Genomic DNA, 288358 nt, shown 5'->3' on the forward strand with positions numbered 1-288358 from the left:
CTACATAGAGATACAGGGGAGATGAAATGCAAATTGGAATAGATAGGTTTGAGGTAGGAGGAAGACAGGCAGAAGAGTAAACGTAGACAGGCTATTATTAAGTTCTGGATTGCTTAATATTGCTGTAGGGTTGACAAGTTCAGAGAGTCATCTTAAAACTTTAGAATTCTGATAATTTATTTTTGTTCCTCAATTGAGAGGGAGATTCAAAAGGAGGTATCAGAAAGTGAGGCAAATGTTAAAATTTAACCTATTTTATTGGCCTTGGCAGAAAATATTATATATTTTTGGTTAAAAAATAATAATACATTTGGGTTTTATTTTACGCTTAGATATCCACTTTCACAAAGAATTACAAAAAATTATAACGTTCACAATGACAGCTATGGATATTTACTTGCAAGAAAAGTAAAACAGAGTATGATATGAAAAATAGTTCACTATATGAGGGAATTAAATGTAATAGATGTATAACATCATATATATTTCCATATGTTTAATTATATACATTTATATAGATGAAGATATATATACTATTACATATATATTACGTTGCATATCATTTATATATGAACAGATATGTTCCATTATTCTAAAATACATATGTAATCATGTAGTCTTAAATTTCCTTTCTTCCCAATCCCACATGTAACCAATTCTCAGCCATTTGTTAATTCAATCACTGTTGATGGACCTGTGATACTCCAGTTACTGTTTCTGGTTATTAGACTGAGTGTTGAATAAGAACAAATCATCTCTATACTCATAGATCATGTATTATAGGAGGAAAGAGAGATGTAACACGTGCACATAAACATACAAATTAATAACCCTTTGTTTTGAACAAATGGGTGAAATGGGCAAAACAATGCTCTCACTTTCTTTTGAAATAGAGACTTTTTATTCATAATTTTTAAAGACTTCATTTTTAGAAATGACAATTGTTTTTCTCTAATATTGATTATACTCTTTGTGAAAGAAAAAATTTTATTCCTCTATTAATTTAATATTGGCTTGCCTCAAAAAAGAAAAGAAAGAAAAAGAAATGTTAGTTAAGAATTTAATATGCTACCAAACTAAGCTTCTTAAACGAAAGAGAAATAAAGTACTTTTCAGACAAGCAGTCGCTAAGGGAATCTGTCACCATTATACTGACCTTATGAGAGATGCTAAAGGGAGTTCTAAACACGGAAACAAAAGAAAGGCATTGCTACACAATAGTACATGCAAGCCAGTAGCCCACAGAACCTGTAAAACAACAATACAATCAAGACTGCAAAGCAACTAGCTAATAACACTATAACAGGAACAAATTCTCACAAAGCAATATTAATTTTGAATATGTAGTCTAAATTCCTCACCTGAAAGACATAGAGTGGCAAATTAGATTAATAAATGGCCATCCTTCCCCTGTCCTTCAAGAGACCCACCTCACATGTAATGACACCCATAGGATCAAAGTAAAGAAATGGAAAAAGTTATATTGTGGGAATGAAAAACAGAAAAAAGTGCAGGGGTCACTAGTTTTGTGTTGGATGAAGTACACACTAAGCCAATAACAGTAAAAAAGAATCCAAAAAGGGTATGACATGGATCAAGTATTCAATTCAACCAGGAGACTTCACTATTCTCAGTATGTATGCATCCAACATTGGAGCACCCAGATTTATAAAATAATTACTTTTAGATTTAAGCAAAGACTGACAGCCACACAATAATAGTGCAGGACTTCAACACCGCACTGACAGCATTACAGCGACAGGCTCTCACTTTGTCACTCAGGATTGAGTGAAGCGGTACAATTTCAGCTCATTGCAGTCTCAACCTCCTGGGCTCAAGCCATCCTCCCTCCTCAGCCCCCCAACTAGCTGAGACTATAGGCACATGACATCATGCCCAGAATATTTTTGTATTTTCTATGCAGATGAAGTTTCGCCATGTTGCAGAGGCTGATCTCAAACTTCTGAGCTCAAGCAATCTACCTGCCTTGTTCGCCCAAAGTGCTAGGATTACAAGAGTGTACTACCACACCCAGCCTTTCTCTCTCTCTCTTTTTTTTAAGAATGCTAAATATGGACTTCGAATATCTTCTGGTTTGTAAAGTTTTTGCTTAGAAGTCCATTGTTAATCTGATGGTTTTTCTTTTATATATTACATAACCCTTTTCTCTAGATACCTTTAAGATTTTTTTTTCTGTCATATTGACCTTGACTAGTCTCATAACTATGTCCTTTAAGGAACAATATGGCTCAGATATTGGTTTCCTCCAAATCTCATGTTGAAATGTAACCCCTAGTGTTTGAGATGGCTCCTGGTAGGAGGTGTTTTCATCATGGGTTCAGATCTCTCATGAATGACTTGGTAATTAGTTAGTTCGTGTAAGATTTGTTTGTTTAAAAGTGTATGGCACCTTCTTCCTCTCTCTCTTGCTCCTGCTCTCGCCATTTGACATGCTGGCTACCTATTACCTTCTGCCAGGAAAATGCTGAGAGCTAGGAGAGACTCCTGGACATGGGGAAACAGTAAGAAAGAAATCCCTAGAAGTCAAAAACTGGCTTTTATCATGTTGTATATGGGAGAAATCCTTAGACAAACCAAGCTTGCTAAAGATTGAGCAAAGACATTGCTCCAGGTTGGGAACCCACATGGAATCACACAGGCATCTGACCCTGGAGTAACCTCAACTGGAGCGCATATTGAGAACTTAGTACTGGGGACCTACAGACACAGCTGCAGCTGCTGCACTGGCCCAAGGAGGGAGAGGAATGAAGGCGCACATCCATGCAGCCCTGGGAGGATACTTGCCATCCTGCTAAGCTGCTGTTGAGACTGAGATGTGAGCAACCATGCTCCCTGAAGCTTCCTGCATATACTGCTTGCCTGGGTGGTGCCTCATCCTCTCTAGACCCAGGTTCAAGGCATCATTTGAAAGATTAATGCTAATCTGAACTCTGCCTTGGACTCAGTTCAGGTTGACTGAGTCAATTGCTCAGCCAAGGACTGAGAGGGAAATCAGGTTACTACACACATATCTAGGACAATACTCACTGCCCTGCAATGGGCTGCTGTGAGACTGAGATGTGATCAGATCACAATCTCCACAATTTCTTGCCCACACTGCCGGCCTGAGCAGCATTCTTCTCCCATTGGTTGCAGGCCCAAAGTGTCACTTTGAGAGTTTAATTCTGAGCTGCGCCCCACCCTTGGCCTGAATTTGGGTTGATGTGGATGCAGTCAGCCCAGGAGGTTGTATGGAATCTAGATGTTCCCATGCATACCTAGGACAATATCTAATGCCCTGGTAGGGTCTGCTGTGAGACCAAGACTGAAACAGACCACACTCCCCACAGTTTCCTGACTAAGTTGCACAGCAGATCATTTAGTTTTGGGCCAAAGACGGAAATACTTGCTCTGGAATGGGAGATAGGCACTCATAGCCTGGAATTAAGTGGAGAGTATAGAAAGTCTCCCAGCAGTAGACACTGGAATTAGGCTCTCTCCTATCACAGGACTGGAGTGGGAGGAGAGTTGCTGAAACCAAGGCTTCTCCTAGGCAGTGACACTTGCAACCAGTGACAGCCTTGTGACTTGGAACTGATCTGAGTGTGTCATTGATGGGTGCCTCAGTGTGCTCTCTTGGTCAGTCAGGGGATAGTCCCCCACCAGCTCTGAGGAGTGGGAGGGAGGTGGACCACACTTGTGGAGGTCTAAGGGAAGCATGGCCCAGCAAAGCCTACTTTGGGTCAGTAAAAACAGGAGTACAGTGCCCGTTATTGAAGGTGGCAACACCAAAGTGTGGGAACAGTTATGGAGAGGAGGTCATCTCTTGCTCCCTCAATCCTCTCCTCAGTGTGTTGTCATGGACTCTGCAGCAGCTCTTCACACTGGGGCCCAGGGAGCATGTGCTGACGGAGTCCACTTCTCAGGCTTCTCCACTTTTTTTTTTTTTTTCCGTTTTACTCAACAACCCCATTACTGGGTACATACTCAAAGGAAAACAAATTTTTCTACCATAAAGACACCTGTACTTGAATGTTTACTGCAGTTCTATTCACAATAGCAAAGACACGGAATTGACCTAGGTGCCCATCAATGGTGGGTTGGATAAAGAAAATGTGGTATTTATACATTGTGAAATACTACACAGCCATTAAAAAGAATGAAATCATTTTCTTTGCAGGAACATGGATGCAGCTAGAGGCCATAATCCTAAACAAATTAACGCAGAAACAGAAAACCAAATACTGCATGTTCTCACTTGTAAGTTGGAGATAAACATTGGGTACACATGGACACAAAAAATGGGGACATTAGACAGTGGGGATTCCAAGAAAATGGAGGAAGGGAATAAGGGGTGAAAAACTACCTACAGGATGCTATATTTGCTACTCAAGCTGGGTGACTGGATCCTTAGAAGCCCAAACCTCATCATCATGCAATATACTTATGTAACAATGCTGCACATGTACACCCTGAATCTAAAATTTGAAAATTAAAGCAAAAAGTAAACTACTTAATACAGAGTCTTCAATTTGTGTTAAAAAGAAGAAAAGATCATTTCATTTTTGTTTTATTTTGATTTCCTGTTCTTAAATTAGAAAACAAGAGATACCAGAAATGAAGTAAAGCCTTAGTTAATGTCGATGACTTCAACTCTGAAATTTCCTTACTTTATTCCAAACATCCTAGAATTAGACATAGGCTCCCATGTTAAAATAATAAAAACAATAGTGATATGATGTATTAATATGGTTATTATTTATGGAGGGCTTGCTCTATGCCAAACCATGTACTACAGATATTACCTATATTATTGTTTTATTTCTCAAAACAGCTGCTTGAGGTATACATTAGTGCTATATCCTATATTGTGTGAGGGACAAACACTAAAAGAAAAATAGGCCTAAAGACATTTATACTTGTTGTAGACTCAGGAAAATTAACAATACCAGCATACACATTTTGCCAGCAGAGATTAGATGGGATAGAATGGCTGAATGCCTTTTCTATTGCTCTTAAGTGAGCTCTTCTATGGTCTGCGTTTCTTGGCTAAAGATCCTCTGGTTAGGTATTGGCTTTGTCTGTTTTGTGCTGTTTTCACATAGTACGTGAGACGGGGCAATTTATAATAAACAGAAATTTATGATTTAACAGTTCTGAAGACCAGGAAGTCCACAATCAAGGGGCCGCCATCTTGCCAGTGCCTTCTTGGTACGTCATCACACAGTGGAAGGGCAAAGACAGGGCCAGAGAGAGCAAGGGGGTCAAACTCACCCTTTTACAATGGCATCAATTCCACTCATGAGTGTGGAGTCCTCATGGCCTAATTACCTCTTAAACATTCCACCTCTTAATACAGTTACAATTGCAATTAAATTTTAATATGAGTTTTGGAGGGGACACATGTTCAAATCATAGCAGGTATCATGATAAATTTTTCATTCTTCTTAAAATGCTAGGAATACTCTCTATTGTTTTCATTAGATATTACATGGGGCCTCAATTTCTTTGCAAGACCAACATAGTAAATGGAGTGAGTCATAAATGGGTTAAAGTAGAGGCTTTCATGCCTAAGAATGTGTCTGTCTCATAATGCAAGTGGTCAATCCAGCCAGCACCACCTTCAATCAGACAAGGTTGCCTGACACCCCTTCAATCAGAGTGTTAAGCCAGCTTTGATGCCCTGGGATGCTCTGTCAGCAAGAGTAGCACTGTAGGATATTATTTGGCCTTATATTTTGTAAGTAATTCACAGAAAGGCAGGGCTTTATATGAACATCGACAGGTCTCTGCCCCCAAGGGCCCTGCAGACCCTACACTTCTTCCCTAATCACACAGATAACAATTTAATTTGAGAATAGAGTCAAATCAATATGTCTCTATGATAGGATTCAAATCAATGTCTCTACTTGAGTGATAAAGAAAAATAATATCATCTAATATAGAATTAATTAGATAGTAAATATTAGACAACATGAAAGTGTCAAAGAAGAAGGAAATTTTATTTCTTCAATGTTATATCCTACTGTAATCCTCCATGTAGTGATCTTATAAATCACTATATATATATAAAAAAATGATATAATTCTTACACTAGATTTCTAAACAAATATTTCCAGGATTTGAAATATGTTTTCATTCTGGCTTCTTGGCTATTTCAATCAGAAGAAGAAATTTATATGCCTAGCCACAATTCATAAACATGTACATGCCAGCTTTCTGACAATAGTGCTTTAAATGTCAAAATCAATATCCACACAGGTGATAGTAATAAGCAGAATTAAAAATTCCTGACACCTTTTGCTTTTTAGAAGCACTTACGTGGTACAATCTTGGTTTAAGAGTGGTAATAACAGTAGGGATTGCTGCTGGTGACCTCTATGTTAGAACTAATAAATAAACTATATGTTTTGCAAACCATGGAATGGGAGGTAAGCAGAGAAAAGGAAAAAATTTATTTGACGTTTTGGTGGGAGACATCTGTTCAGTAATGGAAAATGAGAGGGACAGCCGGAAGAAGATCTGAAATATATAAGGTAATATATTTTAATATTTTTAATTTAGGATGTTAACTATTGGGCAAAGAAGTCCCTGCTTGAGAATTGTGTCTCCTTAACCATTATTTCCCAAACTTAAGTTTAACTAATTAAAACCTGGAATTCTGGGTAAAACATACACTCTTGGTCCTACTCTCAGAGATTCTGAATGAGTAGAACTTGGATGGGGGACAAGAATTTTCATTTCTACCCCACTCACAGTTGTTGCTGAAGCTGTGTACTTACACATGCAGTAGAGACAATAATTACCCTTTCATAGAAGTTCACTTCCTAATCCCTAGAACCTGTGGATACATTATGCTACATGGCAAAGGGGAACTAAGGTACCAAATGGAATTAAAGTTGCTAATCAGCCAACTTTAAATTAAGGAGATAATACTGGGTTATCCACATGGACACAATATAATGAAGAAAGTTATCAAATGAGCAAGAGGAGGTAGAAGAGTTAGAACAAGAAGGTGATGGCATTCTGAGAAATACTGGAGTGGCTGTTGCTGGCTTGAAAGTGGAAGAAGCCATGAGCCAAAGGAATGTGAATAACCCCTGGAGTCTGGAAAAGGCCAGAAAATATATTCTCCTCTAAAGACCCCAGGAAGAAAAGCAGCCCCAATAACACCTAAGATTTTGTCCAACAAGACCAATTTTAAATTTCTGACCTTCAGAACAGTAAGATAACAAAAGTGTACTGTTTTAAGACAGTAATACTATGTTGTGTCAGCAAGAAGAAACAGAGTATACTTTAGCAAGGATCCAGCCCATCATAACTCTTTTGTCCATGCTTTTATGAATGGACCATTAGAAATTTCAAGAATGGGCCAGGTGCTGTGACTCATGCCTGTAATCCTAGCACTTTGTGAGGCCAAAGAGGGTGGATCACAAGGTTAGGAGTTTGAGACCTACTCCTAGACAATTTACTTCAAAGACAATTTAAGAAGTCCTTCTGTTGGGAGGCCGAGACGGGCGGATCACGAGGTCAGGAGATCGAGACCATCCTGGCTAACCCGGTGAAACCCCGTCTCTACTAAAAAACACAAAAAAACTAGCCGGGAGAGGTGGCAGGCGCCTGTAGTCCCAGCTACTGGGGAGGCTGAGGCAGGAGAATGGCGTAAACCTGAGAGGCGGAGCTTGCAGTGAGCTGAGATCCGGCCACTGCACTCCAGCCTGGGAGACTGAGCGAGACTCCATCTCAAAAAAAAAAAAAAAAAAAAAAAAAAAGAAGTTTTTCTGTTTATATTATTTGGAATAATTCCTTTCGTTTATTCCATCATAATCCATGAAAAACCTGTAGGATGATTAAATGAAAACAAAAAAAATAAAAGGTCTTTCCACTTGGTTAGGGTGCTATAGATTCACGGTGTCTTTCATAGCTGTGAAATTTACCATGTGCTAATAGTTAATGGAAAACAATGAGAAGTCTGGATTTTTTATATTCTGGCTGTCAATATTAATTTTATTTTTATAATTTTAAGAAAAATTAAATAAAAGAACTGTAATCTGTTTAGGAATGCCCACTGATTTTATCTTGCCATTTTGTTGATTATTTCTGATGTTTTCACTGGAATGTACATATTATACGATGTGTGTGAGGATAGTTACTATCATACATCTATGCCAATAGCTTTATGTATAAGAAATTTGACCTATGAAAACTTAAACTGTGATATGCTAGTACTATAGTTATAATCTGACATGATGGATTTAAAACGAAAATAAAAAACAAAAAAAACAAGTGAGAGAGAAGGGACTGGTTAGAGGCGGTTGACACTACTTTTCCATTTTTCTTTTATTCTGTTTATGTCTTTTTTCAAATACATGAAAACTAGGTGCTATATAAAAAGTCCTATGAGTCGAGCTACTATAGTTTGATCACCGTGGATATGTACATTTTGAGAATAAACTTCATTATAACTATAGAACTGAAAAATAAATTTCTTCTAACTTCCAGTACATTTCTAAAGGGCATAATCATCATCATCACTTCAGATCACATGTTTTCACAATTTGTCTACTTACTTTTTTTAGTGACCTTCATTGACAGACATGAGCAAAAGACAAAATTGGTTCTTGAAAGACGGATTTTGTGTATGCAAAATCCTTTACCACCTTTTTTCATCATACCTTTTGTTATCCATATTTCTTTTCTAAGGCAATTCATGCTGTCTTAATCTTACCTGAGTTATCAAATTTCTCACACTCAACTTCGCTCTGCTCTTTACTCACACTCCTAGAAAAGTCTAATATCCTTCCTATTGAAGTGCACTGTCATTCAGTAAGATAGATGATGGCTTCAGTTTTTTTGTTCATTGGTCTATTTTGAAATGAATGAGGGTACAAAAGTGCCCAAGTAAGGCTGGATCCAGACGTGTTCTTTATATCACCCAAGCTGTAGATCTTTCAAATTATGTTAAAAAAAACTATATAATATCTGTTTTCCTAATCATGTCCCTCAATAGATAATCATTTTAAAGATTTTATAATTAATAAGAGATTCTCCTCTCTTTTCAATGATGTGAGTATCCCAGGCAACATGCTATAGTATTTTAAATTACATTATGAGATAATTTTTTCCTTAGATTCATGTAACTTAGGAATTGTAACACATGTAAATATAAGTAAGAAACATATAAAAGCAATTTTCAGCAGAGGGTTAAATAACTTTTTTAGATCTGCTGTCATCCCGATCTTGAAAATTAAGATGGCATCTAGAATGCCTGAAATATAGAAAGATATAATTGGTTTGGAAAGAAGGAACATGATAAACAGATAAACTTATTTAACAAGTATCTATTATCTATTGATTTAGATGCTATTCATACATTCATTGTTCATTAACTGTATTAGTCTGTTCTCACATTGCTGTAAAGGACTGCCCAAGACTGGGTAAATTATGAAAAAAAAAAAGTTTTAATTGACTCACAGTTCCACATGGCTGGAGGAGCCTCAGGAAACTTACAATCATGATGGAAGGGAAAGAGGCACATCTTACATGGCAGCAGGTGAAAGAGAGAAAATATGTGTAGAAGGAAATGTCAGACACTTATAAAACCATTCGATTTCATAAGAACTCACTCTGTATTATTAGAACAGCATGGGAACACTGCCCCCATGATCCAATCACCTACCACAATTCTCTCCCTTAGTGTGTGGGGATTATGGGGATTGCAATTCAAGATGAGATTAGCCGGGGACACAAATCCTAACCATATAATTCCACCTTGTCCCCTCCCAATTCTCATGTTCTCACATTTTAAAACCAATCATGACTTCCTAACAGTCCCCCAAAGTCTTAGCACATTTCAGCATTAACTCAAAAGTCCAAGTTCAAAGTCTCTTCTGAGACAAGGCAAGTCCCTTCTGCCTATAAGTCTGTAAAATCAAAAGCAAGTTAGTTACTTTCTAGATTCGATGATGGTATAAGTATTAGATAAATCTTCCCATTCCAAATGAGAGAAATTAGCCAAAATGAAGGGGCTGCAGGCCCCATGCATGTCCTAAATCCAGTAGCTCAGTCACTAAATCTTAAAGCTCTGAAAGGATCTCCTTTGACTTCATGTCTCACATCCAGGTCACACTCTTGCAAAAGGTGGGCTTCCATGGTCTTGGGTAGCTTCACTCCTGTGGCTTTGCAGGGTATAGCCTGGTACACCACTGATTACTTTCCCAGGCTGGGGTTGAATGTCTGCGGGTTTTACAGGTGCATGGTGCAGGCTGTCAGTGGTTCTGCCACTCTGGGGTCTGGAGGACAATTGTCCTCTTTTCACAGTTCCACTAGGTAGTGTCCCAGTAGGGACTCTGTGTGGGGGCTCTAACCTACATTTTTCTTCCATACTTCCCTAGCAGAGGTTCTCCATGAGGATTCCAACCCTGCAGCAAACTACTGCTTGAACATCCAGGAGTTTCCATACATCCTCTGAAATCAAGTGGAGGTTCCATACCTCAATTCTTTACTTCTGTGAACCTGCAGGCCCAACACTACATGGAAACCACCAACAACTGGGGCTTGCACCCTACGAAGCAACAACCTGAGCTGTACGTTGACACCCTTTAGCCATGGCTGAGACAACAAAGTGCTGAGTGCCAAGGCTGCACAGAGCAGCAGAGAGGCCCTGGGCCTCACCCATGAAACCATTTTTTCCTCCTAGGCCTCTGAGCCTGAGATGGGAAGAGATTCCATGAAGGTCTCTGACATGTGCTGGTGATCTTTTCCTCATTGTCTTGGTTATTAAGCTCCTCATTACTCACACAAATTTATGCAGCTGACTTGAATTCTTCCCCAGAAAAATCGGTTCATTATTTTCTACTACATGGTCAGGTTGCACATTTTCCAAACTTACACACTCTGCTTCCTATGTAAACATAAGTTTCCATTTCAGATCATCTCTTTTTGAACACATTAGACTGAATGATTTCAAAATCAACCAGGTCACATCTTGAATGCTTGGATGCTTAGAAATGTCTTCTGCCAGATACCCTAAATCATCTCTCTCAAGTTCAAAATTCCACAGATCTCTCGGGCAGGGGCAAAATGTCTCCAGTCTCTTGGCTAAAGCATAGCAAAAGTAACCTTTACACCAGTTCCCAAGAAGTTCCTCATCTGCGTCAGAGACCACTTCAGCCTAGACTTCATTATCCATATCATTATCAGCATTTTGGTTAAACCCGCTGAACAAGTCTAAAAAGTTCCAGTCTTTCACACGTCTGTATGTCTTCTGAGCCTTCCAAACTGTTCAAACCTTTGCCTGTTACCCAGTTCCAAAGTTTCTTCCACATTTTCAAGTATCTTTATAGCAGTACCCTACTACCTTGGAATCAATTAACTGTATTAGTTCATTCTCACATTGCTATGAATAACTGCCCATGACTGGGTAATTTATTTTAAGAAAAAGGTTTAATTGACTCACAGTTCTGCGTGGCTGAGGAAGCCTTAGGAAACTTCCAATCATGGTAGAAGGGGAAGAGGCACATTTTACCTGGTGACAGGTGACAGAGAGAGTGTGTGAAGGAGGAACTGTCAGACATGTATAAAACCATCAGATCTCATGAAAATTCATTCACTATCATGAAAACAGCATGGGAACACTGCCCCCATGATCCAATCACCTCCCACCAGGTCTCTCCCTGGACATATGGGGATTATGGGGATTACAATTCAAGATAAGATTTGGGTGGGGACACAAAGCCTAACCATATCAATTTACATAGTGAATGAATATATATTAAATGTGAGTGATATGTTAGGCAATCAAACACTATTCTATAATATTTGGTGGGAGATGCATAAATACAGAACAAAACTTCTGCATTCAGACATTTCATATTTAAGTCAAGCAGATAGTAAAAGATAATGATTAAAATACATATAATAGTATGTTGATGATAATTAGGGAAAAGGACAGAGAAGAGTGGATGTAAAATTGGAAAGTTTCACTTATAAATAGCATTGTTAGAAGAACCTTTGCCAATAAATGTTAATATTTGAATTAACACAAAAAATTAAATGGGGTATTAAGCCACATAGATAGCTGGGGAAAGACTATTTCATTAAAGAGAAGAGCAAACAGAGTTGGGTTAATTTATGCAGTTTTTGAGTGGAAACCAGAGACTGACGTAGTAGGATGTTAGAACAAGTGAGAGACAGAGAAGTAGGAAAAAGGCCAGAGAGATAATGAAAGGTCAGTCTATGCAGTTACTTGCCTACCACTGCAAACTTTGATTTTACTCAGAAGGACATGGAAATTCAATCCAGGACATTAAAAAGAGAAAGCCCAGTTTATATATGGTATGCTTTTCTGGCTGCTTCACTGAGAATAAATGAAAAAAGAAGGGAAATTAAAACAAGGAGACACCTTGGGATACTATTGAATAATTTAGTGAGTATGTGATGGTAACTTGGATAAAATTCCAGTATTGAAGGTTAAATATATTTAGAAGCTAGAAGGAAAAACAAATGCTGGTAGGTTAACTACAGGTTATATAAGAGAGAGAAAAGTCAAAGATGACTGATAATAATTTGGCGTACCCACAGAATAGATAGGATTTCTATCAGTCTAGATGAAAATGATGGCAGGAGGGACAGTAAGGGAAAAAAATAGTGCTCCCTTTTGGATTGCAGATGCTAGATTGACCTAGGACTGTAGACCTTGAGTATGCAGTTGAATCTATGAGGCTGGAGTTCAGGGGAATGATTCAGGCTACAATAGAAATTTGAATTAATTTATTGATGCTATTACATGCGTGAGCTCTACAGTCCTCTTCAGTTAATACATCAGGAAGAAAAGGAGGAATTAGCAAAAGAAACTGAGAGACTGAAGGTAAACTAGTAGAATTCTGTGTCCTGGAACTGTTAAGTTTCAATGTTTCAAGTAAGGCAAAAAATTAAAAAAAGGACTATAAATTTTGCAATTTAAACATTATCTGTGACTTTGGCAAAAATAATTTCAGAGGAGAGGCGATTAAACCCTTGTTAGGTGGGGCTCAAGAATAAACATCAGGAATAATTTGGAGCAAGCTAATATCAATGTCATTTTCAACGTGTACTTCTTGAGGAAAAAGAAGAAATAAACCCACAGATGTAGCTAAAATTATGTCAAATAACATTTTTAGAAAAGAAAGGGAAAGAAATAAACCTATGTCTGCATGCAGTGGTAAAAAAGGTATAGAGGTAAACAATATGCACGATAAAGTAGATAAAACTTCTGGATCAGTATCTTGTGAGTAGATAACAAAGTATGGGATCTAGGTTGCAGATGAAAAGATTGGGCTTTGTTTGAAGCAAGGGGCAGTTCTTCCATAGTATCTCGAAGGAAAGAGCAGATGCATAGAACAGTCAAGGAGAGTAGATCAATGTGTGGGAGCTTTTAGACTTTTATTTATCATAAGGTTATCAGGTGAGAGTGAGAGAGTCAAAATAAGTATCAAGTATTTTGTTTGAAAATGCATTTATAAGATCCCTCTCCCTTTACATGCTAGTTACAGAAACAACCATCACCCAACTGTCGATTTTCCTTCTAATCTATCTCTGCTTAGTGACTGCCCAATGTCTAGGAATAGTTTATGGAGAACTTTGTTATAATTTAAAAAATACACTTAAAAGCAGAAGGAATTAATGTCATTAACATTAAATATTTTTATTTTATTTATTCTATAATGTTTGCCAAATTACTTACACATTTTTGTGCTTTATTTTTTATATGTAAAATGAAGATGAATATATTCAAATATATTCATTTCATATTTTTTAAAGATTGAAGGTGTCTGGAAAAATATACTGAACCTATAAACTGGCAAAAATTCCTGAGTGTTTTTTCAGCGATTTTTAAGAGCCTACACTTTTAATTGGCTTTCTATTGACTGGACAGTTTCTCACTTGTCTTGAAGAAAAGACAAGTCTTAAAGTTACTCTTATTGCTCAGTAAAATATTAACCAATTTTGTACCTTAGCTTAACATTTCAATCTTAATTTAACATGTTGTATCTTAGCTTACCCAATCTTACCTTAACATTCCTTCATTAAATTACATATAGAGACCTCGCTTTTCAAATGTCCTTTGAACAGGTTTTAATCTGGTTTTTAGTTTCTTCATTAATTAATCAGGTAAGTACAATTTTAACACTTGTCCGTTTTATAATTACATGAGCTTTTAAAACTTTAAGATGTATGGTTTAACAAATGATAACATCGTAATCTCTAGCTGAGTGTCTGACATGTATTGCTTCACTTGCCTTCACAGCCCACTCTCATATCTATTTCAGTCATAGCTTTTAGCCTTTATAATTAAAAATATTAAAAATACAGTTGAGTATTTACAAATACAGTTGTAATATTATATCCTTTTACTATCTTAATAATTGTAGAGATTCACTTTGCACTTAGCAAATTATTGATAATTTCTCATGGCTAACTACTGCAAATACTTAAAGTGCGCCTCTAATGGGAACTAGGGTTTGGTAAAAAGGTTGCTGGATTTGGTCTATGACAGAATTATTTTTTGTTTTTTTTTTTTTTTGAGACAGAGTCTTGCTCTGTTGCCCAGGCTGGTGTGCAGTGGCACGATCTCTGCTCACTTCACGCTCTGCCTCCGGGGTTCACACCATTGTCCTGTCTCAGCCTCCTGAGTAGCTGGGACTACAGGCGCCCACCACCATGTCTGACTAAATTTTTTAATACTTTTGGTAGAGACAGGGTTTCACTGTGTTAGCCAGGATGGTCTTGACCTCCTGATCTTGTGATCAGCCCACCTCGGCCTCCCAAAGTGCTGGGATTACAGGCATGAGCCACCATGCCCAGCCAGTCTATGATAGAATTTGGTCAGAATCCTGGCTGAATTATTTAGATGGCTTGATTAGCAATTTTTTAAACCATAAAATAATGAAAATAAAAGCCCACAGCTTTGCCTGGTTGTGTGAAATAAAATACACAACACAGTTTCTGCTCCTTATAAATTCACTAATATGTTGTTTGAATTCTAGAATTAATGCTCCAAAAGTATACATTTAACCATGCCTATCATAAGCCCTACATTTATTCTACTAAAATTCATTACTCATATCAGAACTAAATACATTAGTTGGAGACTCCTAAACCTTTATTTTGAGAGTGAATGAGGCCCAGACTCATCGCCTTTATAATGTCAACAGTTCGACAACTAACATATATTCCAGCTCATCTCCTCCTTCTTCTGTGTAATTACCTAGAATACATGCTCTCCCCATCTTCCATTTCAGAAAATCAAGTCATCCTCACTTTGCCTCTCTTTATGTACAATGCTGACATTAATATTTAATATTTTGTCTTGCCTTGACATCAAGTAAAACTGGGAGAGTTTCAAATGCTCTAATTGCAAGTTTTCCACCTCCTTTGTCCTAATGGCTAAGGTTCCCTACCCAAATAACCATTTATCACAGAGACCAGACACATTGACTACTTATTCCTTAGTAGTGAACTTCAGTTCTCTGACAGCCCTATAATTATTCAAGTCAATGACATCCTCCCTCTTTATACTACAACGCCAGCTTCCTGCATGCCCTACTTGTTTACTCTGGTCTCCAGTGCAGTCTCCACATGGCCCTGTGTGGCAATGCCCCTTATCTCTGTCTGTGTGTCCTCTTACCTCTGGCTTTAAGTGTGAGTGTGGTAGTATCCTCTTACCTCTAGCTGTGACCAGCAACAAGCTGTCAATCTCAATTGATCAGTGTTATGTGTCATGCTTTCAGCCATCCCCTAACATATGTCAGGTATTTCTCCTTCACCAGTGGGATGAAAAGAGGAACATAAAATATGTCTGTTTAAACATCAAGTTTTAGGTCTAACATTTAAGTCTCCAGTCTATCTTGAATTAATTTTTGTATAAGGTGTAAGGAAGGGATCCAGTTTCAGCTTTCTACTTATGGCTATCCAGTTTTCCCAGCACCATTTATTAAATAGGGAATCCTTTCCCCATATCTTGTTTTTGTCAGGTTTGTCAAAGATAAGATGGTTGTAGATGTGTGGTATTATTTCTGAGGGCTCTGTTCTGTTCCATTGGTCTATATCTCTGTTTGGTACCAGTACCATGCTGTTTTGGTTACTGTAGCCTTGTAGTATAGTTTGAAGTCAGGTAATGTGATGCCTCCAGTTTTGTTCTTTTGGCTTACAACTGTCTTGGCAATGCAGGCTCTTTTTTGGTTCCATATGAACCCTAGAAGAAAACCTACACAATACCATTCAGGACATAGGCATGGGCAAGGACTTCATGTCTAAAACACCAAAAGCAATGGCAACAAAAACCAAAACTGACAAATTGTATCTAATTAAACTAAAGAGCTTCTGCATAGCAAAAGAAACTACCATCAGAGTGAACAGGAAACCTACAGAATGGGAAAAAAATGTTTGCAATCTACTCATCTGACAAAGGACTAATACCCAGAACCTAGAAAGAACTCAAACAAATTTACAACAAAAAAACAAACAACCCCATCAAAAAGTGGGCCAAGGATATGAACAGACACTTCTCAAAAGAAGACATGTATGCAGTCAACAGACATATGAAAAAATGCTCATCATCACTAGTCATCAGAGAAATGGAAATCAAAACCACAATGAGATACCATATCACACCAGTTAGAATGGTGATCATTAAAAAGTCAGGAAATAGTCCGGGTGTGGAGGCTCATGCCTGTAATCCCAGCACGTTGGGAGGCCAAGGCAGGTGGATCACAAGGTCAGGAGATCCTGCCTAACATGGTGAATCCCCGTCTCTACTAAAAATACAAAAAATTAGCCGGGCGTGGTGGTGGGCACCTGTAGTCCCAGCTACTTGGGAGGCTGAGGCAGGAGAATGGCGTGAACCTGGGAGGTGGAGCTTGCAGTGAGCCTAGATCGCACCACCACACTCAAGCCTGGGCAACAGAACGAAACTCCGTTTCAAAAAAAAAAAAAAAAAAAAAAAAAAAAAAAAAAAAAAAAAAAAAATCAGGAAACAAGTGCTGGAGAGGTTGTAGAAAAATAGGAATACTTTTACACTGTTGGTGGGACCGTAAACTAGCGTGACCATTGTGGAAGACAGTGTTGTCATTCCTCAAGTTTCCAGAACTAGAAATACCATTTGACCCAGCCATCCCACTACTGGGTATATACCCAAAGGATTATAAATCATGCTGCTATAAAGACACATGCATACACACGTTTTTTGCGGCACTATTAACAGTAGCAAAGACTTGGAACCAACCCAAATGTCTATCAATGACCGACTGGATTAAGAAAATGTGATACATATACACCATGGAATACTATACAGCCATAAAAAAGGATGAATTCATGTCCTTTGTAGGGACATGGATGCAGCTGGAAACCATCATTCTCAGCAAACTATCGCAAGAACAGAAAACTAAACACAACATGTTTTCACTCGTAGGTGGGAATTGAACAATGAGATCACTTGGACACAGGAAGGGGTACATGACACACCAAAGCCTGTCGTGGGATGGGATGAGGGGGGAGGGATATCCTTGGGAGATATACCTAATGTAGATGACGAGCTAATGGGTGCAGCACACCAACATGGCACATGTATACATATGTAACAAACCTCCACGTTGTGCATGTGTACCCTAGAACCTAAAGTATAATAAATTTAAAAAAAAATCAAGTTTTTCCTCATTTTCCCCTCATTTCTTCATTTATCCATGTAGCCATCCATTCATCCATCCTTTCGTCCACCCATTCATCCACTCATTCATCCATCCATCCTTCCTTCCATCCATGCATCCACTTATTCACCTAATAAATATTTAATAATAATTTTCAGAATCTATTCTATTAATTCCTATAAGCATCTGAAAAATATTCATTAGTAACTAATTATGTTCAATATTGCAATTTGATTAAAATGTTAAAATTATTTTCTAAATTATTTCCTAAACGTATCTTTTTTCCAACTTTTTTACAAGTTTACACTAATTCAGTCTTGATACATAAAGGCAAGGAAAGAGGAAGAATGCTGACTGCTCATAACCTATTACTTGTTTTAGTCACATGTTTATATGCATTTATTTATTCAATTTATTTTTATTGAACCCCTACTTTTAGCCAAGGATTGTTATAAGTTTTGAGGATAGTGCAGTGAAGTCAAAGCAAAACAGAATATAACACAACCAAAATGTAAAATAAAACAAACAAACAAAAATCACTGGTGTCATGACACATTCTAATGGTAATAAAGAGATAGAATGTAAGCAATAAACCATCAATAAAAATATTGTTGTAAATATGAAAACAATCTAGCTAGAATTTTCTCAAATTATGCATGCTTGGAATAACCAAGTAAAGAACAGGAGGCCAGGAAGTATGGGACAGAGTGAGCTGGTGGCAAGACTTAACAGATTATGAGGCCAGAGAAAGAACCAGTGGCTAGAACATATTGGTTATTGGGAGCAGAGTAAAGTCTTTAGTCCTCAGAATGGTGAGAATCCATTATAGGGGGTTAGCCAAGAAACAGTCATGAATATATTGGTGTTTAAAACGGAACTATGCACCCTCTGATAGAGAATAGACAGCAGGAGAAAAGATAAAGGTAGGGAGACAAATTAGGAAGCTACTATAATAATATAGGGGAAACAGGATTGAAATACAGAGATTATTATTGAATTACTCTAACACAAATGTAGAGTTTATGCAACAAAAATGATTCAATTTCATAAATATGTTTAGGGATTTTCTTTCTATTGTTAGCATTGGAAACACTGCTCTATTATCCTATCTATATATGTAAAATATTTGTTACTATTCAAAAATAAAGAGCAATAGTAAAACAATTAGTTAATTTTACTCAGGAAGTTTAAGATTTCCTACTGAATGTAAGTTAAAAATACTACAATGCAAAAATGCATGTTTGCTTCATTTACTTTGAAATATTAAGTGGCTTGTTAGCATAATTGCCACTTATGATCCCTGAAGGTTTTTCTTGTTAAATGATATTAAAATATTCACTGCACTTGGATTCAAATTTACAGAACAAACTATTATTGGGAAATATCTGTTTATATATACAAAATAGTGATACAAACAATTAATAACCAGAAAATTAGTTTAATTGTCTATATTAGCTCTCTATTGGCCTTTAATAGGATATGAGTAAAATCTTTGACCAACCTCCCTTGACCAACACACATGAAAAATAAATAGATGTTATCCTATGACTTGAATTTCAATTCATCTACAGTTTATTTCCTGAACAAGAACTACATTTTAGACTTGCATACCTCTCTTGAGATTATAAAGGTAACATATTTAATAAGAAACAAAATGAATACTTTCAATAATAATGTTTCTTTTTAAAGGAAGAATAATATTTTACTAATGCTTATAATATTCTGACAAAAAGCTATTTCCTCATGAGGCTATTCTAAAAACATACATAGTCTCTGCTCTATGAGAATTAGCCTGCTTGTGATAACAAGTATGCCATAGAAATGTACATTTGCTCTTGTAGTATCATGATGCAATAGCTATGGGCACCTTAGGTTGGAACTTCTTCTTGGGTGAAAACCATAATGTTTATTTCAGTTCAAAATTTTATTTTGCACTGTGAAAGGAATTAAAAGTCATATTTAAAGCACACATTAAGTAGCTTTATTGGCAGTCATAAACTCACACAAGAACCTTTGGAATCAGCAGCTTCAATAATTTTTATACAAGGCAGCAGCCCAACAACATGAATGCCAATTTTGCTTTGTTGACAATGTGCTCATTTAATTTCAAGCTCTGACTCAGATGTCTTCAAAATGTAATTTTTAAAAAAGAGTTTGGGAAGAATTCAATGGAATAAACTAAAATCTTATAGTCATATGTGTGAGAAAAATACATCATTTAAAAATTATTATATAAACAAGCTACAATAATCTTATTGAAGCATAATCAAAGTTACATATTAACCTTTCTTAAACTCTGTTGCCCAAAAGCAAATAATGAAAATTAACTAAGTATTACTATTTAAGCTTCAGAAATTTAACACTGGTTGCTTATCATTTTCCTAGTTGATATGTTAAATTAATGTTATATCCTTTATATTTGATTATCACATGATAGAAGATAGAAATAATACAAAAATAGAGAAAAAATTATCACTTTTATAAAAATAAAAATGGCTGGGCACGGTGGCTCACATCTGTAATCCCAGCCCTTTGGGAGGCAGAGGCGGGCAGATCACGAGGTCAGGAGATCGAGACCATCCTGGCTAACCCGGTGAAACCCCGTCTCTACTAAAACTACAAAAAGTTAGCTGGGGTTGGTGGCAGGCACCTGTAGTCCCAGGTACTCGGGAGGCTGAGGTAGCAGAATGGCGTGAACCCGGGAGGCGGAACTTGCAGTGAGCCGAGATCCGGCCACTGCACTCCAGCCTGGGCGACACAGCAAAACTTCATCTCCAAAAACAAACAAACAAACAAACAAACAAACAAACAAACAAACAAACAAATACATGAATACATAAATAGATAAAATAAAATAAAAATAAGAGGGTTATAAATAAAATAGGTAGATAATACTTGTTTGCCATTTATCAAGCAAGTACATTGCTGTGAACAATACTTTCAGATCTTTATCTCTCAGAATCTCATTTCAGTAAAAAAGATAAAACAAGCTTTGGGCCAGGCGCAGTGGCTCAAGCCTGTAATCCCAGTACTTTGGGAGGCCCAGACGGGCGGATCACAAGGTCAGGAAATCGAGGCCATCCTGGCTAACACGGTGAAATCCCGTCTCTACTAAAAAAATACAAAAAACTAGCCGGGCGAGGTGGCGGGTGCCTGTAGTCCCAGCTACTCGGGAGGCTGAGGCAGGAGAATGGCGTAAACCTGGGAGGCGGAGCTTGCAGTGAGCTGAGATCCAGCCACTGCACTCCAGCCCGGGCGACAGAGCGAGATTCTGTCTCAAAAAAAAAAAAAAAACAAAAACAAAAACAAAAGCAAACAAGCTTTGGTTTCCAAAACGTGAAAGAAACAAGAACATACCATTTACCTTGCTATTCATTACATTCCTAAATCTGATATGGACTTCAAGATGCTTCTATAACACCAACTCCCATTTATCTAGTGTTTAAATATTAACCCAGAGTTAAATCATAGAGGACATGGTTGATCTTGATCCTTCATTTGTTATAATACTTTTATCTTGGAACACTTTTGTACATTTTGCCTTTTCAAATTCTGCTTCCCCCAACTGCCCCAGAATGGGAATCTCGCTCTGTTATCCAGGCTGAAGTGCAGTGGCAGGATCTCAACTCACTGCAAGCTCCGCCTCCTGGGTTTAAGAAATTCTCCTGCCTCAGCCTCAAGAGTAGCTGGGACTATAGGTACGCACAACCACGCCCAGCTAATTTTTGTATTTTTTTTAGTGGAGATGGGGTTTCACCATGTTGGCCCGGCTGGTTTTGAATTACTGACCTCAAGTAATCCACCCCCGCCCCAGTCTCCGAAAGTGCTGGGATTGCAGGCATGAGGCACTACACCTTGCCAAATTCTGCTTTTTGAATCCACTAAAATTCCCATTTTAACTTCTAAGAACATGTCTTTTAAGAATAGTTAACTTTTTCTGTGCTGGCAAATTATCATTCTTCTACCTTTAGTAGAACACTGGTCTTTGCACCCAGCATGCAACACATATTCTGTTTGTGTTGCCATAATCATTTATTTTAGATTATAAACTACTTGGAAGTTGGCTTTGTATTTAGCACTCGGATTACTCTCATAGCTTCGATATAATCACTAGTCTTGCAAAAACAAGAATTTAATTTACAATACATCTCTTGCATGACACTAAAATGTAGATAGGTCCGTCCATTGCTACAGTGACATTTAGAATCCTTAGAAGAAACATATTTTGAACAAGTGTTGTTACAAGTATGGTGTAAAATGAAACAGTGATTTCATAAAATAGCAAGTCCTAACATACATAATATACCTAAGACTGGGGAAAGGTAAAGGTAAATAATATATTTAAGTAGATAATAAGTCCTCAATGAATTGCTTTTAATTAAGTTCCATTGATTATAATGCTTAACATTTTTTCTTTTAAAGATTATACATATATTGTTATATTACATTGGTGAGCAGAAATGAAACATTAATAACAAATAACTTGTAAGCATATAAAGGGTTCTGGTAGATGATAGTCCATATCCAGCAGTTGTATTTTCATAGATGGAATATATTTTTGTATTTGAGAAATGTTTTAATTTTAGGTTTGAATAAATTGAAGAAACTATAGGAGAAAGACAAACACAAACGTTTGAATCAAATAATTATTTTTCTGCTTTTGCAAATGTTTATTGGTTACTTTTAATTTGTTATTTTTGTATTTAATTATGATTCTGTCATTTAGTAATCTCAATTTCCCCATACACCACTGTTTCACTAATATACTAGGCCTTAGATGTACTCACATTGCAATGGGCTGGCCATAATTAGTTATGTAATTTATTTTCTAATTACTGACACTATTCATACTGTTGATGTTACAGATGGCAACACAGCTCTGAACCTACCTGACTGGGAGAAATAATGATCTTTACTATATTGCACTCTGCATTTAACTCAATGAAAATTTTGTCACATAAGAAAATAAAGCAAATATGATATGTTCTTTGCATAAAATAGTTCCGTTTTTAAAACAGAGACTACTATAATTTGTTGCAAAGACAAAAATTAAGATTCTTTTTCTTCTCTCAAATGCTAGATTCTATGAAATGTATAGACATTGAATTTATAACTCTATACTGACATTCATATATCTGGAAATTATTTAGCAAACATTGATCCAGCCATGTATTAGGCATAGTTGATGTAAAGATGGAAGAAATAATTTTTGTTTTCTAGGATTTTATGTTATTGTGAGAAAGCAGCAACCACCACAACAAATTGTCTTACCATGAATCTATTGAATGCCTGACCACGTTGGTGATGTGGGAAAAATATGTAACCCCTCTAACGTCTTTGACATATAATTGTCCTCTTCCTTCAGCAACGTAGCTCTCCAGTACTCAAGCTGAGGGATATTCCTCAGAGTATTTCACTAGCCTCTTACTGTGTTTCCTTTCTTTCATATTACCAAGCAGAAGATACCTTCATATAGTATGTTATGTACTTTGGACCATAAAATGTATTCTTATGAAACCTATAATTTTACACGAAAACCAACTCTTACAACTTTGTTCCTGCTTGTGAAATCAAGAGCCAGAATTTAATTATCTTTTTTTTTTTTAATTTCTCAAATGATTCTTCATTTGTGGTATAAAGGAAACAAAAGGAGAAAAGAAAAACATGCATAACTTAATACTTCACAAGTTTTTATATAAGTATATAATACAAAAACCTATTCACTAGCTTTTATTTCTCATTTTCTTATAAGTCTGTTGGAAAATCATCTGTTCATATTCCCAAATACCTGCTTTGCATTTGATATCCCAAAGCCACACAATAAATAAATTGTAGATGTTCAAGACAATGTAAGTCAACAGAACCAATGAATAAGACTGAGAATAGAACAACAACAACAAAAGTCCTGCTTTCCAAGTGATTGAAGACCACTAAAGTACCTTCCTGTTAGTCTAGGTCACATCACCCCTTAAAAATCAATGGTACGGTACATCCGCATACTAAAATCACCCTTCACTACCTCTTCATGGTTCCACCATCGGACTTAACATCCTACTCTTCTAGAGATTACAACAGCCACATACAACCTGTTGCTCTCTCTCTCTCTTCAGTCATTCCCCTTAGCTCATCCAACAGTTACCACACTTTTCTCTAAGTTTCGGGTCTGCCTTATGGGAATTCAGTTTGAAAACTAGGAAAAGTATTTCCAAAACTGTCTCTGGACATTGGTCTCAATTGAAAAAAAAAAAATGCTTTTACCCAGAGAATAATATTACCTCTGCAAATATTCAAGTGAAAAGTTTTCCTTTTTGCTTTACAGTTTGCTTTGTAGTTCTCAAAATCCTTGTATTTGAAGTTAGTGTAGGTCCCCTCCTTACTCTTCAGTGTTACTTCCTTAACATGTTTTCTGCTTCCAGTTATACAACCATAAACATAGTAAGGAAAACAAAAAATATTTTCCCTAAATTGCACCCCATGGGATGCTCTTTTCTGTCTTCTTTTTTTTCTTTTCAATCTATTCAACTCTGATCTCTCCCTATCATTTTTGGTAAATAATAGTAATTGACACTCAGGCTTCTTCTCTACCTGAAATCATGACATGGCTCTAATAGGATTATGTATCCATATGAATAAACATTGATATATTTCACCTAAGTTGTTTCTTGATCTGCATACCACTGTTCTTTTCTTCCTTTTTACCATAGGCAGATTTCTATGGGTATACCCTGGTCTTGTTGATAAAACTGATCACTTAAAAATAAGTAATTAAAACATCCCCTCAAGTATCCTTTTCTGATCAGCTATTCTCACGACACATTCAATCACCAATTTCTTCTCCTGTTTTCACTCTGAGTGATTGTGATTGCTATTCTTTGGTTCATAAATGTCATAACACATTCCCAAATCCCTGGGAATGACTATTCCATTCTCCTTTCTGTCTTATTTATTAAGAAAAATACAAGCCAACAACAGTTTTCTGTGTGAGACACAAAGACATAATTTTTTCCTCATTAAGATCAATATTCCAATTGTAAGTGAACTCGGGCTATAAAATTTGTTTGGTTTTACAGAAATTGTGTGGTGAATAGTGTATGTGGTCTCTGCTGGTGGCCGAGGTGCTGTGGGTCACAGCAAATACACATATACATGCATTTTTATATATATATATATACACATTTATATATTATATATACACATTTACTTAAATAATGTAAAAAGCATCATACCTAAGTAAGGAAGAATATTCTGGAGTTACATGAATTTAAACTTGTTTGATGGTACAATATGTAATGTCAATTAACAAAACAAGGTAGGTCTTTAGAAGACTGTAGTCGGGGCGCAGTGGCTCACGCCTGTAATCCCAGCACTTTGGGAGGCCCAGGCGGGCGGATCACGAGGTCAGGAGATCGAGACCATCCCGGCTAACATGGTGAAACCCTGTCTGTACTAAAAACAAAAAATTAACCGGGCGTGGTGGCGGGCGCCTGTAGTAGCGGGTGCCTGTAGTCCCAGCTACTGGAGAGGCTGAGGCAGGAGAATGGCGTGAACCCGGGAGGTGGAGCTTGCAGTGAGCCTAGATCGCGCCACTGCCCTCCAGCCTGGGCAACAGAGCGAAACTCCGTCTCGGGGAAAAAAAAAAAAAAACACTCTGTAAATAAATATACTTAATATTGATCTTAGAAGCATTCAGCAAACAAATAAATTGAATTTAGTTAACTATATGATGTTAAATATATTAGTATTTGAAATAAAGAACTTTCTAAGTAAACTTCATTATTCATCTTGATGAAATTTGTTTATTTTCTCAAAACATTTTGTTTCACTGCTTTATAATTTATAAAATTATGTTGTTTCATGGTTACCTTTGCCTGCATCATTTCTATTTCGCTATGGCCAATTCTCTCATTCACATGTGTAAATACATACTAAAAAATTCTGAGCCATAACAAGTATAAGATTATTAAAATGTACACATAGTTTTAAAAAGTGCTCTAGATTGGCTAATTTGTCAAACAGTCACCACAGCTTTTCCATTTGCAGATCTCAGCAAATCATATGCAAATGGCACATGATCTATTTTCATGAGTAAATAACAAATGCAATGTGATCTGTAAAAATTTATTACTCCTCCTCCAAATCACCTTAATATTATCCTGAAGTATTTCAAAGTTTGCAAAAATAAATTGCTCTTGAATCATAGAGCTGACATCACAAGAACACGAATAAAACCTGCAGTAGATTAAGTAAAAGCCACAGAAAGCCCCAAACTTGTCTGTAAGATCACTTTTCAGCTTTCACTGACTGTCATTTGCCTGTCTACAGAAATTGCTGTTAAAATGCAAAGATCAATCTAGTCTTTAGACAATATTATGTACTTTTTAACATATATTAGTTGATTTAATACATGCAAAACACTCAAAAGCACACATAAATTAAATCTATAGTAATAGGAAAGGCTGAATACTTTCAAAATAGTATATATTTTTATCATTTCATGTTTTAACTCAACAAAGTTTTGAATACATATATTTGTTTGTCATTGTTGTATGCTGTGCTGACCAAAATAAAAGTCTATGAATCTTCCTTCAAAGGGCTGGTAATCTTGAGAGAGAGATGGATTGATTTATGACACAAATAATCACAACAGGATAAGCAGGGGACATTTAGTGGATGCATTCCTTAAGTCGTAAGTGGTTTGTCAAGTCTTTATAATGTTGTTTTAATTTAGGTACAATTATGATCCTCATATCTCAGAGAAAGGAATTGAAGCTGAGAGATCTTGCTCAAGGTCTTAAAACTGCAGAATGACAAATCTGGGACTCCATGCAATTCATGTAGAATATTAAAAATGCACACACAATAAACATATGTATAATAAGGTGCCACTGGGGTGTGTGAAGAACCACCTATGAGGAGGTCTTATGGTGTATGAGGTTAAGACAGGACAGATTCTCAGAAATGTCATACGGTAAGCTAATTAATGAAGAGATAACATTGGTGAAAGGGTCCCAGGCTGAAGAAACAGCCATGAGAAAGCCGTTGTAGAGAATGTCAAGGAGCTTGAAGTTATTGGAGTATGGAAGTGGAAAAATGAAGGAAAAAGAGAAGGGAAAATTCTGCTAGAACTGTATTTCAAAGGCTCCATCTGCTAGATCAAAAAGCGTGGATCTTCTTTGAAGACAACAGGAAGCCCTGAAGTGTTTTGTCTCAATGGACGACATTGTCACATTGGCATTTTAGATGTTCAAGGTGGCATCTTTTGTGAGATATTTTGAGAGGGCTAAGATGAGAGAAAAAAGAGAAACCTTCAGAAAGCATTGCGGGTAGACCTGTTGAGAGTTATAATACAACATGAGTATGCAACTGACAAAATGTAGAAAAATGGAGGGATTGTGGATAAATTCAAAGGTTAACACTAGAAAATGTGAACCAACATGTGTACTCATAGAATAGTCATTAAGGATAATTTTAGACTTTTTTTTTTACATGATTTAATGCTAAGTTCTCCAACCGAGATTAAGGCTAAAATGATAGGTAAACGATACGGAATTTTGGGAAGAAAAAAAAACTCTTTTTTCTGAGTTGGAAGAATAAGAAAAGAAGTGACATTTAAGGAAAATAATAATCTATACTCAGAAATGGTGACGTTATTGTGAGCAAAGGGCATATAATATTTGAGCAACAACTGGGTGATGACATATATTCAGGAAATGTAGTACACAAGGTTTTTAGTAATGGGAAACAGAAATAAGGACTGGGTTGAGATAATGATGTCGAAATGCATTGAATAAAATTAATGAAGATGTATCTACCTGCTTAGGGGAGGCTCACATCCAGTTACTTGTTCCAGATTGTGCATTTTCTTGCAATTAATTTTTTGCCTTTGAAAATGTTTAACTTCTAAACATAATTTTGACATACACATAAAGATGTAATTTAAACTTTTCTAGAATGAAGAAGAAAATAAAGATCACCACAATAAATATTTAAAATATTATTTGCATTCCTTATGGCAGGCTTAAAATTTACCATTTAGGCATAAAAGTATAATTTGTAATAGACACATGTAATACCCCCAGTGACAGAAACAGGCTGTAATGCTAGAGAATAAGAGAGGGTTAAGAGACCTTCAGATTCTGGCAGTAGGGAGATCCACTGCGATGCATTATTCACTGATTGTCTAACTGGGAAGGTGACATTTAGACTGAACACTTGAAAGATAAGAAGGATTCAGTCAAGTGAAGACTGGAGAGACAAGCCCTTTCAAGCAGCCACAAGAGTATGCACTAGAGCAGTCAAGAGGTAGAGAGCTCCAATTGCTTGTAGGAGAGCAAGCGGCCCACTAAGTACAGAGCAAGGCACTGAAGATCAAAGGTAAAAGTAGAAGTTTGGAAAAACAATCAGGGTAGCAATGAAGTGGAGTCTATATCTGATGTAATTTTCAAGTTTATGGTATAAGATATGAGAGGGATAAGGTTCTTAGAAATAGTGTCTTAGATTTAAAATTAGTAAAGAGGCAGAATCAGTATAACTTTACACACAAAGAAATTAAAAATTATCTATCGATATCATAGTGGTGTCCAAGGCAGACACTGCTTATTCTCATCATCAATCATATCTTTTTTATTTAGTTTAAATTATTATCCTTTTTACTTTCTAGATTTTTAAAGGAACAATTATGAATCGTCTTATCTCCGAAGGTATGACTTACATAAGTCCTTATCCTCAGGCAGGTGAGCCAGTAACATTTAAGATTCATTGCTACAACAAGAATTCAGATAGAAAAGTCAAAGAAGAATGAGCTTTGACTGAAAAGAAATGATGGAGATATAGCAATTTTACTTTTTGAAATTTCTGAGTAGTACTTCTACAGAATGTATGGCCATTTTAGATATTGCCATTATTCTTCTAGAATAATAGTTTCTCAAAAGATTCTTTTAAAGTTGGGATGGGCTCTGATAAAATTGCCAAAAACTACATTTCAAAATCAATATACACTCATAATCTAAAATTTAATATTCTCACAATATATTCATCAATTTCCTATTTGCAAATGATGAGCTTCTTGCAGTTTAAAAGTTATAATTAAATCTCAGTTCCCTAATATGTATTGACTTTATGAAATTCTACTGCTGGGTATGACAGCTAGGGAATAATTTTACTTTTTCAAAATAGTTTAAATGTAATGTTTTTTTAAGATGTATTAGAGCTTTAGGCTTGCTAAAATTCCTGTAAAATTTTCTTTAAATAAACTGGATCATGGCATTAAAACAATACTCTGCATTTTAATAACATAATCAATAATATGGGTTTATTTTCTTCAATAATAATCCCAATTTCTTTTAGACACAATACACTTCATAAACTTTGGTATAAACTTTTGATGTGAAATGCTTATCATGCATATGTCAGTTACATTAAGTTCAACTCTGTTGAAGTAATAAATTCTATCAAACAAGCATCATTTGAAGTTAGTCAACAACTTTTATAAGAGAGAGCATAATTTATATTGAGATGCTAAATATCCTTATGCTAGATGTATTTCATTCAACAATCAACAGTTTTCTCATTAGCATGTTAGATAAAATATTTGATATTGGTTAAACAAGTGTCTTATAATTAGCATAATGGATATTAGAAATGAGTTTAAAGGTTTGATTATAAATGTTTGGGGAATACAAAATAGCCAAAGTAGTTTAGAAAACTCTTTCCTCTAACTTTCACAAATAAGGTATATAAATCTACCTGACTGGATTTACTGAACTCCTAGGGAAAGTATCTTAATTGGTCCTGTATCAAGCCTTTTGTTTAAGAGGATTTCAGATCTATGTTTTATGAGTATGGGGGGAATCTGTAATCATTGTCGCAGGCTGATATCCTAACCTGAAATTACTCATTAAAGAGTTTAAAAGAGCTACTGGAAACACAATAAATATTAAAATTATTATTTGATATTATAATAAATTATTTGTATCAATGATTTAAAATAAAGTTGATATCATTTTATTAACAACCCTGCTAAATACAAATTAGAAGTCTATTGCATAAACATTATTAAAACAGATACAACCTAGTGTGAATTTTCTATTCCTTACACGTATAATTTTGTATTTAGCGCACGTCTTTAATTCTCTTTATATTCTACTCTCACTCTGCTGTTTTTCAGTTACTATTTTCACAGAAATAATCAGCCTCCTGCCTACAACAGCATGAACCAAAATGCTATAGGGCAGATTTACTTGACTTACATTAAATTTAAAGTCTACAAATAACAAAAAACAAACAAAATGAAAAAAATTAAAACCCAGCACACTACCTTTTTTTCAACATATATAAATTTTGAAAGCAAAAACCCTTCTAAGACTAGTAGAAATCAGAATAGCAGTTAGCTTTGAGGCAGTTGGTTATGAATGAAAACAGGCTCCAGGGGTATTTGGCTTTCAGTTTATGTTCTACTTCTTAATCAAACTACTAGCTACATGGATGTGTTTTCTTTGTGAAAATTTATCAAGCTGTATCCTTGGGATTTTTGGTATGTGTGGATATTAATTAAAATGTTTAAAATTGAGGAAAAAATGTAAGGTGGAAAATAACTGACTTCAAACTGTGGGCTCGTGTGACACTCTAAATTCAGAAGAATATAAGAGTAATTTGTAAAATGTAAAAAGTAGAGAGTTGAACTCAAGATAATAAAATGGAAATTTCTAGAAGTAAGAAACAGACAGATGTGTGTGTGTGTGTGTACACACGTATGCATGTGCATGAGAGGATATCCATCCCTCAAGTTTTTAATCCAGGAACCTGAGTTTTACTTTTTACTTCCTTTGCCTTTACTCTCCTTAGCCAATCTACTGCTGTGTCTCTCTAATGTTCATCTTTAATATCTCTTCATATCTCTATCCACTTCTCTTGACTCCACATCATTTCTCAGGCATGCGACTCCAATTGTGCAGGAATTGGAACTGGGATTATTTAGAAACAGCAATGTGTTTAACAATCTACATTCTTGTCTCCCACCGACCCATTCTTAATACACAAATGAAATGACAACTACAAAATGTAAGTCTAACTATGTTGCTAAAATATATTCAATCAAGCTTATGGCTCTTAGTATGTAGCCACAGTCTTAATGATGACCCATGGTTATCCTTTCATTTCATAAAATCATTCTCTTTCCCAGTTCTAGTAGTACTGGCCTTCTTTCATTCTTTTGGAGTTACCTCATTTTACACTTTCTTTGCCAGTACTACTTCCTCTGTTTGGAAGATGCTCCAACTCCATCTCACTTGAAAAATTCGTTTTTACTCTTCACGTAGGCTCTTGGTCACTTTCTCAATGGATTATCTTCCTAATTGTCCTTACTTCAGGTTCTGGGCTGAGGCAGAGAGCAAGAGAACAGATTCTGACAGTTTCTGACAAAAGATATTTTAATTTTACACTCAAAAACAGAGTAATTGAGTAAATAATAATTTTTTAAAAACTAGCTTTGGGTTTTTGTGGGGCATCCAGGAGTTGAGCTTAAAACACTATTAGTCACTTGAATTCAATAAGTCCCAATTTTAATTATAGGGCTGCAATGACATTTTGAAATTCTGGAAAATAGTAATGTAGAGCTAGCATATTCCAGAAAATTCTGGGTTTTACTTTTCTTGGTATACATTTAAATGGCATGTCAAGAGATTCTTTTGAATAAGGCTAAAAGAAATATACCCAGTAATATTATTTAAAGTATCATTGAATATTTCTGCTTCAAATATATCTGAATTTCTTTATGAATCCCTCAAACTTCACTAGGTTATGCTTCATTAACATACAAACCCCAAATCGAAGATATATACAAAGAAATATTTTATTTTATTTTCTCATATTACATGTTGACTGTGGTACTGATTTACCTGTTTTCTTCATGGGAAGCAAATTCAAAAAACAACCCATTTGAGGAACATGCTACTTTTTTGTAGCCAGGAAAAAGGACCATTATCATAAATGCCTTTTAAAACTTTTGCCTACAAATGACAGTGATCACTTCTGTTTGTATTTTATTGGTTATGTCTGTTAGTCTTCCCAGTGGAAGAGGTAGATGTGTAAGGTGATACTGACATGGAATCACATAAAAAGAAACAGGGAGTCTATTGGCAGATGACTACAGTATAACATATTTCATTCTGCAAGATTTGGGTCTCTAATTTGGAAAAATACAGGAGATGCTTGGAAGAGGAAATCACAATTCTCCACACATTGGCTCAATCTTAACTTTGACTTGCCAGTTCTGAATTTATTGATTGATTGTTAGATTTTTTAACAGAAGGTATCAGTTTCATGAATTGCCAATCTATTTAATTCAAAGGGAAGACATGGTCACATAATCAAACATGGTTAGATCACCATCACAAGTCCATTTTAATTAGTGCAACTCTCACAAGCCTCTTCTGCACCCAGAATGTGCTAATAAGTGTTTCCACAAAGGTACAAACTTTGCCCCACTGAAAGAATGTATCAGATCTTTGGTAATGGGAATCTTTTCTGGATCATCTTGAAGATCAGAAGGGGTCAATTGAGCATAACAAACATAATCTTTTCTTCTGAAATTTTTATTTTCCGCAATATTTACAGTTCCTCAATACAGGATAATGTACCTGTTATGCAGGGGTACTAAAATTTTGATCTACCTTAGTCCTTGTGTAGCTAGTAAGGGCTGGGGCCCTGGACTGGTCTTTCAGAGCTATTAGTAGTTTTTCTACTTTGTCTAAAACATCATAAATACATTATGTTTTATTATTTGATATTTTTGAAAGTTCTTAATATATACAGATCTTGGCTATACCAAGGCATTTCTATATCTTTCTTTATCATCTGTACATTAAAACCAGGTTTGGATTAACCAATAGACCTTATAATAGAACTTGTAATTTGCCAACCTACCACATCAAAATTGGTATGTGATTTCCAGGTAACCTCTCACAGTCCTGGGAAGTTAGAAGTGTGGAACGTACGCTTCTCTACTGTCATGGAATAACCTTGTTTAGTTCCTAATTTTAGCTAATGATTTTGTAATTTATTACTGTGTGTGTGTGTGCATGTGTGGGTTTGGGTTTTCTTCTGCCTGGAAAACATTGCCCAAACCAGCCACTTAGATCCTTCTTCACTATACTCTCCTAAGGTTTGACACAATGGACCCTTGCTTCCAAATGATCACAGTTAATAATTAAAATATTTTCTTCACCTCTGGGTGCCATGGTTAGCTAATTTATTATCCTGGCATATGAACAAGGTATTTATAATTTTCTGCCTTATCTGAATTATTTCTAAATCCCCACATTCCCATGGAGTTCTCTTGTCTACAATCCACTATTTAATAGCAACTTTATCTACCAAGTGGGATAATGAATTACAAATAATAAGATGTGATCTCAAATGTTTTAGAAAAGTAAACATGAAAAAAATAATTAAAAGTAAGTTGAAAGGCCTGTTTGGAAAACAAACGGAGAGTCATGGAGGTATCAAATTCCAGGGAGAGGCAGTAGCAGCCACAGTAAAAGCCAGTCAGCCAAATTTCATTTGTGTGAAATGGAAATTCATGTATTCAGTGATCATGTGGTGAATTTAATTTACATCTCCAAATTCCCTGCAGAATGGCTTCAAAAGTCCCCAAAATTCAAAAACCTAAAGGAAAAGAGATAAATTAGTAGTACTGCTGACCCTCATCTACTCCCTGACTGCCATGGGGAGGAGAAAGAAATGATCTAACCAGATGAGCCTACTTAGAGAGAGCCAGCTTAGATATGCCTAGTGACAAGAAACACAAAATGAGTATATAAACAGAAGTAAAAGAGGAAGAAGAGTTGTAGTCTCAGAAGAAATAACAAAGGCATGTTGAAATATTTTTAAATTATAATTTATTTAGTGTTTTGGTATAGAAAGCACATACTAATTGGAAATTATAAATATTTTAGGATAAATGTAGAAAAACAATCAAAGATGAAAACTTAATCCAAATCAAGACCAAGTTTATTATTTTCTTTTGTTGTTTTTGTTGTTTTTAAGCCAGGAGAGCCCATGTCATGCTAGAATAAATACTCTTATCTGAGCTGGGGGATAATTTTAAGACATAAAGGAGGAAGTTAATTCTGAATAAGGCTGGATTTAGAGAAACAAAATTTGATTTGTTAGATAATTTGATTAAAAACTATTTTTTTTGTGTGATTTGCTGTTGTTATAGAATGTTGTCATTGATTTGAATGTAAAACCAAATCCAACTCTCACAAAAAATAAGTCCTTTAGGTTCAAGAAGCCTTATATAAATGTACAAGTTTAGAGCAGAGACATCTTTTTCTTTATGTGCCAAATCAAGAGAAAGGCTAACACATTTATCTAGCTTTAATTCTTAAAATATCCCAAGCCATTTTAACAGTATTTTGAAATCTCATATCTCTGTTTTTGTGGAAGACTTTATGTACATGGAAAGTGAAGAATAGCTACAAATATTTCAAATTACAGAAGTTAAAGTATTAGGAAAAAAGAATTTAAGTAGAGTCTATGTACCTTGAAATGCACTTTATGTTCTTAAATGTGTTTCCATTAACAAACTCAAAATATGAAGATTATTGAAAATCATTATTCTTTTTAAATTATACTTTAAGTTCTAGGGTACAGGTGCACAACATGCAGGTTTGTTACATATGTATACATGTGCCATGTTCATGTGCTGCACCCATTAACTCGTCATCTACATTAGGTATGTCTCCTAATGTTTTCCCTCCCCCCTTCCCCCACCCCACGACAGGCCCCGGCGTGTCATGTTCCCCTTCCTGTGTCCGAGTATTCTCATTGTTCAATTCCCACCTCCGAGTGAGAACATGCAGTGTTTGGTTTTCTGTCTGTGCGATAGTTTGCTGAGAATGATGGGTTCCAGCTTCATCCATGTTTCTACAATGGACATTGAACTCATCCGTTTTTATGGCTGCATAGTATTCCATGGTGTATATGTGTCACATTTTCTTAATCCAGTCTATCATTGATGTATATTTGGGTTGGTTCCAAGTCTTTGCTATTGTGAATAGTGCCGCAGTAAATATACATGTGTATGTGTCTTTATAGCAGCATGATTTATAATCCTTTGGGTATATACCCAGTAGTGGGATGGCTGGGTCAAATGGTATTTCTAGTTCTAGATCCTTGAGGAATTGCCACATTGTCTTCCACAATGGTTGAACTAGTTTACAGTCCCACCAACAGTATAAAAGTGTTCCTATTTCTCCACATCCTCTCCAGCACCTGTTGTTTCCTGACTTTTTAATGATCACCATTCTAACTGGTGTGAGAGTATCTCACTGTGGTTTTGATTTGTATTTCTCTGATGACTAGTGATGATAAGCCTTTTTTCATGTGTCTGTTGGCTGCATAAATGTCTTCTTTTGAGAAGCGTCTGTTCACATCCTTTGCTCACTTTTTGATGGGGTTGTTTTCTTCTTGTAAATTTATTTGAGTTCTTTGTAGGTTCTGGATATTAGCCCTTTGTCAGATGAGTAGATTGCAAAATTTTTCTCCCATTCTGTAGGTTGCCTGTTCACTCTGATGGTAGTTTCTTTTGCTAAGCAGAAGCTCTTTAGCTTAATTAGATCCCATTTGTCAATTTTGGCTTTTGTTGCCATTGCTTTTGGTGTTTTAGACATTTAGTCCTTGCCCATGCCTATGTCCTGAATGGTATTGCCTAGGTTTTCTTCTAGGGTTTTTAGGTTTTAGGTCTAATATTTAAGTCTTTAATCCATCTTGAATTAAATTTTGAAAATCATTATTCTTTATTTAAGAACATTGAGACAACTATCCCTTGTGTTTTCTTTAACAAAATGGCTTGTTTTATAAGGAATCATATTTCTTTGATTATTCTAAATTTTCATAGCAACTTCTTATTAAGTAAGTTCATTACATTTAATTTCAGAAAGCAAATGATTTTATTTTCTCTGGAGTTATAAAATGAATTTATGTTATGATTACTTTAGATAATTTCTTTGTATTTGCTCTATTTCTTTTTATTTCACATTTCTCCTTTTATTAGTTCAATATTACTTAGTAATATTAGTCCAGTAGATAATATTAGAATGTATAAATGAGTAAACATAAAAATGACATTTCCCACCACTGATATTCATCATAGAATGCCGATGAGTGGATGCTTGTTTAGATGTATGTGTGTGCATATCAGTTTGTATGTATATTCACATCTATGCACTGTACTTGACCAAAAAAACTAACAATGTCAGGGCTAAAATTGTGGTCTGACTGGGTACCGCTCCTGTTTAAACATGGATGTGTGATTTTTCAGGCCCATCCAGAGGTAATTGCAAAGATTTTACCTGGCAGACCTCATGGGAAGATTGCTTCCCTTCCCACTCCTGTTTTGATGCTCAGCTAGTGCACTGCAGCCTCGAAGACAGTTGCAGTTTAGGACTAAGATCTCCAGTCAGGTCATGCTCTTTCACAAATTTACATTCTTAGCCCAGGGGCCATATTCCCAGGTATCTTTGTCTAAGACCTTGGACAGAGATCATCTTTAGACACCTCTGGTGAGGCCTTCTCACTAGAGAAAAAGAGAAAAATTAAAGATACTTTTCCCCACTCTGACTCAGTATCTAGTAATTTTTCAGTCCTAGACCTATCCAGTGGGCCCTCTCCCAGCCCACAGGTCCAAAATAGTGGCAGAGACTTTTGTTTAGAGCTCCTTCAACAGTGAGAAAATCGACACATCTTTGCTCATCCACCTGACCCTCTCCCAGCACATTGCTTTATAGAGGAGCATGAAACAGAGGGAACTGGTGTCTTTGGTTTTAGCTGTCTGCTTATACCATGGTGATAAATGATTATAGACTTTGCTGTTACTTTCATTCTGGCTCAACTTTGCTTCAGTTGGTTACTCCATCACTTGGCAGCTCAGCCTTCCCTCAGCTCAGCTGACCTCCTGATGCTGACAACAAGGGAATGTATCAAAACACCAGAGAAATCATGAGTTTCTCACTAAGCAAGGGCAAATTTAAAAAATGCAGAGTTCTATGTACTTGGAAACTACAAAGTCAAAATATAACATGTTGGAAGCTTCCACTCAGCTCAGCTCAGCTGACACTGACAAAATAGGGTTTTTGTTTTTTTTTCTAGTTTTGTTCAGCATTTCCATGGTTTCCATGGTTGTGGTAAGAACAAAATACATATGCATATATAAGCTAGAAAGCACAAGTTGTGTCATTTTGGTGATTCTGCACTCACATTAAATTTTTTTTATGTTTACATTTAAAGCTGCCAGTGTGCAATATAAAGATAACAACAAAATTCATATGAATTTTTTTTTTTTTTTTTGAGATGGTGTTTCACTATGTTGTCCATGCTGGACTCCATCTCCTGGCTCTAAAGATCCTCCCATCCTAGCTTCTTGAGTAGCTGGGAATATGATATTTTAACATTCTATTTTTTTTCAGACTGAACAACGAAGTGAGACCTCCCATCTCTACAAAAGATTAAAAAATTAGCCAGATTTTGTTGTGAGAGCCTGTAGTCCCAGCTACACAGGAGGCTGCAGCAGAAGATCACCTGAGCCCAGGAGTTTGAGGCTACAGTGAGCTAGGATGCTGCCACTGCATTCCAGCCTCAGTGACAGAGTAAGACCCCATGTCTAAAAAAGAAAATAAAATACAGTCTTTAAAGATTAATTTCTTTTTAATTTTTAAAAATCTTTAAAATTTTCTTAAATGTCTTTATTTAGAAGGCTCTTTTTTTTTTTTAATCTCCTACCTTAATGTGTTGGAGTAAACAGAAGTAATTCACATTCATAAAGTGTAATGACTAGCAATCTATTTAAACTTGTAGAAAAAAAACAAAGAATAATTACTACATTGTAAATGGTTATTGGGTTATGAAACTACTCCTTGTTTTCTACCTATATATTCTCTTATTGTTAATAACTTGATGTTGGAGAGCACTGCTTCCCAGTTGCAGTGTAACACAGTGCCTACTATGTGAATTGTTTATTATTATTATTATTTATTATTATTAGACTTTAAGTTCTAGGGTACGTGTGCATAACGTGCAGGTTTGTTACATATGTATACTTGTGCCATGTTGGTGTGCTGCACCCATCAACTCGTCAGCACCCATCAACTTGTCATTTACATCAGGTATAACTCCCAATGCCATCATTCGCCCCATCCCCTCTCCATAATAGGCCCCGGTGTGTGATGTTCCCCTTCCTGAGTCCAAGTGATCTCATTGTTCAGTTCCCACCTATGAGGGAGAACATGCGGCATTTGGTTTTCTGTCTTGCAATAGTTTGCTGAGAATGATGGTTTCCAGCTGCATCCATGTCCCTACAAAAGACACAAACTCATCCTTTTTTATGTCTGCATAGTATTCCATGGTGTATATGTGCCACATTTTCTTAATCCAGTCTGTCACTGATGGACATTTGGGTTGATTCCAAGTCTTTGCTATTGTGAATAGTGCCACAATGAACATACGTGTGCATGCCATAAGTAGAAAGCTGAAACTGGATCTTTTCCTTACTCCTTATACAAAAATTAATTCAAGATGGATCAGAGACTTAAATGTTAAGCCTATTACCATAAAAACCCTAGAAGAAAACCTAGGTAATACCATTCAGGACATAGGCGTGGGCAAGGACTTCATGTCTAAAACACCAAAAGCAACGGTAAAAAAAGCCAAAATTGACAAATGGGATCTAATTAAACTAAAGAGCTTCTGCACAGCAAAAGAAACTACCATCAGAGTGAACAGGCAACCTACAGAATGGGAGAAAAATTTTGCAATCTACTCATCTGACAAAGGGCTAATATCCAGAACCTACAAAGAACTCAAATAAATTTACAAGAAGAAAACAACCCCATCAAAAAGTGAGCAAAGGATGTGAACAGACGCTTCTCAAAAGAAGACATTTATGCAGCCAACAGACACATGAAAAAAGGCTTATCATCACTAGTCATCAGAGAAATACAAATCAAAACCACAGTGAGATACTCTCACACCAGTTAGAATGGTGATCATTAAAAAGTCAGGAAACAACAGGTGCTGGAGAGGATGTGGAGAAATAGGAACACTTTTATACTGTTGGTGGGACTGTAAACTAGTTCAACCATTGTGGAAGACAGTGTGGCAATTCCTCAAGGATCTAGAACTAGAAATACGATTTGACCCAGCCATCCCACTACTGGGTATATACCCAAAGGATTATAAATCAAGCTGCTATAAAATAGGGGTTTCTGATATACTATGACAAAAGAATGTATGAAAACACCAGAGAAACCATGAGTTTCTCACTAAGCACAGGAAAAGCAAACAAACAAACAAACAACAGCAACAACAAAAAACAAAGCAGAGTTCTATGTACTTGGAAACTACAAAGTCAAAACAAAAATATGTTGGAAGGTTATGTCGAGGAACCCCTGAATTGAAGCTCTGCAACTGGGATTAAACAAGGCTGATTGTCTCAGTGAGTAAGATCCTCCAGGCAAGAGTAAGGTGCTTCAATCTCACTGACAAAATTTCAAACATCAATGTTTCTCATCACCTATTAATTTATAGAACAAAGTGTCTCAGTGACTAAGAAATAAATAGTCACTCAAAGACAGGGCTGGTTATGACACTTTGTAGCTATCCTGTGTCCTTGAGATAACTATTGTATGTATGTTTTGTGTTTAATTTGATGAAATCAGCAACATCTTTCCATGCCAGTAAATATATGTCCACTATTGTGTATTTGGGCAGAATATTATGGTCTCTGGATGTTATAATTTGTAACTGAGTTTGCACATTTTGTTCTTTGGATAGAAATTATTCTATAAAATCATTTTACTATTCCAATTGTCTTAGATGATATTTCTAGAATTAGAATTAATGAATAATGCATCAGAACTGTTATTAGTTTAATATACTTGATTAGGCATGTACCAATTTACATTTCATTCAGCATTTTGTGAGTATTGTTTATTACTTTTACCTTCAGATAATTTATTATTGGTTTATTTGCAAATAAAATATTTTAGTCTATTTATTAATTTCATTTCTTTTTGGTGAAGTCTCTTTTGTTTCATAAATTGAGAATATCTTACTATTGGGATGTAAGCTTCTTATCTGAAGAGTCACATTTTTGAAATTTTGTGTTATCAGAAACCTAGGTTTTTGAATTTGACTTATGTTGGAGTCCTGAAAAGAGTTCCTGTATCCATCTCAAGAATATAAACGCATTACTATACTGTCCTCATATACCTGTGACTTCACTGTATTTCCCTGTTTATATGTTGTTATATGTCTAGTAGATAGAATAAAGTCCCTTCCCCCAAAAGATATCCACATCCTGTTTCCCATAACTTGTACATTTGTTACCTCACAAGGCGAAAGGAACTTTTGTAGATGTGGCTAAGTTAAGGATTGAATTGGGGAAATTATTCTGAATTATCTGGTTGGGCCAGGTATAATCACAATAGGGCCTCAGAGGATGAAAGCAGGAATTGCAAGGTCAAAGAAGACACGACGGGAGAATCAGATGTCAAGGTAACATAGATCCAGGAGCGAAGCAACGTTGACTGCCTGGAGAACCTGGAAAAGAGGAGGAGATATGTTCTCACCTAGAGCTTCCAGAAGAAACAAGCCCTTCCCACCCATTTTGTGGGATGTATGAAAGCCAGCAATGTAATATGATACATTTGTGTTGTTTGAAGTGACTCAGTAAGTTTGTGGCATTTTTTGCAGCCAAAGTAGGAGACTGATATGATAATACATTTTGAACACATCTAGAAGTTATTTAGTTTCTGACATGACTTCTGTTTTCTTTTTTATAGCTAACTTGCCAACAGGGAAAAAACCAATTATTTTTAATAATTCTCAGTGATTCGAGATCTCATCATTCATAGTATATTGAATGAATAAAATATGTGAATTTATGCACATTTAGACATGCAATTGTATTTCCCATTATATTCTGTCAAAAAATTCTATAGTGTCCCCTACATTTTACAGGAAGAAAAAGAACATTCTTCCTATACGATAATATTTGTCTTTCTAACTACACTCGGGATCCTTTCACCTCTGGTCTACTTAGGACTTCGTCATATCACTCACTCTTTTCACTTCCCAGTGTCCTCTTCTCATTAGGTACAAACACTTATAACTCTAGTCCTTGTTCCCCACTGGCTGTTGACATTAGATATATTTTAAATTATATTTTTGAAATTTTTATTAAATTGTGTAATGATTGAGAATGATTATAGGAGAATTGATAATGTTGTAATATTAAATTTTCCTATTAACTTGATTCTCTTGGATTCCAGAGAAGCAATCATATTGTGCTTAAGACATTTTTAACACCTTTCTGATATTTCTATTTTGCATTCATTTTAATGATAATGCATGGGATTGGATAAATAAAATGTCAATAGAGTCAATCTTCACTTTAATCTTCAAAGGAGATTGGTAGGAAAGTTCTTTTGTTGATACTGCAAATGAGAATTTTCCTATCAACAATAGGCCTTGTCTGTTGGTTTCATTTGGAGATTCTTAATTTGATAAACATTTTGTTCTTGTATTGTGATTTACACTTAGGAAAGGAAATTTTATTCAATGTGACAATAGCTATTTACATCTAGTTTTTGTGCAATTATGATTGCTATATTTTTTCAAATTTAAACTACAAATATGAAGACTTTTAAAGGAGATTAAATATTTATTTTTCCAATCACTGAGATAAAATATATACAGTTCTTATGTATGTGTATTTTAAGGTATTAATAAACTACATTTGTTTTCTTTAAGATTTTTTAATGCATATTTACAAGTGAGATTGCTTAGTTTTGGTGAATTGTGCTAATTTTTTCATCTTTTCTAAATACTGTATAATATTACTTATTTTTAAATTTCACTCAAGAGATATATAGAGACAGATGGAGTTTGCCATTAAAATGTATCCATTTTTTGTAATTCATTTATTTAAATGCAATGTAATCTTTTAAGTATGATTGAAATATAAACTATTGTTATTAATTTTGTATCTTGTGACATGACCTTATAAATAGCATGCTATAAACTTTTAAGCAATTGAGATTGTCTTGGAGATGTTTCATGGGTACCTTGTATTTTAACAGCGTATAATATGTAATGTGTTAAATCAACTTTACTAACTTTATTAAATATTTAAATTATGTCTATTTATTGTTTTGTGCACATTTCCACTGTCGAATGTTTGGAAAAAAATTATCTTTTGCTCTTGTATTTCTATTAATTTTATTTTCATTTTACCTATTTTGGAGAGGTAGTTTACTATGGTGATTCAGAATATATACTAATATATTCATATATCTTTATATTGCTTGAAATCTACAGAGCATTTGAAATTGTTTACCAATTTTAAACCTTATTATTTTGGCTTCCACGATACCACACTCTGCTGGTCTTCACTCTATGTTCTGGTCAATGGTTCTTGATTTTCTGTTTCACTTCTTCTGAATGACCCCTAAATGCTGAAATTTTACAGGGATTTGTTACCAATCGTCATCTCTTCTCTAGTACTTCTCCCTAAATAATCCCTTACTCTCCCACGACATCTATTACAATAGATATGCTAAGGGCTTCCCATCTCTATTGCAATTTGCATTTATTTCCCAAGCTCCAATCAATATATTTAACTTGCTTGATATAACCACCTTATTTTGGATACCTTGTTGAAAATATCAATTCTTGATTAATTACAATTGAAATAGTAATATCTAGTTTTTCAGGCTGATGTAGCAATAGATTAAAATAATGTATTCCAAACACCCAGTAAATATCTGGATTATAGTAGGTGATACAATGATCTATTGTTAATAAAAATTCAATAAGCATGTTTGAATATTAAGGGGAAGATCTGCCAGAGAGATTAATCAAAGTGCAGGGACAGAACTGAGAATACACTGGATGTAGTTGAGGAAAACAAGTAATCTGTTGCGTGTGGAATGAACTCAAATCCAAGCTCTTCCTCTAACTTTCTCTCTGGTCTTTGACTATGTCACACTAATGATTTGTAATGTCAGTTTCAGGTTTAAAACTGTAATTTCATGAACAGTGGAATCTCAACAGTAGTAACAGCAATAAATTGAAGACGCATGGATTTAAGGAGCCAACATAACTGACTCTGCATAAGATAACTTCAGTATTTACATAGCAGTCTCAGGTGCCTTGGGATTTGTGGGCTCCCCGCCTACTGTTGTTGCAGGACTTTCCTTAGTTCAGCTGAAGATGGGTTCTTGTTCATCCCACGGACATGAAAATTTGGACTCACAGACAGTTTGAGGGGTGAGCAAAGCAGGGTTTCATTGTGTGAAAATAGGAAAAAAGAGGGAAACAGGGATTCTCACTAGGCCAGAGTCCCTGCTAGAGTGCTTCCTGTGCAGCAATTCAAATCTCAGGTTCCACGCAGGAAAAGGAGGGCCCAGGCTCCCTGCAGACGTAGACATGGTGAATTTCCTGAGGTTCTACCCCAGTGGGCAGGCTGGTTGGATTCTTTCCAGGGGTCCCTTCCCACCTGGCTCTCTCACTGTCACATAGGCATTCTTAAACTGAAAGCTCAAATCCAGAAGTGGAAAACATAGGACATAAAACTGACTTTGGATTGGGGTGTTCTTACCACTTAACATTACAGAAACCTAGCAGCTTGCAAAATAGTGAGTCCTAATTTGTGCTCAACCAGAAGGCAGATAGGATAGGAATGTTCTTCCCTATATTCTTCACAATATAGCTAGAATTTGTGGTGGCTTTCTTCCTAAGAAAGCTATTCCATACTTACAAGTTGTACCCTTTCTGATTATGTTTGCTTCAGTAATGTCTAAATTATATTGGAGATTATTTGTACACTTATTTATCACTTATTTGAAAAGGATTTACAACAAAACAATGCTTAGGGAGGGTTCCCATTAAACCCTTTTTTAATTACCTAGTTGTATCACTTTTGTAGAACTGATACTGAAATTGGGAAAGTGATTGGTGAGTACTTAAAGCCTTTGAATAGGAGATGAGTTATCTCAAAATCACTCAGAATGATTCAAAATACATGGCTCCAAATTGATAATATGAATCAAAGATCAATTATAATTATTGTAATAAAATAACATATTATTTTAATTTTCTTAAACAACAGAGAAAATGAAGTATGGAAATGGTTGTGATAACAGAAATCAAATCATGTGATAGTTACAAGAATTAGTACAAGAGTGAAACTGAAGGGTCTTGGTGACTGAGCAGACAATGATATAAGAATCAGGATAAAAACCAAGATTTCCTTTCGTGTCTATAAAAAACATGTTATTGGTTTTAATAATAAGGCAGATTAGCAGAATATTCATTAGAAGAGTAATGGCATTTTTAAAATTCATTTCATAGTAGACCTTATAAAACATCAGATAATAAGAAAAAATATTTTTGTTTTAGAGATGTTTGAGAGTTTCAAAGTGGAAGTAAAATACTGTTAGTTTCCCATTTTTCCAAACATTGAAGACTTTCAGGAAGGAAGAAAACCGGCAATTGGTTCCCAACAATGTGTCAAGAAAGTAATTAATTCATAGGACCTTTGGATCACATAGTATTACCACCTACAATAAGAGCAACAAGAAGTCTTCTGTTGAGAAGATGTATGTGGCTTCCTTCTGCCTCTTGTTTTTATCTTAAGACATAAATTTTTATTTGAACCTGACAATTTGTTGTCCTTGCACTTCTATATGAATTCTCCACAAGAAAATTAAAAAAAAAAATAGCAGTGAAACATCAAAGGACAATTGTTGTTTTTTGCTTTCTTATCTTTCCTTTCACAAAAGCAAGTATTGGATTGTTAAGCTCTCAACAAAGGTTGTTTTTTATTCTCTTCTAAGTGTGAATTATATTCTAAGCTACTTTCATTTTATTCTAAGTATGAATTCTAAATTAGTATACATGTTGAAAGTTCCAATTAATTATCATATGGAATAAGTAACAAAAAGTATGCATAAATTTATAGAATTTGCAATTAAATATTCATGGGAATAACAGAGTTTATCTAATTTATGTAAGCAGGAAGAAATGAAGTTGAGAAATGAAGATAAAGGAAGGAATAGAGGTACTATCAAAAATAAAAAACGAGAATCAAAAATTAGCTCCAGCAGCATTACTTTTCATGAATACCATGTTACCTATTCTTGATTAGAATCAGTGAATTTGTCAATTAACCGAATATTGTGATGGGGTGGGGGTGCAGATAAAATGGTTAATACCCCCTCAAAAGGTTTTTAAATTTGTAGGATAACTTGAGTTGTGGACAAAATAGATTAATTGAATATCTTAAAATCATTAATTAACAATCAAGATGGGAACAAATAAAATTTAGATACAAATCTGACAAGACGTTTTACTGAAATTGTGTAAGTGGTTTTTCCAAACTCTCTGTGTAGGCAAAGAGGTGATATTGAGATGGGGTTTTACCAAGAGGCCTAGGAGCATTGGAATTCTATTTCCACCCACTACATGCAAAAAGTTCCCACATACCAAGTAAGAGAAGTACACAATGACTGAGACTCTAATCATCTTTATGAATATGATTCTTTGCACTCAAGCAGCAATATTAATTTAAGCTTGGTTACATCATAAATGACTTCTTTTAAATTTCTGAAATACATGCTGGACTAGGCTGCAAAAGGAAATTATCAGACCTCCTTTATATCCTTTAAAAAGTCTAATATGTTAATGTGTTATCTGACCACTAATGAGTAAAAAAAAAAGAGCAAATAAATAAGTTTTTGTCCAATTCCTGTATGTTCTTGCTGTCTGAGACTCCTACTCAGGTATTCTTCAAGTGACGCCTCCAGTCCCTGTGACAGTCAGCTTTTCTGAGTTGGAACAACACCGAACAAAAAATGGGGAAACCAATCTCACTGGATCTTTTCCTTTTGGCAACACCCTCAATTCCCACACCCCTCAAGTAGTGTGGAAACAAATACAATCATAAGAACCTCATACAAACCATATTTAATATTCTTAATAAAGTCTGATCCTAAGGAACAAAAAAATGACCCTATCTCTGCCACCATCCTTATCAACACTTTTCTTTCCTGGGGGAAGTTTGGAAAAATGGGATACTGGAAATCATGAGATTTCAAAAGGATATAATACCTAAAAATATATAATACCCAAAATGATGCCTACAAAAATACTGTATTTCTCTAGCACATTTATGCTCTCATTTTTTCAAACTCTTTAAACTCCTTACTTAAGAATAATTGACCCTTCTCCAGGCCAAGGCAAATTCTTCCCCTTGGTAAATAAAGCCTACCTACTGCCCATATTACAACTGCATTGTCAATTTATTTCTATGTATTGAATTTATCCTACTTAAAAACCTTTTAAAAATTCTGCAGTTTGACAAAAGTCTCCTTTGATGCTACTTTCTTCTTTAGCTATTGACCATTTTCTTCTTCAAATTTCTTTAAGAATATTGTACTCTGGCCAGGCGTGGTGGCTCACGCCTGTAATCTCAGCACTTTGGGAGGCAGAGGCAGGCGGATCACCTGAGGTTGGGTGTTTGAGACCAGCCTGACCAACATGGAGAAACCCTGTCTCTACTGAAAATACAAAAAATTAGCTGGGCATGGTGGTACATTCCTGTAATCCCAGCTACTTTGGAGGCTGAGGCAGGAGAATTGCTTGAACCCAGGAAGTGGAAGTTGTGGTGAGCCAAGATGGTGCCATTGCACTCCAGCCTGGACAACAAGAGCAAAACTTCATCTAAAAAAAAAAAAAAAAAAGAAGAAGAAGAAAAATATTATACTCTAATTTTCACATCCCATACTCCTTAAATCCACTCAAAATATATTTGCAATACTTCAATATTTCCTCAGCAATAAGATGAATGCCCTACTTGTTGTAAAATATATTAGCAATTTCTCAGTCCTCCTTGTATTTACCAAGGTGATTGATAGATAGATAGATAGATAGATAGATAGATAGATAGATAGATAGATTAGATAGATAGATAGATAGACAGAGACAGACAGAGAGACAGAGAGGTCAAAGAGTCCAGATTTCTCACCCAACAAAATGGGTGCATATTCCAGTGGTCCTTTGAAGTCCTTCTCTCATAGCTTGAGGTAAGAGGGAAACATGCAGGGTCAGAAATTCATTCATTCCTGCGTTCATTTAAATAGATTCCTTAAAATGATTGCTCTCTCACTATATAGAGAGAGGGGTGTATCTATATCTATGGAGGGATAGGTAGATAGATAACTATTTAAATATTAAGAAAACAACGAAGGAAATCCAAGGAGACTGAGAAACCCTAATGTATTAGTGATTTCTATGTACATGTATCTACATATTTCTCCCACTGAATTTCAGAACAATACTCTCAAGACTTTCCTCTTATCCAACTGACCACTTATCATTTGTCTCCTTTAAAGTTTCCTCTTTGATTATTTGCTTCTTGATGTTGAAATATCCCAGATTCAGTCTTTGGAAAACTTAACTTTTCAATCTGCATGTAACACCTTATTAATCTCATCCAATTTAGAGCTTTAATAATCATTTGTAAGGAAGGAGAACAATTTCAAATACGTGTTTCCTGCCAGAACTCTCCCATAAACTTCCAAATACTATATATATATAAATATACAATCTTATATGCATATATATGATTATACATATATGTATAATTTCTGACTTTATATCTCCTATCAGTTTCTTCATATCTGAAACTTATGTCCAAAAGACCCTGTATTATATTGAAAATCTGCTCTTCCTGCAGTCTTTCTGATAACAGTAAACAAGTTCACCCTCACCTTCCTAGCTGCACAGATCGTAAAAACATGGAATCATTTGTGACTATTCCTCATATATATATATATATTACTATATTCCTCATCTATATATATTACTTTCTCCTTTAACTATTGCCCAATTTTCTGCAAATTTCTTTAAAAATATTATACTCCAATTTTCACATCCCATACTCTTTGAACCAATTCAAAATATATTTGCAATATATACAATTATATATGTCACATTGAATATGATATATTAAATTCAATATGATATATATAATTCAGTAAGTTAACAAAATCTCCTGTCTCTGCTTTCAAAATGCATGAAAATCCCAACCAGTTCTCACACATCTGTTGAAAACCTAGTGCAAGCTATCATTATTTCTTTATTGGATTATTGTAATGGACCAGTCCCCTTGCTTTCACATGTGTTCTCTTTCATCTGCCTTTAACACAACAGCTAGACTGCTATTGTTAAAGGAGAGTTCAGATAACGCTTCTCTCTACTCAAAATCCTCCATTCTATTCCTATCTCACTCCTAGTAAAAGCCTTAACATGGTCTCTGATACATGGTACACTGTTTAGTCATTGTTCCTTATGCACTGCATATATGTGTTCATGTCTATAGCTGTATTCCTGTTCTCTCAACAGCCTGGATTACTCCTCCCCAAATATTTGCATATCTCAGTTCTGCACCATTTTAGGCTTTAATCCAATGTCACCTTCTCAATAAGAATGTCTTTGCTGGGCACGGTGGCTCACGCCTGTCATCCCAGCACTTTGGGAAGCCAAGGCAGGTGGATCGCAAGGTCAAGAGATGGAGACCATCTTGGCCGACATGGCGAAATCCCATCTCCCCTAAAAATACAATTATCTTCTGGGTGTGGTGGTTCACGCCTGTAGTCCCAGCTACTTGGGAGACTGAGGCAGGAGAATCACTTGAACCTGGAAGATGGACATTGCAGTGAGCCGAGATCGTGCCACTGCACTCCAGCCTGGGTGACATCAATAAATAAATAAATAAATAAATAAATAAATAAAGTAAAAGAATGTCTTTTACTGTGCTTTGTGTTTCCTTATTGTGCTTATTACCATGTAAAAAACATAGATTTTACTAACATTTTTGGAATCTATAAGATGATGAGTGAAGTATCCTTGAGCTTTATGTCACAAGTGAACTTTGTGTTTTCTGTGAAGTGTATATACATTTCACTTGCTTAGAAACAAAGTTTAATTTCTAAATGATCTTTTTCTAATGGTTTAAGTTGTACAGATTAAAGTAAATGAAAGCTGTGCTATCATAGTTGCCAAAAAATATCCCTATATCCAATTAAAACATAAGTTTGTGATGAAAAATAGTTTTTTTCTTTTAATGTTTTGTTTACTGTCATACAGAATGTTTTCTGTCATCTACTAGACCATCAATGTATTTTAGTGAATGCCAGAGTGAATGTGTTTCTAACACTGAAGTCTTCTTCCTAACCTCAAACTACAAGAGAAGGGCTTCATGGGGCCACTGGAATATGCACACCTTTTGTTGGGTAAAAAATCTAGACTATTTGACACCTTCTGAGAGACCTAAAAGTAAGAAGCTGTGCTTGCCAGATAAATTATGGTGAAAGGTTTAAGCCCATTAGACTCTAGCTACATTTCCATCGATGGCATGGGTTATAGAAAGTATGAGCATATTCTTTAAACCATAAGTGGGCTATAAAAAGAGAAATCTTATAGAATATTTTAAATATTGTCACCATGGGAGTTCAGGGAAAGAAATTGCCAGCTAGAAAGCCAAGGCCAAAGTAAAGAAGATAAACTGCTGAAAAAAATGCATCAATATATGTTATGAAAAGAATGACTTAGTGTTTCCAGAGAAGGACTTGAAAAAACTCAGGAATATATTCTAAGACAATGAGATCCAACCCTTAATTCTTGCAATCTATCCATCTGACAAAGGGCTAATATCCAGAATCTACAAGAGACTTAAATTTGCAAGAAGAAAAAAAACAAATAATCCCATCAAAAGGTGGGCGAAGGATATGAACAGACATGTCTTAAAAGAAGACATTTATGCAGTCAACAAACATATGAAAAAAAAACTCATCATCACTGGCTATTACAGAAATACAAATCAAAACCACAATGAGATACAATCTCCCTCCAGTTAGAATGGCGATCATTAAAAAGTCAGGAAACTACAGATGCTGGAGAGGATATGGAGAAACAGGAAGGCTTTTACAATATTGGTGGGAGTGTAAATTAGTTCAACCATTGTGGAAGACAGTGTGGTGATTCATCAAGGACCTAGAACCAGAAATACCATTTGACCAAGCAATCCCACTACTGGGTATATACCCAAAGGATTATAAAACATTCTACTATAAAGATACATGCACATGTATGTTTATTGCAGCACTGTTCACAATAGCAAAGACTTGGAACCAACCCAAATGCCCATCAATGATGACTAGATAAAGAAAATGTGGCACATATACACCATGGAATACCATGCAGCTATAAAAAAGGATGAGTTCATGTCCTTTGCAGGAACATGGATGAGGCCGGCAACCATTATTCTCAGCAAAATAACACAGGAACAGAAAACCAAATACCGCATGTTCTCACTCATAAGTAGGAGTTGAACAATGAGAACACACGGACACAGGGAGGGGAATGCCACACATTGGGGTCTGTCAGTAGGTGGGGGTCTAGGGGAGGAATAGCATTAGGAGAAATACTTAATGTTGATGTCGCGTTAGTGGGTGCAGCGAACCACCATGGCATGTGTATACCTAGTAACAAACCTGCACCTTTTGCACATGTATCCCAGAACTTACAGTATAATATAAAAAAAGAGAAAAAGATAGTAGCTAGTGAGTGAGCTAGGAAGGAGATGAGTAAGACAAGGAAGAAGCCAACAGCATTCTAGTTTCTGCTCAGGTACCTTCTGCTAACAATCTCCTTCTCTCTGGAAGGCAGCCCTATACCAGAAAATTGCTAACTTTTGTTAAGCAGATTTGATGTTCATCTTTATAGTCATTATTTTTTTTGTCAATCAAAGTACAAGCTTGTTGAATGTAGGTTATTTGCTATTTTTTTGTCAATCAAAGTACAAGCTTGTTGAATGTAGGTTATTTGCCTGTTCTGTTGTACTCACTGCTGACTCTCTCATACCTAGAAAAGTGCCTGGCATATAATTTATTGAATGAAGTAACAAACGATGATAGTCTTCAAACACTGAATAGTCATCAGAAAGAATGTGGGTTGAACATGCATGTGTGCACCCAAAAAAGATAAGAAGTAGGAGTGTTCATGTGTATAAATTTGTATTACTAAAGCTAGACATTATCCACTGTCAATGATATCCAAAGACATTATTTTATTTGAATTATCTCTTATATCATGTATATAGTGAAGACGGAGAAAAATATGTTAGCAAGAGGTATTTTTGATTTTTAAGAAATAAATATTTATATTGTAGAAATGCATTTTTTTAAACTGATAATAGGGTTCTACAAATATGACAAATTAAACTATTATTAGACCAGAAGAGAACACTACAAGTTAGTATGCTGAGGCAGAGGGTAGTCTTAGGCTCTGAAAATACACTGTGGTAAAAATAAAAGAGATTGAACAAAACTTTGCCTAAGTGGAGCCCAGGCTCTCCCACATCTACCTGTGATCATGTCTAGCTGTGAAATTAGATTAAAATGTCTTGCGGTGAATATTTGTGAAGGTCAGCACAATGGACTCTCCATAACCCTGTGAAAATGTTCTTCTTAAGTCTTAGTCTCCACTACCTCAAGAGAGAGATCCTAAATCTGCTTCCTTATTCCAAAAGATGATGCTCTTCATCCAATGAAATCATGTGTACAGAAATAAATAAAATATTGGAAGGTAATATTTTAACAGAAAAAAATAAATTGTTCTCTGAGTAATTTCAAATATAGATTATAATGCAAGCAAATTGATTTTTATATTAATGGCTAAACACAACAAGAAAATTCATTGGCAATATGTAACAGTGACTATTTAATATTTTAAATAGTCAAATTTCAGAATTATCTCTTTTTAGTAACAGCTATTTCAAGAGTCAGACATAGTGTTAGACCTTATGTTCGGATTCTTCAGAGAAACAGAACCAACAGAATGTGTATCTGTCTGTACACACAAACACAAACACACATACACAAGTTTTTTTCTTTTTCTTCTATACACATATTTTCTTAAAGGGATTTATTTTATGAGAAATTGTATTATGGAGGTTAAGTCTAGACCCAAGAAAGTTGATGGTATACTTTTATTCTGAGTCCAAAGACCTGAAAACCAGGGAGCTGATGATGTCTTCATCCAAGTTCAAGTCCAACTCTGAAGACAGAATAAGATCATTGGCCTAGCTCTAAGACAGACAGACAGGCAGAATGAGTGAATTTTCTCTCAGCCTTTTGTTCTATTCAGACCTTTAATGGCTTGGATGAGGCTTAATCACATTAGGGAGCAGGGGGAATCTGCTTTACCCAGTACACAGATGCAAATGTTAATCTTTCCTTCAAAAAACATATTAGACACTCTCCGAATGTCACTAACCAAATACCTGGGCATCCTGCAACACAATCAAATTGACACATAAAATTCACTATCACAGATATTAAAATTGAATCAGTGTTATAGATAATTTATAATTAAGCAGCTCATTGAAACCTTTTATTATTTTCAGAATTCTCTAAAGGCAATGATTGTGATATTCTTCAAAACATTGAAAAGGCATTTTCCAAAACTGTATCCCTGCTTTAGTTTTTACATTGTGAAAGTTTATGTGCAATTTGAATGACATTTTGTGCAGTTTTAACAACAACAGCAAAAAACAAAAAAGCAAAACAACAACAAAAAGTCATACACATTTTTCTGTTGTGCTCATTACTAACAGAAGAAAAAATCTATGGTAATTGCACTTTCATAATACAAAAAGCCTTAAAAAGTAAGAGTCCTGATGCTTATAAGCAGCTGAAAATTACTATCATAGTGCTTGCAACATGCTACTAACATTGTAGCATTGCATACAGAAACTGTGAGGAAATATCCACATTTAAACATGCATTTAATCATTTACTAATAATTTATTTTGAAAATACATATAAACTGAGAGGTAGAAAAATAATTTTATGCCAAGTTAAAATTAAAATAAGATAAAGAATAACATATAATTTGTTTTCTAAGTAGAGATTTTCTAGACTGATCAGCAGTTATTCCAAAATTATTTCCATTAGATAATCAAATTATTACACATGTCAGGGAAATAATTATTTCAATGAGTAGAAAGTATGTCTTCTTCCCTTTATAATACTTATTCTTCTGAGGTTATATAGAGCCAGTTTCAATACTACAGAAAGATTCCACCTTCGTTTATGATCAAAAAGTTCTACTAATGAAAAGAACAGTGAAAAATAAATATTGGATATCATTTAGTAATCACTGTCATTTTCCACATTCAAACCATTAGCCAACTAGAAGTCCTCCAGAATTGATCTCCCAAACATAAACCAGATATGTTTTTGTTCTTTCCTCCATTTCTAATATGAGATTGTTAATCCGTGACAAAATCTTCAGTGGCCTACACTGTTATAACAGTTTTCTAACTGTCTTCCTTGGTAACACTTTTTTTTTTTTTTTTTGGCCATACTTAGCTATTAATGAAAACAAATTACCCCAAAAGTTGATAGCTTAAAGAAATAATGATTTTTCCAAAGTTCATGAGTCTACAAAGCAACTAGATGTTTCTGATGATCTTAACTTGGTAGGGATTTTATGGTCTTGGCTTAGACTCTGTCATGTGTCTGTCAGGCAGCTGGCTGTTGGCTGTTGTAGAATAATCTCAATTTATACCACCAGCTCTGTGCCTTTTCCTCCAGCAGGCGAGCCTGCACATCTTCTCAGGATGATTTCTGAGGTCCAAATGAGAGACAGATCTACACAATGCTTATAAGGCTTAGACTCAGATTTGCGATGCTCTCACTCTACTTCCATTCTATAAACCAAAATTCGTAAGGCCAAACTAGATTAAAAGCATGGAGAAATAGAAACAGTGAGAGTTGCTGGAAAGTCACATTGCAAAGAGTGTGGATAAACACAGGAGGTCATCAATAGGAGTGCTGAGAGTGGAGAATTGGAGTCACATTTTCTGGAAATTGACCAAACATTCTAAAACGTATTTTCTAAATAATATCCAGATTTATATTTCTAGAAGTTAAATAGTTGGACTTCTCATTTAATGGTTTATTGTTATACTTATTTATATACTTATTGTAATGGCTTATATAGAAACTACATTATGCTTATTTTAAGTGTAATATACTTAATATATTATTCTTATACCTTAATTATTTTTCTCATTATGTGTAGATAAGATAATGAGAAGATAATAAGATAAGATAATAAATCACTGAGTAACAAAATTGATTCTGAACTCTTTAAGACATAAAATGACATTTATCATGTGCTGTCTGTCTTCTTCCATCCTTCTTCTAAACTACTCTTAGCAGGGAGTTTTCCTGTTAGTTCATCAGTATATCCTTAATTTGTCCATGAAAAGTCTAATATACAGTAAACACTCATTGGCTATTTGTTAAATTAGTGATTAGATTAATAATTTATGTAACAGTTATCAACAAGCTGAGAAAACAAGCATAGTGAACCATCTTAGATATAAAGATATTGTTAGGTAATTTTTCCTGTATCCCTGCTTTAGTTTTTACATTGTGAAAGTTTATGTGCAATTTGAATGACATTTTGTGCAGTTTTAACAACAACAGCAAAAAACAAAAAACAAAACAACAACACAACAACAACAAAAAAGTCACACACATTTTTCTGTTGTGCTCATTATTAACAGAAAAAAAAAATCTATGGTAATTGCGCTTTCATAATACAAAAAGCTTTAAAAAGTAAGAGTCCTGATGCTTATAAGCAGCTGAAAATTACTATCATATTGCTTGCAACATGCTACTAACATTGTAGCATTGCATACAGAAACTGTGAGGAAGTATCCACATTTAAACGTGCATTTAACGATTTACTAATAATGTTTTTTTTTTCCTTTTGAAACCTCCTCACATACCCATCTGACTATATATATCTCTGTTATCTCTTTGCAACTGCCTATGATATTTCTTCCTTTACTCCGAGAAAAATTTTTTAAAAATGTAATTTAGTTTTTCTCCGAATTTTCACTAGTCTTCTATGGGATACTTTTGTTTATTATTTAGGGCATATTCCCAGTGTGGCATAGCAGTGTGTATGGTTATAATCACAGACTTTCAGTTACTCAAAGATACAATTAGATCCCCCTAAAATAATGGAGTTTTAAATTGAGACATGCTGCAAGAGTGCCCAGGCCATGTGGTGGTTTTATTTATAGAATCTCAGTATCAGCATAAAAAAAGGTAAATATAATGTTGGCGGCTGGCCGCGGTGGCTCACGCCTGTAATCCCAGCACTTAAGGAGGCGGAGGCGGGCGGATCACGAGATCGGGAGATGGAGACCATCCTGGCTAACACGGTGAAACCTGTTAACACGGTTAGTCTCTAGTAAAAATCCAAAAAAAAAAAAATAGATGGGCGTAGTGACTGGCGCCTGTAGTCCCAGCTACTCGGAAGGCTGAGGCAGAGAATGACGTGAGCCCAGGAGGCAGAGCTTGCAGGAGATCATTGCCACTGCACTCCAGCCTGGGCTAGACTCCATCTCAAAAAAAAAAAAAAAAAAAAAAAAAAAAGTAAATATAAATGTTGGCATCTTTGAGGAAGTGCTCATTAACGTTTTCAACTGTTCTTTTCAAATTCTTTCTCAAATTAAATATAAACCAAGCATTACATTTTGGATCCAAAACAAAATAGCAATACCATGCTATAATACATGCCTATGAATCAAAGTCAATGCATGCATGATTGCTTTTCAATCTTCATGATAGAGTAAAGCTTAGCTATGAACTATCAAGCTTTCAAGCGCTATTTGCTGTTGATCATCAGACTTTTTGCTCAGGATCCAGATCTAGCTTCTGTCCTGTTTTTGTCGGCATTGTTTGCTTGTTTTCCTGACCACTTATCTCAATGCAGTTGTCTTCTATAACCTCATTGTCTATTGACTGTCTCATCTTCCTTCTTTTTGTTTAGGTGTATCATTGTCAAGGAATTGCTTAACCTCCATGATATCAACATCCGTTCTTTCCATCATAAGATTTTTACTACTTACCCACTATATCTCCCACATACCTTAACAGAAGGAACTGTTGGAGAGCCCAGCTGTAAAGCAGGAAACCATGTATTGCTGGCCAAGTTTTTTTCTATACATTATTAGAGCTAACAGTATGACAAAAATGTCCTCGCTGTAAGACAATCAGACAGTAACACTTTCATCGTCAACTGAGGAAACTGGAGCAGAGCAAGATAAAGTACCCAGTTTTCATGCCAAATCAAAATGATCTATAACTGAGTCAATAATAGAATTTCTTATATGTAACATATGTGCCTAAGGCATCTTCTGACCCATAATAGAAGTTTGAGCTTAGTCTATGATTATTGCAATAAAGCTAGACATATGGTTTGTTAAAACCACAGAATCCCAGTGCTTAGGAAGTGATTTTAGAAATTAGCCATTCTAATCAGTGTCTGAGATGCATAGATTTAATGTATTTATCCTATACACTCAGCCATAGCACATTTCACTAAATAGAGCCTAGATAAAAAATGAAATAGACATCTATCTGAGTCTTAATGTAGTGTTTGTTTTATTTTTTCTAATGTTTCAACATATAAGTGGATAATTAATATTAAAGTATAAACAGAGAGAGTTTTCTCTGTAATCTTGAAACATTAGTAAGACATTTTTAGGGAAACAAGCATAATTGACAGTATACTTTTAGTTGATATTCTTGATAATATTGGTGCCTTGTACTTGGGATACATATGAAGCACATTTATGGTATCAAATTGAATTCAATATTTCAGTCCTGCAAGTTGAATAGTCAGAGGCTTTATTTTCCCAAATGATAACTACTACTAATTGTTGAGATGCACAATTGCAATTATACAAGTGTTGAAAACTAACAGCTCTCTGGGACACATGTTCTATAATTTGACTATATTTTTAAAACACAATGTAATGTACAATCTGTAAGCAAACAGCTTCGGAGAAGTTCTAACACTGTGAAACTTTCTAAAAGATTATTAGAAGACAATCAACTTGGAAAGATGTTACACAGGTCTATTTGAAGGGCAATATTACTGTAACATGTGTTAATTTTTCTTCAACTCTCTTTGAACATGAGTTAACAATCTTTGGACTCCGCCCCACTCCCCCCCAAAAAAACTAGGATATCAATAGAAAAGAAAAAAACTTGTGTTCTGCATGATGATTTCAAAATAATATTTTCTTTACTGAGAGTTGGATAATTCAGAATGATATAATCATACCCTATTTTCTTACTCAGTGGAATGCAACTCCTATTAGGATACACCATTTCAGTTATTGCGTTGGTCTGGGTGGACAATTGTTGACATTATCACTGCTCACCAACACCTGGTGTGTCCCTATTTCCAGGAAGCACAGAAGACTATGCTTCCTGGGCCTCTTGCACTTAGGTAAGCCCTAGTTTTTGCTAAAGAACTTCAAACAGAAATGATATGCATTACTTCCAGGCCAAGTAATATTTTGTCTGTTGTCTTCCATATTAAAGTAAGATAGAAATCACATCTTAGGATGATGGAGACATACAATGAAAGAGAACCAGATTCATGAGTCACTGCCAAGAAAGAAACTAACCAAAAGAGCCATCAGACTGCAGTAACCTTTTCTAGGCCAAAAAAATAATCTTTTATTGTGTTAAATCATTGGGGTTTCTGGATTTCAAGGTAACTGTAGGATAAAATCATTGATCGTGCTAATGATTAGTCTTAAATATAATTGATGGTATTTAGGTAATAGAAAGCAGGCAATGAAATAAGGAAAATATAAGAAAATATTTTAAAGTTGAGAAATAAGATCTAGGTCCTCTAAAGACACACAAAATCAAAAAGTGTTTGAAATAGTAACAGACATATGTTAGGTTTTTCAGAAATGATAAGATAGGAAAATAAAAAGTATTATCTGACAAAGCAGTTATTCCATAGGCATGCTTTTTCATAGAAAAATGTGTCTAAATGTGCTGTCTCCTTTTGCATATGGATCAGTTTGCTAGAGTAATTTCTAAAATTTCTTTAAAAAGCAGTGTCTTAAGTTTTTGAAAACACTCACCATAGATACATGCTTACTTATTGATAAATATCCGTATTTCTATGTTTTCTTATCTTGAGATGAAAATATTAATAGTTCCCCCATTAGAAAATTGTTTTAATATTAAACAAAATGTTGTGTATATTGTTGATTGGGTTATTCTAGTTTCAGATTCTGAAAGAAAATTTAGCTTGCATGATGTTTTAATTAAGTACACATAGGGTCGGCCGGGCGCAGTGGCTCAAGCCTGTAATCCCAGCACTTTGGGAGGCCGAGACGGGCGGATCACGAGGTCAGAAAATCGAGACCACCCTGGCTAACACGGTGAAACCCGGTCTCTACTAAAAAAAATACACAAAACTAGCCGGGTGAGGTGGCAGGCGCCTGTAGTCCCAGCTACTGGGACTGAGGCAGGAGAATGGCGTGAACCCGGAAGGCGGAGCTTGCAGTGAGTCGAGATTAGGCCACTGCACTCCAGCCTGGGCGACAGAGCGAGACTCCGTCTCAAAACAAACAAACAAACAAACAAACAAACAAAAGCAATATATTAAAACTGGGAACAAAGCATCTTAGACTCCGTCTCAAAACAAACAAACAAACAAACAAACAAAAGCAATATATTAAAACTGGGAACAAAGCATCTTAGCTATTGGTCCTCAGCTATAATATCAAAGGAGGAAGGATCCTATTTAATATTCCGTGATAATCTTTTGTTTCTTTCCATTTGGTAGGTGATATTTAAAAGCCAGATGGTGTAAAACATTTGGTATACCATTGTAACGTAGAAAACACACGTTGCTTGGGAGAATCAGATATTTTTAACTCAAATGAAATTTATTAATGAGCAATTAATTACATTTAAGATGTATATAGACTTTGATGTAGTAATTCCATTTCTCTGAATGTGTCCTATAGAAATATCCAAGCAAATCTACACAGAACATTCAAAACAGCATTTTATTCTCGTGTAAAAGGGGAAAAGGGAGAGGTAATTTAATTGTTTCTCAGAGTGGGAGCTTTGAGACCTTAATATATCTAAATGAAATATTATTCTGTATACAAATGAATACATTAAATATCTATAATATTAAGAAGTCATTGCTAGTGGTAAAAGTTTTGGTGATCCAACAATATAATGTATAATAAAATATTTCTTTATTAGTAAATATAGCTGCATATGTATACTGCACATACATGTTTATATATTTATATGTACATGTATTTGTATGTAAATGGGAATTTTCTGAGAAAGTCAACAAAGAATTTTTATGTATATGCAGAATAATTTTTCTTTGTGATTGGAAAAGAGTTTTTATGTCATATATTTTAGGAGTATTTTAACATACTTTAAGTAATATATAAGACTATAGTGAATTATAAATATTGTTCAACAATTTACAAAGTCATTAATGTAATAAAAATTGAGTAGATGCCAAGAAATACTCAGGACTCAGATTGATAGCTTGCAAATAACTTTCTTTGTCATGACTTTTTAAACACATTTGGGTAAAAGTTATGGTAAAAAATAAACCATTAAGATTTAAGCAAATTAAGATCACATTAACTTTGGAAGAAAACATTCAAATAATTACGGAAACAGTTTTTTAAGAAAATTCTGATTTTCCTGGCATTTGAAGAAGAAAGATACATTGTGATTCTATAATTTTGATACTCAAATGCAAGGAAAAAATGCTTTGTGGAAAAATGGTCATAAAGATATGAACAAATTCTCCAGTGAAGAAATTAGAAGACTGGATTCTTTCCTTTTCTTTTCCTACTTTTTTTCAGTCTGTCCTAGAATAAATTAATCCATATTTTCAATGTGAATAAATGCTACTTATTTCCTTAAACTACAGTACTGTAAGAAGGAAGTAGACAAGAGTACTAGAAGGAGATAAAATTAGATCACTTTTGATGGCATTTTAGAATGCCATTGCATGGACATTAAAATTTACTTGTCTTGAGGCAATAAAATAATTTACTCCTCAACAAACTAGGCATTGAATATACATACCTCAAAATAATAAGAGTCATCTATGAAAAACGCAAAACCAATACCATACTGAATGGGCAAAAACTGGAAGCATTCCCCTGGAGAACCAGGAAAAGACAAAAATGCTCACTGTCACCATTCCTATTCATCACAGTACTAGAAAGACTATCCAGAGCAAACAGACAAAATAAATAAAAGACATCCAATTAGGAAGAAAGGAAGTCACAGATAATATGATACTACACCTAGAAAGCCCCATAGTCTCTAAAAGTTCCTAGACCTGATAAACAACTTCAACAAAGTCTCAGGAAACAAAACAAATGTACAAAAATCAGTAGTGTTTCTATACAACAATAATGTCCAAGCTGAGAGCCAAGTACAAAATGTAATTCCAATCACAATAGTCAAAAAATAATAAAATACCTCTGGACACAGCTAACAAGGAAGGAGAAAAATTTCTATAAGAACTACAAAACATTGATGAAGGAAATCAGGGATGACACAAACAAATGGCAAAATATTCCATGCTTATAGATAGGAAGAATAAATATTGTCAAAATGACCATGCTGTCCAATGATATTTACAGATTCAATGCTATTCTTACATTGTACATTAGTACAAGTACTAATGATATTTTTCAAATAATTAGAAAAAAATTCTAAAAGTAATTTGAAAACAGAAAACGGCCTTAACAACCAAAGCAATCCTAAGGAAAAAGAACAAAGCTATATGCATTACACTGCTCAACTTCAAATTATACTACAGGATCACAGTAACCAAAACAGCATGGTACTGGTACAAAATCAGACACACAGACTGGTGGAAGAGGTAAACAGATCCAGAAATAAAGCTGTACACGCACAACCATTTGACCTTTGCCAAGGCTGACAAAAACAGACAATATGGAAAGGACTCCCTGTCCAATGGTACTTGGTTAACTGGTTAGCCATATCCAGAAGATTGAAACTGGACCTCTACGTTTCACTACACACAAAAATCAACTCAAGATGGATTAAAGACTCACATGTAAAACCTAAAACTAGACTTTAGAAAAAAGTCTAGGAAATACCATTCTAGATATTGACCCAGGCAAAGACTTCGTTGAAAAGACTCCAAAAGCAAATTCAACAAAAACAAAAACTGACAAGTGGGACCTAATTAAAAAGTGTCTGCACAACAAAAGAAACTATCAGCAGAGTAAATAAATAACACATAGAATGGGAGGAAAATGTTGACAAAATATGTCTCTGAAAAGGCCCAACATCCAGAATCTATAAAGGAATACAAGCATATCAACCAGCAAAAAGCAAACATCCCCATTACAAAATGGGCAAGGACATGAACAGGCAATTCTCAAAAGATGACATACATGCAGCCAGCAAGCATATGAAAGAAGGCTCGATGTCATGAATCATTAGGGAAATGCAAATTAATACCACAATGTGATACCATCTCACTCTAGTCAGAATAGCTACTTTTAAAAAGTCATAAAACAACAGATGCTGGTGAGGTTGTGGAGAAAAAGGAATGCTTATACACTGGTAGTAGGAATATAAATTAGTTCAGTCACGGTGGAAAGCAGTCTGGAAGTTTCTCAAATAGCTTGTAACTGCCATTTGTCCCAGCAATTCCATTATTGGTTATATACCCATAATAATATAAATTCATCTATTATAGACACATGCACTCATATGCTCATCACAGCACTATACACAATAGCAAAGACATGAAATCAACCTAGATGCCCATTGGGGTGGCCTGGAGAAAGAAAATGTGGTGTATATGCACCATAGAATAGTATGCAGATATAAAAAATGAGATCATGGCCTTAGAATCAACATGGATGGAAGTGGAGACCATTGTGCTAAGTGAATTCATGCAAAAACAGAAAACCAAATACTGCATATTCTTACTTATAAATGAAAACAAAAATTCAGTACACATGAACATAAAGAAGAGAACAACAGAAATTGGGGCCTATTTGGGGGTGAAGGGTGGGAGAAGGGTGAGGATTGAAAAAGTCCCTGTATTAGGGTTCTCTTAGAGAGACAGAACTAGTATACACAATACATATATAATTACATGTATAATATATGTAATATATATCATATATATAAGTATTACCTATATTATTATAATATATGTAATATATATCATATATATAAGTATTACATATATTATATATAGGGGAGTTTATTAAGTATTATTAAGTATTAACTTACACAATCACAGGATCCTACAATAGGTTAACTGCAAGCTAAGGACCAGTCCGAGTCCCCAAACTGAAGAACTTGGAGTCCAATGTTTGAGGGCAAGAAGCATCCAGCATAGGAAAAAGATGTAGCCTGGGAGGTTAGGTCCATCTCTTTTTTTCACATTTTTCTGCCTGCTTTATGTTTGCTGGAAGCTGATTAGATTGTGCCTACCAGATTAAGGTTGAATCTCCCTTCCCTAGCCCACTGACTCAAATGTTAATCTCTTTTGGCAATACCCCCACAGGCATACCCAGGATTAATACTTTATGTCCCTCAATCCAATCAAGTTGACACTCAGTATTAACCATTAGAAGTCTACCCTTGTCAACTTGAACCCAAACACATCTCCTGAGATCATACATAATCTTCAAATAAAGACAATAATGAGGTCATAATTATGCCTAATATAATACAACCATCCTTCGTATAACCGGAAATGTACCAATCCCCAATGCAAATACTATTACATAAAGTAAACAACACTTAAGTGCTGATATGAAGTAAATAAATGTTATGTCATGTGAGAAAGGAAAAGGAAATAAAATGAAATAGGAAAAAAAAGGAAAAAAGGAAAGGAAAGAAAATAAAATATTTTCTTAGTACAAGTGTATTAAAAACAAACATGTTTTTAACAAAAGAAGGAGGAAATATTTATGTCAGTTACAATCCTCCTTTCTGCAGCTGGTCATGTGGTCCTAGCTGGTATTGATGACTACATTCTTCTACTACCCATTCTGTCTTTAGCGAGCACCCCAGCAGGTCCTAGATTTTTTCCTAGTGGAGTGACCCAAGCTTTCATTTCTGAAGAGTCTGGACCACTTACAGTTCTATTCAGAATGGGCTTTTGTAGTTTCCCATTGACTTTAATCACAGGGCATGGTAATACTAAGAGATGCCCCAATGGATCTCCTGTATTCCATGCATATTCTTCCTTACCTCTGCTGTGGAGTAATATACTGTTTGCATCTTGATAATCTGATTCAGTCACCCCAGTCAACACTGTAACTCCCTTCTGAGTCTGTTGACTTAAAGTTAAGAGGAGCCCAAAGTGTCCAGGTGGCAATCTTAACTTCCAGTTTAATAGACTCTCTGGAAAAGGTTCCAGTTAAATTGAATTGCTGTTATGTCTCCTGGTGGCAGCACTCCTCCCTCTGGATCTAAGACCTCTAGGCCAACAGAACGTAATGTCACAGGAACAAGAAGCAAAAATTTTGCTAGTGGGTCACTAGGCTGATGGTGAGTGGTGCCACCACCACACATGGTGACTTGATGACTCATAGTTGAACACTCGGTTTCCACCAAAGCCTAGTAACAGGCCAAGAGCTGTCTCTCAAAAGGAGAGTAGTTATCTGCAGAACATGGCAGGGCCTTGCTCCAAAACCTTAGAGGCCTCTGCTGCAATTCACCTATGGAAGCCTGCCTGAGGCTCCAAACAGCATCCCTATCTCCCACTGAAGTACCACTGGATCTGCTGGGTCATATGTTCCAAGTGGCAGAGCAGCTTACAGAGCAGCCTGGACCTGTTGCAGAGCTTTTTCCTGTTCTGGATCCACTCAAAACCAGGCAACCTTTTGGGTCACTTGACACATCGGCCAGAGTAACACACCCAAATGTGGAATGTTTTTCCCCCAAAATCTAAATAGGTCCACTAGCAATTGTGCCTCTTTCTTGGTTGTAGGAGGGGTCAAATGAAGAAACGTATCATTACCTTAAAAGGAATATCTCAACAGGCCCCACACCACTGAACCCCTAGAAATTTTGCTGAGGTAGAAGATCCCTGAACGCAGGGGTTCTGTCTCCCAACTTCAGAAGCAGATACTGAGCCTCGAATCTGCTAGGATTAACCTGAGTGAGAGTCTTATCTCCTGTAGAGAAAGAGCTGAAATTGTGGAAAAACAGACACAAGCTCTTATCATGTGAGTGGTTGACCTGCAATGAGAGATGCATGTACAGCGTCTCCAAGTGTCTATCGTTAAAGTGAGGGCATTGATTGGAAAAGAATGGGAACATGCAGCTTGAAATGGGGATGTGTGGGAGGACCCTCATAAAGCTGAGGACACTGAGTTTGTAAACTCTAATGAACCTTTTTTGCCAAAAGGAACAACTTCTCATCCCCAGTAGTGGCAATGTTCCCTTCATGACCCATGCTACCATCTGCCATTAGAGCTACCTCTACCTAGAAAAATAGTAAATCAAAAATAATATCATGTCCCTGAAGGGATTATAGAGATTAGTGCCACCACCAAGCACTTGAAAGACGCAGGTGTTCTTATCTTCCCTTCCCTTACTTTTCCCTCATTTTCTATTTTTCCTTTCATATTTCTTGCTATTTCTGATAAAAGGATATAATATTCATTCATACATATAATTAAAGCTAAGCCAATTCCTAGAATTCAATACTACAACATAATGAAGAGATAAACTTTATCTCCACAAGATTGTGGAATGCTTACTAGTCTTAGGACTCTGTAGGGTCCCTGTTCCCTCTTCCTTTACTTGTTCTTTGACCTTCAGTCCTGTGAGTTCTTCCTATCTTTACAAAAATTTTTCAAACATTAAACAAAATTAACCAGTCATTTCCACTTTCAGTCAAGATGGAGAAACAAGGATTGGATTTACTCTCACACCTGATAGATAATTTATATACACACCCATACACACACATACACACACAGAGGAATAATGTTCCTCAATATGTTGTTTATCAATGAAGGACAATAATTACTTGGAGAAGGGAAATAAATGAGGTAACCTTATGATTTCTTCAGTTTAATGCCTGGAGAAAAGTTGCTAGACCACAAGAGAAGGGAAAACCCAGATAGAGCAAGTATGTCTCACTGAGATGAGGAGACAGAGCTGGAAGTAGGTGGAGAACAAAACAGCTAGACATAATGAAACAAAATTCTGAGCAGAGAGAGCCGAACTGAGAGAGAATTCTGAAGATCTTAAGTTTTCAATAGATATTAATCGAATTGTGACCGGAAGAGCACTGGGTGAAAATGAGAAAGAACCACCCAAAAGTAACAAAAACAATGAAACCCTAAGCTCACACAGTACCAGGAATAATGACTATTTCCCTCAATAAAAAAAGAATACACATATAAATAATGGACTCTGAGTAGGGAACCTAGAAGAGTCTGTCTCAGTAGTGAGGCAAAATTAACCCCAAAACAAACAAACAAACAAACAAACAACTGCTCTTATTCCAGCTCACAAAGCAAGATTCTAAAGGAGCAAAACATTTTCCAGTAACTTAATGTTGTTCCCCCAAATACCAACGGATATTTATAGAAATACAAAAATATCAACCACAAGATAAATTCACAATGTCATAGTCTGGAAAACTCAATATTTTAAGATACTACTTGTTCCCCAATCTATATAATGCAATGCTAACCAAAAGACAAGCCAGTTTGTTTGTAGAAATGGACAATTTAACTCTAAAATTTATTTAGAAATAAAAAGTCAGTAGGGTCACCAAAACAGTTTTGAAAAATAAGAGAAGAAGCTCTACATACATACAGCAGTTACTATACGGCTGCAATATTCAAGATACTGTGTTACAGTCATCCATTTAGACATACCACACTATGGATCAGAATACTGAGTCTAAAAATAGACAATTTACATATGTTCACTTGATTTTCAACAAGGTTACAGAGATGATTCAGTGGAGAAATATATATTCTTAACAAATGAAACTGGAACAAGTGTATATCTACATGCAAAAACAATGAATCTCAATCCATATGTTATATTATATGCTAAAAAAACTCACAATGGATCATGACCCTGAAAATAAAACTTAAAACTATGTAACTCATGGGCAAAAACATAGAATAAAAAAATCAGTGAAAAGTTACTTAAGTTCCATATTAAAAGCACAATCCATAAAAGGTGGTTGAATTTACATAATGAATTTTATTAAAATTAAGAACATCTTCTTTTTAAAAGATATTGTTAAGAGAGTGAAATAACAATTTAATACTGGGAAAGATATTTGCAAGTATGTACCTGATAATGAAATTGTATTCAGAATACATAAAGAACTCTCAATTTTAAATAATAAGGAAATAGTCCAAATGAAATAAACAGGCAGAAGATTTAAACACTTAGCATAGATATACAGATAATATCTTAGCATATGAAAAGATACACAATTTTATCTATCATTAGATAGAGATAGATAAAAATTAAAATCACAGTGTGATGCCATCACATACCTATGAATATTTTGTAGTAACCATGGAGCCTCATGTAGTCTCTCAGTGTTGTTTGGCTTCCACATAGCAAGTGGCCTCAGGAAGTCAGACCTCTTACACTTTAGTTCAGCACTCTAAGCATGCCAGTTCCAACAATCATGAGAAAAACCATCTTAACCCAGATTTGGGAGTGAAACAGTGGCACCACCACTACAATCTATTGGTCAAAGCAGTCACAAACCCACACAGATTTACGGAGGAGGAAATTAGGTTTTACCTACTGATAGGAGAGCAGCAAGGGCACATTATAAAGGAGCATTTGAAAACAGAGGTACTGTTCCACAAGTCTTTGGAAAATATTCTCTCTACAGCAGTGGTAGCCACATATTCAGTCTATAAGAATTTCCCCCACAAATTACTTATAATTGCAAAATGAAAAAAGAATGAACCTTTATACTATCAAGATTACAGATATGTCCCCAATAAGGAGCAATTAAAATGCTAGTCTCACCCGTATTTCCAGATCATAGTTCAACTAGAGAAGAAAAAAAAAATCCCTCCTAATTATGCAAATGTGGGAATATTGATAGACATTATCCTTGGATTATGATGTTACTAAGGGATGAAATCTGTTCTCTGATATATATCTGGTATAAAAAAATTTGTCCTTGCAGAAGTCATTGGCCAATTTAAAGAGGCTTTCTTAAAATGTCTAAAGCTGACTTCTTGCAGATTCTCTTTCTCTCATTACCAAGTATCACACTATTTTCTCTTTATGGTACATATATATAAGCTATAAAACAATACATTACTGCTTCTTCCCTTGGACTTATAATGTCACTCTTTATTTGAAGCAAGCATCTAGTCATTTTCTTTCGTCTTTTCACAAGTGCATATTATGCTTTAGTTCTCTAGATAATTACCTCTTTCACTTTTATCACCCTGTTTCTGGCTGACTTCCACATCACAGCCACTATGAAGTAATATGAACCACTCCTAAGTAAATGAAACTGCTGACCAGAAAATTTTACATCCCTATAGAAGTTATAGATACAGCAATACCTTAGAATCTCTTTTGAAAAGTGGCAAATATATCTGGTTATTCTGCAAATTTCTAAACCCTGAGTTATACCTGTCATCGTTGCAGGATTCAAAAAAGTGTTCCTGCTCTATCTTTGTATGTCAAACATGAGACCAATTCCTCCTTAGGGGTGTAGAATTTTAGGAGCTTGGATTTTAGTCAATGTGGCATTAAAATAAGGTAAAATTTTGTCTTTGCACGTTTACCTTTCCTCTGAGTAGGTTATTGTAACTATTTAAATCTAAGGATTTCATTTACAAATCCAGGTGAAAACAGAATGCAAACATCATAGGTAACATTTGAAAATTAAAGGTAATATATTATGTAAAAATAAAATTATATAAGGCTAGAATCCAAGAGTAGTACTTTCACACTTTGATGGTATGTTAACAAAGAGGTGAAGAAATAAGAAACATGGTGTCTTTTCTTCATTAAAACTGAGAAAAAATGAAAAAAAGTTGTTGATCCTGCATAGAATATTAGAAAGATTACCTCTTTGAATGTCACTGTTATACAAATTTTGGGTGATTCGTGCTAAGGATGTTCCTCCTTAGCATTTCCTTTTTTTAAGAAAAAAAAATTATTTTGAGATTTCTGTTGATTCACATGCAGTCGAAAGAAATAAAGATATCTCATATACTTTCATCTAGTTTCTCAAAATGTTAAGATCATGCATATTTTGTACAATATCACTCCCAAGAAATTGACATTGATACAATTCACTGATTTTATTCAGATTTCATCAGTTTTACATTCATTCATTTGTATGTATATGTGTATTTAGTTTTACGCAATTTTATTACTTTCAGATTCCTGTGATCACTACTCCAGTATTTTCATTATGTCCCTTATACTCTTGTCGCTCAAAGGGATACTTTGGATGTCATTGATTCTTTTATGTCCCTAGGTTACAGAGAGAATTTAAGATTGACTTTGGTAACACTGTTAGAAAACATGTGTTCTATAAATAATGACAGGCAGTTCGTTGAGACTCAAAATGGACACAGGGATAGGTATCATACAAAAGGGGTAGCTTTAGTGACTCACTATCAAATATTTGAAAATGTCAATAGTTGTAATAAGAACATGTCATGATAATAATAAAATAACTGCAACTAGTTGAGCCTGTAAAAGACTGTAATTCCCTGGAGGTACTTAAATGAGAAAATTCCATGTGAAGTGCATAAAAAGGTGAATATATTACAGAGTAAATACAACTAGAATAAGATGTTTATCATTGTTTATTTATAATGTGAGGGACAAAATATTTGAATGTTTTTCGCTTCATAATAATATACTGATTTGCAAAATATGAAAAAATATTTGTACTTACACATATATACACACACACACACACGCATATCTCACATGTGTAATGTGGCTAGCTCCATGGACCTGTGACTTGTGCAGTTAGACAGACTTCAGCATTTGTAGAGTTCCCATATTTGGTTTCATGCTCACATGTCACCATCTTGAAATTCTTAATTGTATCTTTAAACTTTGTTTTGTAAGCAAACTCTGATTTGATCATAGAACATGCATGTGAGCAGAGAGTCACAGAAAATGCATGTTTTCGTTCTTTGCTGCCCCAGTTGCACGTACCATTTCCGACACCCTTTGAACTCAGGATGCTAGTGAACCCACATTGCATGGCAGTTCATTGAGACTCCAAGTGGACACAGGGTACACCTTTTAGGATGGCTTACCTAGTGCACACTCAGAGTCTTCCTGAAAAACCATGCATCAAGGCCATGAGAATTCTGTGCTCTTTCCATTACTAGGTATGACTGATTAGGCAAGGGTGCTGACAATCCAAAGAAACTGCATTTGCCATATGAACATTTCTGTGTTGGCCAACCAATTATGCTGAAAATCATGACATAGAAGTAAAGTGAAAAAAAGCAGTCTATAGATTTTTCCCCCGTTTATCCAACTCATCAGTAAGCTAATGATAGTCTTAATAGTGTGCATACAATCAATAAGCAAAATAATAATAGTTGAATTACATTTTTTCAGTGTTTCCATTTTTCTGTTGAAAATAAAATATGTATGATCCACATAATATGATCTGTGTATTTTTGGTGATCCCACATTGGAGTTAAATGCTGTTACATCTGCATTTAAACTAGTGTTGCACAGTATATGAATGAATGTTAAAAGTCACTCTAAAATTATAAAATATTGTTTTTTCTTTACATAGAACAATATTAAATGGCAAACAGAAAACACCATTAGTATATTTACAAATAGCTAATGGGTACTAAGCTTAAAACATGAGTGATGAAATAATCTGTACAACAAACCCCCGTTGCATGAGTTTACTTATGTGACAAACCTGCACTTGTATTTCTGAACTTAAAAGTTAAAAAATAAAAAATAAGAAAACAAAAAGAAGTGGAAGAAAGGGCAAGCTGTATAACCTAGTACCCTTAATGGCACTCTTTACTTGCTTTGTGAAAAAAGGGCCTATAATTTCATTTTGCACTGGGCCCCATGAATTGTGCACCTGGCACTGAATGCAGTAAATTATAAAGGATAAAACATGTTATGAATAAATGTTGTTCATTCAAATCATACAATATTTACTATCCCCAAATGATCATAATTCACAATAGAGACTTTAAACAAACATTGTCATTTTAATACTTGCAGAAAAATCATCTGTAAAATTAAACACTTAATTATTTGCCGAATTAGAAAGAGAAGGAGACTCCCTCAATTTGATAAAGGCATTTGTGAAAAATAATTGAAAAGCTGAGATGTATTCAATACTAAAGACAGATCGAACTCTGATATGTTCAGTAACACGGACAGGAGATCTGTTGTCACTGTTTTTATTGTACAATGTGGGAGAGAGTCGAGCAATGAAATAAGATGGTAAAAATGGCTGCATGACATAGAGATTAGAAAGGAGGAGGAAAATCAAACAAAAACTTTTTTTCCACAAAGAACAGGTCATCAATGTAGAACATTATAAATGCATTACAAACATTCCATTAGAATTAAGAAGTGAGTTTAACTTCTATGGAATGCAAGATTCATGTATTATTTATTAAAACCTTTACTTCTATGTACTTTCAACAAATAAGGGGAAATTTGTAGTTGAGAATAGCACTATTTACAGGACTATCAAAAATACAAAATATTGAGGGAAACTTTAATAAAGTGTGTGTAACACCTATACAGTCAAAATGTTGCTAAAATATATTCAGACAACATAAATGAATGGAGATACACACTATGTTCATCTGTGAGAAACCTACATATTTTAAAATGTCAATTGTCCCCCTAATGTCACCAGATTTAATGCACTCTCAACTGGAATCCCAATTTTGTTTGACAAAATTAAACACTAAATTTGTAATTTATATGGAAATGCAAATAGCTTATATTATGCTAAATAATCTTTAGTTTTATTTGTTTTCATTTTTAATTTTAATTTTTTAAGATAGGTTCTTGTTCTGTTGTCCAGGCTGAAGTGCAGTGGTGTTATCACAGTTAATTATAGCCTCAGCTTCCCAGGCTCAAGTAATCCTCTCACCTCAGACTCCTGAGTAGCTGGAACTGCAAGTGAGCCCCACCACACCTGGCTATTTAAAAAAAATTGTAGAGAAAGGGTCTCATTATATTGACCAGCTTGGTATCAAACTTCTGGCCTCAAGCATTCCTCCCGCCTTGCCCTCCCAAAGAGCTGTGATTACAAACATAAGCCACAGTACCTGGCACTGAATAATTTTTTTAAAGGAAGTACAATGTTGAAGCACTTACATTTTGCAATTTTAAAACTTACTGGAAGTATACAGCAATCAAGATACTGTAGAATAGGGTTGGACATGTAGATTCATGAAAAAAATAGAGTGTCATAATACCCATACCTGAATACATACGTGAATGTGACCAGCTGATTTTTGTCAAAGATGTCAAGCGCTTTTATTGAAAAGGGCAGCATTTTCAACATTTGTTCCTTAAAGAATTAGGTATTTATATTTTAAAAGAATCTTTACTTTTTTTCACACCTTATAAAAAATTAATTTGAAAAGGATCATAGGATTACATGTAAGTGCTAAAATTATAAAGCCTTTTGGAGCAATCCTGGGGGGAAATCCAACTTGCATTTGGCAAAGATTTCTTACACAAGCCATAAAAGCACAAACAGTAACATACAAAAATGTTAGCCTTCATTAAAATTAAACTTTTTTTTTCATCCAAAGACACCGACAGTAAGTTAAAAAGGCAAACTAACAAAGTGGGAGAAAGTATTTTCAAATCAAATACATAAGTAAAAACTATTAGCACTCAACAAATAAAGGACAGGCCACTTGATTAAATAGACAAAGACAGTTCACAAATAATATGGGTGTGTGCAAGTTTATGGTAAACGAGAACATGAAAAATGTGTTAACATCATTTGTCATTAAAGAAATGAAAATTAACAGTCTAATACTTCTACATAATCACTGGAAAAGGTACATTTCAAATAACAATATCATGCGTTGGCAAGGATGTTGAGTTGAGAAATGAGAACTCTTATACTGCAGATAGACACACAAAATATACTTGAATGTCCACAGTAATTTGTTAATAACCTAAAACTAAAAATAGATGTGTGCCTAATAGTGACGGAATAAACTATTTTGGTATGCCCCAGAAAGAAATATTTTAAATCAGATATATGGGTTAATCTAAAAAATAGGCTAAATGAAAGAAGACAGACACAAAAGACTATGCTGTGTTATGATTCCATCTATATGACAATGTAACAGAGGCAAAATTAAAGTGAGAGAATAAAGATCAGTGATTTTCAGGATCCAGAGGTTGAGGAGGAAAATGAATGTAAGTAGAAGAGAAAATATTGGGGGAGAAGGAAATATAAATCTACTTTACATATGGCTTACGTATTTTTGGAATCAATACAATTATACACTTAAAATTTGTAAAATTTTACTACTTGGAAATTATATCTCAATAAGTCTTTCTTAATTTAAAAATATATTATCTTGTGTCATCAGAAATGTAGTGTGATACAGAAAGGGTGTTTGAGGCCAGCTTGCCATATAACTCATCTTCTTTAATATATATCTTACTGTTGTTTTTGGACTTTTTTTTTTTCTTTTTTGAAACGGAGTCTCGCTGTGTTGCCCAGGCTGGAGTGCAGTGGCGCGATCTCGGCTCACTGCAAGCTCCGCCTCCCGGGTTCACGCCATTCTCCCGCCTCAGCCTCCGAGTAGCTGGGACTACAGGCGCCTGCCACCTCGCCCGGCTAGTTTTTTGTATTTTTAGTAGAGACGGGGTTTCACCATATTAGCCAGGATGGTCTTGATCTCCTGACCTCGTGATCCGCCCGCCTCGGCCTCCCAAAGTGCTGGGATTACAGGCTTGAGCCACCGCGCCCGGCCTGCACTTTTTTTTTTTAATACTAGTAATTCATCAAACTAAAATATATCAGAATGAATCTAGATTTGAAAAAATATTTTATTTGAATTGAGACAAGTTTCTTCTAGCTGTATACATATGCTTGTTTGTAAGGTATATTTATAATTTTTTCATTTGCAGCTTTTAAAATTTTAATATACTACTCTCAATACGTGAAAATGCTTGGTTGAGAATGAAAATTGCACCTCAATGTAGTTTTAATTTTTATTTACCACCTGATAAATCCACATTTTTTCATCTCTTCAAGAAAACGGGCCGGGCGCGGTGGCTCAAGCCTGTATTCCCAGCACTTTGGGAGGCCGAGACGGGCGGATCACGAGGTCAGGAGATCGAGACCATCCTGGCTAATACGGTGAAACCCCGTCTCTACTAAAAATACAAAAAAACTAGCCGGGCGAGGTGGCGGGCGCCTGTAGTCCCATCTACTCGGGAGGCTGAGGCAGGAGAATGGCGTAAACCCGGGAGGCGGAGCTTGCAGTGAGCTGAGATCCGGCCACTGCACTCCAGCCTGGGCGACAGAGCGAGACTCTGTCTCAAAAAACAAATAAAAAAACAAAAAAAAAAAAAGAAAACGTGTTGCCCTTTTTGTGAATTACTTCCTTATAGCATTTACACATTTTTCTGCCGTGTTTTTGATCTATTTGATACTACATTTTAGTCTATATCTATTAGGAAACTTTATCCATATTGGAAAAATGTAGCAAGTATTTTTCTAAGGCTGGTCATTTCTTTTGCCAAGTCTTATGTAGTCAAATTTACTAAACTTTCTTTCGTGGTTATCTGGTATAAGTCCATATTTAAAAAGACCTTTCTCACATGATGATGATAAAGCAATTTTATCATGATTTCTTCTAATAAACTCATGTGTTTTCTTTTTTTAATATATATAAACATGAATCCTTTGAATTTGTCCTGGTTAACGCTATACATATGAGTTAATGCTTAAATCAATGATAAAATAACAACTCAATTGTCTAAACAATTTTATGAAATATACCATTTAGATCACTGATTGGGTGGCCTTTTTATTTTTCATAGAATAAGTTTCCAAAAGTATTTGAGTCAATTTCTAGGCTTTCTGGTCTATTTTATTGTTCATCAATTTAGTCATTTCACAGTATTACATTTTTCTTTTCAATTTTTCAGGCTTTAAAAAATGGTTATAGGCCAGGCCCGGTGGCTCACGCCTGTAATCCCAGCACTTTGGGAGTCTGAGGCAGGCAGATTATGAGGTCAGGAGTTCAAGACCAGCCTGACCAATATGATGAAACTCCGTCTCTACTAAAAATACAAAAAATTAGCTGGACAGGGTGGTGCATGCCTGTAGTCCCAGCTACTTGGGAGACTGAGGCAGGAGAATCGCTGGAACCTGGGAGGTGGAGGTTGTGGTGAGCCAAGATCATGCCACTGCACAGCAGCCTGGGTCACAGAATGAGACTCCATCAAGAAAAAAAAAAAAAAAAATGTATATATATATATATATAAAATTAGGTCAGGCTAGTCACCCCTCACTGTGCTTCCTTGACATATTTGCTTTAAGATATTTAATTCAATTTTGTAAGAAATTCATGCTCAAAATTATCTCAGATTATATAATTTATGCTTTCTTGGTAAAACAAATAACTAGTTTATTTATTTTTATGTAGGCAAGCTGATTCATTGAAATTTTCATGAGAATGTGGTTGCTAACTCCTAAATAACTAGAGAAAAAACTTAACCATCATGCAAATCATTGAGAGCATCTGATATGTGATGTTTAAAAATTAATATTATATTTTTATTATTATAAATAAGATATACTTTAAATATTCATGTTTATCATGCAACATAACATTCAAATAGTAGAATTTTGCCTTGTTTCTAAGTATAACAAATGTATGTACACACATATATACACACACACACACACACACAATCAATATTTGGGAGAAAGGGAAGGTTTTCCTATAAATATAAATTATTCAGTAGCAAACAAAATATACCTTTGCTGTAATTGTGAGAGCTTTACTTACTGTCTTAAATTTTGAATAGCATTTCTAAACTGGAAATCTTAAGGACAAAAGAATAACTGTGAATAATGAGAAACAAACCTGCACACATGAATTATGGTTTAAACCTTGTCATTTTAATAAAATGTGACAGGAGCATATTATGCTGCAAGATGAAGTTTCAGCCTTTATTACATGATTTGATTTCATTGAGATCCATGGAGATAAACTGAAATATTTAGTGACAGTCCATTTTTTTAAAACCGTCTTCTCAGAAACAGATCAAAGAATGTAGACATATAGTTTATTATACTTGGCACCCTAATAAAAATTCTGAATATTTGCACAATTGGATCGTTTTCTCAGTTTCTGCAAGTCTTTATCTAACAAAATTAGGCAAATCATATACCTAGATAAACAAAACCTCCAACAAATACATAAATCTCCTTAAAGTTATAAAGGATATGAGCATGACATTGAAAAGCAAGTGGAACTAATATTTTAATATGTACTGCCTCTAGCACAAATGGAGTTAATAAATATGTCCATTTATTGTACTCATAATTCAGATGGAAAAGTTTACTCAAGGAGAAGCATGCCATTGCAGTCATATCATTTCATTCTTTTTACCCTGGCAATTGTTTAATGTTATTTCAACTATTTATCATTCAGTATGTATTTAATGTACATTTACATTCATAGCTAGAAATATCCCTTTATTGTCCTCAGAAAGAATGAGATTGCTCACAATGTATATAACTCTTCTGTTTTTACAGAAATGTTTCATTTTCAATATTCAAAATTATTATTTAGGATTTACTGTACCAGAGCAAACTATTTCCTCCCTCTAATTTATGTGCCATGTATAGCTGCACAGGGGTAATGATTGACTGAATATATTGTGCAATAGAAAAGATTGGCTTCAAGAGCAGATGGTAAACATTACACCACTTCCATACTCATAAAATTTAACACCATCCTTTATTCCTTTTGACTCTAATATACACATATCAGAAAATCAACAGTGTGATTTGATTTTTTTCCTTCAAATAATTCATTTATTTTTTAAACTGTCTTCATAATTTTACTGGTTTTCTTGGAATAATATTCCATGTTACCTCCCTAAGAGACTAAAGACAAAATGATTCCCAACGGTCTCAGTCACGCACTAAGACTTGATGAGCAAACGATCACAGAAAAGTGAGGATATCCTGTGAATGAGGAAGACACATGGTAAATTATGATATTGATCAAAATTAGTTTTGCATATGTATGTTTCTGGTAAAACTAAGTAGAATATCTAAAGTAAAACAGACATATACTTTCTCAATGGAATTGAAGAGCTGTTGATGTAAACTAAGAATAGAGTGATCCCATGCATTCTTAGTGCTTCAAGTATCATTCACGTGCTATTACCTAGACCCTTTGACAAATCCCATCAACTACAAAAAAAAAAAATCAAATACAACGTGTTCAAAATTGTAGTATAATTTACTTTCATGACAACCCCCATTCTTCCTCTTTTTATGTTTTTGTCGATTGGGTTATATTTGTAATTTGTATTTTAAACAAACAATTACAGGTATTATCAGTTCTGGCATAATCATATCACCATGCCCCCCCTTTTAACTTCCTGAAGTTTTTCACTAAAATTGAGCAAGAATTTAAATAACAGTGAACTAATAAATTAATGTTTTTAGTGTTTCTTAGTGTTTTTTGTGTAAGTAAATACTTGACTACAATGAAAGAATGAATTTCAGCAAACCTGAGCATGGTAGGAAGGTGATGAAAAGTGACCCTGACCTTTGATTCATCCAATCTCTCCCTAAGTACTCAGTGGTACAATGAATCAGCTAGCACTTGCACCTACCTGGAGGGCTGGCCAGCATTCAATCAGTGTTTTCGAAACCGTTGAAAGGATTAAGAAGTTATAAAACACTCATGATAATAGAAAAGGGATCATCCTGTAGGATTTCAATCAGGCGTCACATTTGGCATTAAGCATTCTTCATAAGAACTGCTCCACGGGACCAATTATCAGGAAAATGTTACCAAGTCAATGCTTTGTGTATCCAGCCATCTGCTAATAGGAAGCTGTACTCTTACTAATTACAGAAGAACTTACATACTTTGATTTATTCTGTTGCTATTCAACAATCACTCTCAACTCTGTAACACTCGGTATATGACGAACATCAGCAAATTAAACTCTGAGTCATTTTATTCACTGCATTTTATTTTTCATTCACATTGCAAAATAAATACTATAATTAAATAAAAACAATTAACTTGACGCCTAGAACACTTTCAGTTCACTTGCATGAGTTTCTTCCCACGTTTTTTCTAAAATTATTTTTATGTAAGATGCAATATAATACAAAGCATATTCAGTGTTTCCTATGTCAACAAGATTTGAAAGTAAGTGATGGCATAGATACTGTTTAAAATGACGTTTTACCCTCAGTATGGCAGATTACACAGATGATATCAGAGTGGTCCAGCTGATGCTTTTTGACATTTATGATGGTGCAAAATTGGTACACATTCAGTAGAAATCATATTTTGGGTACCCATACAACTAATATGCTTTTTACTTTTAGTACAATATTCAGTCAGTTATAGGTAATATTCAACACTTTCTCATAAAATCGGTTTTTTCTTAAATAATTTTGCCCACTTGTAGGTTAATGTAAGTGTTCTGAGAATGTTTAAGTTAAGTTAGGCCAGGTTATAATGTTCAATAGTTTAGGTGTATTAAATACATTTTCAACTTATAATATTTTCAATTTACAATCAGTTTATCAGGATGTAATTCCACCAGGAGTCAAGAAGTATCTGTATTTCCCCTAAATAGTTTAAAAATATATATGTAGTTTCTTTCTGTGTTCTTTTTAGAACTTTGCTACTGTACCGTCAAAAGGTAGAGCATATGTACCTTTCCCTTGAACTGTGGCAGAGGTGCTAAAACATGATATCTGAAGCTAAAAACAGTATAGCACTTCCTGACTCTCTCTTAGTATGCTTGCCTTTAGAACACAGCCAACATGATTTGAAGACGCCATGTAGCCACATGGAGGCATTCTTCCTGACAGTCTTTTAGTGAGTTCTCAGCTGAGGGACCCCAGCAGTCCATTAGACATGCAAGTGAGCAAACAAACAAATCTGTCTTTCAGCTGCCCTTTGCGACACCCCAAGTGATGTCACATAAAGCAGAAATAGGTCTTTTCCCCTCAAACACTGCCAAAACTGCAGATTTATGATTTAATACAAGATTGGGATCAGCTTCAGACACTAAATTTTATAGTGATTTCTTAGAGAGAAATGGGTAGTACACTTGGAGAGTAACACTTTAATATTCTGTGCCTCCCACATGCTTCCAGTTTTCCCCTGTGGTTTAGGTAACTTATCCTTTACTGAACTCAATTGCATGGTTATTCCAGTTTTTTTCTTCATCTTGTTCTATTTATTGGTAATTATGGAATAATTTTCCATTTCTTCCTATAAGTGACAAAACTATTTTTACTTACCACCTACCCCAGCTGTGACCGAAAGTGACCAGAATCAAAATTTGTTTCTAACAAGCAGTGTCATGGTTGTTACTCTTTGTTCTTATGTGGTGAGCCTGACTGCTGAAGAATTTCTTCAAACCGAGGATAAGCACAGTGTTCAATAGATCTCTATATTAGGCACAAGATGCTTTTAAGCATTAGTGCACTTTGACAAAAACTTTAGAAAAAACACTTTGGATGTAGAACTGGAGGAGCATTTAAGTAGAATAGATTGTATTCCTTGACAAACAGCAAACCACGACACAACTGAGTGGCTATTTAACCTGACAGGTTTTTATGTGTTTGTTAAAATCCATCTTTACTACATTTATTTATCCCAACATAGCATTGGTATCTAAACTTCACAAAATTATATTGTGTTCTTTATGATAACTCTCACTTTTACTGTTTGACTAACTTGGTCTGTCATATTTGCAAATATGGCTTGCAGTAACTGACTTTAATATTCCAGAAACGTCAAGGAAGTCATAGAGTTTTTGTCCTTTCCATTTCACAGAACTAGACCCTTATCATCTACTAGTGCAAAGATTGGAAAACTTTCTTTGTAAATATTACTCAGCTTTGCAAGCATTATGTCTCTGTTGCAACTAGTTAACTCTACTGTGTGATACAAAAGAAGCCATAGACAATGCATGAAAAATGAGTCTGGCTATTTTCCAATAAAACATTTTTAACAAAAACAGGTGGCAAATTGGATATGGTCCATGGGCAGTAGTTTGCCAAACCTTCTGCCAGAATAAGAACGTTTTAGAGATTTTTCTATTATATATTTGGTATGTCAATTAAGTTTATATTTATTTATTTATTATCTAAGTATTCTTACTTCTTCAAAGTGGTTAATAATTAAGATATTCTTTTTTTTTTTTTTTGAGATATAATCTCGCTCTGTCCTGAGACTGCAGTGCAGTAGTGCCATCTCGGCTCACTGCAACCTCCGCCTCCTGTGTTCAAGCAATTCTTCCGCCTCAGCCTCCCGAGTATCTGGGACTATAGGCGTGCACCATCACTTCCAGTTAATTTTTGTATTTTTAGTAGAGACGGGGTTTCACCATGTTGGCCAGGATGGTCTCCATCCCTGACCTCATGATCTACCTGCCTTGGCCTCCTAAAGGGCTGGCATTACAGGTGTGAGCCACTGTGCCTGGCCTATTAATATTTTTAAAAGATTTCACGAGATGGAAGTTATGTGTTCAAAAAATACTTTGAAGTTTAACAAGTACTACAAAAATGCTTTATAATTTGTAACAAAAATTTAAAATCCTTGGGATTTAAAAATGGGTGTGGTGATGGCAATTTGAAGATTACCCGCTGAGTGACCTAATAAAAGTCACTTCAACTAAGCACATGGATTCATTAAAGAAAAATATGAACTTTAAAGCAGTTTTTTCCAATTCTGTGAAGAAAGTCATTGGTCGCTTGATGGGGATGGCATTGAATCTATAAATAACCTTGGGCAGTATGGCCATTTTCACGATATTGATTCTTCCTATCCATGAGCATGGTATGTTCTTCCATTTGTTTGTGTCCTCTTCGATTTCACTGAGCAGTGGTTTGTAGTTCTCCTTGAAGAGGTCCTTTACATCCCTTGTAAGCTGGATTCCTAGGTATTTTATTCTCTTTGAAGCAATTGTGAATGGAAGTTCATTCCTGATTTGGCTCTCTGCTTGTCTGTTACTGGTGTATAAGAATGCTTGTGATTTTTGCACATTAATTTTGTATCCTGAGACTTTGCTGAAGTTGCTTATCAGCTTAAGGAGATTCTGGGCTGAGACAATGGGGTTTTCTAAATATACAATCATGTCATCTGCAAACAGGGACAATTTGACTTCTTCTTTTCCTAACTGAATACCCTTGATTTCTTTCTCTTGCCTGATTGCCCTAGCCAGAACTTTGTTCTCACTCATAGGTGGGAACTGAACAATGAGATCACTTGGACTCGGGAAGGGGAACATCACACACTGGGGCCTATCATGGGGAGGGGGGAGGAGGGAGGGATTGCACTGGGGAGTTATACATGATATAAATGATGAATTGATGGGTGCTGACGAGTTGATGGGTGCAGCACACCAACATGGCATAAGTATACATATGTAACAAACCTGCACGTTATGCACATGTACCCTAGAACTTAAAGTATAATAAAAAAAAAAAAAAAAGAGAGAGAAAAATAATAGCTTCTTTTTGTAGCCTCAAAAATGTATTGCTTTTGGTTTTATTTTAAATAGAAAAATAGCTTTGAAATTGAAGGTACAGGGGGCCGGGCGCGGTGGCTCAAGCTTGTAATCCCAGCACTTTGGGAGGCCGAGACGGGTGGATCACAAGGTCAGGAGATCGAGACCATCCTGGCTAATACGGTGAAACCCTATCTCTACTTAAAAATACAAAAAACTAGCCGGGCGACGAGGCGGGCGCCTGTAGTCCCAGCTACTCAGGAGGCTGAGGCAGGAGAATGGCGTAAACCCGGGAGGCGGAGCTTGCAGTGAGCTGAGATCCGGCCACTGCACTCCAGCCTGGGTGGCAGAGCAAGACTCCCTCTCAAAAAAAAAAAAAAAAAAAAAAAAAAAATTGAAGGTACAGAGAGGCACATCCTTATTTTCTAGTATATAAATAAATAGTAAGGCAAAATTCAAAATATAGTAAACTGCATTCAGAATTCCTTTTGTTACTCCAAGTAAGAGTATATTATTTTAAAATATAGTTCAAGTTGACAATAAAATAACAACCATGAATGCATTTTCATTTATTCTTTTAAAATATTTCTGGTTCACTGTGTAAGAGCCAAGCATAAAATAAGGAATCTAGCAAACAAAAATTATTTTCTTTATGGAGCTTGCATTCTACTGCAGGTTATACATAATAATAAAGATAAAAATACATGCCATGGTAGAACATTATAAGATGCTAAATTAAGAGGTAAGCATGTAAGGATTTTAGGGTGGAAAGATACAATTTTGAAAATTCCAAGAATCACGAATGAGAAGGTTTCATTTGACCAAACACAGGAAAAAACCTTTTTCTGGTTGTTGTGTTATGAAGGAGATTTTCAGGCAGAAGTTTTAACGACTGTAAACACACCAATATAGAAGCTCTCGTGGTGAATTTGAGGAACATCTTCGAGTCCTGTGGGACCAGAGAAAAGGGAGAGATGAGGAGGTAGTGAAGTGTAAACCAGAAGGATAAAGGGAGGTCAGATCCTATGAGACTCTGAGGCCTTTTAAAGTACTTTGGTATTTGCTTTGAGTTGGGAAGTTATTGTAGAGTTGTGACCTAAAAATTGACAACTGATTTACTTTTGTAAAAATTCCCCTGACAAAGCTGGAAAAAAAAAATAAAAAAAGAGAGATCAGTTAAGAAGCTATGGGTGTTCACATCAGTGTTAGCAGCCAAGAGGTAGGAAATCATCAGATTCCTCAATGAACAAGACATACAACTCACACAACAGATGAAAATTATAACAAATTATAACAAGAATACTTATTTATAAAAGTAACTTGTAACAGTGAGCACAGGAATTCCATAATTGTTAAGAAAGCATTTCTCAGATAGGCTTGACTAGGCTCCCATACTGTTTTATTTTTATAAATTTGCCTAATAAAGGGATCAAACAACAAAGGGGAAAAAAATGTTCACATGGCCACTTATACAAATGGATATTTTCCCTTTATCCTCAATGCATTTTTAAGGTAGAGTTCAAATTATTTCCTAATCCTGGATTATATTTAGTGGGTGAAAGAAAGGTAATATCATTAAATAATTAAATAACTGTGACTACAGATAGAAAATATATTGAAAACACTCACAGTAACAATAATGAGGCAAATTTCTTTTTCTTTTTTTTTTTTTTTTTGAGACGGAGTCTTGCTCTGTCGCCCAGGCTGGAGTGCAGTGGCGCGGTCTCAGCTCACTGCAAGCTCCGAATGAGGCAAATTTCTATGGAAAACTACCAAGCTTTAAAAAAATACTCAGAACTCTTAAATATATAGTGGATTTATACAAATAAAGGACAACTGTAGATTAATAGATTATAGATATGTAGATAGACAGATATCACCAAACTGAATAGGAACTCTATACTCATAGTACTTGTATTAGCCCATTTTCATATTGCTATAAAGAACTGCCTGAGGCTGAGTAATTTATAAAGGAAAGAGGTTTAATTGACTCATAGTTCAGCATGGCTAGGGAGGCCTCAGGAAACTTACCTTTAATGACGGAAGGCAAAGGGAAAGCAAGACACCTTCCTCACAAGGCGGCAGGAAGGAGTAGTGCTGAGCAGAGAGGGAAGAGCCCCTTATAAAACCATTAGATGTCATGAAAACTCACTCACTATCATGAGAACAGCAGGGAGGAAACCACCCCCATGTTGATGAGATTTGGGTGGGGACACAAAGCATAACCATATCAGTACTCTTTCCATTCTCAATGAGTTTTCTTTTTGTTTTGGGAAGTTGGTGGAGATTAACTTTTGTCTGCACAGATCTGAGGAATCCCTGCATTAATGCTGTAATTCACTATAGCAGGTTAAATGTCATTTTCATAAAATAAAAATAAAAGTCTTTACAAAAGTTTGCAGTCATTTAAGTTGGTCATTACCCCAACCAATGCATCTATGGTATAATATCTAAAATCAACAATGTGCTAACCTGCTCATTATTTTCTGAGAATCCATGACAAAACTTATTCAGCAGGTCCATTAACCATGGCACTGCTAAGAAACACCTGATGATATAGTTTGGATATTTGTCCCCATTTAAATCTCACGTAACCCCCAATGTTGGGTTGGGGCTTGGTGGGAGGTATTTGGGTCAGGCAGGATTCCTCAAGGCTAAGGTGATATCCTCTTGATAGTGAGTGAGTTATCATAAGATCTGGTTCTTTAAAAGTGTGTGGCCCCTCCTCCCAGCTTTTGCTCCTGTTCTGATCAGTTCATGTGTTGGCTCTCCCTTTACCTTTCACCATTATTGAAAGCTTCCCTGAGCAAGCCTCACTCAGAAGCTGACTAGATGTTGCTACCATGCATCCTGTACAGTCTGCAGAACCATGAGCCAATTACCCCTCTGGCCTTTTTTTAAATAAATTACCCAGTGTCAGGTATTTATTTATAGCAACACAAGAACAGACTAACATGCCAGGGAATAAAATTCTAATTACTTTCCTTTCAGCCGCATGCCTCTGTTAATGACACCTGGTCTAAATCTATGTAGACAGTACAGCTACCATGACAGTATGACTGATTGATTACAACTGTAAATCAGACTCATGCACATCAAAGATCTAATTTTTTTTCAAAAATACCTAAAATTAAGAGGCACAGAGAAAAGAGAGAAAACCGTAGACCTTTAAGTGTGGATACCAGATCCTTTTTTCCCATGTCAATCATATACTCCATGGCCTGCATTCAACATGTGTCCTCTAAGTAAGACCTGAAGTAGCTTCACATGGTAGCAAGTATATTGTTATGAAGCTTGTCTGTTTAATATCAAATAAATTAATGTAGTAATTCCAGGAAATTCCAAAGTAATTCCAAAGAAATTATGCAGTAATTCCAGGAAACTTTGACCAATTAATCAATATATATTCTGTCTTCCTTTCTTTAATTAGCAATCCCAACTAGGGGCATTATTCTAAAAGGGTTTGGTGGTTTAGAAGCCTCAATCTAGCAAATTCTATTTATTTACATAGCAAGAAGTTCCTTAGCAATAGGTTTAGAAGGAAAATAGACCAAGTCATTGCCTACTGTCTTTCCTGAGATATACCACATTCCCGAACCCCTGGCAACAAGAGAGAAATGATTCACAGGCCAACTGCTTAACTCTTTCTTTCACAAAGTTACATTATCTTTATAACTTTTTTCATATATATATGTATATATATATGTGTGTGTATGTTTGTATGTATGTGTGCATGTGTTTGTGTGTGTATTTGAATTTAATTTGTTAAGTGTTGGGAGTACTACAGTTTCTTAACAACAGGTGTGTTGGCCATAATCTCTTGTAATGTTTAGTCAGGATTTGGTTAAAGTATAATAGAGCCATAAAATCATATAAAACACTTTTTTTGTGGAAGTCTGGATGGTTTATAGAACATCTGTTTATTAGTAGTATTTTCTTCATATGCATGAAAGATTTCACTGGTCAAGTCACCTGAGCTTACAAATATCTTTGTGGGAAGGTATTTAATTACATAATCAATATTTTTCCTCTCTTTTTTCAAGTGTCTGATTTTTAGGTTTGTTTTACTCAGTTTTTTTTTTCATTCAATCTAAATGATTAACATTATTGCCATCAAGTTGTTCATAATATTATTTTGCAAGTTAATGTTGGTAGGAGCTGTAGTGTTGTCACATTTCCAGTACTGGAAATGTATGCCTTGTTTCTTTATAGTTTATTCTTGATCATTGTCACTAAAAATCTAAAGTCTATTAATTAAAATGAAAGTCACAAAATAAAAGTCTATTAATTTTGTAAAACTTGAAGAAAACTACATTTGACTTTGTGACTCAACTTTATGTTGATTTTCTTTTCATTGATGTCTGATTTCTATATTTTGTGTTTCTCTTATATCCTTTGGTTTTCCTTTGCTGTTCTTTTTTCAATATTCCTAAAATTGTCATCATTGGTTTTCAGCATCTGTATTTTTTGTAATACAAATATGTAAGAGTCTGCCTGTCTCTCTAAACATGGTTTTAGAGGCCTCCCACATATTGTAATATGTCACATTTTTTAACATGCAAGTCAACAATTTTCTCTTACAGTTTCTTTTTGATACAGACCTTATTTCAAAGTATAGTATTTAAATATTCAACATTTAGAAATGTTCTAGTAAATTGTCTTTCATTTTTGCTGAGCAATGTGTCTTAAAATTTTCTTCTATGCTTGCAAATTTGTAAATAATATCTTTAGTTTTATTGATACTTTGCTTATAAATTTTGAACCTTTATTATTAGGTGTATGAAAATTCAAAAATTATTATATTTGTGGAGCTGTCATTTTATCTTTATGAAATACAACTTTTTACTTCTACAAAGCTTACTGACTCAAAGTCTACTTTTTCCAATAATGTATGGCTATATTTAAGTTGTTTTGGTTAATGTTCATATTATTTTGTTTGTTTTTTAAATTTCATCTGCTTTCAGCATATCTAACCTCTTATTTAAGGTGCTTCACTGACAAGGAGAATATAGTTTTGTTTTGCCTTGTTTAGAAACAGCACAACCTCAATTTTATTTATTTTTTGTTTACATTTATAATTAATAATATAATGAGGTTTGAATCTTTTCTCTTCATATTTACTTAAGGACTCCCCCTTTTCTGTCATTTTTTTTTTTTATTTTGCTTTGTAAGTGTGTGTGTGTGTTTGTGTGTTTTAAAGATATTTATTGCTGTCACCATTTCTATATTAATATTTCACCTTCTTTTACTATTTTTGGATTACTATGGAGATTACAGTATTCACTTTGAATTTATTATAGTAGAAAAATAAATAGTATTTTACCCACCTTGTTGAAAATTCTAGGCAATTACAACACTTTAATATATGGATTTAAAGTTCATATTTATTTTAAAACTGACACATTATTGTCTTTTTCATTCAGTCCTTATTAACTTAATTGATATATATATTTCCTTTTCTTTTTTTTCATAATTTTGCACTGCATTTTTCTTGCTCTTTACCTTAGAGCTTGCTTTTGTGATTATTTTACTATGTTATGTCAATAACTAATTTTTTTAAGGTTTTTATTGCAGAAAATTACTTTTTTAAAACCTTGAATAATAGTTTTCAATTACATTAAAATTAGAAATCAGCAAGTATGTTCTTTCAGCATTTTAAATGTATAATATTAGTCTAAGAAGCCTAATGAGTATGGCTACTCGCACCTCCTAAGAAAATAAAGATGGGAATCAATTGAATTAAGCACCAACATTCCCACAATCTTAAGATCAGCCCTACTATTTGTCCTATGCAATTCTGGAAGCCTTCTCTTTTCCAAAACCCTAAGGGGTGCAGACCCTTGGGCATGGATCACTCCTTCAAGAAAAGAGTTGTTCACAAAAACTCCCTCAGCAAGGGAGCTAGTCCAGGTTGCCACCCAGAAATACCTGGGTGCAGGTTGTTGAGCCAAAGAGGACAGGGGCATCTTATATCCCTGGGTTAATTGTGGGACTGGCCTCATACAGGATTCCGGTCCCCAGGCTAAATGTCCGACGTCTCTCTTTCAGATCATGTCATGGACAAATGTAAATCATACACAAGATTCCTAACATCAGAACTTGTAGACTAGAGGACACTCTGTTGAAGTTCCTCCTCTGCAAACTCTAGTTGGGGCATGACTCCTGGGCTTCTTAACAGACCAGGGTGAGTGGGAATCCAGATCTCCATAACCCAGGAGTCCTACCCATAAGATGTATCCTTAAAATTGGGAAAAATTTGAACCTCAAACCCTAAAAGTGAAAAAACAAACCATCTGATTTTTCTTTGCAGAACCAGAGGAAGTCTGATGAAAGAACTGAGGAACAAAGTTTAATGCCATCCTCCAACTGGACCTTTCTGCTGTCATCAGGGCAAATTGTTAGTGGTCTCCTATTTAATGTTCATGGCTTTGAGGAAAGACCCTGATCTTTGTAAAGCTTGCAAAGCAGACCCCACCATCCTCACTATGCTCAGCAGTGTATTCCAGGGACCCCCATCAGGAAGCCTTGGCGACTTCCCTGGTGACTCCCCTCAGCCTCCTCTTCCAGAGGCCAAAGGCAAAGAGGGAGAAACAGCCACTCCTGGCTCTAGCCTCTATTTATCCCACTCCCAGACCTTCGGAATAAGCCTCTTCTTACACAGAGCCCCTTAATGCTCCCTCCAGACTCTGCCCACTCCAGGAGGTAAGTGAGCCACCTGGATCTACCAAGGTTCAGGTCTTGTCTTCCGTATAAGACCTTTGACAAGTTAAACAAAAATGCCTAAGAAAGTCATTGGATGACTCCAAGAGGCTCATCAAGGGCTTCCAAAGATTGACTCTTATATTTAAGTTAACTTGGAAGTATATATGTGTCCTCATGGGATAAAACCTCTCACAGGAGGAAAGACAAACCATCTATGAAGCAGCACTGTGCTGTGGGGATGACCTATACCTGATAGAAATCAACTGCCCCCACAGGAGCTACAGCTATTCCCTACCAGGACCCCAGTTGGGACTACAATCCTCAGGTGGGTATAGAGACTGGAAACCATATGCTCCTATGTGTAATAGAGGAAATACAAAGGAATAAAGTCAAGTCTGTAAATTATAATGTTAGCCACCGTAGACCAAGGGCCAAATGAAAACCTCGCAGCCTTTCTCAAATGTTCCAGGAAAATTTTATCAAACATACAAACCTAGATTTGGGATCCCCAGAAGGACAACTAGTTCTAGGATCACTTCCTTACCCACACTGCCCCAGACATTAGAAGAAAATTACAAAAACTAGCTATGGGACTTAGTGCCTTCATGTCAGAAGTCCTCAAATTGGCCTCCTTAGTATTTTATAAGAGAGATCAGCATGAGCAGGACAGGGATAAAGAAAGGAAGAAATGCAAGAACAAAAGGGAGACTCAACTATGGGCTGCTTTACCAGTCCACCAGCTGACTCCTTAGGAATTGCCTCTCAGGGAACTGCTATGGTGTAGAAAGTCAGGCCACTGGAAAGTAAACTGCCCTGATAAGGTAAATGGGGAAAAACTCCACAAGGCCTACCCCATTTGCCACAAGCTGGGCCCCTGGAAAAGGGATTGTCGCAAAAGTCAAAGGCCCCCATGTCAGACCCCAGTCCAGCAATCGCTTTGAGGTGAAGGGGTCCTCCACTTCAGCAAGCTCCCAGATCTGATATTGTCATCCAAAGGACTATACCACAAGCAACTCTGAAAGTGGTAGATAAGACCATAAATTTCCCTTTAAGATTCAAGAGCCACCCGCTGTGTACTAACCTTCTTCTCTGAGCAACTGTCCTTCAAAATCCCATCAGGCAATGCGGGGGAAATAGTATGCCCTCCTCTAAAAGATTTACACCTGCTTTATGTTACTTACAAGACCAATTACTTTTCTCCCATCAGTCCTAGGTAATGTCTAAATGCCCCACACTTCTTTTGGAAGGGAGATTCTTTCCAAGGTGGTTGCCTGCTTAATGTTTTCCCAACTTCCGTATTTATCTTTTCCCCTTATAGCCCTATTTCTTCCAGAAATGGTACCTAAACCTTTAACCAATAACTTCAACCTGAGCAATCCTACTTCAGGGTTTTACAAGTAGCCCACACTTATTCAAAGAAGCCCTTGCAAAAAATCTAACTGAGCAATATCATTAGGAGAATAACCTCTACAATATGTAAATGACCATCTTATTTCATCCCCATTGTAGAACCTGCAGAGCAACATGTAGAATAAACCTTAATTTCCTAACAAAAGGAAAATATTTTTTGTTTAATTTAAAGGTTATTTAACAGTTATACATAAAACAAGAAAAAAGGAACTAGGAAATAAGAAAGTCATGAATAAGTTTATAAAAATAAAGAGGTATTTCTGGTAAGAAAGGTTATAAAGAAAAAAGATATTATATGAGAAAGAATTCTGTATAGTATATTCTTGTCCTAAAGTATAACAACTGGTTATTTAAGAAACAAGGATGCTTAGGGAAATTTAGCAAGTCCAAGCATGTTACAGATGATCTGTGTAAGTCATGAGATGTTTCATCAAAAATAATTTATAAAAGGAATTTTATATGTGATTAACTTGGTTATATTTAGAAGGGAATTATTTATGACAGTCTTTCTAAAATTGGTTCTTAATATTAAGATAAGGTTTTCTTAAGGTGTTAATCTGTTCTTAATGGAATTGCAAAGAATAGTTTTACTTTTAATTTTATAACTCTCTCCTTTAAAGACTTCTCAGAATCATATCTCAAAAGTTCAATATTTTCTGTGTCTCATTGTTTTTAAGCTTTCTCTCCTCCTTGAGAAGGCCACAGATAATAATTCTCTCCTTCAATGTTTTTTGTTAGTTTCTGTAAGTTTTTCTTTTCCTCAGGTTCTAACTGTTGTTACAGCATAATGCTAAATTATTTTCCAGGTTTTCTAAATGGGCTTCTCTTAAGGAGAAACAGTCACACTGCAAAAGCGTTTTTTTGGTCTTTTTGGTGACTGACTTAAGAAACAAGATTTTAAAATTCTTATGCTTTTTTTATTAGGTTTTTTGTTGTGAAAAAAACAAACTAATGCCATTTACTTAATGTAAGTTTAGTGATCTTTGATAAGTACAGATAGATTTAAAGGTTATTAGTAAAGTAAAATAAAAATATCTTCAAAATGTAGATATTTAGTTCAAATAATGCAGGTCAGATATTAGGTTTGGTAAATGCTTCAAGGTCATAAATTGCTTCTGTGACTTTAAATAATTGTTTAACTTGCCTGTTTTAAAGGCATTCAATTTTAAATAAGGCCTAGGGACATATAGAATTAACCATTCCCCTAGTTATGCTGGCAATAGTCAGATTTTACTGGCAGTTGCATATCTATTCCTCTCTAACAATTGGAGCGGAACTTGCTCACTAGTATCATTCCCCTGAAGTGGCCCTCTTGGAGCAAGACCAGTCAGTACCTGTCTCCTGAGTCTGTGTCTCAAAAAGAGTAGCCGTAACTTTCCTCCTCTTCCTTACAGCTCTGGAGTTAGGAAGTGGATTAGCTGAGGTGAGAACAGGAACTGCATAAATTTTTAACCTCTAAACATGTACATGCCACCTTACTTTAAGAGCAAGGGAAGGCATGTTCAGAGACAACCAAAGCCATTTCTGCCCTTAACCATAAACTTAACTCCCTAACAGGGATGGTCCTCCAAAACCTCCTGTGCCTTAGACATCAGTACCTCAGCCCAGGGAGACACCTGTGCTATGCTTAAGGAAGAATATTTCTTGTACTTAACCAATCAGAAATGATACAGGACAGCACTCAACAGCTATTTTAAAAAACTGAATATCCACAGGCAGCTTCAAGCCTATTTTCAGGTCCATAGAGCATCCTCAGTTGGTTCTGACCTCCTCTGTGCCCATTCTCTGCTATAATCCTTCTTCTCCTCCTAGGTTCTTGCTTCAACAACTTATTAACTAAATTTATCTCTCTTACATTCAAGCTATCAGTCTTCAAATAACCCTATAGCTGGAATATAAACTAGTCATCCCTGGACACCCCAAAACCTATGTTCACACCTCACCCTTGGATGCCAGTGGGCAAATGTTCCAAGAAAACATGGAGGGGCTCCTTCCTTGACAGAGAGCAAGAGAGTGAGACCCTGAAAAGTTCTCTACCCATCTGTCAGCAGGAAGAAGTTACAGAAGACTGGCCTTTGTCCATTAACTCCAAAGACTTAGGTCTCAAGCTTTTGAGGTAGGAGGAGAATGTTAGAGTAGGCAGATAGCTAGACATGAGCAGGAGGAGGAGCCCCTGAGAAAGGGAAGTTCAGAAAATCTCACACCCTAGAGAGCATTCAAAACAGGCATGCGAGATATAAGCAAAGGAGATGGGAAATACCTATGAAGGAAGAAATGCCCATTAAGATGCCCAGTAATTAGTCATTCTGCAGTTAAAATGTCAGAATGTAGCTAGGCACATGCTGATAAGGAGAAAGAGGAAAAACGAGAAAATTTCTAAGAGATACCAGGGGCAATTTGTATCCAACACCAGGCCTGCGTATGCGTACCAACTGATAATAATGGAGGGTCCCACAAGCCTGGGGTGGGAACAAGGGACTTAATGCAGGAGCAGGAAAACTGGAAGGTGAAGGAAACGTGGAGACTAAAAACACAGGCATGAATTTCAAGAACATCATAAATACCCAACCCAGAACTCTTGGGTTGATGCTGCGGCTGACTCACTTGCTCTGCCTTATCTTTTCAGAGTTTACCTTTTTAAAAAAAAAAAAAAAAAAAAAAAAAAAAAAAAAAAACTCTCTGCTATTTTCCTTCAACAAACTCTCTCTTATTTTTTTTCTTTCTTTTTTTTTTTTAATCAGTCACTTGGCAGAATTGTTTCTCCAAATTAGACTAAAAACCCAGGATTAATGCACTTCCCGGTAACACGTTCAGTGTAAGAAATAACTAAAATTACATCTTCTTTGTGAAAGAAAAATAATCACCTGTATCAAGTCTTCTTGCAAAATTAAGGTGAAAAAATTTCATAATAATTGATATCTAGAATTCAGTCTTTAAGTGATTTTGTATTTCAAATTCAAGCTCTGTATACTGGGAATCTCAAATCAAAATTTTACTTTATAGTGAAGCTGTACTGGTAGTATTCTCTTATTTTTGATGGGGGAAATAAAAGACAATCATCTGAAATATTCACTTCTACTCAAGTAATTATATCAGATATAATTTCAAGAAAAATGACAGGTCACAGAGAGTGGTGGGCTGATGAAATCTGTAGAAGACTGCATATACTGGATTGTCAGACACAGACAGAAATTGTAATTATGACTTTTTAAAGACAAATGGATGATAAATGTAATGTATAGGGCATGATAAAAATAGTCAAACTGATGTGAGGAAAAAATAAAATAAAATGTTGAGAAATTAAAAATATTAAAAATAAAATATATAAAATTAATTCATAGTTTTAATAGCATATTAAATAGAGTCCAAATGAGAAGTAGATAAATAGTATTTCAATAAATATGTGATTTAGATGCATTTAGAGAATAAAACTGGAAAATAAAACGATTCACTGGACATAGATACTACCTATACATGAATTTTATGAAGACAACTAAAATATATACCTGAACACCTGAACTCAGACACATCATTTTGAAACTTCAGAAAAAGAAAGAGTAAAACTTGAAAATAGTAATTTAGAAAAGAAAAATTACTTTCATCAAAACAATTAGATTGATTACTTTTTCAAAAACAAGTAGAATTATGAAACTGTGTATTATGACAGACAAGGAGGTTAATCATACAATAATAAAAGGATCAATTCACTAGATATACATAAGGATGATATAAAATGTGTGTCTTCTAGTTGTATGAAATGTTTTTCAGAAGAAATATTACTTAAGATTAGATTTGAAAGACAAGACAAAAGGGGCAACAAACATGTATTTCCTTTATTACTTATGCACTAAAATTTTTTGCAGGTTTTTGTATTCGCCAAGAAGTAGAATGAGAGAAAAAAAAAGGAACCAGAAGGAGATAGAGAAGAAGATAAAGAAAAGAGAGAAGAATATACGTCATTTTAAAAGTTTAGAATCCAAGAAATAGAGTAGAACTTCAAAGTAGTCATTTGGAAAAGAAACATTACTTTGACCAAAACAATCAGAATATTGATTTTTCAAAAACAAGTCTAAGTATAAAAAGTATGTGTGTGTATTTTATTCATTTGGTGAATAAAGTTTATATTTTACTTAGAAGGAGATTCTACTTCAGACTCTCATCAAATAAAATATATTATTACGATTATTATTTAGAGAGGGTTCTTGTTCTATAGCCCAGGCTGTAATGCAGAGGTGCTATCTTGTCTCACTGCAGGCTTAAACTAAGATACTAAAGTGATCTTCCTGGCTCAGCCTCCAGAGTAGCTGGGACCACACCCAAATAATGTTTAAAATAAATTTCTGTAGAGACAGGGTCTTGCTATGTTACCTAGGTTGGGCTCAGACTCCTGGCCTCAAGTGATCCTGTCATCTCAAAACATATTATTTTCAGAAATAAATGCTATGTATAATAAGGTTAAAAATAAGAGTATGCATCTCTAAGAGCTAGATGGTAATAACAAACATTTATAAATCATTTGGCATAAAGTATTTCTTTATAACTGAATATATCAAATGCACGTTGCTGAATTTTCTTTTTGTAGAACACTAAGTTGTGCATGGGAATTATTTGTTTTCTACTAATATTGACTCATCTTAAACCATGAATTGCTAACATTAGAATTCTATAGCACTATTTATAGACAACGGAATATAATATATACCCTTCTGAAATCTGATGAGGTACATTAAATTGCTGAAGAATGTGACATTAAGAAAAATTTCCATTTTTTAAGACTTTAGAGGCCAGAAAAGTATTTTAGTGATACAATCATGTATTTTTAAAATCTTCATATTTATGAAAATTTGTGTTTGAATATGTATATACATAACGTAACATGTGAATAAATATTTGCAAAATATTAAATCCCAGATAAGTCATATTTCGCCATCACCTTAGTGGGCTCTGAAGTAAGAATTCCATTTACTGCTTCCTTTTATTTCAATGCAGTTGTGTACCTAATACAACAATTTTAAGTATTTGCGTTAATTTTTGTCTCATAATCATAGTTAGCCAAAAATATCTTACTTATCTGATTTTAATATTTTGGTTACATAATCTCTATTTTGTTCTTCAGTCTCTGCATTTTGACAAAATAAAATTAATTAATAATAAGATTGCCCATATAATTTTAGAAAGATGTTTTTCTAAATTTTAAGCAAAATTCAAAATGAATATAACATGCAAAATGATATTCCAAGTCAGCGTAACTAATGGATTAAAAAATTTGAGCCACAATGAGATTTTTAATTTTCTGGTAGAAATAGAAACAAATTAATTCTACTATATTTTTAATTTAATATAATGAAAATATTATTTTAATATGGAATCTAATTATTAATGACATATTTTATATCCTTTCTGATTAATTCTTCAAAACATAGTTTTGAAGTATTTTAAATTTGCATCATTTTTCAATTGACTTCCTCAGTTTAACCAGTCATATGTTAGTGTTCAACAGTCACAAGTGGTAGTAGCTCTCATGTTGAAGACAAATCAGCACTAATTGTAGAAAACAAAAGCATTTTACAGCAATCTGAGACATTTAAAAATAACATAAAATATAATACACTATATCACATTCTCTCTCAATTTAAGTGAGGGCTAGAACCAGCCAGAGTCAACTGTGCATAATTTCCTTAAAAATAACAGAAGAGGTCCGAAGAAAATTAGTTTTTATATCCCAATGGAAGTAAAAGTAAGTAATTGTCAATAAAATTTTCTTTGCCTTATTTCTTGTTGTTTCAAATACCGGTGAAAGTATTTTTCAATTATTTGAGTAATATATGTACATGAAATAAGGCATGTGGAACTGTTTTGTATATATCCAATGGTAAAAGGGTTATTACTGTTATATCTATAATTACTGCAGTGCTCTTAAATGGTAGATGAAAAAAACGCATGTAAGTACATGAAGAATGCGAGGAAACATCTACTATACATATACAACATTTGCAAAATGTCTTTGAAATCTTTGAGAACTGTACAGCATATATCCACTCTATGTGTATGTATACATATATATGTATTTAGTTCTCTAGTGGTGGAAATACCTACAGAAACACTAAAGAAAAGACAGTACTCTACATTTGAAAGAATAAAGATAATTTGGTGTTTTACACTGGAAATTAAAACTCATGTCCAAGCTGAAATGAAAAAAATCATTCTGGATTGCTAGAGACGATTACTAAACAATGAATATTCCAAGCTGGGAGAGTATCAGAGAACCACATCCAGATTACTTTATCTATATTTTTTTGGCTGGCATTGTTCAAAGACAGGAAGTTATTTATAGAAATGTCCCAAAGGTTTCACAAATCAATGAGGTGTCATATTATGTACAATGAAATGTTTCAAAACAATTATCAAAGTCCAGTTCTCTCACTGTCTAGTTAGCACTAGGCAAGTTACCTTATATATGTTCTTAGCATTTTCAGCTTTAAAGTGGAGATATTGACAGTGCCTACCTAAATGACTTGTCTCAATCATTTAATGTCATATAAAACAGTAAGATATAAAAGAATAACTGAAGAGATCTGTTCATAACATGTTGACTGTTTCATAGCAATGTACTGTATTCTCAAAGATTGCTAAATGAATGGATTATAAGTGTTATCACTACATAAAAGGGAAAATATGTGAAATAATACATGTTAATTAGCTTAATTTAGTCATTCCACAATGTATACATATTTCAAAACAACACTGTATCTATGAAATTTTTTTGTCCATTTGAAATAAATGTGTAAATGTCAAAAAACAGAATGGCTGATGCATAATAAGTTTTCAAAAAGTCACTGTCTTTATATAGATTATTATCATTCTTACCTCCTCAGGTGATATCCAGGCATAAATTGAGAAAGTCTGGTACACTTTACATTTTGAAAGTCTAAACACTATTTTACCAAACTTTTACAACATCCTTTTAAATAAAGAAAATCTCACAAATGTCTAACTTCCTGTTTTCACTTCCTCACCTTTTTGTTTTATGTCATAAGAACCTGTTGACAATGAGTTTCATTATCAATCTTACCTATCTTTACCAAGATATTAAAATCAATACCTTACTTAACTTCCATGCTGTTCTTACCTCATTAGTAAAATTTTCTCATTTACTCCTGAGATGAAAGCTTAATTTTTTTAATAAAGAGAACTACTGATAATTCATAACATTGATTTACTCATGAGAAAACATCAGAATAAACCAAATTGATAGACATCCTCTGAAATATCTGACCAGTACTCTTCAAAAGTGTCAAAATAATAGAATATAAGATAGTTTTATCTAGCAATCCAGAATATAATTATTATAATAACAAACATATCTATCATTAGTAAAGTTTTACCACATACCTTCATTAGCGAATTAGTAAGACATCCATACATGATATCATTGACTTAGATAATAGAAGACTAAGGATGAGCGATGCATAAAATCTGAGATTCTAGATTGGATCTTGGAATAACAACAAAATAGGACATTAGTAGAAAATGTAATGAACCCAAATAAGTTCTGTAGGTTAATAGTCTTATACCAAGGATGAGTTATCGGATTGATTAATGTTTTATAATAATATAAAATATTAAAATTAAAAGAAGCACATGAATGGGTTTACAGGAATTCTCCACACTAGTTTTGTAATTCCTCTATAAACTTAATACTATCTTAATTTGTTTAATGACTTAGACACTGCATGACAGATACACCATTTATGAAGATGCGTCTCGTAATTCAAATAAATTTTATGTTCAATTTTTATGATTCTCATGCCAAAATAATAAATATTATCTAAAAGAAGTTTACATTAAGAATACTAACTTAGATAGTAAATAAACTGCAGAAAATTAGATCTGGATTTTTTCTTTTCTTTTTTTTTTTTTTTTTTTTGAGACGGAGTCTCGCTCTGTCACCCAGGCTGGAGTGCAGTGGCCGGATCTCAGCTCATTGCAAGCTCTTCCCCCCGGGTTCACGCCATTCTCTTGCCTCAGCCTCCCGAGCAGCTGGGACTACAGGCGCCCACCACCACGCCCAGCTAGTTTCTTTTTTTTTTTTTTTTTTTTTTGTATTTTCTAGTAGAGACGGGGTTTCACCGTGTTAGCCAGGATGGTCTCGATCTCCTGACCTCGTGATCCACCCGTCTCGGCCTCCCAAAGTGCTGGGATTACAGGCTTGAGCCACCGCGCCCGGCCTCTGGATTTTAAGCTATTCCTGAAAGTTAACATTAACCTAGTAAAATAGCAAGAGACATAATGCATTTAAACTTTCTTATATTTTTATTAACATCTGAAATTAAAGTTTGTCAAAGGGGAGGGGGCATTATTATTCTTGTCTTATGCTGATTGTGCTGCTGTAACAGAATACCACAGACTGGGTATTTTACAATGAAGAGAAATTTATTGACTCGTGGTTCTGGAAGCTAGCATCCTGCAAGGGCCTCCTTGCTGCATCAACCCATGGCAGAAGGACAAAAAGAGGCTAAGAGAAAGAGACAAAAGGGGGTCAAGCATCCTTTCATAAGGAAACTGCTTCTGTGACAATGAACTCTTTCTGTAGATAGTGGCATTAATTCATTCATGAGGACAGAGTACTTATGGTCTAATCACCTTACATTAGGCCCTACCTTCCAATACTGTCTTAATTAAGTTTCTAACACGTGCTTTTCATGCTCTTCTGGGAACACATTCAAACCAAATCTTTCCTTAATCTTCAGAGAGTAATTTTGGCAATGTATCCCTTTTAGAAGTTTATAACTCTCTTGTATGGAATATATTATCAGTTTATGCTAAATAGGCAACTAATATGTTGCTACTACTAAAAAAAAATTAGTAATAGGTATATAGTATGATAAATATCTAAAATATAAACTTGTTTTGGCTATATTTCACACATTTTAGTTTCAAAATCACCATGCAAGACTCAATTATTCTTTAAAGCTGAATTTCACATTTCATTTTCAAGTGGCATAAATCCTCAGATAACAATATGTATAATGCAACTTGAGGAATTTTTTTTTATTTTAGAAAAATTGCAGAGATTACTGGGAGAAAATCCTCAAGCTTGTTAAAATGTATATGCTCTATCAACCATTGACCGTAAAAACTGTGTTAAGACATTACTCTGTCTTTCTAGTGATCTCAATTATCCTCAGCTGCCAAATACAGAATCAATTCTCTATTTCATCTACCTTTCTCATCACTGTTCTTACCCTCGCTCAGCATTAGGGCACAAACTATGCATTCTCTTCCACATTCATTTTTTTTAACCGCAAATTCTTCCACCCCTACTTTTTATATTCTCAAACGTTCCCATAAATATTCTCTGTACAGTTGTGAATAAAATGTGTTGTGCAAATTAAATGTTTTAAAAAGTAAATGTTTTTAAATTTAAAAAGTAAATAAAAAGTAGATGTTTATCTACTTTCACCATGCTTAAGCAACGAGGAGCATCATTGAGCTTATTTAGCTTGTACAAACAAGAAATGAAAAATAAAATTCAACATATTAATACATATTTTCAAAGTTAAAGAGTTTACAACTTTGAGTGCTTATTAAAATAACGTGAGGAGTTTTTAAACATACTGATGCTGAAGCCCAATCCCAATCTTGCTAAATCAGGTTATATGAATGGTGCCTATCTACAGTTTCTTTTTAAAAGCTCACTAGGTGATTCTCATATGCAGCTAGAATTAGATCCTCTGGTATAACATATATGCTGTAACATGTGTCAGAAGTTCTCAAACTACCTCAGGCCCCCTTTGAACTTTTTAAAAAATTATTGAGTATCTGAAAGAGGTTTTATTTACATAGGTTACATAGATCAATAATTACAGTATTAGAAATTAAAACTGAGCAAATTGAAGCTATTTCTTCATTTCAAAATAGAAGTAAAAATAAAACATCATATGCTAACAAGACAACATTTTATGAAAAATAACTATAATTTACAAACCAATAAAAATAAGGAAAAAAAACTGGACTCATTTTATTTTTTCAAATCTCCTTAATGACTAATTTAATTAGAAGAGAGCTGAATACTTCTATCTGCTCATGTGTTTATTCCTTTGGGATATCACATGTTATGTAGCCTCTGGTAAACATGACTGTATGCTCTTCAGAAAATTAGAAAGAAAATAAAAATATTATTTTATTTTCAGGAAGATAGTTTTAACCCTACAGAGCCCTGAAAGAGTCTCAAGAATCCTCAGAATTCCTTAAAATTTTGAGAGCTACTGCTCTCAAATCAATCCGCATTTTGAGAGCTACTATTGTATTCAAATGAACACATATATTTGCCTCCATTGATAAATACTTTGGATGAGGCTTGTGGAAGAAGGGTGGGACTTTTTGCTTAAAATTTATTATCTGAAGATAAGCTCGTTTATCTGAAAACTGCATCTATTCTCTGAAATGTGACTGATATCTCAGAAGTTTGAATGCTTTGGAAAACATCTAGGACTACAGAAAAGTTAAAAATTAGCAAGTGGAGCTCCCTTGTAGTCATTAATTCACCTCTACAATTGTTAATGTTTTAGGTAGCTGTAATGCAGTTATGAAGTTTAGAGAATTAATATTGACGTAATATTTACTATTAAACTACAAACCTCATATAAAAATTAAAATGTTGTACTTCTCTTTTAAGATACTATGCAGGGCTCCACCTTACATTTAGCAATTTTTAACAATCTCTTCAAAACTTTGACAATTTCTCCGATATTTCTTGTTTTGCATGACCTTGACACTTTTGAGGATTGATCAACTGTTGTGAATTACGCTCCTCCATTTGGTTTGTCTGATGCTTTCTCATGGTTGATATGAAGTTATACATTTTGGCAAGAATAACATAGAAGATGTGCTGTATACTTTTTGGTCATATATATATGTAAATATATATGGTTTTATGATAAGGATAGATCTTACTAATGATATTTAGTTTGATCACTTGGTTATGTTTCTGTCTCATGAGTTTCTTCCACGCAAAGTTATTTATCTTCCCTTTTGTATTTAAATGTTATCTTTGGGAAGATGTGTTAAGACTATGCAAATCCTGTGTTTTCTCACACTTCTTTTATTTATTGCCTACTTATTTTAGCATCTACTGGTGGATCTTGTTTACAACCACTGTTATTGTTACATTTGCTTAATGACAATTCTCTATTTCTAACATTTCTCCTTATGTGTTTTTAATTGGATTGCTAATGGAAGAAAGATTAATTGCCTTTCTCACATTTTTGAAAGTATATAAAATTATTTGTATAAGTACAGAGTTGTGGATATTTATTTTATCAGATAAATCTAATATTATAATTATTTATTTTGCTGCCTAAATTTCAACAATTTTGGCCACTAACGGTTCCTTTGACATATCACATATATTCTTTTCAAAAGCAATTTTTAAAAAATAATTTTCTTACTTCCTCATACCCCAAGATTTTTCAGGATCCTCTTGTATTTTCTTATCCTGGCTATGTCACTTTTCTAGTGGTAAACTGTGTTTAAAATCCAACATCTCTGCTTTGCCATTAGAAGTTTTGTTCATCCAATACTACTACATTTTCTTAGTGTTATCATACAATTTTGTCTTCATTTTAGAATTAGTAAAGAATACTGACTTTCTTTTGTATTAACTTGTGTGGAAAATGTGAATATAATGAATTTTAGAGTTCTTTGTTTACTGTGCTTACTTTTGAGGGATTTCCTAGCAACTATGTTTCATACTCTAGGTAAAACCTCATTGTTTCCAGAGCTGCTTTTATTTTCTTTTGTCATAGGCAACAGTCCTGAAACAGAGCTTATAAGTACTTCAGTCAAAAGCATTTTTCACAGTAGTGATCCTCAGATTTTGCCAGCTAGGGCTCCAGTTGACTCCATTGTGTACTTGAAAGCTTTCGTGTATCCCAAAAACATTTACTTCAAATACGGTTTTCTGTTAGAATCAAAGTTTTCTAATATAAAGTACAAATGATTTTCCTTCTAGATACTTTTTGTTTCCAAAATACAAATATATTATATATGTGTTTGTGTATATATGTATGTATGTACCTGTGTGTAAATCTAACAATATATTTAAAAATTTAATAATAGATAACAGTTTAGTCATGATAAGTTAAACAAATGCATTCAAATGTTGGGAATAATGTGTCAAATTTAAGTTTCATAATTAATTTGATTTCATTTTCTGACTATAAGGAAGGGAATATAAAAATACTACCTTCTAATAAAAAGTATATTTGAAGAAAATATAGTAAAAGGAATGCAGGTGTACTTTCTAGATAGTACTTCCCATATTGGTCTTGTATCTGAAAAAAAGTTTATGATATAATTATATACTAATAAAGTCATACATATTTTGGTTTTATTTATATCAAATCCTATATGTGTTTATTATATTTTTGACCTGACATGACTCATGAATTTACATATTTCTACAAAATATTCCCTTTTATTTTGTAGAAGCCTAAATGTTTATTATTTTTTATTTTTGCTATTTTACTATTGAACAAAATGAGTGATTGTTATATTATTATTTTATTTTCAAAATCAAAGTTACTGAGATTCACAGTATTTGTCTTCTTTATACTACAATTAATGCTATTTACATAATTTATTATAATATCTATGAATAACAAGTGGTAAGAAAATGATTATTTTATATCGCTGATTTTGATACATCTAGAGAGCTTAGAGTTACATAAACACATGCACACATAAAGAAGTATATATGCCTTTCTGCGCCTGACTTATTTCATTTAACAAAATGTCCTCCATGTACATTTATGTTGCTGCAAATGATAGAATTTCATTCTTTTTATGCCTTAGTAATATTCCATTGTGTTTACATACCATATTTTCTTTATCCATTCAGTTAATGATGGACACTGTGGTTGATTCCTTATCTTGGCTATAGTGTCTCTTTGTCATACAGTCTCTTTGTTATACTGATTCCTTTCTTATAGATATATACTCAGCAGTGTGATTGATAGATCACACGGTAGTTCTGTTTTTAGTTTTTTGAGAAATCTTCATATGGCTTTCCATAGTGTGGCTATACTAATTTACATTCACACAAATAATGTGCAAGGGTTCCCCTTTTTCCACATCCTTACCAGCATCTGTTATTTTATGCCCCCTTGATAATAGCCATTTGGACTGGAGTGAGATGATGTGTCATGTGATTTTGATTTGAATTTCCCTGATGAGTAGTGAAATAAGTATACACAGAAAGACAAATATTTCTTGTTCTCCCTCATGTGTGGAAGCTAAAAAATTGTCTCATGTAAGTAGTGACTAGAATCGTGGTTGCCAAAAGCTGAGAGGAGTCGGAGGAGAGGAGATGAAAGATGTATGTTGATGGGTTCAAAAATACAGTTAGAAGAAGAAATCATTTCTAGTGTTTGATAGCACCTTAGGGCTAATGCAATTAATTATACTTTATTGTATATTTTTATAAATAGCTATAATAGACAATTTGGAATAACACAAAAAAAGATAAATATTTGAGGTAATGAATATCTCATTCATCTTGATTTGATCATTACATTGGATGCATGTATGAAAATATCACTGTAACCCATCAATATATAGAACTATTATATATTACTAACAATGAACAAAATAAAAATAAAAGCCAAGAAGGCATGCAATTTGCAAGTTGATTTACTTAAGTAGTATGTTTTTAATGAAATTCATTAAATAGCGTTGTGAAAAAAGGTAACAAGTAGAAAACAAAAAAGAATTCTAAATTTTTTAGCTAGAAAACTTAGAATTCTAGGGAACAAGAAAAAAGTTTTACATTTTGAGGTTTTTATACCTATATTAAAAACTGAGAAATATTAAGCAAAAATTCGTGTTTTAAAAACTACACAGAGAATCTACAAGTTCAGAAATTGGAACCATTATATAATATTTTTTACATTATTATTATACTTTTAGTTCTGGGACACATGTGCAGAAAGTGCAGATTTGTTATACAGGTATACATGTGCCATGGTGGTTTGCTGTAGCCATCAATCTATCACCTACATTAGTTATTTCTCCTAATTCTATCCCTCCCCTAGCCCCAACCCCGCAACAGGCCCAGGTATGTGATGTTCCCCAATCTGTGTCCATGTGTTCTACTTGTTAACTCCCACGCATGAGTGAGAACATGTGGTGTTTGGTTTTCGGTTCTTGTGTTGATTTGCTGAGAATAGTTTCCAGCTTCATCCATGTACCTGAGGAGGACGTGAACTCATCATTTTTTATGGCTGCATAGTATTCCATGGTGTATATGTGCTACATTTTCTTTATTCAGTCTATCACTGATGGACATTTGGGTTGGTTCCAAGTCTTTGTGTGAAGGCAAGTATTAGATTTTTGAAGGCATAAAGGATTATAAGTTTTAATAGGTAATCCACTAACATTTTGTTTGTTCTCTGCTGTCTCATTATGAATTAGTGTGTATCACTAAAGTACTTTACTTAATCAATTAACCATATGTGGTATTTTATTATAAAAGTTTAAATGCTGCAGTACATGTATGTCCTTGTAATTATATGTATAAGCCTGTATATCTATTTACCACACTAATTAGCACTTTTTAAAGCAAGTACACAAATAAATAAATAGAAAACATTATGCTTTCACACAGTTGGTGGTTAAACATATGAAGTATTGCCAGAACATGCTGAATAGTGTTTGAATAAATGTGCTCACATTATTATTTTAACTAACTGCCAACATGATATTTCAAAGTAGTTACAACACAACAATTTGGGGACTCTATTGATTGACTAGATTTATTTGTAGGGAGAACTCTTTTCTTTACTATTTAATATACATATATTATCTTATAAATGTTAACTAAATTCATATTTCCATTCATATGCAAATAAAGACTTATTATATGTCTACTATGAGTCAGTTGCTGTGCAAGGACCTGGAGATTTCATGAATCCTTAAGAAAGGCTCCCGTGTCGATGAAAAAAGTGTACTTAGTGAAAAAAAATGTAGCAAAAAAAAAGTTGCTAGCTGTTCCAGGAAGAAGAAATAGATTATTAGGTTTTGGTTGTTTAAAAACATTTCATATATATAAAAATAATTAGCATTCATATATGTCAAGAGAGGTAGGCAAGATAACATCATGTGCAATGCTTAATGCCAAGAACATACTGAAACATGAGACAAAGGAACTGAAGTGAGTGAGGATGTTAATAGCTTTGCCTACAGTAAAGCTGAAGCAGCAGGATTTATGAGAAAAATTTTTTGTAAATGCTGATGTAAAACAGAGTCAGTAAGGATATTGTATTAATTTTCTATATCTGCTGTAACAAATTACTACAAACTTGAAACACCACAAATTTATGATTTTACAATTCTGGAATTTAGACATCTAAAAAGAGACAATAGGGCTACATTTTTTCTGCAAGATATATTGAGAAATTCCCTTGCCTTTTCCAGCTTTCAGTGACTGCCTGCATTACTTGAATCACAGCCTGTTTCTCTTTTTTTTCCCACAAAAATGCAAAAGCAATTTATTGGGATAAGACAGTTTTTATTCAGAACATAATACTAGAAAAGAGATATTCCTATTCTTCAAAAAGAACTTTAATCCATACTTTATATATAAAAATTAATTCAAAATGGATCGCAGACTTCAAAGTAAAATGTAAAACTGTAAACTGCTAGAGGAAACCATATGAGAAAATATTTTTGACCTATGGTAAGGCAAAATTTTTTTTTTAACTTTTAATTCTGGGATACATGTGCAGAATGTGTGGGTTTGTTACCTACGTATACATGTGCCATGGTGGTTTGTTACATCTATCAACCCGTCATCTAGGTTTTAAGCCCCACATGAATTAAGTATTTGTCCTAATACCCTCCCTCCCCTTGTCCCCCATGCCCTGACAGTTCCAGTGTGTGATGTTCACCTCCTCGTGTCCATGTGATCTCATTGTTCAACTCTCACTTATGAGTGAGAACATGTGGAGTTTGCTTTTCTGTTCCTGTGCTAGTTTGCTGAGAGTGATGACTTCCAGCTTCATTCATGTCCCTGTGTGTATGTGTCTTTATAATAGAATGATTTGTAATACTTTTGCTGGGTCAAATGGTATTTCCGGTTCTAGATCCTTGAGGAATAGCCACAGTTTGTTCCACAATGGTTAAACTAATTTACACTCCCACCAACAGTGTAAAAGCATTCCTATTTCTCCACAGCCTTGCCAGCATCTGTTGATTCTTGACTTTTTAATAATGACCATTCTAACTGGCATGAGATTGTATCCCATTGTAGTTTTGATTTGCATTTGTCTAATGACCTGTGATGATGAGTTTTTATTCATATGCTTGTTGGCTGCATAATTGTCTTTTTTTGAGAAGTGTCTGTTCAGATCCTTTGCCCACTTTTTGATTGAATTTTTTTTTTCTTGTTAATTTGTTTAAGTTCTTTTTAGATTCTGGATATTAGACATTTGTCAGATGGGTAGATTGCAAAAATTTTCTCCCACTCTGTAGGCTGCCTGTTCACTCTGGTGATAGTTTCTTTTGCTGTGCAGATGCTTTTTAGTTTGATTAGATTCCATTTGCTAATTTTGGCTTCTGTTGCGATTGTTTTTGCTGTTTTTGTCGTTAAGTCTTTGCCCATGCCTATGTCCTAAATGGTGTTACCTAGGTTTTCTTCCAGGGTTTTTATGGTTTTGGGTTTTACATTGAGGTCTTTAGTCCATCTTGAGTTAAATTTTTTATAAGGTGTAAGGAAGGGCTCCAACTTCTGTTTTCTACATACGACTAGCTAGTTTTTTCAACACAATTATTAAATATGGAATTGTTTCCTCATTGCTTATTTTTGTCAGGTTTGTCGAAGATCAGATGATTGTAGATGTGTGATGTTATTGTTAGGTCTCTGTTCTGTTCCGTTGGTCTATATATCTGTTTTGGTGCCAGTATTACGCTCTTTTGGTTACTGTCGTCTTATAGTATAATTTGAAGTCAGGTAGCAAGATGGCTCCAGCTTTATTCTTTTTGCTTACGACTGTCTTGGCTATATAGGCTCTTTTTTGGTTCTATATGAAATTTAAAGTAGGTCTTTCTAATTCTGCAAAAAAAGTCAATGGTAGCTTGATGGGAATAGCATTGAATCTGTAAATTACTTTGAGGAGTATGGATGGCCGTTTTCATGATGTTGATTGTTGCTATTCATGAGTATGAAATGTTTTTCCATTGTTTGTGTCCTCTCTTATTTCCTTGCCTGGTGATTGCAGTTCTCCTTGAAGAGGTCCTTCACATCGCTTGTAAGTTGTATTCCTAGGTATTTTATTCTCCTTGTAGCAATTGTGAATGGGAGTTCACTCATGATTTGGCTCTCTGCCTATTTTTGTTGTATAGGAATGTTTATGATTTTTGCACGTTGATTTTGTATCCTGAGACTTTGCTGATGTTGCTTATCAGCTTAAGGAGTTTTGGGGCTGAGATGATGGAGTTTTCTAAATACACAATCACGTTTCTTCAAAGTGCATTTCTTGAACCTCTGCTTCCATGGTCACATTTCCACTCTAACTCTGATCTTCCTGCTTCTTTTTATAGATACTCTTGTGATGACTTTGAGCCTAGTCTGATAATCCAGGGTAATTTTCCCATCTGAAGATCTTTCATTTAGTTACATCTGCAAAGCCCATTTTGTCTTGTAAAGTTACATAAACATAGATTTGATGGATTTGGACATCTTGGGGGTAATTTTTCTCCTTACTATAAATCAAAAATATTTTATGGGTTGTTATTAATTATCACCAAACACCTATTATGGGTATCATAACCAAGTATGATAAATGATTTCCACTGACGTTTTATTTTTTTTTCTTTATTTTATTTTATTCTTTTAAATTTGTATTATACTTTCAGTTCTAGGGTACATGTGCATAACGTGCAGGTTTGTTACATATGTATACTTGTGCCATGTTGGTGTGCTGCACCCATCAACTCGTCAGCACCCATCAATTCATTATTTATATCATGTATAACTCCCCAATGCAATCCCTCCCCCCTCCCCCCTCCCCATGATAGGCCCCAGTGTGTGATGTTCCCCTTCCCGAGTCCAAGTGATCTCATTGTTCAGTTCCCACCTATGAGTGAGAACATGCGGTGTTTGGTTTTCTGTTCTTGTGATAGTTTGCTAAGAATGATGGTTTCCAGCTGCATCCATGTCCCTACAAAGGACGCAAACTCATCCTTTTTTATGGCTGCATAGTATTTCATGGTGTATGTGTGCCACATTTTCTTAATCCAGTCTGTCACAGATGGACATTTGGGTTGATTCCAAGTCTTTGCTATTGTGAATAGTGCTGCAATAAACATAAGTGTGCATGTGTCTTTGTAGTAGAATAATTTATAATCCCTTGGGTATATACCCAGTAGTGGGATGGCTGGGTCATATGGTACATCTAGTTCTAGATCCTTGAGGAATTGCCATACTGTTTTCCATAATGGTTGAACTAGTTTACAATCCCAGCAACAGTGTAAAAGTGTTCCTATTTCTCCACATCCTCTCCAACACCTGTTGTTTCCTGATTTTTTAATGATTGCCATTCTAACTGGTGTGAGATGGTATCTCATTGTGGTTTTGATTTGCATTTCTCTGATGGCGAGTGATGATGAGCATTTTTTCATGTGTCTGTTGGCTGTATGAATGTCTTCTTTTGAGAAATGTGTGTTCATATCCTTTGCCCACTTTTGGATAGGGTTGTTTGTTTTCTTCTTGTAAATTTGTTTGAGTTCTTTGTAGATTCTGGATATTAGCCCTTTGTCAGATGAGTAGATTGCAAAAATTTTCTCCCATTCTGTAGGTTGCCTGTTCACTCTGATGGTAGTTTCTTTTGCTGTGCAGAAGCTCTTTAGTTTAATTAGATCCCATTTGTCAACTTTGGCTTTTGTTACCGTTGCTTTTGGTGTTTTAGTCATGAAGTCCTTGCCCATGCCTATGTCCTGAATGGTACTACCTAGATTTTTTTCTAGGGTTTTTATAGTATTAGGTCTAACATTTAAGTCTCTAATCCATCTTGAATTAATCTTTGTATAAGGAGTAAGGAAAGGATCCAGTTTCAGCTTTCTACTTATGGCTAGCCAATTTTCCCAGCACCATTTATTAAATAGGGAATCCTTTCCCCATTTCTTGTTTCTCTCAGGTTTGTCAAAGATCAGATGGCTGTAGATGTGTGGTATTATTTCTGAGGACTCTGTTCTGTTCCATTGGTCTATATCTCTGTTTTGGTACCAGTACCATGCTGTTTTGGTTACTGTAGCCTTGTAGTATAGTTTAAAGTCAGGTAGCGTGACGCCTCCAGCTTTGTCCTTTTGACTTAGGATTGTCTTGGCAATGCGGGCTCTTTTTTCGTTCCATATGAACTTTAAAGCAGTTTTTTCCAATTCTGTGAAGAAACTCATTGGTAGCTTGATGGGGATGGCATTGAATCTATAAATAACCTTGGGCAGTATGGCCTTTATCACGATATTGATTCTTCCTATTCATGAGCATGGTATGTTCTTCCATTTGTTTGTGCCCTCTTTTATTTCACTGAGCAGTGGTTTGTAGTTCTCCTTGAAGAGGTCCTTTACATCCCTTGTAAGCTGGATTCCTAGGTATTTGATTCTCTTTGAAGCAATTGTAAATGGAAGTTCATTCCTGATTTGGCTCTCTGCTTGTCTGTTACTGGTGTATAAGAATGCTTGTGATTTTTGCACATTAATTTTGTATCCTGAGACTTTGCTGAAGTTGCTTATCAGCTTAAGGATATTTTGGGCTGAGACAATGGGGTTTTCTAAATATACAATCATGTCATCTGCAAACAGGGACAATTTGACTTCTTCTTTTCCTAACTGAATATGCTTGATTTCTTTCTCTTGCCTGATTGCCCTAGCCAGAACTTCCAACACTATGTTGAATAGGAGTGGTGAGAGAGGGCATCCCTGTCTTGTGCCAGTTTTCAAAGGGAATGCTTCCAGTTTTTGCCCATTCAGTATGATATTCGCTGTGGGTTTGTCATAAATAGCTCTTATTATTTTGAGGTACGTTCCATCAATACCGAATTTATTGAGTGTTTATAGCATGAAGGGCTGTTGAATTTTGTCAAAAGCCTTTTCTGCATCTATTGAGATAATCATGTGGTTCTTGTCTTTGGTTCTGTTTATATGCTGGATTACGTTTATTGATTTGCGAATGTTGAACCAGCCTTGCATCCCAGGGATGAAGCCCACTTCATCATGGTGGATAAGCTTTTTGATGTGCTGCTGAATCCGGTTTGCCAGTATTTTATTGAGGATTTTTGCATGGATGTTCATCAGGGTTATTGGTCTAAAATTCTCTTTTTTTGTTGTATCTCTGCCAGGCTTTGGTATCAGGATGATGTTGGCCTCATAAAATGAGTTAGGGAGGATTCCCTCTTTTTCTATTGATTGGAATAGTTTCAGAAGGAATGGTACCAGCTCCTCCTTGTACCTCTGGTAGAATTCAGCTGTGAATCCATCTGGTCCTGGACTTTTTTTGGTGGGTAGGCTATTAATTATTGCCTCAATTTCAGAGCCTGCTATTGGTCTATTCAGGGATTCAACTTCTTCCTGGTTTAGTCTTGGGAGAGTGTAAGTGTCCAGGAAATTATCCATTTCTTCCAGATTTTCTAGTTGATTTGCGTAGAGGTGTTTCTAGTATTCTCTGATGGTAGTTTGTATTTCTGTGGGGTCGGTGGTGACATTCCCTTTATCATTTTTTATTGCATCTATTTGATTCCTCTCTTTTCTTCTTTATTAGTCTTGCTAGCGGTCTGTCAATTTTGTGGATCTTTTCAAAAAACCAACTCCTGGATTCATTGATTATTTGGAGGGTTTTTTGTGTCTCTATCTCCTTCAGTTCTGCTGTGATCTTAGTTATTTCTTACCTTCTGCTAGCTTTTGAATGTGTTTGCTCTTGCCTCTCTAGTTCTTTTAATTGTGATGTTAGAGTGTCCATTTTAGATCTTTCCTGCTTTCTCTTGTGGGCATTTAGTGCTATAAATTTCCCTCTATACACTGCTTTAAATGTGTCCCAGAGATTCTGGTATGTTGTATCTTTGTTCTCATTGGTTTCAAAGAACATCTTTATTTCTGCTTTCATTTCGTTATGTACCCAGTAGTCATTCAGGAGCAGGTTGTTCAGTTTCCGTGTAGTTGAGCGGTTTTGATTGAGTTTCTTAGTCCTGAGTTCTAGTTTGATTGCACTGTGGTCTGAGAGACAGTTTGTTATAATTTCTGTTCTTTTACATTTGTTGAGGAGTGCTTTACTTCCAATTATGTGGTCAATTTTGGAATAAGTGCGATGTGGTGCTGAGAAGAATGTATATTCTGTTGATTTGGGGTGGAGAGTTCTATAGATGTCTATTAGGTCCACTTCGTGCAGAGATGAGTTCAATTCCTGGATATCCTTGTTAACTTTCTGTCTCGTTGATCTGTCTAATGTTGACAGTGGAGTGTTGAAGTCTCCCATTATTATTGTATGGGAGTCTAAGTCTCTTTGTAAGTCTCTAAGGACTTGCTTTATGAATCTGGGTGCTCCTGGATTGGGTGCATATATATTTAGGATAACTAGCTCTTCCTGTTGAATTGATCCCTTTACCATTATGCAATGGCCTTCTTTGTCTCTTTTGATCTTTGATGGTTTAAAGTCTGTTTTATCAGAGACTAGGATTGCAACCCCTGCTTGTTTTTGTTCTCCATTTGCTTGGTAGATCTTCCTCCATCCCTTTATTTTGAGCCTATGTATGTCTCTGCATGTGAGATGGGTCTCCTGAATACAGCAGACTGATGGGTCTTGACTCTTTATCCAGTTTACCAGTCTGTGTCTTTTAATTGGACCATTTAGTCCATTAACATTTAAGGTTAATATTGTTATGTGTGAACTTGATCCTGCCATTATGATATTAACTGGTTATTTTGCTCGTTAGTTGATGCAGTTTCTTCCTAGCCTCGATGGTCTTTACATTTTGGCATGTTTTTGCGATGGCTGGTACCGGTTGTTCCTTTCCATGTTTAGGGCTTCCTTCAGGGTCTCTTGTAAGGCAGGCCTGGTGGTGACAAAATCTCTAAGCATTTGCTTATCTGTAAAGGATTTTATTTCTCCTTCACTTATGAAACTTAGTTTCACTGGATATGAAATTCTGGGTTTAAAATTCTTTTCTTTAAGAACGTTGAATATTGGCCCCCACTCTCTTCTGGCTTGTAGAGTTTCTGCCGAGAGGTCTGTTGTTAGTCTGATGGGCTTCCCTTTGTGGGTAACCCGACCTTTCTCTCTGGCTGCCCTTAAGATTTTTTTCCTTCATTTCAACTGTGGTGAATCTGGCAATTATGTGTCTTGGAGTTGCTCTTCTGGAGGAGTATCTTTGTGGCGTTCTCTGTATTTCCTGAATTTGAATGTTGGCCTGCCCTACTAGGTTGGGGAAGTTTTCCTGGATGATATCCTGCAGAGTGTTTTCCAACTTGGTTCCATTTTCCCCCTCACTTTCAGGCACCCCAATCAGATGTAGATTTGGTCTTTTCACACAATCCCATACTTATTGCAGGCTTTTTTCATTTCTTCTTCTTCTTTTTTCTTTAGGTTTCTCTTCTCACTTCATTTCATTCATTTGATCCTCAATCGCTGATACTCTTTCTTCCAGTTGATCGAGTCGGTTACTGAAGCTTGTGCATTTGTCACGTATTTCTCGTGTCATGGTTTTGATCTCTGTCATTTCGTTTATGACCTTCTCTGCATTAATTAGTCTAGCTGTCAATTTTTCCACTCTTTTTTCAAGATTTTTAGTTTCTTTGCACTGAGTACATAATTCCTCCTTTAGCTCTGAGAAGTTTGATGGACTGAAGCCTTCTTCTCTCATCTCGTCAAAGTCATTCTCTGACCAGCTTCGATCCGTTGCTGGCGATGGGCTGCGCTCCTTTGCAGGGGGAGATGAACTCTTATTTTTTGAATTTCTAGCTTTTCTGCCCTGCTTTTTCCCCATCTTTGTGGTTTTATCTATCTCTGGTCTTTGATGATGGTGAGGTACTGATGGGGTTTTGGTATAGGTGTCCTTCCTGTTTGATAGTTTTCCTTCTGACAGTCAGGACCCTCAGCTATAGGTCTGTTGGAGATTGCTTGAGGTCCACTCCAGACCCTGTTTGCCTGGGTATCAGCAGCAGAGGTTGCAGAAGATAGAATATTGCTGAACAACGAGTGTACCTGTCTGATTCTTACTTTGGAAGCTTCCTCTCAACGGTGTACTCCACCCTGTGAGGTGTGGGGTGTCTCCCAGTTAGGCTACTCAGGGGTCAGGGACTCACTTGAGCAGGCAGTCTGTCCGTTCTCAGATCTCAACCTCCATGTTGGGAGATCCACTGCTCTCTTCAAAGCTGTCAGACAGAGTCGTTCACGTCTGCACAGGCCTCTGCTTCTTCCCCTGTTGTTTTTTTTAGCTGTGCCCTGTCCCCAGAGGTGGAGTCTACAGAGACAGGCATGTTTCCTTGAGCTGCTGTGAGCTCCACCCAGTTCAAGCTTCCCAGCGGCTTTGTTTACCTACTTAAACCTCAGCAATGGCGGGCGCCCCTTCCCCAGCCTCGCTGCTGCCTTGTGGTTAGGTCGCCGCAGACTGCTGTGTTAGCAATGAGGGAGGCTCCATGGGCGTGGGACCCTCCCGGCCAGGTGAGGGATATATTCTCCTGGTGTGCCCGTTTGCTTAAAGCGCGGTATTGGGGTGGGAGTTACCCGATTTTCAAGGTGTTGTTTGTCTCAGTTCCCCTGGCTAGGAAAAGGGATTCCCTTCCCCCTTGCGCTTCCCAGGTGAGGCGATGCCTCGCCCTGCTTCAGCTCTCGCTGGTCAGGCTGCAGCAGCTGACCAGCACCAATTGTCTGACACTGCCCAGTGAGATGACCCCAGTACCTCAGTTGAAAATGCAGAAATCACCGGTCTTCTGTGTCACTCGCACTGGGAGTTGGAGACTGGAGCTGTTCCTATTCGGCCATCTTGCTCCCTTTGGGATGTTTCTGGTATTTATGTTCTTCGTAAACTGGAAGTCTGTTTTCCCTACATTCCCTATTTAGTTCGTGCAGGGTTGACATATTCGCATCCCACTGAGGTTTTAAAATGTAACTGTATCTGAATAAAGTATGTAGTTTACTTAATGTATTGTACTGATGTAAATTTTAAATTTTGACAAATGTAGTATGTTTATGTAAGAGGTTAACATTGGAGAAGTGGGTTGAAGTTAGTATGGGAATTATCTAAACTCTCTGCAAATTTTATCCAATTGTATTGTTATTCTAAAATAAAAGTTTTATATAAATAAATAACCAGTGTTTTGATTGAACATAGAATGATTACTTTCCCACCAATACCTTATGTATGTAATGAAATATGTTAAATATATCTACTTGATATTAGTTAGGTATATCAATTAATTGCATTGCATTTTACATTGCATTTGATACATGATTAACTGAAAATGTGCATTTTCAATTTTATTTGCAGCTTAGTATTGGTAACAATTGTATTTTTCTACCATATTCTTAATATTCTGAAAGATATATTCCTAAAATATGCACTATTTTTTGTTTTTAAAATTAATTGTATTAGGTGTAATTATAAATAAGATGACATTGTATATAATCTTTATCTTGGGAAAATGATATTAGAACTAGGAGCTCAGAGTGTACACAAGTCAGTTTTTCCAAAAATTATTCTACTGACAAATAAACGTGACTTCTTGGTGATTGAAATATTTTATTGTATTAGTATTTCTGTCATACTTGTGAGTCAGTTTGAAATATTAGTAGTCAGTCGGTGCTTGGTACTTAACTGAATGTAATAAAATGCATTTTACTTGTTTTTTTATTCTTTGACCACCCAGTGGGCAAATACAAATACAAATAAAAGTAAAATATTATCATATTCTATCATGAATATGTAAAATTAGTAAGCTCAATGTGTTACTAAAAAGATAATAAAGCTGCATAACATTTTAGGTAAGCAAATCACATTTGATTCCAGTAATTTTTAAGGCTATTTTTTTCTGATTTTGTAAAACTATGTTTTCATAATATAAAATTTGATATACGCTTTTGTAATATTATTGTTCCTCTCGAACCAAGATTTCAGGTATTGATTTTAAACAAAAATCTATTCAAGATACATGGAGAAAAGGAAACACTTATACACTGTTGGTAGGAAGGTAAATTACTTGAGTCACTGTGAAAATCTATTAGAAAGTTTCTCAAAGAACTTAGAACTACTATTTGTCCACCAATCCCATTACTGGCTATATATCCAAAAGAAAACAAATCATTCTACCAAAAAGACACACACACTCATGTGTTCATTGCAATACTATTCACAATAGTAAAGACATGAATCCACCCAGGTGTTCATCAATAGTGGATCGTAATAAAGTGTAGTGTGTATATACCATGTAATACTATGCAGACACAAAAAAGAACAAAATCATGTCCTTTGGAGCAACATGGATGTAGCTGGAGACCATTATCCGCAGCGAATTAATGCAGGGACAGAAAGCCAAAAGTTTTTTTGTTCTTACCTTTTTTTTTTTTTTTTTTTTTTTAGATGCCCAGTCTAGAGTGCAGTGGTATGATCTCGGCTCACTTCAAGCTCTGCCTGGCAGGTTCATGCCATTCTCCTGCCTCAGGCTCCTAAGTAGCTGGGACTACAGGCACCTGCCACCACGTCGGGCCAATATTTTGTATTTTTGGTAATGATAGGATTTAACCGTGTTAGCCAGGATGGTCTCTATCTCCTGACCTCGTGATACGCCCGCCTCTGCTTCCAAAAGTGCTGGGACTACAGGCATGAGCCACCGCGCCTGGTCAGGTTCTTACTTATAAATGGGAACTAAACATGAGGTACTCATGGACATTACCATGGCAACAATAGACTCTGGGGACTACTAGAGGAATGAGGGAGGCAGGGGACCAGGTTTGAAAAACTGGGTACTATTCTCACTACCTGGTTGATGGGCTCAATCATACTCTAACTCTCAGCATCACACTATATATACTCATGTAACAAACCTGCACACAAACCCTCTAAATCTAAAATAAAAGTTGAAATTAGTAAAATACAAAGTAATTAAAAAATAAGTTTTAAAATTAATTTCAAAAAAGACAATAGATACAGGTCTTAATGATTACATTAAAGAAAGTAAGTGAGGTTTTCCAAGATGAATAGGGTAGGTAAGAATGATTAAATGACATGATTATCAAATACATAATGTTAAATGTTAAATATTAGGCACCGTAAATTTAAATGATATAGTATGCTCAATATTTTATAACTAAACAGCATCATTTCCAACTGAAAATACATTATACAAATATGCCTTCTGCACCTGTATTATATTCAGGTTCTTGCTGGTTCACAAATACATAAATTTAAAACCGGCCAGAGCTAAAATTTTAAAATTTAGAAGAAACTTGAATAGAGAGAAATGTAATAACAATATATGAACAAAATATGTTACTTGAAAAATAGATACATCCAAAACAAAACAAAAACAAAACAAAACAAAAAAACAGTGTAGCAATAAACAGAAGCCTTGTGACATCTTCAAACCCCAGCCTAATTAGACATGATTCTTTAATACCAAGGAAGGTAAGTATTTCCTTAACCCCAGGAAGTGCATTATTCATAGGTAGCACGCAGGGTGGTGTAGTGACAAAATGATAATGGAGAAGGCAGGTAAAGGTTTATGTTATGTTTCCTCATATTTTCATTTGTTAATTAGTTAATTAATTACTTCAACAGCTATTTATTAATTACCAATCATAGGGAGATATCTGAAAAATGCTGGACAGTCTTAGTTGTTAGGTATATGAAGCTAATAAATTAGAAAACATTAAGTAAACAACAAAAATAGTTACTCTGTAGTCAATTATAATTGTAAATAAGTTCTCTGGAGGGAAAATATCCAGGTTAGTAACATTGCTGTGCAGAGATGTTATATGCCTAGGTAACACGTGATGTTATTTTCTCTCGTGTACTGAATTTGTAAAATAAGTTAGGCAGAATGTATCAATTTAGAGAATTTAGAAACATATGTCCTTATTCCATGTTGCCTACAATGTGGCCTTCTACTTTTATGAATCATTTTATTCCCCTTTGTTTAACTTCTCTTATATATAAAATAAAGTTGTTGGTGACCCTAAGTTTAGTTATTTAAATAAATATGTTTTTTGCTCCCAAAGTTAAACCTTCTTACTCTTTTAATAATCTAACAAGCTAAATTAGATCAGTGCTATGTGATGGTTTATTTAATATATTTCATTACTGATTAAATATGTCTGAATACAAGTATGTAAAAGTCAAGTTAATGTTACTATGAGATGCACTTCAGTAAATCTAAAAATAAATGCATTACAAATACATCATTATCCTTTCAACAAAAATTCTTGCCAGAAATATTGTACTCTAACGATGAAGATAAATTCAGCAATGATTAATGACATGAAACTATATTATAAAATAAAAATTAGTAATCATTTTACTATTATTTTCATTTATTATGCAATATGCAAAAATATTGCCATTTTAAGATACAAATGTAATAAAATTAGCTTACCAATGAACAAAAACCTAAGATCATTTCCTCTACTCCCAAGTCTATAGAAATAGATATTTAATTCTGTCATCTGTGTTAACTCAGATAAAACTAAACGTGAGCTAATTTTTGAGTTCTTAGTTACTAATTGAATCCTATTTTCTACTACCCCACTTCTGGCTCACTCCTACTGCCACTATGTACCCATTAATGATAATGTCACTGACAGGTTGGAACCACTTATCCATGTTGTTCTTTGAAGACCTTAAAATTGATATCAGCCTAAAAATCATTTTTGGAAATGGCTTGTTTAAATAATTAATTCTTGCAATAAGTAGCAATCTGGAGACCACCATGGTTTAAAAGTTAAGTCCAGAGGCATACTTTGAGACAAGAAAATTTCCAAGGCAGCAGCAGGTACATAAACCCAGATAATCCAGTGTATGTTTTGAAATATCCACATGAATAAAAGAATAGTCTATGATTGTTCTATTTGTTCATATATGGGGTTATTATTGTAATACACTGATAAATTATATAATTATTTTATTAGTTGCATATGTATTGCACTTACCTTGATAACAAAACTTGTCTACTTATTAGATATGCAGTGCCTTCACTTATTTAAATCCAAACTCATATAAGAGTAGAGACAGACAAATTCCTAGGCAAAGAGGAACGGGTCTCCACTGAAACTTGACCTTCAAGTCAAGAACATTCTGAAGATTAAAAATTGAGTTATCAATTCTGGATAGAAACCATAGACTGGAGTGAGATCTTCCATCCCTGTCTTAACCACTCTTTTGATTGGTTCTTTCTGAACAATGTCTTTTAACCAATTGAATGGTGCCTTTTCCAAGCCTACCCATAAACCAATCAGCACTCATTCTCCCATTCTAGGACCATAAAAACCCCAGACTCCGCCTCACAGACAGCTACCCACTTTTGGGTCCCCCCTCACCACTGAGAACTTCTCTGTCACTCAATAAATTCTACTCTGCCTTACTGCTCTCCAGTGTTCACACATCTTACTCTTCTTGGTTGGGGGACAAAAATCTGGAACTCACCGAACTACAGGAGTAAAAGAGCTGTAACACTCCAGCCCACCAAACTATGTGAGTAAAAATGCCACAACAGTAGCGAGTATTTATGCCAGTTACAAATTTAGATGTGCAAGAAATATGTAGCCCTTTAATTTTCTATACCTAATCATATTTATTTTTATTCTAATTCCAACAAGAGGACAAAACACATTTTTTTTTTCCTGAGGCTTAATTTATGTTCTCTGTACACTTACAGCAATACGTACATGTCAAGTCAAGTGTGTGGGGTAGAAATTAGTGTCTGTTGCTCAATCAGTTATCAATTATCTTCTATTCAGTTTATCTAACCTCTTATCTTAAATATGTTTACTAAATTTTAAATTATAGAATTATATGAGAGATGTAAACTTTTGGTTCAATCAAATTGTTTATCTGGCAAGGAAGCCAATACTCACAGAAAAAACTCATTTGCCTAGAATACAATTTAGTTTTAAATAATGCATTAATTTAGTTTATTTGCTGAAAAATAATGTTTGCTCCTTAAATGTTATACAAATTGTTTGAATTTAATGGTTTTCAAATAATATTAAAATTATTTGAAATGATATGTTCATGCTGCTTTAATTTTATGAAAATAAAATACATAACTATTCAAAAGCCACTTTTGAAAAAAAGTTTTGCTATTTCATTAGCACTAACTGATCTTATTTTTTAAGTCCAGAAGATCTGATATTCCATACTTTAATAAATTATGCTTGGAAACTCTTAGCTGGACTAAACTGATTTACAATATTATTTTATGTTTTCCTCATATGAGTTTAGAATCACTAAGTGAAAATTGATTCTCTAATGGAGAAAGACGTTGAAAGTAAAGGCTTGCTGTATTTTTTATTTTAATCAAGGTGAGAACTCATTTCTAGGTATTGAAATTTACTTTTTCTAACTTTAGAAAAGTGTTTTATGTCAAGTTAAGTCTCTGAAGTGCTAATGCCAGACTAATAAAATAAGAATAAGATTAGGCTTGCATACCTTCTCAAATAAACTGTAAGAAATGCAATGACTATGAAAGTGCCTGGAATTTTTAAAAGATATATTGAATACACATAACACTCAGCCATTCAATGAAATCACTTATCCTTTATATATGCTTCCTTTGAGAAGCAACAAAATAAAGGTGACCTAAGAATTCTAATCTAGTTTGCTTTAAAAGGTTTGACTGATTGATAGTAACTGACAGCAGAAACCAAAAGGAAGTTCAAAAAGATTTCTCTATAAAAGTAAGTATGCACAAAGATTGATGTCTGTTATGAATGAAGCGTTGACAGCTACATCAAGAAGATTAGTATCTTCCATATTCCCTTTCTAGCTTCTTGAGGAACCAAAACTGCCTTTAAATATCAGGAAAGCAGGGATGAATGGCTAAGAGATTAACATTAACACAGAAACAAACAGATTTCTGTAGGATCTTTATTTTTATAACTCCTCTCTTCTCCTTCTCTCCTTCACCACCCATCATATTTTATATTAAAACATAGAGAATGTCCTGCCATTTCTCTAACACTTTACATGGTTACAAAATTTGTTCCTTCTAATTGAAGTTACTCCCCTTGCTTGGATATACTTTTAGTAACAATTTCATTAACTTTGTACATTCTCTATTCTTTAACATTGTTTTCACCAAATTCCTTAGCATTGTTTTCATAATATACACACACATGCACTCATGCACATATATATGGTGTGTGTGTGTGTGTGTGTATGTGTGTGTGTGTGTATGTGTATGTATTCAAAGTTACTTTAAACAAATTCTAACTCTATCATAATGTTTTTATCCTGGGTACTTGAAGCTCAGAGCTACTCCATTCATGTCACACAGCGATATTTTTGGCTATTTATTTTTTCATATGAATATAATACCTCACAGATCTGTGTATGTACCGTCATCTCTATGCAAGACTTTACTTACTTACAGACACCTTTTAACCCTTCAATTAATGTTACATATTGGAGAGTGTAACTTTTCTACAGAAAATTCAAAACACCACTGTTCATGCACATAGTTTTTATCATGATGTTTTTCCTTATCTGCTGGCTAATATAATGCTCCATTATAACAAACGTTAGATGTAAAAGTATTTCATGTAAGAAGATTATTTGGGGCAATAGAATATATTATTTATTTTCAATTATTTTTCTAATATAAAACCATTTTTTGAGCTGGGCACAGTGTCTCATGCCTGCAATCCCAGAAATTTGGGAAACGGAGGTAGGTGGATTGATTGAGCCAAGGAGTTTGAGACCAGCCTGGAAAACACGATGAAACCCTGTTGCTACAAAAAATACTAAAAACAAAAATAGCCAGCTATGGTATTATGTGCTTATCGTCTCAGCCACTTAGGAGGTTGGGGTGGGAGGACTGCTTGAGCCCGAAAGAGTGAGGCTTCAGTGAACCAGGGTTGTGCCACTGCATTCCAGCCTGGGTGACAGAGGGAGACCCTGCTTCAAAATAAAAATAAAAATGAGCAATTATTTGTAATGATTCTTACTCTTATTATGAGAGCAGCATCTTGCATTTCCAGTAAATGAATGCATATTTCTTACTTAACTCACATGTCTTTTAGGTCAAGTAATTACCATCTCTGCTAGCTTGTAGCCATCTTTCTTTGGCAAATACATTGTTTCTCAGACTGTAGATAAACTATACACATTAGCTTTACCAAAGTTCATTTTCTTTTAGTATGTGGACAGAAAATTTTTTGTAAATCTGGTATTATCACCCCTTTTGTCTTTGTCGTTGTAAATAGCAAACGTATTCTGTATTTCAAAAATATCTTGTTCATTGCATTAAATATAAGATACTGCAGATATGGCCCTTGGCAAAGAAACTTGGGGAAGATTAAGATTTGGAAAATTTTTCACTCCAGCATAAATTCTGTCATGTGAAAGTGTTGTGGTATCTAGGCAATATAAGATGTATGGTCCTGGAATTTTGATTTCTTAAACATAAATTTTCTTATTCTTCAGATAATTAGATAAATAAACACTGCTATGACCTACACCACTGATATTTTGAGAATAAATCAGCCTTATTTAATTTTGAAACAAAATGAAAAGTGCTGCAAATTGAGCCTAAAATTATCTCCTGTCAAGGAGAATTAAAGCAATTAGAGAGAAAAAGTTGCGAAACCATGTTAGGTTTTAGGGAGTAATAGGTAATTCCTTGTGTTTAATATAATATATGATGAGTAGGGGAGAAGAGAAGACAGAGGAAAGAGGGGGCATGAAAATAAAGGTGACTGGAGAGAGAAATCCTTGCTGTGTTTCTGTGCTGTTAACTTCTGAACCATTCATCCTTGCTATTCTGATATTCAAAGGTAGTATTGGTTCCTCAAAAAGTTAAAAAGGAATATGGAAGATACTAATCTTCCTGATGTTGCTGTCAAGGAAACAATTCCAAAAGCTTCATCACAGCTCGGTCCACTTCTCGTAGATCTATATGTTGCTGTATACAAATTACATTGAACATTTATTCAGTTTTCTTTTATGTTCACTTTGGCAACACTTCCTTGGAATTAAATCTACACTGAAATAAACATTTTCTAAATTGATCAGTCTTCTTTAGTACGACATCAGAATGGAAGCAGGTGCCAAATAAATACACTGAGATGGTAGCAAAACATGAAGTGGCATTTCTGAAACAAGTATGTGGTGGTGATGGTCAGTTTTGCTGGAACAAAAACACTTAATTAAATTCCTCTCTTGGAGAGTTTCAATATAAATTTTAGATTATTAAAGCCTACAAAGTTAGCAAATTTAGCAGTTGAAAAGGATCTACACATTTATGATTTGCACAAATTCTCTAATTTATGAATTTTTGTTATATATTAATATATATCTTCAAAAGCTCAGAAATCAAACATAAAGGAGAAGAATCTCTTTTGCCTTACTAACGTTCTTGGTAATCCCACCATTTTTCCTCAACACATTATTGGGATATACTACTGTATAAATAAAGCCATTGAGGAAACATACATTATTTTTGACCAATTGTTAGGGTTCAGAAACACAAAACACCTATGCATAGAAGAAGTGACTTTGTTAAACCTTAGTTTGAAGATACAAATAGTGAATTATATTTACTAAGCCATGATAGTCACTTAAAACATTTTAAAAATTATTTCAAAGTATGGACTCAATAAGGTCATCAAATTAGGTCTCCTATAGAAATATGCTTGAATCGTCTTTAAGTGAGGAGACAGATTCTCGTGTGCAAGGTTGAAGAAATGTATTTTTTTGTGTTACATTAAATTACTAGTAAATGTTAGGGATAATGCTGAATATTTAACATCTCTCTTTACCATTTGTAGGAAAAAAATGTTACTATTTAATACTATCTCCCAGCTGTGACTAAAATATAGATATTCTTTCTTGGTATTAAGTATTATTAATGTCATGTGAAAAGTGGCTTCTGTCACTGAAAACATCATTGATATCCCAACGTCAATATAAATATATATTACATTAAAAAAAAGGTTGAAACTACCACAGATTCAAAATAAGAATCCCCAAGTGCTTGCATTCCAAGTCTAGCTCTTCTGTTAATACTTGATATAAGGTATGTATGGACAACTATAAAATATATGAAATTTAAAAATCAGGTGAGAATACAAAATAATATCCTTAAATGGAAGTCAGCACACTTGTGGAATTTAGAAAACTCACTGCATTACAAAAAATCAGTTAAAGTATATGATTTTTGTATGCCCATTAAAATAATATCTCATGATAAACTGAACTCCATTAAAAATTATTTATTGACTTATATGAAGAGTTTTATTTTTCACCAAGGTAAAAAATAAATACTTCTTTGAATATTCATATACGCAATGCATCTTTACCACATTTTAATAAAAACAATTAATTCGAATTTTATGATAATTCTGTTAACCAAGTAGCTCCACTTTGAAGATGAGGAAACTAAAGCACCAGAAAGTTAAGTTACTCTGAAGTTATTTAATCTCTTATTGGCAATTTCAGGATTCAAATCAGAAAGTCTAGTTCCAGAGCCTAATTTCTGCCCACTATTTGTATTAATTCTCATTGTTTTATATTGAACTCTTGATAATAAATAACTATTATTTAAATACCCTAAAATAAGAAGTAACCACACCTCCTTTAAGCCTCAGAAAAATGTACGTAACATGATAGAATTACAGAAAAATAAGGAAGCTCATAGAAGACTAAATTTAAATCAATTGGCCAACAAATTAAGCAACACACCTAAAAAAGCTTAAGAAAAAATTAAATTTAATATTTAATTTTCAACAAAATTATAGAGTGAAGTTCACTAAATCCATTACTTTTTAAATTTTTCTAGGTGTTATTAATCACTTTCATGTGTTTCAAGCAGTATTGCATTCATTAGAAAGAAAAGTAGTAATCTTGCTAGTATAAGAATGACCAAGATGGTGTTTAAGGCTCTTCTCTGAAAGACAATTTACTCTAGCTGAAAACTCAGGTAAAGAGTTGATCAGTCATGTTCACAGCTGCACTTGTGCTTAAGTAATTGAAAGTCTCAACATCAAATAGTTTGAAATTTGAAAGTTGTTTTAAATGAGGAAGCTGAGGGAAATTTTATAGTTTTTGCTAATGTTTTATTTTTCATAATGTGGACATAATTACACAACCCCTTTCTTCATTGTTTTTACTGCTTTATGATCCAGGTGTCTGAATTGATGTCTATAATTTGGATATTTACATGACTTAAAGGACTGCTTTTATAAAACGAGAATCAATATGCTATATGAAGCATTGAACAGTTTTTTTTTTTTTTTTTTTTTTTTTTTTTTGAGGCGGAGTCTCACTCTGTCGCCCAGGCTGGAGTGCAGTGGCCGGATCTCAGCTCACTGCAAGCTCCGCCACCCGGATTTACGCCATTCTCCTGCCTCAGCCTCCCGAGTAGCTGGGACTACAGGCGCCCGCCACCTCGCCTGGCTAGTTTTTGTACTTTTTTAGTAGAGATGAGGTTTCACCGTGTCAGCCAGGATGGTCTCGATCTCCTGACCTCGTGATCCGCCCATCTCGGCCTCCCAAAGTGCTGGGATTACAGGCTTGAGCCACCGCGCCCGGCCTGAACAGTTTTAAAAATATACAGATTATCTGTGGTTCCTATTTCAAAAGAATCTCAGGCATAAGGAGGAACTGACATTTCAGATGAATCTGGAAAAGTGAGAAAATAAAGAACTGTATCTGAAATATCATTTTTTCAAAGAAATTAAGGGTTGGTTACAGATTACAAATATGTTAGGTGGCCAAAACACAGTATATGTGGGGGAAGATAGATGATAGACAGCATAGAATAAGACTAAAGCAGATTTACATCAGTTTTTGTGCCATGCTAAGACAGATGATAGGCCCCATAAAATAAGACTAAGGCAGATTTATGTCAGTTTTTGTGCCATGCTAAGTGGTGAGACTATCCAAAACTCTAGACTTTTCTTGATTTTAATTGTTTTTGTAAAAAAATGATTAAATAAATTAGATAGGCCACTTCAATAGTGAGCTTTAGAATAAAAAAAGTAGAAACACAAATAATAATTACAAATAATTGCCTATTCCTGGTTGACAGTCAGCAATTTATTTTTAACAATCAATATTGAATGTAAATATGATTATTTTTTATTTTTTCTTATTTTTCATTTATTTATTTATTTTTTGAGACAGACTTTCTCTCTGTTGCCCAGGCTGGAGTACAGTGGCACAATCTCGGCTCACTGTAATTTCAGCCTCCTGGGTTCAAGTGATTCTTCTGCCTCAGCCTCCTGAGTAGCTGGGACTACAGATGTGTGCCACTATGCCTGGCTAAGTTTTGCATTTTTAGTAGAGATGGGGTTTCACCCTATTGTCAGGCTGGTCTTGAACTCCTGACCTCGTGATCTTCCTGTCTCGGCCTCCCAAAGTGCTTGGATTACTAGCATGAGCCACTGCACCCGATCTGTAAATATGATTCTTAAACATCTCTCCCTAACTTGTGATGCCTAGATTTTTCCTGGATTACTATTTCTGTTTTGACTTTGGGTTCAGTTGTCAGTTTCAGAATGTTACAATGTTCAGATATTCCTAGTAATAATCTAATTTTTAAAGACATTTTACTTTTTAAAATGACAATTCAAGTAATGTGAAAACTGGATGACAAAAAATTTGAGCATGCTACAAAGAATCTTAGATCAGAATCACTGGCCAAATCTATGCATATTAATAGCTGTTAGTATCAGAGAGAAAATTAGAAAAATTTATAGTGTGTATCTTATATGCCAGTATGCCATTTTTACCTCCCTATCCCTGTAAAAAAATCATGGCTAAAGTCATTATGTTTTCTAGACTCTTCTACAAATTTCAATTGTTTTTCATTAAAAAATACTTCTGAGATATTTTCCTTTGATGATTAATTGTATCAACACAGAAACATGTCTTTGATATTTTCCTAGCATAGTCTTAGCACTTTTCAGGAACAAAAATCAATGTTAATTTATCCGCTAACCCCTATGCGACATTTGCATCGAATTAAAGATATTTTAAAATACTGACACTTGATGAAAAGAGCATGAGATCACTTTGAACTAAATCCAAATCTACAGTAGTCTGCCAAACTTGTATTCAAGTGTAATTAATCTTGAAAATAATCAGCTACTGAAAGCCACAGGCACCTATATTTCTGATATTACAGTCATACAGCCATGAAATAAATCATAGTGACAATTTAGAATATGCATTATTGATATAGGTAGGCCTTCTTTCTGTAAGATAGAATATTGCTGTCCTCTCCAGGAATAGATGCCAGAAAACTAAAACCAAATTTTAACTGCAGTAAGCTTGCTCAAATGCTCAATTGTCATTCACTAATTTATTGTCCCCCTACTATGTGTGGCAAGAAGCTGCTGAAATCTAGTGTTCATTCTATTAGCTGTATAAGGCTACACCTGTTAGGATGGCTATTATCTGAAATTCAAAAATTGATAAGTATTAGCAAGGACATGCAGAAAAGGGAATCCTTGTGCACTGTTGTGGAACCATAAATTAGGACAGCCATTATGGAAAAGAGTACAGAGCTTCCTCAAACAATTAAAAGTAGGAATCCATCATTGCCACTTTGGGGTATATATACATAGACAAACAAGTTTTACATATATAATAGATATCATACACACACACACACACACACAGATGTATATATATAGAGAGAGTGCAATTCATATCTCATAGATATCCCACATTCATGTCAGTGTTATTCACAAAAGCCAACATGTGGACAATTTAACTGTCTGCCAGTGGCTAAATCAATAAAGAATATGTAATATATTAATGTGATATATGAAGATCACATATATTCATATATGAATATGATATATTTATGACATTTCATATATATTGCATACATATATGTATGTATAATGAAATATTGTTCAGCCATAAAAATGTAAAAAAGTGGGGGGTGGGCAAAATGGCTGATTAGAAGCATGTGCCTTCAGAGGCGCCCATTGAAAAAAAGAAACATAATAAGCATGTGAATCCTTCACCAGCAACTAAAGTATCCAGGTTCTCTCATCAAAATTGACCAGAAGGCTGGCTTGACCCACAGAGAGAAGGAAGGGCATGTGGTGCTGCGACGCACCTGGGAGTCACATGATGGGGAAGGGGAACCCCCTCCCCACAGCCAAGGGAGGCAATGAGTGAGTGCTCTACCCAGCAGTGGAAACTATGCTTTTCCCACGGAACTGTGCAACCCATGGATGGGAAGATACCACTCGTGAACTCACACTGCCAGTGCCTAGTGTCCCAACCCAGAAACATGCAGCCAGCACTGGGACTGGCAACTGCCTAACACGCTGGGTGGGGGAGGGGGCGACATCCATTTCTATAGCTCAGTCTGTGCTTTTCCCCTGCTGGAGCCAGGGATGCTGGACAGCTTGGTCCCAGGACATGTCCCCACAGCCTAACATGCCAGCTGTGGCAGTTAGCAGCCAGAGTGCCTCTTCAGGTCTAACTGTGACCCATCCTTCCTCAGTGGGTAGGGCATCTCTGCAGGATCTCCAATAATTCCAGCCAGAGGCTCAGGGTCAGAATTCAGTTCTCCCTGGGCCTGAGCCCCTAGGAGTAGGGGTGCCCACAGTCTCTGTGGACAAGCAGACTTAGCCTCTCCTCCTGTAGTTCTGAGGTACCCAGGCAGCCCAAAAGAGTGAGTTTCCCGGCAGCAAAACACACCGTCTCCACCAAGGGACAAAGTGCTTCTTTAAATGGACCCTGCTCCCTATGACACCCCACTGGGTGATTTTTTCCAACAGAGTCTTCGGACACTCTATACAAGAGTGATCCTACTAGCATCAGGTTCGTGCTCGTCAAGGTCAGAGGTCCCAGAAGAAGGAGGAGGCACTCATCTTTGCTGCTCTCCAGCTTCCTTAAATGACAACGTCAGGCATGGGAATGAATCAGATGAATAAGGCCCAAAGCGTACCACCAGCAAACTGCAGCAGCCCTGCAGAAGAAGGACCTGACTATTGAAAGAAAAACAAACATGCAGAAAGCAACAACAACAGCATCAACAATAACAACAAAAAGGCCCCCACAAAAAAAAAAACCCATCCAAGGGTCAGCAGCCTCAAAGACCAAAACTAGACAAACTCTGGGAGATGAGAAAGAATCAGTGAAAAAAATGCTGAAAACACAAAAGACCAGAGTGTCTCTTCTCCTCCAAATGTTCTCAATGTCTTTCCATCAAAGACCCAGAAACGGATAATGGATCAGATGGACAAATTGACAGAAGTAGGCTTCAGAAGATGGGTAATACAAAACTATGATGAGTTAAAAAAGCATGTTCTAACCCAATACAAAGAAGCTACCAACGTTGGTAAAATGTTAGAGGAATTGCTTACTAAAATATCTGGTTTAAAGAGGAACATAAACGACCTGATGAAACAGAAAAACACAGCACAAGAACTTTGTGAAGCATGCACAAGAACTTTCTAAAGCATGCACAAGTATCAACAGCTGAATCAACCAAGCAGAAGAAACGATATCAGAGTTCGAAGACCATCTTACTGAAATAAGACACAAAGGCAAGGATAGAGAAAAAAGAATGAAAAGGAATGAACAAAGCTTCCAAGAAATATGGGACTTCATAAAAAGACTGAACCTACGATTGATTGGAGTACCAGAAGCAGACAGGGAGAATGGAAACAAGCTGGAAAGCACACTTCAGGATATTATCTAGGAAAACTTCCCCATCCTAGCAACAAGACAGGCCAACATGCAAATTCAGGAAATGGAACACCATTAAGATACCCCACGAGAAGATCAACCCCAAGACACACAATCATCAGATTCTCCAAGGTTGAAATGAAGGAAAAACAATTAAGGGCAGCCAGAGAGAAAGGTCAGGCTACCTACAAAGGGAAGCCCATCAGACTAATAGCAGAACTCTCAGCAGAAACTCTACAAGCCAGAAGAGATTGGGAACCAATAATCAACATTGTTAAAGAAAATAATTTTCAACTCAGAATTTCATATTCATCCAAACTAAGCTTCATAAGCAAAGGAGAAATAAAATTCTTTCCAGACAAGCAAATGAGCAATTTCATTACCACCAGGCCTGCCCTGCAAGAGCTCCTGAAGGAAGCACAAAAGATGGAAAGGAAAAACCAGTATCAGCCACTGCAAAAACACACCAAAATATAAAGACCAATGACACTGCAAAGAAACTGTGTCAACTAGTGTGCAAAATAACCAAATCGCATCATGATGAGAGGATCAAATTCACACAAAACAATACTAACCTTAAATGTAAATGGGCTAAATGCCCCAATTAAAGACACAGACTGGCAAACTGGATAAGGAGTCAAGACCCTGTGGTGGGCTGTATACAGGATACCCATCTTATGTGCAAAGACACACACAGATTCAAAATAAAGGGATGGAGAAAAATTTACCAAGCAAATGGAAAGCAAACAAAAGCAGGGGTTGCAATCTAGCCTCTGACTTCAAAGCAACAAAGATCAAAACAGACAAAGACGAGCATTCTATAAGGATAAAAGGAACAATTCAATAAGAAGAGCTAACTATTCTGAATATATATGCACCCAATACAGGAGCACTGAGATTCATAAAACAAGCTCTTAGAGACATACAAAGAGACTTAGACTCCCACATAATAATAGTAGGAAACTTTAACATCACACGGTCAATATTAGACAGATTAATGAGACAGAAAATTAACAAGGATATTCAGGATTTGAACTCAGCTGTGGATCAAGTGGACCTAATAGATGTCTACAGAACTCTCAACCCCAAATCAACAGAATATACATTCTTCTCAGTGCCACATGACACTTATTCTAAAATTGACCACATAATTGGAAGTAACACACTCCTCAGCAAATGCAAAAGAACTGTAATCATAACAAACAGTCTCTGAGACCACCACAGTGCAATCAAATTAGAACTCAGTATTAGGAAACTCACTCAAAACCACACAATTTCACAGAAATTGAACAACTGATCCTGAATGACTTCTGGGTAAATAATGAAATTAAGGCAGAAATCAAGAAGTTCTTTGAAACCAATGAGAACAAAGAGATGATGTGCCAGAATTTCTAGGACACAGCTAAAGAAATATTAAAAGGGAAATTTGTAGCACTAAATTCCCACATCAGATAGCTAGAAAGTTCTCAAATCAACACCAAATATCACAATTAAAAGAGCTACAGAGGCAAGAGCAAACTAATTCAAAAGCCAGAAGAAGACAAGAAACAACTAAGATCAGGGAAGAATTCAAGGAGATAGAAACACAGAAAACCCTCCAACAAAAATCAGTGAATCCAGGAAGTGTTATTTTGAAAAAAAAAATAACAAAATAGACCACTAGTTAGACTAATAAAGATGAGAGAGAAGAATAGTGACAATAAAAATTGATAAAGGGAATATCACCACTGACCCCACAGAAATACAAACTACCATCAGAGAATACTATAAGCACCTCTGTGCAAATAAAGTAGAAAATCTAAGAAATGGATAAATTCCTGGAAGGATACACCCTACCAAGACTAAATGAGGAAAAAGTTGACTCCTTTAATAGATTGATAACAAGGCTTGTGATTGAGGATGTAGTTAATATCTTACCAACCAAAATAAGTCCAGGACCAGACGGATTCACAGCTGAATTCTACCAGAAATACAAAGAGGAGCTGGTACCATTTCTTCTGAAACTATTCCAAACAATTGAAAAAGAGGGACTCCTCCCTAACTCATTTTATGAAGCCAAAATCATCTTGATACCAAAACCAAGAGGAGACACAACAACAAAAAAAGAAAACTTCAGGCCAATATTCCTGATGAACATCAATACAAAAGTCCTCAATAAAATACTGGCAAACTGAATCCAGCAACACAACAAAAAACGTATCTACTATAACCAAGTTGGCTTCATCCCTAGGATGCAAGGATAGTTCAACATATGCAAATCAATAAATGTAATCCATCACATAAATAGAACCAAAGACAAAAACCACGTGATTATCTCAATAGATGTACAAAAGGCCTTTGATAACATTCAGTATCCCTTCATGTTAAAAACTCTCAATAACTAGGTATTGATGGAATGTATCTCAAAATAGTAAAAACTACTTATGACAAACCCACATTCAATATTATAATGAATGGGCAAAAGCTGGAAGCATACCCTTTGAAAACCAGTACAAGACAAGGGTGCCCTCTCTCACCACTCCTATTCAACATAATATTGGCAGTTCTGGCCAGGGCAATTGGGCAAGAGAAAGAAATAAAGTGTATTCGAATAGGAAGAGAGGAAGTCAAGTTGTCTCCTTTTGCAGATGACATGATTTTATATTAACAAAACCTCATCATCACAGCTCAATAACAGCTTAAACTGATAAGTTATTTCAGCAAATTCTCAGGATACAAAATCAATGTGCAAAAATCACAAGCATTTCTTTACACCAACAATAGACCAGCAGAGAGCCAAATCATGAATGAAATCCCATTCACAATCACTACAAAGAGAATAAAATACCAAGGAATGCAACTGACAAGGAATGTGCAGGAGCTCTTCAAAGAGAACAATAAGCCATTTCTCAAGGAAATAAGAGAGGACACAAACAAATGGAAAAGCATTCCATCCTCATGGATAGGAAGAATCATTATTGTGAAAACGGCCATACCTCCCAGAGTAATTTACAGATTCAATGCCATTCCCATCAAACTACCATTGACATGTTTCACAGAATGAAAAAAAAAAAAAAAAAAAAAAAAAAAAAAAAACTATTTTAAATTTCATATGGAATCAAAGAAGACCTTGTATAGCCAAGACAATCATAAGCAAAAAGAACAAAGCTGGAGGCATCAAGTTACCTGATTTCAAACTATACTACAAGGCTAAACTAACCAAAATAGCGTGGTACTGGTACCAAAACAGAAATATAGACCAATGGAGGAGAACAGAGACTTCATAAATAGCACCACACATCTACAACCATCTGATCTTCGACAAACCTGACAAAAACAAGCAATGGGGAAAGGATCTCCTATTCAGTAAATGGTGCTTGGAAAATTGGCTAGCCATATATAGAAAACTGAACCTGGACCCCTGTCTTACACCTTATACAAAAATAAACTCAAGATAGATTAAAGACTTAAATGTAAAATTGAAAAACAAAAAACCTTAGAAGAAAACCCAGACAATACCATTCAGGAAATAGGCATGGGCAAAAATTTCATGTCAAAAATGCCAAAAGCAATTGCAACTAAAGCAAAAATTGACAAATAGGATCCATTCAATTAAAGAGCTTCTGCACAGCAAAAGAAACTATCATCAGTGTGAACAGGCAATGTACAGAATGGGAGAAAATTTTTGCAATCTACCCATCTGACAAACATCTAATGTCCAAGATTTGCAAAGAACTTAAATATATTTACAGGAGAAAGACAAACAACCCAATCAAAAAGTGGGCAATGGATATGAACAGACACTTCTCAAAAAACAAAGACATTTACATGGCTAACAAACACATAAAAAAAAACCTCAACATCACTGATCATCAGAGAAATGCAAATCAAAACCACAATGAGATATCATCTCACATCAGTCAGAATGGCGATTACTAAAAAGTCAGGAATCAATAGGTGCTGTTGAGGCTGTGGAGAAATAGAAACTCTTTTAAACTGTTGGTTAGAATATAAATCAGTTCACCCTTTGTGGAAGACATCATGGTGATTCCTCAAAGATCTAGAACCAGAAACACCATTTGACCCAGAAATCCCAATACTGGATATACACCCAAAGGAGTATAAATTATTCTAGTGTAAAAATATATGCACACATGTTTATTGCAGCACTATTTACAGTAGACATGGAACCAACCCAAAAGCCCATCAATGATAGACTGGATAAAGAAAATGTGGCACATATACACCATGGAATACTATGCATCCATAAAAAGGAATGAAATCATTTTCTTTGCAGGGATATGGATGAACCTGAAAGCCATCATTCTCAGCAAACTAACACAGGAACAGAAAACCAAACACCATATGTTCTCACTCATAAGTGGTGGTTGAACATTGAGAACACGTGGACACAGAGGGGAACAACACACACGAGGGCCTGTCGTGGGGTGGGGAGTGACGAGAGGGAATTTAGAAGATGGGTCAATAGGTGCAGCAAGCCACCGTGGCACATGTATCCGTATGTAACAAACCTGCACGTTCCACACATGTATCCTGATTTTTTTTAGAAGAAACAAAAGAAAAAAATGTTTAAAAATTCTGCCATATGCAACAACATTGGTGAAGCTAGAAGACATTGTGTTAAGTCAAGTAAGCCAGACATAGAAAGACAAATACTGCATAATTTCACTTATATGTGGAAGGTTAAAAAGCTGATTTTATAGAAACAGAATAGAAGAGTGATTACAAGGGATCGAGGGTGGAATAAAATGGGGAGATATTAGCCAGAGTAGAAACTTTAGTTATAAGATGAACAAGTTTTGGAGGCCTAGTGCACAGCATGATGACTACAGTTAATAAAATGCGCTATGCTTGGCATTTGCTAAAGGACTAGATCATAAATATTCTCAACACACACACACACACACAAAGTAACTATGTAATGTGCAGACATATTAATTAGCTTGATTATGGTAATTATTTCGCTATGTATGTATGAAAAAAATCACATAGTGCACTTTGAATATATACAATTTTTGGGGTGAATTACACATAACTAAACTGGAAACAGTATAATCCAAAAGATATTCCTTTTTAGTTTTTCACAAAAAATATACCCCTATTATTTCAAAAATTATGCAAAAATGTTAAGCTTATCAAAAATAGTTTTAACATAGCATTCTTTCCTTTTAAAATTAAATGCATTACTCACAAATGAGTGTCTTAAATATGAGTTGTTGCACTTTGGGTAGGTAAGTTTACTTAAATGTTATTTTTAAAGTGACAAATATATCTTACACAAGACAGTTTTCTTTTAAATGTATATATTTGTATATCTTAGCATGTCCTAGTGTGTTTATTTGTATGTTTGTATATATGTATACATGTTTAAATATATATACAGATATATGCATATATACACATACATTAGCATGAGTACATATACATTCAAATCTATTTTAAATTCAGACTTTGAGCCTGTCATTGTGCTTCAACTTATGTCATTGCCAAATTTCTTCTAAAGCAGTGAACCTATTGATGCTTTAAAAATTAATTAATAGTCTAAGTAAGTTCGTTATCATTTAAGATCCATTTTAGCTACACATTTTAATACTCTGTTTTTGTTGCAGAGCTATTTAGACACAGCCATTCATGGATAACAAGTCATTTATTCCTCATTAACTGTTAGGATGGATGTGGATATTCATTACAGCCAGACAACAGACTCATTTAACTGCGTACAGTACACGATTATATACCACCCCAATGACTAGAATGCAAATTTCATCTCACATTAGTTTTCTTTTACTTAAGTATTTGGCATTCACTCATATATATTTCCTTTACTACTTCACCTCCAGAAGATTACTGAGTTTTGATTTCAAATAGAAAAAAAAAAAAAAAAAAAGAAGAAAAAACCCCCACAAATGTTGACAGTGAAAAGTATATAATTTAGAAGGATGGTTCTATCTGCTGTGACTCACATGGACTCTTAAAATTTGTGTATGATACCATGCTTCCCTTGTTGCAAATTTATGCCCTAGTCAGCTTAACCTTAAACCCGATGAGTTTCAGCCTTTAAATGCAGAAGTCCTAAACAAATCATCACTGAAGTGGTCACAGTTAGGAACTTTAGTGAGCCTTCAATAAAATGCAGGAATTTGCTGCCTCTCTTTCACAAAAGATAGAATATCAGTTTAAATTGCATGAAGGGATACTAAAAAGTGCATTTATAATTTATTTTATAAAATTAGCATTTACAAATTAGTGAGGATGTGTGCAGAAAACAAACATTTCTCATGTTACTTTGTTTTACTATATAGCTAGCAGTTTTCATCCTCAAATGTATAAACGGCAAATTATTTTGTTAATAGAATATGCTGATAATATGGGTAACTTGGTGTCATTTGATGAAGACTCGTTCTTAATTTTAACTCAGCGCAATCTATCATGTGCCCTTACTGTTTTTACAAACATGATCGTGGTTTTTAGGTCTTATCATTTTGCTATTGCACTCAATCCAGTTTCGCATTATATCAATGTTAGCATGATTATGTTCTATTTGTTGTTATATGTATATCTAGTACTTACTATTGCACATCCAACTGGCTCCTACATTCCAAGATTCTTAGAACTGCCTTTCTGTCACTACAGAGACTCTTGCAATGGGTGCCCTTGTGTGTGTCTACTTACATGTATGTATAAGGATTTTTGTTTTACTTTTTTGGGAGAGAGACACCATGAGAAGTAGAAATGCCATCTTGTTGATGTGTATACTTAATTTGACTAAATACTTCCAGATAACATTCTTGAATGGCCACATTGTATGCACTTTCACAAATCGGATGGTTGCTACTTCCCAAGAGGCCATCAATCTTGCCTACCATCCATTTATTCTTGCCAATCTAAATGTTTAAAATGACAACTTATCATAATTTCAATTTTCCATTCTACAGTTGGTAAGAAACACACACATCTACTCACAACCCAATTGGCATTTTGGGTTTTATTTTCTATATTTTTCCAGTATATGTAGCTTATCTCTTGTTCAATTTAGTGTTCTGTCTTCTTATTTTTTTTGAATAAACATTGTGTTTAGGATAGTTTTACATTTACAGAAAATTTGTGAAGGTAGAACAGAGTCTCCACATACCTCCACACCTTGTTTCTCCTATTGTTAACACCTTAGTTTTGTATGGTGCATTTAATGACTAGATGTTGACACTTTATTAATAATTGAAGTCCATCTTTATTCAAATTTCCTTAATTTTCACCCAATATCCTTTTTTTCTGTTTAAGTAACTCATGAAAGATTGTTTATTACATTATTAGCCATGCTTTGCTAGATTTATCTTGGCTGTGACACTGTCTTAGATTTTTCTTCATTTATATTCTGAATAGTTTTGAGTCCCAGTCAGAAATTTTGTAGCATTCACCCTTGATATAATGCAACCATAAAACATTATATATTGTTATTGTCGATAAGCCATCGATATGAATTATCGCTGTTTCTGTTGAGGTTCATTACTTAGCTGAACTAGCGTTTGGCAGCTTTTTCCACTGTGAAGTTACTGTGTTTTGCCCCTTTCCCTATTGTGCGCTTTGGAAGGATGTCATTATATGCAGCCCACAATTAGGGAATGGGAGGTTATGCTCCCCTTTGTTGAGTCTAGAGTGTCTATATAAATTTTTGTAGTTCTTCTGCAAAAATACACACTGATTTCCACATTGATTTCTACAACCGTTTATTTATATAAGTATGGACTTAAGAAAATTTGTTTTTTACTTTGTGAATGATACAGACCTATACACTACCCTATTACATTTTTGCTCAAATTGTTCCGATTGGAGGCATTGGAAGCTCTTTCAGTTGACTCCTTTGTCTTTTTAACATGCCCCATCATTTTGTTAATTTTTTTCTCAATTTCTGGTCCTACAAAATATTTCAGGGTCTTTTTTTTTTTTTTTTTTCCTGCACCATCCTTGAGTCAGCTGTTTCATGCAAAAGACCTGGTTCCTTTTATTGAAGAAAAGTATTAGAAACGAGACCTAGGTGTTATTATGTGTTCACATTAATATTCTTTGTCATTGCTTCTAGGCACTTTCAGCTGACAGAGCTAGGAAATATATTTATGTATCCCAATAGATGTATATGCACATATATAAATATTGCTATATGTTTCCATCTGTGTCTACATTCAGTTAAACATGAATTTATTCTGATATCTCTAACTCTCATCCATCACCACATGGATCGTTCTAGCTTCCTTGTTTATCTGTAACTTGTCATTCCAGTACTGAGAAACCTGTCTCCCACCATCTACCATCCATTTACTTGTTCCTTCAATGCCAGTATAGATATTTCAAAACTGATAAACACTCCTCCTACAGGAAACAATATCAACCAGAGTGTGGTGAACAATACAGCTTCCTTTGCCTTTAGTTTTACAAAGTCCACAGTCCACTCACTTTTAAAATAGCATAGACCAGGCTCGGTAGCTCACTCCTAAAATCCCAGCACTTTAGGAAGCCGATGTGGGCAGACCATGAGGTGAAGAGACCGAGATCATCCTGGCGAACACGGTGAAACTCCCTCTCTACTAAACATAAAAAAATTAGCTGGGCATGGTGGTACATGCCTGTAGTGCCAGCTACTCAGGAGGCTGAGGCAGGAGAATCACTTGAACCTGGGAGGTGGAGGTTGCAGTGAGCTGAGGTCGCGTCACTACACTGCAGCCTGGTGACAAAGTGAGACCCTATCTAAAATAAATAAATACATACATACATACATACATAAAATAGCATAGGCCTGAATTTTCCTTGTAATCCTCACTCCTTAAATAAGATGTTGTACTTTTATAATAAGTTACATTTTTTTCACATTTCACCTGTACTCCTGGATCTCCTAATTTTCTAAATAAATTATATTATAATTGATTATGGTTTATTCTTTATACTGTAAAATTCCATGGGTTTTCATACATTCATAATTTCATTTAAAAAGTGAAAAAAATACAGTATCATAATGAATTCACCGCCCTCAAAAATCTCTTTATTTTATCTACACAATCCTCTCTCTCTCTACCTTTTCCATTTATACCACTAGCAGGTATTATGTTTCAGGTTTTGTGTTTTCCAGAATGGTATAAAACTGGAATCATATATATTCTTTTCAGACTGCTTCCTTCACTTATCAATTATTGTTTTAAGATTCATTCATGTTGCTTCAAAAATTGATAGCTCAATTTTTTGGTCAGGGAATAATATTCCATTGTATGAATAGAACAGTTTATTTGACTTATTGAAGGGCATTTTGGTTGCTTCCAATTTGCAGGGAGTGGTTGGGAAAGGGGCTGGAAAAGTTGCTATAAACATTTTCATGCAGGTTTTTGTGTGAGCACAAATTTTCAAATCATTTATGTGACTACCTAGAAGTGTAATTATATGCAATTGTATGGCAAAACTATGTTTACCTTTGTAAGAAATTGCCAAACTGTTTTCCAAAGTTATTGTACTACTTTTCATTCCCACTAGAATGAATGAGAGGTTTGGTTGCTCTGCATCCTCACCATCAATATGTATTGCCAGGCTTGGGATCTTAAAGTTATTCTTATAGGAGTGTAATGGCATATCATTATTGTTTTAATTTGCAATTCCCTAATTACAAATGCTGGTGAACATCTTTTCATATGTATATTTGTCATCTGTATACCTTCTTTGGCACCTTATATGTTCAAATCATAAATGGGCATATATTTTGCTCACATATTAATTGTGCTATTTATCTCATTATTTAATTTTGAGACCTTGTTTTATATTTTTTATACAAGTTATTCATCAAATATTATTTCCAATATTTGCTCCGAGTCTATGGTTTGTCTTTTCATTCTCTTAAGAGTGTCTTTAGCTCAGCAAAACTTTTTAAACTTTGATAAAATCTAATGTTTCAATTTTTTTTGCTTAATGAATTGTGCTTTTGGTATTTTATCTAAAAACTCAACACCAAACCTGAGGTAACAAATCATAGCTCATATTTTCTTCTGGATGTTTTATAGTTTTGCATTTCACTTTTAGTTCTGTAATCTTTTTGACTTAACTTCTTAGAAAACTATAATTTTTTGCCTAAATTCATATTTTGCATATGGATGTTCAATTATTCCAGCATCAATTTTTGAGTACTATATTCTCCCTATTGAGCTGCCTTTGCTCCTATGTCAGCGACTATATTTTTGTTGACGGTTTTGTTGTGAACCTGTTTTTTGGTTCTGTCTTCTGTTACATTCATCTCTGTGTCTGTTTCTTTGCTAATACCATACTGTTTTTATTACCATAGCTTTGTAGTAAGTTATGAAACCTGGTAGTGTGAACTCTTGCACTTTGTCTGTTTTCTTCAATATTTTGTTGGTTCTTCTAGGTCTTATGTCTGTCTATATAAATTTTAGAATCAGTTTGTTGTGAATATCTACAAAATAATTTCCTGGGATACGGATTATATTGAATTCATAGATAAAATTTATTTGGGATTATATTGAATTCATAGATAAAATTTGAAAGAACTGACATTTTTAATAATATCAACTACTAACAAAACAGCGGATCCCACAGGATTGGTCAATAATTGTGAATTTTAAGTAGAAAATTTAATTAACATAAATTTCCCCTCAAGAAGGGCCACTGATATAATATATAGCCATAGTGATCGCCAAATACCACCCCAAAAAATTATTCTTGGGGATTGGTTTTTTTTTCTTTTTTTTTTCTTTTTTTGAAACTATGCCTGTTGGCCTACTTCATCCATAGTGGAAAGTAACAGAATCATGTGATCCAAGTTTTTTTTTTTTTTTTTTTTTTGTCAATACCATCATAGGATTTTGTCTAGAATGTTACATAAACATAATATGGATCACAGAATGGGCCAACTCTAAAGTCATACCCATTGCAGGACACTTAAAATATTGTCACTAAAAGCCTGACAGAGACATCATTTATTTCAGATAAAATAGAAGTTTTCTTTATAATGATTATGCTTGCTCTCTAATCTCAGGTGAAGAAGTAAAAAAGGATAAAAACCAGCAATTGTACACTCTTATAAACATAATCTTAGCAGTAAATAAGTGTTAAAGGCAAAAGGAATAAGAACTCATTGAATACAAGTCTTCAGATACTTGAAACTGTATTGAACTACACAACTAACTCTTGTCTGGTAAATTCAGGCTTTCACAACATTTAGTAAGAAAGAGTTAATCTGATTATGTATGAAAACACATATCTATCATAGTTTCAAAAGAAATGCATTCATAAGAAAAATTCATTTTAGCCAACTCAACACATTAAAACGAGAAATACGTACAAAAGAGCTAAAGTAACTTTCAATCCATTAGGTATTTTAATTAACTTACCTGTTTTTATGACTAATTTTTAACCATAATTTTAAGTTTGCTCCATTTCCTTTTCCAAATTGGACTGAACATTCTGAAAATATTTACAGATGTTTTACAACTGTTTCTGAATTTACAGACCGAATTAAAATGCACAAATATTTTATTTGTGTATATTCACACATAGTAAAATAATTTTAGAAAATTTATTAGCTACAAGAACATAATTTCAACTGGTATGATGCTTCATCTAGTTATTTTGTCTCACCAACATATGGAAAAACAGTAATTTTACATTTGTTTTGAGATATACTTTTTGAAAAAAGTTGATGTCAATTATAATTTTGTGATGAGCTATTTAGGAGGAAAATATGTGCAGTAAAAATATTTGTTGCTCAGACACATAGTAACTTAGGCACTATGAAAATGAAAAAAATATATAATTTTTTCGGGTTTAAGTAGAGTATGTAATTTTTTTTCTTCTTTTTTAACTGTGGATATAAATAGTGATTATGATAAATTTAGTTGTCAAATTAGCAGTGGGATTAAGGAACAGGAAAGACATTTTTATGGTATTATTTTACAATGAGTCATCTCTTTCCCTTCTAGATTTCAAACTGAAACTTAATGACCTTTTCACAAAATCCTATGCTGATATGAGATATAATACATGTAAAATATTTGGAGAATACAAATCTAATAGTAAATCATCCACAAATGCTAACGTTATTGTTTATCATTCTCATTATATAGTAGTAGTGGTGGTGGTAGAAAAGTCTTATTAAAGTATTTAATATAGTGACAGCACTACCAAAAGCAAATTAACACTCATGAGATTTTTTTCATAATGCTTTCTTTCAGATATTAAGTATGCATGCATATTATTGGAAAATGAACAAAAAATTTTTATTGGATAAAAACTAGATAATTTTGAAATATGATATTCTAACAGCATATGCATTTTTAGTGTTATTGTAGAAATGAATTCTTGACTCAGATTTGAATGAACATATTTTATGCAAAGTAAATTCTACACAGGAGTAGAGGTCATTCTTCTCTATTGATATCATTGTTCCTGTAAAAGACAAACTTAAATGCAGTCATTTTTCTGACGTTTAATAAATCAATATAATTTCATTCTTTAATACTTGGATATGAGGGCTATGGTGCCTTCAATTGCTACTTTTAATGTAAAATTAATTATAAAAATACTATAAATAGAATGATCTTATACTCTAACATTCTGCAAATTTTTCCTATAAAAGTATTTGCTTCTTTTAAAAGTTCTCTATTTTTCCATTATAAATAAGATAAATACTTATCTATTGCTACATATACTTAGTCTTGTTATTGTTTAATATCCCTTTCCTGTTTTTCAATGAGTCATATTCTGCTTATATTAATATTTTAATACATTTATATAAATATAAATAGTAACTATAGCCACATATGGGTTTATGTGTATGTGTGCCTATATGTGCATGCATGTGTATGTGCATGTGCATGTGTTTGTGTGTATATATATATATATATATATGTTTCTGTCTCTGTGTATGTGTTTGTCTATAAGTATTTCCTTTCCTCCAACTCATTTGAGCTGGATAATTGACAAAATTCCCAATTGGGTTTCTTTAATCTGGATCCCATCCCACCTGCTCCCAAATTTAAAACAAATCAGCAGTAAGATCATGAGAACTTTGACCTCCAATGACAAAAACATCAAGACAAGGATGAAAATATGCTTGACTTATCAGTCATATTTCATACTTTTCAATGATGCTTTTTTTTTTTTTACATTCTGCTGACAAGAAAAAAAAATGTGCTTGGTTCCAACATTAAAGAACATATTTCATTTATAGCCAGGCAGGCTTGAAATTCTTCATTTTAAATCTCTACTGAATTTTAGAGAAACTTTTAAAAAATCAATTATATTTGTGCTAGGTTCTTACCCCAGTCTTCAGAGTCCAGAATTCTAATGCCCAGAAAAAGCAACCAGTCTTAAAAATCTACAAGACCATATGAAAATATTAAACGAGAGCTATTTCCAAAACTTTGATGGCCAAAAATATGAACAGCATTCGTGTCCTTGCTAGAAAATGGTCAGTGATATTCAAATTAAAATGATTACTGATTGCCCTGCATGGACTAATTCTCTATCCCAATAACATGTTGGGTTTTCTTTTTTTAGATGTGCACTATTAAGATGGAAATTTACCAGATTAGTATTTTAAGGATCAACTCTCAAATGCAGTAATCAGAGTAACATTAGGGTAGATAAACTTCTGAGCCATTACTGTTTTCTAGAGAGCATTTTCTAAAAGACAACTTAGAGCAACAATTCCATATGGATATTGTACTAATATTTTATTATTAGCTGAATTTAGAATATGGAAAAATATGTTCCTTATTAATGAAAACAAGTAATTATTGTGAAATAACTAATTATAATAATCTTGCAAAAAAGTGTAACTAATCACACAAGAGGGCATCCTTTGTCCATAATTTATGCACTATTTCTTCAAAACATTAATTAAAGAAGTAGTTATATTTATTTCATCTCTAAAGAAAGTAAATAAGGCTTAGAATTTTGGTTGTGAAATTAAAAAGTATTAGTACATAAGTAGGAAATAATCTCTTTGAAGATAATATATTTCTCAGCAAAAGACTTATTCCATTTACATAAAGTATAATCCCAATATTTAGAAAAATTCTAAGTGTGAAATGAAGTCAAGTATTTGCCCTGAAAATTTCTAATCTTTTGACTAATTATTCAGATCATTTAGCATTGTCTGCCTCTACAGACATATAAACAATACATTACAAAAATATATTGAAACATGTTCACCTTATTAATTTTGATGTTTCATGGTATGAGAATATATGAGCAGTTTAAATAAACTTTAGCTTCGTGATCATAATAACAATAACAACATCAATGTGTCTTGTATATTAGTCAGGATTCTCCAAAGAAACAGAACCAATAAAGACGATATAGACAACAAACATCTAGATATAAATATAAAGATATTTATTTGAGGGAATTTGCTCATGTGATTACAAAGGCTGAGAGTCTCACAATATGACATTTACAAGAGACCCAGGAAAGCCAGTGGTGTAGTTCCAGTCCAAACCCAAAGACCTGAGAACAAGAGAAAGTCTTTAACGCTCGGTCATAGTCTAAAGGTCTAAGAAAGGGAGTCAGTGATGTAAATCTCCATCTGAGTTCAAGGGCCCAAGAACCAGGAGCTCCAATGTCTGAAAACAAGAGAAGATGGATGTCCCAGTTCCATAAGAGAGAGACAGTGTGACTTTGCCCTTCCTCTACCTTTCTGTTATATTCAAGGCCTTCAATGGATTAAATGAAGCCTACTCAAACTGGGCAGCACAGTCCTCAATCCACCAATGCAAATGCCAATCCCTTTCAGATACACCTTCACAGACACACTTAGAGATAATATTTTACCAACTATCTGGTCATCCTTTATTCTAGTCAGGTTGACACATAAACCGTCACATTGTCGTCTTATTTTCACCAGTAGAAGTGAATTTTTACCTGTGTTAAAACCACCGATGGTTATAACTAAGAATATTCCAGGTAATCTTCACAAAAAATCAAACAACACTCAGATAAAAGCTTTTCCTATCAGTCCATATTAATATAAAAATATAATGTTTTTCATCTGATTTTGTTTTTCTCTCATAAACATGTATGGACAACCTAGAAGGAATAGGCATTGAGCAATGTGCTGATAATATATACACAAATATTAATCTCATCCTCAGGTAACTCATAATCTCATAGGAAAGACAAATTTCTGAGATAGGAAATTAAAATATACCAGGCACAGTAACAGATATTTTCTTTTCTTTTTTTTTTTTTTTTTTTTTTTTTTTTGAGATGGAGTCTCACTCTGTCACCAAGCTGGAGTGCAGTGGCACTGCCACCTCTGCCTCCTGAGTTTGAGCGATTCTCCTGCCTCAGCCCTCCTAGTAGCTGGGACCACAACCACAGCTGGCTAATTTTTGTATTTTTAGTAGAGATGGGGTTTCACCACGTTGACCAGGCTGGTCTCGAACTCCTGACCTCAGGTGATCCACCTGCCTTTTCTTCCCAAAGTGCTGGGATTACAGGCTTGAGCCACCATGCCCAGCCAGTGACAAATATTTTCAAACAGTATTGGGAGCTGTTCTTAAAGAGAAGAGAAAGATAGATAAGTGAAAGACCGCCATGTTAGGCAAGGCATCTAATAGGCTGTGATGGCAGAGCTGTGTCTGAAGAGGTGAGTAAATTTAGCTTGGAAAATATGTGAGACAAGTATAAAAGCACTCCAAAAGTCAATTTATGGATTTGGAAAACGAAGTGTGTAGAGAACTATAAGATGTCTAGTGTTAGAACATAAAATGTTCCGCAGTGTTTTCAGGAATAAAACAAAGGATGCTGGAAGAAGAGAGTTTGGTAGAACATCATACATATAGTTGGGAACTCAATGTTGATTCTGCACTTGACAATGAGCAGCAAAAAAAATTTTAAAAGAATAAAATTACTTTATTTACTAGTTACTTTCCCCACTTTCTAATTATTCTAGGAAGAGTGCTATGAAGGAAGTAAGGTAAGAGGGAATGAATCAGAAGAATGATCTGATACCCCAGGCATGGCTTTTTAAAGAGAGAATGAACTACTTTGGGTGGTCTTGACAATAGAGAAAGCATTTTCCAGTTTATCCTTTAAATCATCATGATTTCAAAGAATTATAATGTGATTTCATCCTTTACAAATGTAATATAATGGTTAAATAATATAATTTAATAAAATATAATTTTATTTTTACATAATTGTAGTATATATGGTCATAAAAACTTCTCAACAGTTTTCTGACACACCATTCAGTATGTGGAGGCTTAAAAGTTACAAATTATATTCTTAACTTTTTTGTTTGCTTGTTTTGAGACGGATTCTCGATCTGTCTCCAGGCTGGAGTGCAGTAACGAGATCTCGGCTCACTGCAACCTCCGCCTCCCGGGTTCAAGCGATTCTCCTGCTTCAGCCTCCCGAGTAGCTGGGATTACAGGCACATGCCACCATGTCCAGCTTATTTTTTGTATTTTTAGTAGAGATGGGATTTTCTCATGTTGGCCAGGACGGTGTCGATCTCTTGACCTTGTGATCTGCCCACGTCTGCCTCCCTAAGTGCTGGGATTACAGGCATAAGCCACTGCTCCTGGCCTATATTCTGAAGCTTTTCTACAGAATGTTGTGTTGTGATTTGGTTTCTATCTTATTTGGTTCATATGAGACTTGAATTTGAGACCAGTTCAAGTGAGATATTTAGAAAAGATGTGAGAGCCATGCATTAGGCCTGGAGCAGTGCAGTTCTGGATCTAACAATTATAGCAGTGGCTTCATTATTCCAAGATTATGACCAACGGAGTATGACTCTCGGGCCAACACTTAATTCAGCAATTTTCTGACTGAAGCAGAAGTAACCCATCTTTTGATAGGCTGGTTCTGTTGATAGGAACATTGTTTCAAAAGTCATTCCAGAAAATAAAGATTATTCCTATTCCTCAAGCCTTTGGTACTTTCTATAAATACACAATTCCCTTTATGAAATAAACACATTTTGATAAAACAGCTAAGAGAGTTTATATTATCTGAATGTGGATGCATGGATCCTGAATAGCATAGTCAAGTTAGATCCTTTGTTAAAAACCGATCCCCAATTTAATTTGGAGCAGCAATGTACCCAGCTTTAAAACTATAGTCACCAGGCTCTACTGCAATTATAATGACCCTGTGACACAATGTGAGCCGACTAGGCACAAGTGTGAGTCTGCTGGGAATAGTGGCAAAACTTGTGTGTTTCTAATACGCCTGTCTCTTATTTCTCTTTGCGTTATCTATTTTAACCTCTTTTCCTGCAGGAAATTCTCTTAATGGCTGAATCTGTAACAATTGTCATATGACCCCACAAGAAAAGGCTAAGAGAAGTACAGAAATCTTGGGCCTGTCAGCTTTGGGCACTGAATCAATGCAACGATCTTCTCCCTCTGCACTTCTGAGGGCACTGGGGAAAAAAAAGAACCTTTGTAAAGCTAATGTCAGATTTTCTGTCGCATATAGCTCATAGCAAAGACAATTATTTAACGGACATCAGATTTTTCTGTTTAATGCATGAGTCTTAGTTGCAAATAGCAGATGCTGATACTGGACGAAGAAGAAAAAATTGATTCAGTAAAAGAATATGAGGCAGTTCAGAAAATTGTTATGAGATACAGAAAACACATTTCAGTAATGTGCCTAAGGACATATATTAAAAATGATGCAAAGAAAATACAACTGCCATTTTTATTGCCCAACCAGAGGAATTTCCTTGTCAAGTATTCAATCTTGAAATCAACAGAATATCAGACTATTTATCCCTGTTGCCATCAAGATCTGATAATGTGATCATTACTTATGATGGGTGTCATGAAGCCTTTATCAAGTCGCTCATTTTCTAACTTAAATTTGGAGTGTTTCTGGTGTGAAGCTCTTCTGTTACAAGCCTTTGTACTAGTCGACAATAATGTTAGAAATTTCTAATTCTGGGTTGTACTTTGGTGTGCAAGACCATAAGGCTGTGAATTTGCCAATTATAACAAAGGATGTGCAACTTGCTGGGTAGTCAGAAACATGACAGATTTTCAACACACTGGTTATAATTCTTTTGCCTCTAGAATGACAATAATTATATGACCCAATTTGTGGTTAGGTTAAGCAAAATATAAGTATTGGTATTCCGTGCTCTTAAAATAATACTGTATATTTTAAATCTGTATGTAACATATAAATTATTAAATATTGAAAAACACAATAATACACATGCCAATATATGCATATCTACATGACCATAAAAATGTAAACCCCTCCATTATGCACATAATTAATGAAAAAAAAAATAGTGATTTTAGCACAGGTGGACATAATTAAATCATAATAGGTGATGTGAACTCACATTTTTTCTCATCTTTACCAGTTCTCACAAATTAGAACTGAGGAATGGATGAGTGGCAAAACTTAGGAATGGAGAGGCTTTAATTATTCTTAGATACAATGTTATTCTAATAATAAATAAACTATCAATCATACTTCATGACAGCTATCTGAATTGCAAAGATCTTAAGTAAAATGATTAATGCTGATAAGGCAATGAGTTAGTATGTTTATATATTTAGATAAAATATTTTTAAAATACCTATCTAACAATTAGGGATAAAGACCTTGGTATAGTTTGGCTGTGTCCCCACCCAAATCTCATCTTGAATTATAGCTCCCATAATTCCAACATGTTGTGGGAGAGAGCCAGTGGGACATCATTGAATCATAAAGGTGGTTTCCCCTATACTGTTCTCATGGTAGTGAATAAGCCTCATGATATTTAATGGTTTTATATGTGGCTTCCCTTTTCAGTTGGCTCTTATTTTCTCTTGCCTGTCACCATGTAAGATGTGCCTTTCACCCTGCCATGATTGTGAGGCCTTCCCAGTCACGTGGAACTGTGAGTCCATTAAACTGTTTTTCTTTATAAATTACCCACTCTTGGGTACTTTTTTATCAAGAGCATGAAAACAGACTAATACAGTAAAATGGTACCAGGAGTGGAGTGCTGCTCTAAAGATACCCAAAAATGTAGAAAAGACTTTGCAATTGGGTAACAGGCAGAGGCTGGAACAGTTTGGAGGTCTTAAAAGAAGACAGGGAAAAGAGGGAAAGTTTAGAGCTCCCTAGAGACTTGTTGAATCATGTTAACAAAATCTTGATAAATGATATGGACAATAAAATCCAGGCTGAGGCGATCCCAGATGGAGAGGAGAAACTTGTTGGGAACTGCAGTTAAGGTGACTCTTGCTATGTTTTATCAAAGAGACTGGTGACATTTTTCCCCTACTCTAGAGATTTGTGGAACTTTGAACTTGAGAGAGATGATGTAGGGTATCTCGCAGAAAAAAATTTCTAAGCGGCAAAGTATTCAACAAGTGACTTGGGTGCTGTTAGAATAATGCAGTTTTAAAAGGGAAACAGCTTAAACATTCAGAAAATTTACAGCCTGACAATGTGTTCGAACAGAAAATCCCATTTTCTGAGAAAAAATCCAAGCTAGTTGCAGTAATTTGTATAAGTAATGAGGAACCAAATGCTAATCACCAAGACAATGGAGAAAATGTCTCCAGGGCAAATCAGAGACGTTGGAGGCAACCCCTCCCATCACAGGCCTGGATGCCTAGGAGGGAAAAAGGGTTTCGTGGGCCAGGCCCATGGTCCCCCTTCTGTGTGTATCCTAAAAACTTGGTGCCCTGTGTCCTAACCACTCTAGTCATAGCTAAAAGAGACCAAGGTACAGCTTGTTTAAGTGAAATGGTTAATGCTGATAAGGCAATGAGTTAGTATGGGCTGTGGATCCAGAGGGTGCAAATCCCAAGCCTTGGCTGCTTCCATGTGGTGTTGAGTCCATGGGTGTACAGAAGTCAAGTTTTGAGGTTTGGGAACCTCTGCCGAGATTTCAGAGGATGTATAAAAATGCCTGGATGTCCAGGCAGAGGTGTGCTGCAGGGGCATGGCCTTCATAGGAACCTCTGCTAAGAACCTCTTCATAGGAACCCTGCAGAAAGAAAATGGGGGGATTAAGCCCCCACATAAGTTGCCAGTGGGGCACAGCCTAGTGGAGCTATATGAGAGGGCCACTGTCCTCCAGGTCCCAAAATGACAGATCCACTGACAGCTTGCACCATGTGCCTAGAAAAGCCACAGACAATGCCAGGTGGTTAAGGCAGCTGGGAATGGAGCTGTATCCCGCAAAGCCACAGGGGTGGAGTTGCCCAAGACCATGGGAATGTACCTCTTGCATCAATGTGACCTGGATGTGAGACAGGAAGTCAAAGGAGATCATTTTGGAGTTTTAAGATTTGATTGTCCCACTGGATTTCAGACTTGTTTGGGGCCTTTAGCCCCTTAGTTTTGCCCAATTTCTCTGATTTAGTATGGGTGTTTATGTATCCAATGCCTGTACCCCATTGTTTTTAGGAAGTAACTAAATTGCTCTTAATTTTACTGGCCCATAGGTGTAAGGGCCTTGCCTTGTCTCAGATGAGATTTTAGACTGTGGACTTTTGAGCTAATGCTGAAGTATATTAAAACTTTGGGGACTGTTGGGGAGTCATAATTGGTTTTAAAATGTGAGGATATGAGATTTTGGAGGGGTCGAGGTGGAATGATACGGTTCGACTGTGTCCTAGCCCAAATCTCATCTTGAATTGTAGCTCCAATAATCTCCATGTGTTGTGGGAGGGACCAGGTGGGAGTTAATTGAATCACAGGGTGGTTTCCCCCATACTGTTGTCATGGTAGTGAATAAGTCACAAGATCTAATGGTCTCAATAATGGGTTTCCCCTTTTGCTTGGCTCTCATTCTCTCTTGCCTGCCACCATGTAAGACATGGCAATAGAAATATAATCGACATTGTTTCTTCAGTCTTAGGTTAAATCCTAGAGTTCTAGTATCTTAAAATAAAGTTTGGAGATTCACAGAAAATAAGACCAATGAAAATAGCTCAGAATTGTATTTTGATGCTAATTTGATAGTTTCCAACTTTGTTTTAAAATCTTACATTTACAGAATGTCCTCTTTACCTAAGAAATAAGTCCCACATTTCTCAGATAGAAAGTCTTTACATTTGATTTCACAAGCAAAAATAATTAAATAAGTACTAATATTCTACTACATTATAACTTTTAAAATAAATTATTGAGTGATTGTTTGCTAAAATCAAAATTCACTTATGAATATAAAATTCACTGAAAAGTAACATAAAAGTAGATTTATATTCCAGAAAATATGAAGCCTATATATTTATATCTGGTTCACAAACAGGTTTGTTGCAAGGTGTAATTGTGTTAAATTGTTTTTAATGTTTTTCTTTTTATTTTCTATTGTTTAATTGTTAGTATGTAAAGTTTTAAAGATTTTTACTCAGAAGTCAGGATTAATGTGGGTCAATAGACTTACAGATACATATTGATGTCAGAGTGAATTAGCATATGGAATGCATGTTTTAAATATAGTTTTGGCCAGGTGCAGTGGCTCACGCCTGTAATCCCAGCACTTTGGGAGGCCGAGGCTAGGGAATCACGAGGTCAGGAGATAGAGACCATTCTGGCTAACAGAGTGAAACCCCGTCTCTACTAAAAATACAACAAATTAGCTGGGCATGGTGGCATGCGCATGTAGTCCCAGCTACTCGGGAGACTGACAAAGGAGAATCACTTGAACCCGGGAGGCAGAGGTTGCAGTGAGCCGAGATCGTGCCACTGCACTCCAGCCTGGGCTACAGAGCGAGTCGGTCTCAATACAAATAAATAAATAAATAAATAAATAAATAAATAAATAAATAATAAATAAATAAAGTTTTATAGAGAAGGGTTTTGTACCCAAGCACTGTGGCATGTGCCTGTAGTCCCAGCTACTGAAGAGGCTGAGGTGGGTGGATCCCTTGAGCCTAGGAGTTTCATTCCAACCTGGACACCCAATATAGAAAGACCCGTGTTTCAAAAAAAAATAAAAATTTAAAAAGATTTTGCCCAAACTTTTTGACGCTGACATTTTAAACTCATATGTCCCTTATAAGTATGCAGGAGTGAGCCCTTAACTTATTCATGGGGAAAATTTCTAGTTTGATTGAAGGTAATATTTCACTCTACCTTTTTAACAGGAGTGTGTTTTCATCCAGGCGTATGTCAAACTCCTCAAGTTTTTAATAAGAAGGGGACATCTACTTGACAATTTATGTATAAATATGTGAATAAACTTTCAACAAGCAATCAACAATATTAACTCTATACTATCTCTAGAGAATCACACATCAAGCCTGTATATTTCAGATTCTATCAAGTGACGCTTAAAACGACCACATCATAAATATAGTAAAAGTGTACTCTAAAATTAACCTCTCATCATTTTGCCCTTCAAGCTCAACTATTCTAATTGTGGGAAATATGCTTACGGTTTGTATTTTTCAGATATCTTCCAAATGTACATATTTATGAATTAAATATATGAGGTTAAACTATATTAAATTAGAAATTTGATTATTATGACTTAAAATAGCAAATATAGAGTTGTACTTTCTTAATATAAATAAATGTTATTATTTATTTCCTATGTTTCTTGAAACTAGGGTTCTTTCTTCACTTAATAGTGTTTTGATTAATTAATATTATGTCCCTATTAGAATTTGTTTAATCAGCTATATAAAATATTTTCATAGAATATACAGTCTATTATTTTCCCAATCCTCTATTTATCATAGAGATATGTACCTCTATGGTATTTTATAATTTTTAAGTATTGCAAGCAGATCTATAATTATTGTCCTTATAGATGCTAATATGTAGACATGTGTAGAAATAATTGTAGGATATTTTCAAATAGCTAAAAGGGTTGTATATATTTATTCTTACTCTACCTTATGTCTTTGAATTAGGTTTCACCACCAGAAGGCTACACATCTGGCCTGCGTTATGCCAGCACCTTGCTGAATTGCTTCACTGAATTATGCTTCATGTTATGTGCCCATTGTTAACTGTAGACTCAGGAGAAATAGTATGATGGAATGTGATAATGCGGCCAGTGCAGCAAATGCTGTCACTGCATAATCCTTTGGTAATTTGCAGTACTTCCCACATAAATTATTTCATTTTTTGACTTATCTCTAATGATAATGTATAAAATTCTACAAGAAATTAATTATGAATTCCATATTGAAAGGTTTTAATTCCATGGTTTTCTGTTTTACTTTGCAAATGAAAATAATGGTGTGAACTTCCACTGAACTGAGCTTCTTTAAATAATTATGTTTCTCCCTGAGATGTGTAAGCTTTTTTTGCTTCACTAATTTTGTCAATGCTTTTTTATACTTAGATTATTATTTACATAATATGCTTATTTATTTCTCAAGTATTTTAGAAAACCACATAGTGATTTATAATGTAAGGTTGTGAACAAAATTGAAATCTTAATTTTATAATACCTATGTCTCCTTTTAGTGTGTTAAATAATACATTTTATACCTAGTATTATGTTAACAATTTAAAGTAAAATAACAATGTGTCATTTCTCCTTAAAAATGACACAAAGAACCACCATTTACAGAGATAAGAAGAGCTCTCCGCAAGGATAAATTCATTCCAAGTGGTATGTAGTATATTTGTTACTCATGAGGATAGTTTGCTCCTCAATCTTCTTAAAGGCCTATAAATCTAAATGTAAATTAATATAAAATGAGAAGGATCTTATAAACCATTTCTGCTTAATAACAACTATACGTAATACGTTGTTAATTTAGCCTAATTAGCAAAAAACTCAAGTGAATATTTGGAAAATAATTCCTCCAGCACTATTTAAAGGAAAGAGTAACAATCTCTGGAAGGCATGAGAATTTTGGAAATTAGAAATGGGTTTTCTAAAGTACTCTATATTTTCCTTAGAAAAATTTATAACCCTTGTCTCTTCAAAATTTAATTACATGTTCTAGTTACATGAAAAAGTGCTTTCTAGTATTCTAAATTATACAAATAGCATTAGTGATAGTACTTTTAAAAAAATATACTATCCAGTTTACCCATACATATAAGGAAATGGTAACCCTAATAAAGTTTAAAAATAAATAAGACAAATTTAAAGAAAAATTAGACATTAATTAATATGAATGGGGTGTAATCTATCCAAAATGTATGACTTAATATTTTTGCGTGTTCATTTTGTGCCAGACATTGTTTAGAAACTGGCATACAGAACTGAACAAAACTGATGAAAATATCTTCCTTGGTAGATTTTCCATTCCAGTGGGAATACAAACAACAAATTGATTTCCTTAAAATGGTACATATATAAAAGGTGCTGAGAAAGTATTTTGTAATGAAAATAAGGAAGAATTGTGGGATAGGATGCAGCAGGCTGTTGGCCTGAAAAGTAGAAAAGGTGGAATAGTCATTCACTGAGAGAAGGCATTGAGAGCTGTAGGTCTGTGTTGGCCATGGGGTATGGGAGACTGAAATTATGTATCTGGAGTGTGATATTTTTACTCTGAGATGCTTGTGATTCCAGCTAAAAGAATAAATCCATAAAGGAGAGAATGTTTGAGTTTTTACTTAATTTTTAATATCTGATACCTACAAATCAATTTCACTAATGAAATGGTATAGGTGCTGTCCATCTACTCCTTCAAAATGAACCATTTTACACCTTGTTTCCTCTTTACATGACAGTTTTTAAACACACACACTTTTTAACCCAATTGATCTCCAAATCTCAAGGCACATTTTATTCTGTTACTCCTGTTTTATAAAAGTATTCCCTTCATTCAAATTATCTTCACTTCACCTTATAAAATCTGTATCATTGTAAGTTCTCAAGACAATTAGAGTTGCTTTTAATAAGAAGAATTCAATCAAGTACTTTTCCTGGATTTTTTGGTGTATTGGGTTTGGGGATGATATATGTAATGATTAGATGCAAAGAACTTGATATTTTTTATAATGAATAATAAAAGTAAAATAAACTTTAAATGTGTAATTTTAAAATACACTTTAATTGCTTAGTCTGTGTCTAAAGCTGCCATGAAGTTTTAAATTCTTAAGTTGATTTGTAAGAAAAAAGGTTATTTTAAAGTATAAGAAGGTTTATTTTCTGCTAATTGTATTTCTGTTTGTTTTTTTCTTGTATCATTAAGAATAGGTTTAGCTTACCACTGCTTTTAAAAGTTGCATTCTTATTAAAAATAAAAAGTAAGGCCGGGCGCGGTGGCTCAAGCCTGTAATCCCAGCACTTTGGGAGGCCGAGACGGGCGGATCACGAGGTCAGGAGATCGAGACCACCCTGGCTAACACGGTGAAACCCCGTCTCTACTAAAGAATACAAAAAACTAGCCGGGCGACGAGGCGGGCGCCTGTAGTCCCAGCTACTTGGGAGGCTGAGGCAGGAGAATGGCGTGAACCTGGGAGGCGGAGCTTGCAGTGAGCTGAGATCCGGCCACCGCACTCCAGCCCGGGCGACAGAGCGAGACTCCGTCTCAAAAAAAAAAAAAAAAAAAAAAAAATAAAAAGTAAATCACTTTACACAGTGAAGGAAACAAAGAGTGTTACTGATAAACATTTCATAGGGCATATTTATGTTAAAATTTATTTGTAGTTATCTGAAATTTAAATTTGACTCTTTTTTTCTTTGAATTCTGAAAACCATAGAAAATGTCATATCAAACTACACAAAATTAAGTGAAGCTTTGACATATGACCACTTTATAATTTGGCAGACAGTGCAATGTATGCAGACATAAAGTCTAATTTACATTTTTTTGTGTGAAAAATGAAATCCTGAATTAATGGTGTATCTGCATATATTGTTCAGCCTGTCTGAAAATCTATCAAGGGCCTAATAAAGTTAGTATTTTGAACCTGAACTTGTTAAAATACACGATTGTTATAACTTTTAGAAAATTTGTGTAGCACTTTACAATTTACTCTGTTGTTTTTAAAATGTCAGGATTCTATTTTATAACACATGTAACTAATTAATTCATTCATCAAGAAATACTCACTGAGTTTCTGCCATGTCTCATCTCAATAACTCCAATGTTCCATGCATGGCCTCGTGCTACAAATATTATTATATAACTGAGCAGATCTACTTACTGGAACTAGAGCTAGGGAAGAAAACCACCCTCCTTTATAAGCTTTGAAGCCTGTCATAGACTGAATTCTGCACCCCCATAAAAAAGACATATTAAAGTCCTAACCACTGACCCCAATAGACAGGAAAGAGGGATGACAATGTGACAAGACACAAGACCAACTCCATATGAAGTCAGAGGTAAACATAAAAATTATGCTTCCTGGCAGAAGCCAAGGAAATGTCTAAGGCAAGCGGAAACTAGAAGAAGCAAAGAGGGATACATTCTCCTCCGGGTTTTAGAGACAGCGTGGCCCTGCTGACACCTTGATTTTGGGCTTCTCATCTCCAGAACTACAAGGAAATATATTTCTGTTGTTTTAAGCTACCCAGCTTTTGGTACTGTGTTATGGCAGCCCCAGGAACGTAATAGAAAACAAAGACATTCTTATTTGCTCTCCTAGACCTGACCCAGCCCTATGCATTCTAAATGCTTTATAGCAGGTAATATTATAAAATATTAATCACAAGATTCAGAATTTATATGTTCTAGTATAATTTGAACAGCAGAATGTTTGTACCTAGAAAGCTAACCTGTAGTTTTTTGTTTTTTTTTTAATTTGATTTATTTATTCAGAAAAAATTACTGAACTACTACAATATGCCAGGAACTTTTCTTCTAGGATTCTAGGAGAAATCAGTGAAAATAATAATAATTAATAATAATAAAGTGCTAAAGACTTTTGGAATCATGCAGTTTCCACTCAAGTTTACCCATCGAATAACAGTCCAAAAAGAGTTTTTATGGTAAGTAAAATAAAGACCTTATCTGTTTTTTTGTATTGCATATGTTAAGTTTCTATCTCTAGTCCTACATGTATCCCTATCCTAATTTGTATCTCTGTCTAAATTTCATCTTTATTTGAATTAGCTAAATTAGGTATGAGGTAAGGAAAGCTTCATTTTCAATAGAATAAATATTTTTCTATTTTTCAATAGAAAAAATATTTTCAATTTCATGGATTTAAAAATCTATTGTACTCAAATATAGTGCCACACAGTATGTTGCTTTAATAAGAATATTAAAATTTCATTTTTGCTGTATCCATTGCAAGTATAACCATTATTGATTATGCCGTTCTTGGAGTAAAATCATAAAGTTTATATTTTTCCTCAGACACTTTAATTGAAGCACCAATAGCATCTTAGGCTTTACTTTTAAAATAGTCATCAAAGTAAAATGATCCTCTTATAGTCAGAGTTGCAATACAACAAAATGAAAACAATTTTAGCAACAAGATAATGTGGGGACAATGAAGCATCACAGCGGTTATGTCATTATGAGCAACTTTATATTAACTTTGGGGCTTTAAAAGCATATGCTATCACCTATTTCCAAATAAAACTGCTGGTTTTATCATAACCATGCTTTTCAATTACATTCATATACCTATATATCATTGTCTCTTTTAATTGAATTATATTTTCCTTAGCCATAAAATATCAGACGTTTAATTTTAAATTAAACTTCAACAATATATTACTTTTGACATACCCTGAGAGATAATAGTTCAGTTGATAGAATTATTGATTATAGCACATTATATAGTACCTACCATGTGCCAAATATTCAAAACAAGATGTGTGTGTGTGTGTGTGTGTGTGTGTGTGTGTGTGTTTCCCTTATCATCACCTTCATGTTTAGGTGGGAATATACTGTTTTTAGGTTCACTAAAATAAATAAAAAATAGCAAATGTTACAACTCAGATTTAACCTTGGCAGTCTGGTTCCAGAATTCATTCTTTTAAAAACCGTAAAAGAATAACATTTACTTTACAGCATCCGCTATTTGTATAACATTGCTAAAGGTTATACATGGTGTTTTTAAAAGGTCCACATACATGAAGGATGACTACTTTGTAAATATTGATACATATTTATCTGTGATATCAGAGATTCCGGCCTTCTCAGAATACAAAAGCACTAAGATCGACATGAGTTATATTATCCTGAAGTGTTTCCATTTTGTTTAGTTTGGATTTATTTGATTTTAACTATACTGAATAAAATACTTTCATTTTCTTATTGTCTCTTGCTCCTTTCCCCACTAAGTGTTCCATTTTTGCAGTGGAAAAATTCCTGTCTTTCCACTGTAAACATTCCTTTGAAATAATTCCTTTTGAATAAAGGAAAGTGAGAAATAAGAAACCCCTTTATTACCCTTCCACTATAAGAAAGAAGCAATAATTATATAGGATAAAATTTACATTTTTATCATTTACAAATATATTTGTTATATATAAAAAATACCTCCAAATAAATATTGGAAATAAGGATTTTAAATGTTCTTGTGAAAAACTACACTTAGCATCTGCTAAAAAATAGTAATGAAATATGTCTTTCATAAATAAATAAATAATTGTAATTTATCTTTAAAGATCTACCTTATTTTGTAAACCTTTTTTGAAATGCTTGGCAAGCAATTGGAGCTTAGGAAAGATACCTTGAAACAAAGATTTTTCTTATTCATTTATTTATTTATTTATTTTACTTCAGGTTCTGGGATACATGTGCAGAATGTTGAGGTTTGTTACATAGGTATACATGTGCTATGGTTGTTTACTGTACCAGTCAACCCGTCGTCTAGGTTTTAAGCCCTAGATATGCATTAGGTATTTGTCCTAATGCTCTCCCTCCCATTGCCCCCAACTCCACGACAGGCCCCAGTGTGTGATGTTCCCCTCCCTGTGTCCATGTGTTCTCCTTGTTTAACTCTCACTTATGAATGAAAACACGCAATGTTTGGTTTTCTCTTCTGAGAGAAATATTTTTATTTTAATAGGAATATGTTTGACCAAAGAATCAGTGATTTTAAAGGTAGCAGAGATCTTTAAATAATTCATTTGTTCTAATCTTTAAATGCTCACACAATAATGATTTTATTATCTGTATATTGTAAATGAGTCAACAGGAGTCAGATTGATTATCTGCTATCTGACAAGTGACTCAATAGATTCTGCAAGACAATACCATGGGAGGATGAGAGGGAAGCAAAATAGTTCTTACTTCTGAACTTCACCTCTGATATCACATAGTTGCTCCATTTTATTTTGAATCGGTGTTATTTCAAATGAAACTTAAAATTCTACCGAAAAGACTATCTTCAAAATAGTAATGTCTTCTTTTAGTAGAATAAAGATAGCTTTCTGATAGGTTTGAATTAATACCACCAGTAATAAATTAGAAAGTACATTTTATTTTTAAATTGCATGTGTTTAACTGTTAATGGCATGGACTATATTTCAAAACTTACTGTGTCAGCTTCAATTTTGTGTTTTATCAAAGTAACTTACGTTTGATCATAGAACACTTCTTTTACATCTGAGACACAGAAAAGCATTTTTATAGCATATCTATTTTAGAAGAACAGTAATACCTGACATTTTTTACTTCGTGGGTCAATAGAAATAAACATTAAAATAGATTTTTACAGTTTTTCCCTTACAGAAATGTAATTCTTGCCAGTAAAAAGCAGGTCACATGCAGAGGTTAAATGAAACACTTGTAACTTGAGGAAATTTGTTTTCAAATAAACATTTTGGTTTACCACAGTCTTTCCTCCTCCTTCAGACTTATCCACAAAGTGAGTTTTCTTTTCATTGTTAAGATCGAAAAATTATAGCAAAGGTATAATAGAGATACCTCCCAAGGCCACCTATTTCATATTTAGCCCATTTACTCAAGCTTGACTGGTTAGAAAAATTAATTTAGTTTTTTGTTTGTTTGTTTTTTAGATGGAGTCTTGCTCTGTTGCCCAGGTTGGAGTGCAGTAACGCGATCTCGGTTCACTGCAAGCTCCACCTCCCAGGTTCACGCCATTCTCTTGACTTAGCCTCCCAAGTAGCTGGGACTACAGGTGTCTGCCACCACACCCAGCTAATTTTTTGTATTTTTAGTAGAGATGGGGTTTCACCGTGTTAGCCAGGATGGTCTCTATCTCCTGACTTCGTGATCTGCCTGCCTCAGCCTCCCAAAGTGCTGGGATTACAGGCGTGAGCCACCAGGCACCCAGCCAAAATTAATCTGGTAAAAAAAAAAAAAAAAAAAAACAGAAATAAAAATAAAAAGTTTCACCCAAAGCAGGAAATATACTTTCTGCCAACAATAGCATTGAATCAAAATATGAAACAACAGAGTGCCTGTCTTAGTGTGTCTATTGGAGATACATTTCTTTAATGATAATACTTTAGAAGTATTTGCTTATACACCAACCCAATCTTTAGATAATTATTACAGAAATTAAATTTTTTAGGCACTGATGTTGGTATTCTGTGGAAATATGAGTTCGTTGCAATCATGTAGATGACCAAAGCATAATGGGATAAAGTGCAGACCATTAGCTGCTTACTGAAAAAAAGTATCTATCGTGGGAAAAGTAGACCAATTTAGAGAGAGCCAGGGTACCAGATGGAGTTAAAGACTAAACAAATGGAATTTAGACAGTATTTTAAGCAAAATGAAAAGGTGAAAGCAACATTGTGTTTATGACATAAATCAGTGTCTGAGTCTAGCATTTTTATTATTATTATTATACTTTAAGTTCTGGGATACTTGTGTAGAACATGCAGGTTTGTTACATAGATATACATGTGCCATCATGGTTTGCTGCACACATCAACCTGTCATCGACATTAGGTATTTCTCCTAATGCAATCCCTCCCCTAGCTCCCCACTCCCCAACAGGACTCAGCATGTGATGTTCCCCTCCCTGTGTCCTCTGTTCTTATTGTTCAACTCCCACTTATCAGTGAGAACATGCGGTGTTTGGTTTTCTGTTCCTGTGTTAGTTTGCTGAGAATGATGGTTTCCAGCTTCATCCATGTCCCTGCAAAGGGCATGAACTCATCCATTTTCATGGCTGCATAGTATTCCATGGTGTATATGTTCCACATTTTCTTTATCCAGTTTATCATCGATGGGCATTTGGGTTGGTTCCAAGTCTTTGCTATTGTGAGTAGTGCTGCAATAAACATATGTGTACATGTGTCTTTATAATAGAATGAGTTATAATCCTTTGGGTATATACCCAGTAACGGGATTGCTGGGTCAAATGGTATTTCTGGTTCTAGATCCTTGAGGAATCATCACACTGTCTTCCACAATGGTTGAACTAATTTACACTCCCACCAACAGTGTAGAAGCATTCCTATTTCTCCACATCCTCTCTAGCATCTGTTGTCTCTTGATTTTTTAATGATCGCCATCGTAACTGGTGTGAGATGATATTTCATTACGGTTTTTATTTGCATTTGTCTAATGACCAGTGAGGTTTAAGGCTGAGTATTGACAATGACCAAGATTAAGTGGCTGGTAGAGGAGAGGGATCCTGTGAAGGAGGCTAAGAAATAAGGGTATCAATGGAATTAATGTGTTAAGTGAATGCAACGAAGGAAGTTTTTGCAAAAGCCGGCTGTCATCAACATTATCAAATGTTAATTAGAACTAAGTTGAAGAATGAATAAGAGCTTGACAACATGGGTGACACTGGTATCATTAGTAAATGAGGTTCAGTGGATGAATATAAGGGCAAGAACAAGTGGGGGAATTCGATTCAGGAAATTGGTTAACCAGGCAATGGAGAATCACAGCCAGATGAGATGATGCCAAAACCAAGATGTCAAGATGTCGGCAACAATAGAAACCACTACTATCCCCAGACCACAGGAAATAGAGGAGGGAGTTTCTCAGAGCAAAGAGGCAGGATCATCTGAAGCAACATGTAGACCTAAATTGTGCTTTTCTGGTGACAGGGTGACAGAAGAGACCAAATCATTATCAGAGGGGCCAGCCTAAAGTTTGGGCAAGTGGACAGTGGGTGGGTGGTGGAGGCTGGAGGAGTGACTGCATGGAATGGTTACTCTTCTCTGGCTAGTACTCCTAAAGGCTGCATAGGATAAGAGGAATATGCATGCATGCAAATGGGCAACACTGGTGAATGGAAGTCAATAGTTAAGTGCTCCAAGAAGCAAGCTTCAATGGTAACAATTTCAGAGGCATTCTCTGAAAAAGACCAAACTCTCTTTGATTATCGCAGTTACCTCAATAATATTAACATAATTGCCTTATTTTTCTTCTTTGTTCTTGGCACTGTCATTCCTACTTCCTTGGATAAACTCCCAAATAAATGATTTGCATCCAAATATACAATCAGACCAGGTACCAAGGTTCTGCTTTGGGTGGAATTACAATTAATGAAGTGCATGCTAAAAATAGCCTAAAAGGAGCAGACCCCTCAAAATAGAATTCTGGATCTAAATTCTGTAGATTACTCTGGACTATCCAGGAGAACAGAATGAGCTCCCAAACATCTATTAGAGATCAGCTTCTTTGTGTCTGAAGACTCTGCAAAGGTCTGACATCAATGAAAGAAATTTTTGTGATGATCTTCATCAATCCACATTGCTTCCACACCAATAATTATGGACAGGACTCGACATAATGCAAGGGTAGAAATACACTCTCTACTTCAGATAAAAAATATTTTACGAAGGAAATGCAGGACTTGATTAATATTACTAGCAGATGAAATAATCTATCTGGAGGGGATCTTCAGATGTTAGACTACATAGTAAGACTTGATTGAAACTGATAAACAGAAAGGAAGAAATAGACTTGAACCACGTAATTTATTTTCCAAACACAGGTAGTGAGAAACGGGGCAATAAAAATAATTAAAATGACAAAATATTTGAAACACTGGTTTGTTAATTGATAAATTGGTTCTATTATTGTTTTGAACTAATTAAATAATTATAGTCAACAACTATTATAAAGATACATTTATTTCTAAAAAAGTAAAAACATGCACTTATAAACAAAATTGAAAAAACTTGCTAAAATAAAAATAGGATGCATATACATCAAATATTGTAACAAAATGCTGACAAAAATATAAAGGTAGAATATTATTTCTGATACATATTTAGGCACTATTTTTATGTATACTTTTACTGGCATGTTCTGATAAATGCATTCAATATGGCCTTATAGTTTAATTTCTCAAATTAAAATTATCAGCAATCTTCTTGAGCGTGCACTTAAAATCGATTGCCATCTTCAAATTACTCTTTGTGTAAGCATAATGCTTTAAAGCGAGGGATACACTTTCCTTAGAAAACAAATACCGTATAACACTGAGAGCAAATTCTGCTACATGGAGCACATTCTTAATTCTAATATTTTTCATACTGAAATTTGTAAATATTTCAGATTAGATATTTTCATAGGACTTTATCTCTCCATTCACAAATTTTAAAATTCTTTAAGAAAAATATTTCTATAAAGGAAACTTCTAAAATAGATTCACTATGTCATTTGACTTTAGATTCTGCGAAATTTATAGTTCTGTTAGTATTTCAGTAAACTGGCATTACAATAATTTATTCAATTAAAAAGAACATCAAAAGATTTCTCTCACAAGTTGAAATATTTCAAAGCATAATTATGAATTTCATAATAAAAGTTTGTACACTGTTTTAAAAGTTATTTTAATATTTTTTATTTCTTCTTTTTTTAAGACTGTGTTTTAATTTCTTTCAAGTTGCAAGCTTTAACAAGTATTATTAACTAAAAGGTTCAAACCTAAGGTTTGATGCATAATTTTTTTTTTTTTTTTTTTTTTTTTTGGGACGGAGTCTCGCTCTGTCACCCAAGCTGGAGTGCACTGGCCAGATCTCAGCTCACTGCAAGCTCCACCTCCCGGGTTCACGCCATTCTCCTGCCTCAGCCTCCTGAGTAGCTGGGACTACAGGCGCCCGCCACCTCGCCCGGCTAGTTTTTTGTATTTTTTAGTAGAGACGGGGTTTCACCGTGTTAGCCAGGATGGTCTCGATCTCCTGACCTCGTGATCCGCCCGCCTCGGCCTCCCAAAGTGCTGGGATTACAGGCTTGAGCCACCGCGCCCGGCCCATAATTTTTTAATACTTTAAAATGTCTAGCTCTTTTTTATTTTCCTTTTAATCTATCTATCTGTCTATCTTTTATTTGTTTTTTGAGATGGAGTCTAACTCTATCACCCAGGCTGAAGTGCAGTGGTGTAATCTCGGCACACTGCAACCTTCACCTCCCAGCTTCCCGTGATTCCCCTGCCTCAGCCTCCTGAGTAGCTGGGATTATAGGGGCCTGCCACCATGCCCGGCTAATTTTTGTATTTTTAGTAGAGACGAGGTTTCACCATCTCGGCCAGACTGGCCTCAAACTCTTGACCTCAGGTGATCCGCCCTCCTCAGCCTCCCAAAGTGCTGGGATTACAGACATAAACCACTGCACCCGGCCTTTATTTTGGTTTTAAATCAAATATATTTACAAAACAGTGACTTCAGCTTAGTGCAGTGATGTGCACCTATAGTCTCAACTACTCTAGAGGTTGAAGCAGAAGGATCCATTGAGGCCATGAGTTGGAGGCCAGCCTGGGAAACATAGTAAGATGCCATCGTTAACTTTCTTTTTCAATCTTACTTTTAAAAAAGAGTCAGCTCACTACCAGTTCAATGCTACTGTAGGACTCTGAGACTTATTTTAAAGTGATTTTTTTTTTTTCAAATTGAATATAGGCATCAAAGAGAATACTTGAGAATACTTGGCTGTCATTATGGTTTTTACCTCATACTGTATTATGATAAAAGTTTCATAGTTCATATTCTGTTACTGTGCATACATAAAATATGCTTTTGTCCATAGCTATCTGTTGTATTACAATAGGTAAAAAATTATAGGAGTTTTGAGGCAATTATAAACTGTATATTTATATCACTGTCAATCCAAAGTAAACTTTTCCTTCGTAAGTTCCTTAATAAAACACACTAAAATATGACACTTTGCTTTATCAAAATTTACATTTATATTGTCACAAAATTTGCATTCATATTAGTGCAAAACTTTTTTAATACTCAGTTTTTAGACTAATATTTCCACAAGTGCCAGATATTTTGTTATTGACATAATGAATTCCCAAAAGCTTCAATTCATTTGCATTAATTGGATGAAAAAATCAAACGATTATTGAATTAATTGACTTTTTATATAAAAGTTGTGATGACACTAATATTAGATACTTTTAGTATGTATCCTTAACTGTTTGTAAATTATGTTTCCTGGCTAAGGGAGACAGTGCATTAAGAGCAATTACACATATCTAGGTGTTCTATTGATGCAAAGGCAGTGGTTGGATAAGAATAAAATAAAATGAGAAAAATTTGTAAGTTAGCGTATATTATATTGCCTTCAGTTTCACAAAATCTACTGATTATATTATAATGAGGTTGTCCCATGATTGAATTACACTGATGTATCACCAAATTAAAAATGCCTTGAGTCATTTTAGCTCCCAAAATTGTCTTAATACTTTTAATTTTGAGAAATTCATTCTGCTGAGGATTGCAACTAAATTTCGGCAGGATTCATAAGCAATATTTAGATTCAGAAGCTAACCCTCAATCTTCAAATATTTTATATAATTATCATTATTGGTTTATTTTAATTTTAGTATGTAGATCAAAATAACTTGTATCAAGAGGATAGCTGATTCTTAAAATAATACCTAATCCATGCTGTACTAAATAATTTGTCTTTCAGAACTTCTATACTAGAATTATATAAATATTTTAAAGAGAAGTATTTTGTCCTGTATGTTTACATTTTCTTTTATTTAAGACTATACCTTGATCTAAAAAAGTCAGATCACAGTCTCTTTAAACTTTTATTTTGGGATTAGTTATATTAATTTTCTTCTCCATGGTCATATGAACGTTTTCATGCCATTGTTCTAATTTTCCTATAATTTATTGGAATATGATTATGTTGAATATTTCATATGGATTTTTTCCATTAAAATAATTTTGTTTTAAAAATGATTCAACCTATTAAAAATTAAAAAACAAAACATAGATATCCTTTTTTTTTGAGTGTACATTGTCACAACAGATAAAGAGTTCAAATTAAATGACAGCATATTTTTTCCCGATGAAGAAAATGATTTGACACTTTTCATAAAGGGTGTGTTTTATTTCATTGTTCTCATGTTATGCACCTTTTATTTAAACGTATTTGCTTTAATAGTTTTTAGTAATTCTTCTCTCTGATTGTCTAAGAGAAGTGGTAAGCTCATATTTGATATGTAATTCATCAAGTTGTTTTAACTTTTGGAGCAGTAGCCCCAGCCTTTTTGGTACCAAGGATGAGCTTCATGGAAGATAGTTTATCCATAGATGGGGTTGGGGGATTAGAGGATCGTGGGAAGGTTTTCAGGATGAAACTGTTCTACTAATGCCAGATCATCAGACATTAGATTGTCATGAGGAGCTCTGCCTGGGGGTTGGGCACCCTTGTTTTAGGAAATCCAGAATATGTTATAAGGAATATTTAAATTTTTCTAAAGAATATCATTGTAATTGGCACAATTCAGGTCTCATCTTCTTGTAACTCAATTAAATTTTGCACTATTTATGGCACAAATAGATCGGCACAAAGAGCTGTCTATTTCTAGCTAAAATTCTCGATTGTATTATTTTTATTCTTATTGCTACTATTACTAAAGTTTCAATTAATAATTTAAATTGCAGTCTGCTTTTTTAATCTTCACATAAGACAAGGCTTATTTTTTATCAAGGAAAACCCAATTATACAGTCATGAGTTTAAACTTTTGTTTTCTTTTGCAGTTTATAAATGTGCAAAATAAAACTCACTTGTTTAACATGACTATCCTTGTTACAAACTACTTGACCTGAGTGTTTACTTTTAAAATTTTATGCATGTCATAAAATTATCCATTTTATAGTGGATAATAAAACGAATTTTCTATCCTAAAGAGTAATTCTTTATTTTACCATGTTTTTATCTATCTTACACGATTTGTCATTCAAAATCAAATTTTATAATAATTTCTCAAAAAAATAAAATTTCTATTGTTTTCTACAAATAACAAATGATCAGGGCCACAAGGATTATCATTATTATTGGCTAAATGTTAGATATACATTATATTACTTTTTTAAGAACAGCATGGAAATGGTCTTTACTAATATTGTGTTGAATAACATGGTGTAACTTTAATTTATTCATATACATATATATGTATATAGTAATTGCTACATAGAAGAAACTGCTCTATTTCATTGTTGTCAGTTCTTGAAAATCATTCAAAACACATTTATAAATATTTCATGTTCTTTTATTCTGCTTTTGAATTGACTGAGTTCCAACTTTGTAATTTCGAGATCTATTAAGATTTCACATTTCACTCATTCCCAATGATCTAAATTTTTTAAAAAATAAAACTGAACTATACCTATCTTTAAGAAAAGTAATATGCTTTCTTAAAAGTGAAAGACTGATTTACTGATTTACTACTCTAGGGTTTCAGAGATCCAGAATCTTTCTATTTTGGTGCTAAAATATTCCCCGTATGTTGTGATCCAAATGGAAGCATCTACACTGAAAACCATAGGATGTATGTAACTGATTTGTCAAACATGAATACAATGTAACACCCCACGATAAGTTCAAACCGAGCATCTCCACTTACATCCAGAATTTCCTCAGTGTTTGTTCCTATCTGTAAGTGACACTTCAGAAAACACTGTTTCTTCTACATAGTTCTACATCTGGGGATGGGGAAAAAGCAAAACAAAACAAAACAAAAAAACCTTCAAGTATTTTTTAAAATAAGGAAAATAGAGAAAGAGAAAGCAAAGACCCGGAGTAAACAACTAGTATTCTCTGTCAGCTTGGGGTTCTGATTATTTAAAACTTTGCTTTGAAGTCATAACTATATAATAACCTTTAATGCATTTTTTTATATACATTCAGATTCTTCTTTTTCCATTTGAATCTACTGCTTCAAACTACTATATTTAAAATTAACTTTATACTGAAATATACTATTTTTCCTGGTATATAGCTTCTGAATATGTTGTGAAATATTTTTAATTAATCATTTTTTAAGATTTGTATTTAGACTTTTACATATATGTGCAATGTATCTATATAGATGTCTATATGTATAAGTTTTATATGTATTATTTTTTCAAGTTCAAGAGTTTTATAATAAACATTTAGGAACTATAAAATGAGAATAAAATATTTGGTATTTCTGTGAAATATAATTCATGTTTATATGCATATTTCATATCGAACATACACAGAAAATTATAGCTAATTTGGAGTTTCTACTGTTTTTGTGGCAATTAAAGTCTCGTATTATAAAATCAGCTACATTTTCAGATTTATTAGCATTGATTATGTCTTGTATTATTTAATGCATTTTAAATCTTCCACATATCACTTGGTATGCTGCACTTCTCATTTCTAATTAAGTTTTTATTTGTACTTTTGCATTTTTGTTAATTAGATTGTCAACTGCTTATCTATTTTATTTTCAAAAACAAGCACGCTGCTGCATTTACTTATCAAGCCTATTTTGTTGAGACTCATATTTAACACTGCTGTGTTGTCAAGGAAAAGAATATGAATCACAAACATTGAGCTTTTGGTTGTGTTTGTAAGGTTACTTGACCCTGGGATGTAAGTCCATGTATGCAAGGTTATTTGACCATGAGATGTAAGTCCACAAATGGTAGCATAGTGTCTCATTAGATAGGAATGCACCTGTTTTTAATCCTTACAGAAAGAAATAGCAGATGTGTTATACATAATGTAGGTCTTTTTTCAAGGAAGTTTATGGAAGTGATCCCCAGAAAATGCAAATGTTCTTAAGTTGTTTTCAGTATTTGGAGAAATTTGCTTGCATTTTTTTTTTTTTAATTTTTTCTGAAGGATGGTGAGGAGTAAGTGGGCTGGATTGTGTTAGGCAGAATATTTCATCCCAATGGTGACATATTTTGACACTCATTGGGCAAAGCATGTATAGAAAAAACCCAAAGATGTTTTTATAAAGGACTCTAAGATCTCGTTGGGGTACGACTGGAGTATAAAAATGAAACTGAGAAGACCTACACAGGTGATTCAGGGGATAGAACACAGAGTGGGGCATAGAATTGGACATGGGTGTGCTTCTATTACATAGAGAAAACAGCATAATTCTGGTAACTCAAGGAATTGCAGAATTATTGGTGTAAGGTCTAATAAAGAAACTCAACAACAGAGAAGAAAAAGAATCCTTGAATTGAGGTAAGATCAGAGAGCTGTTTCAAGTAACACCTTCATGCAGGGCAGAACGAAAATGCTGGTGAGCACGTAGCGCCACTCTATGTGACTGTTATATTACCAAGGAGTCAGTGGAAGCGAAAATAAACAAAAAAGGTTGCAACTTATTTGTTACTCTTTACATCTAAAGTTGAGGCTTTTGTCAACTTCTCTTGAATCTAGTCAGGTTTGAATTAATCTAGTGACTGCTTTGACTGCTTTGATTAATACGGTGTGGCAGAAGCAATGCTAAGTGGCATCCAAGGAAAGATCATAAAAGGCTTTGGGGTTTCTAACTCATCCCTTGGCAAACTTGTGCTTTTGGAATAATCTCTCTGATGGCTCTTCTTGCTGCTCCTTTTCTGCCAACTCGTAGCAGGTTTTGAGAAGTCCAAACCACGCAGAAAAGCTAAATGTAGTTAATCTGATCAACTGTACCAGCTGAGTCCAGGCTTGGATTAATCCCAGCACAGGCATCACACATGTTAAGGAAAAAGCCTTAGGTTAATTATAGCAGTAATTAACATAGTTCATGGCACTCCCAGGCATTTGAGTCATCTTGGATGAGAACCCAGATATAGCAGAGCAGGAACGAGTTATCTAAATTTCTGACACAAAGAAACCATGACTAATGAAGGTGTGTTATAACTGTAGATTGGGATAGTTTTTATGCAAAAAAAAGATAATCAGAACAAAACACATAAATGTATATGTACACCAGTAGAAAGATGGAAGTATTTGCTATAGGCTGAACATAAAATGTATTAAGCAAGTACAGACAATCCACATTATCCATATAATTAGCCTTTTTATCTGGTTTAAAATGCTGTGATACAAACAGATACATGTATGCATACATACATTAAATATATAGAAACAAAAATATGCAGAGAATACTACCTCTATGCATACTTACGTTTCTTTGTTTTTGTTTTCCCCTGCGACGATGAGGAGTTTCACTCTTGTTACCCAGGCTGGAGTGCAATGGCACAATCTCAGCTTACCGCAACCTCCGCCTTGTGGGTTCAAGTGATTCTCCTGCCTCCACCTCTCCAGTAGCTGGGATTACAGGCATGCACCACCACGCCCGGCTAATTTCATATTTTTAGCGGAGATGGGGCTTCTCCATGTTGATCAGGATGCTCTCGATCTCTCAACCTCACGTAATCCGCCTGCCTAGGCCTTCCAAAATGCTGGGATTACATGCGTCAGCCACCGCACGTGGCCATACTGTGTCTGGAATTGGTGGGTTCTTGGTCTTCCCTACTTCAAGAATGAAGCCACAGACCCTCACAGTGAGTGCACAGTTTTTAAAAATGGTGTGTCTGGAGTTTGTTCCTTCAGACGTTCAGATGTGTCTGGAGCTTCTTCCTTCTGGTGGGTTCGTGGTCTCACTGGTTTCAGCAGTGAAGCCGCAGACCTTCACAGTGAGTGTGACAGCTCTTAAAAGGCGGTGCATCTGGAGTTGCTCATTCTTCCCAGTGAGCTCCTGGTCTTGGTGGCCTCAGGAATGAAGTTGCAGACCTTCCCTGTGAGTGTCACAGCTCATAAAGGCGGGGAGGACCCAAAAAGTGAGAAACAATAAGATTTATCATAAAGAGTGAAAGAACAAAGCTCCCACACAGTGGAGGGGTACCCTGGCTGTCACTGACTGGCTCAGGCAGCCTGCTTTTATGCCCTTATCTCACTCCACCCACATCCTGCAGATTGGTCCGTTTTACAGAGAGCTGATTGGTCCATTTTGACAGAGTGCTGATTGGTGCATTTACAACCCCTGAGCTAGACACAGGGTGCTGATTGGTGCATTTACAATCCTTTAGCTAGATACAGAGTGCTCGGCAGGAAAGTTCTCCAAGTCCCCACTAGGTTAGCTAGATACAGAGTACTGATTGGTGTGTTTACAAATCTTGAGCTAGACACACAGTATTCATTGGTGTAGTTACAAACCCTGAGCTAGACACAGACTGCTGATTGGTGTGTTTACGATCCCTTAGCTAGATACAAAAGTTCTCCAAGTGCCCCCCCTAGACTCAGGAGCCCAGCTGGCTTCACCTAGTAGATCTGGCCCTGGGGCCGCAGGCCAGCTGCCTGCCAGGCCTGAGTTGTGGGTGCACTCCTCAGCCCCTGGGTGGTTGATGGGACCGAGCACCGTGGAGCAGTGGAGCAGGGGGAGTGCTTGTAGGGGAAGCTCGGGCCCTGCAGGAGCCCATGGGAGAGTGGGGGGCTCCAACATGGTGGGCTGCAGGTCCCTAGCCCTGCCCCATAAGGAGGCAGCTGAGGCCTGGCCAGAATTCAAGTGCGGTGCATGTGGGCTGGCAGTGTTGGGAGACCCCAGGCAACCTCAGCAGCTGCTGGACCAGGTGCTAAGCCCCTCACTGCCCTGGGCCACAGGGTGGCCGCCGCTCCCAGTGTGGGGCCCACGGAGTCCGTGCCCGTGCCCCTACGAACTCACGCTGGCCTGGGAGCACCGTGGGCAGTCCCAGTTCCTGCCCACGACTTTCCCTCAACACCTCCCTGCAAGCAGAGGGAGCGGGCTCCAGCCTCCAGCAGCCAGAGATGTGATCCCACTGTGCAGTGGTGGGCTGAAGGGCTCCTCAAGCGCTGCCAGAGTAGACTCCGAGGCTGGGGAGGCCCTGAGAGTGAGGGCTGCTAGCACATTGTCACCTCTCAATGCTTAGGTTTTAAAAGAGTCATTTATGGGTCCAGGCGCGGTGGCTAATGCCTGTAATCCCAGCACTTTGGGAGGCCGAGGCGGGCAGATTACGAGGTCAGGAGATCAAGATAAGACTATCCTGGTTTACAAGGTAAAACCCTGTACCTACGAAAAATACAAAAAATTAGCCGGGCATGGTGACAGGCTCCTGTAGTCCCAGCTACTGGGGTGGCTGAAGCAGGAGAATGGTGTGAACCCGGGAGGCAGAGCTTGCAGTGAGCTGAGATCGCACCACTGCACTCCAGCCTGGGCAACAGAGCAAGAGTACATTTCAAAAAAAAAAGAAAGAAAAGGTTTTGATCTACTAATATATGTAAAACACTGCTATGGGCTCTTAATAGATATTCTGATTTTCTGTGACAAAACTCAGAACTGAAGATTTTTGTTTAGAAAAGCCTTTGGTCTTTTTTAAAAAGCTAATAGTTCTGAAGTCAAGATGACTTTTTAAAATAAAAATCAATAGACAATGTGTTCATATTTAATATATTATGTCCATATATTGGAAATAGCTACTGTTTAAGAAAACATATGTTGTGGTTATAAGCATTTTCAGCAACAAATTGCCAGGTATTTTTATGGAAAATTAAATGTGATGTGTTGACATTTTGTTATCCTTTAACTAATTTTAAAAGATTCATTAGTTCTACCATATTCAAATATGTATTTGATTTCATAGTTTTTGTTCTTATAATTTTATTATTGTATCAATTATACATATATTATGTTTCAGTTTCATGAATGTAGTTTGCTTTCAAAATGGAAACTACCCCATTATTACTATAATTATCTAATATAATGTATAAATCATTGTTGTAGATTGTTTTCAAAGTTGAAACAACCCTTATTATTACTGTTATTATCTGAAATAAGATATAAATCACTTCTGTCCTCCCAGAGAATGTCTTCACTCTTCTTTCTAGTTAAATTTTTCCACCATTATATATTACCACTTACTGATTTTAGTCAGCATAATTTAGTGTGCTGATTCTTGTGTTTTGTATAAATAGAATCATCAATGTGAAAAACAGCCTCTGACACATCCACTAATAATTTTCAAGTCCTTATATTCATGCCCTGATCTAATTCCCTCCCTTTGGTGTGTATTGGGTCTAATAGCTTGCTTCCAATGACTAGAATGTGGCAAAAACAAACAAATGGAAAAACAAAAACAAAAAAAAAGGCCACTTACCAGATTAGGTTATAAAAAGACTGTGGCTTCCACACTGGGATCATTCTTTCTCTCACTTTGAAAATACTTTGAGGTTTTAAAAGCTCTTTCTGGTGCAAAACTGAGGGAAGTTTATGGCCAACACTCAGTTTGGAACTGAGATTCAGAGTCTAAAAATCCAGGAGGAAATGACTTTTCTCAACATTCACATGAGATTCTAGGAGTAGGTCTTTTCCATATAGTACCTTCAGATGATACTACAGCCCAAGTTAACACCCTGACTGCTAATTCTGGAGTGTTTCAATCAGAGGTGTCCAGCTAAGCTGTGCTCAGATTTCTGACTTACAGAAACTGTGAGATAAATGTTTATTGTTTTCTGTTTTGATTTGTTTGTTTGTTTGAGACAGAGTCTCAATCTGTTGCCCAGGCTGGAGTGCAGTGGCATGATCTTGACTCACTGTAACCTCCGCCTCATGAGTTTAAGCAAGTCTCCTGCCTCAACCTCCCAAGTAGCTGGGACTAGAGGTGCATGCCACCACGCCCGACTAATTTTTTGTATATTAGTAGAGACAGGTTTTCACCCCATTGCCCACACTGGTTGGGGACTCCTGAACTCAGACAATCAGCACTCCTTGGCCTCCCAAAGTGTTGGGATTACAGGTGTGAGCCACCACACCCAGCCAAATGTTTATTATTTTAAGTTACAATTCTTTGGTGTAATTTCATAAACAACAATAGATAACCTATGATAGATAATATATGTAGTATAAAACATACACTTTGTGTGTCTCTGTATCTGCTTCTTTTGCTCATTATGTTTTTAAGGTAAAATTTTCAATATTTATCCATGTTATAGCATGTCTCAGTAGTTAATTTACTGTTATCCCAAAGTAGAATTCCATTGTATGAAAATATCATAATTTTAAGATTATTGGCAGTTATTGAAATCTTATTTCCCTTTTTTGGTCTACTATGAATAATGCTGATGCAAATTTCTCATGGACACACATTTTCATTTCTTCAGGAAAATGGTGTTTTGGTCATGACGTAGAAATACTTTTTATTTTTAAGATATTGCCAAAATCTTCTTAAAAGCATTAACACTTTACACTCTCATTAATAAAATATGAGCGTTCTATTTGTTATACATCCTTACCAACATTTTCCATTGTCAGTCTTTTTAATCCTTGCCATTCTAGTGTTAGAATTGTTTTATGGTTTAATTTTCATGTCTCTGATAACTAATGATGTTCTGCAACTTTTAATGGACTTAATCTCTATCTGTGTATCTTATTTAGTCAATTATAATAAATTTTTATCTTCATAATTTATTAAATTCACTTGTTCTTTCTAGGGTCACTTGTACATTTTGGAAATGAATGTGTGTGTGTGTATGTGTGTGTGTATATATATGTATATACTATAATTATTTTCTATCAGTGAGCTTTACCAATTCACTTTTTCTTTTGGTGACCAGATAAGTTATCCTTATTCATATGTTTACCACTTGTGGTATTTCTCTCTACACATTTGGATTTCATATGATATAATTTCAGAATGAAAAACTACTTTATCAACTACTGTAATGCAACTTTGCTGGAGAAAAATTAAATTACATCTTTAACAATTATTTTTAAATATGTATTTACTTTGTCTTCTTTTTGAAATATGTTTTTTTCTAGTTATAATATTTCAGGTTTGTAGTTTACCTTGTCCTCAGCACTTTAAATGTGTTATTCCATTATCTCCTTTGTCTTCTTTCTTTATTTTATTCTAGTAAGATTTTAGTGTCATTTTGCTTATTTGATTCTTTAAAATGTGCCATTTCCCAAGAGCCCAGCCGTTTTTATGATTTCTTCTTTCATTGAGTGTATAGTCCTTTCACTATAATCTGCCTAGTTCAGTTTTCTATGCATTTATCCTGATTTGGATAGACTGAGCATCGTAGATCTCAGAGTTAAGGCACTACAATATTTTGGGAAAATTCTTGGCTACTGTTTCCTCAAATGTGTCTTATGCTTAGTTTTTTCGTTGCTTTCCACCTGGGACTCCAGTTACATGCATGCTAAACCATTTTACATTTTCCACAGGTCTTGAATATTCTGTTAATTTGTTATTGTTTCTTATCATTTTATTTATTTATTGTTTGTTTGTTTGTTTGTTTTACTCTTCCATTATAGATAATTTTTTTTCTTTTTTTTTCTTTTTTTTAATTATACTTTAAGTTCTAGGGTACATGTGCATAACGTGCAGGTTTGTTACATATGTATACTTGTGCCATGTTGGTGTGCTGCCCCCATCAACTCGTCAGCACCCATCAATTCGTCATTTATATCATGTGTAACTTCCCAGTGCAATCCCTCCCCCCTCCCCCCTCCCCATGATAGGCCCCGATGTGTGATGTTCCCCTTCCCGAGTCCAAGTGATGTCGTTGTTCAGTTCCCACCTATGAGTGAGAACATGCGGTGTTTGGTTTTCTGTTCTTGTGATAGTTTGCTAAGAAAGATGGTTTCCAGCTGCATCCATGTCCCTACAAAGGACGCAAACTCATCCTTTTTTATGGCTGCATAATATTTCATGGTGTATATGTGCCACATTTTCTTAATCCAGTCTGTCACAGATGGACATTTGGGTTGTAGACTGGCTTTAATTTGAATGATGCTTTTTTCTATTGAATCTAATTCACTGTGAATTTCAATGATAAATGTTTTTATTAACGTTATTTCATTTTTCAGTTCTAACATTTCCATTTGCTATTTATAGCTTCATTTTATGTGTTAAAAATTGTCATCTGTGTATCCATGTAACTTTCCAATAGATCATTTATCTATTATTTTGCATAGTTATTTTAAATGTTTGGTTTGAATATTTCAAAATACTCTTCTGTTGATCCTTTTCTTTCTTGATTATGGGTTATATTTTTGTGCTTCTTTCAAATTTCACAATCTTAGTTATATGTAGGTCAGTGTCTGTAAAAACAAACACTAAAAGTTGATACGAATAATGTAACTTCCAGAAACTGTCATACTCCGTATTCTAACAGGCTACTAGATTGTATGATTGGTATCTAATCAGCAGCTTAGTTGTATCTGGCCTTTTTACAGCTATAGTTAGATTTAGACTACTACCAATATTTTAGGAGAATTATCAAGACCTTCCCTCTAGCAGGAATGGAATCTGAGGACTGGAACTCTGATATAATTTTTTTCTACTATGAAAGATTTCACTTTGATTTTTAATCCACTGCCAGATATTTGGGTCTGCGTACATTGTTTATGCTCCACTCTTGTCTCTCTTTTTAGTTGTTCAAATACTTTCTTTTTACTACAGTTCCCTGTTCTTGGCCTTTAGCAGGCTGTTGTCTGACAGTCAGGATAGGCCACTCTTGTTCGATGCTATATCTCAGCTCTCCTGCCCTGCCCTGTGGCTTTGGGCTATTGCCTTACACCTGAGAAGCCCACAGCACATTCTGGAGAACTATTTTGTCTTTACTAACTGGTTCTCAGCTATTGGCATACTGTCTGTATTTACTCAAAGAAGAATATCAGAGTTAGTGTTGGTAATTAGAAGGAGGTTCACTTGGTAACTAGGAATCTTCAAGATTCTAATTCATCACTAAGCCTGTGCATGGCCATTACAAGTTTCGTAAAACTTCATCTGGTTTCTTTTTCCCTTGTGCATTCAGGACCCTTTCCATCAGGCTCCCAAAATGAAAATAACAAAGGGACTCTTATCTCCTATGAAGGGGAATTATTTTTCTAGAATTTAATTTATTTAAATTTGTAAATGTTTAGTTCCATGACAAGAAGGAGATAGCTCTGATTTGGTAACCTATATGGCTTGACTTCACTGTTATAGTGTGATTGATGATCATATGAGCTACTAAATACTAACTAAAACCAAAATATTTTTATTAAACAGTTAATTTTACTTTGTTTGCAAAGAAAAGTATCCAATATATTATTTTCTTTAAATTCTGTTTGTCCATTGTAATACTGTCCATCATATGTAAAAAGTTTGTGTTTAGATGTCAGAGTAATTTCTAGAAATATGCATTAATACCTTCAAAACTATAAATATATATCATTTAAGTTCTTACCTTATGTAGTCAGTTCAACCTTGAAAAATATTTCTTTCTCTATTTTTTCTAAACCATTGTAGACCTTTGATTAAATCTGGAACTAAGATATTAATTGACTATTACTAGAATTACCTAAATGTTAAATCAATTAATTCATATATTTATAACAAACTTTCTGTGAAGAAAAATCTAGCATTTGCACAATGTTAGAAAAGAATGAAGTGAATAAAGAAGATAAATATTAAGCCTTGTAGCATATATATGACCTTTTTAAATATAGGCATTTATATTTTTATCAACTGGTTAAAATTAATAAAAGAACCTGAAATTTTCTATTTTATATAAATTTTTAATTTCTTTCCATTCATTTGTATTTTTATGAAGCAAATTTGAGTTGGTATTTATCTGTGAAGTACACTCATTTGTCCATTTGTTTTAGGGTGACATAAAGCATGAAATCACTGAGAAAGTTGTGAAGGCAAAGTATTGCATCTTAAGGTAATCTTTTGCATTAAATAATTTTCCTTAATGCAAATGAAATTTAAAAGTTCTGAGAGAGGATAAAATTTTTAAAATTTGAGTGTTATTTTAATTAAATTATTTTTCTTCATTACAATCCAAATGTACAGAAAAAAGAATAACAACAAATACACATACATCCTTCACACGAACGAATAAATGGTTAAAACCTTGCCAAACTTGTTTCACTGTTATATATCTTTCTTTCTGGCAGAACGCTGCAGACATCAGAACCTCACACTCCAAAATGCTTCACCATCCACGTCTCAGAGGTAAAGGGTATTAACTCCTATGAAAATACAACCAAATTACCATCAATTATACCTACGAAAGTAAACAGTGTTACAATGATATAATCAAGCAAAATATCTATTCTCAGCTTTCCTAGTTGGCTGCACAATTTCCTTTACCTTTTAATTTTTTAATTCATTTTCATTCCTTGTGTTTTTCTGTTACAGGTCTTTAGTCTTCCCCAATCTAAATAATTCCTATTACTTCTCTGTGTTCTTCATAACATTAAAGGCAAAGAGTCCAGGCCAGTTACCTTGAGGGGTATCTTAGAGTGTCTTGTGTTGGGAATTCAATTTCCTTTTTTTCTATATTCTGGTCAATAATTTCTGCAGAGATATTGCATTGCTGATGCTGCTTAATTCCTGCTGTACAGTATTCATGTTAGCCTGCCCATACTGGTGATGGCAAATTTGAGCACTGAATTAAGGAAGAGCTAGATTACATTATTATGAATATAATTTTCAATTTGTAGTGAAAAAGTAAAATATTGGATTATTCTTCGACACCATGTAAATAACTTGTTCCTCAACAACCGTTCACACAACTTAACATTTCTTGATATTCTTTGCTTGAACTAATCATTAAATTGCGTTTAAAATATGATGATTTTCAAGAATGCTATCATTTATTGTATTTTTATTAACTGTTTTATTGCTGCAAAGAACAAACTTTTCTCACTTATTTTTTGTATCTCTTCTCCCAGATTCAAGTAAATGTTTATTTAATTACATATTTTACATCCATTACTGATTCATCTTTTTTGTTCTCAAATTGTTCTCACCATGATCAATGGGAACTTTTTCAATTTAGTCTTATATCCTATTTTTTGGAATGTTATTGAAATATGAAAGATGTACAGAAAAGTACATAAATAATTGTATTTCTTTATACATTTTCACAAAGAAGATAAATGCTTTTACCTGTTAATCAAATTAATAAAAATACGCTTAAAAAACTACAGCAATTATCTTCATGTTCCCTCTTAATTACAATTTTCCTGCTGGAGGGGGAGGGTTCCTGATTTTTAAGTTTTCTAGGGTGAACTGAAGAAGGCACCATATCTCACAGTCCTGGTAATCATTCTTAACATAATAGACAAGTGAAATAATCAATTGATTCTCTAAAACTTTTGCTGCAGAATTAATTATTCATAATGCCACTATATGTCCATAGTTGCAGTTAACTTACTTCTCGCTGACTATAACTAACATGAAGTCTTAAGATAAATGCAAATAAATTACTAAATATCATTCTAATGATCTATTTCTGTGGCTACTCTTGGACCATATGCTGAGCCTCAGCCAGGTCCTATCCAAAAGTAGAAAAGAAGTTATATATGTCAAAATATAGAAGTTAATGTGAGGATATAATATACATTAATGGAAAAAAGAAATGTGAATAATAGACACAAGGGAATTGAACATGTCATTTCTGGGAGTATCAGAGAAAAGTTGGAGGTGGTAATTAATAACTTCTGCCTGTATGAAGGGCAATTTGTGTGGCAAAAATTTGAGAAAAGCAAACAAACAGGATGGAGCAAGTCTTTTCTCTTGCTTGATTTCTTCCTGTGACTCCTTTCTCAATTATGAAACTTAAAATATTTTAAGTCAGCCGGAACAAAGAAAAAAATAATTTTCGGAGATCCAACCATAGTGTCAAAGAGTAGCTTAATAATTCTGACTTCTAACATTGTGGCTTAGATTTGTCAAGCTCTGAATATTAAAATACATATAGGAATATATATACGCACATACATGTGTATATATATTATATATAATATATATATACACACACACATATAACTGTGGCCAGGAATGACATTTGATTTAATGTAGAATGCTCCTCTCTTATATAAGAAGTGTTAAATTTGTTTTTTTACTTTGCTGAGGCATAACGGCTATACAAAAAGTTTGCACATTTAATGTACATATCTTGATGAGTTTGGACATATGCATATATATGCAATACTATAAATATAGACATATATATCAATAAAAGAGAAGAGAGATCCCAGAAATAATTCCATGCACATATGAGAAACTCATCTTTTACAAGGATGCCAAGAACACACAATGGGGTGATCCACAAATGGTATTGGAAAAACTGGATATCCACATGCAAAAGAATAAACCAGATGCCTGTCGTATACCACACAGAAAAATCAACTCAAAATGCAGTAGAGACTTAACGGCAAGACCCGGAACTGTAAACCTTCTTGTAAAAACATAGGGGACAATTCTTGACATTGATCTTGACAATGGTTTCTTGGATTCGACACAAAAGCACAGGCAACAAGCACAAAGATGGGCAAGTGAGGCTACATTCTGCATAAGAATGGAAACAAGCAACAAAATTAAAAGCTACTCTGTGGAAAGGGAGACAATCTTTGCAAACCAAACATTTAATAAGGAGTTTATATTTATAATACATAAGACTCTCCTACACCTCAATAGCAGAAAACAAAGCAAAATGAAACAACCTGGTTAGAAAATAAGCAAAGGATATAGATAGACCTTTCCCCAAGGACATTTGCAAATGGCCAACAGGTATATGAAAAGCTGCTCAACATCACTAATCAGGGAAATTCCAATCAAAACTCACATTTGCTAGGATGCCTATAATGAAAGAAGAAAGACAAGTGGTACACTTTGGAAGGCCGAGGCTGGCAGATCACCCGAGGTCAGGAGTTCGAGACCAGCCTGGCCAACATGGTGAAATCCCATCTCCAAAAAATACAAAACTTAGCCGGACCTGGTGGCTGGAGTCTGTAATCCCAGCTTCTTGTTAGGGTGAGACAGGAGAATCGCTTGAACTCGAGAGGCGGAAGAGGCAGTGAGCCGAGATCATGTCACTGCACTCCAGCCTATGTGAAAAGATCAAGATTCCATCTCAAAAAAAAAAAAAAAAAAAGGACAAGTGGTGCAAGCATTTGGAGAAATTGGATCACTTATACACAGTGTTGGTGGGAATGTAGGATGGTGTAGTCACTATAATAAACATTATAAAGGTTCCTCAAAAAGTTAAAATAGAACTACCATTCTATCCAGCAATCTCATTTCTGAGTATACATCCAAAAATTGCAATCAGGATCTGGAAGAGATATACATCAATGTTCATTGCTACATTATTTTTGTTCCAGACTATCTTTAATATCCAAGATATAGAAACAAACCAAATGTCAGTCAATAGCTAGATGGATAAAGAAAATATGCTCCCTACAACATAATATTACTCAGCCTGTCATTTGTGCCTTATCCTACCATTTGTGTCAGCATGTATGAAACTGGAGGGCATTATGCTAAGTGAAATAAGCCAAGCAAAGGAGGACAAATACTGTATGATTCCACTTATATAAAATATCTAAAATAGTTAAACTCATAGAAGGAGAGAATAGAATGGTGGTTGTCAGGGGCTGGTGGAGGAGGAAGTGGGCTATTATTCTTCAGTGAATATAAAATATCTGTTATATAAGATGCCATGGCATGAATAATATCCTCCCAAAATCTATATGTTAAAACGTACTCCCCAAAGCGATAGTATTAATAGGTGGGGTCTTTAGAGGGGCCCACTCTGCCTTCAAAAATGGGATTAATGATCTTATAAAAGATACGTGATGGGTCAGGTGCAGTGGCCCACGCCTGTAATCCCAGCATTTTGAGAGGCCGAGGCAGGCAACTCACAAGGTCAGGAGATTGAGACCATCCTGGGTAACACGGTGAAACCCCGTCTCTACTAAAAATACACACACACGCGCACAAAATTAGCCGGGTGTGATGGCAAGTGCCTGTAGTCCCAGCTACTCGGGAGGCTGAGGCAGGAGAATGTTGTAAACTCGGGAGGGAGAGGCTGCAGTGAGCTGAGATTGTTCCACTGCACTCCAGCCTGGGTGACAGAAACTAGACTCCATCTCGATATATACTGTTCCTCTCCTTTGCCATTCCACCGTCTGCCATGTGAAGACAGAGCAACAAGACACCATCTTGGAAGCAGAGAGAGACCCTCACCAGACACTGTATCTGCCAATACTTTGATCTGGGACTTCCCAGTCTCAAGAAATGACTGAAATGAATTTCTGCTATTTATAAATTCCCAGTTTGTGTTATGTTTTTATAAAAGCAGGAGTGGACTAAGATTCAAGATGAATAAATTCTGGAGATCTCTGTATGATATAGTGCCAGCAGTTGACAATAGAGTGTTGTGTACTTTATGTTGAGCACAGGCATGGTGGCTCATGCCTGTAATCCTAGCACTTTGGGAGGCCGAGGTGGGTGGATCACCAAAGGTCAGGAGTTCAAGACTAGCCTGGCCAACATGGTGAAACCCCATCTCTACTGAAAATACAAACAATTAGCTGGGCATGGTGGTGCATGCCTGTAATCCCAGCTACTTGGGAGGCGGAGACAGGAGAATCATTTGAACCTGGGAGGCAGAGGTTGCAGTGAGCTGAGATTGTGCCATTGCACTCCAGCCTGGGAGACAGAGCGAGACTTCGTCTCAAATACATAAATAAAATAAAATAAAATAAAATAAAATAAAATAAAATATATTGAGAGAATAAATCTTACATTAAGTGTTCTCACCAAAAGAAATTTAAAAAAAAAATTCACAAAAGAACACGGAAATTTTTGAGGGTGATGTATGTGTACTTCTTTCTGAAACCTTTCTTACAATACCCTAGTCAAAAGGTTACTTTTTTTTTTTTCCTTAACCACTGATAATTTCTTATGTTCTCATTGTCCAGGTTGAAAAGTGGCACAGTTTGGCTCTGTGTCCCTATGTAAATCTCATCTTGAATTGTCATCCCCATGTGTTAGGGGAGTGGACTGGTGGGAGGTGATTGAATGATGGTGGCAAACGTCCCCCTTGCATAAATTTGAGACCCTTACTTTGGACTCAGAATTTCTCAACTGAGTAAAAATATGTCATAAGGCATGACTCAAGCTCAAGCTTGACAAGTGCAGATGGAATTTGCAAATCTAGACTGTCTCTTTTCTAATTTTTATTTTTTTTCTGTATTTGCGGGTGTTATTTGCTAGTATCCTTCCTCCAGATTCCCAACTAGAGCTATATTCCAAGAAAAACGAACTTTTGTATTTCACCAGGGATATATATTCATTAAGTATGGGACACCTGAAGGCAGACTATGGCTTACAGAAGGGGACTAAACTCTGTAGAAGAGTAGAAAGTTCAAAGATAAGCATACTCTGCCTTTGGTTAGCAGAGAAAGTAGACGATTTAATTCTCAAACATTTGTTATGAATTCAGAAAGAGCTTTCCTTTTCTTTTTTGAGAGGTCATGATAAATTGTTGCCGTTAAGAATTCCCAGATCCTCAAAGGTCAAAGCTAAGGAAATTTAATCAGGGCAAGGCCTAGGAGTCTTGGAATTATTCAAGCTTATCTCTATTTCATCTTATCTGTAATTTGTATATGGAAAACAATTTGGAATGTTGGGCATGGTTTCCTCGTTCTAGATGTATCTCATGATTTTCCTTCCGTGACTTTGCCCATTGCTTGAGAAAGCAGAGAAAGTGTTCTCTATTTTGGAAATCTGCAGGCATTTCTTTCCAATTTCCTCCATCCTATCCAGGCAGGAATCTATTTTCTGTCTGGCAACATGCTTCTCCTGTCCAGTGTTGGAAGAATATGTTTTCTCTCTGTGAATTCTCTCCTCTTGCCATGTGGAAATAATGCTGTACTTGGCATCAAAATTGTATTTACCTTCTGCCCATTCTGCTTTCTGAACTGTGCACAGAGGAATCTAAATATTTCCGTAGAAGAAAGAGAAGATGGAGTCAAATGAAACATATTAGAATCAGAGCCTATTACACCAAATACAGGCCCTCACGACAAAGCTGTCTAGTAAATAAAGTTTTCTTTTTATCATGCCTTCTTGCCACAGAGAATCTTAACTGTGTTCATTCAGACAGTAATGGTTACCTGCAAAGCAGCATCATGCTAAGAAAATGACATTTTCCTCAGTGTCTCTAAGTGTTTGAGGAAAGGATTTAGATATTGGCTGTATATCTGCCTCTTTCTATTATTTACCCTATTTTATTTCTTTCTGGGCTTACCCCTAGATCAGGTGGAATCATTCCCAAAATGAGATGAGCTCCACAACAGGTGGCCAGATGGTGAGAAGCAAGGAAGGGCCCTAACAGTTGACTTGTTGAGTTTTCAGTTTTTGCATATAACCATCTGGTTTTCCAAGCCATAGCTCCAGCTGAAAACAATTTCTCTTTTGAGACATTATTGCTCCACTTTCTGGACCTAAAAAATGAGAAGAGGTTTTCTGTTATTAGTTTTCTGAAATAGAAAATAGATTAGGAATGAAACTGCTATGTTAGCTGTACCTACTAAGTGTAATTATAAAAGCGAATTATTTTGTCTCATTCTCCTTACACTCCTGAACTGAATTTGCCTGGAGGAGGAAGGAAAATGAGAGCTAACTGATCATACATGCTTGCCTGGCTGGAGTGGCACCAAACAATGTTACTTTAAAAATTCCAAGAATCCTAGGCCTCATCCTGATTAAATTCTCCTTAGCTTTGACCTTTACAGACCTGGGAAATCTTAACAAGAACAATTTACCATGACCTCTCAAAAAAGAAAGGAACGTTCTTTCTAAATTCATAACAAATGTTTGAGAATTAAATCTTCTACTTTTTCTGCTAACCAAAGGCAGAGTATGCATCTCTTTGAACTTTTTACTCTTCTACAGAGTTTAGTTTCCTCCTGTAAGCCATAATCTGCCTTCAGGTGTCCCACACTATAGTAGATTAATGAATTATATAGGCCTGGTGAAACAAAAAAACTCATTTTTGTTGGAATATAGCTCTAGTTGGGAATCTGGAGAAAGGATACTAGCTAATAATACCTGCAAATACAGAAAAAAAAGATAGATAGAAAAGAGGCAGTCTAGATTGGTAAATTCCATCTGTACTTGTCAAGCTTGAGCTTGAGCCATGCCTTATCATTCAAGACAGATTTTCACTCAGTTGAGAAATTCTCAGTCCAAAGTAGGGGTCTTAAGTTCATGCCCTCTCTTTTCAGGTATTTTAAATTTTTTTTATTTGTTGGATAACTAGAAAATACATTCTGATCAGCAAAATCAAACAATCTGCTTTTTCCCCTTTTTTCCTTTCTTTTTTTTTTGTCAGCACACTGTACTCAAATAGAGATATTTAAAGCATTCATTCATCAGTTGACAACATGATCAACTCAGTCTCAGAGAAGTTCACTGGTATCCCCCAAATATCAGTAACTTATTATAACCTTATTACCACAGATAGATTTTCAAAGAGGGCCTTGGTTATCATATCAGTAGTAAGTGGTTGCAATTTTAGATGTGATTGATATGTTACTTGTACAATTTGTAATCCTGGACACCTTTAGTTTGACAAGCCATCCCCACATGAATTGGGAGTAGATTGCAACCTTCGAATTGAGATTTTTCAAGAACTAAACTTTTATATAACAAATTTATTTCCTACTGAATCACCATCCCAATGGAATGGCAGGAAAAACCATCCTAACCCAGAACAGGTGATGCTCTGATGGGTGGACTAAAATGTGCTAAGGCAGCAGGAATTGGGATCTAGAGCTTTTCCTAATATCTGTATTCTTATAGAATATATTTGTAATATCTGTAATCTTCAAATGTCTGTTAAACCTGCAAGACTAAGGGCTATTTACTGTTTACACTTGATGTTTAGAACATCTCAGTAAATTTCAGTTGCTTGATTTATTACCTTTGGTCTGAATTTCTGTTTTCTGAAAATGAGAAATATATAATGTTGCCTCTCTGTGAAGCAAATTATAAAACCATGCAATGCATTTATACATATAATAAATACACAAAACTAGTTTTATCAGAACCTATATGAAAATTATTTGATATTTATAAAAATTTATTTTTAACAAATATTTGAGGATAAATTTTGATTAAAATCATTTTGGCATATATATGCCAAAGTAATTTTAGATTTATATTTGTGGGAAAATTTAATTTGTCAGACTTATCTGAGCCAAAGTGTCAAACTAAAAATTTAAGTTATCTAAAAAAGAAAAGCTTAAATTTACTGTGAAAACATCTGTTGTTCAAAATAACGAGGTTTAAAGCATAAGCTTCCTATGAATACCTAATAGAAAGTATATTAATATACTTAAAGTTTATATAAATTATTACATTGAGGACTCTAAGATGCTCAGGTTTAAATGAGTTATACTATTTGACTTCAGTGTTTTGATGTCTTTTGGGTAAATTAAGAATGATTATATGTAAAAATATAAATATAAACATGAAAATATAGTTATATTCATTTGGAGCTAGCTAAATTGCTTAGGACATTTAATTGAAGAAGAATTTGGTTCACTTGGAAAATTTCCTAACTTTGATTTGTAGAGAAATATAAACAGTAGAAATCATATGAAACTCCATTAATTACTCAAAATCAAATATGTGTATTTTAGAGAGTCTTAAGGGAAACAGACCGGTGTGGTGGCTTACTCCTGTAATCTCAGCACTTTGGGAGGCTGAGTTGGATGGATCACAAGGTCAGGAGATCGAGACCAGCCTGGCCAACATGGTGAAACCTCATCTCTACTAAAAATACAAAAATTAGTTGGGTGTGGTGGCAGGCACCTGTAATCCCAGCTACTCAGCAGATTAAGGCAGGAGAATCACTTGTAGAGGTTGCAGTGAGCCGAGATTGGGTCACTGCACTCCAGTCTGGGCAATACAGTGAGACTTTGTCTCAAAAAAAAAAAAAAAAAAAAAAAAAAAAGTATTAAGGAAAACAATATATACATAATATTTATCTATGTATGTATATATGTGTATTTTTATAAGTTTGGTTAACAGAAAATGTAAGGCAGAGAAGACATAATATTATCTTTAAAGTAAATTTGGTTTACCATCTCACAAAAACTACAAAAGTTCATCAGAGACAATTATGAACACTTCTATGCAGCAAACTAGAAAACATAGAGAAAATGGATAAATTTCTGGAAACACACAACCTCCTAAGATTGAATCAGGAAGAAATTGAAATGCTGAACAGACCAATATTGAGTCCCAAAATTGACTCAGTAATAAAAAAAACCTAACAATATAAAAAAAGCCCAAGACCATGTGGATTCACAGAAAAATTCTACCAGACATCCAAAGAGCTGGTACCAATTCTATGCAATCTATTCCAAAAAAATTAACTAGGATGAAATCCTCCCTAACTCATTCAATGATACCAGCATCACTCTGATACAAAAACCTGGCAAAAACAAAACAAAAAAAAAGAAATCTACAGGCCAATATAGCTGCATAACATAGACACAAAAATCCTAAAAAACAAACAAACAAACAAAACACTGGCAAACCAAATCCAGCAGCACATCCAAAACTAAATACACCATGACCAAGTAGGCTTCATTCCTGAGAAGCAAGATTGGTTCAACATATGCAAATCAATAAATGTGATTCACCAAACAGAGTTACAAATAAAAACAATATAATCATCTCAATAGATACAGGAAAAGCTTTCAGTAAAAGTCAACATCTCTTCATGATAAAAGTCCTCAACAAACTAAGCTTTGAAAGAACATACCTTTAAAATAATAAGAGTCATCTATGACAAACCCACAGCCACATCGTACTGAAGGGAGTAAAGCTGGAAGCATTTCCCTTCAAAATTAGAACAAGCTTAAGATACCCTCTGCACCACTCCTATTCAAAATATTCTCTTTGAAGCAATTGTGAATGGAAGTTCATTCCTGATTTGGCTCTCTGCTTGTCTGTTGCTGGTGTATAAGAATGCTTGTGATTTTTGCACATTAATTTTGTATCCTGAGACTTTGCTGAAGTTGCTTATCAGCTTAAGGAGATTTTGGGCTGAGACGATGGGGTTTTCTAAATATACAATCATGTCATCTGCAAACAGGGACAATTTGACTTCTTCTTTTCCTAACTGGATACCCTTGATTTCTTTCTCTTGCCTGATTGCCCTAGCCAGAACTTCCAACACTATGTTGAATAGGAGTGGTGAGAGAGGGCATCCCTGTCTTGTGCCAGTTTTCAAAGGGAATTTTTCCAGTTTTTGCCCATTCAGTATGATATTAGCTGTGGGTTTGTCATAAATAGCTCTTATTATTTTGAGGTACGTTCCATCAATACCGACTGGGGTCTATCATGGGGAGGGGGGAGGGGGGAGGAGGGAGGGATTGCATTGGGGAGTTATACATGATATAAATGATGAATTGATGGGTGCTGACGAGTTGATGGGTGCAGCACACCAACATGGCATAAGTATACATATGTAACAAACCTGCACGTTATGCACATGTACCCTAGAACTTAAAGTATAATAAAAAAAAAAAAAAAAAAAAAAAAAAAAAAAAAATAGTACCAAAAGTCCTAGCTAGAGCAAACAGGCAAGATAAAGAAATAAAAGAAATCCAAATTAGAAAAATAAGACGTCAAACTATTTCTCTCTGGTAATGATACGATTCTATACCTAAGAAAACCTTAAAGACTCTCCGAAAAAGCTCCTGGAACTGATAAAGGACTTTGGTAAAGTTTCAGGATACAAATTCAATGCACAAAAATTAGTACCATATCTATGCACCAGTAACATTAAAGCTAAGAGCCAAATCAAGAACATAATCCCATTTACAGTCGCCAGAAAAAACACATGGGAATACATCTAACTAAAGAGGTAAACAATACTTACAAGGAGAACTGTAAAAGACTGCTAAAAGAATCAGAGATGACAAAAAATAATGGAAGAAAACATTTCTTGCTCATGGATTGAAAAAATGAATACCATTAAAATGGCCATACTGCCCAAAGTAATCTACAGATTCAAAACCATTCCTATCAAACTACCAATGTCATTTTTCACAGAATTAGAAAAAAAAACTATTCTAAATTTTTTAGACCCAAAAGGGATCCTGAATAGCCAAATCATTCCTAAGCAAAAAGAAAAAAAGGCATTATGCTTCTGAATTTCAAACTACACTGGAAGGCTGCAGGAAAGGAAACAGCATGGTAGTGGCAGGAAAACCAACACATAGACCAATGAAACAGAATAGAGAAACCAGAAATAAAGTTGCACACATACAGCCACCTGATCTTCAACAAAGTTGACAAAATAAGCAATGGGGAAAGGATTCCTTTTCAATACATGGTGCTGGGATACCTGGATTGGGCCCTTACCTTTCATTATATATGAACATGAACTCAAGATGGAGTAAATATCTAAATGCAAGACTTCACAATGTAAGAATCCTAGAAGAAAACCTAGGAAACATCATTTTGGAAATCAGCCTTGGAAAATAATTTATGACTAAGGCCTGAAAAGCAATAGCAAGAAAAACAAAAATTGACAATAGGGAACTAATTAAACTTATGAGTATCTACACACCAAAAGAAATGGTCAACAGAATGAACAGACATCCTACAGAATGGCAGACAACCTATGGAAACCTATAGAATGAGAGAAAATATTCACAAACTGTGCATCTGGCAAAGATCTCATATCCAGAATCTACAAGGAGCTTAAACAATTCAACAAGCAATAAAACTAACTCCATTAAAAAAAAGGGGGGGGGGGTGAAAGATATGAACAGACATTTCTCAAAAGAAGACAAACAATAAGCCAACAAAGATATGAAAAATTTCTCCATATTACTAATAAGAGAAGTGCAAATCAGAAATACAATGAGATAAAATTTCACACAAATAAGAATGGCTACAATTTAAACAAATAAAAATAAAAAATAACATATTTTGGCAAGGTTATGGAGAAAAGAGAATACTTGTAGACTTTTAACATAAATATAAATTAGTTTGGCTACTGTGAAAAGCAGTTTGGAAATTTCTCAAAGAACTTAAAACAGAATTACCATTAGCCTCAGAAATCCAATTACTGGTTATATATCCAAAAGACAACAAATTGTTCTATCAAAAAGATGTGCACTCTCATGTTCATTGCAGCACTAGTCACAAGAGCAAAGACATGAAATCAACTTAGCTGCCCATCAATGGTGGATTGGATGAAGAAAATATGGTACATATGCAACTTGGAACACTACAGCGCCATAGAAAGGATAAAATCATGCCTTTGCAACAATATAGATGCAGTTGGAGGCCATTATCCTAAGCAAATTAGCACAGACAGAAACTAAAACACCCCATATTCTCACTTAACAGTGAGAGCTAAGCAATAGGTACTCATGAACATGAAGATGGCAACAATAGACACCAAGGACTAATAAAGTTGGGGAGAGACACAAGGTCTGAAAAACTAACTGTTGGGTGCTATGCTCACTATCTAGGTGATAGGATTATTTGTATCCCAAACCTTGTTTTGTGTATACCCATGAAACAAACCTGCACATGTACCTAAAACAAAGTTGAAATTATAAATTAATAAATAAATGAGATGTATTAGGTTTAATACTATATTATTCCACTTCTTGAAATATACATTAAACATATCAATGACATTCCTTTAACATTAATTATTAATAAAAGAAATAAGATTGTTTTAATAGTGGTAAACATGAGAAAAAATGATGAACATGAAACTATTCCTACTATAAATGCAAATTTTGTTATAAAATGTGAGGTATATAACAGAAAATGAAAAATGACTTCCCTTTTTCATGTTTGATGACCATCAGAATTTATAAGTTGATGTTACAAACTGTGTTCACTGTGTTCACTGAGCATAATGCAGTTTGTGTATGTGAATTTGTGTTTATGCATGCCAAAATTTAATATTGGGTAGAAAATAAACAAAAAATACTTAAAGGAAATAAGGACAATAATAAATTATCTAGCTTTACAAACACAATTATTTTGCATTGTATAAAACTCTCAAATTAATGTAATCAATTAATATAATTTACCTATCTACACATTTCTGAAAAAATAAGTTGTATAGAATTAATCGTATTTTAAACTATGTTTTTATAAGTTTTATGATGCCCAAATGAGTGTGTATGTTAAACTAATACAGAATAAGAAAACACTGACCTTGCTTTTTTGAAGATACAATAAAATAAAGAGAATTGGATAAGTGAGATATAGACAAATGTGCCCCAAAATGCTTTATATTTGGAACTAAACTTAAGTCAATTGCCATGTATTAAAAAAAAATACAAGATAATATTTAGGAAAAGTCATTAATATATTTATGTGTTTGTATGGTCTTTAATACTAGTCTTTTAAACAATTTTACATCAAGATGACTTCATTAGTATTGGTTCCTAACAGAAATAAAGTGGTAAGATAAAAGTTAAAAATGTGCTAGGAAAGTTATAGCTTCACTTAGTATTTTCACACGTGACAATTCTTATTCAAATTAACAAATAGGTATTCCAAATTAAATGAAAATCATTCCAGTTAATGTCTCGAAACTCCTCCCCATTGAAAGGTATGATCTAGTCTTTAAATGCCACATAAATAAGTCCCTAATCAATGATATAATAACAACTATATTTTGTAATATAACTGAAAACATTTTTCCACTGCTCAGTTAGTGATAAAGATAAGACCAATCATTTCCTTGATTTAAGATGAAAATGTGTGAAGGCTGTCACACACAATACATCATTTATATATAGCCTATTGGCAATTCATGGCTAAAGAATCATACAAAAAGATATTAACTTATCATGATTCATTGTTAATTAACTGCTTTTGCTGGAAGTTTTCCCTGTTAATACTCTCATATCATGCTTAAATATTTATATTCTATAGGGTATGCTTTATGTCGCTTCAATTAATCCATCACTTTTTTGCTTTTACCGCTGCTAGGTAAACAAAGATAAGCCTCTAGCCGCTTCCAATTTAAACATATCCTTAAGTAGAGCATAAAATTAATATAAAACTAAATATATATACCATTACAAATTATTATTAATCACAATATACTATATAAGTATGTAGAGGGTAAAATATTTAAATAGGAATGAACTCTGTATTGGGAACATCATTTATTTAAAAAAAAATAATGCTTGGTTTGTGTACCTATATGTGGCACCGATATAGTAAACACAGTGTTTTTGTTCACCTAGCTTACCATAATATTTGATTTTCTTTTCTTTTTTTACTTTTAAGTTAAAGACTTAACTTTTTTGAGCTGAAACTTCGTAAACGTAACCTCTAAAAAATCTTTATGGTGGGGAGCGGTGACTCACGCCTGTAATCCCAGCACTTTGGGAGGTCGAGGCGGGCGGATCACGAGGTCAGGAGATTGAGAACATCCTTGCTAACACGGCGAAACCCCGTGTCCACTAAAAATACAAAAACAAAATTAGACGGGTGTGGTGGCAGGTGCCTGTAGTCCCAGCTACTCAGGAAGCTGAGGCGGGAGAATGGCATGAACCTGGGAGGCGGAGCTTGCAGTGAGGTGAGATCGCCCCACTGCACTCCAGCCTGGGCGACAAAGCGAGACTCCGTCTCAAAAAATAACAATAATAATAAAAATTTTTAAAAAAATTCTTTACATAAAATTCTAAACAAATGATACAAATAAATATGTTTACCTGTGTATGTGAAGGGTGTGTGTATGTGTGTGAGAGTATGAGTATTCTGCTATAAACCACTTATTTCACCACTCACATTTTGGTGAAAAATCCATAATACTGATGAATAAAAATGTCTCTCATATATTCTTAGCTTGTCACCCTTTTTCACTACAGTAGTTTGTGGATCAACTTTAGTTTCCCATTAAGTAACTCCTGGTTTCAAAGCTGAAGCACTGATAATAAATGTTAAAATTCTCTGTCTGTTATTGGTGTATAGGAATGTTTGTGATTTTTGCACATTGATTTTGTATCCTGAGACTTCGCTAAAGTTGCTTAGCAGCTTAAGGCGATTTTGAGCTGAGACGATGGGGTTTTCTAACTATACAATCATGTCATCTGAAGAGACAAATTGACTTCCTCTTTTCCTAACTGAACACACTTGATTTCTTTCTCTTGTCTGATTGCCCTGGCCAGAACTTCCAATACTATATCAAATAGGAGTGGTGAGAGAGGGCATCCTTGTCTTGTGCTGGTTTTCAAAGGGAATGCTTCCAGTTTTTGCCTATTCAGTATGATATTAGCTGTGGGTTTGTCATAAATAGCTCTTATTATTTTGAGATACATTATTGTGGCACTGTTCACAATAGCAAAGACTTGGAACCAACCCAAATGCCCATCGATGATAGACTGGATAAAGAAAATGTGGCACATATACACCATGGAATACTATGCAGCCATAAAAAAAGGATGAGTTCATGTCCTTTGCAGGGACATGGGTGAAGCTGGAAACCATCATTCTCAGCAAACTAACACAAGAACGGAAAACCAAACACCACATGTTCTCACTCACAGGTGGGAGTTGAACAAAGAGAACACATGGACACAGGGAGGGGAACATCATACCCTGGGGCCTGTCAGGGGGTCGGGGGCTAGGGCATGGATAGCATTTGGAGAAATACCTAATGTAGATGATGGGTTGATGGGTGCAGCAAACCACCATGGCACGTGTGTACCTATGTAACAACCTGCGCATTCTGCACATGTACCCAAGAACTTAAAGTATAATAAGAAAAAAAAGAAAGTTTTCAAAGTCAAATCTGAGTCAAAGTGTAGTCTGCAAAGTAGAAAGCTTTTTCAATTACCTTAAATGTTTTATACATAACTGCTGCTCACAAACCATTGAAATTTGGTAAAAATGAATTTATTTCCCCAAATTTCATACTGTAAACATTACAACAGCCTGAGAAAGCCTATGAATATTCTTGCACTGACAGGAGAAATTGGAGTAAAATGTTTCATTCACTGTTACAAGAAAGATAACATTTTCCCCAACTTCCAGACTCATCTCAGAGCCCGTTACTCAGTTATTACACAGCCACAATATGAAAAGTGGTTAAAATAAGTCCAGAATTAAAGACGGCATTTAAGCAGCAACTATAATAAGACTCTAGTCATCTATAAACTTTAAAATTAGGAAAATGCATAAAACTAAATATACACATATCAGATGACCCAGCAATTCCATTCATACATGTTTGTCTTAGGGAAAGGAAATCATATATGTACACAAAGACTCATATGAAAGTTTATAGCAACTCTATTCATAGTATCCAAAACCTGTTAAAAACCCAAATGTCAATTGATGTGTGAATGGATAAACACATTGCAAGAATTGTATTACAAGAGAATACTATTCAGCGATGGAAGGTATGGAACTACTGTTAACATTTAATGGCATTCATAAACACATTATGCTGATTAAAAGAAGTCAGTCATCAAATAGGATATACTGCTTGATTCAGTTTGTGTGAGACTTAGAAGAGGAAAATTAGTATATAGTCTCAAAAAGCACATTGGTTATTATTTGGGACTAGGGAAAAGAACGTAAGGAAAGCTTTGGGGTTTCTAAAAATACTTTCTATCTCCATTGGGGTGGTAAATAACAGAGTTTGGCTTTTGTCAAACTCATTTTAAAAGGTACACTCAAAATGGATGTGGCTTTAAAAATGCAAATTAGATCGCAATAAAGTTGATTAAAAATTTCTAAAAATGTCAGTATTTATTTATTGCTTACAATGTATGCTTCACCATCTCATGACTTTGCGTATATTTTTTATATTTTTATTTGGTGATTCTTACTGGTGTAAAAGTTACCTTCATGTTGCAATGTTTTTAACGTCTTACTTCTAATAGGAGCTTTGATAGTCATAGAAATGGGTAATAATAAATCAGATAAATAAAAATAAATATGTTCATGTTGCCCTCATATTCCCATTTGCATGGTAATAATATCTTAATTTTAAAAAAAGCATTTTCTGAATAATACAATTATTATAGCAAGACCAACTCTATTCTACTGCCACCATGTCAAATAGTCTTTTTGATATGTTTTAAAGCTTACTTCATTTGACCGCTATAAATCTTTGATGAAGGTTCCTACTTGTAAAGTGGAACTTTCCCAAAATTGAAAACATTTTTAGAGTTATTTCAATTAGAATGTGTTCAATACCTCTTTAGCAATTGCTGCCACATGAGAAAAAGTATATATTATTTTAGTCAGCCAGTCAACAAGTATTTATAGAGCTCTCACAGGATGTCTTATATTGTACTAAGCAAATTTATTACTTTCTTACAAGTACCTATGAGGCATGAGGATATTTTCCCAGAGTTGCTATGAAATGCATTTCACAATTTTGATTAAAGAGGGATGCAAAAAGGGAAGAAATTGGCATTTTCATGTGAGAGTTTTTCCTTTTTTATGTTATAGTGTATGCTTCCAGATAAACCTCTCTCATTTGAGTAAGTAAGGCATACAGGATTGCAAATATTATGATACACAGGTCAGAATTGACGCCAATGTTAAGTGTAAAATTTCTCAATATGTTCCCTTATAGCTCCATGAACAAACAAAAGGGGTAGAAAAATTAGATACTAAAGTAAATGCCAATTATCTTTGGCCCATTTTTTATTTAATATACACCGCCTAAATGTGAGATTTCTTCCAATATCATAATACACATTACCATTTCCAATTTTAAACTCGCACTTGATTCTAAAAGTAGAAACTGCTGAGTCCCTCTGGACTCTGATCCTTTGATTTTTTTTTTTTTTTGTAGCGATGGGGTTTCGCCACATTGTTTAGGCTAGTCTTGAACTTGTGAGCTCAGGCAATCTTCCCGCCTCTGTCTCCCAAAGTTCTGGGATTACAGGAGTGAGCCATGGCTCCCAACCAAGAATATAAATGATTTTAATACAGTAATCTTGCATCCCATGACCTTGACAAATTCATTCATTCGCTCCAGAATTTTTTATGAAATTTCTTGGGATATTATATAGAAGCAATCATAAACCTAGCAATAAAGAAAATTGTACTTTTTTTTTTTTAATTTACTTTAAGTTCTGAGATACATGTGCAGAACATGCAGGTTTGTTACATAGGTATACATGTGCCATGGTGGTTTGCTGCACCTATCAACCCGTCATCGAGATTTTAAGCTCTGCATACATTAGCTATTTGTCCTAATGCTCTCCTTTCCCTTGCCCCCCACCCCTTGACAGGCCCCAGTGTGTGATGTTCCCCTCCCTGTGTCCACATGTTCTCATTGTTCAATTCCTACCTATGAGTGAGAACACGCAGTGTTTAGTTTTCTGTTCCTGTGTTACTTTGCTGAGAATGATGTCTTCCAGCTTCATCCATGTCCCTGCAAAGACATTAACTCATTCTTTTTCATGGCTGCATTTTTTTCTTTTTTTCTTTTCTTTTTTTTTTTTTTTTTTTTTGTTTTTGTTTTGTGACAGGGTCTCCCTCTGTTGCCCAGGTTGGAGTGCTGTGGCACAATCTTGGCTCACTGTAACCTTTGCCTCCTGGGTTCAAGTGATTCTCCTGCCTCAGACTCCCGAGTAACTGGGATTACAGGTGTCCGCCACCAAGCCTGGCTAATTTTTGTAATTTTAGCAGAGATGGGGTTTCACCATGTTGACCAGGCTAGTCTCAAACTCCTGACCTCAAGTGATCCTCCTGACCTCAAGTGATCCTCCCACCTTGGCCTCTCTGTGCTGGATCACAGGCGTGAGCCACTTCACCTGACCCAATTATATCTATTTCTGATTATTATACTTTTTCTTTATTTTTCTAATCTTATTGCATTGGCTAGGGCTTTTCTAACAATATTGAAAAGGTAGTGAGAGGAAAGTGGAGCGAGATGCTCAAGTAGAATCCTCCAGCAAACATCCCACACCCCCACCCCACCCCTGCCCAGGACCACAAAACGGAAAACTCTCAACATGAGAAAGCACCTTCATATGAACCAAAAATCAGATGAACAATTGCAGTATCTGGTTTTAATATCGTCTCAAGAAAAGAGGCGCTGAAGAGGACAGGAAAGACAGTTTCGAAATGCTAACATCACCCATCTCCTACCCCACGGCAGCAGCCCCATGGCACAGAGAGAGAATCTGTGTGCTGGGGGAGGTGGAGCACAGTGATGACAGGACTTTGCACTGGCACTCCGTGCTGCACAGTCACAGTGGAAAACAACACAGAGCAGCACTCAGCGGACACTCACAGGCACGGCATTTACACCAGACCTAGCAAAGACAAATCCTCAATCCCAGTACTGTGAACCTGAGTTCTGGCAAGCCACACACTGCCGGCTAAAGGGCTCTGGGGTCCTAAATAAACTTGAAAGGCAGTCTAGGCCACAGGGATTGCAATTCCTGGAAACACCCTGGAGCCAGTGCACTTGGGGTGCACATGACCTAGTGAGACACCAGCGGGGGCAGCCCAGGGAGTCTTTGTGTCAACCTTCACCCACCCTCAGGCTGTGCAGCTCACAGCACAGGGAGAGACTCCTTCCTTCTATTGGATGAGAGGAGAGAGGAGGATAAAGAGGACTTTGTCTTGCCACTTGGGTACCAGCTCAGCCACAGTAAAATAACTCACCCAGCAGAGGCCTGGAGCTCCCCTGTTCTAGGTCCCAGCTCCTGCACAATATTTCTAGACACATGCCGGGCCAGAAGGAAACTTGCTGCCTGGAAGGAAAGGGCCCCATCCTGGCAGCATTCTTCACTTCCTGACTAAATAGCCCATGGGCATTAAATAAATATCAGCAGTAGCCAGGCAGTACTCACCAGGGGTCTTGGGTGAGACTCAGAGCCATACTGGTTTTAAGGGTGACCCAGCACATCTCCAACTGTGGTGGCCACAGAGAGAGACTCCTCCTTGAAAAAAAAGGAGAGAAGAGTAAAGAGGACTTTGTCTTGCAATGAGGTTACCACCTCAGCCATAGTAAATAAAGCACAAGCAGACTCCTAAAGTCCCAGATTCCAGGTCTTATTTCCTGGATGGCATTTCTGCACCTGCTCTGGGCTGGAAGGGAATATGCCACCCTGAAGAGAAAGACACAAGCCTGGCCACATTTGCCACCTGCTGACTAAAGAGCCCTTGGGGCTTGAATAAACATCATTGGTAGCCAAGCAGTTCTTGCCATGGGCCTGGGGTGGTAGTGGCCATGGGGAGAGGCTCCTTCTGCTTGAGAAAAGGACCGGGAAGAGTGAAAACAACTCTGTCTTTAACTTGGGTGTCAGCTCACTCACAGTAAAATCAAGCACCAAGTAGATTCCAAAAATTTCCAATTCTAGGCCCTAGCTCCTGAAAAGCATTTCGAGATTCACCCCGTTGTCTAGACCCACACTGGGCCAGAAGGGTACCCGCACCATGAAAGGAGAAAGACAAGCCTGGCTGCTTTCACCTCCTGCTCAGCAAAGAGCACTTGGGTCTTAAATAAACATCAGTGGGAGTGAAGCCATAGTTGCCACAGGCTGTGGGAGACTGTGCTGGGCTGGCTTCAGGTCTGACCCAGCATGGTCCTGAGGACAGAGGCCATTTCTCTTACTGTTTCCTGTCTCTGAAGAGAAGGAGGAAGTAAAAGCTGAAAAACAGCAGGAATGAAGTCAGTGGCAAGACCAGCTGGCACCACTGATGACCAGGTCTGAGGTAAAAAGATTAACCCCCTACTCTAACCACATGTGCTATCTATAGATCTCAATCTATCACGACCCTTTCATGCGGAACCCCTTAGAGTTGTAAGCCCTTAAAAGGGCCAGGAACTCTTTCTTCTGGGAGCTCAGTTCAAGAGACGCAAGTCTGCCGACACGCCCAGCTGAATAAAGCCTCTTCATTCTTTAACCCAGTGTCTGAGGGGTTTTGTCTGCAGCTTGTCCTGCTATAGTCCCAGTGCTGGTGGTCACAGGAGTGCTTATGTTGTCCCTCCCCTAACTCCAGACAGCTCAGCATGGAGAGAGAGAGACTCCATTTGTTTGGGGGAAAGTGAAGGAAAAGAACAAGAGACTGCCTGGTAATCCAGGGAATTCTCCCAGATCTTACTTAAGACCACCAAGCTGGTACTTCTATGAATCTGCAAGAGTCATAGTGTTACTGGGCTTGAGGTGTCTCTGATGCAGATATGACTGCAGTGACCAAAGACTTAAATCACAACCGTATATTTCCTTTGAATACTGGAATAGCCTTCTCAAGAAAGATGGCAGGCTGGGTGCAGTGGCTCAAGCCTGTAATCCCAGCACTTTGGGAGGCTGAGGCGGGTGGATCACCTGAGGTCGAGAGTTCGAGACCAGCCTGACCAACATGGAGAAACCCCGTCTCTACTAAAATTACAAAATTGGCCGGGTGTGGTGGCACATACCTGTAATCTCAGCTACTCAGGAGACTGAAGCAGGAGAATCACTTGAACCCGGGAGGTAGAGGTTGCAGTGAGCCGAGATTGTGCCAGTGCACTCCAGCCTGGGCAACAAGAGAGAAACTCCATCAAAAAAAAAAAAAAAAAAAAAAAAAAAGGACCAGGCGCAGTGGCTCAAGCCTGTAATCCCAGCACTTTGGGAGGCCGAGACAGGTGGATCACGAGGTCAGGAGATCGAGACCATCCTGGCCAACACGGTGAAACCCCGTGTCTCCTAAAAAAATACAAAAAAACTACCCAGGCCAGGTGGCGGGTGCCTGTAGTGCCAGCTACTCGGGAGGCTGAGGCAGGAGAATGGTGTGAACCTGGGAGGCGGAGCTTGCAGTGAGCTGAGATCTGGCCACTGCACTCCAGCCTGGGCGACAGAGTGAGACTCCATCTCAAAAAAAAAAAAGAAGAAGAAGAAGAAAGGGGAAGAAGAAGAAGAAGGAGAAGGAGAATGAGAAAGAAGAAAAAGAAGAAGAAGAAGAGGAAGAAGAAGAAGAAGAAGAGGAAGAGGAGGAGGAGGAGGAGGTGGAGGAGGAGGAGGAGGAAGGGGCCCAGATGTGGTGACCCATGCCTATATGCCTATAATTCTAGCACTTTGGGAAGCTGAGGAGGGAGGATCACTTGAATTCATGAGATCAAGACCAGCCTGGGAAACATACTGAGATGCTGTGTCTACAAGAAATACAAAAATCAGCTGGACATGGTGGCATGTGCCTGTAGTCCTAGATACTTGGGAGGCTGAGGTGAGAGGATCGCTTGAGCCCAAGAGGTTGAGGCTGCAATGAGCCATGATCATGCCATTGCACTCCAGCCTGAGTGGCAGAGTGAGACTCTGTCTCAGAAAAAAATAAATAAACAAAGAAAGATGGGTACACACAAACACAGACTGTGGAGATTACAATAAATAACTAATTATTTAATGCCCAGACATTGACCAACATCCACAAGCATCAAGAGCATCCAGGAAAACATGACAACACAAAATGAACTAAATAAAGCTTGAGTGACCAATCTCAGAGTGATAGAGATATGTGAACGTTCAGAGAAAAACTTCAAAATAGCTGTTTTGAGGAAGCTCAGTGAAACTCAAGACAACACAGAGAAGTAGTTCAGAATCCTATCAAATATATTTAACAGAGAGATTGAAATAATTTTTAAGAATCAAGCCAAATTCTCAAGCTGAAAAATGTAATTGACATACTGAAGAATGCATCAGATCTCTTACCAGCAGAACTGTTCAAGCAGAAGAAATAATTAGTGAGGTTGAAGACAGGCTATTTGAAAATACACAGTCAGAGAAGACAAAGGAAAAAACAATAATAAACTATAAAGTGAGAAATAAAATAAAAACAATGAAGCACACCTACCAGATCTAGAATATAGCCTTAAGAGAACAAGTCTAAGCATTAGAGGAGGTAGACAGAGAGATCAGCATAGAAAATCTATTCAAAGAGATAGTAACAGAGAGCTTCCCAAACCTAGAGAACGATATCAATATTCAAATGCAAGAAGGTTATAGAACACCAAGTAGATTTAACCCAAAGAAGACAACCTCGAAGGCATTTGATAAACTCCCAAAAGTCAAGGATGAAGAAAGAATTCTGAAGGCAGAAAGAGAAAAGAAACAAATAACATTTAAGGAGCTCCAGTATATCTTGCAGCAGACTTTTTAGTGGAAACCTTATAAGCCAGGAGAGAGTGGCATGACATATTTAAAGAACTGAAGGAAAAATAAATAAATAAATAAATAAATAAATAAATAAAATAAAACTTTCATCCTAGAATAGTATATCCAGTGAAAATATTCTGACGTCAGGAGTTTGAGACCAGCCTGGCCAACATGGTGAAACTCCATCTCTAATAACAATACAAAAATTAACCGGGTGTTGTGGCGTGTGCCTGTAATCAATCCCAGCCACTCAGGAGGCTGAGGCAAGATAATCACTTGAACCCAGAAGGTGGAGGTTGCACTGAGCTGAGATCGTGCCACTGCACTACAGCCTGGGCTACAGAGTGAGACTCTGTCACAAAAACATAGTAATAATAAAAGAAAAAGGCAAAAATTCAAACAACTAAATAGAAACTGGGCAAAAGAGTTGAACCAGTCCTCCACAGAAGAGGAAATGTGGAGAAATGGCTAATAAAAACATGAAGAGGGTCTCAGCCTAACAGGGGGAGATTTCACGTGACACCCGCCAGACTGGCAAATCCCCACAGTCCAATCAATGTGAGTGTTGGGGAGAATGGAGAGTCGCAGAAATACCAGGCACTGCTAAGAATGGTTGTGAAATATATTTTTGTTATGCTTGTGTATGAAAGGCTGTGTGTTGTGTGTTATAAGGAAAATTACATTTCTTACCTGGGATGAAATTTTTAAAATTGAAAACTACTGACCAGAAGAAACTTACACTTGTGTACAAAAAAAATGCCCAAGGATGTTCTTAGCAAAACACAGTCCTAAGGGACCCAACCTGGCCAAACACTCATCCACAGGGAAATGAAGACATTTCCCATGCACCCTTTATATGAAGGGAGATCACGCTGCAATGAAAATGAATCATGTCAATGTGGGTGGGTCTCAGGAAGAGAATGGAGGAGAAAAATAAACGTCGAGCAGAGGCTCAGAGCCATGCAGTATCGCAGCAACCACACAGGAGAATTTCTTCATATCAAAGTTCAAAACTACAGCCGAGGCAACAGAGCAAGACTCTGCTCAAAAAGACAACAGAAATTTCCAAAACTAAATGGCATATTTTTTAGGGATGTAAACATATGTAGTGAAAGAAACGTACTATGAAGGAAAGTATGGGAATACTAAAGACTAAAGCAGGAAGTGATTCCCTCTGCAGGAGAAAGGAAGGGACTAGGACTCAGGCAGGGCCTCCAGGGAGCATCCAAAGTTATATTTCTTCAGATTCTATTCCCTAAACTTGATGGAGGTCCTCTGTGTCCAATGTGTTGATATTCTTTATACCTTACCCATATTGTACAAATGCTTTATTTCTATTCAATATTTAGAAGATAGTTATAAATAAGACGCATTAAATAGCAAGATGGCAGATGAACATCAGGAAGGAACATCAGGAATATCCATGAGGTTCCATCCACAGAACCTCACCATGGATATGCTTATGACCAAGGGCCTGGTCTGCCCTCAAGACACAGTCAGAGATCAGAGGCCGCACCATCATAGCAGTGGAACAGGACCAGCTGGGACAGGGTCCTTCTGTGACACCTGCTGCATCACAAGGCTGTGCGAATGAACTCAGCTGCCAGAACTCACAGAATATCAGTATCAGCACCAAAACATCACAGGAAAAATGGTAAGTTCTAAGTTTCTCCATTAATAGTAACTCTCAGATTAATATCTGTCATCCATTGCTTCTCCATGAAATAACTTTTTATAGCTTTGCACGGGTCTATTTTTCAATTTATATTTTATTTTACTAACTGATTGAAAAGATATATATTGTGTCTGGTGTGTGATTTTATCTCTGTCAGGATAATCATAGTTTATTTTATATTATTATTATACCAATATCATTTAGTTTTTTTTAAGCTTTTCAATTCTGAGGGTATTAATCAGGATCTTTCTATCACATGAGACAGAAAACAAATCCAAACTATGTGAGATAAAAAAGAATTCATTGATCACGAGGACTGAGAAGCCCCCAGACTTAATTTGCTTGGGATTCAGCTACTTACACAGTTTCAAGTGGCATCCTGTAACTCTCTCTCTCTCTCTAGTTCCCCAACATTGGCTCCATGTTTAGCTCCACGAACCTCTGCCTTAAACAACATCACTGGCTCCTGACCAGGATTCCAGCTCCACAAACCTCAAACTAGAACACCAGCCTGGCTTCTCCGTAGGTCTCCAGTTCCAAAACCTAAGACATTAGTCGCAGTACTAATGTGGAGCTGGATCTCCAGCTCCACAACCCTCAGACTTAAACAACAGTAGCACCAGCTCATTCGTGAATCTCCAGCTCCACGACTCTCAAACTAGAACAGCACCAACTCCTCCCCAGACCTCCAGCAGCAAGACCCTCAAACTAAAACAACATCAGCTCTTCCCCAGGCCTCCAGCAGCAAGAACCTCAAACTAGAACAACACCAGCTCCTCCCTGGGTCTCCAGTTGCATGACACTCAAACTGGAACAACACCAGCTCCTCCCTGGGTCTCCAGCTGAACGACACTCAAACTAGAACAACATTGCTCACCCTTGGATCTCCAGCTCTACACACCTCACACTAGAAGAGCAACATTGGTTCCTCCACAGGTCTCCAGCTTTACAACCTAAAACATGAGTGGCAGCACCATCTCATCCCGGTGACTCAAGCTCCAGGACCCTCCGACTTGAACTGCAGCACACAGCTCTTCCCTAGATCTCTATCTCAATGACCGTCCAACTTAAACAACAGAAGGATCAGCTCCTCCCTAGTTTTCCAGCTCCACGGCCCTCAACCAGAACACCATCAGCTCCTCCCTGGATCTCCAGCTGCCTGACCCTCACACTAGAACACCAACACCGGCTCCTCCATGGGTCTCCAGCTCCACAACCTAAGACATCAAAGGCAGGATTGGCTCCTCTCATAGATTTCAGCTCCAGGACCCTCAGATTTGAACCGCAGGACCACCTCCTCCCTGGATCTCCAGCTGCACGACCCTCAAACTAGAACAACATCAGCTCCTCCCCAGGTCTCCAGGTGCACAACCCTCAAGCTACAACATCAGCTCCTACCAGGGTCTCCAGCTGCATGACACTCAAATAGAACAACAACAGCTCCTCCCTGGGTCTCCAGCTCTACTACCGGCAAACTAGAACAGCATCAGCTCCTCTCCAGGTCTCCAGCTCCACGACTCTCAAATTAGAACAACATCAGCTTCTCCCCGGGTCTCCAGCTGCCCGAGCCTCAAATGAGAAAAACAGCAGCAAACTAAAAAAAATCCCTGGGCTTTTCTAGTTTGAGGGTCATACAGCTGGACACCCGGGAAGGAGCTGATTTAAATCTAGTTTGAATATTATGGAGCTGGACGCCCAAGGAGCTGGTGTTTTTCCAGCTTGAGGGTCGTGGAGCTAGACACCTAGAAGGGAGCAGTGTTGTTCTAGTTTGAGGATGTTTGAGGGTCAGCTGCACGACCCTCAAACTAAAAAAACACCAGCTTCTACCTGAGTGTCCACCTCCATTACCCTCAAACTAGAATAACATCAACTCCTCCCTGGGTCTCCAGCTCCATGACCCTCAAACTAGAACAACGTCAGCTCCTCCTCATTTCTCCAGCTCCACAACATTCAAATTAGAACAACATCAGCTCCTCCCTGGATCTCCACCTTCATGATCCTCAGACTTAAACAAGAGCAGCACCAGCTCCTCCCCAGTTCTCCAGCTCCACAACCCTCAAAATAGCAAAACATCAGTTCCTCCTGGTGTCTCCAGCTGCACGACTGTCTGATCAGAAAAACATCAGCTCCTCCCCAGGTCTCCAGCTGCACGATCCTCAAACTAGAACATCAGCTCGTCCCCGGGTCTCCAGTTGCACAACTCTCAAACTAGAACATCAGCTGCTATCCGGGTCTCCAGCTCCATGACACTCAAACTAGAACAACATCAGCTTCTCCCTGAGTCTCCAGCTGAAAGACCCTCAAACAAGAACAACATCAGCTCTTCCCTGAGTCTTCTGCTGCACGAGCCTCAAATTAGAACATCAGATCTTCTCAGCGTCTCTAGCTGCAGGACACTCATACTAGAAAAATGCCAGCTCCTCCCAGGTTCTAAAGCTGTACAGCCCTCAAACGAAAACACCAGCTCCTCTCTGGGTCTCAAGATGCATGAAACTCAAACTAGAACAACACCAACTCCTTTCTGGGTTTCCAGCTCCATGACCCTCAAAGGCGAACAACATCGGCTTCTCCCCAAGTCTTCAGCCTCACGACCCTGAAACTAGAACATCAACTCCTCTCTGGGTCTCCAGCTGCAAGACACTCATACTAAAGAAAACTCCAGCTCCTCCTGGGTTCTACAGCTGCACCACCCTCAAACTAAAGAAACACCAGCTCCTCTCTGAGTCTCCAGCTGCATGAACTTCAAACTAGAACATCAGCTCCTCTCCGGGTCTCCAGCTGAAGGACACTCATACTAGATAAATGCCAGTTCCTCCCAGGTTCTACAGTTGCAAGACCCTCAAACTAAAAAAACACCCGCTCCTCCCCAGGTCTCCAGCTGCACAGACCTCAAACTAGAACATCAGCTCCTCTCCAGGGCTCCAGCTGCATGACGCTCAAACTAGAACATCAGCTCCTCCCCTAGTCTTCAGCTGCATGACCCTCAGTCTAGACCATCACCTCCTCTCCAGGTCTCCAGCTGCAGGACACTCATAAAAAAAAAAAAAAAAAAAAAAAAAAAAGAAAAAAAAGCCAGCTCCTCTCGGGTTCTATAGCTGCATGACACTCAAACTAAAGAAACACCCACTCCTCCAAGGTCTGCAACTGTACAAACCTCAAACTAAAAAACACCAGCTCCTCCCCAGGTCTCCAGCTCCATGACCCTCCCATTGAAACACACCAACTCCTCCCTGGGTCTCCAGCTCCATGACCCTCCAATTAAAACAACCCCAGCTCCTCCTGGGTCTCCAGTTGAAAGATCCTCAAACTAGAACACCTCCCCTTCCTGGATCTTCATCTCCACGACACTCACAGAAGAAGAGCAACACCGGCTCCTTCATTGGTCTTCAGTTCTACAACCTTAGACATCAGTGGCAGCACCAGCTCCTCTGTGGACCTCCAGCTCAACGACTCTCATAGACTTAAAAGGCAGCACCTGCTCCTCCCCACGGTTCCATTTCCGCCACCCTCCAATTTTAACAGGGTTAGCAGCAGCTATTGTCGAGGTCTTCAGTCCCATGACCCTCCCTGAACAATCCCTTCTCATGAAATTCAGCAGTCAAGAAAACTGCAGCAGAAGTAAATGAATACATGGTTTGTTTTCAAATCGACATATCTTTTACGTTCATGCAACTCAGTTAACTTTTCTATTTTCCATTAACCTTGCAATCTCCAATGTGAGATAGAAATACACCATTTGAAATGACGTTTGAAAACAGAAATATTTTTAATATGATTATAACACAGCTGTAGACACAATCTTATTTTTCTCTGCCTGTGCTGAAATCTTATGAAAATTCAAACTATGAATTTCTTTGTTGAGATTCCCAGAATACACATTAATCCCAAATGTTACTCCCCTCCTTAAAATCTTTTAACATGTGGCCATCACCTGAGCATAAATGCCAGCTCCCATCCACAGCCCATGGTGCCTAGCATGGCCCTACCCTCTGCCGTGGTCTATGGACTCCCCTCTTAAATGCTAGCTCCTATCCACAGCCCACAGTGCCCAGCATGGCTCTGCTGTCTGCCCTGGCCTATGGTCTCCCCTCTTAAATGCCAGTGTCCACATATAGCCCACAGTGACCAGCACAGCCCTGCCCTCTACCCTATCCTCTGCTCTTGCCTAAGGTCTCTCCCCTCTGCCATTCCCTTCCTGCCGGACAGGCCTCTGTCAGTTCCTCAAACCACACAGGTTCAGGCCTTACTCTGGGCCTTTGCCTTGCTATGCCGTCTGCCTTGGGTGCTTTTCCTGGGCTCCACATCCTCCTCTCAACCCGCTCAGCTCCAAGCTCTTGTCATCCCTCAGGTGGATGCACACATGTGTCCTCTCACCCCTCCCACCCCCCGCCCCGGCCTTTGCACAGTCCCTTCTCTGTGCCGGAAACACTCCCCCTCTCACCACAGGGATTTATTCTCTAATTACCATTCATCTTTGGACTCTCCACTGAAATATCGCTCCCTGCCCAACCTTTCACTCCGACTTAACCTTAGTTAGGTTGCCAATCCCTATCTCCTGACTCCAGGAAGTTAGATACTATTCTAGCACTTGGAAGTTCCCCATGACCACATTTTGCACACCTGTAATTATTCTATTAGGTTGGTACAGAAGTCATAGCGGTTTTTGCCATCACTATTAATGAAATGCAGCACCGGCTCCTCCCTACTTTTTTTTGCCATTACTTTTAATGACGAAAACCACAATGACTGCTGCACCAACCTATTAGAATCATTTATATTTATGCATCCATCATCTGCTTTCCCCTCTAGAAAGGAAGTTCCATGAGAATAGAGGCCAAATCTACTGAAATCACTCCACCTTCCCAGCACGTTGTTTGCCAATAATTATTTACCAAATAACTAATAGAGAAATACCTTCACTGTTGCTGGGATGAGGCACATGACATGGCCTCATCAATTCCATGGACAGTCAATTCCATGGACAGTTAGCATTTGCTCTTCACTCCTGCACCCGAGGCATGGCTGGGCTTAGGCTCATCTACTCTGGGCTTGACTCTAGGTTGAGGATGGGAACCATGTGTGCCCCACACGCCTCTCTACCTGCAGCCAGAGCCGCCATTCCCTGGGGCATGTGCATCTCATAGGGAAAATCAAGAGCCATAGAGAGCAAGCCTGGCAGTACGCACAACTTCCAGGCTTCTGCTTGTGCCATGTCTGTGAAAATCTTGTTGGCAGAAGTAAGTCACCCAGCCACAAGCAACACCTATGGGATGGATAAGTCCATCTATCCTCCTTCGGGTCGAGGCAAGGATGTGGCTGTGTCATACTCTTATGGGGGAGTGAAATACTGAGGCCCAACATTAAATCACCCACAGCAAGAAATGTCGGCCTCTGTGTCCCCACGTTGTAATCATTCTTCACCAATGGGTTCGCCTAAGCTGACTTCCCTTTGCAATGGTGTCTGCAGGTTTAGGCCAGTGCTTTTCCCCGTGGAGGACAGAGACACCTCAGTTGGCTTCCATCTGTTGGGAAGAACAAGATATTAGCTTGGCGCAAAACAACCACAAGCCCCAGGTGGCCCACGTCCCGTGAGATAGGAGAGGAGCAGAAAACTAAGAGCTCAGGAAAACTTGAATCCCCAGCACCCTCCCCTGAGTCCTCAGCCCCCTCCCCTGAATGCCCCCATTTCTCCCTTTTCTTTCTTCTCTCTCTTTCTTTCTTCTTCCTTCCTTCCTTCCTTCCTTCCTTCCTTCCTTCCTTCCTTCCTTCCTTCCTTCCTTCCTTCCTTCCTTCTTTCTTCCTCTTTCTTTCTTCCTTCCTTTCCTTCTCTTTCTCTTTCTTTCTTTCTTTCTTTCTTTCTTTCTTTCTTTCTTTCTTTCTTTCTTTCTTTCTTTCTTTCTTTCTTTCTTTCTTTCTTTCTTTCTTTCTTTCTTCTTTCTTTCTTCTTGTCTTTCTTTCTTTCTCTCCTTCATCTGGCTCTGTCATCCAGGCTGGAGTGCAATGGGATGATTCTGGCTTACTGCAACCTTCACCTCCCGGGCTCAAGCAATCCTCAGCCTCCACAGTGGCTGGGACTACAGGGGCATGCCACCACACCCAGCTATTTTTTTTTTTTTTTTTTGAGACAGGGTTTTGCCATGTTGCCCAGGCTGGTCCCGAATTCCTGAGCTCAAGCAATCCTCCCATTTCAGCCTCCTAAAGTGTTGAGATTACAGGTGTGAGCCACCGAGTCCAGCCTGCTTTATTTTTCTTTACAGTACTTGGAACCTTATTTATTTATTTATTTATTTATTTATTTATTTATTTTATTTATATATTTATTCATTTAGACGGAGTCTCACTCTGTCTCCTAGGCTGGAGTGCGTGGCATGATCTCGGCTCACTGCAACCTCTGCCTCCCTAGTTCAAGTGATTCTCCTGCCTCAGCCTCCTGAGTACCTGTGACTACAGGAGTGTGCCACCACGCCTGGCTACACCTTGATCTCAGAGACTTCTGGCCCCCAGAACCAAGAGAAAATAGATTTCTGTTGTTGAAGCCCACAGTCTCTGGAACACTGTTAAGTAGCCCAGGGAACAGGACCTGGCACAGAACCTGGCCAGCCCTCCTGGGCGAGCTGCTTTCTGCCAGGCTCTGGGGGTGGCGGGTGGCTTTTCATTGATCTCCTCCAGCACTTGCCGCTGTTCTGACTTCAGGAGTGTCTTTCATCTTCCTAATGTTGAAAGCCTCACACAGGTGGCATCGTACTGGCATCCGTGAACCAGCACCCATGTATGCAGTAATTTCAGATATTAGTTATATTTCTGCATGGTCATGGTCATACTCATAAATTTAATTGGACTTATTTTTTAAGAAAGTAAAACAAATCCTAAATTCTCCATTGTCTTGTAGGCCTCAGTTCCAGGAGCTGTCCTGTAAGTTTCTGGAAGAAAAGTGCTCCCAACCTGTACGTGGGGTCTCTAGACAGCTGCCTCATAGCCTGGGCCCTGGACAGCTCTGAAGTCAGAGGAGAGGGGCTTCAACAGGTTGTGGTGGGGTGAAATCCTGTCTGTCACCCATTAGGAGGGACTAATGCAGCAGAATCCTCTCTGAGGCAGCGACATGGTCAGGAATCGTCGGTCATCAAGCTATCCCTTTGGAAGTTCTTCACGGGACAATACGTCTTAGAATTTTTAACACAGTGAAGTACCACGAGATGGCTTACCTGTCCCATTCCTACTGATGTACATTTATATTCACATTAGAAACAGAAATCACCTTCTACATAACAAAGTCCTGAAAATTGTTACAGCTCTTAAGCCACGTGGTTCCTCAGCACCACATGAGCTGATCCATCCCAGCTAATGATCATGCGGACAGACTAGGATGTAACTGTAGACGCGTCGGTATTTTATATGCATCAAATTTCATTTTTAAAAGACATTTTTAGAGGACAGAAATGTTATAGAAGAAATTTTAATGTTCCACAAAAGTATAAAAAGTAGAAAAGGAAACTAGTGCATGTGAACTAGGACTCCATGAAAAGTACCCAGGGATTGAAGCTGCACAACTTTGTGGACAGAAGTTTGCATAAATATTTAAGCGATGTTAGTTCCTGAACATCAGGACTGAACATACAAGCAAGCCGTGGCAGGTCTGTGGTCAGAGACCTCTGGAGCCCTCGTTGAGAAGGCCCGGCTCAAGGGGCTTCCATTACTGGTTGAGGAGGGGAGACACGCCACTCACCTCTCCCACGGAGCCCCCAGCCACGGACTGTGGAAAGAACAATGGTGCAGAACATGAGGAGCAGCCACCAGGCGGCGGGTGCACCTGTGTCCCCTCCTAGGTCCCTTCTGCATCCCCTGCCCGCATCGAGGCAGCAGGGTCCACAAGCGCTCAGGGACTATGTGCAGGACACTCCAGAAAAGACCACACAATCTGAACTGGGGGCCACAGAGAGAGGACCTAAGGGGAAGGGCAGATACCCCACCCCTCCCCACACCCTGTCCTCTGCCCCCTGCCCCCGGCAATCACCTGGGTCTGTGGCAGCAGCTGTGGTGACAAAGGCAGAGGGTAGGACCCAGCCCTGCGGGGGAACCTCCTCTCCATGTGGGGCTCCAGCAGAATGGGACCAGCCCCATTGCTTCTTTCTCCCTCCGTCTTCCCAGCACTTGGCCCAGGCCTGCCACAGCCATGGGAGTGCACAGCTCAGCAGGTAACTAAATCCTCAGCTTTCTAGCTAGAGAACGAAAATGAGGGTACCCAAGGAGAAAGAACATTTTAGGGAGATTCGGGAGAGGGAGAGTCTTGGTAAGTGGTGTGTGGTCTCCTGGGCTGCCCTGAGCTGCACACATGTGGATTTGAGCTCATGGGCAGACCTCAGCCTAGACCCTGGCAGTGCACACACAGGGCAGATGCAAACAGCCCTGAAGGCTTTGAGAAAGGAACTGACTGTGGAAACCCAGACCAAAAAATGTTATGAAACTTGCAGCCTGAATTTAATTGGGTTAATGCTCACTAAAACAAACCAATGCAAAATCAACATTCTTCACTGGAGTAAAATAAGACGCAGAGTCTCCTAACATAATATTCACAGTGTCTAGAATGCAATTCCACCTTACTAGGATATGAAGAACCAGGAAAATCTCAACTCACTCAGGAACCAGCCAGCCCATGCCCATGCCAAGACGACTGAAATGTTGTGATCTGCTGACAAAAACATGAAAATAGCTATGAGAAAATCACTCCACCCGTAGTCACAAACACTCTTAAAACGAATGAGAAAGGAGAAAATCTCAGGAAAGAACTAGAAGATGTAAATATAAACCAAATGGACATCTTAGAATGGAGGGGCAATAAGTTCTTTTTGAATAAACTTCACTGGATGGGATTATAGAAGACGGTAAAGAAATATCAGAATGGAACAAAGAGTCCGTGGATTTGAATATAGATCAGTGGAAATTATCCAATCTTAACAACAGAGGAAAACATGAGAAAGGAATGCTTTAAATGAAATTATCTTCTCGTGGAGACTCAGTGTGCAGACTAGCTCATAACTCTCCTGTCACTGGAGGGGCAGGTGAAGGAGACCTACGTGGAGATTGATTCATAAATTCCAAGTAGCAAATATGGATTCTAGGCAAAGTATGAAAAGTTAACTATGTACATTTTAGTTCATAGACAGTGATGCACTATGTAAAACTAAATCACCCCAAATATAACGATAGAGATAGGATGCAAATCAAAAGATGAAAAATAAAGCAAACACCATGCAAACCCTCATCAAAGACAGCGGAATAAACCATGTTAGCATTAGGCAAAGTATGCTTTGAAGCAAACAAAATCACCAGGAATAAAGAGAAGAAATAAATAGTGGTAAAAGGGTCAAGAAAACAACAATCCTAAACACGAATTCCCCAAGTGCCAGAACTCTAAAATACTTGAAACAAAAATTTAAAAACCCGAAGTCTTTGTTGTTGTGCATAGTGCCGCAATAAACACACGTGTGCATGTGTCTTTATAGCAGCATGATTTATAATCCTTTGGGTATATACAAGGGTGGTTTGATAGCTCAAAAAGTAAAACCAACTAATGCAATACATCATATTAACATTCTAAAGAATAAAAATGACATGATAATATCAATTGATGCCAAAAGGCGATTGACAAAGCTGGTATCAATCTATGATAAAAACTCAGCAACACAGATTAGAAGAGAACTTCTCCAACCTGAACAGGGCATCTGCAGAAGGTCTACATCTGCCATCACACTAGACAGTGAGGGACACATGCTTTCTCAGTGGGATCAGGAAGAAGATAGGAATGCCCAGATTTTCTAATCCTATTGGACATTACATTTAAAATCCCAGTCTTACAATAAGGCAAGAAAAATAAATAAAATGTGTATTGATTGGAGACAAAACAACCGTGTCCTTAGTTGTAGATGACATGATTTTACACACAGAAAATCCCAAGAAACACAAAAACTAACTAACTAAATATCTCCCAGAAATAATGAAGGAATTTAGCAAAGTAGAATTTATGATCAACAAACCATATTTCTACATTTACATAGAAAGCCAATCATATTTTTACATAATATCAATGTATAATTGGAGATTCAAATTTTTTTTAAAATGCTTTTGTATAATAGATCCAAACAATGAAACATTTAGGTATGAATCTTTCCAAACATGTACAGGATTTCCATGTACTACAAGAGGCCTATGAAGACAGTTTTTGCATATATGTATATATGTATAAACAAATGGGTGTTGTGGTGGGTGGGTACTGTGGTGAGCAGGTGTTGACTCAGGTGTGGTGAGCGGATGTGGTGGTGGGCAGGTGTGGGCTCAGGTGTTGTGGTGGGCGGGTATTGTGGTGGGCAGGTGTGGACTCAGGTGTTGTGGTGGGTGCATATTGTGCTGGGCAAGTGTGGACTCAGGTGTTGTTATGGGCAGGTATTGTGGGCAGGTGTGGCTCAGATGTTGTGGTAGGTGGGTGTTGTTGTGGGCAGGTGTTGTGGTGGGAAGGTATTGTGCTGGGCAGGTGTGGACTCAGGTGTTGTGGTGGGTGGGTGTTGTGCTGGGCAGGTGTTGTGCTGGGCAGGTGTTGACTCAGGTGTTGTGGTGGGTGGATGTTGTGGTGGGCAGGTGTTGTGCTGGGCAGGTGTTGACTCAGATGTTATAGTGGGCAGGTGTTGTGGTGGGCAGGTGTTGGCTCAGGTGTTGTGGTAGGTGGGTGTTGTGGTGGGTGGGTGGTGTTGTGGATGGGTGTTTTGGTGGGCAGGTGTGGACTCAGGTGTTGTGGTGGGTGGGTGTTGTGGTGGGTGGGTGGTGTTGTGGATGGGTGTTTTGGTGGGCAGGTGTGGACTCAGGTGTGGTGATGGGCAGGTGTTGTGGTGGGCGGGTGTTCCCACCGGTTTGTCACCTCTTTCTTCCCCAGGAAAGTGCTGGTTCCCAAGAGCACTCCCAGGTGTTGGATTGAGGTTTTCCACTGTGGGACCCAGCACCAATTCTGGGCCCCAGGAAATTCTGGACTCTGTGCTCTTACCCCCTGCATGGATGTTGAGCTATTGGTAGGTCTTTACAAATAATACTGGGTGCATTATTCTGAGAGGAGCTGAACTCCTGTGTGAGATACCACATCTGAAACACCAGGGCCAAAAGCCAGCTGAACTCCCGGCCTGCACTGTCAACCTCACTAGGTGCCAGTCTTCCTTGCCGGGTCTGGCAGTCTGCTGGAGAAACTGGACTCTCCCAGCCTTTCTGGATACGGCTGTCCGCTGGCGAAACTGGACTCTCCAGATTTTCCTGCATGTGTCACAAGCCAGTTGCGTTGTGTTATTTGCAAATGGTAAGATGCTTCCATTTTTAGCTGTATTGTTTGATGGCTTTTGGCAAAATAACTGTTGAAGAACAGAATGTAGTAATTGGCTACGCTAATGTCACTTTATTCCCGTTTTTCCTTTTTCCTTTTAATTTTGGTAGCAGCTTCATTGAGATGCAATTCACCTACCTTACGATTCACCCATTTACAGTGCACAATTCCTTGATTTTTAATGGTTCACAGAGCCATGCAACCATCACCTACAATCAAAAGGAAACCCCACGCCCTTGAGTTATCACCGCCAAATTCTCCCGAGTCCTCAGGAGCCTGTCACCTACTCTCCATCTATAGGATTTGCTTATTCTGGACATCGATAAAAATGAAATCGATATGTGGCCTTTCCTGGTGGCTTCCTGCCCAGAGCGTGAGGTTCCGAGGTTTATCGTGTGGCCATGGCCGCGCCTCCTTCCTTCCTGTAGCCAAGCAACTTCCTATAGTGCGGGATTCTTGCCACTAAGCACTAAAGAGGCAAATAAACTAATGCAGCAGCTCCTCACCCTGTGGAGCCAAGCGGCTCAGTGTCCTGATTCCTCACTCCAAAGCCCCTTCACAAGCCACCTACATTGCACCTGGTTTTCTCCTTTGTTCTAACTTATTTGTAAGAAATCTTTAAAGAGTCTACTTACTAGTTAATTGTATGTTGACAATATTTTTTAACAAATAACTTTCTATTTTGACATACTTAAATGTATTAATCTTTTTCTTTCCTTATTTATTTCTATATTTATCTTTTTCTTTGTTTTCTTTAATGTTTTTGAGGATTTCTTTTCAATGCTTAATGTTTATTATTGAATTTATGTAGGGATTTATATCATTTAATTTATTGTTTTTGAATAATGTGAGGTTGGTGACTGTAATTTTTTTCCAATCTGTAATTGACTCCTTCTAATATTATTTATTAAATAGTAGATTTGTCTTTTTCCTTCCTACTTAATAGAATGTATATCACATACCAATTCCTGTTGAATAAACAATGCTCGTTCCACTTTTATTATCTCTTTATTTGCCAGTGTCTTAATGTCCCATAAGGATAATCAATTCCCTATTTCCCCATCAGTCACCACCTACGTGTCCATAGTACACATTAATTTCAGACTATGTCAGAGCACATGTTCAATGTTAGCTACTTTAAAAATCAATGTAGCAAGCCATGCCTTGTAACAATGTTCTTGGGACTATCACCCGATAGTATTAAATATCAGGCAGTTTGAGAAGCAAGGTGCACTCAGCCACAGTAGACTCACATGCACACACAAGATTCAGTGAGATATCAGGAACATTTTTTTCTTAAATCAGAAATCACTGGTTATTTTTTGATATTCTAAGTGCAGTTTTCTCCAAATTATAACTCCCTGGTTTCTTCCAAAGTATTCAGCCAGAAAGAGATATAAATATACATTTGAAATTGCCCCAAATGATGACTGTTATAGAATACTGTCCTTCTCTAAAATATCCAGTCATTAAACTTTGAAAAGTTACGCTAGTGAGAACAGACGATCACCAGCCAGAGGATATTAATTTGAAAGCAGACAAAAATGGTTTTATATTTCTATTTTGAAAGTTCCATAGAAAACAATTACAAATATCTGTTTTAGTGATCTATGTCATAGTTAGCCTACACTTAGTACAAGTACAAAATAACAGTGATTAAAATGAAAGCATTATACTTACTACTTTTTTTACTTTATACCATTTTAAATGAAATAATACAGCAAAAGAATACTTAAATGAAAACAACATACATACTATTTTTATGCAATGTTCAGCCCCCTTAGTTCAAAGGGAGATAGAAAAGAATGTTTATTATTCCTGTGAGAAGGAGGGGCACAGTCATTTCTATGAGTGTTTGACTTCAGGGTAAGTTACAATCTAAAATTTCCTACTGGGTTAATAGCAGGTACCAAAAGTTCAGAAGAGCAGCAGTAATTACTTCTCCCAAATGCAGAGATTTATCAGGAATATCATGCAGCTTAGCATTACGCATATCCTGTTCTTTTCATTATGGCTTAAAATACATGCAATTTAATGTTACTTCTCCTAAAATATCCAAAGACTATGTCATAATCAGATTAGTGTATTTGGCTATTTCAAGTTACATATTTTCTTCTTATAATTCAGTTTCTTTATGAAAGCACATACAAAAGTACGTGTATAACAGAGGATGACTGATTCTGAACATCTCTGCCCTGTGATGAACAGGACTTATATTTAACAGATTTCTCTGGATTGAACTAGTCTGGGTGTTGTACAGTGGTTTGGTAATTCAGGCACTATGAAGGATTGTGTAAATCTTGAACAGGCTATTTTTCTTTCTAAATTGTCTAAAGATCACAGTCAATTACTTCATATATATATCAAGCTTTCCATGGCTTCAAACCATTGATGTCCCAGCAAATTCTATGTTCGCTTTATTTTATCTTCTCTACTCCCTTAATAATCAGCCTTGCTTGCTGCTGAGACCTCCATTATATGCATGTGGCTTCCTGTGTCATGTGGTTCTGGATGCTTCTTTCTCTCCAGGCCTCTGCTCCCTGCACTCTGCTGCATCTTGCTCTGTGTTCCCATAATAGCTTCATTAAACTTGAGTAAACACTTCTCTTGCTGGGCTTGATTTCACTCCAGTACATGACAACAATTTGGACACTGTCTTAAGCACTCATTAACTCACAGTTATTTTAATGATCTACTTATTTATTTCTTGTTACTGACTTCTCCAGCTTTATCACAGGATTCTGAGGATGAGAAGTGAAATTGAAGCCAGGACAGAGGATTGCTAGAGCAATACAAACTGCATTATCCTAAAAAATTAATAAAAAATTAAAAAATAAACAGCATTATTTTTACATGAAGCTCAGTGTCTATGTTTGCTCTCCCTGATAAGTTAATTCCTTACCTTGAGGGTCCTAGATTTCCCAAGCAAATAGAAGTTAGCTTTTCACAAACTCAGAGCCAGATAGCCTTAATGTTCCCTTCAGCTTGACCAAACTTGTGACAGTTTCTTCCTGATCACAGGACACTGTCCTGCCTTTTCTTAGAACATTTACTTTAGAAAATTCTCCAGTGTGAATTCTTCCTTTGACCATTTGAGATGCAAATTTTCTCCCAATCTCTAGCTAGGTTTACAATTTAGGACTGTCTTTTTTTCTCAAGGAGCCATCCCTTTGAAATGTAATCATCAGGAGAGATAGAGACCTCATCCGTTAGCCTCTGTGGGAGGGCGGGAGCCTAACTTCCATAAACACCAACTAGCAAACACAAAGTAATCCATATAATTCAAAGTTACCCACATAATTTATTTTAGTGAGGGCACTACATTAGTGTCTTTTCACGCTGCTGATAAAGATATACCTGAGACCGAGCAATTTACAAAAGAAAGAAATTTAATGGACTTACAGTTCCACAGGGCTAGGGAGGCCTCACAATCACGGTGGGAGGCAAGGATGAGCAAGTCATGTTTTACACGAAGGTGCAGCAGGCAAACAGAGAGAGCTTGTGCAGGGGAACTCCCTTATAATACCATCAGATCTCATGAAATTTATTCACTGTCATGTGAACAGTATGAGAAAGACCTGCTCCCATGATTCAATTACCCACCATTGTGTCCTTTTCACAACATGTGGGAATTATGAGAGTTACAAGATGAGATTTTGGTGGAACCCAGCCAACCCATATCCAGCAGCTATTTTATTTTAAAGTAAAATAAAATTATATAACTTAGAGTTATATGTCATAATTATATATTCTAATCGTGTATATCATAATATGTATATACACATAATAGTTCTATTCTAAAAGTTGAGTATGCTATTAATATAGCAAACTGAGGTGCTCGTAAGCCAATGGGAAACCAGCCTCTGCTACTGAAAAAATAACTTTAAAAGAAGGACCTGGAAGAGAACTTCCTAATATGGCCAGTGGAGATTTTGTGTAAGAATATTAAATCCTCTGGGCAGGCCATTAGAAATTGGTAGCTAAGTATCTTAAAAACACCACATACAGAAGTCACACTGTAAAGTACTGAAAATATTCTTAAGTATGGTGAGAAGCATATCAATAGGTAAAAAGTATGTTTTTACTTCTCTTCTTGGAAAACAGAAGAAAGACTACTAGAAAACAACCAATCAAACATGGGAAGCTAACAAAGTGGATAACACTGGTTTGTATTATTGGAAGAGTCCTGCAGAGTTGCATGTGACATGCAGGGCAAATGTAGAGTGAGCAATAGAATGCCTTGGAGATGGGACAGGATCTTAAATTAGGAAGGAACACATACATTTGATAAGGAAAACCTCCAAAGCAGAAACAAGCACAACAAATAAAAGTAGAGTCCCTCTACTTTGACCTCAAGCAGGGACACTAAAGAAAAGAAAAATAATCAGTTTCAGATACAGGGGAAAGAGTGTAAGGAAGCCATAAGTTCATTATGTCAGTCAAGATTGTTGATTACTAAATAACCAAAAGTACTCTATATACTGTAAATGAAAAAGGGATTCATTATTGAATAAGTTGTTCATTGAATCATTAAATAATGATTGGAGGAACAGAGTAGCTGTGTATCTGCTTCTCTCGCCAGGTGCCTCCTCAGAAACATACAACCACATCTTACCTGGGGAGAAACTTCCAACTCTGCAACTTACGCAACTGTGGGTACAACACAAGTATTTTGACTAGAGGACAATAGCTACTATTGCCACCAGAAAGGTGCCATTCTGTGCCCTGGCAACCATTAGAAACCTGTGCTGCTGTTAATTATGAAAGATAACATCAATTCACTGCTCACATCGGCAAAAAGCAGAAGTTCTATACTGAATTTTTTTCCTTACACTATTCCATTCTGTAGAGACATCTCAAGTGGGCCTATTTAAGTAGCAAAAGACTCAGTTCTAACTCCAAATGGAGCTAGAAATATGTTTTGATACCTTGCAAGAATGATAGAACTTGTATTTTCTTATACATAGAACGGGTATTCGAAATGCATTCTTTGCCATCCTTCATTTTATACTAAACTTTCAATAGCTAGCAGAAATCTACAATAAAATGTTTAACAAAACTTCATCTCATATAAACAAAGTCACATTTTTACATAAGGTGACATTGCTAGTTGAGTGTTCTTCAACACATTATTTTCAATTTCAATTCAATTTTCAATCTTTCAATTCTAAGATCGTTACTGATAAGGATCTATCTATCAGAGGAGTTTTGCGGCACTATTCACAATAGCAAAGACTTGGAATCAACCCAATGTCCATCTGTAACAGACTGGATTAAGAAAATGTGGCACATATACACCATGGAATACTATGCAGCCATAAAAAAGGATGAGTTTGCATCCTTTGTAGGGACATGGATGCAGCTGGAAACCATCATTCTTAGCAAACTATCACAAGAACAGAAAACCAAACACCGCATGTTCTCACTCATAGGTGGGAACTGAACAATGAGATCACTTGGACTCGGGAAGGGGAACATCACACACTGGGGCCTATCATGGGGAGCGGGGAGCGGGGAGGGATTGCATTGGGAGTTATACATGATATAAATGATGAATTGATGGGTGCTGACTAGTTGATGGGTGCAGCACACCAACATGGCACAAGTATACATATGTAACAAACCTGCACGTTATGCACATGTACCCTAGAACTTAAAGTATAATAATAAAAATAAAAATAAATTAAAAAATTTAAAAAAAAATTAAAGAATAATACTATTTGTGAAAATATTTCTGGGGATAAGTTGCTAAACAATTTATCTTTTTAAGTTTTTACTGTATCAGGTTAAAAAAAGAAAATCTGGTGATCTTCAGTTGCTCTACTTATTTTTTTAATATTTAAAAATTTTAAAACTATGATATGATTTACTTATTGATTACACATATTTTTCACTGACAATTTCAAGGCCTAGAGGACAAAAATCTTTTTCTATTTTGTTTGATTATGTTTGCCAGGAGATTGACATAGGGTAAGTCATAGGCCCGTAATAAAAACGAATGACTGAATAAATGTCTTTTATTAAAAAATAGGCACAAGGGTTAGGATAAAACTCCTCTTTTTCATCCTCAAACATTGGTTAAGTAGTTTGAATTAAATAATCGATTGCTATATTTCATCTACCTTGTCAGTAGGTATCTTAGTTTGGAATGCTGTAACACAGTATCATAGATTGGATGGCTTATAAACAACAAACATTTATTTTTCAAAGTTCTGGAGGCTGAAAGTCTGAGTTCAGTGTGCCACCATGATGGGGTTCTTGTGAGGCTCCTCTTCTGGGGTGCAGACCACCGATATCATGTTGTAGCCTCACATGGTGGGAGGAGGGCAAGAGAGTTATTTAGCTCTTTTTATATGGCCACTAATCACATTCATGAGGATCCACTCTCATCACCTAACTCCCTCCAAAATCCCTGCTATCATATAGCATTTCACTGTGGATTAGATTTCAAGATACGTATTTTGAGAGAGACAAACATTCAGTCCATTACAATAGGGCCTCTAAGTGATAAATGGGTACCCATATTTATGTGATAACTATACATTTCTTTTATTTTTGTCAGTGTACATACATAACATGTTCTTGGTTGTATAAATACTTTAAAGTATGGAAATACACAGTTTTTAAATTTTGGTAGCCTTTTGTCTGTAATTATAATTCAATGTTTTTTCATATTCTTATATAAATGCAATAATTGCTTGTAAATTACTCAGATATGTACATTGAAAGTACAATCTAAGATTTAAATTGACAAACGAAAAATTATGGATGGTAGAATTACTAAATGAAATGGCTTTCATTGTGACATAGAATGCACTTACAATTTTTTACTTGAAAATGTTTTTAATTCTGAAATAAAATATTAAAAATAAAAAAGATATTTGAAACTACACTTTTCGGGGCAGAGCAAGATGGCCGAATAGGAACAGCTCCAGTCTCCAACTCCCGGTGCGAGCGACACAGAAGACCGGTGATTTCTGCATTTTCAACTGAGGTACTGGGGTCATCTCACTGGGGAGTGCCGGACAATCGGTGCTGGTCAGCTGCTGCAGCCCGACCAGTGAGAGCTGAAGCAGGGTGAGGCATTGCCTCACCTGGGAAGCTCAAGGGGGAAGGGAATCCCTTTTCCTAGCCAGGGGAACTGAGACACACAACAACTGGAAAATCAGGTAATTCCCACCCCAATACTGCGCTTTAAGCAAACGGGCAAACCAGGAGATTACACCCACACCTGGCCGGGAGGGTCCCACGCCCACGGAGCCTCCCTCATTGCTAGCACAGCAGTCTGCGATCTAACCACAAGGCAGCAGCGAGGCTGGGGGAGGGGCGCCCTGCCATTGCTGAGGCTTAAGTAGGTAAACAAAGCCGCTGGGAAGCTCGAACTGGGTGGAGCTCACAGCAGCTCAAGGAAACCTGCCTGTCTCTGTAGACTCCACCTCTGGGGACAGGGCACAGCTAAACAACAACAGGGGAAGCAGCAGAGGCCTGTGCAGACGTGAACGACTCTGTCTGACTGCTTTGAAGAGAGCAGTGGATCTCCCAACATGGAGGTTGAGATCTGAGAATGGACAGACTGCCTGCTCAACTGGGTCCCTGACCCCTGAGTAGCCTAACTGGGAGACATCCCCCACTAGGGGCAGTCTAACACCCCACACCTCACAGGGTGGAGTACACCCCTGAGAGGAAGCTTCCAAAGTAAAAATCAGACAGGTACACTTGCTGTTCAGCAATATTCTATCTTCTGCAACCTCTGCTGCTGATACCCAGGCAAACAGAGTCTGGAGTGCACCTCAAGCAATCTCCAACAGACCTACAGCTGAGAGTCCTGACTATTAGAAGGAAAACTATCAAACAGAAAGAACACCTATACCAAAACCCCATCAGTACGTCACCATCATCAAAGAACAGAGGCAGATAAAACCACAAAGATGGGGAAGAAGCAGGGCAGAAAAGCTGGAAATTCAAAAATAAGAGCGCATCTCCCCCTGCAAAGGAGCGCAGCCCATCGCCAGCAACGGATCAAAGCTGGTCAGAGAATGACTTTGACGAGATGAGAGAAGAAGGCTTCAGTCCATCAAACTTCTCAGAGCTAAAGGAGGAATTATGTACCCAGCGCAAAGAAACTAAAAATCTTGAAAAAAGAGTGGAAGAATTGACAGCTAGACGAATTAATGCAGAGAAGGTCATAAATGAAATGACAGAGATGAAAACCATGACACAAGAAATACGTGACAAATCCACAAGCTTCAGTAACCGACTCTATCAACTGGAAGAAAGAGTATCAGTGATTGAGGATCAAATGAATGAAATGAAGCGAGAAGAGAAACCAAAAGAAAAAAGAAGAAAAAGAAATGAACAAAGCCTGCAAGAAGTATGGGATTATGTAAAAAGACCAAATCTATGTCTGATTGGGGTGCCTGAAAGTGAGGGGGAAAATGGAACCAAGTTGGAAAACACTCTGCAGGATATCATCCAGGAGAACTTCCCCAACCTAGTAGGGCAGGCCAACATTCAAATTCAGAAAATACAGAGAACACCACAAAGATACTCCTCGAGAAGAGCAACTCCAAGACACATAATTGCCAGATTCACCAAAGTTGAAATGAAGGAAAAAATGAAGGAAGGGCAGCCAGAGAGAAAGGTCGGGTTACCCACAAAGGGAAGCCCATCAGACTAACAGCAGACCTCTCGGCAGAAACTCTACAAGCCAGAAGAGAGTGGGGACCAATATTCAACATTCTTAAAGAAAAGAATTTTAAACCCAGAATTTCATATCCAGCCAAACTAAGTTTCATAAGTGAAGGAGAAATAAAATCCTTTACAGATAAGCAAATGCTTAGAGATTTTGTCACCACCAGGCCTGCCTTACAAGAGACCCTGAAGGAAGCCCTAAACATGGAAAGGAACAACCGGTACCAGCCATTGCAAAAACATGCCAAAATGTAAAGACCATCGAGGCTAGGAAGAAACTGCATCAACTAACGAGCAAAATAACCAGTTAATATCATAATGGCAGGATCAAGTTCACACATAACAATATTAACCTTAAATGTTAATGGACTAAATGCTCCAATTAAAAGACACAGACTGGCAAACTGGATAAAGAGTCAAGACCCATCAGTCTGCTGTATTCAGGAGACCCATCTCACATGCAGAGACATACATAGGCTCAAAATAAAGGGATGGAGGAAGATCTACCAAGCAAAGGGAGAACAAAAACAAGCAGGGGTTGCAATCCTAGTCTTTGATAAAATAGACTTTAAACCATCAAAGATCAAAAGAGACAAAGAAGGCCATTACATAATGGTAAAGGGATCAATTCAACAGGAAGGCTAACTATCCTAAATATATATGCACCCAATACAGGAACACCCAAATTCATAAAGCAAGTCCTTAGAGAATTACAAAGAGACTTAGACTCCCATACAATAATAATGGGAGACTTCAACACTCCACTGTCAACATTAGACAGATCAATGAGACAGAAAGTTAACAAGGATATCCAGGAATTGAACTCATCTCTGCACCAAGCAGATCTAATAGGCATCTATAGAACTCTCCACCCCAAATCAGTAGAATATACATTCTTCTCAGCACCACATCACACTTATTCCAAAATTGACCACATAATTGGAAGTAAAGCACTCCTTAGCAAATGTAAAAGAACAGAAATTATAACAAACTGTCTCTCAGACCACAGTGCAATCAAACTAGAACTCAGGACTAAGAAACTCAATCAAAACCACTCAACTACATGGAAACTGAGCAACCTGCTCCTGAATGACTACTGGGTACATAACGAAATGAAGGCAGAAATAAAGATGTTCTTTGAAACCAATGAGAACAAAGATACAACATACCAGAATCTCTAGGACACATTTAAAGCAGTGTGTAGAGGGAAATTTACAGCACTAAATGCCCACAAGAGAAAGCTGGCAAGATCTCAATGAATCCAGTAGTTGGTTTTCTGAAAAATCAACGAAATTGACAGACCACTAGCAAGGCTAATAAAGAAGAAAAGAGAGAAGAATCAAATAGACACAATAAAAAATGATAAAGAGGATATCACCATGGACCCCACAGAAATACAAACTACCATCAGAGAATACTATAAACACCTCTACGCAAATCAACTAGAAAATCTAGAAGAAATGGATAATTTCCTGGACACTTACACTCTTCCAAGACTAAACCAGGAAGAAGTTGAATCCCTGAATAGACCAATAGCAGGCTCTGAAATTGAGGCAATAATTAACAGCCTACAGACACATGAAAAAATGCTCGTCATCACTGGTCATCAGAGAAATGCAAATCAAAACCACAATGAGATACCATCTCACACCAGTTAGAATGGCAATCATTAAAAAGTCAGGAAACAACAGGTGTTGGAGAGGATGTGGAGAAATAGGAACACTTTTACACTGTTGGTGGGATTGTAAACTAGTTCAACCATTATGGAAAAGAGTATGGCAATTCCTCAAGGATCTAGAACTAGATGTACCATATGACCCAGCCATCCCACTACTGGGTATATACCCAAAGGATTATAAATCATGCTGCTATAAAGACACATGCACACGTATGTTTATTGCGGCACTATTCACAATAGCAAAGACTTGGAACCAACCCAAATGTCCATCTGTGACAGACTGGATTAAGAAAATGTGGCACATATACACCATGGAATACTATGCAGCCATAAAAAAGGATGAGTTTGTGTCCTTTGTAGGGACATGGATGCAGCTGGAAACCATCATTCTTAGCAAACTATGGCAAGAACAGAAAACCAAACACTGCATGTTCTCACTCATAGGTGGGAACTGAACAATGAGATCACTTGGACTCGGGAAGGGGAACATCACACATCAGGGCCTATCATGCGGAGGGGGGAGGGGGGAGGGATTGTATTGGGAGTTATACCTGATATAAATGACGAATTGATGGGTGCTGACGAGTTGATGGGTGCAGCACACCAACATGGCACAAGTATACATATGTAACAAACCTGCACGTTATGCACATGTACCCTAGAACTTAAAGTATAAATATATATTTATACACTTTAAATATATATACACATATACATGCTTTAAATATATATATAATATATATACTTGAAATATATATGTGTAGAGTGAAATAGTTACATCTAGCTAATTAACAAATGCATTACCTCACATAGTTATAATTTTTGTGGTGACAGCATGTAACATCCACTGTTTTACATTTTTCAAGTATATTCATTTACTATAGTCACCTTGCTTTACAATGTATCTCTTGAAATCAATTCCTCCTACAAACTGTAATTATGTATCTTTTAACCAACATATCTCTCCATCAGTCTCTTTCCCCTTACCATCAGTCTCCAGTAACTACTATTATATTCTCCTTCTACTTCTATTTTTTTGGCTCCCACATGTAAGTAAGATCATATAGTATTTGACCTTCTGTGCCCGGCTTATTTCAGTTAACACGATGTCCTCCAGGTTCATCTATGTTGTCACAAATGACAGGATTTCTTGTTTTAGTGTGTGTGGATGAATAGTATCTTGTGTATTTATACCACATTTTCTTTATCCATTTATCATTTGATGAACACGTAGGTTAATTTTATATATTGACTACTGTGAAAGGTACTACAATAAACATTAAACTGTAAAAAAAAAAAAAAAAAGAAACTACACTTTTCTAGCAGTGGTCTGTGAAGATAATTTTTGGAGATTATATGACAATATTTATTTAGATAAATTCATTTCTTAAGTAGGAAATAAATGTGGTATCATTAGCATTTCACATAACCTTTAACTTGAAGTATAAAACTGTGTATCTTTATTGCCAGTTGTATCTGTTTTTAAGGATTTGTCTTATTATGAAAAATAGGGCATAATAGAACTTAAAGTCATAGGAAGTTTTTTGAATTTGGTTCATATACTTTTCCTGCTTCTCAATTCTGGAAAATAGATATACCTGGAGTAGTATGCATTTCAGTGAAGGCACGATGGAAAGTTTCTCTCTTCAAATGAGAAGCAGACTTTACCAGAATTAAATTTGAAATTTGTGTTCTAATTTCTTCTTTTATTGATGCAGATACACACCTAAAAAAGCAGTCACTGTGGCGCTTTTTTTTTTTTTTTTTTTTTTTTTTTTTTTGAGATGGAGTCTCGCTCTTTTGCCCAGGCTGGGGTACAGCGGTGTGATCTTGGATCACTGCAACCTTCGCCTCCTGGGTTCAAGAAATTCTCCTGCCTCAGTCTCCCTATTAGCTGGGATTACAGGTGAGCTCTACAACACCTGGCTAATATATATATTTGTATTTTTAATAAAGACAGATTTCCACAATGTTGGCAAGGCTGGACTCAAACTCCCAACCTCAGGTGATCCAGCCACCTTGGCCGCCCAAAGTGCTGGGATTACAGGTGTGAGCACTGAGGCTTATTTTTCTTAACTTTATGTATAATTTTTAATGTGTCTACTCTGTGTAGTACAAGGCATGTTAGGCGTATAGAAGCAAAGGGACTTAATATTTTGGGACACATGTTATATGCCAAAATTATTTGTCTTCTTTTATATCGTTATTTTCACAATTAGCTTTGGAATTGATAGTACCATTATTATTTTACAGTAGACCGAACAGAAACTGACTAACTCATTCAAGGTCAAATATTCCTGCTGATTCACCATTCTAAAAAGACCAGATAGAAATTGTTGACTGAGAATCTATCCTTTCAAGCATGCTATTTCTTAAAAACACCCTGGCATTCATCCCTCCCTTTTTCATTTTATTTAAAAAGAAATAGTAAATTAATAAATTAATAAATCCAGTTAAGAATGTCACCATTATCCTCCCTCCAACTCTCATTGGAGAGTTAACTTGCCAGTTTTCTTCCACAGCCTCAGATCTTAGAGGACAATATGGTTTTGTCTCTAAAATGTAACTTCACATGAGCTGATGCTTCATTAAAAAAGGATAAATGCAATTATGTTGTGAATTTCTTGTGACTTCCTAGAATTTTTGCTTCTAAATCTACTTTGACTTCAATTTACATATACACAAAACACATGCAACTATACACAATCATTTGTATTGTTGCAGTAACAAATTATCACAAACATAGTGGTTTAAACTAATACAAATTTATTTTGTTGCAGTTCTGAAAATCAGCTTTCCCAAATGGGTTTTACTGGAACAAAATCAAGATTTCTGCATGGTGCTGCTCTCTCTGGAGGTTCCAGGCAAGACTGTTTACTTGACGTTTTTAGTTTCTAGAGGCTGCCAAGGTTCCCTGTCTATGCCTTTCTTTTACTTTTAAAGTTAGCAATGGACAGGTATCTTTCTTACATCTCATCACTCTGACATTGCCGCTTCTTTTACCTGCTCCTTTCATTTTTTTTTTTTTTTTTTTTTTTTTTTTTTTTTTTTTTTTTTTTTTTTGAGACTGAGTCTCACTCTGTCACCAGTGGTACAATCTCTGCTCACTGCAACCTCCGGCCTCCTGTTTCAAGTGATTCTCCTGCCTCAGCCTCCTGAGTAGCTGGGACTACAGGCTCCCGCCACCACGCCCAGCGAATTTTGGTATTCTTAATAGAGACGGGGTTTCACCATGTTGGCCAGGATGGTCCTGATCTCTTGACCTCTTGATTCGCCCGTCTCGGCCTCCCAAAGTGCTGGGATTACAGGCGTGAGCCACCGCGCCTGCCCTACTTTCACATTTAAGATCTCTCGTGATTATATTGAGTCAACCTTGACAATCCAAAATGGTCTCCCCATCCGCAAATCCTTATTGTAATCACATTTATAAGATTTCAGGCTGGGCGCAGTGGCTCACGCCTGTAATCCCAGCACTTTGGGAGGCTGAGACGGGCGGATCACGAGGTCAGGAGATTGAGACCATCCTGGCTAACACGGTGAAACCCCCTCTCTACTAAAAATACAAAAAATTAGCCGGGTACGGTGGAGGGCACCGGTAGTCCCAGCTACACGGGAGGCTGAGGCCCGAGAATGGGGTGAACCCGGGAGGCGGAGCTTGCAGTGAGCCGAGATTGAGCCACTGCACTCCAGCCTGGGCGACAGAGCGAGACTCCGTCTCAAAAAAAAAAAAAAAAAAAAAAGATTTCAGTTATTAGGGAGTGGACATTTTATGGAAGTGTTTATTCTGTGTGTGTATACATAGATAATGTATTTTAAAAATATAAATCTTCAAACTGGAGGCATTTAATAAGCTATGTTCTTGGCATGGGGTATCTAATTCTTGCCTAAAAGTGAAACATTTGAGAAAGTGTATTTGATTTTTATGTCCACAGGGTGACATTTAATAAAAGACCGCTCCAGTGAACTGGAAGGTCCACCCTTAAATAAGCATTAATTTATTTCATATCATTACAATGTTAGAAGATAAATTATAAGAAAAATGTGCTTCAGGCTTAAATATTGTAATTAAATACATGCAAGATATATGGCAGTATAAACTGGGGCTCGAAAGAAAATGTTATACATAAACAAATGTCTCATTTGCCAAATATATTTTACTGTAATTTTTAAAGGAGATATAGATAACCAGGAGATATACATGACCAAAACATTCTTTGATAAGTAAACAAAGACATCTCCTCTATATAGTTTCTCTTCTTAAAAAATTTCAAATAACAGATGCACAATATCGTCTTTTATAAAAAATTTACTTCTGTCTATATATGGGAAAAGTTAATAAAATTTTTCCAATATCTTTAATAATTTATAATTTCGATGATAAAAATACATCACAGCCGGGTACGGTGGCTCACACCTGTAATCCCAGCACTTTGGGGGGCCGAGGTGGGCGGATCACGAGGTCAGGAGATCGAGACCACCCTGGCTAACACGGTGAAACCCCGTCTCTACTAAAAATACAAAAAATTAGCTGGGCGTGGTGGTGTGTGCCTGTAGTCCCAGCTACTCTGAGGCTGAGGCAGGAGAATGGCATGAACCCAGGAGGCAGAGCTTGCAGTGAGCCGAGATGGTGCCACTGCACTCCAGCCTGGGCGACAAAGTGAGACTCCGTCTCAAAAAAAAAAAAAAAATACATAACAATTTGTAACCAAGCCTATTTTTATTTCATGAACCTATTAATACTGTCATGGTTATATGAGATCCATCTGGGACAGATATATATTGAATTATAAAAAGGTTTTAAGTCTCCAAGGCAAATGCAGGTGATACTTTAGAAGATCTGAAATGGAGAAAAATATAGCAACCTAAAACTCTACAGGCAAAGGAAGCAATTTAGCTTAATTTCAAATTAAACAAAAGCAAATTACAAATCACATGCAAAATTACCCATTTTGCATATGTAATTACATGTTTTTATGCATCACTAGATATAACTTTTTAAATTTAACCTCAGAACTTGCCTTTCTACTTTGACCAAAATTGTACAAATATATAAAAGGATTGTATTAATACCATCATACCTTGACTTTCCTTTCCAAAACACTGCTTCTTCATTATTATTTTCTTTTCAATTAAGAGCAATGGCATTATCTTATTTTCTCTCATTTCCTAGTTTTATTCCTGCCATTGTCTCAAGGATCCTTTGATTTCTCTCCTTCCATTTGTTGTTAACCCAAAGTTGTTTAATATTAAATTTGTTCAATAGCTATGACCAAGCATTTTTAACATATAACAATATTTAACAAACTGATATTTAACAATATCAGTTTGCCTTGTTTTAAATCGGTGATTCGTAAATCTGGCTACAACTTGTAATGACTCCAGTTTTAAACAAATATCAATTTTCAGGTCCCTCCTTGGAGATTCTAATTTAATTAGTGTGTGAAATAACATGGCCATCGGAACGTCTTTAAAACTCTTCACGTGGTTCCAGAGTGATTTCCAGGTGTAAAAGCATTGTAGGAAGCACCGAATAGCTCAAGGCCTAGGAAATTTTCTTACTTCTCTCTGTGACAAGTATGTTGTCAGTTGTTGAAACAAGCCATCTCTAATTCTCAAAATAGTTCAGTAAGGTAGATTTGATTATCCCCACTTTAGAGATGAAACATAGGTATAAAAAGTACAAGTAACCTGTTCAAAGTCACACACCGAATAATTTCACAACCCAGGATTAAAAGCAAGGTCTGTCAGATGATAAAATGCATCCTCTTCAGTTTTCTATTCTCCAGAGGCTAGCACATTCTTCAAGACTTAGGAGCCATTAAAATACATGTTAATCTATTTTCTATTGTCCTCAAACATTTTTGTGTTAATATTTCTAATTTTGGGCAATACATTCTTGCCACCAAATTCTACTCAAAATGCAGGATTTTAAATACAAAATAGCACTAAAGATTTAGACTACATTTTAGAGGATGTTAGATAGTTTGCAAATATTTAAAGCAAAGATAAAGTGAGATATAAAATTAAACACTACAGCAAGACATTATACAAATACATTTCTCCTATTCGGTTATGTATTTCTAACAGACCTATGCTGTATTCTCATGGAATCTATATTACATTAAGAGCTATGCACTCCACACTTTTTACTTTAATATTTACAGTGCTTAACAGAAAACTAAATTTTCTTCAATTTTTATTTAAAGACAAAAGTTAAAAATTTTAAAGTAAATTTCTTCACTTTTTAAGGAATAATTGAAATACTCTTGAAGACAAGTATTTTCTGAATAATTATTAGCATACTCTTTTAGTTATAAACTATACTAAAATCATGGGATGTGAAGCATGAAAATATTTGCTAAGTTAATTCATCTTCTCGTATTTATTTCGTGAGAACTTGACGAGTACTTTCCTGAAAATTTTGCAGTGATATATTTCAAAATAAACCACAAATCATGAAGGCAGCCTAAGTAAGAATTAAGATCAATGGCCTGCAATGAGTAGCAAGATTTTTAACCTTGCACTGCCACTGCATTTATAACTTTTACGATTCTTTTCACCTTACAAATTCTACATTTTTTTCCTCCCAGTACATATGAGTCTTCCATATTCGTATATCAAGAGATTTCTGTTGTTTTATTTTTCTTTTCTAAATAAAATCTTTGGAATATTTAAAGAGAAATTAATTTAGACATAAATAATCTTTATTTCAGAGGCGAGTAAATGTCAAATGTTAGCCTTATCTTAAATTTGCTAAACTACTGCATATTATATTTCTCCTGAGTTCAGGCTTTATACAAGAAATTTGTTCCATATTTTTAAAGGTGTAGTTTGATACTACTTAAAAACTAACAAAAAGTATTGATTTAAGAAAGGACAAGACATTGCTAGAATTTAAGTAATTTTAAAAATCATTGTGAAAGAATAATAAAATGAAAAATTTATCTGACTGTAGGAGTACATTAAAGTTAGTAGCCATTCAGCATTTGCTAAGATCTAATTTAAAAAGAAGACTAAATCGGCGTTTTTACTATATGTGGCTTTAATCAGTGTGATATAATTCTCAGTTCCTTTGATTAATGAGTACATTCTCAGCTATTAGGTGTTACCTATTTGTTCAGAAGCCATAGAAACACTCCAACTTAACTGGCTTAAACACACTTTTTTACTTACTTAATTAGCTTGTCTAGAGTTGCTAATAATCACACAGTCTTGACTATGAACCATGTAATTATTTTGACATTAATTCTCTCCCTGGGATATCTTATTCTTGATGTCATCATTGCTGCACTTCAGTTTCTGGCTAGTAATTTTATAACTGTAATAAAACTACTACTGGAAGATATGCATGAATATTATACTTTAAAATTCTGTGGGATAAATAGGTGTCAAATTTCATTCTCGCTCTAACAGCAACTATATGCTATATACAATCTGATCATTTACAAAAAAAAGTGAGGTAAGAAAACTATTTATATCCTTTTAAGAAAGATGAATTAAGGTCATTTTTATCAAAACATATAGATAGAAACTATGTTTTTCTAGTCTGTTTTGTGCTGTTGTAATAGAATACCCAAGACTAAGTAATTAATAAAGAACAAAAATATATGTCTCACAATTCTGGAGGCTGGGAGGTCCAAGATGAAGGCACCCACAGTTGGTCTACTGAGTGTCTTCTTGCTGTATTCTCACATGGCAAAAGGAGGAGAGTAAGCTAACTGAACACTGCATGAAACCCCCTTTACAAGAAACCTTAACCCATTAACTAGAGAGCAGCCCTCATGGCTTAATCACCTGTTAAAGGATTCATCGCAATACTATCACATTAGAAACACTTGAATTTTGAAGATGACATATTTAAAGCCTAGAATTCCACCACTGGACACCAATATTCAGGTGCTTCTCACATAGAAAATACATCTATTTCATACAAATAACCTGAAAGTCTTAATTTATTCAGTGCCAACTTTAACATCTAAAGTTCAAAGTCTCATCTAGGTATCATCTAAATTAGATAAGGATGAGCCTCATAACATGACTCATCCTGAGACACATTTCTCTCTCCATCTGCAAACTATAAAATTAAACAAGTTACATGCTTCCAAAATGCAATGCTGGGACAAGCAAAGCATAGACATTTCCATCATGAGAGGGAGAAATAAGCGAGAAGAAAGGAGTGATAGGTCCCAAGTAAGTCCAAAATCCAAGAGCGCAAGGACCATTAAATCTTAGGGCTTGACAACAATCTCCTTAACTTCATTTATTCGCTTTTAGTCACAGTAGGGCACAAGATTGGCCCCAAGGATTTTGACAGCCATGACATGATGACTTTGCTGGGACTGCCCCAAACATCAACTCTCATGTATTGAGGTCACATGCCTGCAGTTTTTCCAAGCTGATGTTGTATGCTTGTCGCTCTCCAGTTCTGGAGTCCTGAGAGTGGCCCAGCCCTCAGGGCTCCATTAAGTGTTGCTCTAGTTTTAACTCTCTGTGGTGTTCCCAACCCCATTGTTCTGATGGACATTACCCTAGTGGGGGTCCTTTGTGACAGCTTGGAGCCTGCAGCAGGTCTCCTTCTGGGCCCTGAGGCTATTCAAGACATCTTTTGAAATCTAAGTGGAGGTAGCCATGTCTCATAGCTCTTGTCGTCTGCATGCCTGCAGAATTGCAGAATTAATAACACTTGGATGCTTTGAGATGCAAAGTTTGTGCTCTCCAGAGTGGTGACCTGAACCATACTTGGACCTGCTTGAGCCATAGCTGGAGTGATTGAGAAATGCTGCCCCCAAATGTGGGTAACTGAGCCCCAAGGAAGCCATGGGCAGCTAGCGCTGAGGTTCCACAGACACCCTGGGCACTTTCCCTAAAACTATTCTGTCCCCCGCACCTCCCACCCAAGGTCCTAGCACTCTAGGCCTGTGATAAGAAGAGCATCCCTGAAGATCTCTGAAATGCTGTTGAGGTCGTTCTCTCATTGTCCTGATAAAAAAAAGTACCTGGCTTCCTTCTAGACATACTGTTTTCCTTATCAAACTGGTTCCTTTGTCATACCCCTGGCTTTCTCTCCTAGACATGCTTAAAAATTCTTTATATGGCCATGGTAAGAACTTTCCAGATCTTTATGTTCCACCTCCTTTTAATTTAGAATGCCACCTTTAAATCATTCATCTATTCTTGAACTTACTAGTAGTTAAGTTTTTATAACTCAGTAGTTAAGAGAAGCCATACAGCATCTTGAATGCCTTGCTACTCAGAGATTCCTTATGCCAAACATCCTTTTTCATTACCACTAATTCTGCCTGCCATAAAGTCCTGGGACATGGACATACTTCATCAAAGTTCTTTACCACTATATAGCAAAGTTTATTTTTCCTCCAGTTTCCAATACCTTGTTTCTGCTTTTTATTTGAGAACTCATCAGAATAGCCTTTACTCTTAGATTCATGGAAGAAACACAGAATTTTTTCTGACATTGACTTAAAAAGGGTTCTAGCCTCTACCCATTACCCAGTTCCAAAACTGCTTCCACATTTTTAGGTAATTGTTATAGCAACATCTAATTCTCAGTTCCACTTTCTGCCTTAGTCTGTTTTATGCTGCTGGACAAGAATGCCTGAGACTGGAAAATTCATAAACGACAGAAATTTATTTCTTACAGTTCTAGGGGCTGGGAAGTTCAAAATCAATGCACCAGTATCTGGTGAGGACCTGCTTGCTGTGTCTTCACATAGCAGAAGATCAAAATTGCAAGCTAGCAATCTAGCCAAATGCTTTCTGAATCCTCTGTTTTTAAACAACCTTACTTGCTTAATAAACAAAGCAGCCTTCATAGCCTAATGACCTGTTAAAGTCAGCACCTCTGAATACCATTACATTGACTTCACTTGAGTTTTGAAAGAGACTCATTAAACCACAGCAAGTATGGACACTGGTTGCATTCAGTATTACCTCGGTTACCTAAAGAAAAGTTAGCCTTACTGAGCTTAGTCTCTCCATCTTTGTTACAGAAATAAGTGCAATTACCACATTGTAAAAATAATTTTAAATGAGACAGTCCATGAGGTTTTATATATAGTAAGTAATTGATATGTAGTTAATAAGTATAATTAGCCAACTGACATTGTTGAGAGTATTTGGAGTCTTATTTGCTTCTTTTGATTCTCAGTAACTACCACAATGGCAGCAACTTTCATGCCAGTGGTTTGCTACTGGTTGAGTTTGTATTTGTGAAGTTATATATTTATATGAGAGGGAGAGACAGAGAGAGATATCAAGGTTTCAGAGAGTGTGTGAGAGAGATTTTCTTTATCCATTCATTTGTTGATGAGCATATCTTGGCTATTGTGAAGAAAGCTGTAATAAATACAGGCGTATGGAATGGGTATCGCTTTGAGATACTGATTTTATTTTCTTTGTATATCTACCCTCAGGTGGGGTAGCTGGATAATATGGTAATTTTAAATAAGAAATATTTCTTATTTAAAAAAATAGAAGTTTTTCCAATTTTTTGAAAATCTTCATACTCTTTGTCATTTAGCTGTATCAACTTACATTTTCATCAATAGTGTACAAGAGTTCTCTTTTTTTCCACATTCTCCCCTATGCTTACTATCTTTTTAAAAATGTTTTCATAGATTTAGGGGGAACAAGTGCAGTTTTGTTACACAGATACATTGTGCACTGGCAAAATCTGGGCTTTTAGGTACCCATCACACAAATGTTATATATTGTAACCATAATGTAATTTTTCATCCCATTTCCCCTCCCACCCTCCCACCTTTCTGAGTCTCTGATGTCTATTATTCCAATCTCTATGTTGATATGTACATATTATTTACCTCCTCCTTTTAAGTGAGAACCTGCAGATTTTGACATTTTTTGGGGAGTTATTTTAGTTAACAAAAAAGCCTCCAGTTCCATCCATGCTGCTGCCAAAGACATTATTTCATTCTTTGTTGTGGCTGAATAGTACTCCATTTTATACACACACACACACACACACACACACACACACACACAGAATACAATAAATGTCATCCATGTATACATATACACTTACATATATATACACATACATACACACACACACACACACACACACACACACACACACTATATATATATATATATATATATATATTTTTTTTTTTTTTTTTTGAGACAGAGTCTCGCTCTGTCGCCCAGGCTGGAGTACAGTGGCCGGATCTCAGCTCACTGCAAGCTCCGCCTCCTGGGTTTACGCCATTCTCCTGCCTCAGCCTCCCGAGTAGCTGGGACTGCAGGCGCCCGCCACCTCGCCCGGCTAGTTTTTTGTATCTTTTAGTAGAGACGGGGTTTCACCATGTTAGCCAGGATGGTCTCGATCTCCTGACCTCGTGATCCGCCCGTCTTGGCCTCCCAAAGTGCTGGGATTACAGGCTTGAGCCACCGCGCCCGGCCCACATATATATTTTTTGCATCACATTTTCATTATTCAAACATCCATTCATAAGCAGGTTGATTCCATACCTTTGTTGTTGTGAAGAGTGCTAGAATAAACATATGAATGCAGATATCTTCTTGATTAAATGATTTATTTTCTTTTGCATAGATACCCAGTAGTGGAATTTCTAGATTGAAAGGTAGTTGTATCCTTGGTTCCTGAGAAATCTCCATACTGGTTTTCATAAAAGTTGTATCAATTTACATTCTTGCTGACAATGTATAAACATTCCCTTTTCTCCATATTCTCACCAACATCTTTGCTGGTTTCTAAATTTTTAGTAATAGCCATTATAACTGGTATAAAATGATAACATATTGTTGTTTTGATTTTCATTTCTCTAATTATTAGTGATGTTGAGCATGTTTTTCATATGCTGGTTGCCATTTGTATGTCTTCTTTTGAAAGATGTCTGTTCATGACCTTTGCCCATTTTTTAATGGTTTGTTGTTCTTGTGGTGGTGGTGGTGGTGGTGATTGAGTCATTTGAGATTTTTTGTAGATTCTGAATATCAGTTATTTGTTGGATGCATAGTTTGAAAACATTTTCTCCTATTTGCCAGGTTGTCTGTTCACTCCTGCTGATTTTTTCTTTTGCTATGCAGACTCTTTTTAGTTTAAGAAAGTCCTATTTGTCTATTTTTGTTTTCATGGCATTTGCTTTTGAGGTCTTAGTCATGAATTCTCTGAATATTCCAATGTTTTGAAGAGTTTTTCCCATTTTTTTCTTCTACCATTTTTATAAAGTCTTACATTTAAATCTTGTGTCAATTGTTTATATACAGTGAGAGACAGAGATTAAATTTTATTCTGCATATGACCATTCAAATTTCCCAGCATCACTTATAGAAAAAGGTGTCTTTTCCTCAGCGAATGTTTTTGTCAATGTCGTCAAATATCAGTTGGCTGTAGGTATATGGTTTTGTTTTTGGATTCTGTATTCTGTTCCATTGGGTTATGTGTCTGTTTTAACGCCAATACCATGCTGTGTAGATTACCACACCTTTGTAGTATAATTTGAAGTCAGGTAGTGTGATGTTTCCAGCTTTGTTCTGTTTGCTTAGGATTGCTTTGGCTATTTGGGGTCTTTTTTTTTTTTTTTTTTTTTTTTTTTTTTTTTTTTTTTTTGGCTCCGTATGAATTGTAGGACGTTTTTATTCTAATTCTGTAAAAGTCACTTAGATATTTTGATAGGGATTACATTTCATCTGTAGATTATTTTGGGCAGTATGATCATATTAAGGATGTTGGTTGTTATGATACATGAGCAAAGGATGTTTTTCCATTGTTAGTGTCATCTACAGTTTCTCTCATGAGTATTTTGTAGTTTTTTTAAGTAGACATTTTCACTTCTTTGGCTAAATGTATTCCTAGGTATTTTATCATTTCTTTGTAGTGACTGTAAATGGGATTGACTTTTGGATTTGATTTTCAGCTTAATTATTATTGATGTGTAGAAATGCTCCTTATTTTGGTACATGTACTATGTATTCTTGGACTTTACTGAATTTGTTTACCAAATCTTGCAGTCTTTTGAAGGAGGTTTTAGGTATAAGATCATAGTATCAGCAAACAGAGAGAATTTGACTTTTCTAATTTGGATGACATTTATTTATCTTGCCTGATTATGCTGACTAGGACTTCTAGTACAATGTTGAATAGGACTGGTAAAAGTGAGCATCCTTCTCTTTTTCCAGATCTTAGAAGGAATGCTTTCAGCTTTTCCTGTTAAGTGTAATGTTGGCTGTGGTTTTGTCATACATAGATTTCATTATCTTGAAATATGTCCCTTCAGTACTTAGTTTGTTGAGGGTTTGGTGAATCACATTTATAGATTTGAGTATGTTGAATATTTTGATTTTTGATAATACTCATTCTAGCAGATGTAAGGTGATGTCTTATTGTGGGTTTGATTTGGATTTCTCTAATAGTTGGTGATATTGAGTTTTTTTCATATACTTGTTGAGTATTTGTATGTCTTCTTTTCCAAAATGTTCATTCAGGTCCTTTGCCTGTTACTATTATTATTATTATTATTGTAATCAAGCTATTTGTTTTCTTTCTGTTGTGTTATTTCAATTTCTTATATACTTTGAATATTAATCTCTTTTCACACATTGGTGTAGGAAACTGTTTTTTTGGATATGATATCAAAATCACAAGCAGCAAAAACAAAAATAGACATATGGGATTATATAAAAACTAAAAATCTTCTGCATGGGAAAGGAATCAATCAAGTGAAGAGACACCATACAAGATGAAAAAAGGAAAAACTACTTTGAAACCGTATATCTGATTTGCTTTAAGGTTTCTCATTCACCCTAGTTAATGGTAGAGAGCATAATTTTTAAACAATAATAGAAATATAGAATTACAACTTAAATACAAAACAAGCCATTTATTAGTTTTTAATACATGTCTTATATTTATCTCTGATTATTCCAGAGATGTATGAGAATAATACACGTGATATTTTGTAGAAAATACAGCTTAACTATGCTAGATTTTTAAAAATGATTATACAACAAATGGTTGTCAAACTAAAAGGAAGACGTAAACAACATTACTATGTTAATTTGTAGATTTTAATGGCAAAAAAGTCCTGATTATAATGTTTAAATTAGCAAAGTAATAACGTAGTTTGTAAATTTACATATGCATGCACCCCAACATTTAGATGATTATTTGAATTTATGTAGATGATTATTTGAATTTATTTATTTATTTAATTGTATTTGAAACTTTTTATGACAAGAGATGTCAAAAAAATGGTCTGGGAACACGTATTCATACTCTATTACAATAATAATGTCATCTTCCCAAATATAATTGGTATTACTAATTTTAAAGTTTACATTTGTGGAGTTTTTATAGACATTTATTCTGATCTTTTGAAATATATAATAATTAAAGATAGAATAATTATTTTAAAGAATAGAACAATTATGAAAAAATAATTTTCCTTAATTATGGAAACATCTTTATGAGAAGATATAATTTAGAGGAATAATAAAGTTTTTTAATGTCCAGCCTAGTACATAATTTTATATTGATTTTTATTATAGAATAATTTTTTTGGCAGTTCAGAAAAAATCAAGCTCTGTAAGATAAATCCTACTGCTTTCAATGGTTTATGTGTATTTTAAATTTGAAGCTCAAAACCAGCTAATTTTGATATCTTGATAGCAACTTGAAAGCATAAAAGAGAGAATGATATTTGGAACAAGATGAACCTGTGAACACATAGGCATTCTTTTTCATCTAATTTTAGAGTCAGCTAAATATATTATTCTAATGCCTATTCAACCAGCATTTATTCAGACACATATTAAGACCACCTTTAATACTGTCTCACATGATCACATAGTGTTTCAGATAATGTTCTTTGGTATAATAGATTTGGATACTGTTGTGCAAGTAGAATTCTAAGAATAAACCCCAATGATCTCCCATTGTAGAATCTTCTCCCCATTAACTGTCTGTAGAATTTATCAGTATGAAACATTGTCACTCCATGATTGTTACATTAAATGGCAAAAGTGATTTTGTTATAATAAATTATTAGTTAACCTTAAAATAATAAAAATTAAATAATAATTCTTAGTTATTATTATTGGTTAACCTTATAAAAATTATTAGTTAACCTTAAAATAGAAAGATATTTTTGCGTGGGCCTAATTTAAATGCATGAATCCTTTAAATGAGAGAGTTTTCTGGTTGGTGGCAGATAGTTAGACGTTGTAGGTACGAGAATTCAGTGCCTCGTTGCTGACTTTGATGATGGAGACAACCAGGAGTTGAGAAACAATACAGGCAGCCACTTGGAGCAGAAAGTGACCTCCAACTGATATTTGGTGAAAAATTTTAAAAAGAAGAAGGAAAGAAGGAAATAAATGGGTACCTCAACCGATAGCCACAAAGAACTGGTTCTGCTAATAACCCAAATGAGCTTGGAGGCAGATTCTTCTTCAGCGCCTGCAGGCAAATGCCTGTCCTGCTAACACTTTGGTTTCAGCCTTTGAGACTTTAGAAGAACTCAACCAGTGAAGCTGATCCTGACCTTAATATTAGATACTAAATGGGTATCACTCTAATCCTTTTTAAACAATTTTATTTTTAATATTTAAAATTGACAAATTAAACAGTGTGTGTGTATATATATGTATAGTATATAACATGATGTTTTAATACAGTATATATGTGTGTATATAGCTAATATATTAGCTATTTAGTAAATAAAATGAGCTAAGAAGAAAGACACTGATCTTTTCCCCTTACTTTAGATGAATTCTTTAATATCTCTGGGTCTTACTTTCTTATACATAAGAAAACAACTTTAATGAATCTTGAAATTTATTTTAAAACTAAATATTTTATATCCTTTCCATAAACTAATATAACATATATTTAACTACCTTTATAAATCAGTATCTATACTGCTAACAAGAAACTACTGTTTAAGTACCAGAAGAGCCCTTGTTATATGGATAACTTACTCAGTAATAATTCAGAAAACTTTTAGCAACATAAAAAGGCAACAAAAGCAGCACACCTCATTGCATGTGCTAGCATTATTGAGAGCTTCATGTATATTAATTCTTTCAATTCTTATAATCTATTTATTTTTGCTTTGTGGGTATTAGGTCTTAACAAAGTCTTAAAGACCAAATACTGAATGATAACACATATGGTAAAGTGAAAAGACTGAGGGGCAGAATGACTTAATATCTTGCACGGGACTGCATGGAGATGGGTTTTGAGCTCCTATCTTTCAGGTTCAGAGAAAATGTTGATAGATAGCTTGCTGCACTATCATCTGTGTTGGTTAAACTTTCCTAATCTCTGTAATTTCATGCTAAATTGGAGACACTAACTAGTTACAGACTTGTTTTAAAGATTAGCAATATATGTTTATGATTACTATAGTGCCTAGCAAAGTATTGGTACTCTATAAGTTCCTATAAATCATAGAAGAATAATTTTTGTTCTATGATGATGATATAGTTATTATAAAATCAGTGCAAAAACATTGATAGGCACTTGAAATAAACAGATATATTAAGTAATGTAACCCATATAAACATAATTATTTCATATCTATTTGATGATATTGACTATTTATTAAAATTTATATTTCTCTATAGGAACACAGAAATATATTAAGACAGATACACATGTACCTTAGAGACTCAGGTTAGTTCTATTTTAACTGATCTGAAAGAAAATCTTGCATGAATCACTTTTTTTTTTTTTTTTTTTTTTTTTTTTTTGAGATGGAGTCTCGCTCTGTCGCCCAGGCTGGAGTGCAATGGCGCAATCTCGGCTCACTGCAAGCTCCGCCTCCCGGGTTTATGCCATTCTCCTGCCTCAGCCTCCCGAGTAGCTGGGACTACAGGCGCCCGCCACCTCGCCCGGCTAGTTTTTCGTATTTTTTAGTAGAGATGGGGTTTCACCGTGTTAGCCAGGATGGTCTCGATCTCCTGACCTCGTGATCCACCCATCTCGGCCTCCCAAAGTGCTGGGATTACAGGCTTGAGCCACTGCGCCCGGCCTGAATCACGTTTTTAAGATTAACTTAAAAATATAATGCAGGGTGAAATGCTACTAAGAAAAACTTTTTCGAAGGGAAAAGATACTTTTAGTCAACATAGACATTGACAGTTTGTAACTGCAGTGCCTATTTCAAGGGGTTGAGAGAGAACCCCTTGAAATGTTTTGGATGACTATATCATGTGTATTAGCAAACATAGCATAAAGTTCAAGTGGCTAAATTCCTGATCCCACCTTGAATGTCAAGTTGTATTACAGTATACAATAGTAATAAATTCTGTAATTAATTTAGCTGAATTTAATATTACATCTGAAGAAAAAAATGAGTGATTTTACTTTGTTGTATTTGTCAATAAATGATGTCATTAATGCAAAAATATCATTTTTTGAAAAAATCTAATAAGGCCATTGTTTGATATTTTTCCCTTTTAAAACATTATGTCTTCCAGATTTATGATTATGTACTCAGCATGTTTCATAAATAAATTTTGGTGTACATTTATGCCAAGTTCTGAAGTTCTTCCAATAACTTTTTTTTCCCTAAATACATTTTGGAAATCTCCTCATTAATATTTCCAGTTGCTAGGCAACACCTCCTCTTTCCTCGTTGCTATGGTGACCCTTGAATCAGGGAGGACAGGAAGCCATCTGTTTAAACCAAAACCCTTCCTTTCTTTAAAGTATGGCCTGCTCTACTGCCAGAGACAAGGAGGAGTAAGTTAAATATGACTTAAAGTTTAGACAAACACAAGGGTAAAACTCCAAAATCATAATTTTTTTGTTTAAAAAATAATTACTTCTTAATAGAACATGAAATCACTCTGATGCAAAATGCTGTATTCACAACAGATTGAAATTAGACTCTGAAATTTTAAAAACAAAATATACAGTGAATAAAAACAACCAAAATAACCTTGGGTGATTTAAATATTGATTTTATTTTATTTTATGTGTCTTTATTTGTCTATACCTGCACATCCTAAGATAACATTTTAAAAGAATTTTTGAATAAGTAACCAAAACACTCAACTGGTTTAGTACCTTGGTATTTTTGGAAGATAAATGCAAAAGTTGACGCTAAGACTATTCTGAGTAAAAATTGAAATTTGCCTTTGTTTTTGCTTTCCCATATTGAAACAAATGTCATTTCTTGGACTACTAACTAAGTGGTTTCAGAATGTGCCTGGGGATTTGGCTTTACTGTGGTTAAAATTTTACCAAGTGTCCTTTGTACATAGGTGAATATTCATAAAAGAGTTATTCCCAGTAATTTATTTAAAAAGCTAAATAGAGAAAGCAAGCTTTCACTTCTTTGAGGTGTACATAGATTTGGTGATTACTACAGTATTTTTAACACCTTAAATGTGAATCATACCCGTCCTTTATAATATTAATTCCTTTACAATACTTCCATCATTATAATCCCATTGACTTTCAAGATTGTGCTCTTGTCCATTATTTCAAAATCTCATTATTATGTAACAGATTATTAATAAGAATGAGCTCTGGCTTCACCTTTCAATATTCTTCTTTTGACCACTTGCCAAAATGTGTTTGACATTTCACTGACTTGCTTTTGGGGCTACCCCTGAAAATGTCTTCCTTTCCTTTAAAAATAATGCAATGTGGTGCAGAACCAAGAGCTTCCTAACTATTCATACATAGCTGGAGTGCATATTTATGTTTATGTGCATGCAAGAGTAATAATATCAACTTTATCTTGAGCATAAATTAATTTGCATGCCACTTACTATAATGGAGTTCTCCTTTCCTACCCTATTAATCCCAAAATAAGAAAATGCAGTCAGCATTATAATGTTTTGGTTTTATTATGCAAATATATTTTTAATTCAGTATATATTTATCAAGGAAAAAGGCATATATTTCAAGTAAAACTAGGTGAAAATCTGTATCATTTTCTTTTTTTGTATACTTCCACAATTTTTTGACTTTTATTTTAGATTTAAGGAGTATATATGTAGATTTGTTTCCTGAGTATATTGCATGATACTGAGGTTTGGGTTTTAAGTGATCCCATCACTCAGGTACTGAGCATAGTTCCCAAGTTTTTAGAAGCTTGTCCCCCTCATTCGCTCCACCACTTCCCCACTAGTTGTCCTCAGAGTATATTGTTGCCATGTTTATGTCCATGAGTACCTGAAATATAGCTCCCACTTATACATGAGAACATGTGGTACTTGGTTTTCTGTTACTGTCTTAATCAGCAGCTACTAGCTTCTAGCTGCATCATGTTTCTGCATAGAACATAATTTAGTTCTGCTTAATGACCGCATAGTATTCCATGGTGTATACATACTACGTTTTCTTTATACAGTCCACCATTGATGGGCACCTGGGTTGATTCTATGCCTATGTTATTGTGAGTAGCACCGTGATGAACCTGCAAGTACATGTCTTTTTATAGAATGATTTGTTTTCTTTTGATGTACACCCAGTATTCGGATCACTGGATCAAAAGGTAATTCTGTCTTAAGTTCTTTGGGAAATCTCCAAACTGCTTTCCACAATGGTTGAACTAACTTACATTCCCATCAACAGTGTATAAATGTTCCTATTCTCTGCAACTTCACCAACACCCATTATTTTTTGACTTTTTAATAATAGACATTCTTACAGGTGTGAGATAGTATTTCACTGCGGCTTTGATTTGCATTTCTCTAATGATTAGTGTTGTTGAACATATTTTCCTATGTATGTTGACAATGTGTATGTCAGTAATGTGTACGCCTTTTAAAAAGTGTCTGTTTGTGCCCTTGTTCACTTTTTAATACAGTTGCTTATTTTATGCTTGTAAATTTGTTTAAGTTCCTTACCGATTCTGAATCTTACACCGTTGTCAGATGCATAGCTTGTGAATACTTTCTCCCATTCTGTAGGGTGTTTATTTTATGTGCAGTTTATTTTGCCTTGCAGACAATTTTTGGTTTAATTAGATCCCTTATCAATTTTTGTTTCTGTTGCAATTGCCTTTGAGGTCTTCATCATAATTCTTTTTCAAGACCAGTGTCCAGATATTTCCTAGGTTTTCTTCCAGGACTCTAATACTTTGAGGTCCTACATTTAAGATTTTAACCCATCTTGAGTTAATTTTTGTATATGGTAAAAGGTAGGGGTCCAGTTTCATTATTCTGCATATGGCCTTCCAGGTACCCCAGTGCCATTTATTGAATAGGGAGGCCTTTCACCATTACTCATTTTTTCAGCCTTGTTTAAGATTAGATGGCACTAAGTGTGCAACTTAATTTTGGTTTCTCTATTCTGTTCCCTTGATCTATATATCTGTTTTTGTACCACTGCCATGCCGTTTTGGTTACTGTAGCCTCATAGCATATTCTGAAGTCAGCTAATGTGATACTTTCAACATGTGCTTTTTACTTAGTACTATTTTGCCTATTTAGGCTCTTTTTTGCTCGATATGTATTTCAGAATAATTTTCTTTTCCATGTCTGTGCAAAATGAAATTGGTCATTTGATAAGAACAGTGCTGAATTTGTCAGTTGTTTTGGGGAGTATGGCCATTTTAATGATATTGATTATTTCAATTCATGAGCATGTTATGTGTCATTTGTTATTTTTAGTAGTGTTCTCTAGTTCTCCTTGTAGAGATCTTTTACTGTTTTTAGATGTATTCCTAGGTGTTTTGTTTTTGTGTGTGGCTATTGTCATCGGGGTTGCATTCTTGATTTGCCTTTCAGTTGAATGTTTTTGGTGTATGGAAATGTTATTTTTGTACATTGATTTTTTTATCATTTCTAATGGGTTTTTGGTGAATAGTTTGAATTTTTTCCTATTTTATTTATCTACTTAGATGCCCTTTTCCGCTTATCTTGCCTAATTGTTGTAGCTAGCATTTACAGTACTATTTTGAATAGGAATGGTGAGAGTAGGTATCCTTGTCTTGTTGCAGTTCTCAAGGGGAATGCTTTCAGTTTTAATCCATTCGATGTGATGTTAAATGTGGATTTTTCATAAATGGCTCTTATTTTTTTGAGGGTGTGTTGCTTTGATGGCTACTTTATTGAGGGTTTTTATCATGAAGTGATGGCAAATTTCCTTGGAAGTGTTTCCTTCAACTATTGAGAGGTTCATATGTTTTTTAAAAAATACTGTTTATGTGGTGAATCACACTTATTGATTTGGGTTTGTTGAATCAAACTTGAATCTCAGAAATGAAGCCTACTTGATCATGGTGAATTAACTTTTTGATATGCTGCTGGATTTGGTTTACCGGTATATTGTTGAGGATTTTGTGCTCATGTTCATCAGGGATATTGGCTGGTAGTTTTATTTTTTATTGTGTCTTTGCCAGTTTTTGGTTTCAGGGTGATGCTGGCTTCCTCAAACGAGTTAGGGAGAATTTCATCCTCCATTTTTTTGGAATATTTCCAGTAGAATTAGTACCAACTCTTTTTGTATCTGGTAGAATTAGAATCCATCTGGGCTGCGATCTCTTTGGTTGGTAAGTTTTTTATCAGTGATTCAAATTTGGAACTCAGTATTTGTCTGTCCAGTATTTCAATTTCTTCCTGTTTCTATATGTGGAGGTTGTGTGTTTCTAGGAATGTATCCATTTCCTCTAGAATTTCTAGATTGTGCGCATAGAGGTATCCATTCATATTAGTCTAAGGTTCTTTTGTATTTCTGAGAAATTCATTTAAATATCACCTTTGGAGATTCTAATTGTGCTAATTTGAATCCTTTTTCCTTTTTTCTTTGATAATCTAGCTACCAGTCTATTAATCTTTTTTATTCTTTCAAATAACCTAACTTTTGCTTTTGATGATTCTTCATATGGATTATTGGGTCTTAATTTCATTCAGTTCTACTCTAATTTTAGCTTTGCGTCTTCCTTTGGTAGTTTCGGGTTTAGTTTATAATCGTTTTTCTGGGTTACTGTAGGTGTGCTGTTAGATCGTTGATCTGAGAGCTTTCCTTTTGAGGTAGATGTTTAGTGCTATACTTTCCTCTTAACATTGCCATGGCTACATCCCAAAGATGTTGGTATATTATGTCTTTGCTTTCATTTATTTGAAAAAAAATAAATTTATGTCTTGATTTCATTATCTACCCAAATGTCATTCAGAAGCAAGTTTTTAAATTTTCATGTCATTGTGTGTTTTGTGATATGTTCTTGGAATTGATTTACATTTTTATTACATTGTGGTCTAAGAGTATGATTTGTATGATTCCAATTTTTTAAAATGTATTAAGACTTTCTTTATGGCCAATTACGTGGTTGATCTTGGACTTTGTCCCATGTAAAGATAAGAAAAATGTATATTTAGTGGTTGATGGGTAGAGTATCTTGTATATTTTTATTAGATCCAATTGTTTAATTGTCAAGTTTGGGCCCAGAATGTCTTTGTTAGTTTTCTGCTTCTATAGTCTGTCTACTGCTGTCAGAGTGGTGTGATGTTCTCACTATTATTATATGGCTGCCTAAGTCTTTTCATAGTTCTAGAAGTACTTGTTTATGAATCTGGGTGCTTCATTGTTGGGTGCTTATATATTTGGGACAGTTAACTCATTTTGTTGAATTGCACACTTTATGATTACATAATGCCTTTATTTGTCCTTGTATACTGTTGCTGGTTGAAAGACTGTTTTATCTCATATGGGAATAGTGACTTTTGCTCATATTTGTTTTCTATTTGCGTTGTAGCTCTTACTCCGACCCTTTTCTCTTTTTCTTTGAACGTGTAAGTGTCATTATGTGTGCGATGAGTTTCCTAAAGACAGCAGATAGATGGGTCTTTCTTGTTTTTCTTTCTTTCTTTCTTTTTTTTTTTTTTTTTTTTTTTTTTGGTTCAACTTACCTGTCTGTGCCTTTTTGTTGGGGAGTTTACACCATTTACTTTCAAAATTAATATTGATAAGTGAGGTTTAGAAGCTGTTGTGAAGTTGTGAGCTTGTTGACTTCTAGTTTCTATTCCATGGTTGCTTTATAGGATCTGCATGCTATGTACTCAAGTGTGTTTGTGTAGTAGCAAGTATCATCCTTTTGTTTCAACATTGAGAACTCCCTTAAGGATCTTTTCTATTGGTAATGAATTCCCTTAATGCTTGCTTCTCTGGAAAATATTTTATTTTTCCTTCACTTACAAAGTTTAGTTTGAGGGATATAAAATTCTTAGTTGGAATTTATTTTATTCAGAATATTGAAAATAGGCCACCAATCTCTCCTGGATTGGATGGTTTCTCCTGAGAAGTCCATTAGGTCCACTGTAAGCCTTATGAGTTTCCTCCCCCTTAACCTGGGTTTTTGTTCTTTTTTTTTTTTTTTTTTTTTTTTTTTTTTTTTTTTTTTTTTTTTTTTGAGGCAGAATCTCACTCTGTCACCCAGGCTGGAGTGTGGTGTTGTGATCTCGGCTCACTTCAACTTCTGCCTCCTTGGTTCAAGCGATTCTCATGCCTTAACCTCATAAGTATCTGGGACTACTGGCACATTCCCGGCTAATTTTTTGTATTTTTAGTAGAGATGGGTTTTCACCATGTTGGCCAGGCTAGTTTTCGAACTCCTGACCTCAGGTGATCTGCCTACCTTGGTCTCCCAAAGTGCTGGGATTACAGATGTGAGTCACTGCACCCAGCCCTATGAGGTTCTCTTAGTATGTGATTTGCCCTTTATCACTAGCTGCCTTTAAGGGTTTTTCTTTAGTATTGATATTGGACTGTCTGGAGACTATATGCCTTGGTGATGTTCATTTTGTCTGATATCTCACTGATAGTGTCTAGATTTCCTACATCTGGATGTTTACCTATCTAGCAAAATTAGGAAAGTCTTCTTGAATTATTTCTTCAAATATATTTTCCAAGTTGATTACTTTTTATCTCCAAAATATCTACACTTCACAGGTTTGAACACTTTACATAATCCTATATTTCTTGATAAGTTTATTCATTTAAAAAAAATTCTTTTTTGGAAATTTTTGTCTGACTAGGTTGGTTCAAAAGATTGGTCTTCAAACTCTGAAATTTCTTCTGTTGCTTGGTCCGGTCTCTTGAAAAAGCTTTCAAATATATTTGAAAGTTCTTAAGTTAGTTTTTCAATTCCAGAAGCTCTAATAGATTTCCTTTCAAGATGTTTATTTCTTCTTCCATTTCCTGGATAGCACTAGAATTTTCTTTGTGTTTATTATCAACCTTGTCTTGGATCTCACTGAGTTTCCTTGCATTTCAGGCTTCTAATCATTCATCTGTCACTTCTGAGTTTCCATTTTTGTCAGGGACCATTGCTAGAGAGTTGGTACAATCCTTTGTGGTATCTGATTTTTCATGGTGACAGAATTCTTGCACTGGTTCCTTCTCATCTGCAGACATTGGCACTGCTAATTTTAAAAGTTTTATGTGAGTCGGTGATATGGCTTGGCTGTGTGCCCAACCAAATCTCATCTTGAATTGTAATGCCCATAATTCCCACAGGTGAGGGGAGAAAAACAGTGGGAGGTGATTTCATTATGGCGGTGGATCTCTCCTGTGTTGTTCTCATGATAGTGAATGAGTCTCTTTCTCTCATAGCGTCTTCATTCTTTCCCAAAGTTAGTTCCAGGGATGGGAAGAAACAAAGTACTCTGCCTTGGTCTGTGCTGTATGGATCCTCAGTGGAAAGGTAAGTCTCTCTCTCTCTCATTTAGTGGGGGCTTCAGTCTCTTTTATCAGCCAGATACCATCATGGGGGCTGTTTGCTGGCATTTTTCTCTCTGATTTCTGGGGTGTCCTTTATGATTCTGGTGGATTCTCATTTTTCTTCTTTAACTAAAATTCAGAGTTGATCTTGATGTACTATCTTGTTGTTTCCAAGTGGCTGAGGCATGCTGAAAGGCATGCTGAAAGCCTCTAACCCTGTATCATCATATTCCTTAATACAGGAAGACTTTTCTCAGACTTTTAGTAATGCTTCATGTACCAAAACCCACAATGATATTTCCTTAAGCATTAGTATGTAACATTAAATAAAATGCCACTTGCTGTAATTTTATTTTTCAGTACACATGATTCTTTATTATTTTGATCCATTTTCAATGTTATAGTGAATATTTCAGATTACAGTGCTGTTCTTCTAAATTAAATATTGTTTATGTTTATGTCATTCTTCATAGAACAAAAAACCTCCAGCATCTTAAAAATAGTATTTGTCTGAATATCAAACTTACTTCATTCAACATAGGCTTTTCTGTTTCTAGAGGTCAATGTACAAATATAACTTTTCAGATTCAGAGATTGTATTTCACTTGGTGTTCGGCAACTGTTTTGTGATGAATTTATTGTGTGGTTTGTTGACTTTTTATGTGTACTTTAATATCTATTTAAGCCTTTGTGTCTTCAATATATAATTTTTTGAGAACTCAGCATAAGTAAAAAATTGATTTATTGGTAATGATATTTCATATTCAAAATAATTTGTGACTAAACAAGTTATTATCTTCATCTCTCATACATAAAACTTATCTTCATGAATAATATAACACATTGTATTTCTCTTCACATTATGAGATGAAATGTTATGGCATATATATACATACTTATGAAACCTTCACCACAATCAAAATAATAAGATATCAATTCCAAAGCTTTCTTCCTGCTCTTCTCTGCCACAATCGTCCCTCATACTAGGTAACCGCCAATTTGCTTTATGTCATCATACATTAGCATGTATTTCCTCTAATTTTATAAAAACGGAATCATACAGAATATTTATTACTAAACAGTATTGCATTATATACCATAGTCTGATTATGTATCTGTTGATAGACATTTGGGTTTTTCTCAGTTGCGTGCTGGGATTACAGGCATGAGCCACTGAGCCCAGCCTGTGACAAGGTTTTTAAACACAAATTTCATTTTTAAAGTAGATATAGGACATATTATCTGTTTGAACTTAAATACAGTTTGCTTACATCCTTCAAAACATTTGTCTTTTTACTGCTTTTGCATTTATTGGCAAAAATATTACTCACAATATTCCTTATCTTTTTAATACTTACAGAATCTCTAGCGACGTAACCCTTATTCCTGAAAAAGGTAATCTGTGTATTCCTTCCTTTTTGATTGATGAGTATGGCTGCAGGCCAACCAATATTATTGATCTTCTAAAAGAGTTTGCTTTTATTTCATTGATTTAAAAATCATTTTCTGTTTTCTATTTCATGGATTTCTGCTCTTGTCTTTATTGTTACATTGTTTTCTGCTTTCTTTGGACTCAATTTCCCTGCCTGCCTGCTTGCCTTTTTCTAGTTTCCTAAGTTTGAAGCTGGCCTTATTAATTTGAGATCTTTATTTCTTTTTGTGTATGTTTATGTGTATAATATGCTACTTTTGTTTTGATATATTTCTTGTTTTTAAATTTTTCCTGATACATAATTGAACATATTTATGAGCTACATATGATAACTTGATATATCCATAAAACATGTAATAAGCAGATCAAAAATGTGTTATTTCTTTCTGTTGGGAACATTCCAAATCTTCTAGTTACTATAAAATATACAATAAACTATTGTTAACCATATTCACCCTATTGTGCTATTGAACACTAAAAATTATTCCTTTTATCTTACTGGACTTTTGTACCCATTAACCAACCTTTCTTCATTTCCCTTTCCCCCATACCCTTCCCACCTTATGGAAACCACCGTTCTACTCTCTACTTTCATGAGATAAACTTCTTTAGCTCTCACATGTAAGTGAGGACATGCACATTTATCTTTTTGTGCCTGACTTATTTGACTTAATATAATGAATATAGGCACCAGAGCTTTTCATTTTTGCTAGATACTCTTTTAACAAATTATACGTTTTCATTTCCATTCAGTTTAAAGTAGAGTTAATTTTTCATTTGAATTCTTCTTTGGCTTATTAATAAAAGTGTGCTACCTGTTTCCAAGTATTTAGAGATTTTTCAACTTTTTGTTACTGATGTTTAATTTAATTATATTGTAATCAGAAAACATACTTTATCTGACTTGAATAGTTTTAAATTTATTGAAATCTATTTTATGGATCACAGAATGGTCCATCTTGGTAAATAGCACCCATGTACTCTAAAGACTGTGTATTCTACTCTTTGGGGATGGCATGCTTACAAATGTCTGTTATGTCAATTTGGCTGATAGGGCTGTTTGCATCCTCTGTATTTATTTTTACTGAATTCCTGAAAATGATTTGAGAACTTCCTCTTTATTACAGGTGTTTCTTGTTCTAAGTCACTCTCAAGTACTGTTCAGTTGCTTCCCACAAATTTTGATATATTGCGTTTCCATTTTCATTCGGGTCAAAAACATTCTTTTGACTTCTTTCTCCCACTTGGTTGTTTAAAAGTCTGTGTTATTCACTATTCACTTGATGAAGTATTTTGAGATATGTTTTGGTTATTGATTTATAAATTAACTCCACTAGTCTCAGGAATAATATCTTATGTTACGTGAAACTTACTAAATGAATTGAAACATACTTTATGACTCAGAATATGGACTATCTTGATAAATATTCAGTAAGCCCTTTGAAAAATGTGTGTTCTGCTGTTGTTAAGTATTTTTTTTTTTTTTTTTTTTTTTTTTGAGGTGGAGTCTTGCTCTGTCCCCCAGGCTGGAGTGCAGTGGGGCAATCTCGGCTCAGTGCAAACTCCGCCTCCCGGGTTTACGCCATTCTCCTGCCTCAGCCTCACAAGTAGCTGAGACTACAGGCGCCCGCCACCACGCCCGGCTAATTTTTTTGTATTTTTAGTAGAGATGGGGTTTCACCTTGTTAGCCAAGATGGTCTAGATCTCCTGACCTCATGATCTGCCCGCCTCCACCTCCCAAAGTGCTGGGATTACAGGCGTGAGCCACCACGTGGGGCCAAGTAAAGTGTTTTATCTATCTCAATTCTTAGGTCACAATGGCTGATGTTGCCATTCAACTGTACTATAATCTTGCACATTTGGGGGAATATTTATTGCTCTTGAAATAACTGAGAGAGATATGTGTTGAACTCCCTGAGTTTGTTGATTTGCCTATTTTTCTTTTCATTTTTATCACTTTTTGCTTCATACATTTTGGAACTCTATTACTAGGTATATAAGAATTTTAGATATACTAGATGGAAACTAATATTTATCGTGTAGTCTGTGGCGAACTATCTTTTACAACTGAAGCAAGATCATTCTGAATACTCAGTGCCCCATGAATTTTGAAGTTTGCCAGTGAGGTTGGTGGGAATAGGCTCTAATTCTAGCCCTGCTGGAGTCCTCTTAATCAGTTCTTTCCAATCCTTCCAGATGGTTATTTACCCAGCCTCAGGTCATTTTGTCCTGTGCTCATCAGAACTCTGCTGAACGTCCTCTGCAGAGCCAGGACTTCCCTTTGTGTACCTCCCACCTCACTGAAGCTGGTGAATTCAGATTTCTAGGCCTTGCCAATTAAAAATATTTATATGTTTATTTAATTTTATTTATTGTTTATTCTATTTTTTCATAAATTCAAGGGTTATATGGACATGTTTTTTACATGGACATACTGCATAATAATGAGTTTTGGGCTTCTAGTTTGCTCATTAATTAAATAACGAATGTTGTACTCAACAGGTAAATTTTTGACACTCACTTCCATCCTACCCTCCACCCTTTTGGAATCTCCAGAGTCTATTATTTGCCTCTGTATGTCCATGTGTACCCATTGGTTAGTTCCCACGGATAGAGGCAGGAGACAGGCAAATGCCTAGGCAAACAGGGAAAGGCCCCCAGAGAATCTCTGACCCACTCCACAAGCATGTACACCAGATGTTTTTGTGCAGATAAGTAAACCTGCTCAGGGTCTTGCCTGGGCATGCCTGCAATAGACTGGAAGCCCACAGGCACTGGGGGAATGTGGTGGAGTCACCAGGAATTTGAGCCTCATGCTGGGGAGGAGGCTGGCCTCTTCAGCTCATGTGTGGTGGCCTGGTATTCAATTTGTGAGGTGAAAACCTGCATGCTGAATGCTTTCCTTTCACTTAATAAATTCCACTCTCCTCACCTTTCCATTTGTCTGCATGCCTAATTTTTCCTGGTCATGAGACAAGAACCTGGATTTAGGTGAACAAAGGAGCAAAAAATACTGCATCACCACGTGTAACTGAAAACATGTAGATTTTGATGTTCTGTTTCATAGCTACATCACTGATGATCATGGCCTCCAGCTCTATCAATGTTACTGCAAAAGATGGAATTTCAGTCTTTTTTAATGGATGTGTAATATTCCATGGTGTACATATATCACATATTCTTTAGTCATCTATTAATGGACACTTAGGTTGATTCTGTGACGTTGCTATTGTGAATAAGTGTTGTGAGAAACATACAAATGCAGATGTCTTTTTGATATAACGATTTATTTCCCTTTGGATATATACCCAGTAGTGTGATTGCTAGTCAAATGGTAGTTCTATTTTTAATTCTTTATGAAATTCCCACACTGTTTTTCATAGAGATTATACTGATTTACTTTCCAACCAACATTGTTTAAGCATTCTTTTTTCTCCCCACCTTTGCTAACATCTGGATTGTTTATTTATTTATTTATTTTGAATTTTTAGTTATCTGACTGTTCTAAGGAGGTATGTCATTGTGGTTTTAATTTTCTTGCCAGATTCTTTATTCTGTCTCTTTGACTGTGGGAGGCAGCTATTATCTGTCTGTGCTCAAGGTGTATCACACCTGGAATTTCTCAGGCACTAGGCAGGAGCATGTGTGGGGCTTATCTCATTTATTTCTAATCTAATAATGCCCTTTGTCTGTTGCCCCGTGCCTTGCAAAGCATTGCTTCACATAAACATTCTTCTGTTTTGGTTTGTTTGTTTGTTTCAGGCATGCAGGACTATCCAGTTGATGTTACTCACCTGGTAAAAAACCTCTGTATTTATTTTGAATGTTTAATTTCTCTAGTTTTTTCTCCTATTTCTTTTACCCTTTATGTTTATTTGCTTTTGTTTTATAACTAGCTAATCTCAATTGCTTAAAATAATTTGCATTTATATCTAATTCTTTTTGAGATACTGTTACCTCATTTTGAGCTTCTCGAATTCTGATTTATGTCATGCTTTTATGTCTTTGGTTATTTTCTACTTTTATTTTAACTCATTTTGAATGAGTTTGTTACCTGTTAAGTAATTTTTGTGTGCACATCTTTCTGGCATAATTGTATTGTTTACAGGAGAGTAATTATCTTTCTTACCACCCTTCCCTTTTTGATTGCATATAGTATTTTTCTATGGGATTTTATTCTGATACTGATTCCTTATTTCTATTTGAAATTGGTCTTTTCTAACTCAGAATGAGTCAAGTTTCAGGAAATATTTCGAGTATCACAGGACCTCCACCTTCTAACTATTTTGTGTCATATTTCGAGAATTCTATTGACTTGCCTTGTTAGATTTTGTGGTGTTGCTGCCTAATCCCACTTTGGTATGAACCTTTTCTTTCCTTCTGTGTAGACTAGAGCTCTCAAATGCCTGTTTGAAGAATTCTGAGAGACCATACTTTTTCCACTCCTCAGTCCTTCCTACTGTGAGCCTTTTGCTTTCACTTAGCTTCAGGAAAAGCAACCCCCAGCCCATTTTCACCACTTTTTAGTGAATGTCCATTGGCCAGTTGGCTATTTTTGGGCTTTTTTGTTTTCTGAAGCCCACCAGATATTTCTTTTTCATTCCTCTTACTACACAGATGTGGATATTACTCACATCTTGTGTGTGTTAACAGTCAGTCACCATCTGTTTGCATTTTGGGAGAGTGAAGATAATTTTTCACCTAGGCTAGGTTTTTTCCCAAGAGTTTTTGTTTTGTTTTGTTTTATGTGAGTACTCAAAATGTTTGGAAAAAATATATTTCTGCTTGCTGTTGTTATCTTTCACTAAATCTCCTATCACTTTTAATTTCTAGCCTTACCTTTGTCTTAGACATTTTTTACTCTTAAGATCAATCTAAAACAATTGGGAAAACTTATCTTGTTGACTCTCATGTCTTTTTAAATAATTTCTATTATAATCATGGACTGTATCATTTGACTTGAAACACAAGATTAATTGCATTTATTTTGTAGTCTGTAGTGACCACCTATTTTCAAAGCAGGGCCTGATTCATCACTAATGTTTTGAATTGGTGGGTTAGAGTTTCTCAGAGTATCATTAAAGAAGTTAATAAATGTAGGATGGAGTGTTGAGAAACAGATCCATCTATTATTAGGTTCCATATCACCTCACAGCATTAAAGCAATTTGTGTTGTCTTCAGCCTTTCCCTGGGTACCTGCCAAACTTTTTCAGATTTTTTTTGTTTTCTTTCAGTACACATTGATCAAAGCCTCTAATCTAATGCTTTCTTAGATATCTGGAAAGAATTCTAACCCCTAAAAGTCTATCACTTTGCTGTCTACCTTATGTCATTTGTTTACAAAAATCTGACTTTAGTTATTGTAATAATGAATCTGTCCAATTTTAAGATAATGACATGAAAATCACATGTTTCTTGTTCTCAAGTAGATCCTAGTCTATGAGGGAAGGAGTCAAGATATGAAATTATTAAAATGACATGAATGATTTTAACAAAAAATGGAAGAACAGTGTTATGAGAACAGAGAAACCTTACACAAAACTAATTCCACATAATGGAAAGATTTGGGAGAATGGCTTTATCAAAAACATAATGGGGAATTCAATTTACATATTGTATATATATTATGTGTTAATACCCAGAGGAAGTGTTGCTAAGTTCTGCCTATGCACTTTTTTAGAGCATACATATACACATCAATTAATAATAAAATCTAAAAACAGAAAATTTCTTTAGGTCATTTCATAAGTTTATCACAATACAATGTGCTATGTACATAGCGTATTTTCATTTTCTCTTGGTTAATCTTCTCTAGTCTCAAGTGGAGTTAATTAATTTGCAGTCATTTTTTTCCTGTAAAATTCTTGAAAATTTGATGACCTTTAAAATATAATATTGAAATAAAAATGTTTATTCCCTGAAGATATACTGACAATGTTAATATAATGAATATTATTTTATAAATTACGACTAATAATAATTATTTTATTTCCCCTGAAGTAGCCACAAAACTAGAACACTAAAATTAAATGTAAAAATATAGAATACACCAAAGCATCTTTATTTTATTTCTTTCTTCGATAAAAGGAGGCTAAAATAAGGGCTTTGATAAGTAATTTTATTTAAAATTAAATGCTTGATTTAATGTGATAAAAATAAATTTTAAATAGAAAGCCAAACCAAACTGGTATACTTTGGCTCGTATCACCACCCAAATCTCATGTCAAACTGCAATTCCCAATGTCTGGGGAGGGACGTGGTAGGACATGATTAGATCATGGGGACAAATTTTCCCCTTGCTGTTCTCATGATAATGAGTGAGTTCTCACAAGATCTGCTTGTTTAAAAGTGTGTGGCACTTTCCAGCTTTGCTCTCTTCCTCCTGCTCCACCACGTGAAGAACTTGCTTGCTTCCCCTTCACCCTTCTACTATGACTGTAAGTTTCCTGAGGTCTTCCCAACCATGCTTCCTGTATAGCCTGAGGAACTGTGAGTCAATTAAGCCTTTTTTCCTAATAAATTACTCAGTGTCCAGTAGTTCTTTATAGCAGAGTGAGAACAGACAAATACAGAAAATTTATACCAGAGAAGTGGGGCATTGTTCTAAAAATACCTCAAAATTTGGAAGCAACGTTGGAACTGGGTAATGGGCAGAGGTTGGAACAGTTTGAAGGGTTCAGAAGAAGACACGAAGATGGGGGAATGTTTGGAAATTCTTAGAGACTTCTTGAATGTTTGTGACCAAAATGCGGATACTGATAAGCACAGTGAAGTCCTGGCTGAGGTGGTCTCAGATGGAGATGAAGAATTTACTGGGAACTGGAGTAGAGGTCACTCTTGCTACACTTTAACAAAGAGGCTTGTGGCATTGTGCCCCTGCTTTAGAGATCTGTTGAACTGCGAACTTGAGAGATATGATTTAGGATGTATGGCCGAAGAAATTTCTAAGCAGCAAAGCATTCAAGATATTGCCTGGTTTCTTCTAAAAGCCTACACTCACTTGCTCAGGGCAGAGTAATAAGGTTTGTCTCTGTTTCTCTACCCAAATCTCATAATGAATTGTAATTTCCTGTATTGGGGGAGGAAGCTGGCAGAGATGATTGGATCATGGAGGTGGATTTCCTCTTTGCTGTCCTCGTGGTAGTGAGTGAGTTCTCATGAGATATAGTTGTTTCAAAATGTGTAACACTTCCGCCTTCACTCTCTCTTCTGCCCTGTGAAGATTGTGCCTGCTTCCGCTTCACCCTTCTCCCATGATTGTAAGTTTTTGTGAGCCCTCACAAACATGCTTTCTGGACAGTCTGCAGTACTGTGAGTCAGTTAAACCTCTTTTCTTCATGAATTACTCAGTCTCAGGTAGCTCTTTATAGCAGTGTGAGAAGAGACAAATACACAAACCAAAAGAACAAGTACACACATGAGGTAAAATAATGTGGCCTCATTTAGGATTCATTTATTCATTCCACAAATATTTACTGAGCTTATTCTGTTTGAGAACCACTGTATACAAGAGATATGTTTCTTGCTATAGTTAAACACATACCTAAACCTGGAAATATAACAGATGGCTTAAGTATTAATAAATATATGAGGAAAAACTATGAAGTACTATGAGGAAATTTATGGATGTATTCTAATCTTGAATGGGAGAACAGTGTTGGCTCCTATGGGAAAAACATGTTTCAGCAGAGCAGTTAGGTGGAGAAGAAAAGAGAAGACACTCCTGTCAATTGAACTACGTAAGTGAAAGCCCTAGAAGAGTGAGAAAAAGAAGGAGATTAAAGGAAGACAGAAAACCATCATGAATGAATCATGTTAAGAAGTTCAGAGACCTCTACTGTATTAGAGATATTAAGAAGAGGGCAAAAATAATACTTTGAGCTTTATCCTAAGAACAATGTGAAGTCTTCAGTGGCTTTTAAGAATGATCACATTAACATTTGAAGAATAGATCAATGAAACTCCTGCCCTTTGTGAGGCTTTCAGTAAAGCCTTATCAGACAGACCTTCTTATAGATTATAACTATAAATTGTGAACATAATATAAAATGTAGCTCCCAGAAGACACGGTATAGTAAATATACAGATCCTAGTGGGAAGTAGGTGCTCCAAGGAGATGAGCTGTATATGGTGATTTGCAGCTTTTGTTGATTTTATCTGAAGAGCTATTCATAAGATGATTGTGATTATTGAATAAGGTAACATAGGTAAAACTATCTGGCATAAGATGGTCAAAACTTTACTTATTAAAGTTATTGAGAGAAAGTTTCCTTATCCAAACCAAATAGTTTAGTTTTTGATAAGAGTTGAACCTTCAAGGCTCCTCTATACATTCACCCTAAATGACAAATTTTGGTAATTAATTATAACATTACAAATTATATTGTGATAGATAGGTATTATAATATCTATCCATGTATATCACTGCTAGTTTTCCCAATACCTTTAAATTTATTTCTTTATTTTGGAGATGAAACATTAAGTCTCAGAAACGTAACTTGTTCAGTGTGACTTAGTGAAAGATACACAGAAGAAATATGGTTTAAATACACATTTTTAAACCCCAAATCCAATGTTTCAGTATTAGACTAATTGAGGAAAAATACCAAGTTCCTAAATGCATTGCATTCTAACAGATCTGTTCATATGATTAACTTGCTGTTCAGCAAACAATTCAATATAGTTTTCCTCATGACTTGTGGCATTGATAAAACAAGCAAACAAACACAAAAACACAAAACTACTAAAACCTACCAAGGTGAGTTATATGAACAAACCATTTTCTAAAAAACTCAAATTATGACATGGGAAAGATTCTTGGAGATTAAGTTATATCAAGATCCTTGAGTGAGAATCAGGAACACTGAAGTTGCAGAAATTAACTTCAGCTACCCCTAGGGAAGAGATACCATGACATACAGTGTGATTTTTATTCTGTGATTTTAACTAGTTTAGGATTAATCTGATTTCCATCCTGCTGTTCCTTTGTACAATATATCAGAATTAGTATTTCAATGAGCTTGTATTTTAGTAAGTGTTGAATTTGTGACGTATACTTATGTTTAGTTGTATCAGAGACTACTAACCCTTTGTTAAAACTATATTCAAAAAATACACAGATGTCTATGGGCAGTGCCTTCTATCTTGGTTCTGGAATAGGCCTGGTTAATCTAATGAACACAATAAATATCCTTAATACAATTAAATAAAAACCAAAATTGTAAACAAATTTAGACCTACATAATACAATTCACTCTTAATGTGTTGATGTGCCTCAGACAAGAATTCAAAGTGTAACTGTTTCATTTGTAAATGTATGCAGTTTTGAATAATGCTAGATGATTGTTTACTGAATAATTACTCAGAGAACATTACTATTCAAAAATTAATTATGCCATCATTTCCTTGCAAAAATAGACACGTGCATGTTCAAAGCCCCAGGAGCTGAGAGCAAAAGATCAGCATTAGGCAGGAACATCAGCCCACATAAAGTGTATGTCTCACATACACTGGCAAGTGAAGGATAAATGAGAGGAACCAGAGGAAATAACTCAGTATAACATCTGCCTGATCGACGTCTTCAAAGTAATGAATCATCTCTCATGGGAAATTTACAGAACCCATTTTTATGTGCATTTGGCATTACACTAACTCATCGGTTTTTAAGCTCCAATTTGGGTCTTGCTATATATTTTTTAGAACACATATTTATACGAAAGGTAAATAATTTTATTACCTTGTTATTTATAAGATTTTGTAACCATTGAGGAATTTGACATGATCTAGTGTTGTTAAATCTTCAAATAATTAGCACTATTTCTAACTATAAAACTAGATATTTTTATCAAATTATAGACTTAGGTAGTTTGGTTTCAGGATTAGCATGGGTTATCTTTTAATTAATTCGAAATGATGTCTCTTAGTTACTCGGATTGGAATTTAACCTGGTTAAACTTGCAGATTTGCAAGGCGTGTGAAAAATTGTTATTCAGTTAAAAGAAACAGAGACACATTCATTCAGACTATCTTTACATAAATATTTAGCTAAATAAATGATCTTAGATTCAAAGAAATGCATGCAAATTAATATATTGCATAGATGTATACATATTATAGGAGTAAAGGAAAGCCACAAAGTAAGTATGTGTTTTGAAATGCACAGTTTTAAATAAATAAGATTATAAGATTGTCTTTTCTTTTGTAGAATAAGGCTTTTATTTCTGTGAAGATTAAGCAAATTCATTATGAGAAGTAAGCTGGTAAACCGTGAGGTAAAGATAAATATTCACTGAAATATCTCCCCTACTGCCCAGGTACATTGTGTTTAAGAAAGTGCATGTTGCTTGGGGACCGGTAAGTCAAATCCAAGAGACTTAAGGAAGGTATATCTGTGCAACTTTGGTGAAAATTAAGTGGTGGACGGAGAGCTGGGGACAGCATAGGAAAAAAGAGATTTAACTAAATGATAACAGAAATCATTAACTCAAAATTTTTTATTTTGTTAATTAAAATAGATGGATAAAGTAGTCATTTGGTCAACATTTTTACTCTAAAGAAATAAGCCGGCCAGACATGGTGGCTCACACCTCTAATCCCAGAACTTTGGAAGGCTGAGGTGGTTGGATCATTTGAGGTCAGGAGTTTGAGACAAGCCTGGCCAACATGGTGAAACTCCGCCTCTACTAATAATATAAAAATTAGCCAGGTGGTAGTAGCACAGGCCTGTAATCCCAGCTACTTGCCAGGCTGAGGCAAGAGAATCGCTTGAGCCTGGGAGGCGGAGGTGGCAGTGAGCCGAGATCGCACCACTGCACTTCAGTCTGGGTGACAAAGTGAGACTCAATCAATCAATCAATCAATCAATCAGCAAATGCCATGGCCGGTCGCAGTGGCTTATGACTGTAATCCCAGCACTTTGGAAGGTAGAGGCAGGCGGATCACTTGAGGTTAGGAGTTCAAGAACAGCCTGGCCAACATGGTGAAACCCCATCCCTACTGAAAATATAAAAATCAGTTGGGGGGATGGCTCACACCTGTAATCCCAACAACTCGTGAGATTGAGACACAAGAATCACTTGAACCTGGGAGGCAGAGGTTGCGGTGAGCTGAGATCATACCACTGCACTCCTGTCTGAGTGGAAAAATGAGACCTTTAAAAAAAAGAAAGAAAAAATAAGAAAACAATAAGTCAGATTCTACTAAATATATAAAGATTTTATAAACTAGAGAGAGCAGTATGACATAATCATAACAAATAATTTAAAATGATAAATTTTAAATCAAGGTACAAGGCTAATCTGGGAGGCCTCATAAAAGTAGAAATTAATGATATGGTTTATTTGGAGATGAAGAACTAGAAGCAATATGGACTCTGTATGACACATGCATGTTGAAATAATAGAATCTACCATATAGTTAGCAATGATGGATTTTCAGGCAGCATCACTACTGCAGCCACCGAGGTGATTTAATTTATTTCCTGATTATTAATAAACCTGAACATCCTTTTATATGTTGAATTATTATTTAAAAGTTATGTTAACTCTTGAACACCCAGTAACATTATGTTATTGTAAACTATTGGTCTTCTTACTCTTAGAAATAAGAAAAATTTAATAACAGCATTTGTGCATCTAAATTGTACACTGGTGTACTATTTTAAGATGCTAAATATTTTTAAAGATTGCATTTTGAAAGAATTCTAGATCAAGAAGAGTTGATAAATTATACATCATTTTTTGTCTGATCAAACGCAGTGCTTAAGCTTTCAAATACACATGGGGAAAACAGAAAATTCTTTGACTTAGGAGTTGCAGTATACAAATAGATGTTTTCATCATTTTTTTCATCTTTGATCAGTACTCATGATAAATCTCTTAAGCTAATTTTTAACAACATGAGAAATAGAAAGAAAATGAAAAAGGAAAATAAAAAATCAAGATAAATATGCAGATAGAAAAAAGGAAAAAGAAAGAATCCCTAGTTTATAAAAAGTCCTAGTGGTAACCAACCACACATGGAGAAATTTAGCAAAGTGAAAAAATGCAATAAGCAATAAGAGGAATTTTTTAAAAGGCAGCCCAAAAAAGGAAGGATTATAAGAGAGAAAGGGGAAAAAAAGTAAAGATAGCATTGTTCTATTGTTTATTTTCTTATTTTGTAAGGAAGCAAAACAGGAAGTATAAACCAGAAGGGGGAGAAAATGTAAAGATAGCATTGTTCTGTTGTTTGTTTCCTTATTTTGTCACCTTTCATTCATCAATCTTCTTTACTCCCTACATCACTATACCTAACTACACACTTTGTAAATAAAGGCTTGCCACATAGCTTAGACATTAGGGTTGTAACTACATTACATTACAGTTTTATACTCTCTACTTCATATTCATTGTCCTCTCTCTCTCCACTCTTCCATCCATCTTCAATAACTTGATCACATTAAATCCAAAGCATCTAAAGTGCTATTTATTTTCAAAGATTATAAAACTAAGATTAATTGATGTAAAAGGGCTTACTCAAATCTCCACAGGCAGTTGCTATGCTGAAATTCAAATTGAGGGCAATGTTAATGCAAAAGTAATGACCCTGGACTTAGTGTAAAAGGATGCAGTGGCATCACCTAGACCACAAAGAGTGTAGCAGCATGTTTACTAACTCAACAAATAATTACTAATGCCTAATATTGGCAAAACATATTTTATACAGATAATGCAAGAATTCATAGAATCCACTTCCCATACAATCACAGCCTAGTGATGCCAACAGGCAAAAACATTAAGAAATCTAGAAAACTTTTTATTGATGCTATGCTCTGGGTATGCAGGGGGAGCTATAGGTGTACATTACAGGGAAATGTAAGCAACATTTATGGAAATGTATAGGGGTAGAGTGTGTAGACAGAGAAGTCGAACTGCAGAATGTGAAACTAGTATTTTAAATGAAGGATGAGTAGAAGTTAGGCAACTAAAAAGCTGGTTAAACAGAAAAGCCATGTATTCCAGAGGAAATTAATAACCAGATAAATGAACTGATTTCTGTGTAGGTCAAATTTGTATCAGTGAAGAGAGACAGATGTGAGTGAGGGTCTCTGTGAGGACATTGTACTGAAGAGGTTAGTCATGTGGTATTCTTATGTTATAAAGTACTTATATCATTCTAACAGTAATTAAATAACATTAAAGAATATCATTTTAGTAATGAACATTTAGTTATAAGAAAATCGATTTTAAAAGAATGAAATTGAGACCTTATCTTACATTATACACAAAACTTAACTCAAAATGGATTACAAACTGAAATGCATGACCTTATACTATAAATCTCCTAGAAGAAAACATAAGGGAAAGCTTTACATTGGTCTTCTCAACGATTCATTAGATATGACAACAAAAGCAAAGACAACAAAAATGAAAATAAAATAAAAATAAACAAGCGGGACTATACATCTCACATTAAAAACCTATGTATAAAAAGAAAGAATCAACCAAATAAAGAGGCAACCTACAGAATAGGAGAAAATCTTTGGAAATCATACACTCAATAAAAGGTTGATATCCAAAATATGCAAGGAACTCAAAGAACTAGAAAGGAAAATGAAACAAAACCAAAAATAAAAATAAAAAAACCTCACCACCCACAAATAGGTCAATTAAAAATGGGCAAAGGACTTGAATGGTTATTTCTTCAAAGATACATACAAATGACCCATAGGTCTATGAAAAAGTGCTCAATCATCGGAGAAATGCAAATGAAAAACACGATGAGAAATTATTGAACACCTGTTTAGAATGGTCATTATAATAAAATAAAAGTAACAGCAAGGGTTGTGAGGGAGAAATTGGAAACTTTGGGCACTGTTGATGGAAATGTAAGGTGATGCAGCCACTGTGGAAGACAGTGGAAATGGTCCTCAAAAAGTTAAATGGAACTACTGTATGATCCAAGTGTGTCCAAATGCATCATACTGTAGTTCAAACCACTTTTGAGTATTTACACAAAATAATTGAAATCACTATATTGAAGAGATGTATGCATTCTTATGTTTGTTGCAGCACTACTCACAATAGTGGAGATTTAGAAACAACCTAAATGTGCCTCGGCAGATGAATGATAATTTGGTATGTATATACACTGGAACATTCAGCCTTAATAAAGAAGGAAATTTTGTCATATGCTAAAATATAGATGAAACTTGAGGACATTATGCTGAGGAAAATAAGCCAGTCAAAAAGGGAAAAAATTGAATGTTCTATTTATATGAGGTATCTAAAATATCGTCAAGCTCATGGAAACAGAACATATAATGCTGGTTACTAGAGACTAGGGGAGGTGGAGGGGGAATTTGCAACTCAGTAGGTATACGGTTTTACCATGCAAGACGAAAAAGTTCTAGAGATTCACTGTTGTATTAGTCTGTTATCACACTGCTGATAAAGACATACCCCAAACTGGGCAATTTACAAAAGAGATTCATTGGACTTGCAGTTCCATGTGGCTGGGAGGACTCACAATCATGGAGACAGGTGAAAGCCACATCTCACATGGCAGCAGACAAAAGAAGAGAGAGCTTGTGCAGGGAAACTCCCATTTCTAAAACTATTAGATCTCATGAGACTTATTCACTATCAGGAGAACAGCACAGGAAAGACTCACCCCAATGATTCAATTATCTCCCACCAGGTTCCTCCCATAAAACTTGGATATTATGGGAGTTACAAGATGAGATTTGAGTGGGGACACAGAGTCAAATAATATCATTCCACCCCTGGATCCTCCCAAATCTCATGCCTTCAAATTTCAAAACACAATCATGCTTTCCCAACAGTCCCCCAAAGTCTTAACTCATTTCAGCACTAACTCAAATGTCCACAGTCTCATGTTTCATCTGAGACAAGGCAAATAGCTTTTGCCTCTGAACCTGTGAAATAAAAAGTAAGTTATTTCCGTTATTTCCTGGATACAATAGAGTACAAGAATTATGTAAATACAGCCATTCTGAATGGGAGAAATTGACCAAATCAAAGGGATTATAGGCCCCATGCAAGTCTGAAATCCAGTAGGGGAGTCAAATCTTGAAGTTTCAAAATGATCTCCTTTGACTCCGTGTTGCACATCCAGGTCATGCTGATGAAAGAGGTAGGTTTCCATGTCTTGGAAAGCTCCGCCCCTGTGGCTTTGCAGGGTACAGCCTCCCTCCCGACTGCTTTGACTGGCTAGTGTTAAGAATCTGTGGCTTTTTCAGGCTCATAGTGCAAGCTGTCAGTGGATCTATCATTTTGGCATCTAGAGGACTGTGGCCCTCTTCTCACAGCTCCGCTAGGTGGTACTCCAGTAGGGAATCTGTGTGGGGGCTCCTACCCACATTTCCATTCCACACTGACCTAGCAGAGGCTCTTCATGAGGACCCCATCCCTGCAGCAAACTTCTACCTGGGCATTCAGGAGTTTCCATACATCTTCCGATATCTAGGTGCAGGTTACCAAACCTCCATTCCTGACTCCTGTGCACTTGCAGGCTCCACACCACATGGAAGCTGCCAAAGCTTGAGGTTTGCACCCTCTGAAGCCATAGCCTGTGTTCTACATTGGCCCCTGTTAGCCAGAGCTGGAGCATCTGAGACCACATCCCTAGGAGTCACACAGCACTGGTGCCTTGGGCCCTGGCCCTGGAAACCACTTTTTCATTCTAAGTCTCTGGCCTGTGGTGAGAGGGGCTGCTGCAAAGGTCTCTTGCATTCCCTGGAGGCATTTTCCCCATTGTCTTGGTGATTAACTTTTGGATCCTCATTACTTATGCAAATTTCTGCAACTGGCTTGAATTTCTCCCAGAAAATGGGATTTTCTTTTCTATTGCATTGTCAGGCTGCAAATTGTTCAAACTGCTATGCTCTGTCTTACTTTTAAAACTGAATGCCTTTAACAGCACCCAAGTCACTTCTTGAATGCTTTGCTGCTTAGAAATTTCTTCTGCCAGGTACCCTAAATAATCTCTCGGAAGTTCAAAGTTCTACAGATCTCTAGGATAGAGGCAAAATGCCACCAGTCTAACTGCTAAAATATAACAAGAGTCACCTTTGCTCTAGTTCCCAACAAGTTCCTCATCTCCATCTGAGACCACCTCAGTCTGGGTTTCATTGTCCATATCACTAACAACATTTTGGTCAAAGCCATTCAATAAGTCTCTAGGGAGTTGCACATTTTCCTACATTATTCTGTCTTCTTCCGAGCCCTCAAATCTGTTGCAACCCCTGCCTGTTACCAAATTCCAAAATTGCTTCTACAATTTCAGGTATCTTTTCGGCAGTGCCCCACTGTACTGGTACCAATTTACTGTATTAGTTCATTTTCACACAGCTGATAAAGACCTACCCATACTGGGCAATTTACCAAAGAATGAGGTTTATTGGACTCACAGTTCCACATGTTTGGGAAGGCCTCACAATCACGGTGGAAGGTGAAAGACAGTCTCACATGGCAACAGACAAGAGAAGAGACAGCTTGTGCAGGGAAACTCCCGTTTTTAAAACCATCAGATCTCATGAGACGTATTCACTATCATAAGAACAGCATGGGAAAGACCCACTCCATGATTCAATTATCTCCCACCAGTACCCTCTCACAACACATGGAAATTATGGGAGTTATAAGATGAGATTTAGGTGGGTACATAGAGCCAAACCATATCTACTGTATAACAATGTACATATAATTAACAATACTGTACTGTATGCTTAAAAAGTTGTTGAGTGTATATTTCATGTTATGTGTTATTTAGCACAATAAATACATTTTAAAAATTAAATATAAGGATATCTGCACAGTTGGAGAGCTCTGATGCTCGATGCTCTTACTTTTCATGCAATTACAGTTAGTCACATAAATTCCAATATCCCTTGTGTTTCACCCCCAAATTAGAAATGCCTGTTTTTCTTGTCACTGTAACTCTCTAATATACTCATATGGCTAATTAGTTATGGAAGTCTTTTGTACCTGAAAAGAGAGGTTACATTGCCAAAAAAATAAAAACAAACAAAATTCCACAATATTTTAAGAGGAGAACATAGCTCTTAAGCTTTGGAACTTGTGGCAAGACCCTGGCTGATTAGGGTTTACATTGTGAGACATTATAAGTTGGCTTCAATATATAACATACTAATAATATGGATATCCCAATGCCCGAAAGCTAAAAAAAAAAAAAGCTATGCAACTCAACTCATATGCTATCACTGTCTCTAACAGTGTCACTGTACATCAGCAGGGGATTAAAACTGTATGACGAATTGGGAACATTTTGCATATCTTTTATATTGGCTAAAGTGGACAATGGACTCATCTGTGAAAAGAGATTTCAACTTTTCACCAAAAATAAAAAAAAACGAGTCAAAGCCAGACCAACCAGGAGTTGAAACAGCAACTAAAAAACCAGCTACAATTTTCTGCTTTCTTATCAACACTGTGATGTTTCCATCCCTCTCTGATTGCTTCATTGTTCTCACTGCTTGAAGATTGGATGTCTGCACTAGATTAAAAAGGGAGAGGCTATTTGGAAATCACCATTGTATTAATGTCATTTAAAATAGTATATGGCACATGCTGGCTATTTAATAAATGTTTAATTATTTGATGTTTCTATGCACAAACAATGGAAAATGCCTCCTCTTGTTTTCTGTATGTCTTTTGAGGCTGAATCTTCATGAAGCTGACTCAAATTAGTGTCACCTAATTACAAATTACTAGTAGAAAAACACTAGCCTCGTAGGAATCCTTTTATTCAATATTCACTCAATAACTTGTGAGAAGCAGATTTTTGTCTGATGGAAATATAGAGGCACAGAAAATACAAAGGTCGTATCTTTCATGTGCATATAAGTTTTGCTATAAGAATGGTTAGCAGAGTAGTATTTTAACCGAGTATTAAAAATCCAGTAAATGTTTCTGAGAGGAGAAATAATGTAATAAGAACTTTACATCCTCAAAAATGATGACTGGAGGTATCAAGATTGGTTGGTGTTAGAAAAGGGGATACTGAAAAGTCAGGCAGGAGGGTGTTGGCATAAAATATGGCTTAACACCAATGGTACCACTGGAAATGGAAGAGAAATGAGAGATCAGTGATACAGTTTATGGCAATTAAGCTGAAAAATGTCATATAACTTAAACACATGTCAATATATTAATGGATTGTAAATATACTGTCATAAAAGGTTTGAGTTAGACACAGGAAAAAAGGTAAATGCTTATATAGTTCAAATACACATGTTCTTATGGATCAGAGCTGCCACTGTCAATGGGTTTTTACATGCCACCAGATAAGTAAGAATGTGAACGAGGGCATTTAAATCCACATGTCTGAAAAATGTGGCTTGTTAGTTTAAGTGTACTCTTTAATTTCAGCAATGAATTACATATTTAAGAAAGTCTTTGGGACACATGTAGATATCAGAAACTTGATGGATTCTTGCTTTCAGTGGAATGGCTTCAGTGGCCTATTTGGATGGTAACAAGTTCTCATTAGACTAAACGACATATTTTCTGATGATTATTTGAAATTTGTAGTCAAATCATTTGGCTTTATCTTTGACAATCTAAATGATCTACGTGCTACATTATAAATACTACTTTACAGAAAGCAGTTATTTTTCTTTGGTAAATTTGGGCAAAGATTACAAAATATATTCAATATTTTATTTCTTCCTAGATACTTTTATGCATTTCTTTTTAATTTTGATTAAAAATATCATGGTACTGATAAACAGCTTTTTCATTTCTAAAGGTCTATATATTGTGAGAAATATATATGTATATACTTTGAAAGTTCCTGTGGAAAAAAAAGTGAGAATTTTTTTTTATAAATTGAGGAGATTTTTTATATGGAATAACAGATACATTTAGAGTGTATTCTTGACCTCTTTCTTCAAGTATTTTGACAGATGGTGGAAGTAATAGTGAGCTATATTTGGATCAGAGTAGTGGATACTTTATACATGTAAATAACATATATCTGCTCAGCTGTGGTAGGTCATGATTGTAATCCCAGCACTTTGGGAGTCTGAGGTGGGAGGATCACTTGAGGTCAGGAGTTCAAGACCAGCCTGGGCAACAGAGTGAGAGAGCATATCTACAATTAAAAAAAAATTCAACTGGGCACAGAGGTGCATGCCTGTAGACCTTGCCAGTAGTACACATGCCTGTAGATCTTACTCAGGATGCTGAGGCAGGATCACTTGCACCCAAGAGTTCAAGGTTACAGTGAGCCATGATGTTTAATTAAAGCAATAGAGTCATAAATCAATCTTAATCAAACTACAGATACATTGTAATGATGTAAACCCTAAACAATTTATACTGGTGAGAGTTTGCATGTCTCCATTAGTAAGAGTTTCAATTCCAAAATATACATGGATTAAAGGGGTAGATATTATCATATTTTATTAAAGGGAATTGAAAGAACCAAAGAATAAACTGCATAAATTATTTCACAATAAATATAACTCCTTTATAAAATCATCATTTTTGCTTCTTCTATTTTGATCCACTAGGTCATTTGCAACCCAACCTCAAGAAGTCTAATTTTGACCAAGAATCTGTCAGGTGGTATTGTATTGTTGATGCAAAAGAAGCCAACAAGTTCAACAATTTCTTTTGACTAAAAGTATAAATAGCAATGTTTAGTATGCTAACCAAAAGCTCTATAGTGTGACCATAACGCAATGTGGCCTGCCAGTAAATAATTACAATATTAAGAGATGTTTACACACAACCCTTAAATATTATTAGAATTTCTTGTGCTTTTCTACCATTATGTACTACTCTGATCTGGACAAATACAATCAAACACTGCCTACCTTGCAAGAGTATTTATTTGAGCTGGGCAATTTGTAAGGAAACACAGAGAACACATATCATTATACATATTTATTTGCTACCTTATAATTATCTAGCAAAAACTTTATGTAGTCACCTCTTGCAATAGAACTTTTAATGCCTTAATCTCTTCAAAACCAAGAAAACACAAACAAGGGAAGGAGAAGGAGTTTATTATGCTCTTCGTTCTGGGTTAATAGACATTCTACATTTATTTCAATGTTCATCAATTAATAGATGAATATACTTTGCACTTTCAAAATTTTTAGTCACATTTGCTTTTCCAGAGTGAGCTCTTAACTCTACTTTGAGTCTCCCTTACTCATGGGGCAATAAAGATTCCCAAGCACAAATAAATTAAATTGTATTAGAAACTAAAATATGAATCTGGTGAATTTACCTTTTTACAATAATTTGAATACAATTGTATGATGTACATTCTTCTAACTATCTGGGACATATTATATGTTCCAAAGATGTTGAAACAATATCCATTATTTGTTCCATAGCTCTTCTAGAACCTTGCAACTCCGCTATCAAGAGGATCCCTTTGGCTGTATGAATGACTTCTTTTGAGAAATGTCTGTTCATATACTTTGCCCACTTTTTGATGGGTTGTTTGTTTTTTTCTTGTACATTTGTTTGAGTTCTTTGTAGGTTCTGGATATTAGCCCTTTGTCAGGTGAGTAGATTGCAAAAATTTTCTCCCATTCTGTAGGTTGCCTGTTCACTCTGATGGTAGTTTCTTTTGCTGTGCAAAAGCTCTTTAGTTTAATTAGATCCCATTTGTCAATTTTGGCTTTTGTTGCCATTGCTTTTGGTGTTTTAGACATGAAGTCCTTGCCCATGACTATGTCCTGAATGGTATTACCTAGGTTTTCTTCTAGGGTTTTTATGGTATTAGGTCTAACATTTAAGTCTCTAATCCATCTTGAATTAATTTTCATATAAGGAGTAAGGAAAGGATCCAGTTTCAGCTTTCTACTTATGGCTAGCCAATTTTCCCAGCACCATTTATTAAATAGGGAATCCTTTCCCCATTTCTTGTTTCTCTCAGGTTTGTCAAAGATCAGATGGCTGTAGATGTGTGGTATTATTTCTGAGGACTCTGTTCTATTCCATTGGTCTATATCTCTGTTTTGGTACCAGTACCACGCTGTTTTGGTTACTGTAGCCTTGTAGTATAGTTTGAAGTCAGGTAGCATGATGCCTCCAGCTTTGTTCTTTTGACTTAGGATTCAGACACATGAAAAAATGCTCATCATCACTGGCCATCAGAGAAATGAAAATCAAAACCATAATGAGATACCATCCCACACCAGTTAGAATGGCAATCATTAAAATGTCAGGAAACAACAGGTGGCTGGAGAGGATGTGGAGAAATAGGGACACTTTTACATTGCTGGTGGGATTGTAAACTAGTTTAACCATTATGGAAAACAGTATGGCGATTCCTCAAGGATCTAGAACTAGAAGTACCATATAACCCAGCCATCCCATTACTGGGTATATACCCAAAGGATTATAAATTGTGCTGCTATAAAGACACATGCACACGTATGTTCATTGGGGCACTATTCACAATAGCAAAGACTTGGAATCAACCCAAATGTCCATCTGTGACAGACTGGATTAAGAAAATATGGCACATATACACCATGGAATACTATGCAGCCATAAAAAAAGATGAGTTTGTGTCCTTTGTAGGGACATGGATGCAGCTGGAAACCATCATTCTCAGCAAACTATCGCAAGAACAGAAAACCAAACACCGCATGTTCTCACTCATAGGTGGGAACTGAACAATGAGATCACTTGGACTTGGGAAGGGGAATACCACACACCGGGGCCTATCATGGGGAGGGGGGAGGGGGGAGGGATTCCATTGGGAGTTATACCTGATGTAAATGACGAGTTGATGGGTGCTGACGATTTGATGGGTGCAGCACACCAACATGGCACAAGTATACATATATAACAAACCTGCACGTTATGTACATGTACCCTAGAACTTAAAGTATAATAATAATAATAATAATAATAATAATAATAATAATAAAGATTGAAACAGGTGAATATTAGATGAAGTAGAAGACAGGAGAAGCAAAAAGCTGAATAAATACTGCTATCAAAGGAAGACAGGACAGGATAATAACAAAAGGGAATGTTGTGATTATCAACAACTTATTTTTCATAATAGTTATATGTATGCATCACTAGACAACTTTTAGTTTCAGAAGCAAAGGAATCAGACCACATGTATTTTCTATGACTTTTTCCCCAAGATTGGATTTGAGGATCATCCATATTGGTAAGTTTGACTGTCATTAATTCATTTCCATTGTTGCATGTTTTTATAAAAATATTATTTTTTCATTCTACAATTAAGGGACCTAAATTTTGTTTGCTTGCTTATTATTTTTTTTCCCTATTGGGAAAACATCTAGTATCCACGCATTTAGGAGGAGATGATATAAAATGAGTTTTCATAGTGGTAATAGTTATACTCCCATGGTGTTCCTATTACAACACATCTTCACCAACAATATATTTTCAGAACTTAAAAAAAATATTTTTAGTAACATAATGATGTGAAAAGATAACTCATTTATACATTAACTATTTTGCTTTACAATTGATAGCATTTTTTCCCAGGTTTTTAAAATTGACACATGATGTATATATTATTTTGGGGTACATGTGATAATTTGATTAATATAATGCATAAAGATCAAATCAGGGTAACTGGGATATTTACTACCTTAAATATTTACTTTTTATGCTAAGAACATTTCAATTACTCTCTCTTAGCTTTCTTTTGAAATTTACAATAGATTATTGTTAACTATAGTCACCCTACTGATCTATGAAACACTAGGTCTTATTTCTTCTTTATATTAGCTGTATATTGATGCATTTGAATTCTGAGATTGTGTCATGAAAAAGTCATTAAGTTCCACTTCATTTTTCTTAGGATGATTTTTCTTTGAATCCAGCAACCATTCTGAGAGGAAAGTTAAAATAGTCCATGCAGATAGGCCACATGAAATGGCTAGATGTGGTTGCTAGGGATGACAATTTAGCTGAGGTTCAAGCTGCCAGCACACATCGAGTTTCAGATATGAGATTGAAGATGTCTCCAGACTATTTGAGTTCCGTGTTGTTGAGTCACATCATGGAGCAGAGAAAGATTACGCCATCTGTCCAAATTCCTGATTTTAAAAAAACTCATGGCAATAATAAAATTTTAATACATACTACCAGATTTACTGTGGTTTGTTACATATAATAGTAACTGAAAGGTCAAATAAAGTATACAAAGCATGTTATATTTTAGATCCTCACCAATAACAGTGATGCTACTCTATGCAAAAACTGGGTTATTCCAAATTGCCTCTGTGCTCTCAGTCTGAGTTGTCTGGATAATGTTAATTGAGTAGAAGATGCCTTCCTATTCTCACAGGCACACAACTTCCATTTCCCATTTGTCCTGTGGCTTCTGCAGCTTCCTAGAGGGCCTACAATGTCCCACACTGACCAAGACTTTCAAGTTTGGACAACATGTGATGCCAGACAACTCTTATGAATTGCTGGAAGCCAAATTTAGAATGACTGGTGCTGGACAAGTAACTCTCACATTTCCACTATTAGAATGTACAAAGACAACAATATGGAAGATAGTGTCCACCTACTAAATTATGAATACATTTATTGTCCGGCAAATGACTTGAACTCTGACGGTTCTCTTTATGCAGATAATGGAAAAATTGGGAAGCTGTACATATTATAATTGTTGAACTGGCTTTGTGGTTTTTTTTTCCTTTGCTCATGCAAGCCAATTTCCTAACTCATGACATAGGACTATGCAATTCCTCACAAGCTCTGCTTCACGTAAGTAGTACCCAAGCATTGACTTATCTCACATGACAATTAGGAAGACAGTGTTTAATTATATTTCAAAATGTTTGCATTCAGTATGACATTGAAATATTATTTAAAGCATATGACTTCAAAGAAATAGAAGCAATGTAAGAGTTTTAGAAAATTTAATCAGTTATTTACTGATGCTGTAATATTGAATAATTAGGTATGTGAAAAACTCATGTATCAAGCAAACCATAATCTATTCTCAGATTCCAGTTTGCTTTTCTAGGAATTTCTCAATTTTCAGAATAATGTTTCTGTCATTTGTAATAAATATAGTTTATAATTCCTATTTGGCAATCTCCACTTCAACATTTCTTACATTTATGTGATTCTTTTCTACTGGCAATTTTACTTTTTAAATAAAAAGAAAAATCCCATGGCTCAGCTGTGTTACTTTCACTGAATTATGCATGTTTTGTGTGTACAACACTGTCTACATTTTTCAAATCTAGAAATTCTCCAGAACAAGTTTTTTGAAAGACCAATAATCTCCTTTTTCATAAGACCTTCCAATTCTCTGTTACATATTTATGATGGTTAATTCAAGAGTACCTGAGCTTCCAGTTTTATGGAGGGAAGACATTCCTAAAGAATATATCCATGAATAGAAAGCATGAAGCTCCAAAATATTAACCCACATGTACTTTGGGCAGATATATATGCAGTAATAAAATTTCAAGTGGTCAGCTATATTTTCAAACCTCCTGATCCTTATTGGGATATCTTAAGAGTTGAACTATTTCTACTGACAGTTTTTTATGATACATTCTCAAATATTCAATCAAACTGAGCTATGTACATATCAAGCAGATAAAGGCAAGTCCTTGGCAAATATACAAAGCATGGTTTAATCTACATGTTTACCAAAAACAGAGCTATATTTCTTTCACTCCTCTCAACATATATGCTTATGGCTTTAAGATAGTTCTCTTGCTCCCTACATAGTATATTAGGTTAGAACTTGACATCTGTTATGAAGCCCCAAACTGTTCATTTAAGGAATGGCCTGTGCAGGCCTACTCTGATTTAAAAAAAAATCTCTATACATTGCAAAAATACTTTGTCAGCTCATAACTTGTCTTTCTTGCTAGGCAATGGGACAGGAAAATACTGGCATACATCCTCGAAAGATAATAATCATTTTACATTTAAAAATTTGAACTACCCTACCATTCACATCTATTTCAAGAGTGAGTTACACAAAAGCTATGTTAGGGTTTGTTCAGATTAACAAGTTTTCCTTGGACTGAGCCTGTTTTCAGAGACAGATATGTTGGAAAGCAGAAGCATACCCAACAAATAACAGTCCACCAGGAATTGAGGGGGGAAAATATCTATATGGAGAATATGCTGCTTAACATTTGCTACACATACAATGGTTCTTATTGAAACTCTGACTTTTCTATCAATAATCCTGGTTTTTTCTTAAGAAAATAGTCTGGGTGGTAGTTTGCTTTGCTTTTACCCATCAAAGTTGAAATGACTCACCCACAGAAACCACAGTAAGTCTCCATGTGTCTACCACTCTTAATAGAAGTGATCATCACAGATCAGATATGAGAAACAAAGGAAAAAGAAATAATTAGTAGAAGTCTGAGGGAACATTATCTTGAGTGAGGTGAAAGGAAAATTTATTTTTAATACAAATTATATCGGTTTTGTCTGCCTTATGTTCTGAATCTTTCAATCATTGCCATATAAAATGACTCATTCAATTTAGTATCTGGCATGGAAAAAAATTCTCTCCTGCTATTTGCCAAGAATTTCCATAAAACATTCTGGCATAGTCAGCATAAGATTGTGAGTAAATTCAGTATTCTAAGAAATTATTAAGTAAAAATGTGAGGCTTATTCTCTTGTCAGGTGAGGCTTATTCTCCTGCCAGAAGATAATTATTGCATTGAAATAAGGCAGGTAAGATATTTGTCATTCTTCCCATTCCTGTTTTACCTTTTCATTCTTGCTGATATGTATGGAATTTAAAAATATGCTATGCTTTGTGAGGGTACACTGAAATCTGAAAAGGAAAAGGAAAGTTTGCATTCCAAATATGATCAACCAAGAGTCCTTCACACAGAGTGGATGAGTAAAACAAAATTATAACTCCGTCTAGGAAACAATCATTTTATCAGATAACAACATTTGGTATCAAATAATTTAAAGGCCCATTAATAAAATGTGATATTGGTTAAGCTGAAAATAGCCTATGATTATTAACTAAAATTTTATAAACATCAGATTAACCCGAAGGAGAACAAAGGACCAAATTTGTGATGGTCAAAGAGTGTGCATCAAATGAGTGACTGTTGTCTAGAGCTTTTAAAGTTGCCCTAACTAAGACGTTGCCTTTCCTTTTGTTGGAGAAAAAGTTCTATGTAAACTCTGTGGAAGAATTTATTGCTAACCATAAAAATATTTGAAGAAATGCCATAAGGCAGCTTTAAAAATATGAACTAGAATCATAGTATCTCAAAACTAGAAATATTTAGAAAAACAATTTAGAGTTTGAAATCTGATAAAAAGAGATCATTAACTTTCCGTAACAGATGCCAGATAAAGTTACCAGATAGAGTAGAAAAGAGAAGTCTACATTTAATTCCCCAATCTAAAGTTCTGCCTTTGTTCTTTTCCAGACATCTGCTGTAAAGACAGAATAATTTGCCAAACCTCTGGAGATAATAGACTGTTCCTCTAATTACTAAAGGGCTAATTAAAAGACAAATTATTGGAAAAGTTTTGATTGTAATTCACCTGTAACTCACCAGTCTATCTATAACATGCAGACAAGATTCTGAAGAACCTATAGAATCTTGACCATTAAGATTGCGAGACAAACATCAAAATGAAGTCAAGTAGGAAAGATTGATTTTGGGTGATAGAATATTTCAGTGAAGGGCATTGTTCATTTATTATTCCAAACTGCAACCTCTACGGTGCTTTCATGCCACTAAAATTGGATATATAGAACTGATTGGAGGAAATTTACAACTCTAACACTAGAGCTTTAGAAAGTAAAGGTGCACTCTAACATGACTGCCTCCTTTCCATCTTATTTTTTAACCTCCCTTTAACAATATTATAAAATTGTTTCTTAGTTTTACTTTTATTTTAGACATTATCTACTGAATCTCTTCAATAGTCAATTTAGATGTTACTCCCTTTTACATCTTTTAATAAAACCACGAGCATTTATCTTTTTTGTCTTTTCAAGATAATTTAGTAACAACTTTTGGTTATATTGGTATTTATTGTTTAATTGTAATTTTAAACATTGTTTGCTGCTAAGTAAAGTAATATCACATTTATTTTATTGTATTACTGTTGTTTCGGGGTGAATGATTTTCCTCGTAGTGATTCAATTCATTTTCTTACGTGTTTCACTAACTGACCCCTAACTCTGATGCAATTCTGAAACATCTAAAAAATCGTCTCTATCAGATATTCTCTTCCGGTGTTTTGCTCTTCCCTTCTGAATTTCTAAATCTATTACTGTCTGCATGGGTTGCTCTCTATCTACTTCTCTAGGTGCTTTTACATTTTCTTGGTTATTCTTATTATTTCTTTTTCATATTAGATTTCCTCTATATTCGGTACTATATATTTTTCTTATTTGTATCAATTATTTTGCGTAACATGTTGGAACATGGAAAGTGAATATTTTAGAACATTCAAATCTAAAACTCTTCATATTTAATTTAATGCCTGATTGAGAGTTTGGCTGGATATCAAATTTTAGGTTAGAAATAATTGCATTCCATAATTTTTAGACTGTTTTGTTTTAGATTCAAATGTGTTCATTGATCAGTCTCACTGTTATTTATCCTTTTCAATTTTTAAAATATATATTTAGGGGATGCAAGTGCAGATTTCCTACCTTCCTACATACTGTGTTGTGGTAAAGTTTGGGCTTTTAGTGTACTCATCACCTGAATAGAGAACTTGTACCCAATAGATAATTTTTCAGCTCTCACCTCCCCCACACCTTCCCACCTTTTAAAGTCTCCAATGTGTATTATTCTACTTTGTATGTATATGTGTGCAAATTATTTACCTCTCACTTATAAGTGAGAACTTATGGTATTTGACTTTCTTTTTCTGCATTATTTCACTGAGCATTATGATCTCCACTTTTATCCATGTTGCTGCAAAAGACACAATTTAATTTGTTTTATGGCTGGGTTGTATTTTATGGTGTGTATATATGTATATATGTGTGTATGTGTGTGTATATATATGTCTAACATATATATAATGTCTAAAATAAAAGTAAAACTAAGAAACAATTTTATAATATTGTTAAAGGGAGGTTAAAAAATAAGATGGAAGGGAGGCAGTCATGTTAGAGTGCACCTTTACTTTCAAAAGCTCTAGTATCAGAGTTGTAAATTTCCTCTCTCTATATGCGTGGGATATATATAAATATGAATGTGATATATATGTATATATATCACATTATATATATCATATATATGTATATATACACACACACATATATATATATATCACATTTTCTCTACCCAACCCGCATTAATGAGCACATAGATTGGTTCCATGTCTTTGTTTGCTATTGTTAGTAGTGTTGTGATAAACATACAAGAATAGTTATCTTTTTGATATAATAATTTCTTTCCCTTTGAGTATATTCCCAGCAATGGGATGCTGAATAGAATATTAGTTCTCTTTTTAGTTATTTGAGAAATCACCATACTGTTTTCCATAAAGATTGTACTAATTCACGTTCCCATCAATGGTGCATATGCATTCCCTTTTCTCTACATCCTTGCCGATGTCTGTTTCAGACTTTTTAATAGCCATTATGACTGGTGTAAGATGTTATCTGATTGTGACTTTAATTTGCATTTCTCTGGTGATTAGTGCTATTGAGCATTTTTCTCATATGTTTATTAGCTACTTGTATATCTTCTTTTGAAAAATATCTGTTCATGTCTCTCTCTATATACACATATATGTGTGTGTATGTGTATATATATATATCATGCCTATATATAGACATGAACATATATATACACACGCACTTACATATAAACATACATATATTTTTATATATATAATTGCCATCTAGTAGCGACTTTATTGTTAAGGCCAATTTAAAAGCTTTAAATATAGGAATCTGTCATAATTGTAGTCTGCAATCTATTAAGTTTATTACAGCAAAAAATACATGTTTAAAAACCAATTATTGCAGTTATTGATGAAACATGAATAGTCTTAAAATAGTCACATATTCAATAAAAACATGTCGTCCAGAGCATCAGTTTGGGGATTCCTTCCCTGTTTTAATTAACTCTGAGAATTTTATTTGTATGATTTCTAAATTAAATAATTTAAATATTTTTGAATAACCTACTATGTATAAAGTACGGCTATTGTATTGTGTGGTTCATAGGATAAAGTTTGAAGGCTTTGATAATGCTTTGAAGACTCTTGAAAATGAGGGGGAACAAAGTTCTGGCATATGAGTTAGTTCACGTGCATGCAATGGAGAAACCTGAGAAACCTGTGATTGCACACTTTTCCATGGGATATGGTGTTTATTAAATAGACAGGAGTATAATAAAAAAGGAGATGATGGACCAACTATCTCCAAGAGATGCAATTTTCAGAACAGTCAAATAAAAAGGCAGGTTTTTATTTTCAGGGTATGTATAGAGAGTGTGAGGTAACATCACAAGGAAGATAATAAATAAAATTTTAAACATTGTTTGTGTTTTGTCTTTGGTTAGCCTACAAAATAGTCTTGTAACCGTATGTACTCTTTCTACATTAACTCAAATGTGACTTTTTTATTTATTAGGATGTTAAGGTTTTTTTTTTTATTATTAATGAGAAAGGTAATCTACTCACATACATTTCTTTGAAAGTTGTACTTTTTCTATTGTATTCACATTTTATTATACCTATTGTTTTAATAAAAGGCAAAAATGTTGCAACTAAGTGAGCATAAAATGAACTAAATGCTTTGCAAATATGAAGTCTCTATAATCAATGTTGATTGATGGTAATTTCATGGGAGAAAAGTTGGCAAATTTTTCTAAACGCTTTTACCTACATCATCAATTTCTCCCTCTTTTTAATGAGAAATAAGTTGTCCTCTGTTTATATTTAAAACCTAGTTTAAATTTTCCTAAGGGCTTTAAAGACAGATGGTAGCATCTGTTTAAAGCTGATGTGGATATTAAGTACAGAAGTACTTAACCACTATTTAAAATTTTATTTCTGTAAGAGGATCTCTATCTATCCTCCACATATTCAAGAAAAAAAAAATACTTAAAAGTTACGTCTATGCTATGAAAATCTAAATAACACAGAGGTATAAAAATTAGATATATAAATGCTGAAAGGTCATACTTTGTCTAGTAAGGCTAAAAGTTGTTGACTCAATTTGGTTCATAATGTGGGCACACTTTTTATATATATGTTAAGCAATTTTGTCTTTAGTAACTTCTCTTTATTTTTTTTCTTCCCCCCCCCTTTACAAGAGAAATGTTTGCCATTTGTGTCTCATGATGTTCTCTGAATTACTTTTAACATAAACAATCAAAGGTCCTATCAACACTGGTTGGTTAACCTGTATATTTATGAATCTCTATTAAGCTCTGAACATTAAAGTTCTAGAGAAAAACATCCAGTATTTAATAGTTCAACTATTGAATAAAATAATTTTATTACTACATATAATAAGAGCCCTATTGCCAATCTTAAAGACAAAATTTAGAGGTGTAGAAAAGCATTCCAATGAAGAATAATTGTCACAGTCACGATTTAAACTCAGGTCTGTTTTCAGCATTGTCTCTGGAGGTTAGTTATTCAGATTGTCCTACATTTTCAAAACACATAGGTCTTGGCCTCTTGGACTCTTCATTAAATGTTCAGTGGTATAATTCTTATAATTAACATGCATTAATTATAATACTTTATTAAAGCAAAGCTTTTATACAGTAACAGAAATAGCCAAAGTAGATATTTATTTATTCATTTAAATGTTTCAAAATGTAAAGGAATTTACTATTATTTCATTGGAGGGCTGTTTTCTCATTCATTGAACTGAAGTAAAGTGAAGGGTTGAGGCTTTATGAATGACCAGGCCTCTGTAATAAGTTGATAATAAATTGATAGTATGGAACTGCTATTAATTATATTCTGTATTCAAAAGGTCCAGTGATTTAATTAATTCTCCTTTATTTTAAATGCAGCTTCCCAGAGTCTACATCCTTTTTGAATTATCAAAAGAAACACGGATATTGATAGAGTGTAAAGACAACTCAATCTCTGATATAATTCTGAAGTTTAAAAAATGATAGAAAGTTTATTTTGATTTTTAAAGTATGTAGTTATTTTTATACAATAATGATAAACCAAACTTACATACTATAGAGAAAAATTATGGAGAAATACATTATTGTTTGTGAACTGTAGTTCCAATTGATTAATAACTTAGAAATCCTGCCTAAACTCTCTTTCCGTGGTACTAAAATTAAGTTTTTTTCATTCTTTGACTGTTTCCAGGAAAATTGTTAAATATGCAGCTCATAAACTCAGACTATTCTGTGCCTTCACCCAAGAGAAGTCCCAACTGCTATCCCTCATTTTGAAATGAAAGAGTCACAAAAGGAATGGTTTATCTACTGGATGCCAGACAAAACATTGCACAGAATTGTGTCTCAACCCAAGCATATCTCTCTACAGATGTTGAAGGAAGGGTGTCTGTGTACCCAATGATTCTTCTGATGAACAACAGCATGATTCTTCCAGATGATTCTTATTGATGGCATTCACAAACACCACAGAGTGTCTCCTAATATGGAATGGTTTGCTATGCTATTGCATGACTGAAAGGGTTGACTGGACCACCATGAAGATGGAAAATTCATCCTGAAGAACTAACTGAGGTGTGGGTGCATTGCTCATGAGTAACCAATGCTCATGAGAGGACATGTTAGTGAGATTTATAGGTTCTCATGATTAGGTGGCTGGATTATTCACAGATTGTAGGTTACACTGAGCAGATATGAAGTCCACAGATCTAAGAGTTATGAAGCCCCAGATTAGGTGATTCACTTGTCAATCATGTCACCATGGAATTTACAGACTACTGAAGCGTGAAAATATGTTGGTAGAGTGGGAGCTGAATGGAAAAGAGTGAGGACTGATAATAATTGGTCTAACTAATTGATTGGGGGAGGGGGGTGGTGAAGGTGGCAAACATAACAACACTTATTTTTCTTTCATTTTCTTATAATCATCCTTGTGAATGTGAAATTGTGTCACATTGTGGTTTTGATTTATATTTCCTTAATACCAATGGGATTGAATATCTTTTTATTTGCTTGTTGGTCATTTGTATGTCTTTTTTAGAGAAATGTCTACTCAAGTCCATTACTCATTTTTAAATTGAGTTGTTCACCTTTTGTTGATAAAGTTTTGTAAAACATCTATATTCTTCATATTGAACCTTTGTCAAATATATAATTTGCAAATATTTTCTCCTATTCTGTGGATTGTCTTTTCACTTTCTCAATAGTGTTCATGGATACACAATGGTTTTAGAATTTTTTTTTTTTTTTTTTTTTTTTTTTTTTTGAGGCGGAGTCTCGCTCTGTCGCCGGGGCTGGAGTGCAGTGGCCGGATCTCAGCTCACTGCAAGCTCCGCCTCCCGGGTTTACGCCATTCTCCTGCCTCAGCCTCCCGAGTAGCTGGGACTACAGGCGCCCGCCACCTCGCCGGGCTAGTTTTTGTATTTTTAGTAGAGACGGGGTTTCACCGTGTTAGCCAGGATGGTCTCGATCTCCTGACCTCGTGATCCGCCCGTCTCGGCCTCCCAAAGTGCTGGGATTACAGGCTTGAGCCACCGCGCCCGGCCGGTTTTAGATTTTAATAAAGTCTAACTTATTGGTTTTCTTTTGTCTCTCATGTTTTGTTGTCAAATCTAAGATTCCACTGACAAATTTGAGGTCATGAAAATTTACATTTAAATTTTCTTTTAAGAGTTATGTAATTTTCCTTATTATATTTAGTTTGCTGATTCATTTTAAGTTGATTATTGAATATCAAATGAGGTAGAGATTCAATTTTTTTATTTTGCTTGTGTTTATCAGGTGCTAGTAGTATTTACGGAAGTCTGTTCTTTTGCAATTGAATGGTCTTAGCACCCTTGTAAAATACCTATTGGCCATAAATGTTTATTTGTTTATTCTTAATTAGATTACATTTGGCCTATCTTTAGGTCAGTTGCATACATTTTTATAATTGTATAGTTTTGTTGTAAGTTTTGAAATCCCCAAATATTTTTGTACAACTATATATTGCTTTCCAATTCTGTCAGATTTTGCTTTATGTATTTTAGGACTCTGTTGTTTTGTGTTTATTTCATAATTGTCATGTCTTTTTGATGATTTGAACTTCTTATCAAAATACTTGTCCTTTGATTCTTGCAACAACTTTCACTTGAAATCTACTTTGTCTTATAATAGTATAGCCACTCTAGCTATTATTTGGTTATTATTGGATATTATCTGTGTGGGATGCGTTTTTTTGCATTTGTGTTTTCAAACTATTTGTGTCTCTGATTCTAAAATGAGTCTCTTTAACAATGGAAACTTGTTCTTTTTAAAAAAGAATTACATTCTGTCAATCTCTGCCTTTTAATTGGTGAGTTTAATCAATTTACATTTTTTTGTTGATAATGAAGATTGACATTTCCCAGAGAGGAAGAAATCATCCTTAAAATGGCAACAGAGAGAAGAGATGCTGCCTAAGCTTCTATCTTGATGCTCTCTGAATTACAGACTAAGGACTGTAACATCAACTCTTACCTAAATTTCTACCCTGCTGACATGTACTACAAATCTCAGACATGCCAGCCTCTACAATCCTGTAAGCCATTTTTAAAACCTACCTTTCTCTCTCCATATAAACATACATAAACACTATGTATATACAATGTTATATATAACCACTATATATACATAGCCATTATATATAAATCATATATATTAAACACAAGAAGTCAAAATATACCAAACTATGCTTTTCAATAAGTATTCCAGTGGACACTGCAAATGTTTGATCACAGTCCAGTGTTTGAAAATAATTTATTCTGATAGTTCTTGCCAGCTCAATAATTATTCTCATGGGAGGACTGGTTTCCAAAGCCTCCTACTCTACCATCTTCCATAAAATCATGCTCTTTTAAAAAAAAAATCTGTTTTATAGTATTTTTTTCATTTTCTGATTTTTATATATTACTTTTTTGCATGTGTGTGCAAGATAACTACACACCATTCACAGTCACACACACACACACACACACACATACACACACACATTTCTTCTCTGTATGATCACCCTGTTCCTGGGATTTTGTTTTATACCACCTAGTATTCCTTCTTTATACAATCTCTTGTTTGAATTATGTGTTTTCTTGTTTCAAAGCAAGTGTGGCTTTCGTTTCTGTCTTTCTTTAGTCCTTCCCCACCCCCGCCCCCAATTTATTTTACCTGACAGAAATGGGTAAAGATAACAATTCTCTTCTCTCTTAAATCCCAAACCATGTTCTTAAATATTGTGAGATTTATTCCTTTACTTTTACTTTTTATATATGTTTTACTAAAATATAATCAATTTTAGGATCTAATCCAAAAATTAAATAAATAAATGATAAGATATTATATATTTAGATCTATAAAGATTTTAATGTAACAGACTCAGACCTTGATTGTTCACACCTACTCATGCATATAACTGGTGAGCAGTTATGTAATGAATTTAAGTTTCATATAATATTTTGTTGCATGAAAATACATGCAAATCTCCATGTATTCATAGTAATGATAATTTATTCAGTGAATGCTACTTTTTCTACATGCATATCATAACACAGATAAGCACACACAAGTCCTTATGGTAATTTCTTTCAAATATGCATCTTAAGGATCAAATTGCATTTTCAAGTAATTTGTTATAATTATATAGCTGTAGAAATTACCATGTAACATTTTTGTTATTAATATGTTATTTATTTTATTTTTACTATGGAAGTAAAAGACCTGCTTCAATTCTCAGACTTAATGAAAACACAACTTTGTAATTAATATCACAGAGCTTTACTGTGTGTGTACCTGATTTAACTACTAACTTTATGTTAAAAATTAATCCATGTTCTCTCTGAAGTTCAGAGAAAATACCATCTTCAATCTTATTTTATACTTGGCTTATCCCAAACTGACACTAAACAAATTTATCATGGCTCTATTACCTTGAAATTAACGTTTCTTGAATTTACAAGCTATGGCAAGTAGATTTTAAAAACTAAATTACTATTATTAAATTTTTGTATTTTAATTGTTCTTATTCTCTAGCCTTAATAATTATGGGTTATATAGAGTTTTGATCCTTAACAGAGTAATAAATTATTACTTAAATAAATTTAATTAATTAATTAAATAAATCCTTAAGTGATATATTATTACAATATCTTGAATAGATATGTCTATATAGTTAGAGGACTTTTTAAAAGTTAAAAAAACTCATTACTTCTCATTAAGAATTCAGACAAAATCTGTAAAATAAGCTAATATAATAATAAAATGCCTTGAATATTGTTAGAAAAAATATAAATGTCTTTATAACAATAATTTCTCCATTTTAAAGAAAGCAAAGAAAAAGTAACATTCATAACATGAAGATTTACTCTTCCCAGCATTTGTTGGAAAAACAGATATTGAGGCTCTAACCCAATTTTTAAAATAATTTAACTGTTTGTAAAATGGGTAGTCCGGTTTAAAAATTGATTATACAATTATGGATTTGTTCCTGAATAAGTTCCTCAAGAATTTGCAGAGAGACGTCATTGCAGCATACAGTTAAATGCCAGTTCCTGAGTATGTTGCCAAAAGTCCTCCTAAAATAATTCTACAAGAGTAAAATCTCCTTGTTGTATCAGCAAATGATATTTTTACCTGCCAACAATGTAATTGAAGTTAGTGTTTTCTCCAGTTTAGAGGGTTTAGATTATCAGTAGAATTTTTAATAATGACTTTTTCATTTCTCAGCAAATATATATTTATATGGAAAAGTGGTGGTAGTCATTTATGGGAATTAAAAAAGATAATGTTTTTGATAATATATTGCATGGTGCCCAATGTTCATAGGCATGTAGTTAATTTGCCACACCATATGCCAAATTAAAAAATAATAGTAATTTTCCAGTTCACACAAGAAACACTATCAGCATCATCCATAAGACGTAAATGTATTGATCCCCATTTACTATTATCTAAGCTTGCTTTTATGTAGTTGTTTTTACTTTATTAAATTTTTAAAAATAAACTCATGGAGGGAAGAAATACTTATTTTTAAAGACAACAAAGCTATGATACCAGTATGTTAGCAATAACAAGGGAAACAAGAACGATAGATTCACTTTTACATTTGTGCATTATATTGCTAATTTTTAAAACCGCTGTGAAATTGGTCAATTAAATTAATGCACTTTTTTTTTTTTTTTTTTTTTTTTTTTTTTGAGACGGAGTCTTGCTCTGTCACCCAGGCTGGAGTGCAGTGGCCGGATCTCAGCTCACTGCAAGCTCCACCTCCCTGGTTTAGCCATTCTCCTGCCTCAGCCTCCCGAATAGCTGGGACTACAGGCACCCGCCACCTCGCCCTGCTAGTTTTGTTTTTGTTTTTGTTTTTGTTTAGTAGAGACGAGGTTTCGCCGTATTAGCCAGGATGGTCTCGATCTCCTGACCTCGTGATCCACCCATCTCAGCCTCCCAAAGTGCTGGGATTACAGGCTTGAGCCACTGCGCCCGGCCAAATTAATGCATTCTTTAATCTTACTAGTGTGAGTCAAGAAATTCATCAAAAATGCTAATTCCTACGGTCATTTTTCTATTTATAACCTATTACCAACTATGAGGAACAACACAAGCTAATTAACTTGACAAAATACTTTCCACAACTTGACCCTGGGGTCTTACCTCCCCCATGTCACCCATACCCACAACAATAATAAAACTATTTTTTCTGGGTTTAAAGAATAAGCTTAATATTAATGTCAATATTAATATTAACATCGCCTCATTTGGAAAAACTTTTAAAATAATCGTTGATATCTGGAGAGAAAAAGATCGAGATAGAGATAGAGGTAAGGAGAGGGAGAGAGAGAAAAAGAGAAAAGAAAATTGTAAGACTACTACAACCATCAATGCAACTACACCAAGATATTAACTTGTTATTTCTCAGACTATACTGCATATTAATTATCTCTTTCTGAGGTTGTTATATATTCTTTGGTTCTGTGTCATAAATTCTTGGAATAAACAATATAGTATTCAATTTCATAATAATATTAATCATCATAAGTATTACTATTACTGTCTTTATTAAGTATTGTATTATTATATGCCATCACCTGCAACCTCTCAATCAGTCCCTGGAAAATAAGTAAGCCATCAAATATTAAGATAGGGTCAATAAATACACGCAATTAAAAAAACAACAGCAGCATCGAAAACAAAACACACAGAGCAGTTGTCAAAGCCCAACTGTGTATTAGTAATTAAAAACTTGTGTTTAATTATTAATGCACTTTATCTTTCATTTATAAACAAATATTTTGTTAATGTTTAAAATGCATCACAAACAATGCTTGATAAAAGAGAAAGAAATATAATCATTAACAGATGATTTCTTTTAATAAACGAAGTATCGGGGCTAGAAGGAGAAATGCCTGTTCTGGCTAGTTTCACAGACTGTGCTCTCTCTCCTTTCCATGCAGATTCACATGTATTTCTTCTCATCATTGGAAGTTTGCTACGAACTCAGGCGAGGAAGAAAATACTTTCTGATAAAGTAGAAGAAGCAAGTAGCTTCCAAAACCTTGAAGAAGACAACTTAGTAAAAATCTCAACTAGAGTTAAATGAATATGTGTATATACTTCAAAACATTATGTTGTACCTTATAAATACATATAATGTTATATGTGTATTTAAAAATACATTAAAAAATAAATGTCGTCAGTAAGGAGGCATGTGAGAATTGTGAGCCCCTGATAGGATGCAATAACAACATAGCATCTCTTTTTCTAACCTGAGTCTAAACGCAAGGAGTCGTTTAACCAACCTAAACTTTAAATATCTTTAAAAATAACTAGCCTACAATCTTCTAAAGTGTGAAAGACATAGAAATCAAAGACAAACAAGCATTCCAGATCGAAGGAGAGACTAAAGGAAAATGACAAATTCAAGAGTGATTCTGAACTGAATTCTTTTAGAATAATGCTAGAAAGGGCATTATTAGAGAAATTGGCAAAATTTTTATATGGTCTGTGGATTTATATGGTCTCTTCCTGATTTTGATGGATATAGGTATTATGGTTACACAGGAACATGTCCTGCTTGAGAGAAAATATATACTAAAGTTTCTGGGAATCAGACTGGCAATTTGTTTTATTTTGTTTTCAAAAATGAAAAGTTATTTTCACTATACTTTCAACTCTTCTACAGGTTTGTGATTATTTGAGATGTAAGTGTTGTTTAAATGTTTTAAACACATCAGCAATATATTAAAACATCTCTCTTGTCAGAAAGAGATGGACTGTACTTAATTACATTATTTTGACAAAAAATTGTCTCTAGACTATAATATTTTTCTGTTTTTAATACGAGCTTCAGAATGAGAGTTTTGTAATATATTTTAATTTTTCTGCAGTATCTGATGTAACTAGCTCATTACAATATGATTCTCACATATATAATAATAAGGCACATGTGAACTAATAGTTTCTACATCCTACAAATTATATATTTTGATGAATTTCATTGCTGAAGATTGTGTGAACATATATAAACATACTAAAAGGTACCATATATACATAGAAGTGAGTATAGCTAGAATAATTTTGAATAAAAAGTATTGGGCTTATTCAACTCTGTATAGTTGAATTTCAAGTTTTTAAAATAAGAGACTGAAGTAAAAGAAAATATTTAGAAAAATAAATATCTTCTATCACATTAAGATATTTAATTTTCTTCTTTATTTCTGTCTTAACTGATCCTGGTGAGAAAAAAAAAATGACCTTTCTTGCACAATGACAAAACTATGTTTCTCAATGCTGGTGTCATTTATTTAAATCATGGTAGCCATTTAGCACTATTACCTTGGAAATAAATTTTCCTTGTAAAACACAAAACTTGGTTTAACACTAGGCATAAGTCTTTTTAGAATATAGCACTTTCCCCATAAAGCAATACAAAAAGTAATTGGAGGCAGAACAGTTTGGAGATGTTCATATAAATGTATTAAAAATGAATATGTGTGAGCTATGAACTTTTGGATTTCTTAATATAGGAACAGATATTACAGTCAGACCTCAGAAAGGAGAGTATTTTTTTTCCTTCCGGAAAATGTCATCATATCTTTAAAATCTTGCTCAGGTCCATTTCAAAAGATAGTTCATTCAGAACTTCGACCAGATTGAGAAAATATTCTCACAAAATATCTGATAGATAAAGTTTGTTTCACACCTGGCTCTATCAATTTTTACAAGAAATGTTTACTACTTTTCTTGTTCCCAACAACTGTATATTTAAAATTTAGTGCAATCAGTGATGTCCTGTTCTCTTAAGTTAATTGATTCTCTAAAAATGTTTAGAAACTTTTAAATTGTCCGTATCTCTACGTGAGTTATAAATTTATTTTTAAAATAATTCCCCATTTACTCAAAACTTTCTCTTTATTGACTTGAAGTTGTTTAAGTTACCTCTTATTTTCTTCTTATATTCATGAGGGTGTTCCTATTAGCATTGCTGACATTAATACTTTGCATTTTTTTCCATTAATTTTTTCCTTCATTTTTATGGAAGACTTGTTAAATGATCTTTTCAAAAAAAACTAATAGCTCTGTTTCAACTTCATTTTGCAGCTGGAAACCATCATTCTTAGCAAACTATCACAAGAAGAGAAAACCAAACACCGCATGTTCTCACTCATAGGTGGGAACTGAACAATGAGATCACTTGGACTCGGGAAGGGGATCATCACACACTGGGGCCTATCATGGGGAGGGGGGAGGAGCGAGGGATTGCATTGGGGAGTTATACATGATATAAATGATGAATTGATGGGTGCTGACGAGTTGGTGGGTGCAGCACACCAACATGGCATAAGTACACATATGTAACAAACCTGCACGTTATGCACATGTACCCTAGAACTTAAAGTATAATAAAAAAAATAAATAAAATAAAATATATTTTATTATTTTGTGTTCTTATTTTTATGATTTTATCTATTCTGTATTTTTATACAGATTTTATTTTACTTTCTTGGTTTCTTGAAATGAAAAATTCAACCACTGAATTTCTATCTCATTACTTCACAAATATATGCAGTTAAATCTATAGCTTGTTTTCTGTACAAAGTTAAACTGCATCCCACTAGCTACATATGTTTCTAGTTATCTTTCATGAAGTTTTCATTTAATATTTATTAATCATGGGATACTTAAGTGTTTTTTTTCCTGATTTTGATGGGCATAGATATTACAGTTAACACAGGCACATGTCCTGTTGAGAGAAAACAAATATTTTATTTTT

This window comes from Rhinopithecus roxellana, chromosome 3 (genome assembly GCF_007565055.1).
Source record: "Rhinopithecus roxellana isolate Shanxi Qingling chromosome 3, ASM756505v1, whole genome shotgun sequence".
Taxonomy (NCBI): domain Eukaryota; kingdom Metazoa; phylum Chordata; class Mammalia; order Primates; family Cercopithecidae; genus Rhinopithecus; species Rhinopithecus roxellana.